We start from the raw sequence: 284302 nt of genomic DNA on the forward strand, positions 1-284302 counted from the left end.
TGAACAGAGACTGTAAGCCAATCATATAGCTGCCGCTAGCGCGTGCTCTTATTGCCTGCCTATATATACTCTGTGAAAACTTGAATAAAGGGAGAATGATCATACTCATATTGAGACTCCATCGTTACTCCGGGTCCGACCCCCACTCCAACAGTCTCTTACTAACGCAACAGCATTTTTTTCACACCTTCACAACACCAGGATGCAAGAATTTCTGAAAATATGAAGGATTTTCTAAGGCCAAATGGGAAGGTGGAAGGCTTTAAGAACTGGATCCAAACCCAGCCCATTTTATAGTTTGAATATTGTCTCTCTAATGTTTTCAGGGGTAAATTTGGAACAGAAGTGTAATTCTGGCCTAACAGAGTTCTCATCATGTGGTCAAAAACAAAGGAAAAGGCTACAGATGAAAACATGTATTTGCATGTTAACACTACAGCAAAGACCATAATATAGCTGTATTACTTTATTTATTTAGTAAAAAGGCAAAACAAGCTGCACATGAAAGATAAATATTTGAATACTCTGTAAACAATATTCATACAAGAAACAAATGTATACCAACTGTAATCCTCATAAAGTGTACCACATGGAAGACTCAAAAATCCAAAGGTTCAGCTCATCCCAGAAAGCTAGACATTACGCGGAACGGGACTAATCATCTCCTTGTTGATTCTCAGCAGGGACATGAAGGTACAACTTCTAAACCACCTCTTGAACGTATTTCCACAGCACCCCAAGCAGTAGAGGGTTAAAGCAGATCGCAACTGTTGGTTTGTTTTTTTTTTTTTACATCTTCACAACACCTTGTCATAGGAAAACACTATTTTCTACATTTCACAAAAAAAGAAACCAAAGAAAAGTCAAATGCTTTGTTAAGTGAGTATAAGAAGAAACCCTAAAGCCCTAAGTCTAGGGTTTCAAAATTACACAGTTTCTTAAACACAGAATGACAGCTACCAAGGGAGATTCCCTACCTGTGATCATTTAGTCCTCGAGCTCTACTAATAATTCAAACAAGGTTGCCAGTTTAGGATTAGGACTCTTAACTATTATTTTTATTGCTGTGGGACTGTTTCATGACCTTTCATTGAAGAGTCATGAAATGAAGAATGAGTCCACAGCACTCCAATTTGGGCTGTGGTGACACAGAAATGAAAAAATACCATATGTAATTTCCAGTCTGCTCAGCAATATAATCTATTGACTAATCTATCCAAATTTCTTCATGCAAATCTTCTTGCACATTTTTGGTGCACAGGGAAGAGTTAATAACCTATATAAAATCAACTTTAATATTACAATTACTTTATTCATATACCATAGGTTGAATTTAATTATTCATTAAAATTATACTAGATTTTTATCTGTGTTACTACAGTCAGAAACTGGTTTCTACTTTTGACCTTTTTTAACAATTAGTCTTTGCTTTTAGACTGCCTGTTATTATTTTGCCAGTAAGGTTACCTAAAGGGCAGCCAAATATTTCAGAAAACAAGAAAAGGGAGGAGAACAGGTGAAAAATCATTTTCAAAATCTGCATGCTTGTTTTCACATCCTCGTGTTCTTTTGTAGGAAAAATACCTAATCATAGCAGACATGGTGACCATAATGCCAGAAGGTAGCAAAGCATTACACCACAGAGAAAGAGGAAGAGGTTTTTGACTGAGAGATCTTGCTTCTCCCATAGCACTCATTCAGCTTTGCCTGCAGTATCTCTGCATGTTGACATTTGCCAATATATCAGATAAAGAGTTGCGAATCACTTCAAGTTTTATTTACTCAGAGTAGCTTCTCCCTTTACCCAGTAATAGTTACATGAGTTTGCTTACCAGCAGGCTCCAAGTCACCTATTGAAATTAGAGCTGCAAATACAACTTCTGACTGCTCTTGGCCCCTATGTAATACTCAAACTCTCCTTACGAAATAGCACATTCTGTTGGTTTCTATGTCCATTTCTTTTTCCATTTTTATGCCTTTAAGGATCTTTCTAGGAAATACTTTTGGTCACAATTTGTAAAATTTATACTTAGAAATCTGTTACAATTAGACCATTCAAATATTTTTTTTCTAGCAGTCTTCCAGCTGCTGAACGTCAGAACTGCTCTAACTAGTTCTGCTCTAACTTCAGTTCTGACAGTGAAATCACAGACTGTTTTATTACATCATTTGTCTTTTTGAACTAACCACAATTTGTATCTTTTAAGGCACCCAAATCTAAATTTTTAGTCATGCCCAATAAAGGGCTTTTGTAGCATTTGGGAGCATTTACATTACTGTATGAGTATTCTGAGTCAAAGAGGTCCATATTTTTATGTGAGGCTTTTCTCTACAATTTTATTATTACAGAGTAAGTACACGGTATTAATACGAAGCTACATGTTATAATGTTTTGCTTTCCTGCTGTGAACTATCCTATGACTTGCCAAGATGGGAGTTTGTGTATGCCCTCTGTAACAACCTGGCTCCATGGAAAAGTAATGCTCAAATGTAACACAGTATGAGTAGTCACTCTCAGTACTTTGAGAGATACTGAATCCCTTATCTCTGTTTCTCAACTTTAATTAAAAGGGTAATATTTTTTTTCTGTAATTCAGCTTCTTAAACAGAGCTATGTGGGCACCTCATATCAGTAAAACCTGAAGACTGGCACAACTACCTTCTTGTTAATAAACAAAAGTCAGTTGCTTTTCACTTAAGGTCATTAAAAAGTACAGCAATTGGGCGGGACGGGGGGAGCTACAGGAGAACAAACAGACCATACACTTTGTTCTCCTAATGAATGAAATTATTCTGATGTGACAAAGTGGTTTAGATTGCCTCAGTCACTGATATACTGTTAGGTCTCTTTGCTTTAGGGCACCTTTTATAAAATACCCAGTGTTCAGGTCATTCAAACCATGATTTGGGAACACTGGCCATACTGTTCCTATGTACTGATACTGAATCAATACCACTACTTTTTGCAGGACTTCTATGCAAGTATTATCTTTGCCAGACACTATTTAACTAATGACACCAGAAATCAAAGTGGTATGATTAAAAGTTATACTAAAGTATGCCTGTCCCTCAAGTTGTTTTTCACGTCAATGCTCGCTGGACAACTTGTATCTATATAGCTGCCTATACACTTCTGAAAAAACCCCCCGACTAATCCCATTTAGAAATAGGCATATTCATTGGTATTTACATTTTAAAATCCCATTTTGCTAATATCTACTAACGAACAATTAAATTTTGTGTCAATTACACCTTCAGAATTTGTTGACTGCTATTTCTATAAAACCTTGAATTTGGCAGGAGACAACCATAGGTTAAAACATTCAAACTCATTAAATTGCACAGACATAAACAACAGACAATGAAATGTTGTGCTCAGCACTTCTTAGGGTCAAGGCCTGAGTCCAAGATTGATTATTTTTCATACAAGCTTAACAAAAATAATTTTTGCAACTGGATTTAACTGAAGACACACTCATGCTTCTGTGAAGGAACTCACCTCCCTTTTTGGAACCAGAATTACTACCTAATAGCCACTACATGAAGTTGTGCCCCACTAAAATGCTTTGATCTTTTCTATCTTGATGTGTTAGTTCCTGCTGACAAGTTTCTTCATGAAGATAGCTAACACTGCATTAGGTATATATTCCAATACACAATTAAACTTCCTTTTGGATGAAAGAAATCCTACAGAACTTGCTAGAAAAATCTCAGCAACGTGATGACTGCTACGTAGGCTAGAAGGCATGTGTCATAGGACTTGTATTCTGCTTACAGTTTGCTATTGTCCAATGTTCATCTTCATGCCATAAAGTGAATGTGTCATAAGGCTACACAATGGCCAAAAGACTCATGCATTCACAGTGAACAGAATGACTAATATATAAACTTGGGCTTGGTTTCTCTCTCTATCAAGTCTGTGGGATTTGCAGTGCGTACATGCGAATTTTTCTGATTTTGTTAACTGACGTTCTGTTCAGCTCATGAAGAATTGTTTACAAGCTAGAAATAAAACTGCATGTATAAAATAGTCGTTTGTGAACAAGCATTTTTCTTTGCATGTATAATCTTCATGTGCATCCTCATAATCAGATCTATCAGATCCATACATCATACAGAAGGGTCTTCTAGTTCATTTTCTACAGATCTAAATCAGTGCTAATCAAATCACACCTGAGAAATGTTTATGTAACTCATGACCACTCTCAGAAATTCTACTACTTTTGATAGTGATGTCTGTCCATGCTTAATTATCCTTCCCATTAACGTGTTTTCCAGTGTCTGACCTAAATCTCCCTTGCTGCAATTCAAGCCAATCCCTTCTTTTCCCAACATGACATCCTCTCTGCAACAACTCTCTACATATGGATTCTATCTGCCCCTCGATCGGCTCTAGAAAAAATAATTCCCAGTCCTTTCCCTTTACTCTCATAAGAAACACTTCTGAAATCTCTGCTTGTTCTTGATGCGCTCCTTCAGATTCTCTTCCAGTCACCCTGCATTTATAGAAGCGTCTAAAGGCAGCAAGTCTCAAGAGTGATGTATTACTGCTGCTAAAAAGAAGAAATAAAGGGTTTTAAAGGTCAAACGAAAAGCATTGCAAAATGTTAAAAATCACACACAATGACAGAAGAATGATGAAATCTGAGTAATTTGCAGCTCCTTTGTTACATTATTGAGAGGTGTACTTTAGCCACCTCTGTTCACCCTGTAGTTCCCACTGTCAAAAGGACATCTCATGATCAGCAGAGAGTTGCCAGCAATGGCTGTGACTATATGGAAAACAGTCAGAAGACTGAATAGCAGGAAGGGCCATGCCTGCATCCCTCCTTCCAGCCCTTTGCTATTAAAATACCAAAATCAGCAAATCTCTTAATGATTCAAAGTAAACAAGTTCATTTGTACTCATCTAAATTCAACTTAATCTGCTACACAACTGTATTTGACATTGATTCCCAAAGTGAAGTAAGGAGGGTTAGAAGAAGCATGTTTTTTCTAGAGGAGATGCATGAGGAAGATGATTAACCCATTGACAAGAACTACCTGCTCTGTGGGCAGGCGGGGGGAAAACCTCACCAATGCTCTCTGACACCCATTGGATACTGTAACTGAGCCTGCTGGCCACAGGCAACACAACAAACATGCAACCCAGAACTGCAGTTTTAAACTGAAAAAGGGTAGATTTAGATTAGATATTAGGAAGAAATTCTTTAGTGTGAGGGTGGTGAGGCACTGGAACAGGCTGCCCAGGGAGGTTGTGGATGCCCCATCCCTGGAAGTGTTCAAGGCCGGGCTGGATGGGGCTTTGAGCAGCCTGGTCTAGTGGGAGGTGTCCCTGCCCAGGGCAGGGACGTTGGAAGTGGATGGTCTTTAAGGTCCCTTCCAACGCAAACCAGTCTGTGATTCTATGAATTATGCTTCCCCCACCCCAGTTTATTAAATCTGGGCCAACCTGCTCACCAATATCCTTACAAACACACATTCCCCTTTGCTCCTGAATCCCCACCGAAAATGAGGAGAAAAACGAGGAGAAAGGAAGAGAAACCTTCTTTCCTCTTTCCTTCTTTCGCATTGCTTTTGATTGTGCTGCGGATTTTTTTTTTTTAACTTTTTATTTTTTTAATTCTCTCCCTTGGCGCCGCCTGTCCGGACTCCCCATCCCACACTCGCACCCAGAACTTCCCGCCCTCAGTGGGGCGCGCGCTGGGGCTCAGGCCCCTGACCTGCGGCCCAGCCTGCGCCTCAGACTGCAGCCCGCCCACCCGCCCGGGCACCGGCAGCACTCCCGCCGGAGGCGAGGAGGGGGGAACTGCGCTGCAGGAGAAAGCAAATTGACCTGTAACGTCTCACTAAGTCTCTCAGAAAATACGTTTACTCGTAACCTCCCCGGCTAACGCCGGGCGCCTGCGCCTTTAAGAGCGTCCTCCGCCGCTCCCCACGTGCGCGATCAGCTGACGGCGGCGTCGCGCGCGGCGGGGCGTGGGTCTGCCTGCGGGCGGGCGGGGCTGGGGTTGGCTGCGCTGCGGCCGCCCCCCGCCGCGCGCGCCCCGCCGCCGCCGCCGCCGCGCGCCCCTCCCCCTCACCCCCCGCCTTCCCTCACGCCCCCCCCCCCCCCCCCCTGCCGCGCGCGCAGGGCCGGTGAGGCGCGGTGAGGCGGCGGCGGTGGGCGGCTCTGACAGCGGCTCCGGACCCTCCGCCGGCCCCGGACCCTCCGCCGGCCCAGCCTCCCCGCAGCCCTGCACCTTGCGGCGGCCACCGCCGCCGACCCCCCACCTTACCCGCCCCGCGCCGCCGAGGCGGCGGCAGGAAGCGCTGCTCGCCCGACGGCGGGGCTCCCGGTGGCCCAGTGCCGCTGTCAGCTGGGCGGGCGCCCGCGGGCCCCGAGACCTCCTCGGCAGCGAGGCGCCCGGCGCCACCCCGGTACATGGATTACCTGGTAGGTTCTCCCGGGCCCCCCGCCGGCCCGTCGGACATCTTACCGAGCTGAGGCGGTGTCCGCGGCGGGGCTGTGTGTGTGTGGGGAGGGGGCAGTGGGCGCGGCCAGCCGGGGCCGGCCGCGCTGGCGACCCCCGGCCCGCGGGCTGTTAAAGGGCAATAAAGCGGCAGGGTTCCGCTGAGGCGTGCGCGGCCCCGCTCATTTGGGCGCTATTAGGTGGCTAAAGCCATGACCCGGGTCGCTGTTTTTTTCCTAAATGCATGAGCTTAGGATACGCTTGAATGAACTAAATTGTCACCTTGGGCGGGATCAGCCCTGCGCCCTGGCAACCGGTATTCAGGGGTAGCGTTTATTGCTCTTTAATGAATATTGGCTTTATTCGCCTGTGAGAGATTGTATCGCAGACGCGCACTTAGGGCTGGGGTCACGGCTGGTGTTCAGACTCACTGGTACACTTGGCAAGTAAACCGTGTGGCACGGTTACGGAATGAGCTGGTGACTTTATGTATAGAGAGTATGGTACCTGCTTACCTGTTCTATGAACGTGGCAATGGGAGAGCGTGACGGTGCATCCCATCACTCAAGTTTTGTGGCTTTGAGCACTAGCCTAAAAACTGTGCCCCCTTCTTCCTAGTGAGCAGCTGTGAAGAGCCAGCTAGGGCAATAGGTCGCTTCTGGCCATGGTGTCTGGTGGGACCAGTCAGGAAGTATTTGGAGTCAGAAACTTGACTCAGCCTTCCTGATGCCTTCACATGAGATGTGCATGGTTGTAGGCTTTCAGGAGATGTTAGTCAGCCACTCAACAATCTCTGGAGATGCTCTTTTTAGCGAATTGATTTGAAGATCCGCCATACTGAGATGAGAGCTGCATGCAGTGGCCAGCTTCTCCTACTCTGACAATGAAATTAACTAAGCCAGAAATACATTAAATATTTACTGAAATGTTATTCTTATGTCCATGTAGCTCAGACTTATTTTGGGTTATTCAGCTTTATACCTCAAAAGAAATGTTTTAGGCTTTCCTTCCTGAATTCAAATAACAGAGAGAGAACAGAAAATGAGTCCCGTGTGTCAGAAATGGTAGGTGGACTTCTCTTTAAGAACCTAGTTAATGAAATACTGATAATAAACTTGGTGTGTGCCAGGTACAGCCTTGTAGATCTTGAGAGCCTGGAGCTGTTTCTTTGATTTTTTCCTTTATAAACGTATATGCAGATGAAACTGGCCATCGTGTACTTTTTGAAATGCTTGCATTAACCTTTGTGACTGCTACAGGCTGTTGTGTGGAAGGCCAACCACTCTGAGAACAATAAATTTAATAAGCCTTGGAAACTGAGAGCGTGTTTTTGTATTAACTAAAGGGGGGAGGGGATTAAATAGCTTTACTTTTTTTTTTTTTTCTTACTGTTTTTCTCTAGTTGATCCTTTTCCTCTTTTCTGTTGTGTGGCTTTCTTTGGTGTTCATCTCTAAAAAACCTGAATCTTTAGGATAACGATACCCTGACTGCTCATGCAATTTTTGCGTTAATGTTTCTCCTGTATCAGGGAGTATCTCTGAAGACAGACTTTCTCAAGGTCTCATCAGGCTCACAGTGCATGTTACAGTGCTATATGAAACATAAAGAATTCTTTGGATGTAGAAGTTGTTACAGATCAGCCAAGTTATTTTTTTATAGGTGGCAAAAGCCAGAGGTTGGGGTTAATAGTTTAAACAGGATGCTGGTCCACTGATGCTCCGGGACAGTCCAAGATGCCTTCATCTGTCACTGACCAGCACTTATTGCGGGGTTTTCCATACTTCTTATGCAGCAGGAGTCGCTTGATCTTTGGAATAACTTGTTGCAACTGGCATCAACCTTTTTAAACCAAAGAAGAAAAAATAGAAAAGTTTTTAATTATTTGCATCTGTGTATAACTTGGAAAGAAAACTAATTCTCTTTGACAGTTCAAGTATTTTCTCATGCATTTGTGCAGAGGACTTCCCCTTCCAGTCCTCATCTTCATCAGGTGCAGCAGAGTGGTCCTGCTTCACTTTTCTCTGTTAATGATGGTAAATGGAGTGGCTCTTCTTGGTAATGAACAGCAGGTTCAAGCACCTTAGAAAATCTGCTCTGGCAAAAATAATTGGTGGTGGTGAGTTGGGCAACTAGTTGTCTGCAACCCACTTTCAGCCTGGAGGACCAAGCTGTTTCCACAGATTGCACTAACATAAAGATGGGCCTACTCTTATTTATGCAAGAGTTGCAGTTATAGTATGGACGTTAACCTATAGATGTAGAACAACCATCCCATTATTTTCATAACAGCAGTAGCAAAAGCTGTACATATTAAGGAATTATGTGTCTTATGCATTTTTGTTGGGATCTTGCACCTATGTGGGCTTCAGAACTTCAGCAGATAGTCCCTTTGCTGGTTCCTCATGTTGGCCACCTGTATTGCAGCCTGCAGGCAGTGAGGTTTTCTCCTCTGCCTTTAGTGTGAAGCAGGCAGCAGGGCAAAGGATGCAGTTGTTTCTGGCTGCAGTAAGTCCCTTGACACAGAGCATTAGACAAAGTTTTGGTTAGCAGTGGGCTGAAGGAGGGAATTTAGTGAAGGAAGCTAGAATAACTAAGGTTTGCTGCAGCACTACCCTCATCTAGTAGACTTACACGGCAAGTTTCTTTTCCTGATTTTTCCTGGATAGGGCCTACACCGATGGAGACTTTTTTCTCATTTAAGGAGCTGATCCCAAGAAATACTGAACATCTGCGGCACCTACTAATATCAGCAGGTTATTGAAAATGTTCAAACCTGCTCAAGCTTCTATGAGTAGATACCCAGAACCTGCGTAGGACCTCTCCTACTTACAGTGTGATACTTGATTTATGGCTAATGCCATTCGATAAAGGTTAGAAGAGTATCTTCCATGGTGCTCTGGTCTGGTTTTGCATTGTGACAGAAAAGTAGCACTAGACTCTGTATCTTTAATAGCTAGAACAGGTTCTTGTGCCTGGTGCCTATTTTATTTTTGTATTGATATAATTACAGTGTTAGGAGTGTTGTGGTTTTTTGTGGTGTGTTTTGTTTTTTAAATCAACGTAGCTAAACCATGTTCAACCTCTAGGAAATAACCTATCTTCACTCATTTAGAGGCACCTTTTTCTCATACAGTTTATTCTCCTTACATTGAAGTTTACTCTAAAACATACTATGTGAACACAGCTGCATCAATGTAGATTTGTATATTTTTGTGACTACATAATCCTGTGGTGTATCTGCAGCCGCCTTCTGCTTCATTTTTGCTGCATTGTGTCTGGAAAGATTATAGTGTATACATAGAATTCTGTTGGCTGGCCTATGTTCAGTATACTATGCTCAATTTAAGAAATGACGGCATGATGCATCTTGTGTAAAGCATGGCATGTAAGCAATCTTACAATTTTTGCTTGGAGAACTTGTGGGAAGACAATAGCAATACTTCAATTTCTCATATTAATGCAAATTTTAAGCTGCTTTGCAGACTTTCGCAGTATACTTCTTCAGTGGCATCCTCTTGTACTAGATAAGGATCTTACATTGAACGGCTGCATGTGTTAGCCTGAACTGTGTAGAGCTTTTAAAAGCTACTTGAGAGGGTGATGTAGAAATTTGAATCAGTGTGACTTTACAAAAAAAGGAGAGGTCTTATATTGCCCTGAGAGTTTGTAAGATAAATTTGATTACTGTTTAATTTTGTATATTCAGCATCTTTAATATCACAGAATCACAGAATGGTTCAGGTTGGAAGCGACCTTAAAGATCACCTAGTTTCAACCCCTCTGCCATGGGCAGGGACACCTCCCACTAGACCAGGCTGCTCAAAGCCCTATCCAGCCTGGCCTTGAACACTTCCAGGGATGGGGTATCCACAGCTTCCCTGGGCGACCTGTTCCAGTGCCTCACCACCCTCACAGTAAAGAATTTCTTCCTGATATCCAATCTGAATCTACTCTCTTTCAGTTTGAGGCTGTTACCCCGTGTCCTATCATTACGCTCCCATGATATGATAGCTTATCCTTAAATTGCATCCTATACTATGTAGTATCTCATTTGTGTATAAGAATGTTTCTTGGGCAGGTAACGAAGAATATATTCGAACCTGAAATGGAAGATAACGCTTCTTGCATTAACAACCACATTAACTTCAGTGATTTTTTTTTTTCTTAGAAGTTAAGAATGAACATGAGTGTTGCAAAGTCAAGAGAGTGCACACTCTTAGTGCAGTAGAGCCATTGTTCATTTGTTGAAGATTGTTTTTTTAAATATAACAAGTTTGGTTTTTTTTCAGTTCTTTGTACATTTGTGAGCTGCTATAAACCATTTTACTTCTGTATGTGTGCACACAGAAGCTAAAATTTGGGTAGTTTTTGAGTAAATTCAGCTAAATTTTCGAATTTTAGATGAATAGGCCTTGAAGTGACTTCAGAGTTCCTTGGTTTCTGAATGGTCTTGACCTCAATTTCTGGATAGTGTTCAGGGAAGGTCATTCTTGACTGGAAAATGCTGCATATACAAAGCTGTGGTGTTCTTAAAAACATTAGTTAATATTGAAAGAAGAAAAACATGTTTCTGAGCAACTTTCCTTTCTTGGACACCATACCTTTAAGACCTTCTCTTTTATTTAGTTGGACCCTTTGATTTCATTGGACAGGTTGGATTTAGAAAGTGGTAATACAGGATAGATCATGTTCACTTAATGTTTCTGATCTGCTTCAGATCCTGTCTTTCCATTGTTGCTGCCTGTTCCATTGTTTGATATCTACAGGCTATAGAAAACATTCTTTCTTATACTACAGATGGCATCATGGAGGCATCTGTTTGAAACTCAGAGTCTTGCTTTATTGAAACTTTGTAAACCAGTATCTGCTTTTCTTTGAATACAGAAACATGGGGAAAGGTCCATAATAGGGACCCTGGATTTTTCCTCTGAGGCATGTATAAGGTTTTGATATATTGCCAGCAACATGAGCAACAAAGGTCTATGATGCCTTGTCCTCTTATTATTTACTAAATATCCCTCTATTCATACACATTTTGTCCTTTGTCATGTAATGATAAGGATTATTGGGGCTGTTTGTTGAGTCATCTATGAGCTATAACATCCTTGAAATCTTACACCCTCTGTAGAGAACAAGGGCTTGTATCTTAAGATACTATCCCTTCCTCAGTTTGGGAAGCTGATTAGGCATGAGAATGAGGGGTCTGACTGTTGTTTCAAAATAAAGATATAGCTGAACACAGGAAAGAAGGCAACTAACAGGTTCACTAGATCAGCTGGTGTAGCATTTGCATGCAACTGTATTAGTGTTTGGGTAAGATGTGAAGTTTTGAAGCAAATCTTAGTCACCTCTACTTACTGTACATAGGTTTGTATTGCAGAGTGATCACAGATCACATGAACTTGATATTTTTCAGATGAAACCAGACTGGAAGATGCATGCAACTAATGGGTTTTCAGTTCACAGGACCAGATCAGAACTAGTCTGAAGTAAAAGGCCTGAAGTATGTAGCATGAATACTTGGTCTTTAGCACCAGCTCTTGCTGTGCTGTACTACTTGCTATTGTCTGTGTAGCCAAGGTCACTTAACCTGGAAGTGAGAATGCTGCTGCTTCTGATTACTTTCTGCATCAGCATTGCAATGTAGGAAGAAACCCAAAACAAATTTCAGAGTCCCTCACCCAAAGAAGTTATTGTGGCTAGGTTCCTGTTGGTATTTCAGCTCTGTGAAGCATAACATTCGTACCTAAATCAACTGGGAATGGCAAATGGAATGAATTCTGGGAGATGACCTCACCTGCATAAGCATGCTTCTGATTTAAGTAAGTTTGGGAGTTTAAGAACCTGGTCTGGCTGAAGACCTGGAAGAGAAGTGCTCTGGAAAACAAATCTTCCTCTTTGGTAGAATTTACTTAGCCAGTATTGCAGTGTTTGCTGAATGAAAGATGTAATCATCCTTATAGAAAGGCAATAAAAATATTGGTGACTTAACTCAGTGCACATTACCTGGCTGAACACAGGTCTGTGAGCAGAAGTGTAGAATTCCTTTGCAGAAGATTTAAGTCAAATGCTGCATTCAGTCTTCCTGCAATAGGAGGCATTATTGAATTCCCCAGGTAAACTTTTGATTCCAAGGTGGCTATTGCAAACAGTGAAACTTGATACAGCTTCCTTGGGAAGACAAAAGAATGCCTTAATGTGATTATATCCAGTGCAAGATTCTGTGAACTCACAGGAGTATTGCAGCACCAGAAATTTCATTCTCTTAAGATACACAGACTGAAGAACCAAGTGAATTATCATGTTTAAAATCAAATTACCATTTTGCTTTTCTGCGATGAGGATTGCATTAGAGTGGTAGATGTTATTACACCAAAAAATGTGTCCCGGTTTCTGAAAATGTGGTAGTCTGTGTTTGTTACTAATAGTCCTATAGTGTCCTTGTGAATTAATGTCTGTGTTGCTCTGCAGTATGCTGCTCCTGAATTCTTCAGTCAGACGTACAAGCTTGAGGGAACATGGTGATGAATTTCACAAAAGGTTAGAAATGCAAGCTTTTCATAAGTGAGAAAACCTGCATTTGGTAAGGACAGAATACTCTTCCTAATACCCCATGCTGATTACCATTTTTGGCTTCTTGTCAGTATCATCAGCCCATGTTTTTTAATACTGCCAGCTTGTGATGTTTATTCTCTTAAACCGAGTTCTGAAGTTTTGTGATCATGTGAGGATATCAACTTTCCATTAAAAAAAGAAGCATTTTTAGTTTCAAACTTAAAACCACAAATGTGGGCCCAAACAGCTGTAAAGCCATAAGGAAAAAACCATATGCAGTACTTAAAATCTTGTGATTGATTGGGTTTTGGCACATAATACTCTGGAGTGTGTTGGTTTTGCTTTTTTTCACTGTGTGTGCAGCAAAACTTTCTGAATTGCAAACTGTCTGACTTTATAAAAGTCCTTGGAGACATAAATAGGCTATTTTCATTGAATAAGAGATAGGTTTATTTCATGCTGGAGCTCTTCGGAGTATGGAACTTTTCTTTTGTCTCACTGGAAGCCTGGTAAGGTGAGTATACTAACTGCCAACATGAGGATGTAAGTAGCTTCCTGCTATCTGAGGAAGAGACACAAAGCAGGAAGTGTAGCTGCTAGCTGACAAGTTCTCTTACGTTTAGATGCAGTCCTCCCCTATAGCGTTGTTGCCTATAAGGACAAACAGCAGGAAGAACATGAATCTTTGTACAGTGCTTTGCTTTTATGTTTTGGTGGAGCAGTAGAAGGAAAACTTGTTCACAGGACTACATTAGCTTTTGTCATTGGGGAGTCTGGGGAACGAAAACTGGCATCCAAGAGCCAGTAGGAACTGTTGATATGAGGGAAGTAAGTTTGCAGATTTTTTTTTCTTATTATTATGACTTGGAGCTTTTGGATGTAAGAAGCATCTATTTTTTATGGTTTACTAGCTTTTTTAGGAACTACTGCCTAGTCTTCCTTTATATGATTTTGCCTCTAACAGGGATGAAAAACTTCAAAGCAATTAAAAATCATGTAATTGTTATGTAAACTGTCAATAGTAAGTTTCATAAATGACCATTGATAGCACTGCTCTGGCAGTGAATAACAGGGAGAAGAGAATCCAGAGATTGCAAGGGAATTTCATGTTTGTGTTTAGTTGTATAAACTGCTTGTGTTTTGGGTGTGCTGGTGTAGAGACAAATATTAAGAGTGCATATTGAACCTGGGGAAAAAAATCATAGTACCCCTTTTGATATTGGTAAAAATATGGCAGATGAAATTCAGTGTTGATAAATGCAAAGTTGCATGTATTTATAGTAGAAGTCACATGGTGGTACAAATGCATGGATAAGCCCTAAAATACCATCAGTGCTCAGGAAAGGGAAGGAGGATTCTTCTTCAAAATGTTGTCTCAACCCAGACGTCTGTCAACAAGTTTAGAGTATAGAGTATTGAGAAGGAAAAAATCTCATTTTTAGACTGCTTAAATGTAAGGTTTGCTGTTGTCTTAAATGCTACACTTCTGGTTGCATCATCTCACAGAATGATAGGGGATCATCTAGTCCAACCCCCCCGCCAGAGCAGAATACTCAGAAAGAGTATTGTAAAACCAAAGAAGATACAGAGAAGAATGACATGGTAATTGAACAAAAACAATTGCTTCCTTAGAAGGAGGGATTAAATAGTTATAGCCCTTCAGTCTGAAGAAGAGGCAGCTGAATGGTGTGGGTAGGCAATATTATAGACATCTTTGAAATCATAAAAAGAAGGTAGATAAGCAGTAAGTCATTTATTCCAATAGGAGAACTTGATGACAGTTATAATCCAGGAACTGCTTTTTCCCATGAATATAGTTGAATTCTGCATCTCACTTGTGCAGTAACATTAGGGAGGCCAAAATGAGTAGACCGTGAATTTGTACAGTCTCTTGGAAGACAGGTCCATTGCCAGGGGGTATTAAACATAGTGTTCAGATGCAATGGTAGTCTTGTGGAGATCGTGAAGCAGCGATTGCTGGAACCTGAGTATGTGTCCATGAGATATGATTCCCTGTACGTCCTGGTACTTATGCTCTATCCCTCCTCATTGAGGGGACAGCTAGATCTAGTTCCAGAACAGGAAATTGCAGTTTAGAAAATGGAGATATTCTGAATGGTGTCCAGGAGTGCTCCCCAGTGTAAACAGAATTGCACTGACTGCATAGGAGGTGAGACATTTTAATTCAGAGGGATTTATAAAGATATTTAATTTGCTCCAGGGACATGTGGCTAAAGAGTTCCTTCTGTTTGGAGGTGCTGCCTTGGCGTATGAGCAGAGGCTATTTGCCTTCCAACATTTGTATCCTAACCAATTTATGACTTTATATGTACGGCCCACAACATTGAGTGAACCTGAAGCTGAATTGACAGCCTGTGTAGAGTGATGATGCAGTCTACAGTGAGTCATCTCTTCTCCCAGTGCTTTATTCTTGCCTAGAAACTTGCATAATTTCAGGTTTCAGCAAGACAGTAGACAAGGTCCAGAATTCTTGAGAAATGTCTATGCTGTTCTTGCAGCTATTAATTTTGTGTTGGCTAATCTGCATCTTTCACTGTCTGAACCATTGCAGTCCTGGAAACAGTCATGGAAAACTGTTCTAGTAAGAATGTTGCCTAAAAGAGGGGAGAGCATTGTTCTCTGGTGCATCCACTTGATTACTTTTTATGATGACAAGAGAGTTATTGGATCCCGTCCTATTTCCTGTTCACATATCATTGCCTTTCCATCAGCATCAGGTTTCTTCTAGTCTCTAAACTCAGATTTATTTCCTAATGGTTATGTACAGGAAGGTTGGTATTTTAAAATTCTAATTATTCAGCATTAAAGGAGAATATGAAAATATTTTGTGTGTCTTTTATCCCTGAGAACTGTATTAAAAAAGAATTTGGGGTATTTCAATTAGAAGAGTTATTAATGGAATGTGCTAGAGGGCTGTGACATCTTCTGTGGAAAGAGAGGAACCTTTGTGTTACTTGGAGTTCAGGACATAAGCTTAGCAAACAGCAGTTCTGGTCAAAGTTCCTCCCGCTTGTACTGTAGCATGGTTGTGTGTGCTTTTGGGTACCTACAGGTTCTTTAAAACACATAAGCACTGAGAATTTTTTTCAGGCTCCATACATATAGGTACCTTCAAATCTGCGTATTGTTTACACTTGTGTTTCTTATTTCCACATTTCTTATGCACTGAAAAAGATGTGCATAAGAATGGAGGCAGAAAAGGTTTTGCCTGGAAGGTCCAGTAATACCAAGTGATTACTGGGGTGGAGCACTTTATAAATGAGTAGGAGGGCATCTTAATCTTTATTTTACTAATGAAACACATCACCAGAAAAAAAACCAACAAGAACTTATTCTCATAAAAATCCTTTCTGGTTTTGTGGACTTGGAACTATACTTAGTGCTGCGATGTATTTACAATTATGGCAAAGAAAGCTGAGGTCAAGGTGAGTATTTCTGTTGGTTGGCCCAATTGAGGATAGCAGCTCCTGCAGTTCTGTCAGGTGTGCAGCTTTTTCTGAGAAGGTGATTAGGATCCCTCCTCCTCTTTTGCCCAAGGTTCTTGAGACTAGTGCTTTCAACTCAGTGATTGCAGCTTTGAAGCGATCACTTGCAAAACATGCTGTAAATAATCTCTTCAAAATTTGCTCTTTTGTAAATGTTATGGGTAGGAATTTCATTTAATATTTGCTGAAGATATAGATATTAAACCAATGAATTTGTGCAGTTGCAGATTAATGTTTGCCTATATCAGAGCTGTATGAGTTTTTGTTTTAAACACTAAATACTGAAATTATTTTATACTGATATTTTTACTCGTAGCTGAATGCTTGAAAAAATGGACAGAATAAGTGCTTGTTGTGAATGAGAAGTTGCACAGCTGCAAGGCAGATATCATTCTAAGTCATTATGAACACTCACTTTTTTACAACATATGATTAAAATAACAAAGTTTTGCGCAAAGATGTATGTTAGCCATGAATTTAGTTTCCATCCGAGGAAATTTGTGAGATGTTTGTGAGATGATACTTTGCCTAAGCAGAAGGGTGCGGATTGGCAGAGATGTATGCTTATGTTGTTTGATATATTTGATCTGAGGACTCTATTTCTCACTTTAGACATGTTAAATGACTTCTGTTAAGAATAAGTCTTTGTAGAATTGTGTCAAACAAGGTATCTTTCTTTTCTAATATTTGTAGGTATATTTTTACATTATTTTTTTTCTTTTACTTTCATGCTTACCATGTAAAATCGTTTCAGAAAGCAACAATAAACTGTAAGTAAATTAAATGCAAATTCTCCAACAATTGTTTTGTTGCCCAGTTGTATGGTCTGAAATGAGTTGCAAAACCAAAGTAATGAAAGATTACAAGTATCAAGAATAAATTCCCCATTGTGGCAGCAGATTATCACATATATTGTGATTCAGTGGTCAGAGTGATAGTCTGTAGGATAGTATCACTAAACATCTAATTATTTAAATCAATTCCTGACCCTTTTTCAGTGATTAAACTGAAATATCATGGGGAATGTAAATTGGGGGGGGAGGGCAAGTAAGGGTGAATATAAGAGCAGCTAATAACAGCACTGGAGTTAATGAGCTTTAACACTACGGACTGCAGATCTTAAGCATTATCTTGCAGGCTTGGTGAAAGGATTAGCTTAATATTTCATTGGGAAATGCATAGGGGAACATTCACTGGTACTCTATGTGACACTAGAAAGGGGAGATCATGTTAGAATTCATGTCTTGTAATAGCTTGTTGATTTCAAAACATTAACAGCACCAAACCCAGCAACAGATGAGTAAGGTAAGAGAGCTGTAGCTTGCTTTATTCTACTGAAGCAAGGGTCTTGCAGGTCCTTGTTGGGGAATTTGAACTGCAGCTTAGTTCTCCCAAGAATGTACAGCCTCAAAGTACTGAATGAAAATGAAAAAAGGAAAACAGTTTATAACCTGTGCTTGTCTAGAATAAAAGCAAACTATATACATTGAAAAACTATAATGGTTTGCTGCTGCTGCATGTTTACTTCCCTTGCAACCTGAAATAATCTTTTACTTTATATACAAAGTTGGGTTTTCCATCAGCATAGAATTTGTCACTGCAAATACAATACTGAAAATACAAATCACTGTATGTATCACCTTGTGTTTAAGTATGGGCTTAAATCGCAGCATACTCAGGTTAAACATTAGGAAACTTTCTAGTAGGGACGGTAATGAAGCACTGGACTAAATTGCTTGGGGAAGTTATCCATCCCTGGAACCTTTGGAACAAGGTCTGCAAATACTGTCAGGAGGGGTATGAGTATGGTTTATAATCCAACCCCACCATTTTGTGTAACATAGGATTTCTCAAAGTCAGTTCTGTTCCTATTTTTCTGTGACTTTTTTTCTGTGGAAACTCAGAGCACAAGTTGTAGAATTGGATGTTTGTTCTGAAAGCTAGGTCTAAAAAAAAGAAAAGAAAAAATATCCTGGCAATTTAAATAGTGCTTTGAAGCAGCATTTCCTTGTAGTAATAATATTCTAGATTGCAGTAAGAAAACAAAATTAAACATGCTGTTGAGGTTTGCTTTCAGGTTTTTGTGCTGTGCTTTTTTGACTTTCAGACCGTTCAGTGAATTACTCTTTGTGTAAAATTTAAATTTAACAGTTACTGCAAAAGAAAACTGTTGCTACGCATTTTTTTATTACTCATAATTCACAACAGCTGTTCTTTTAATTTTTTGAATCACAATTCTAATTAAATGCGTAATCCAATTGCAGGTTTTTTGGGGGGAGAGGTTAAGAAGCAGAGGCTGGAGGGGAAAAAAAGAACTTTTCACTGATACTGCTTGAAGTCTGTAGTATTCAGCACTTCATCTTGAACATCTTAAAATACATGCAGACGATGTGTGAACTTGTTAAAACATATAGTAAAAATGTTCCACTTGATTGCTTTAATTTTTGCCTACAGTGACTTCTCAGATACCTTATTTAAAGTAATTCCTCAATTAGTCTTCTGAATAAATCATAGTAAGCCTGGTTTATTGTACCTGACTGTATATAAAAACTGTCAAATGTACAATAGGTTTTATTTTGGTGTTGGGAGTTGCATTTATTTTGCGGCTTCTTTATGCTATTTAAAGAAGATGTTTTTCATCTGTTTCATCAGAAATTCATAGTCCATCCTCAGCTTCTCTGGGTGACTGCAGAAGACATAGAATTGTGGTGTCACAACAGATTGGAAGTTGAGCAAGTTGAGGGTAAAAACTTTTAATATGATTATTCGCAGCTGTAAGAGCAGGTCAAATAAAACAATAGAGAGTTCAATTTTGAATGTGAAAATCTCAGAAAACTAAGGGATTATGACTTCAGAAATGTGTGAACATTAAATTATATGCATTATTTTGGTATATAGAGGAAGAGAATTTGATGATACAAGGAGAGAACTACAATATTTAAGCATGGAAGCTCTTTACAGTCTACTAAGATGTCAAAAAGTGCCTTACTCTATTAAAATATCTCTTGCAGGTTGTTTTTAAACCAGAGTAGATAAAATTAAATGGGACTGAAAGCTTGCATGCAAAATGTTAATGTTATGTACAGTCATTTTGGGGAGCATTAGGTAATTTGAGGCCTATAATGAAATACTGAATTAGCAGTGTAATGGTGTTGGCAGCTGCTTCTGTATGAAAGGTAGTAAGTATCTGCATAATCTAAATTTATATAGCACTTTTCTCAGCTTGTTTAATACAGCCTTACAGAAGAAAGACAAAGTAGTGTACCATCAGGTGTTTATTTCAGGGGAGAGGGGAGAGATAGGAAGAAAACTAATTCTTAATAAATAGCATTCTTGGTAATGTGTTTATTTTAATTTCTTTAGACTATGTCTGAATGTATCCAGCTGTCATTTGCTGTTTGTAGAATTGGCATTTACACGGTAAGGCAATGTTCTAACTAAATAAATAATTTTTGTTAGTGTTAATGCCATTTGAGTGAAAAGAAGTTATGTAGTTTTTTGGGATTGGGATTAAGTAATGCATTTATCAAAAGGGATTTGTCATATTAGTTTACATAAACAGACTACAGCATGGGTTTATCCTGTCAAAGATATACTAATAACAGGACAGAAAAAGTATTCTTCCCCTTAAGAAGGGGAAGAAAACTTAGCTAACCTCTTAAGGTGTAAGAAAATTTAAAATTCATGTGTATCAGTTGCTGAGAATTCTGGCCTAATGTAATTGCTGAAGGATTTGTATACATTTGCTTTAAATATCCATGATGTTCGAATAATGTTGTACATTAAAACATGTTAGCTAAGTGCACATGTTGTTGTAAGCGTTGTCTGGAGTGCCTTAATATTTTCCAAATGCTGGTAAGTTAAACTTCCCCAACTTTAATTAAGTTATATAAAAGAAATGTGAACTTTACTTCAAACATATGTCCCAAATATGCTAACGTTTTTTTTGCTGCTCCCAGTTGTTCCAATTAATGATGAGAACAGTTAGATGAATGGGGTGTTTCGCAGAAATTCATTGTGTAAGCTCTGCTTACACAATGTATAAGACACTGTTGCTCAAATCATGCTTCAAATCCTGGAGCTTTTGGAGTATGAATGCTGCTGCTACTGTTAATACTTTTCAGGAGGGAGCTTGGCACTTACTGCTTCCTGTTTTATTAGGCTGTACAGTCACAGTGTAGATGACTTTTGAACAACTGTGATGAGGGCTATGTACCACCACAGAGTCTTACTTGAGGGCAGAATGACAAAGCTCAACATTTGCTTTTATTCTTAGAATTTCATTCCAGGTAGGATTTAATATCTGCTTGAGTTTTTTTTCCCATTTCATGAATTCTGTTTTCAGCATCTAAAAGACTATTTTCCAAAGAGTAGAAAATAACAGATTTGGGCAATATGGACAAAATCCTCACGGAGGAAACTGCTACTTGCGAAGTCAAAGGCATATTTTCCTGAGGTATTTAAGTTCCCCAGGAAGACTTTTGCTCTCCAGATTCCTATGTGATAAGCATATGCTTATCTTGGAGGATCAGAGGAGGTTACAGTATGAGGTTTTAATGGCTGCAAGGTATGCAAACCATCTGCCAGCTCTTTAGAAGGCTATAGTAAGCTGGCCAAATTAATTTGAGAGGATGTCCAAGTGCATGTGTGCTGCAGAATTTGGTATAAGCAGGATAACGTATAGCAAAATACACCCCCTGACAATAATTGGTTCTGTTTTAGTTTAAAGTAGCTAAGTGTGGGGTATATACTGCAGTGCACTGTTAAGTTGTGGTGGCTGCAATTACAGTGATAGTTGGATAACTGATATCTCATTGAGACCTTTTGAGCAGCATAGTATTTAATTTCATCAACCTTTTTAAATTGCAGACTATAAAGAGCTAGCTTCATTTATGAAAATGCTGAGAGGAACTGATTTCATCAACTGCTAGTATTTAAGGGAGGAAAGTGAGGAGGATGATGAGTAGACTTCAGAGCGTCCAGATGCACTGTTATGGCCAGAGTGTAGAGGGAGGACGTGCATCCCACATAGAGTGCATGAAGGCTAAAATAGTTTCTTTAGGAAAATGCTAGATGCTGAGAGTGCTTGCTTATGTAGAAATGCCAGTCATTGAAAAGGTGAGTTTGAGGTGATCTGGCTGGAGAGTGGGTTTGGACAGCTTTGTTGTCAGAATAAAGGCAGAGGCGTGCTGAAGTGAGAGCTATGCAGAACAAAGTGTGGTAGTTCCTCCCTCCTCATCATGCTCTGCTCATGCTCAGCCATGTCATGCCGTCACTGGGTTTGTTGCTCAGGTATGCGAGCAGCCTGGCAGCTACCAAGTATGGTGCTCCCTACTGATGTCAAGAAGCAAACGACAAAACTCCAATTCATACTTCCCATTTAATGAATTCCTTATATCTTGTATTGTGTGCTTTCTACTGCATGCTGTTTTGCAGATTTAATAGATTTTATTTTTTTATTATTTGATTTTTATCCAAAAGCTGAACAGTTGCTGAAATGCCAGTCCTTACCAGCACCATGTGTTCAGTTTGTACTGTATTATTTGGACACTTCCTGTTCTGCAGGTCCTTGTTGTACAGTGCTGGAAGTATCTTGCAAAGGCTCTTAGTCCTTTGGACTACAGGCATTTCAACTGTTAGTGTCTTATCAAGCTCCTTATCAGTAACACTCTTGAGCACCCATTACTTCAGCTGTACTACTCCTTTAAATAGGTTTCCTGTTTTTCAGGCCTGTACAGATTATGAGGTGGAGGAAGGGTTTATATAGTTATTCATGGTGAAAGACCCTGTGCTGCCTTCAGCTACCATGACTAAGAGGATAAAGCTTCATTGTCTTGAGCTAGGAAAAACATAGATCTTTGCAAGAGTGCAGAAAGATATGTGATGCCCATTTGGGGGGATTAAACCACATGAGCTTTACTTGGAAGTGTATACCCTTGAAGGTGGGAGTAGAAAAGCGGAGGCGGTTAATGTAACAACTGTGTAGATATTCATAAAGACCTGAAGCTGTAAGATATGTGTCCTAAAATGAAAACATAAATGAAACTTTTGGGATTAAAAAAGCAATCAAGCAACCACCCAACCAAAATAAAAATCCATTTCCTCTGTATGTTTTACGCAGCTAGTACCAGTCTTTTCAGACAAATGTTTCTGCTTCTGCCACCATACTAGTGTCTCAATCAGAAGTATCAGTTGGAAGTGTGGGAACAGGCAGATAAATTACTTCTTGAATCTGCATGGCTGTGGAGATTATAAGCATATGACAGCTTGTAGCAAAGCTTATCATTATATTCCTTTCTGTTTCCGATTTGATTTTCTTAACCAGGTAAAAATTCTAATAAAATAATGATAGAGAGTTCGAACTACATGAACTTTCGAGGAAAAATAATCCAAAATTTGTTGTCTTATAAGACAGTTTTTGTGATGGGACGTTTGCCATCTTTATCGATATTTAGGACTCTACCTCAGAAACAGGGTGCATGATCATATGCCTGCACATTTTCTCTGTAAAGTTCTCTGATACACTGTACTAGGCTTTGAGACTTTTTTTTTCGTCTCAACTGTTTGCACATAATAGTATGCCTTTTTGAACAGGGGTAATAAGGTATTCTTTCCTGTCCCTATCCCCTAAATCTGACTCCAGGAATAAGCAAAAAGTACTTTTTGTATAACTCGTTTTGGATAACAGAACAAGGACAGAAGCCTCTGCAGTGGTGAGAAGCATGCAGGCAAACTAAGGAGACTTAGTGGACGCGTGTCCTTTGCTGGTATGCATTAGAAAGAAAAATACTGGAAAACAGTATTTTCCCTTTTCAGGAAATTAGAAAGTAACAGTTTTCCTTTATTGCAGAATATGGCATCCATAGATTAACAATAAGAAAACACTAATTTAAAAAAAATAAGCCCTTTGTAGAGCTTTCTGCTTTTCAGATGCTGCATATGGCAAAAGTGATACACTCTAGCAGCATTGCATCAATGTTGGCATCTTGTTCCTGAAAATGATGAGTAATGGATATTTTGGTATTAGTAGCCTCTTGGTTTGAATTTGCACAGTGAGATGTGGAAATAAATGATGCATTTATACAGCTGTGCTTACTATCGTTTATATACAGTAAATATAGTAAATGATGCAAATGTGCTTTTAGTTATCTGGTTTACTTTGGATTAATTTACATTTGTCTTTGTTTATAATGATAAATTCATGTCTTGAAATGGTTTGACTGGAAACAGCTGGTGAGCTAAGGAATTCGTCTGATGCTTGAACAAAACAGAAATAACACTTATTCATGAAGTAGTGGAGGGGAAGCTTTTAAGACAAGAGAAACCAACTGAGGTGGTAACTAAAGGCAGTCAGGGAATAGGAGGTAATAACGGGAGCATGTTTGGAAAGGTTCAGGACTGTGACTTACAGTATGTGACTTTCAGCCTGTGACTTACAGTATGGAAAGCTTCCTGTGAGACTCTTCTCCTCCCTGACGTGGTTTCCCATTGGAAAATGCAAAGTTAAAGTAATAATAGAGCTCATATAGCATATCCTGTCTACTCCTCCCTTTCCCTGTTGTGTCCTTGACATGAGCAGCAAAACAAAGGCACAAAAGGGCAGCAGGAAAAAAAATCCTTTTATGTGCTACCCTTTGGGAAATGTGGACAATTCCATTCACGGTCACTGTTGATATTCTGTGGGTAGACTGCTGGAAAGGAAAGGTATAAATGTTTTCAACTTCCAGCCTTAAATAAAAGGTGCTTGCTATCACCAGTCTTGTCAGTGACTTCCATTTGATAGAGTATGTCCACTTTGTTCTTGCAAATCTGTAGTCAAGCTGCTTGAACCATGGTGGTTGTGGTGCACGTTGCTACCAACATAAATAGGAGAAAGAGAGGCAGAATGTGCTGATGCATGTGGTGTTCTGTGTGTAAGAATGTTGGCTATACTATGGATTTTTTTTGCTATGAGCTATGAGACTTTCCCTTCTACTGTTCTGAAGTAAAGAAAAAATTGTGACTTTTTTTCTTTTTTCAAATGGGGAAGGTAAAGACAGGTGAAGTGGGAAATCATCAAGGCTGGTCCAGGAGTGAGGATCAGAATACAATTCTCTGCCCTTTCTCTCCACACTGTTCATTGATTAAAGTAAACTGTACTTGAATTGCTGAGCAGCCTCTCCTTGTGGCCAGAGCTCACCTTACCTGCTCAAAGAGCTCAGCAGCTTGGTCCAACCAATGCTGCTGTGACAGCATTACTTCCCTGAGCTGTTCACTGATACACACTGTACTTACAGTCCTTTGACAACATCTGACAACTAGTAATTTGTTTCACTATGGTTTGCCAAATTAGCCTGTTAATTTTTGTCAGAATTAAATGTCTGTTTGACAGATTTGCAGGCTGCAAAGAGCTTTGTCCTGAACTAGGGACATTATGAACTTGGGTTGTGTTTGTTCTGACTAGTCTCTGCTGTCCACAGGCCGTTCATGCTCTAGAAAACAGCAGTGTTGTTCCACGGACCATTAACTTTAGGGAGGGCTAGGAAAAAAGCCCCAGATCTCATTACAACAGTCTCAAATCTTTCTGTTCATACAAGTTGCCGTTTAGTTTGTATTTATCAAAGCTACGTGATTAGTTGTCCAGTACATAAACTCTGTTTTGCATCTTCTCTTTGGAAGTCAGGATTCTTGATCTTCAGTGTTGCTGTCTTTCCAGAAAACAGTCATGTAATAGACTGGCAAAATGTCATGTTTTGCCTTCAGTGGCTGGTCTGCATGAAAGATAAACTGCTCCCGTAGGCTCCAGTGATACACAGGGCGATTGTGAGTGTGGAATTTTCCTTCTGGCCCCTGCTGAGCATCCTTTTTTTTGGTACAGTTTTCAAAGTAGCCTCTTTAATTATAAAAAGAAAAAATAATTCTCTTAAATGAATGATAGATTTAGAATGTAAATTGCAAGTACATTGAGAAGCCAAGGTATTAAAAATCCTGACAGTCTCCTATGAAAAATATCACGTTTGAAATTTGAGCTGCCCTGTGACTGTGGTCTCAGAAAGATAGCAGTGGGACATGTTGAATTACTAAATATCAAGTGTACAAATCCAGCAGATAGCTATATCATTTGAATTATTGAGTGGGCAAAAAGACTAGAAATGGCTCTACAGTGAAAGTGAATTTTTTCTTTCACATTCTGTAGTCCAGAGGTTGAGCCTGTGCATAGCCATGAAGTTTGCAAAAAAGCAAGTTAATTTGCAAGTGTTCTAGAGTCTGCTGGGGCAGTTCTAAATTGTGGTGAAAGAATGCCCTATGACTTTGCTAAAAGTTGCACGCACTCCTCTGTGTGTGTGTGTCCAATCACATCCTCTATTTTGTACAGTTGCATAAATGAAAATCTAACAGGTAACTTGCAAGTGGAAATAGAGAGTATCAGTAATATATACCATTCATAATCTTTTAGTCTTATGTATTGTTCTGATGTTACACTCCTCCCAAAAGTGGTGTTGCTTATGGGTAATGAATTGTAGATTGTTTTTGGTTGGTCTGTATTTGTTTTTAACTGCAGCTAGGCAACTACAATGTATTACAAATTATGTTTCTTGCATGATAATTACCTTTTTCACAAGATGTCGTGTTACAGCAGAAGTGGGATCAGTTTGTTCATTAGGTTTTAGACTTGTTTTGATACTGTGAGCTCAAAAGCTTGTCTGTTTTCCTTAGGCTGATAAAATATTGCTTTTCCCTATGAATATGTTTGCATTGTATCCTGAAGGCATCAGTGATATGTTACTATTATGATTACTACTGTAAATAGTTCAACTCTATTTTCTGAAGACATCCTGCATTTGTTCAAGAATAGTATCTTTTAAGCGAAGAGGTCATACAAGTGTATAGTAGATAAAAAAAATAAATAACGCAAGTGCATCGAATGCCACCAAATTTCATCTGTTGTGAGGTAGCTTTTTTTTCTGTGAAAAGACCCTTCTAGTTCCCTCCATTAGTATGCATCTGTCCTGGTGTTTTTAATGTTTCTCCTCACCATAAAGTTGAAAATGTTTGCTCAGGTGTTTTAAGTTGGTTTTTTTTAAGTGGCCTGCTCAATTTCTTGCTGCTGCATGTTCTGTATAATTATAGTCTGACATCTTCAAAATTCTTTTAAATTGTGTCCATGTGTAATTAAAGACATAAATGCTTTTAGGAAGGCTGTTCTATGGCATCCTTTAGATCCTTTTAAACCTTTTAAAGTAAATAGTCATTTTTAGGTCAGCCTTCTATTGCAATATTTGTATTTTGATCAGCTTGATTATATTTCACACAAATCTTGAACCTGTTTATATTCTGTAATGTGAAGACCTTTGAAAAGTGCCACTTCATTTTTATTGGCAAGGATTTATATAGTACAAAATTACATAGGATTTTTAATAGGTTTATATTTCTGGGTATTATGTTGTTGAAGAATAGAAAATTAAGTGTTTAATGAGTACTGTAACTTCATACAATGGTTCCACTGGTATAAGTGTGTCTAAATATACATAATTATACTTCAAAAGATAGATTTTGAGCAATTAAGTATATTAGTATCTCAAATGCCATTTTGGGCAATAGACTTTTAGGAATTGGTAAGATGTGAGAAGTGATGTCCAGGATGTCTTGTGTCCTGGAAACCAGAAGTTACTTACACATGGCATGTTGTAACCAAGATTTTAAAATTCTGTTTCTGGTATTGTCACAATTGTCTATGTGAACATAGGCAAATCTCCTTTACCTCCCTTTGCGGCAGTATTTGTTCTAAGGCCTCCCAAACTTGCAACTTCAATTTCTTAGCTGTGTTTAATACTACCCATTAAAGCACTAGACCCACCTTGTTTCACTCAACTCTTTAGATATCCTCTTTAAGAGCACTCAAACACAAATAATTTCTTGTGCAGTTATTTTATTAAATGTTGCATCTCAGGCCGAAATGTGACCTACCCTTTTTCCTCATCTTCCTGCTCTTTGAGGTGCAGTACTCCTGTACACTTTCAGTATGTTTGCTTCTTCTTGAAGAGAAACACGTAGTGCAGTGCACAGGCCTTCCTCAGAGCTGTATGAAATACATCTGTATGTCCTCTTTGAGATAAACTGACATGGCAGAAGAGCTGCGAGACTGCACAGAGGTGGTTTTATTTGCAGCAGTTCTAGCTAGCCAAATACTAGGTTGAAGCCAAATACTATTGATCTCTGACCATTCTGTGGCAGTGTGTTAGTCACCTGGTTTGGGAAACAAGCATAACTCCCTCTCGTCTCCTCAAAACTCCTGAACATCAGCCAGGTGGTGTGGTTCTGCATGCTTAAGTTTTTTTTTTGTTCATCTGCTTATGGAATTACCTCAATGTAATCTGCTAATGTTTGCCACTGTCTTTTCTCTTTCATCCCACAGTTCAGCTATTCATTACTTTACATAGTTTCTACACTTCCATCCTGTTCAATTGTCCCTTACGTGTCACGTTTGTTTTCTTCACCTCTGATATCATTCTACTTCATCCTGGACTTCTCTGTGAGATCAGACTTCTTGCCACTGACAAAAATAATGCTTTTTATTCTGTACAACTCACTTCCCTTGCACTGCAGACTTGTTTCTTAGTGTTGTTTTATTAGTATCCTCCTGTTTTAACATAGAGTGTTTTAACTTCTCCAGTTTGTTGGGGTGAGTGGTGGTGGTGGAAAGGTGTACGTGCAGATGGAACACTTTGAGGTGAATTGTACGCTAGGATCTCTTTCCCTCAAATTCCATTAATAATGTCTTTTTTAAACACTGTTCACACTCTAGTGTAGTCGGACAACACTCACTTCGATTTACAACGATTATTTGTTCCCTGATTCTAAAGCTGCATGCATTTCCAAAACATAGGAGATTTTGTTTCTTAGCCAGGCCTGTGTTGCCTTAGTGTTCTCTTGAAGATCCGCTTACTTGTTTTGTTGTCATCCTGAATTACACAGAAGACGTTGCAGTGCATTTCTCTGGATGATATACTCTTAAGTAATACCCCATCTGCACAGGGTCGTACCTAGAGGCCTAACAGAGACTGATACTCCGTTTGATTCCTAGCGTAGCGTCCGCTGTGACAAGCAGATTACAGGCAGATAGGGAATGTATCAAACACAGCAGTGTGCATGAAAACCGTGCAAGTTCTGTGTCATGTACACTTTTTGTCTGCATGTGGAAAACAAGGTGGGATTTGTTGTGAAGTTGAATCTGTGTAGTCAAAAGATCCCGGAATCATGAAGGGAAAGTGAAATGAGCCTGTAGAGTAAAACTTGACACAGACTTTTGATTATTGACATCAAGGTTTATGTTTCAGATGCTTTTGCCTTGCTCTTTATAAGAATTACGTGTTGGTTTTCCTCTGCTTGAATTTATTGGCTATGGAAGAGAATCTACTTAGAGAGAGGCTCACAAGAGCAGGTTGGTTCATGTTGTGGGATGTTAAGAGGGAAGTAACTCTTGGTTTCAAGAGCTGGTTTCTGAACTGCTTTTCACTGTAACTTCTCACTTGACTTTGAACGATAAGGTGACTCTGAAAGGGATCAAGTGTGGAAATGCACACCAGATTAAAAAGCAGAGGCTACAGTAGCATGAGAACCCCAAATACTGGACCTCAGCCTTGCAGGCAGGAGTAACATGGGGATCATAAAAGGGAGCTGTAAATCCAAATACCTCATGAATAAAAAGGTCAAAATGTATGTTAAAAAAAAAAAAGTTGCTGTGGAACGAGCTACGCTGAGACAGGGGAAATGTGAGGCTCTAGGACTATCAGATAATGAGCAAGAAAACCACAATTAAGAAATCGAGGTTTTAGCTGTGTGTTCTGCTGAGCCTGTAATGTAATGTGAATTAATCTTATATAAGCTCTCACCCTCTAATAATAGTCTAGCGGATAGTAAACCAGCTTCAGATGGAGAATATTAATAGAGCTCTTAGTAAGTACAAAATCTGAATGTGTTTAGAAACACCTGTGAAATTCTTCTTCATGATGGTTTTATTATTCTATCTGCTTATATTCCTGAATCTTGCAGCTAGTGGCTCAACTTTCAAACTTCCTGATGAGACACAAGCTAATTAGTTTTTTCATCAGGGTAAACTGAGATGTAAAATGCAAACGATTTACTAATATTCCACAGCAAGTTCTAGGCAAAAGCTTGTGGTTCCGAATCCCAGTGCCTTCTGCGATTGCGTCTGGGCATTTCAATTCTGACACTAACCTTCTGCTCTTTTTACAGTTGAAACTAGAAAAAATACACTGTGATTGCAACTTTGTGAATTCTAGCACAAGAGTGAGAAATGACAGGCTTGTTTTGTGTGAGTTAGGGATTTTCCCTTTTAAAATTCCATAATGTAGGAAGCTCTTTCCTGAGGAAGGAAGATGTTAGTAATTTGCTCTATTTCTTCAATAACATTGCAAAGAATTCCATTTGATTTCATGTTGTGACTCCTCTGTCCCCTTTCTGACCTCTTTCAAGCTTTCATTTCAAGGTTTCTTTAAGTGAGTTAGGTGCGCTAGGTAAGCTGACATCTTTTTTTCTCTTAGCATCCGGTTCTAATTACCTAGCCATTTTTTTCCCATAGATCTAATTGAGATATTGTATGTCACCAAGGTTCAGGATTTTATATGTTTGATCCCGTTTCCTTCACTGCTAGAATATTTTTGTTAAAAAAACTTGTGTTCTATTGGAGCACATGTATTGCCTGCTTACAGCTGCTGCGTGGAAGGTCTTTTAATAAGGAAAAAGTATTCAGTAGAGAACTGAAAAGAGAGAGTGAATAGCAAATGGTGTGCCAAAACTTTTATGTATTTATAAAAGTTGTACATAAATTTTTACTATTATATTCTGAGTATGTTGAGCTATTGCACGTCTTTGTGTTGCTGTTTAGGCACTGGGCACTGTTGTATTCCTTAGCTCTTAAACTGACTTCAGTTACTTTCTGATGGTTATGTCTGTTTTGTACTGAAAACAGATTCCTTATTTGAAGAGCAAGCTTTGATCTTGGTGGAGCTTTGCAAGAGTTATTTGGGATACCAAAGAAGGTCTTTCTATACAGGTCTTTTCAATGGCTGTTTTGGGTTTGTCAAGGTTGAAATGCCTCCTTTTTAAAGATGGGCTTAATCGAGAGAAGTGCTTTATATACAGATGAATTAATGGATTAATGTGTTGCTGAAGCAAAATTTCATGGCACACATTGGTAAAGTACAAGAAGCCTCAGAAACAGAGAGTCTGCTTTGATGCACAAATGATTCTGTTTTTCATGTTCATATGAAACCATAACAAATAGGACTGAAAGGAGTGAGAGTCATCTAATTCCTCCCTGGCTCAGAAGCGGTATGAGTTACGGTCAAACCAGCTCTGACCAGACTGGTTCTCTAAAAGACCCCAGCAGATTCCATAATGTCCTTTGTCAATCTGTTACTGAGCTTGACTAGCCATACTTTTCTACACACTGTTTTTCTAAGATCTAACCTAAATCTCCCGTTAATTTCTCTTGCTACAGTTTAAGCTCTTCTTTGTCTTACACACAGCAAACAGAGAGAAAAGTCTGTTGCTTTGTTGTTTGCAGACTGGTTGTCACATACTTTTCAGCTTTCTGTAAATTAACAGATGGGTCATTCTGTACAGAACTTCAAAGTTAGAACCAGAGTGAGGAGTTATTAGTGTGTCAGGTTACAATTCAGAAGTGCTGCTATGTAGCTCCCCTTTGTTCTTTTGCCTTATTTACTTCAATAAAACAGATGTCAGAAGCAGCATAGTATTTTCATGCTGAACGTATTAAATTGCTTGATGAGGATGATTCACTGGGTAGGCACTCTTCTGTCAAGGATACCTGGAAAGACTCTTAGAAGATAAGCTTCACCAAAGTTAGCGCTTGATTTTATTGGACCATAAAAACAACATAAACATACCTGGATGTTCCTAGAACAGTTGGTGAAACCATGAAACAGATTCAACGTTTTTTCCTTCCTATTTCTTAAGACTTACCAGTTGTGACTCAGCACCTCTTCTGTAGCAGTTGGGAAGATCCGATTTTTATAGTGACAGGATTCTCACCCCTGAAGACTAGTATACTTTGAACGAAAAAGCATTGTAAATGCTTCCATTGTTTAATGGTATTTGGTTAACAGGGAACTTGAATCACTATGAAATTAGACTTCAGGCCTTAACTTCTTGTACTACTTACAGACCAATTGACTTCAGCACAGCTGTTTGCCTTTTTTTTTTTATACAGAGAGAACTCATTCTATTTCTGATCTAACAATAAGGAAGTTGCTATTTAAAACCTGGAAATCTGTTTATAGGGTTGAGTCAATACATGTGATTTTTATGGAATGTAATGCTGATTCTTTATACAGCTAAAACCTGGTAAATTTGAACAGATTGTAAGTCTGGTTCGCATTGTGCTTGCGTGCTGCTAAAGGCATGGCCAGCTCTTAGCACTAGGACTCTTGTCAGTTCATTGAGGACAAACTACCTGGTTGGATTTATAGTCTAATAAAACTATTTCCTGTTTCGTTAAGCTTTTGGAAGAGGCAAGGCCTGTAGGGTTTTCAGTGACAGTGTGTTTTGTTGCTTAAATTAGAGAGGGTGAAGTTAATTAATTTTTTTATGCATAAGAATTAATATGGTTATGGTGAGTAAACTGTAAATCTAAACAACTGGTATTTGTTCAGATATTTCTTGCTTCATATAAAATGAATTAAATGGTTTATTGCCTTGCTGCATTTGACGCAGTAAAGAAAGTACAGATTTCAAACCATTTAACATGTCCACTTCTCTACTTATTGTTACTTACAAGTTTCTGTTTAGACTAATCTGCCTTAGAAAGTTTCTCTTCTGTCCCATTTGTTTGCTTTGGAGTTTGTCCAAAAGGAACTTGCTGAAGTAGTTTCTCATAGCTTTTAGAAATCCACGTTCCAGTTGAAAGAATTATTAATTCGTTTGTATTAATCTATATACATCATTTGTAATAAATTCTGTATCTTGTCCAGCTGTTTCATGTTTGTGTAATAAATGAAGTATAATGTCTATTTCATAGAATGTGCACCAAGAAACTGACATCATGATCAGAATGACAAAAAATATTGTGAAAACATGAATATTTTCAAGAGACAGATTTTTCTTGAAGAACAAGTAGCTGCATATTTTGAAGGATAAGTTGAGTTAGATTGCCCTCAAAATTCCAAATTATGCTTGGCCTCAGCTTTCAGTAATGCTGTATTGTTCTCTAATAAAGTTGAAAGAAGGCAGTCAAAAAGGTTGTTAGATAAACCAGAGAGTTAGAGCAGAGAATAAAAAGGGAATTTTAACAAGTGTGAAAGAGACAGCTCTGGGATACTTATAAGTTAAACATCTTTTCGTTGATCTTGTTGGAAACTGTGTAGTTGATGTCATGTGCAGGTTCTGACTGTGATAAGTAAATTTTCAGCTACACATCAGATATAGTTAAATCTGGCCCGGGATGTCAAGGGCAACAAGAAAAGCTTCTATAGGTATGTCAGTGATAAAAGGAAAACTAGGGAAAATGTGGGCCCTCTCCAAAAGGAAACAGGAATCCTGGTCACTCAGGACATGGAGAAGGCTGAGGTGCTCAATGACTTTTTTTTGCCTTGGTCTTCACCAGCAAGGGCTCTAGCCACAATGCCCAAGTTGTAGAAGGCAAAGGCAGGGACTAGGAGAATGAGGAACCACCGACTGTAGGAGAAGATCAGGTTTGAGACCATCTAAGGAACCAGAAGGTCCGCAAGTGTATGGGACCTGATGAGATACATCCGCAGGTCCTGAGGGAACAGGCAGATGAAGTTGCTAAGCCACTATCCATCACATTTGAGAAGTTGTGGCTGACTGGAAAAGGAGAAACATAACCCCCACTTTTAAAAAAGGGAAAAAAGGAAGATCTGGGGAACTACAGGCTGGTCAGTATCACCTCTGTGCCCAGCAAGATCATGGAGCAGATCCTCCTGGAAACCATGCTAAGGCACATGGAAAATAAGGAGGCAATTAGTGACAGCCAGCATGGCTTCACTGAGGGCAAATTGTTCGTGACTGATTTGGTGGCCTTCTGTGACAGCGTTACAGCATTGGTGGATAAGGGAAGAGAACTGTTGTCATCTACCTGATCTTGTGCAAAGCATTTGACACTCTCCCACACAACATCCTTGTCTCTAAATTGCAGAGACATGGTTTTGATGGAGGGACCACTCTGTGGATATGGAATTGGCTGGATGGTCACACTCAAAGGGTTGCAGTCAATGGCTCAATGCCTAAGTGGCATTCCTCAGGGGTCGGTACCGGGACCAGTGCTTTTTAACATCTTTGTTGACATGGACACTGGGATTGAGTGTACCCTCAGCAGGTTTGCCAATGACACCAAGTTGTGTGGAGCATCTGATGTGCTGGAGGGGAGGGATGCCATGCAGAGGGACCTGGACAGGGTTGAGAGGTGGGCCCATGCGAACCTCAGGAAATTCAACATGGGGAAGTGCAAGGTACTGCTTGTGGGTTGAGGCAGTCCCGAGCACAAACACAGGCTGGGCAGAGAATGGCTTGAGAGCAGCCTTGAGGAGAAGGGCTTGGGGGTGTTGGTGGATGAGAAGCTCAACATGAGCAGGCAATGTGCACCAGCAGCCCAGAAAGCCAACCGCATCCTGGGCTGCATCAAAAGAACTATGGGCAGCAGGTCGAGGGTGGTGATTCTGCCCCTCTACTCTGCTCTGGTGAGACCCCACCTGGAGTACTGCGTCCAGCTCTGAAGCCCTCAGCACAAGAAGGACATGGATCTGTTGGACATGGACCTGTTGGAATGTGTCCAGCAGAGGACCATGAAGATGATCAGAGGGCTGGAGCACCTCTCCTGTGAAGACAGGCTGAGAGAGTTGGGGTTGTTCAGCCTGGAGAAGAGAAGGCTCTGTGAAGACCTTACAGTAGCCTTCCAGTACCTAAAGGGAGCCTACAGGAGGGATGGGGAGGGACTCTTTATGAGGGAGTGTAGTGATAGGATGAGGGGTAATGGTTTCAAACTGAAAGAGGGTAGATTTAGATTAGATATTAGGAAGGAATTCTTTACTATGAGGGTGGTGAGGCACTGGAACAGGTTGCCCAGGGAAGCTGTGGATGTCCCATCCCTGGAGATGTTCAAGGCCAGGATGGATGGTGTTTTGAGCAGCCTGGTTTAGTGGGAGGTGTCCTACTGAAGGTGGTTGGAACTGAATGATCTTTAAGGTCCCTTCCAACTCTAACCACTCTATGATTCTGTTATCATGGGTATATGCAAATATAAGTGGTTTTCCAATGACAAATATTGCATTAATTTTAGAAGTCATGCTCCAAATGTTACTTGTTCTTCAGATAGTTCTTCCTATCTTTCATAACTTAATGTTATGTTAACATTAGATTACAAAATTGTTATTAGTTTTCTATGTTTTCTCTTAAGTTGTAGTTTAATGTTGTGGTGCTGCTTACCAACCGTGTTTGAATTAGAATGAATAGAATTTAAAAATCTATGAAAAGTGTAGTAATTTTTCTTGGAGGACAGTTTCATGGTTGCCCCTGTGAGCTGAAGGGGCATACAGCAGTACTCACCAAAGAACATAATTTTGGTGCTGTCACTGTCAAAATGGCAAAGCTGAGCTATGTCAAATTCAGCTGGTTCAGTGTGTTTAATAGAGAAGAGACTGTGCAGCTGGTTTTAGAATCTCCTGACTTTGAAATGTCTGTATACAGTCTCTGAGCAGCAGTTCCAAACTGTTTTATATGATGGAATTAATGTCTTAGTGCTGCATTTTGCAGGAATGTTCATGTTAATACCCTTGTTTAAAACAGATTCCAACAAACAACCAGATGTGGAATGAAGTTCAAGACTAAAGAGAAGAAGCAGCAAGTTGTTCAGGGAGAAAAAAAAAAATACTTCCCCCCTCCACCTCTCCCCATGGTGGAAGTGTGGAATGAATGCTCAAAATAGGGTAAAAGGAAACCCAGAAAAATGAAAACCACATGAATGAAAACTCATTTTTGTGTGGTGTCACGTTAGATGATTATCTAATAATTTGAGCAGATGGCTAGTGCAATTTTTATCTTAGAAGTACCTCTGTAAATGTGAAATAAAATGTTACGTTTTTAGAACTCAGCATCATACAAGTTTTTTTTCAAAAAGCCTGAAAGCAAAATGCGTACTTCAGAATGGTGGTTTAATAAAATTGAATACATTTTACAGTGATCATAACAGTGAGATAATTTGAAGAAATGGTCTCTGTGTGGTGAGGACTTCACAGTTGTGATTCAGTGTCCGTGAGGTTTGGTTTGGCGTGGTGTGTTTTTTGGAACTAGTACTTTTCTTCCCCCCCCCCCCCCCCCCCCCCCCCCGCCACCTTCCCTGGAAGACGAGGCTTGTTTTGGTGTTCTCTTACAGAAATATATAAGTTGTACTTTAAATCATAATTCTTGTGGCAAAGAATAGGGTTATTCTAGTGCATGACCTTGTACTTGGTCAGCCAACAATACTAATAAATGAAATTAAAAGCAAGTATGTATGGGGCCAAAGAGGTCCTATGCTAGTTTTATATCTGATGATCTATCTGTATCTGGAGTACCTTCTGTGCTGTAAAGATGCTTTGAACTCATTTTGGCTCCTTATCCAGGGTTCTCAGAATGTGGTATGAAATAAAAGTGGTCACCTTTAATAGTCTATATCCTCAAGTTTCAGGAAAAATGGGTAAATCTGCAGTACTGCTGGTTAATTTCTGTGGCGGTAAATTTATGTCAATGTGGCTGTGGCTCTTTGCGTGCATGATGGGGTTCCACTTGTGCTTTCCATCTCCTGCTCTGTTTTGGCTGTACTCTCTCTATTTCATCTTTGACAAGGAACCCCACTGCACGTGCTTTCAGAAATGTGTGCGTAAAGGGAAAGCATGTATTTTCATTAAAGACTGAAGACCTACTTGAGTAATTAAGTTTGTTTCTGGCTCTAAAAGACCTAATACCTAGTCGAGAGACCATGCATGTGTATGCTGGAACATACTTTGAAGACAGTGTGAGAGGGTGCGCTGTCCATCCATAACTAGCTTGAAGTGAGGATCAGCTGAATGTAATCCATAACTTCCTGAGGTAGCCTGCCACTTCAAGTAGGCGTCCAAAGTGCAAGCAAACCTCAGTTACATTTCAGTGCAGTGCTGGTATAATTAAGTCAGAAGAGGGTCCTTAGGCAGTCTCTCTGCCTAGTCTTACCTCTTTCAAAGTTTATGAGTTTTAGGAACGTGTGGAAAGCTGTAGAAAAACACTTGTGCAGAGCTATAGCTTGATGAACATAGCTTCCTCTGGCAAAACTTGTTTTTGGGCTCAGTCAAAATATTTTCATGAAGTTATGTAGACCTATAAACAATATAATGACTATTTTTTCTATAGTTCAGCATCCCCCTTAATATTTCTTTGTTTAAATCTTAAAACCAACTGTTTCATGAGGAAACGATAAGGATGGCTTTATTTTTGTTGGGGAAATCCAGGTTGAAGGATCTGAATTGCCACACAGGGTGAATTGGAGGATATAAGTACCGGGGCCTCTCCCTCTTCTAGCAGAAGTCTTTTTAAAGCTTTACACAAAGGGGTCTACAAAACATGAACTAAACTTTTTTTCCTAAATGGCTAAACAGGATGTAGATATAAATAATAATTCAATACAAACTTATTTTGTTGGAGTTTTCTCACACACGGCTTCTGGTATTTTGAGAAAAGTAGTTTCCTTTTAGAAATAGTTCTTTCATTAGTTTCCGGACAATGCTGAAGATGAATTCATACCATTAAAAAAAAAAATTAAAAAAAATTAAAAACTCTTGTTCCAAGGTGCTGTAATTTCTTTATGTTAATATTAGTATTAATGTGTTTGGGTTTTTTTTGTTGGTGTTTTTAAAATGTATTGTTCTTAAAAAATTGTGATGATTTTTCCTAACACTTTGTAAAATATTCAGAATGTTTGATAAAGAAAGTGATAAAGTACTGGAGTAGAGACTTCTCATACATATCATGTTAATAAAACAACTGTATAGATTCCGTCTTTTAGAGCATTGCTATTCAGCCGGTGAACATAAGTCTACTGAACATTGTCCCCACAAAACTGCATTTGTCTATTGTAACAAATACCACTTTATAACTTAACTTATAACTGAAAACTATTTATTTTTGCTTTGTTTAAATATGCCTGCTCAGTAGCTTTTCTGTGATTTGTTCTGTATAGCCAATCTCTCTTGCTGACATACACGTTCTATGTAACAACGGGGAAATACTTTTTGAAGCTATCATAGACAAAGATGTAAGGGCAGTGGCAGAATGTGAACCACTTCTAATTCTGGCTATATGCTTGACTCTTTGTTTAATCTTTATCTTAGACAGACTGTCTCACCTTGAAGGCAAATCATGGTTGGTGCAACCAGAAGGAAATAGTAAAACCCCAGATTGGCTGTCATAGGGGAGTTGAGAAATATCTTTGTATGGAGGCAGGAAAGAAATGCTTGTCAATCTTGTTGATATTATGTTATTACCTCTTGTTCAGACAGGCAGTTTTGAATCACTGGGGTGCCTTCAGACTTAAAACACACTGGGAGTGAAATTGGGCTTAGTTGGTTTTGTTTGGTTGGTTTGGAGGTTGTTTTTGTGAGCAGAATAGTTTGTATCAAGTTTTTTCTCACTGATACCACACAACAGGCTCTGTATATTTTTATTCTTTTGTATTCTCCTATGAGCTTTATATTCTCTTATTCTGTAAAGTTAACTAGCTTTTCTGTGAAATGTTTCTTTTTCCACGCATTTGCCTTTCCTGGTTAAATCTGAGATTCTCACAGCAATACTCTGCTTGGCTAACCATATAGGTTTGCTAATTTCCTGTCTAATTCCTTTTCTCATGGACCATCTTGTCTAAGCAGAAGTGGTTTCTCCATCTAGTCAGGACTAGTTTGTAATGCCTACCTCTTTCATACAAATATCTGAAAAGTTGAGGGGAGCCAGGATCACCTTTTCTGTCAGTGTTGGTAAGGGTTTTGTGCTTTGCCTTCTACATTTGCTCGTTTGGTGTTAGAAATCTATGTATTTATTTTTACACGTCCATGGCTCACCTTCTGCTTCACTCAGTCTTTTGCTTTGCTGATATATTTCAGCCTTCTACTTCTTGAACTGTGTCTAAATGGAAGGTCTCTTGTGATAGTCAAGCTAAGCTGTCTGTGAATCAAAATCATTCTGCATTACTGCCCTTCTGTTGTGTATATACAGGGGATTTTCGGGAGCATTCTGAGACCAAAGAGGTCTATGCATGCACTGTTCACTCCTTCCTTTGCCTTTTCTATGGTGGTTTCTTTTTCTTTTCTTTTCTGTTTTCAATGGTCCCCCTTTTAAGCCAATTGCTTGTCTAAGCCCTGAGTTGTGAGGCTCTGTCTTCTATAAGCTACTGACTGCTAAAAGTACTCTGTGGCTCTTTAGTTATCTGTTTTCAGTTTGGGAGTGGGTTTTTTTTTGTTTGTTTGTGTTTTTTTTTTTTTTTAACTACGGCTTTTCCTGACTGAGAAGTTGTTCCTCAAAGACTTGTTCTAGTGTTGTCAAGCTAAAACAACGCAAATTTCTCCTTTTATTTTTTGGAGAAATGTTGGTTTTCTAGCTTTGGAATTTTTATACTGGCAATCTTTAATCTACTATGGGGACCTGGGAGATGACTTGCAGGTCATGATGTGTGCAGGGGGTGGGAGAACAGGACAAAATGAATGTTCAAGATCGTTCAAGATAGTCCATCTCAGATCTTTATGTGGATATCTGCTCATGTTGAAGGCTGAAATTGGTGACTTAACAGTGATCCTATCTAGTCCTGTGTTCCCACTGAAAGTAGGAAGAGTCAGCACAATGCTTAATCTTGAGTTTACCAACATTGTTTTCTGTTAAATGGTGCTAAATACCTTTTGTGCCACTCTGAAGTTTCTGTGAGCTCTTATTCACAGCTTTTCAAGTGTGCAGTTGTTAATTTTCCTTCAATCTACAGTGAGTAAAAACTTTCCCTAAATTAAGGGCTGTGGTTCTCAAAAGCTGATAACATGTATTCTCAGAGAAATTTTCCATGAAATCTGATAATGATTGTAGCTTTATTAAAAAAAAAAAAAGGAAGGGAGAGAAAACCTGTGTTTCAGGAGTTTATCCAGTCATCTGTGGGATTTGGGGAATTTGCTTATTCTTGTGCTGAGCAATTGGTTAGTTTTTTATGGTAGCCTTTTCTGAAGCATTGGAAAGAATGTGGAGAATGGTGTGGACAGTGGTCTCAAATGTTCTTAGTTGCTTGCCTGGTCTCTGGCATCGATTTGACTAGTAGATCTGAGATCAAGAAAATGTTTTTTATGAGGTCAGGCTCTCCGGGGCGTATTGCTTCTTTCATTTCCAGTATGTTGGGAGGTGATTTGATGACTGGGCAGCCATTTTACCTGCTGTGCAACCTAAATGTGGGGCTCAGGCATTGATAATACCCTGCTAATTGTCAGTTTGTGCATTTGATCAAGTATCCTGATGGCTAAATTAATTTAGTGTAATTGAAGTCTCGGGATCTGTTTTATTGTCCTATTTGACTAAAATTAATGGCATACAGGTAAATGCATTGAATGCTCTGGTGATTATTGCCATCTTTTAGCTATGGCATAATTGCACTTTGTTTGGAAAATTAGTACCAGAAGCAGTGATGATACTTTTTGTAAGCAAATTACTCAGCTGAACATGATCTGTTTTTCTGCCTGAGCTACTGTCATTATTTTGGCAAATGCTTGTGCATTGCTAATTTGACTGTTTCATACCACGTATTGTTAAATTGCTGTCTGCTTCAGCTATCTTGCTGCTCACTGTGTGTACTGTCTTGCTGCTCACTGTGTGTGCTGCCTTACTGGTCACAAAAACCACATCCTACAGAGATATTCCATGAAGATTGCATGCTTCCATGCCATGTGGATGTTGATTGATGGCTTGATACACTACAGTTGCAAAGCAGTCTTTGCTTATTAAAACTCAGAAGAGATTGACAGTCACAGTATATGTGGTTTCATGTAAAATTACCGAGAAAATCCTGCTAAATTCGGGAGAGTGATTATAAACCATTGATTTCTTATGTGAGAAATGCTTGTGATTGCCCTCTCTGTTGAAAGAGTGTGTATTTGGATACTGGGAGTCTATGTGGTCCTTCTCTGGCCTTACTTTTCAAGTGGACATTCAGCTATTAAATGTGTTATTAGTTTCTTTTTCCTAATGTCTCCAAGCTTCTTCCAGAAATTCATGGAGAATTTAAAAGTAGCAAAGATTGCCTGTTCTCCTTAAACTTACACTGATGTTTCTCCAAAAAATTAGCAGACTCAGTTGATCTTTTGTATGTGTCTGTCTTCAAATAGTCTTCTCTATTCCCCAGCGCTATCTAGCAAGACTTTATGTTACCAATGGTTAGATACCTTATCTTCGACTGCTAGTAGGACCTCATTTCTTCCAGGTCAGGAGAGTGAGAAACAGCTGCAATTTCTGGATGTAGGTGTAAAGGTTCCCTCCCTTGTCTTGAAGTGACTAAGCTCTTGCCAGCAAAAGGTATATAATTGTTCCTGGATAATGTAAGTACTTCAGTAGCTATGTGAATTATGTGTGTTTAAACCTTGGTTAGTACTGTTGAATCTGTTGACTGATGGACTCCGGGCACAAAAATTAATATTAAAATGCTGTTTGGCCTTTCATCAGGCACTAAATGAGTAGGTACACAGAAGCTGAACAGACTGTGGCATAAGTTATGATATGAATATACTATTTGAAAGCTGTAATTCAGTACAGGAAGTGGGCTCTTGTAGATGACATTAAATTGAGTGTTATAAAAACATGGTCTGACATAGTCTTGGTATGTAAACCAATTTAGTTGTAAATCAATTTAGTTGTCTAAACTGTACATGAAGAGATTTCCTAGATACCAGTTCAATGCAGAAAGTTAATGAAACCCAGAAATTTGGCATGTTGCAATTAAAAAAAGAACAGATTAGCTGGGTTCTAAAGGAGAAATCAGAAATTAAATGCCCGCTCAGAAATTAAATGCTTCATGTTTTAGTGAATTTGAAATAAATGACTGGTGCAGCATGCATGCATGCTGAATGAAAAAACTACATGTGAAGGCCAGAACCATGGGGTTGGGTGTGTGTATATGTCTCTGTGCGCAACTCAGCAAAATATTTCAAGGGTGTTAGCTTGACATGCAAACTGAGAAGTGACAAACCTGTGACAATTCAGGAAAGCGGACTTCTGTCACTGGGTAAAGCTTACTAGCCTTTCCTTTAGCAAAAAGCAAACATGGATGCCAAAAAAGTGATAGTGATGCAATTAGGTAAGTAACTGTTGTTCCTTTACCTAAAGCATGATAGAGGTCTTTTCCCGCCTGTCCTCTAAAAATGCTATGGAAATAAAATACCTCCAGTTCTCTTTAAAAACAAAAAAGCCTGTCCATTTTTAAATCTCTCTGAATACCTGATTTCAGAGGCCGCTGCAGAATTTGGGGCTCTTTTCTTAGAACAGTGACACTAAAGAGGAAAATGAATAATTTTTGTGCAGGTGACAGATCAGATGCTCCTGGATTATCGTTTTCAAAAACAAGGGAGACGCTACGTTTTGCATTTTTTTTCCTTTTAATAAATGTTGCACATTTATTTCGTAGTACGTAGTGGAACATTATGCTACAACGTACTTCTGGATTTAAGAATTTAATAGCATTTGAAGGATTAAATGTTTATATGTGTATTTAAATCATATTTGCATTGAACAGCAAAGATTTTTAGAGAAGGCATTAAACCTCATGTTTTCACAATATGAACTACAAACAGTATTTCATAGTCCTATACACCTATACTTCAACTCTCCTTTGTACACTTTCTCTCAGCAACCACCATCAGGCATAGGAATTTATATGGAAATTAGTGTTTTGCTCTTCCTACTAAACCAGAATCTCTAAGCGTCTGTCTTTCTAAAACCAGCAGCTTTTGTGAAGCTGCAGTCTATGTATACTTAAGCAGCCCTGTTTAGCATTTTCTACTCTCTTCTGAAAATTTTCTCCTAGGAAAGAGCCCAGGATTAAAAAAAAATAAATAAAATTTGCCTCCCCTTTTACAGATGCATCTGTTAGTAAACTGAGCCCAGTTTTAACATACAATCAGCCATCACTTTCTGGTTATGATCCAGTGCCAAAGACACTGAATAACTTTTACAGCAGTACTTTTGTAACTGGTCGAGATGTGTGTGATACTGCTCTACTGATGACAAACCACTTCCATGTCAATATGCTGACATCTGATTTCTTCTTCTTCAATAACACCTGTAGCTATGGTCATAAGCACCTTCGATTGGCCTGGAATGGATCGCTGCCCAGTTTAGCTGCTAGAATATAGTTTGAGTGCTCCCATATCTGCTTGAGTACAACGTCAGCTGGTTTAGTTTAATGCACTTTGATGGTTTAGGCAGTTGTCTCTTTCCAAGAGGCAGGTGAGATTCTTCCCATATTCCTTTCCATTGATTTTGATGTGTGAGTGGCATTCTCCACCAGAAGACCCATATATCAAGCTCTTCCAGTCTACTGGAAACTTACCGATGCCATTTTAAAAACAGAGCTGTTCACAGGAGACATTAGAACTGCCTGGTGGCAAAGCCAAGCTATCATAGATTGGGAAATGTACAAACAAGTTAATCCTGCGTAATTTGCCTTCTGTGTTTCATGTGTGTTTTGGTGTAGTCTTTAATTACTTGCATTGCTTTGTTTTCCCTCTTCCTTTCCCCATAGGACCCATGAGTCATTCATTGCACCGGATGGGTGGTGGTAATTTAATTAGCTGCTGTTAACAATTGTGGAGAAAAACAGAGTTAAGTGTTGTTGCCTCGTGTTCTTTTCTGCTATTTGAACACTGTTCTGAAGATAGAATTAGAACACAAAAATGGCCATATTGGGTCAGTCCAAATATGTCTTTTGATCAGCAATGTGTTTTACAGTAGCCATAAACAAATGCCTGTGGAGGAGTAAGAACAGGAAAAGTGTATGTGCTACTGTTACTTGTTATCTTAGAAGTTTCCAACTCTTTTAAGCACAGGCAATTTCAGAGTTAGTTGTGGTTTATGTCCTTATTAACATGAGTAGATTTTCATCTCTGAATATGTCCAGTTTCTTCGTGAAGTCAGGCAGAATCCACAGCCTTCGTTGGCAATGAGCTGGTGGTTCTTCAGGTGAACTACCAGTTACATGATGAACCACCTCTTGTCCTTTTTAAGGTATCTCTGATGAGCTTAATTCAAAGGCGCTTAATCCTTGTACTGGAAGAGATTCTGTGCAGTTATTTGGTACAACCACCCTCTAGGACCTATGAAAAGCTTTGTAGATTTGTCAGACCTCTCCAAAATTCGCTTTTTCAGAATGAAAAACCTAAGATTGCTTAGACTTCTTCTTGAAGAAAAACCTAGTCTATATTTTGATCATCTTTTTTGTCCTTTTAGGAACCTTTTCTGATTCTGTTACCCTTTTTGAGATAAGGGTAATAACAAATACAGTCTTAGGTATAAACATGGCTAGATTGAAACATACATTTATACAACGGCTTGGTGATGTTCCTGTCCTTACTTCTAACACTTGGTTTATTTTTTTGAGGACAATCAAGGACCAAACTGCTGTTTTCATGGGACTATCATAACCCAAAATCTCATTCCTAATACAATGGTCAGTTTAGACCCCATCAGCTTATTAGGACTGCAGTTTTTTTCCCTCCATGTAAATCACTTTATTTGTTGAATGTCACCTGGCATTCTGCTGTCCATTCAATCTCACAGTATCCCTCCATGAATCTTTAGTCTGAACAGTTTTGAATAACTGGATGTTGTTCACTGCTAATCTTTGCCACAGCAGATTCATCACAGATCCTTGAGAAATTTTGCAAGTGGCCTCCTTCCTTTCCAGGAATTCACCATTTACTCTTACCCTCTGTTCCCTGCAACTTAACCAATCATTTGTTCATACAAGGCTTTTCTTTTTCTGTCATGACCACTTGGTTTTTGCAAGTGTTTGAAGAATTTTCTAGAAATTTTTCTGAAAATCCACCTTGAGGGTGCTTTTATGGGTCTTTCTGCAGCAGTCATTGCTATTATGTCTGGGTACTTCACAAATGCTGAATTTTATTTAATTGTATGTCTGTGAGGTTGTAAAATTTCTTCAGTTATGGAACAAAGCATAGAGTAGCTGAAGTCTAAACTGTGTAATAACTTAATGTCCAGTTACTGATTCATACTATTTTTTTTCCTCTAGAATTCATTTTTTTTCCAGAATTCTTAGTGTCATAGAACATGCCATCCATTCTCTGTATGGATTCATAACGTTTGACTGTAACAGTGACTAATTCCTCACAAAATCGCAGTCCAGTGTCTCATATTGGGTGTCTAAAATTGCACCTATCTGAAATGTGTAAGTGTTCTAACAGCCACTCTGTGGCCGAAGCAGCAGTAGAATTACATTTACCAAACTGTCAGTCTTCTGCTTATAATGAGAAAATCCCCTCCCTTGTCAAAATTTCTGCAACAAATGATGTTGCAGAGTATACAGATGTGTATGACAGATTAATTTACTGTGATTTGTCCTGTGTGAGTCAAGAATTGTTGCACAGGCATTGTCTTCACTGTCAAAAGAATTAAGAAGGACAAGTTAACATCACTATCAGAGATGTTTCTTTGTCACTTCAAATCTGAAGTTAGTGTTTATGACACCAGCTGGTCCTCTGGAACTACCTAGCATAGTATGGTGTGCAGAGTTCAGCAAAGGCCGGAAATGCCCACACTGATCCAAATGATATATTGCCAAAAGGCAGCAGTGTGACAGCAAACCATTTTTAAATGTTATTTGCTGACTACTATTTTACTCTGCCCAGGATTTGTGTGCAAATGTTGGTGCAGTGTAAATGATTTGTGCTCTTGCATTTTGAACTACACATATCCATCTTCTGAGAGAATTTAAAAAAAATACTATGTTGAAATGTCTGGAGAACAGAAAGTGGAAAGTAAAATAGAATGTATTACAGGAAAGAGCATGGAAAATTCTCATTTTCCCAGTGTGTTATTGTAGTGGAAAAGCTGGGCTTGGAAAGAGGTGGTTCATGCACGTGGTTTTTTATTCATATCTGGAGTAGAACTGCATTTGATCACTGTCTCTTGACATCCTGAACGGTCCCCAACATTTGCTGGTAGTCAGCACATGCTGGGGTGTGCCCCAAAGATCGTGGTAGCCCAGCTACTCAAAGGTTTCTGCATGATGCAATCTTGCAGCTGCAAGAGATTGATGAATGAAGACTGAACATACAGTGTATAATTGTCGGTAGATAATAAAGTACAGTAGATAGTTGCCTGATCTACTGCTTCTGTGCTGCAGGAGGGAGGAGACAGGGTGAGGGAAGGGTAAAGGGTAGGAGGAAGGGAAATGGAGGTTTCCTTCAACCAGTAGCCATCCTCTCATGCTTCTGTTCATCTTGGCATTTCCCCAGGGGGAATCTAAAAAGATTTTTAGGATTTTTATTGATGTTGTAGAGTACATTAAGACTAGTACTTGTTCCAGTATTGCCATATGTAAAGCTGTTTTACCACATGCATAGGTGGAGTTCTACATTGGTGTATTTAGCGTATCTGAAAACTTAATGTAACTAGCAAAGATAACAGAAAAGGAAGAAAAATAGAGTAAGGTAAGGGAAAAATAGGTAAGTACATCTAGAGAGCATATGTGATAGACTGTTTTGTGACAATGATCATGTACATGCATGTACGTATTTGTACAAATCTCCCCCCCACAGTTGCTTGCATATCTGGGACAATTTGTCCATTGGCAAAGGAGAACTTCCTACAGAGGGTGGCTTTTAGGATCTTGTACTATAGGCCACATAGCTGAAAGTAGAACAGGAAAAACAGGGAAGTGTGTAGACTTTGTGCAGCCATGGAAGAAGACGGTCTTTATTCTGGGTCTTAACATGTTGACTTCTTGCAATGTTTTTATATGTAGTTGCTGATTTAATTGAACAGAATTTTAAATTCATGTACAGATACAGTCTAAATGAAGAACAGGAAAGTCAAATGCTAAATTTTATTTCTCGTTTCCTCCCCTAGTAGCTCTTATTTTCCCAGTAACATCTGTTTTCACCCAGGCTGTGAAGGATGTCGATTAGGTACTGTACCTTGGCATGGGTGGAGCTCAAGATGATGTCTTGCAAGTGGGGCTGACCAGCTACTATTGCTCTGCTTCTGGACTTAGACACTGTAGAGTCTTGAGGTCAATAACCAGATTAGATGGTGATTGTTCCAAACATTGGGAATCTGTATAACAGTTCCTAGTGTGGGTTGGGAATGTAACGCCCAATAAATAAACCTAAAAAGCATTTCTTTTAGTTATCAGTAATTAAACTGGTTGTATGGTAGTCATTCCTCTTTGTGCGCCTTCCTCAAACTGTTGAGTCTGTTATGGAAACGCTAGGCTGGGGGTTTCAAAACTACTCATAGAGATTAGTATTTATGCAGTCTCTTCCACTTGTTCTTTAAAATATGGGACTCCTGTAACTTACGGCCATCTCAGAAACTATTAACTGTTTCCCACATCTCCTTGTCTGACAGCTGTAGAGCATGCTTGTTAGCTGACTGCAGTCTCTCAGAACCATCCCTCTCTCCTAAGCAGATCAGAGGATTTACAGCTGTTTCCTATGCCACTTCTCATCCAAAGAACTTTATACACTCTACTAAGTTTTAATCATGTAACTTATAGAAGAATCAAGCCCTCCGTTAGTGAAGTTCAGTAATCCCTGGCGTGAGGACTACACACAGGAGACCTTTTTAAAAGCAAACTTCAGGGATCTGCTAATGAGTTGGGTGGTTTGAGGAAACTCTCACATGTCCTACATTGTTTTTTAGGAGTTGTGATGTACCTCTTGCTGCTGCATTGGCAATTTTGTTTGCTAACACAGGGGCTCTGTTATCACTCTGCATGCCAGCAGCACATCTGCTTCCTGTTTTCTCTGATATAGGTGAATGCAGGTCTTTTCATTTGTACTCCACCTGTGGTAATTTCTGTGATCTATGGAACTGACTTTTATTTTTTTTTTTGGCCATATATTTAAAGAATTAATTTAGGTTTAGATCCAAAAACCCCACTATGTTTTGTGTCCGGTACTGATTTTCTTGAATTTGTGTTTTATACTGACTGCGGGTAAAGCAGGACAGAGCTGTGGCACATGTAACTTTGTTCTGTTGTTACCATATTACCTGCTTGAAGAATCATGCAGCTCTCTTTGTAATTCTGATGTGTGTACATAACAGGCAGTGTGATGGTACTTATGAAGTACCCTCCTCCCCAGTCTCCAAAAGAGTGGAAGATGATACCATGCAGGCTGGTGGATGCAAATTAGGTTTTTTCAAACTTTTCTGTGGTTTTCTTTCATGACAGTGGCTTTGCAAAGATGCTGTCAGCTTACAGATTGGATTTGTTGTAGGATTCTGGTCACCTATTAAATTAACAGGTAAGATGAATGTAAATGAAATGTTTAAGAGCTCACTAGACTTTCAGCTTTGCATTGAAGCTTGACAGCACTGTAGACAGTGTCACGTCACGCCACAAGGCTGGAGGAAATCTTGGGGGTCTCTAGTCTGAGTTCCTGCTCAAAGCAGAGTCAGTGAGGAGGTCAGACCATGTGGCTCAGGGATTTTTGCAGTCTGTCTTGAAAACCTCCAAGAACAGAGACTGCACAGTGTTTCTGGGCATCCTGTACCATTGCTGCACTGTCTCCCTGGGGAGAAAGTTTTCCCTTTGTCTTGAGTCTGAACTTGTCTTGTTTCAGCTTGTGCCTGTTGTCTCTCATCCAGCCACCGTGACAGAACCTGGCTTTGTCTTGTCAGTGACCTGCCTGCAGGCAGGAGGTGGCTTCTCTGATGCACCCCCAAAGCCTTCCCTTCTCCAGGCTGAAGCAGCCCTGGTCCTCAGGGTCCCCTCACTGGAAGGTGCTCCAGCCCTTGAGCATCCTGGTGGACCTCTGCTGGGCTTGCTCCAGTTTGGCAGTGTCCTCGATGTGGGAGCCCAAACCAGAGGACTCAGTATCTTACACTAGATGTGGTATAAGAAGTGCTGAGTCAAGGGCAATCATCACTTCCCTCCATCTCCTGGTTGTGCCCAAGCTACTATAGTGCTGGATGCTACTGGCCTTTACAGCTGCCAGCCCCAAGGTGGCTCTTGTTCAGCTTGCTGTCCCACTGGGCCCAAAGGCCTTTTCTGCAGACCTGCTGCCCAGGCAGGCAGTGTCTATCCTGGACCACCTGCTCTGACTTCCCGGGGGCGGGACTTGGTATTTTGCCGTCCTGAACTGCACAAGACCCTGTTCCTCCACCCTGCCCAGGTCCCTCTCTTGAGTGCATTTGCTGTTCCCCCCAGTTTAGTGTCATCTGCAAACTTGGCAAGAGTGACTCTTCCCAAGTCAGTGATAAAGGTTTTTAAGCAGGACAAGTCACAGGTTGGACCCCTGTAGTTCTCCACTTTGTTGCTGTGGTTTAGCCATTAGCTGCTACCTCTAAGCCAATCATCCAGCCAATTTTTACCCCTCTAGGTTGTCTGCCTAAGTAGACTTAGTGTTTTTTCTTTTCCTCTGTGACTTTCACAGGGACAAAAATTAGACCCATCAGCCTGTAGTTCCCTGGACGGTTCTTCTAGCTTTATTTCTGAATGTGGCATGGCATGGGCATTTTTGCACTTGTTTGGGACCTCCCCCATCTTGGTCACCACTGAGATCAAACAGCACCATCTCTGGGTGCAGCTCTTCTGTGGGTCACAGTCTGTCATGTAACCCTTGACTCTGTTCTCACACACTGCTGGAAATTCTCCTCATGGACAGTATGTGGATGATCTTTCTGTCAGAGTAGTGAGGACAGCAGTTTTTCTGAAAGGGAAGGGGATTAAGTGTCTTAAACTTGTAATGCAGCAGGAGAAGCTGAAGCACAGCAAACAGGCAAACGTCAAGCAAAGTCTTCTAAAACATCAACGTTTTTGGTTTATTTTCTGACCACTTCTTGTATTCCCTCAATATTGTTGTAATCTTTACTTTAAAGAACATACTTGAACATGAGGAAGGTTTAGATACTTAGGACACCTCATTGTTGGGTTTAAGCAAGTGAGACCTAAGGTGGTTATTGGATCATTCGGACTTATTTCACTTCTTGGGAGGAAATCTTTATTTTCTGTCATACTTTCACTTTTTTCAGATACTGACAGGTAAGACCCAAGAGACCAGGTAAGATGATGTTAGAAGATCCTAGTAAAACTTGCACGCTTTCCTTTTGTGTTAATTTACTGGGTAAGAAGTGCTTCCTCTGGTATACACAGTATATAGGTTTGTATGGTTGTCTTGAATCTCCTGAACATTCCACTGGGTTAAACTGAATTCCTGTAGTTGACTCTAGAATTTGCTGTGTTGTGGATGTGGCTTTGAGTTACAGATCTGTTCTGTTAGGAAGAGCTAGGAGACAACACCATTAGAAAATTATTGAAGAACTTACTTAGCAAACTGTTATTTTGCACACTGACGAATGCACTCCAGCAAAGGTATGGAGGAAATTCAGCTACCAAGTCTCCTAAGCAGCCCTCGTCTAAATACCAGCTCGCAGTTTTGCAGAAAGGCAGTTGCATTTTGGTAGCAGAACACTGAGACTGTAGTTCACAAGTCTTCTCGATTTTTTTTTTAAGTCTGTAAAAAAAATCAAGTAAACAACCCTGCAACCCCCCCAAACTGCAAAACCAACAACAGACACCCCCCACTCTGCCCCCCAAACAAAACCAAAGGATTTTTCCTTTGAATATATATTCCTGTGGTTTGCATCGCGTTGTGTCCCCGTTCCGTGCGCCCCCCCCGCGATCTCTACCAAATCCATCCCTTTCCTGCGTCTTATGAATAACCAGGTCATTCGGAAGCTCGGCTTGTGGCTTGTTCGCCTGCTTTGGCGAAGCAGAAGAAAAGCCTGAAATTCGCGGTAGGGGGGTAGAAGGACGTTCAGAGCGGGGCGGGGGGGAGGGCACTTCCGCAGCGGCCGTTGCCTTGCTCGCCCCCTGGCCTTTACGGAGGAGGGAACAAAGCCGCACAAAGCGCTCTGTGCCAAGAACGGCGGCTTCCGAAGCCGCCGGGAGGCGCCCTTCCCCAGCGCCCCAGCCTTGGAGCGTTGTAGCAGTCCCGTAGAACAGCTCCGAGAGATGAAACCCCTCTGTTCTGTAGCCCAGGCGTGGCGTATTGCTGCTGGAACACGTTCGGAGTTGTAGTTAGATGGGGATTTGTGTTTCGGTGAAGGCCTGGCATGCCACATTGTTGTGAAAACACTGCTTGCAGACAAACTTAACTTTAAGCTGTAGTTTAAGACACAGAGCCTTCATTCTTACTGGGGATGAACAGATTTTAGATCCCTACCAGCGGGCAGGGTGTGATGAATAAGTTTTAGTGTGTGGAGAAGGGTGAAAGGGGCGTGGGACAAGTTTAGGAACATGAACTTTGAAGTGCAGGGAGAGAAAGCTGCCTTTTGTTGTTTAGAGTTTTTTTCCCCCCACTATTTTCCCTAGTGTTGCTGTGCCGTCAGTAGAATACAGGGCAGCCTGACAGCCAAGTGATATGTGAGCATCTAGAGCAATTACGGGGAGACTGTGTGGTCTGAGGTACAGGAAGCTGGAGGGAACTGGGAATAAAGCTTAGATGCAAGAACACCTGTAAATGAAGGAGAACGGGGATAGCCAGAAACTGTGTGTAGAAGAGTACAGAGAGCCTGCGAGGCTGCGGGTGGCTCACCGGAGGCAGTCAACATTGCAGAAGGTGAGAACTAGATCAGAACAGTTTATCTGGGGCATGTGAAATCGTTCAATGTAGCACCTCATGGAAACTAGGCACTTTCTGCACAGTGGAAGTTTTGGGTGTGTGTGCACCTCAGCCCAGCATCTGAGAGACATCTGAGTTGGTGGTAGCAACCTTTCTACCTGTGGCCCACAGCATTTCTAGGCTTTTGTTCTCTCCCAGGAGAGAACCACCACCTGCAGTGCTGCTGCTCTGCAAGGAGGGTGACAACCCACAGCAATCTTCCTTCTTGCCTCAACTGGGGAGAAAAGGGAGGAAGACAAATGCTAGGGAGGGTCCGCAGTGGTCTGTTTGTGGTTGCCTTGCAAATCTGTGCAGCTGTTAGGCACTGAATGGTTTGCCTTAGTTTTGTTGTGTTTGGGTTTTTTTAATTTTTATAGAGGCGAGCTGCCTGTGGTATGTCAGTAATGCATAGTAGAGCTTTTACTCCGCGTAGCATTTGTGTGGGAGATAAAAACATAAAAACTGTCGTACTGTACCTGTAATCCAGTTGGGAGCGTGGTCTCCAACATTCAGTGAAAACATAAAAAAAACTGTAGTGAGCACATGGAATAATCTGCATGTTTATGAGGATTTTATGCAATGCCTAGTGGTTAAAGGTTGGTTTTAAACATTTTGGTTTTCTTAAAATCTGTCTGTTTTTTTTCCTAGCACTGCAGCTCTCTGAGTGTGCTTGCTGCTGTGTAAATGGCTGGAACCTCTTTGATTTCAACTACCGGAATCTATAGTATCTTATAGCAGTGGGGTTTTGCTGTCTAATTATGTTTTGTTGGGGGTAGGGTGGAAACCTTTTTATTCCTTTTTTTTTTTTTGGTTTTGAAGTAACTGCTTTTTTTATTTTACTAAAGTAACTGATGCTTCTTACTGTTTTCATAGCTGCTTTATATCTGAATCATTGTGCAATTTTCCTTGGAGAAGGAGCTTGTCCATCTTTTGTTTTCCGATTACAGAGTATTTACAGAAGAGAAAGAGCAACATTGTCACTGTGACTTTTCAGGGCAGGGTTGTTTTTTCCATATCTAATTCTTGAAATAGATGGAGAATTTTTGAGGCAAGGAGAAGTTGGCTATGACACCTTTACTCCTCAATTTGCCTTTCTGCCATTTCCATTATCTTGACTAAGCTATTAGGTGCTCCGGAAAAAGACATGCCAGGAAGATAGATTTGTCTGGTTTGAAAAGAGAACCCACGTAAATATCTTCTGTTTAGACAGTTGGGTCTTTGGGGGAGCAGATTCTGAATTGTCTCACCTTGTGTCTTGCACGGCAAAGCTCGTGAAGGCGTAGTGCTGATGAGTGCCAAAGAGTACAGAGAAGAAAGATTCCAGATATATTTGAGAACAAACAGAGCCTAGAGGAAACCTCAGGATGCAAACAAACAAGTTCGGCCAGCAATGAAATCCAGCAGTGGCTCCAAATGAGAAAAAGGAGGGGTTTTAACTGAGAAAAATATATGCAAATGAAAACCAAGAGTGCTTAACTCTTTAGTTAACACTTCCTTGTTCAACAGTGAGTAAGTTTTCAGACTCAAGGGAATGAGAATTATAAAAAATATCTGGGCAGTTCTGAGAACCTGGAGACCTTGTTGATTCACTGAAACACCTGCCTGTTTCATAATGTTATGGGTAGCTGTCACATGATATTTTCAAATTCTTTTCTAAATGTTCAAACCTGTAAGATGAGGGAATGGTTAGAATGAGGCTTCGTGGGACAGCTGAGCTGCCAGAACCAGTTAGCTGCTGAAAGGGAAGTTTTGCTCTGAGGTTTATGACTCCCCCTTTCTCCTTGCTTTAGCATGGGGTGCGTACGCGGTGGTTGTACTCTCCAGGACCTGTTTAGCTTTCTGCCGGTTAAGCAAACTGGCTTATTTCTTTCACCCTTATGTTAGTTTTCTGACAGTTCAGTGAGCTGAATGGTCTCATATGAGGGATCAGATTAGCACCAAGGGCTGGTGACACGCAAGGGGCAAAAATACGCAGCTGGGAAGGGACACAGAAAGGGGTGAACATACACTTTTGACAGCAGTGAGCTGTTAGTTGTCTCATGAAACCTTTTGCTGCATCCCTTTAGGTTAATATAGACTGAAAAGTGTCCACTCCGTGCAAGCTCTTGTTTTGTACCATGAAGTAAAAGGTCATCAACCTTTACTTTCACTTTAAATGCTGCATACAGCACCTGTTAGATCATTTAATGAGACAACACAACATGTTTATTTGTAGCAGCACTGCATTCAGCTTATTTGCAGTGTAGTACTGAAGTTTGGATTCATGCTGTTCTCAAGATTTATAGGAAGTAATGCGTGGTGAGGCTAGTTCTCAGGTTTTTGTAGCAAACAGTGAAAGGACAGATAATACAAAGGAAAGTGATCAAAGGTGTTCTGTTCGTATTTGTCCTGTTCATAATGGACAGTGTACTTTAAGAAAATGTTTATTAATACACATCCTTCAGTTTCTTTGAAAGGGAATAGTGGATTCGTGAGACTTACTCTGAGAGATTATAAAATTACCTCCAGTGGAAGCCTTAGAGAATTCATTTGTCTGCTGAGTGAAGACTTGATTTACCAACATCAAGTTGCATTTCCACAAGACTTACTCCTTTGTACGTTCTAGATCTTTTGGGTTGTTCTCACCTGATGCTTTATCATCTGTTTCTTCTAGCTCCTTTTAGTTGCTGATTACCCCAGAAACAGAGGAAAAGTAAAATGTTGAAGTTGGAATATTGCATCAGTGAAGTTTTGATGCTGGAGCTAAATCGATCTAAAGATTTAAGATTTAAGCCCAGAAAACCGATCACTTTTGTTAATAGTTATTTTTCTGCTCACATGATTCCTGTATTGCATAATCTGTAGTGCTAGCAAAAGGGAAGTTGGTTTTGCTTCTCACAGAATCGCAGAATGGTAGGGTTGGAAGGGACCTCTGGAGATCATCTAGTCCAACCCCCCTGCCAGAGCAGGGTCACCTAGAGCAAGTTGCACAGGAACGAGTCCAGGCGGGTTTTGAATGCCTCCAGAGACGGAAACTCCACCACCTCCCTGGGCACCCTGTTCCCGTGCTCTGCCACCCTCAAAATAAAGAAGTTCCTTCTGATGTTTAGGTGGAATTTCCTATGTTTGTTCCCATTACCTCTTGTCCTGTTGCCGGGCACCACTGAAAAGAGCTTCTGTTACAGGTTTGCGATGTTTCAGATCTTTCTGTTCTTGCATACCTTGTTGGCTGACTTGGTAATCTCTTCTGTATCCATCCTGGCCCTGTGTTTTTCTGATAACCTTTATTTTACTGCTGTTATTTAACTGCTCTAACTTCTACCAACAGAAGCCTTTCCTCATAAGATTACATTCAATAGTCAGAAGACTCTCTTAAACCTGTACTATTGCTCTTGTATGAAAGTGGGTCAGTCTTCATGAGGCTTCCATGAATGCTCTTTTACTTCTGGCATTGTCCAAGTAAGTCTTGCCTGTGTGTTAAAGGCTTTCTCCTTGTTCATGTGAAGTTGATGCACTTTTGATATTAGACCTGGAAGCATCTGGTCCAAATCAGGATATTAACCAAGGCAGCATTCCAGTGCCAACTTTGTATCACCTGGTTCAGTATAAATTGCTGAGAAATCTTCATAAGCTTTTCTTTCTTTCATTTTGGTTTCATGCTCAAAGGAGGAGCCTTGTCTTGAACTGGGCTGTTGTGTCTAGGAGACCTGTATTATCAGTCACGAGGGCAGAAATTTTTATGGAGTATGTGCCAAATTTTGTTATTTATCTTACTTCTGGTTATTACTATTTGGGCTTTTCCAGATCAGGAATTAGTTTCGGTCTTTTCAGATTAGTAAATGACAAATGCCATACTCCAGATAGGAATTGTTTGGTATATGTGGGAACTGAAGAACATTCTCTGGCATTAATGTGTGCCAAATAATCCCTAAAAAGTGAAATAAAACTGTGCAAGGTAGGAGCATACACCTTCTGTCTGCAAACTGTTTATCATCAAATATGATAACTTGATTTCAACTTGATGACAAATTGCTTCAGATAAGATATTTAAGCTTTGTTACGGAAAGTGGTTTATATGCAAGTTGTTGAATATAAATTGAATTTTCAAGGGAAATTTTCTTAGAATACTATGTTGTCCATTTAGTCCTATTTTTCATTTTGCTACACGGAGAGGACTGACAACATTTGTGTTGTAGCTTGCTGAAAGCTTCATGCCAGGTAGAGTATGTCTTTGGGTTTTTTTGTTTTGTTTCTATCCACGTTGGCTCAATTTGACCTCAGATTTATCTCCTGTTTAAAACTCTCTTTTGTTTATGCCTGTTTGCCTCATGAGAACATCTCCAAGACTCTTAAAGGCCTTCTTTAGTTCAGAATCATTCTAGACTTTTCTAACTAAACTGTTGTGAATGTGACCCGAATACAAATGACTTTGTGCATTTTTTAGTTTTGTTTGTTTGTTCTTGATTCCTCCACTATGCTTGGTACAAACTTCATCCTAAATAGCATAAAAAACAAGAAGCTGTTGACATCTTATATTTTCATTGCTGGCAAGTATTCTTTGTGTAAGATTTATCTCCTGAGAGGAGAAGGGATTGTTGTAGAGATATATGCCTGCCTTCACTACACTAACAATTGGTAATCTGTTCCAATGTGGGCGTGTATAAACTCTCTTACCTGAAATGTTTTCTCAGTCATGAGGTTTCCCTATAATAAGTTCCCATGTGGGAAAAAGAAAGGTGGTTTCAGCAGGAACTGATCTTGTCTTATTTCTGAATGACAGTTTGGTGTCTGTCTTTCTTTTCAAGCTTACTGCACTAAAGGTGAATTTTCTCTGCTGCATTGGTTTGAATAAAAGCCGTCTAAAGTGCTACCTGGTAATGGTCATCTAGTGCAGACTTTGCAGACCTGTTTGCATGCAAACATAGGCTATTTTTGGATCTAAATGAGAAATTTATAGTTTGTTACTTCTCAAAATGGGGATGACAAAAGCAATTTACTGTGCAAGAGAAACTCTCGGCTCCCTCTGTGTTAGGAGCAGGTTCTGCTTGCTTCACTGACGAAAATGCTGCTGGGGTTCTTTGCCTTTCTGAGTGCTCCCAGAACAGTTCACTGAACTCCAGTCAGTTGGACACATCTATTAAAATCATAGGGATTGCATACCAGTGACCAGGAACATAAGTTAGCATAAGAACCTTTTACTATATGATGTAAGAGAGGTGAACATCACCTTGGATTTGAAGTTCTTTGGTGTTATGCCTGCAAGCAAAGCTGAATTCCTTCTACAGAAATCTGGTTGCATTTTCTATGGAATTTGGTGAAATGCACCAAGCATGGAACAAGAATTTAATGTTTATAAAAAGCTTTCTGAGTACACGGAAGTGAATATGGTCCATCTTTTGGTAGGAAGTAATTTTGTGTTCTCTAGGCTTAATCCATTTGGCACATGGGAGCGGACAAGCAAAACGCTTTCTTGCTTCCTTGCAAGGACAAAGGAAGTGCTGTGGCCTCTAAGTGGTAGCAGGAGTAGCAACCGTATAGCTTAAAACACCTGCTGGTCTCCTGCCTTTCCTTAACCAGCTCCTGCTGCTGACTTCATGGCTGGAGCAGGGAGGGAAAAGGAAAATGACAAAGGGGTGTTACTGTTCCCCCTCTGTCTCCTTTTCTTTTTTCTCTTGCAGAAGTGATTACTGCTTTTGCATGTTTTGCAGTCCCTGTGACAGGCCAGGTAAGCAGGAAGCTTTGCTCTGTCCCAGAGGAGATCCTGTCACCTCCATGGCAAGTTTTGCTTTTCTTCTTGGTCCTGATGTGCACTGGTGTCCTGAAAGAGGTATTTCTCTTTCAGCATTGAAAAGGTTGGGCTGCTGTATTATACATGGGGAATTGTGTTTATGCTGTTTGTTCTGTCTGAACTGCCTTAAGAGCAATAAGCCCAACTCAGTCAATAGCAGTTGTAACTTAGTGAACTCTGTATTGTCCCTGTTAGAGTTACTTCTGCTCTGAGTGTGAGTTGAATTCCATGTCTGGGATGCTTCAGCATAAGACAGGCTTCTGCCAGCACTGTGAGATGTTGTACAGCACGGGATGGCACTTGTGGAGCCGAGCATGGAAATACTTATCTCAAGGACATCCACTGCCTTCTCTCTGTTTTAGTAGAGCCATGGTTGTTGGTTATCCATATAAATGAATACATGTAAATCCAGAGGTATTGTTTTGATTACCTTGTCTTTATTCATAATAAAGTCTACAGATATCTTCTAAACTAAAACACCTTTTGGGGCTGAGCGTCAAAGTATCTAACTATGATTTGAACATTTCCAGAAGTAGAAAATTCACTACAGTCTGGGCAAGATGTTCTGGTGTTTAACTGCCTCTCCTTTAATGAATGCCTATTGAATTTTTGATCCTCTTCTGGATGTTTTAAGGAAGATTTTCCTTGCTCTTTTTTTATAAGGCAAATATTATGAGTTTCTCAAGCCCTGAATTATCAGAAAATTTTTTCTAATCTTTCACTCATTCTAATGACTCTTCTCTACCTCTTTGGTGCTATTTTTTTCTGCGTATTTGAACAAACTTCTTTGGGAACATCAGGACAGAAAACAGCAGTGCAATGGGAATTATTGTTACGTCAATTACAGGCATCATAAAACCTTTCTTTTCCAACTTGGTAATTCCCTGCTCTCCAAAGCAGACATCAGTCCTTTGAGGCTATAACTGATCCTTACAGATGCCCTGTAAAAATTTAGCTACTATGCCCAAAAGAATTTTCAGAGGCATTATTTTCCAGGGCAGAAAATAATGTCATCTTTTTTGTTTTTAGGTGCAAATGTGTGCACCCTTGGGTTTCTTGTTATACCTGCCATTACTTGTGCTCAGAATAGTCAACATGGCCTGTGATTTGCCTTCTGCGACCTTCTCGCCAAGAAACCCAGTGCCCATACAGGATTATCTTCTGTAGATTTGTTCAAGGAGCATCTATTCCAAATTATATTGCTGAGCTACTAGACACCTGGTAGTGTATCGGCATGGTATGTTTTTCATTATTGATCAGTATTTCTCTTTTGTTGGTGATCTTGGGCTTCTTTGGGGTGGGTGCTGTCAAATGTCAGACAGCATGGGCAGGTCCCATGGAATCACAGTAGAAATGCATCAGTCAAGGAAGGCTCCTTGTTTACAGGTGTATCCTGGAGCCCATAAATCAAACTCATACAATTTAGAAGTTCTTTGTTGATATTGGATTGTTCTAGTGGATTAAGCAAAATGTCCTACAGTGCCAAATTGAGTGTATTCCAGAAGACTAAGAATATTACATAAAGATATACTTTTTAAAACACAGTTTAAAAACACTAAGTCTATTGTCTGTAGACCTGTTGATTGGCATTCATTGTGTAATTTAATTTAATTCTTCATAATCAAATCTCTCGTCAGCTATTTCATTACATAAAAATAATTTTTCTTCATAAAATCTACTTCAGTCTGACAGACCTATTGTTATTTAGGGCATCCAATTTGTCTTTTGTAAATATTGACATAGCATTTGTGTTCTTTCTGTTCTTATGAACTTTTCCAGTTCCCGTTTTTCAAGCCTTAATGGCAATAAGAATTACCAGTCCAGCCAGTACCTATGCCATCTCTTTCGGCACACATATATCCAAGTTTTCCAGCTTTGCTGATGTAGAAGTGTCCAATTAATAGCTGCTGTTTAACATCTTCTTGAGTTACTGTTGGAATGGAAACTATTTCATCATCATCATAGGAATGTTGTTTGCTTTTTCTCAGAGAGATATGTGTATTAAACTTCTCCTGCTTTTCTTTGTTACTGTCAGCAATCCTGCAATTCACATCTAATAATGGATTTTTTTTTTTTTCCTGACAAAAGAGGACACTTTAAAAACTGTCTCTGTAACAATTCCAGCTACTCATTTATCTTTCTGTTCTTTTGCAACTTAATTCTTTCAGTATTAATTCCCAGTCAGAAATCATCTTGTTTTGAGGGGACAACTGATACCCTGTTAATGAAGAGAGAAGATCATAATCAGGCTGCCACACATAAATTAGTATCTTTTTGTGTGAGAAAAATGAAATGGCCTAACTCATTTTCTTTGATAACTATTTCTTTACTAGATGTGAGATTTACTTCTCCGAAATCAAAACATAGAAGAAGACAACCTGTGACCTTAGGTGTTCATTTTAGAATGAGAAGAGTCTTGCTTTTGGAGGTGCCTCCTTCCTTCTACTGGCTCTAAAGGGCTGTAAAGAAGTAATTAATTCTTAGGTTTCTGATTCATAGGTGACTTACGGTAGGTGCAAAGCTGGTCATCTTTCTTCAGATATAAAAAGGGAGAACCACCAGGAGAAGCATCAGTTCCCAAGTTTTGCTTTTCTAAAATCAAGATTTTTAAAGTGGCTCTTTACAGGTAGTGTTTGCCTTTGTCTCTTGTTCACTGGTGACTTCAAGTAAAAAAGGGAGTGTAGCTTTTAAAAAAAAAAAAAAATAAAAAAAAAATTAAGAATTTGTATATATCACACCCAACATGTGAAAGTTAATTTCTTTGTGTTCCCACTGGAATCTGCGGGTTGAATTTGATAGTCTAGCAGCTTGCAGATTAAAATTTCTTCCCAGATCTGCTGGAGAGAGAGAATGATTAATGGGGTTAACACTTTCTGATCAGAACTGTATGAAAACTGAGTCTTCTTAGCTTTCCAGTTGATTGGTATTTTTTTGTCTACCAGGTATAGAAAATAGAGGGAAGACTGTGACTTGCTTTTGTGGGTTCTGCAGGGCAAGTATATTTGAACATTCTCTGAAGAACTGTTTTAACAAGGAAGAGGGTTAGAGTGGTTGTAGAGGTCTTTTGGGAGAGCTTTTTAGCTCGTAAAGATACTAGTGGAAGATAAATATGCAAGAGAAGCTATACAGCAAAAATAAAATAAGGCTAGAGGGCAAAATCTTCATGTGATCTTTGGCTTTGTGAAACAATGCAAAACTACATGTTGATATCTTGGTCATGTTTTGATAATGGATTGTTTTAAGAAGTTCGAGGGCCACTATACCTATAACATCTCAGCAGATTGCTAGGGGCAGACTGCACCTGTGGCACCTGTGCACATTTCGACAGAATCTGTCTAACAAAAAAAACCCCACCCAAAACACTACAAAACAACAGCAAACCAAACCCCTCTGTAACTTGACAATATAGTAATTACGGATTTCAGTATTATTCTCACCTTTTTAAAGTTATCTTCAACATCTGCCAACTGTCACCATCAACTCTAAATTACTACATATGGTAACAGGCAGCCTTTTATTGCCATGTAATCTGTGAGGCACGAATAACTATGTACTGTAATTACATGGCACTTGCCGTATGATTTAAGCGATTACATGGCTATTTGTACCCTGCAAAATAACGATAGCTTTTTTTGTTTTTCATAATGGAGTCTGCAGTGTGTTTACAGATTAAGTTTCAGTAGTTTCACCATTACACTTATACCGTGTGAGATGTGTTCCATTAACAAAGTCCATCATGTCTTTTCCTTAAATTTTGTGTATCAGTTTTTAGGGGATCCAAAGTTGTTAATTAGAAGAGCACTTTTGGAATGGAATTCTCAAGTATAACCCTTAAAACTTACCAGACAAACTTATTTTCTTTCACTGGAAAAGTTAGTGGCGTGAATAAATCCTTGTGCTTCTTTTTCATTAAATTCTTCATCATATCAAGATTGTGATTGAAATGAATTGGGCATGTCAGTAACTTCCAGGCAACCCTTTTAAGCAGCCAAATGAAACATCTTTTTATTAGCTAGTGCATGGTTTTATACACAAGCTTTGTTTTAAATGGAGGTATGATTTCAGTTGTAGCATTTGTCAGAAATAAATGTGCTATGCTAAAATTTGAAAAATTAATGATTGTTGTGCATACAACAATGGACATATAATTTCTGTAGCTTTGTAATGGTGGTATATGTGTGAAAATTGATAGCTTCTCAGGATACAAACAGACTTATTTATGACTGTACTCTAAAAAGGACTGAAAAACGGAAAAGGGACTATGCCAGTGTTCATGGGTAGGTACAGCTGCGTTGGTGGGAAAGCAAATGAGGGCACTGCACAGCTGCTTGGTGACCCCAAGTGCCGGTGCCGCTCCAGGGAGCAGCTGCAGCTTTCTCTGCTCTGCACTGCAATTCTGTGCTTCTTAGATATTTAATTTAAAAAAAAAAAGGCCTCTTTTTTTTATTATTTATTATGTAGAACTATAGAATTACTAGAGGAGTTTACCGGTGCGGGTATCTTCCCTGAGACTGGCTTCTCAAGGTTCAGACTTTGATTCTGCTCTCTCTGGTGCTTTAGGAGAGGTGGTGGTGTTAGAAGCCAGGGGAGGCTTTTTGGTGTGCGGAAGGCTTCTGCTGCGGCAGTGAACAGTAGATGGCAGTGCTGTCCTGTTGCTGGGCTTGAAGGGGAGTGAGCAGAAATCCTGCACAACATGCCCTTCACTACATATCTGCTGCTGAAACATTAATAGTTAGGTTAAATATTGTTCTAGCTAGAATTCGGTTAGTTCTCTGAAGAAAGTTATGCATGTAGAAATTTGGAGGGGACAGAAGGTTATGGGTACTTATTTATAAATAGATACTAAGTGCATATATATTCTTCAGTTATCTGGTTTGTATGTGATTCAGAGATAAAAGATCCTAATGCTAATGTGATGCCATTTAATGCCATTGCAAATGTAATGAGAACTAACTGCAATATGTATGCTCCTAACTTTTTTCTCAAGGGGAATTACTTGCTTTCTGCAGAAACAACTGTTGGTTTGTGATGCATAGTTCATTCCTGTAAATCTCTCACTTCCCCATATTCAAACATCTCTACAGTCTGAAAACTTGATGACTCATAGTTTATCAGTCTTTTGAGTCTTAAGTCAAGGACAATCTCTCGTGGTTTTTCTAGTACCGGAAATCTTTGTAGAGAATTTTTTCTGATTATCCATGAGCACACTTTGAACAGAAAGACTACTTGATCATTTTTTTTGTCCTAAAGAGTTATCCAGTGGCAAAAATAAATTTTCTGTGTTTTGTGTGTCCCCCTCAACCCCCCATTTTTTTTGGCTGGAATGTTAATCTTCTAGGGAAAAAAGAAGTATTTATTCTATAATACTAAAAACCAAATTATTAGAATTGGCCCTTCTGATGGCATATTAGCAGAAAGTTCCTCAGGATATTTCATCTCTGTAACAGTCTGAACTTGCTTCTCTTCTGAAATTTTTATTGAAAACCATGTACAGAATTTAGATATTTAATTTTTGAGACAATTGTAAATTTCCATTACTGAATTAGTAATAGAAGTACTGAATTAGAAAATCACGAGGACAGTAGAGTGTACTTTTTTTTTTACACTTGTATTTCAGTGATGCGCCATTGTATAGCTGATGTAACTTTGTAATTGTACTCTTACAAGTATATATTTTTTCAACTTAGACTGAGAGTTTTATTAAATTATTTGTATTTGGAAGTTTAGCTCCAGCCATGTCTGTGTGTTTGTGTGCAGATTTACAGGATTTTAGCAGGTTCTGTAAAGGAACTAAGGAGTTTATTTTTGTATAGTAATTTTATGAAACATTATATTTGGGATGCAGTATTTTATGACAGGCCATTCTTGTTAATGTGCTAGTTCTGTTTTTTGGGAATAATGAAATTGCTACCATCAGACTATAAAAGTTTAAAGTGCAGTTTTAGTAGTTATTTAACTTGTACCGAGCTACTTATGATGACAGAAATATATTTTACTGCTTGTAATTTTTTAATTTACAAAGAAAAGCACATAAGGAGCTAGGATTGTGGTCTTCCCCAAATGTTTTCTATATGAAATACCTCCATATGAGTATTTAGGTTGCTTTCAAAAGATTAGAGAAAAAGAGTTTAATGATAGGATGTCAATTTTTAAAGATGGAGCTTGTATCAAAATGATTGTTAAAACCTGCATTTGCTTTCTGTCTCAATACGTCTTCAGTATCAGCAAACTGGCTTCACGCTGTAGTTCTTTCAGAAAGACTAAAGACTGCTTGTTGTAAACTTTTACATCCTAAAAACAAAACAGGGTTAAATGGAAAATACAGTCTCAATGGTCAAAAGGCTGGGAACAGTATAGTTGCTGGAAGCTTAGTATTAGTGTATACTTCACAGAAAAAAAAATTGGTCAATTTTATGACAAAGCTAAATGTTTCGTGCAGGTTGTTGAATTTGTTACATAATGCATTACATTAAATAAAAATTACAAGACCTCATGAAGGGCAGTAGTTTGAAAAGCACCCCAGAAACTGTTGGAAGTGAGATATGAGCAGAAAAAAACCCCAGTAGTCTTTGATTTTATTTTTTTGGGAGTGGATGAAGCTTTGTCAACTTAAAGTTTGCAGCATGGCTATATAGTACTTTTTGTACCTTTTTAAGCTGTATCTTGGGAAGACATGTTTTGTTTTTTGGAGGCAGAAACAAAATTCGCTTTGCTTTTAGTTTCTCCATAGCCAGACTTGGTTTTATGTTTGTAATATTTAGAGAAGTTCAATAGGGGGCCCTTGGTGCTTTGATCTAGTGCCATGGTGCAGTTTAATGAGAGAGGGTTTTTCAATATTGTCTGCAATATTGCAAATTTTGCCAGCTCTGTCTTAAATAAGAAAATGCAAGATTTGCACCTTGGAAACCTTCTCGTATTTCTGGGCACTCTTTCTATTTGAAACAGGTAATTACAAAAACCTCCAGATCAATTTTTGTAAAGGGGCACCCTGATGGGTGCCATGACTGAAGTGTGACATGAGCCTTTTCCAATACAATGGGTGGCCTAACATTCCTCGGGAAGGCCAAGCTCATTAAATATTCTCTTCTTTTTTTCCACCCTCTCCCCCTCTTCATGCACTTAGCTTGAGTTGCGCTAAGTCTGAGGTTTCTTCACTGAGGACTTAGGAAAATTGCATAGAGTTCTCAGATTGAATTTTTTATGTGTATGACTTCATGATGGCATTAGCATGTGCTTTGATCCATGTGTGAATGGCACTGGGTCGGCTCTTATTGCCATATCCAGATGGTGTTACAAGGAACAAACAGTTGTGTTTTAGGATTTCTCAATAGACTGTCTAGACTGGTCTTGCAGCAGACAGATACAGCCACCCATCAAATTAGCGTTTGTCAGATTTATGGTAATGGTTCACCAAAGCCTTCCTGTCATTGACATTAAGATTTACGCCTCCAAAGTTATTTTGTCTTCCGCAGAGTGTAAAGTCTGATAGTGTGCATGTGTGTGATTATCTACATGTAGATGTACATTTGCATATATAAATTTTTAACTAAAGGGGAGGAAAGCAACTGGAGAGAAGTAATTGCTATGGTAAGAGGCAGAATTTTTAAAGTATTTTTTTAGCAGGCTGATCCTACAGCTGGATTGATTAGGGAAGCTTTCTCTTACCCGTCCATCCCCTCCCTTCAAATGATAATATGGATGTTCTGTTCCAGTCAGTGTCTCCCATATGCCCTCTTTGGAAAGAAAAACATGTATGTGGATTCCTATGGCTAGATTTTGCGCTTTCATGTTACACTGGAGTAATATGAGCTGCTCCTTGTACGCAGTGGGAATAACCTTTTGACAGGCAGTATGTCCATTCTCAGTGGAAATGTTTTTCCAAGTCTGGCCAGGGCTCCTTTGATCGTGCCACCTCAAATGCAGGGGTCATAGCTACTATGCAATGTAAGAACCACTGATGGTTGACCAGGGGAGAGATGATTTTGAGGAGGGCGCATTTAAAATAAGCCAAATGTTGTGGGTTTTTTTGTTTTTATTTTTTTAGGACACCAGTAGTTTGTGTTGCAGTGGGAATGCTAAGCAGGGGCGTTGGGGGAAATTTTAAATTAAGCTGGACATGCTGGTACATTTGATGGTGGAAACAAGAAGTGGTGTAAATTTCAAATAGCTAAATTGCAGTGGCGAGCTTTGGGCTTGAACATGCCAGAGCATGTTTTCAAAATGTTTTCCTGTTATAAGGGTATTTCAAGAATAGCAAAGGGAGTAATGGGATGATGAAACGATCCAGATGTTACAGTAAACTGTATATTTGGGGAATGCTAACACTTAATGAAGACACAATTTTGCAGAATACTTGAATTAATTTGCAAGTCTGTCTGTGGTATGTGCTTTGGAAAGTCTCTCTACCCTGTTTGCTAGGAATAATTATTACTGATCATCAATAAGAACAAGAATTGTTTTAAATGTAAAGCCATTTTATAGACAGATATATCGTCTGGTGTTACTATTTTTCTTGCTTGAAGGAGCTTTGTGACATTGGAAGAAAGTAAATATCTGTAAATAGGAAGTAAATATGTAAATATTAATTGACAAGAACCAAAAATCAGAGCTGGTTCTCCAGCAGGCAGTTTGCTATTCCCACGAAATATGCGTGTGCTCCCTGTGTGCTGTTTAGGGGGCTCACAACTCTAAGGGGGGCTCTCTGCTATGCAGCAGCAGTGTACCACTGGATCTTTGGAAAAAGCAACTAGTTCAGTCTTTGCAAATCCATGGTCAGAGACTGTGATGGTGTAATCTTTGTTTATTGGGTAGATTTCTGTGATTTCTGTGTCCTTAACACGTTTGACTGTTACACAACTTTACTTCGTGTGAGTTCTTTAGTGAAAAGAATATAACATATCAGAGAAACAAATATTTAACAAATAATCTCCTTTGTGAGGAGAAGGCATAGAGTTGTTCTTTTTTCTTTTTTTTTTTTTTTTTCTTCCTGTCTTAGGGATGTTACCTGTGACTACTGTGACTAATAGTTTGTCAAATTTGTCTCCATATTGTATCTTTCCATGTCTCAGTGGCAACATTATTTTCTGTCTGTAAGTAGAAGAAAATAAACATTCCTGGTGTCGATTTTTTTCATGTGCTCCAGTTATCAAAATAAGCATGTTTTACACTGAGATATTTTAATTAATCATTTAATTTTCCACAGAAACTTTAATTAATGTTAATACAGCATTTAAACAGTTGAGTAAGCATTGATCTTCACTATAGTTTTATTCTGGTTTTAACTGGTTGTTGTGAAACATGTACCTGCATACAGTAAATACAGGTGGCATTTTTTTTTTTTCAAGACTGCTAAGTTATACTTGGTTACTTTTTTATTCCCTCCTCATGGTGCATTAGAAGAAATTAGTGAGCCTTAGAGGCTTTAGATGGGATATTCTTCTTTGAAGTTTAAGAATTGAGATTTTTCTTAGGCATACTTTTGTTTTTATTTTGATATAGTGAAAACTTGGGGTGAAATCTTACTTCATGCTCTCTTAACTCGTTTCAATCAACTAAGAGATTTTACATGGACAGTTTAAATTTTCAAGAATCATTACTTTTGCAGCAAGACAACAGAGTATATAAACATTGCTCACTTTAATGAATGTGGCTTACTGATTTGAGCATAACTTTGTTGCTTATTGAAAGTGAATTTTTCAGAGATGGGCTACAAGGTGTGTGTGCGTGTGTGTGCGTGCGTGTGTGTGTCTGTTTTGTGTCGTCCGCCCCAACCCCCTCCAGAGTCTCACTTTTGGTGCAGCCTAAACTTAAAAAAAATTAATAGAAGGACTAATAGTAAAATATTTGTTCCGGTCAGGTTCCCAGCAGGATGGTGTGTTATGCTGGCTGAATTCACATGGGTGCCTGAGGTAGGTGTATTACGAAGTGTTTGTCAGTTCTGAGAAGGAAAGCTTAGGAGCTGCTGGTTGCAGTGCCAGGTACTGCCATTGTAATGGCCAGAGATGCTCCCTCTTACTATGTCCTTCTAGAAAGAGGTGGCCCACCTGTGTTACTTAACTCTAGAGATGTGCAAGCAGTGAGATTTAGGACTTCTTGTTGGGCTTTGTGCTTGGCAGAGTCACTGTCACTTTATTTTTTTGAAGGAGATTTTGTTGACAGGTGGTTAACTAGGAAAGAAGGTGCTGCCACCTCCCTTTCCTCTGAGAGTAAGGAGAGAGAAATGGGAGTGGGGAGGAAACAGACTGTGGCAACTGGTGTGTGAGGCGTGGAGGCAGAGGAGTGGAGTAAGTGGTGAAAAGCAGGTGTGCAGCTGAGAGAGGGGCCTGATTTTTAAGAGTAAATTGAGACCAGCCTGTCCCTGCCAGCTCAAAGGCACCTTGCCTGCCCTGATAGCAGAGCTGGGACACTTTGCCAACGGGTGCTGGCTGTGCCACCATTCACAAGGCCCTAGGTCCATCACCCACACCCCAGCTGCAGTCAGTGCAGCCTCAGGTTCCTGTCCCTGCCCCTCGCTGCTTGTGTCTGTTCAGACCTTGAGGAAAATAAGGTGAGGGGGAGAGTGGGGCTGCTTGAGCTGACCTTGCATCAGAAGAGAAGCCTTTTTGATCCATGGCCTAATTCCCTTGTCAACGCACACCGCCCTCGCACCCAAATTTATGAGTGTTTTAAATCCTAGTTAGCTGGCTCAGCTGGGAATATAAACTATACCTCAGGTATTGTTTTAACTCAATCTGGCAATGTGCCCACCAGACAAATGAGGATACCAAATAGCTCTGGCAGTCTTCAGAGCTGTCTCACACTCTCCCAGAAGTGCAGGCAGATGCTTCACAATTCCCTTCCAGTTAATATGGGAGAAGGTTCTCTTCCCCCATTTACTGTAAAAACAAAGCAAAAAACCCAACCAGACCAACCTCATTGTGATACACCTCTAGAGATACTTTCACTGGTAAAGAAACAGTAGCTTGGGCAATTGCTACTCACCCTGTGACTAAGCTGATGCAGGTGCTTGCGTTTGAGCACTGGGCAAAAACGGCAATGAATCAACGTGCCTACAGTGGAGTGAGCAGTCTGTGAAAGTCTATTCAAATTAATAAACTTTTCAAGCTTTTTTGAGGACCCTCCCCAGTGTTGGTAGCTTTGCAACAGCACTCTCAACTTACAAACTGTATTTGTTGGAAAATGTCACTTAAGACTTGTGTAGATGAAGAGCTCTCTAGATTTTGTGTTGCTTTCACAGGAAAACTGAGGCTGGAAGAGATCTTGTAAGGTCTGTAGTCCAACCTTGTGGTCAAAGCAGGGTCAGCTTAAGGTCTGACTAGGTTGCCCAAGGCTTTATAGCTTGGTTCTGGTCTTGAAAACCAAGTGGAAGAAACTATCAAAGATAAGGACTGCAGAGCCTCTCTGGGCACTGCTGGGCTGTTCCCGTGGGGAAAAAGTATTTTCTTACATCCAGTCTGAATCTCTTGGGCTTCAGTTTGTCCATTGTTTCTTGCCCGCACTCCATTTACAGCTGCAAGTATCTCTTCAAAAAGTTCCTAGGACGTTTATCTGGATATCTCAATTGCTTCAGATTGTCTCAAAGATTATTCTGTGTTTGTACTGCTGTGGTCTTGTTAGATTTTATAAGTGAGATCCTGTTTAGCAGAGCGTACAACTCAGACTGCAGTGTGATTTTTGAGAATTGGCACATTCAGTATGCCTGCATGCAGTATACGTACAAAATAAAGTTGAACAAATAGAAATTTTTACTGTTGGCAATATTGTTGTCTGAAACATAAGGAAAAAAATGTGATGCCTGATGCATTTGCATTAACAAATGCTTGTTCTGAAAGCAGGAAATCGGAGTGGCTTTGTAAGGAACAAAGGGAAATGGATTTTCTTTTAAAATATGCTGCTGCATTTAGGGCTCGGAGTTGAGAGACTGTCTGATTTTAGTTTCACATATGAAACTTAAGGCATTGACAAAGACACTAAAAAGCCAACAGAACCAGAAGGCAGCAGCATATTAATATGCTATATTTCACATAGCAGGGCAGCTTGAAATTCATGTTAAAATAATTAGCTGTGTGAAAATAGATATCTTAATTATTTCTGTTCTCCAGGTAAATTTTTCCTTAATGACTGTCAAATTGGTAAGTGGTATTTTTGAGCCCTGTTCATAGATTTCGTTTCCTTATGGCTTTTGATTAGTAAGTACATGCTGAACTATAGTCTACTCTATGCACAAGTTGCAGCTTAATTAAAATTGATTTAAAAACAGTTCAGGTAAGTAAGCACTAACCAGTGTGTGAAGATTCACTGAGTTAAGTTACGCTAACTTGCATCGTACATATATGTAATATATGGCAGTAATAAGAATCTACTTCTTTATTTATGTTTGCTTTGTTTTTGTGCATTATCTGAAAGGGCTTAAGTATCACTTGTTTGTGTATAGCGCTGCATTGTCACTTCAGCTGTTTAGGGCCTACTATGTGTAAGGTACATTACTTGTTTTATTTTTAAATCAGTAGAATCCTGCTTTTGAAAAGTGACGACATTATGTTCTCATCCTCTGCCTGGTCCAGATGCACTGGAGCTTTTGCTGTATTGCACAGGATCCACAATGATTGCTTTCTAAAGCCTGTGCCTTAGGTAGTTGTTTTTGTGAAGTGGTACAGTAGCATTCTTGATCTGCAGAGCTGCATATGAATAGCCAGTATTAAAAATCCAGCATCAAGGCTGCAAAACACTTTTAATACAGGACTTGACTAACAAAAAATACTGTTTATTGAACTCAGTTGCTTCTTTAATAGAGCAGAAAAATAGGAGTACCTGTAACAGGGATTACATGGGAAGTATAAACTGTGGGATGGTCTCTACCTTAATTGACCTACACTACTTATTTTTCCTCTGTTGTATGAACTACTTTCAAACTGGCAAACCACAGAATTGACTAAAAGAAATGTCACCTATTTTTTTGGCCCCTCCCTGCTCATACTTACTGTAAAGCAGCATTTGTTGCGTTTTTCATAAGCTTTCCATGCAACTTCTTAAATACCACTTTTTGTTCAGACAAAAGTGTTGCTCATATGTGCTCAAAATACATGGTAATGCGATATGAGTGCCTACTGAAACTCAATATAGTGTTCTGAGATGGCGCTTTCCATTTTTCTCTTTGTAGGCATTGAAACCGTTCCTATAATCACAATGTTATCAGAAGGGAAATTTTGCTCAACTAATAATTGCTTTGCAGTTGAGACACCACCACAAGTATTTAGCTGCTGAAGTAAGCTGTCGTAGAAATGAGCCTCCCTCCCTTGACTTGGCCCATACCTATGATCTCTTAGCTGCCATCATCACACAAATTCACAGGGAAAGGATCCACTCCCACTCATTAGCATGAAATCAAGCGCCAGATCTTGGAAAAAATCTGGTGGCAGACCAGCAGGCAGCCCAATGTGGGTGAGCCATCTCCACACAGCGCTTCACAGGGCAGGCTGCCTGTTGATTCAATTGGAACGCCTCGTCCCTGGGGTGTAGTGCTTGGTGATACTCAGCCTAGGGGCGATGAATACATGGATAACTATGCTTGAATCCACATTCCTGGAGAAGGGGTGCAGTCTGCTGGACAGCCAAAGATAGTCAGAGTTTTTAGCTACTGTTACTATGTAAGCATCCAGGAGTACTACAAATAGTTCCCAATTGAAAAATCAAACCAAATCCCTCCTCTGCTTTTCAGGGTGTGGCAGTCCTTTCAGTAGTCTGATTTGGAAGCCATAGCCTGCTAGTGTCTAAAATTGGCAATTGCAAAAGAAAAAAAAAGAAGATATTTCCGCCCAAACAACAAACAAGCAACCCCCCGGAAGGAATGTGTTGGTTTTGACGGGCCCCACATACATGTAGTGTGTGTTGATACTGAAAATGAAAACTTGGCCTTTACCATGCAGTACAGCTGAACGTGGCATGATGTGACTGTAGGATAAGCATAAGAGGGGAAAAGCAACATTTCAGTACTGACACACTTTCCTTTGGGTGTTTGGATGGAAGCATTGGTTGAAGTGAATTAAGCACAACTTCCTCTGTTATTAAGCTATATAAAAATACAGAAAAAACAATTGGAACTTGCTGCAGTGTTCTAAAATATCTTCCTACAGACTTATGAATTAAAGATTATGTAATAAATTATTTGAATATTGGCTCAGCTGGTAAAGAGAAAAAGTATAATCACTGATGATGTGTGAAAAGCCACTGAAATACTACAGGAGACATCATAATGTTGAACGTCCCTAAAACTTTTAGCTGCTCAGGTTTCTAAGCAAAACTTGGCACCCTGCTGGAAGTCCCAAGTTCCATGTGTTGAGAATGGGCAAAGTTGCATGCCCATTCACTCACGAGATGGAGAATATCTGAGCCAATGAGTACGAAATGCTAAATCTGTCACATGATAAAGAGTGTAAAGTGGTTGAAAACTGCAGGATAGTTATGTCAGTATTTTTTTAGGGGAAAACATGGTTTGAAAAGTGTAAACTGAGATTGCTCCCTGGGACAAAACAGAAAAAAAAAATACTTTGCTCACTCATTTTTGAAATCTCATCTCTTGTCTGGGTTGGAAGGGGAGGATTCTGCAGTGTTCGTTACAACAGTATTTTTTCTTATCCATGGGCAACGGAGGAATCAAAATATAGGAAGTATGCTTTCTTTGCCAATATTTGTTTTCAGTATCAGTTTATAATGGCAAAAATGATGACATCAAATTCATTAAAAACAAATCCATGCAATCTGGTTTTTGTTTTCACTGTCCAAAGATATCAGTGGTAAAGTCTGTTTTTAATAAGTAGCTAATGAGCCACCGAAATAGTTCTAGTTGCTCAGATTCTTTTTGGGAAGATTGATTAAATTCTTGTGTATACTACAGTAAAAAAGTAGATCTAACAGGAAACATTACGAGCCAATCAGTCTTCCACTCATGAAAGTTCTTACACTGAAACTAATGAATATTGCAGAAATTCGGAATGCAGAATAGGACTGGTATGACTTTTCAAATATAGTTGGAATTTGTGGAATGGTAAGCATTAGCAATCTTGCTTGTTTTTTAACCCTACTGTGACTGGTAGAGTAATTTAAAATTTTGTGGAGTTCTTACTCTGCTGACCAGAGGTACAAAGTACACAGACCAAGCATATGGAGATGGTCTTACTCTGCTATAGAAGGATTAAGAGTTTCAAGTTAAGATCAAAAGTGTGCAATATATAAGATCAAAAGTGTCAAATATATGTAACACATCGTGCATCTTAATTTACCTTCAGCAAATACCACATATATAACATTGTCCTTCACTTTGCATGTTAGTGATGCAAAGGAGTTAAAAGTTTAGACTTTGTCTAAGCCACACGGTAGTGTTACTTCTTGTTAAAATACGTCATCCACAATAAGCACTTAAGGGAAATTCAAAGCTATTACAGCAGATGGCCTGCCAAAAATCTTAAGTCATTTATGACAGTCTAATAATGTTAAATTCTTTGAACATGTGTAAAAATGGGGAACCTTGCAGGTCTAATTCCTGAAAATGTGGGCAGCACAGAATTCTATGAGAACACTGATAAATGAGTTGCATGCAGTTCTTTGTTATGTGCAGTTTCATTTAATGGAGTGTTTAATTGTTGATAGAAGTTCAGCATTTCCTCAAGGAAAGAATATGTTTTTGTTTACCCTTAATGAGATTCTGTGTGGCACCTGCAAGTTAACTTTTTCTTGTCACTGTTTTTGTCTAGTCAGGTATCTCCAAATTAGTTTTAAGCAGAAAATTATGAAAAGGACTTCACTATTCTAAAATGCCACATATGATTTGCCTTTCTTTCCTAAATGAAACATGCACGATCATGTAATAGTGCAGTACCATAAGCTGCTTGTGTAGACCTTTTCTGTTTATTTTTACTACAGTCGTTCTTTCACACAGCATGATTCTTTTGATCCATCTGAATCCACATCACTTTAAAATTATGGAGTGAAGTCCAAGTCACATGTGTGATACAGTTAAATTTTGCTAAAATATCTATACTTTTTCCCAATTTTCTATTCTGGTAGGTTTACTAAGGAAATTCTTAATTTCTTGCTTCAGTATTATTTCAACTGGAATCTGTGGTATCTGTGGTATATCAAGCTGTCCCTGAAGGATTTTATTCTGTGTTTATCTGACACATAAGAAAAATTTTTCTAGGAAATACCACTGAGTAGTATGGTTGACTGGAGTAGAAAATATGTTGCTATTAGGCTGGAATGTAAGGCTTAGCAGAAGAGAAAAGCAGTAGACAGCAGGAAGAAGAATCACGATACATTTGTCATTAAAATACTTGAGTGTGCCTGGAAGTCCAAGTAGGTTTTAATGTTTTTACAGTGGAATTCATATGTACGTTTAGTGCAAAAATATTTACCTGGTTTCATACTACTCAACACTGTGCTTATTGCTGTCAGTGTGATTTTTCTAATACATGAACATTTCCAAATCAATTTATGGTCTGTTGGAACTTTATCTTCATCTTATTTGTAGAAGATTATTTTTTCTAGGATTTTTATTGGGATAGGACTTAACTGTTTTTACCATTTAAGGCTGCATAATGTCCCCAGCTGAAACATTTTCAAACATTTAGACTACAGCTTAATAGTTCGTTTTGATTCCTGTTTCTGGACAACAGTCAAATATGAGACTGCTAAGCTTGGTTGTGTCCCCTTACAATAAACTACTTTAAATTATGCTAGTTTCATTCTGCTAGATAGTCTTCACAATCATATTCTCATCGTTTTTGTTGCCTTTTAGAAGAAAGTTAGTACTGTAATTCGCATCTACTCACTTGTTTAGACCATGTTTCTATGCTGAAGGACTCTTCTTTTGAACTGCATATATGTTGAATCAGTCCCAAAACCAAATTCCAAGTCTCAACAAAATAATAAAAATGCGCCATATAATTATTTCTTCTCTTTACTTATGGAACTTAAAAGTCTTTCCGGCTTTACACCATTGCAGTGGTTTGGATCACATTGGACTTCGGTGTTATTTCACTAGAAGTAATACATTAATAACAAGATAGTTCCCCCCTTCCTGCTAATATTCTTAAGTCTTTTTTTCAGCTCTTTGGCTGAATTTTACTCTCCAGGCTGACATTATCCTCAACTTTGTGAGGTTAGCTACATTTAAAAATAGGTTTAATAAAATTTGCTGACTTGTTTCTAAGAAAAAAGTTAAAAAAATAACCCAACTCACCGTTGCCACTTTAAAAATTCTGGAAATCACAGTTTGCCTCGTAAAAATCAAAGGCCTTTCACTGTTTTTTAGGAAAATGCATTTAGATTTGTGAACTTGATACAGGATATGTTCACTAGAATTTCTTATGTTTTGCTTCATCTTGAACTGTCTGCCTGCGTATTCTGTTCTTTTCCATCAAAATATCTGTGGGCTTAGAGAGTGTACTTAATTGCTTGAAAGATCTGAGGTTTTTTAGTTTCCTGTGGTTAAGGAACTTGGAAAATTTAACAGGAAAACAGTAGCTGTTAACAAATTTTCATGTTTGAGCAGTGTAGTTAATAGTGGCTGGAGAATTTCTGGTTCAGCATTCCACCTAACTGGATGAGGTTTGAGCAATGATCAGGATTATGCTTTTTTTATATGTTGCTCCATATTTTTCAGTTTGATTTCCTTGGCATTCATCAGTTGAGGATAGTGACCTGACACAATTTACAGGCGTGTCAGCTCCTCTGTTGCAGGAGACATAGGGACTCAGAATCTATTTTGGGGACCAGAAATTTTACCTCTTGCCAGACAACTGCAAACAGTATATTTTTCTCATTTATATAGACTTTATAAACTGCTTGCATGAAAATGACTAGAAAACATTCTTTTGTAGTAATTACTTAAAATTCTAATCTTTCTGCTCTCGACCTGGAAGTGACTAGAGCCTTGGAAGATCTCCTCTTTTTTAAATTCCTTTGGTTCGGTATCTTTCCAGATGGTCCTCTCTACTTACTTTCTGCTCACCTATGCAAGTCCAAGAAGATTGTATGTAGAGCTGATGCCCCACTACCAACTCTTATTCTATTGGGCTGTGGGGTTTGGGGCAGAGTTTATGCTTCTGGCTGCTCTGCAGAGGTAGTGTTTTGATTGATAGTAGTACACCAGCACCTTGTTCTTGTCTCTGCTCTGCAAACCTACCAAGTGAAGGTTCATCTATGTGCACGATGATTCCACCTAGGTATGAGACAAGGATCTTGTGCAGCCCACTAGGTTGCATGCCTCTTAATTTCATCAATGTTTATGATAAGAAATTTGTTCTGAAATACTTCTTTTCTTCAAATGTCTCTCTTCCCCTACTTTTACAAATTGCTGTTTCTTCCTAATTAAGCGTTGATCTCTCTAAGGCATGATTTGTGATTGTGTGCTTTTGTATCAATAAACTTGCTAACATGAGCTTAAGAATTTCTTCCAAGGATGAGGAAACATGATCATTTACACATTTCTTCAAATATAGAGAACTATATTATTATTACTTGGGGAAGTAGGTGCTCTGGTGCTTTTTCAGTTACTGTGGTCTTTATTTGACACGGTTTAGTGCAGTTAGTTTCTTCTTAAATCCTACACTTCATAATTTTATTACCCAATAACATAAACTGTGCTGCATTCCTTAATCTTTCTGTAAAATAATATGATATATCCTGTGCCTTACTATATCTTTTCATTGTTATAAATTGCTTTAGAAAAATACTTTGGAGCTCTGAATGCTTCCTCTTCAGTGAAAAATTTCTGTGGCATGAGAAGAACTGTGTGCACCTCTTCTCATACTCTATACATTCCTTGTGCTTCAAAAATACTGATCTAATGATTTGTAGGTAATTGGCAGTTACTGAAGTTTCACTGTTAAAGTTGTTTCCTTATCATACCTTTATATTACAAAATCCTAGCTTCCAGTTCTTTATTACAATTCTTTAATAATCTGTCAGTCCTTAGGGAAGTGAAGGCAAAAAATTAAAAATACTTTAAACAAAAAGGTTGAGTTAAAGCCAATGTTCTGCTTTTACAACAAATCATATGTCTTTGTCTCTAAAAGACAGCTACCTTCCATTTCTTAAGCCTGATTTTATTGTTGACTCACTCTGAATTATGCCACCAGCTCCAGATTGCTTATGTTTCTCTGATAGACTCTCATCATTATGGCAATTCTCTCTGGTCCTCAGTGAAATTTTCTCTCTAGCCAGCAAAAGGAGGAGTTTCCCAGCTTGGCAAGATTTATACTGATCTAGAATAAATGATAAGATTTTTGTTCCAGTAACAAGCAGTGAGTCAGTTCTTCCCTGAGGTGTCTGCAGCCTCCTTAGAACAAGTATTAAAACTCTCACAGCTGTACAATAAAGCAGGTGAGGGACTGAGCACCCCAGAGCTGTGCTCAGTTATCAGAATTGCATGTTGAGTTTATTTCTGCGTGGATTTATGATCGTATTGCATCAACATAAGGTATATTCTTAAGTAACAACCTGTTGCTTTTTTAACTTAAGAGAGTTTTTATGGAATTATTGATTAATATTTTCTGAAAAAACAGACACCCAGAACATGGTTGGTGAAAACAGTAGCATTGGGAAAGGAATGGCACAGGAAGGTTTCAGGCTGAGAGCTTTTACTCCCTTTAAAAGTGTGTGTTTGCTAGAGCTACCTGGATGCTGCACCTACTTAAAGGAGAAAAATGTGCATCCCCTCAAAACATTTTCAACAGCTCTGAGACTAAAAGCCGATCTTTCCCACAAAAAAAAAAAAAATAAAGTTCTGGCATGGTGATAGCTTCCTGTGGTTTGAAGTGTTTCATGCCGCTTAACTGATAAAGAGTGGTTGTAGTTTCACCAGGAGAAACTTGTTGGTTTGGGCTGCCTGCGCTGCAGAGAGGCCATGAGTAGGCATAGCGGTATGGCAGGCTGTTTTAAGAGCAAAGTTACAATAATCTGTGTTTTCACAAAAAGTAAAGCCGGTTTTTGCTAGCTCCCATATTCCCTCCAAAAAGTTAAAATTCAGCTGTGGCTTTTCAAAGGCAGCTTAACCTCTATGTCCAGAATGTGTCTACAAAATATTCTTTACTTTTTCTCTTTTTTTTTTTCCCCCATGTAACTCAAGTAGATGAATAGGTGTTGGTCAATATTTATTAAAAAAATTCTTTCTTCCACAGATAAGTGTGGTGGTTGTGTGGGGTTTTGTGTTCTATTTAGTTTGTTTGTTTTTGTTGGCTTACTTTATTTTAACAGTGCAAGCATATGAAAACAGCTCATATCCGCAGTTGACCCATTGCTCTGTATGATCTGTTCCCTTCCCTGTCAGCTGAGAATCCCCATCTCCAATTGAGTTGTGTTCCCCAAATATTTAAGCACTAGAAGCAGAGCACCTGTTGGGTGTCTCTTCCAGACAGTTTAAAGGCTGCGTAATTCTTGATCCGTGTGTGCTCAGCAGCGACAAATTTGACGGTTCTGATTTTACAGTGCTAGATAAACAAAATAGCCAATAAAGTCACCAGATTGGTGACAGCTGAGAAACTCGGTGGTAGATGTACATATACAGCCAGAAAAACAAAGCCAAACTTGCAAGTGGAGAGAGAAGAAACATAAAAGCCTGTGTTGGAGCATGAGATGTTTTCAATGGCTGAAGTTTCTCAAACCTAATTCATTTGATTGAGGCAAAAACTGTTTTACATTCAAAGAGGCTTTCATTCATTAAAATTTGAAGAATTTTAATGGTACTTGAGATTTGTATGCCTTCCTCTAATTGTGTATTTTGGATTAATGTTTTTGTGTGGGTTGGTCTTATGTTTCGTCCCACAGTAGTAATGTGCTGTGCTAGCCAAGTAAAACTTTTGTGCTGTATAAGGGGGGAAGAGAAGTTCCTGTATATATTACTACATATTTCCTATTCCCTAGGTCTTTTGGTCAAAATAGATATGCTCTTAGAGGTTCTTATTTTTGTAAGTATAGCATACTGGGAAAGTAAAATGATAAGGGCACGCAGGAGCAAAATCATTTATAGGGAGCCTAATGAGTAAGAGATGCCCATAGCCTGGAACACTATATAATCCTTCAGGTTCAACGCTGGAGATTGATAACACCATGAACTGGTAATAGAGCACACCCGTTAGATCTCCTGTTTGCATCTCTGCCAGTGCTAGTGTAATTCTTACTCTATTTTGTAGTGTTGAAAGGCAGTCTAGTCTTCAGTGTTCCAAGCAGAAGAATTCTTTGGCCAGAAGACTTGCACTGCCTGCAAAATCCAGCTATCCTTGTTCTTCTGTCCATCTCCTCCTTTTATCTAAATCCTCCCGTTATTTCTTGTTAGACAGTGTGTATACTAGTAATGCTTTTCGCCATTATAGTTAAATGTTAACTGCATAGACTGTTTCTATTTTAGTAACCTTTTTTTGCATCAGTCTCTACTGGTAGCTTCTTTCCCTTTCCTCCTGATAATTTTAGAGCAACTAAATGTTCATTGCTTTGCTACCTGCTTGGGTGGGTAATGCCTAAATTTGCTATGGTGTGTTTCTTGTATTGTATGAGCAAAGGGAGAATTATTAGCTAGGATCACTGAGCTGGTAGGTTTAAAAGTGACGGTTGAAACTGTACTTTCCTTTTTAATGTACCATCACACTATCATAATCCTGTTTAATTTCCCTCTATGGTATTTTGCAAAATAATTCTAAAACTGTTTTAAGGTTTTCCTTTGTCAAGGGGTTCTTCTATCCTGTTTGACTTTTTTTTTTTTTTTTTTGGTATGTATTTTACTTTGACTGATACCCACAGTCTCTTTGTACTTACTGTTCTACCTCAGCTATGAACATGTTCAGTAAGACCAGACTTTATAGAAAATAGTCTGGTCTGCTGTCCTTGGAGATTTCTCCTCTTTTCTCTCAGATTTGATGGTAAATGTTAGTTCTGAAATCTTTCATAAGAAAGAACAAGACATATCCTGCGGCTTAATCTCAGAGGAAACATTGCCTTAAGTAAATATTACGTATTTCTTCTTTTTTCCTCAGAACACACTTGGAGTTTCTCTAGGTTCCTTTGCTTTTTGATAGTCAGACGTGCACGCAGCCCAGGAGCTATTTTCTTTTAGTTACAATTGTAATGCCCAACAACTTTGAAAGCGTGGGCTGAAGCTGGGTGGAAAAATTCTCTGGAGTTTGTCTGCTTCTGCAATGCTACTGATACAGTGCGTGGAAGAATTCAGATCCTGTTACTTATTGCAGGGATGTATTAACTGGTATCACCTGAATCCCCATTGAGATCTTCTGGCTATCAGTGCACGAGGGCACACTCCTTTCTTTGTCACACCTGGCCATTCCTTGTGCTTTTTCCAACTATGTTTCAAATTAATTTGTATTTATTTTAACTGAAAATTTTTGAAACCCATTTTGCTATATATAAATCCTACTGTAGCTTGCAGAAATCTCACTTCACACTTGGTGATGGGTTTTACTCACCTAGGGTACTTGAATTTGCCTAGCACTTTCAGTGTAGGACTACAACAGTAGCATTTCTTTTTCTTTTCTGTTTTAATGTATGGAATGCAATGCAAGTCTTCATTTACCTTCCTCTTCATCTAGAGTACATCTGGGTATATTTCAGATGCAAACAGATATACACTAGATGAAGGTAAAAGACGACTTGCATTGCACCTGAAGCATTTATCTAATTTTGTTTCTTTGAAGTTCTTTGACCCATTTGGGCACGGAGTTTGGATATACCACTGTACTGTTTCCATAAATCCTCTTTTTCATATTACAGAAGTAATTCTGTGTGTGCCATGAGTATGGATGCCCAGGGTCTTGTGTGCCAAATAGTTTTCAGGGACAAGAAAGAAACAAAGTGTGCTGTTGCATTTAGATGACATATCAACTTTAGTTAGAAAAATCAAAGAACGCCAAGTGGTCTATATGCTTTTTTTTCTGGTTTTGTGGTCCCATGTGAGCTTACAGAACACAAGTAATTATTCATGCTATGCTGAACAATAGGAAAGTTTTCTGTAACCCACCTTGTAACGCACATGAATCATGGAAAAGCTTTTTATGATTTGTCTCAGAAACTGTAAAGGGATAACTTTTAACAAGCCTGAAAGCTCTAAGATTGGTGGGGTTTGTTTTGTTTTGATTTTTTTTCCGGGGTGGTGGTGGTGTGGATATTAAAAAAAAAAAATTAAAAAAATCTCTATATCTCATTGTTACTAGAAATTAAAAGTGACAGGAGGTGCCACATCCTTTTGCATATTTCAGTGGTGCTGCTGCAGCCTATTTTCTTCATATTTTCAATGATTCTTTGGGCTTTTTTAGTATGGTTGTGTTTGTGCCTTTGTCTATTGCTGTTAAATGTGAATGGACTGATGGGTTGAAAGAGACAAGTTGCTCTTGTGCAGCAAAACAAATAGAAAGTGAACTGTCAGAGAGGAAGCAACTTGAGCAATAATTCTACACTTGATGAAACCTAGAAATCTGACAATCCCCTTGGATCTTTATTTGACACTGCATTGAAGTGAGTGATTGCCTTCTCCTGTTCAGAGTAGCACCCGTGCATATGTTTTAACTGTTTTGCTGACTCAGCATTGGTTTATCATAGCTATGTGCTATTTTATTTTGTGTAGGCATTTAAGTCATACTACTGCACTGAAATCTGAGTACATCCAGAACTTGATATTGTTTTTCTTCATAATTTCTTCAAGCACAGTGTGAATGGAGAGTCATAATTTGGTTTTTCTCTTCTTTCACTTACAGGGAGTGTGCAAGAGATTAAGGACAGAGAGGGTAATTTTCTATTTTGGACATGAGGTTTTTTGATATGCTTTGGATGATACTAGGGAAAGGACTTCTGTTGCCATACCTCTTCTTCCAGGGAAGTTATGTTTTTGACTGCATTTATTGCATTTTTGTGGTTCCTAAAGCCCTGAACTTCTGGGTGAAGCCTGCACCCCAGAGCATTCTCTTTGATATCAGATAAAACAAATAATCTCCTGTCTTCTGGCCAATTGCTGTACAAAGAAAGATAATGTCCTTCATCCTTGTGCAATGTGGCAGCCAGCAGCTTGACCATCAAAAACTGAGTTGAAAACTGTTTTATCCTTGAGATAGTGAAGACTTTACTTTCTTGAGAAATCCTAAAGTTTTTCTGGATTTTGGACAGGATTCAACCCTCTGTGATTGTATTATTGTCACTCAAAGGAAGAATGCATCATGACCGTGAATTCTTTTGAAGTGATATGCTTTGAACAGCAGTGTCATATCTGGCTTGTCAGAAGTCAGCCAGTTCTTTCTTCTTGACCTTATTTCCTCCAGGCCTTCTCCTCTGGTAGTGGAGAAAGATGTTGAAAGATGTTGAAGAATATGTTCAAATATGTTGAAGAATGAATAGGACCGGTAATTTGTCTGGTTTTGGTACTTGAGACTCTGTCTTATGCCTTGTTCAGTGTAGTTGATCATGCACTGGTGGAGTTCACAGTCCTGACGGATATGGGATAGACAAAGAGTAAAGTCAGGACCCTGAGTTTTAGGAAAGCGAACTTCTAGCTCTTCAAGGAGTTAGTCGCTAGGACCCCTTGGGAAACTGCCTTCAGGGACAAGGGAGCAGAGCAGAGCTGACAAATCCTTAAGGATGCTTTCCATAGAGTGCAAGAGCTCTCAATCCCCACCTGTAAGAAATCAGGAAAGGAGGGCAAGAACCGACATGGCTGAGTTGAGACCTGCTGGTCAAACTAAAGGGCAAGAAGGAAATGCACAGGCAGTGGAAGCAGGGACAGGTGTCCTGGGAAGGGTATAGGGATGCTGCCTGGTTGTGTAGGAATGGGTCAGGAAGGTCAAGGTGCAGCTGGAGCTCAGCTTGGCAAGGGACGAAAAAAATAATAAGAAGGGTCAGGAGAAGGTTGAGGCACTCAACAACTTTTTTGCCTCAGTCTTCACTGGCAACCTCTCTTCCCACAACTCTCAAATGGATGGACCACAAGCCAGGGACTGGGGGAGAAAAGTCCCTCCCACTGCAAGATCAGGTTTGTGAGCACCTGAGGAACCTGAACATACAGAAGTCTATGGGACCTGATGAGGTGCATCCCAGAGCCCTGAAGGAATTAGCTAATGTAGTCACCAAGCCACTCTCCGTGGTATTTGAAAAGTCATGGCAGTCAGGTGAAGTCTCCGGTAACCGGAAAAAGAGAAACATCGCACCCATTTTTAAAAAGGGTAGAAGGGAGGACCCTGGGACATACTGACCTGTAAGTCTCACCTATATGCCTAGGAATATCATGGAACAGAACCTCCTAGAAGCTATGCTAAGATACATGGAAGACGGGGAGGTGATCCGAGACAGCCAGCATGTCTTCACCAAGGGCAAGTCCTGCCTGACCAACCTCCTGGCCTTCTGTGGTGGAGTGACTACATCAGTGGACAAGGGAAGAGCTACAGTTGTCGTCTATCTGGACTTCTGTAAGGCCTTTGACAGTGCCCCCCACAACATCCTTCTCTGTAAATTGGAGAGATATGGATTTGATGGGTGGGTGGTTTGGTGGATGAGGAATTGGTTGGATGATTGCATCTAGAGTGTAGTGGTCAACAGCTCATGTCCAGATGGAGAACGGTGATGTGTTGTCCCTCAGGGGTCCATATTGGGACCGATACTGTTCAGTATCTTCATCAATGACATAGTGTGATTGAGTGCACCCTAAGCAAGTTTGCAGGTGATACCAAGCTGAATGGTGCAGCTGACCCACCTGATGGACAGGATGCCGTCCAGAGGAACCTGGATAGGCTGAAGAAGTGGACCACTGAGGTTCAACAAGGCCAAGTGCAGGGTTCTGCACCTGGGTCAGGGCAACCCCCAGTATCAATACAGGCTGGGGTATGAAGGGCTTGAGAGTAGCCCTGTGGAGAAGGACTTGGGGGTACTGGTGAATGAAAAACTGGACATGACCCAGCAATGTGTGCTTGCAGCCCAGAAGGCCAACTGCATCCTGGGCTGCATCAAAAGAAGCATGGCCAGGAGATCGAGAGAGGTGATTCTACTGTACCTGGAGTACTGTGTCCAGCTCTGGAGCCCTGAGCACAAGAAAGACATGGGCCTGTTGGAATGTGTCCAGAGAAGAGACACAAAGATGATCAGAGGGATAGAACACCTCTCCTATGAGGACAGGCTGAGAGAGTTGGGATTGTTCAGCCTGGAGAAGAGAAGGCTCCAGGGAGACCTTATTGCAGGTATTCAATACTTAAAGGGGGCCTACAGGAGAGGTGCGGACAAGCTTTGTAGCAGGGCCTGTTGCAACAGTACAAGGAATAACGGTTTTAAACTAAAGGGAGGTAGATTCACACTAGATATAAGGAAGAAATTTTTTTATGCTGTGGGTGGTGAGACACTGAAACAGGTTGCCCAGGGAGGTGATAGATGCCTCATGCCTGGAAACACTCAAGGTCAGGTTGGACGGGGCTCTGAGCAACCTATCTAGTGTAAGGTATCCCTGCTTATTGCAGAGGAGGTTAGACAAGATGACCTTTAAAGGTCCCTTCCAACCAAAACTATTCTATGATTCTGTAGTTCAGCTGGTGACCACACAGGGGTGTTGAAAGTCACTTCAGGTGTGATTGACCCTTTTGAGACTCTAGAACTGGCCCCTCTGAAATACTGAGAAGTTTTTGATATGGGCTGGTGAATAATTTCAGCCAATAAATCCAAATGTATTTCTTTTCTCAGTAGTCTGAAGGGAGCATTTGAGGTTCCTGCTCCAAACAACATGTTGCTATTACAGTGTCCTGTAACATCTTTGTAAGGTAGGACATCACCAGGACTCTGCTCTGTAAAACTGCTTCAATTCATTGAGAATTTATTTTCCTCTGTCCTGTTTTACATTGTCCTGTCTTTAATGCCATATACTTGTCTGTCTTCCTGCAGCAGAGGCTGATTTAAAGTTGAAGACACGTAGGTGTGCTGGAGACATGGAGGAAGAGTGCTTTTGGTTTCAGCCAGTGGGCTGATCCCACACTCATGAAATTTATCCAGGTTTAACAAGGTGATTTGTCCTGTGGGGGGAGTGGTGCAGTAGGTTAGCAGGCCTTGAACTGGGGTCCCTCTGTTGGAGTTTCCATTCTTAGTCTGTATTGGGGATGGAGGACTTGAGGGGTCACTGTTTAATGAGGTTGTGGACTGACAAAGAAGGTGACTGGTCATGATTTTAGTATTTTCCTCTGCGCTGAACATCACTTCAGGATGACAGTGGCTATGGGAGTATTCACTCGTCTCTGTTGGTAGCCACAAAATGAATACCAATCTGTTAGGATTTGTCCTCACTACCTTATTACTGTTGTCATATAGATGAAGGTGAAGCTTATCAATCTGATGTTTTGAAAACATGAGAGCAGTGTCACTAGTTATGTGTCTTAAAATTGGTAGTTTTTACCTCTTCCTCCCTTCTTTTGTAGTGCCTGTGCAGCAGTATGGAAACTGAAGAGGCTACAGCTTTAGCTCACACTATCAAATGCATAGATTCTTTTACAGAATCACAGAATGATAGGGGTTGGAAGGGACCCCTGGAGATTATCTAGTCCAACCCACCTGCTGGACCAGGTTCACCTATTGTACTAATTTAGCATTAAAGTATTCATACAGTTAAAAATTAGTGTATTTATTCCTTTTTTTCTCCTCTGTCCTAGTTGTGTGTAATGTCATTCAGGTGCCTTGAGTATTTAATTATTTGCATTCAGTTATTCTGCTGCTGTCCCCAGTTGTTTCCTATTGTTAGTATTACAACTGTCTACCTTGTTTTTTTCCCCCACCTTTCACATTACCTCTTCAAGGTTTGGGATTTCTTTGTGCTTCTGTGATCTCATACAACATCAGAGCTATGGAGCCTGCTAAGTGTAAATTTGACTTTTTTTAATAATCTCCTTGTATTTTCATCAACAGCTTCAGATGATTAACCAGTCCTCTGGATATAAGTGTGTACTGGTACTAGAGGTCTGTTTGTTCAAAGATACCTTAATTGAAAAATAAAATGTAAAGGGAGACCATACCCATAAGTATAAGCAAGAGGGGGAAGGGAGCAGAGCTATGGTTGAGCTTTCAGCCTTCGTTCTGGATTTCAAGAGCTCTGAATACTTCGTTTGTTAGCATTAATGTTGCACTAACTTTGGGTATTTTTGCATGAGAGTGTGTGTGTTTAATCAACTAAGCATGAAATCCCTTGCTTCTGTTTGTCCCTATTAAATAGTGGCAACAAAAGAAACAGACAGGAGATGGGTCCAGAACAAAGCAGAAATAATGGAGTATTTCACCCCAAAAAGGAGAGTGAAACGAGAAGTACAATGAATAGGCAAAGACAGACTCAATGGCTGGAGGCAGTGTAATGTGTTGGAGAGAGTAGTAATTCAGAGACGATTGCTGCCCAGAGCTTCCATCTGTGATCTCTGGGTGGCATATATATCAGAAATGTTTGTCCACCCCTGCTACGGACACAATATTCAATGCTTTTCCCAGAAAAAATTTCTGTAGAGCTTTAAAGGGACACTGTCTAGGACTGTCAGCTCAAATACTGATCCACCTAAAATCATCTGGTTGGGATAGAAATCCCTAAGCAGGAGTAGGAACTGGCTAACTTCTTCCCTTAGCTCTTGTGTGTGATGATACATGCCCATACAGCATGAATGCACACATACAATTAAAATGAAAGTAACAGTGATGCTGAATATTGCATAGTTTTCTGCAGGCTGCAGCATATAATTACTCCCTGTTTCCTGGATAAATACATGCTTTTTTCCAAAACTGGCCAAATACATACATTTTTTTCAAGATACCGCATTACTTTATTTTCAGTACCTTAAAAGATACTTGTTCATTTAAAAAAAAATAAATTAATAAATTAACTCTCAACTCTACCTGCCTGCCTCTCAGAATGGTTTGGGTTGGAAGGGACCTTAAAGATCATCCAGCTCCAACCCCCCTGCTATGGGCAGGGACACCTCCCACTAGACCAGGTTGCTCAAAGCCCCATCCAACCTGGCCTTGAACACTTCCAGGGATGGGGCATCCACAATTCTCTGGGCAACCTGTTCCAGTGCCTCACCACCCTCACAGTAAAGAATTTCTTCCTAATATCCAATCTAAATCTCCCCTCTTTCAGTTTGAAACCGTTACCCCTCATCCTATCAATACACTCCCTGATAAAGAGTCCCTCCCCATCTCTCCTGTAGGCTTCCTTTAGGTACTGGAAGGCTGCTGTAAGGTCTCCCCAGAGCCTTCTCTTCTCCAGGCTGAACAACCCCAACTCTCTCAGCCTGTCCTCACAGGAGAGGTGCTCCAGCCCTCTGATCATTTTTGTAGCCCTCCACTGGACATATTCCAACAAGTCCATGTCCTTCTTGTGCTGAGGACTTCAGAGCTGGACGCAGTACTCCAGGTGGGGTCTCACCAGAGCAGAGTAGAGGTGCAGACTCACGTCCCCTGACCTGCTGGCTTCCAGGAGGATCTGCTCCATGATCTTGGTGGGCACAGAGATGAGACTGACTGGTCTGTAGTTTCCTGGGTCTTCCTTTTTTCCCTTTTTTAAAAGTGGGGGTTATGTTTCCCCTTTTCCGGTCAGCAGGAACTTCACTGGAGTGCCACAACTTCTCAAAAGTGATGGATAGTGGTTTAGCAACTTGATCCTTCAGTTCCCTCAGGACCTGCGGATGTGTCTCATGAGGTCCCATGGATCTGTGTACCTTCAGGTCTCAAACCTCGTCTTCTACAGTGGGTGGTTCTTCATTTTCTCAGTCCCTACCTTTGGCTTCTGTGACTTGGGCGGTTTGGCTAGAGCCCTTGCTGGTGAAGACTGAGGCAAAAAAGTCATTGAGCACCTTAGCCTTCTCCATATCCTGGCTGACCAGGTCTCCCGTTTTCTTCTGGAGAGGGCGCACGTATTCCCTAGTCTTCTTTTATCACTGACGTACCTGTAGAAGCTTTTTTTGTTGCCCTTGACGTCACTGGTCAGATTTCATTCTATCAGGGCTTTAGCTTTCCTAACCTGATCCCTGGCTGCCTGGATAATTTCTCTGTATTCTTCCCAGGCTACCTGTCCTTGCTTCCACCCTCTGTAGTTTTTGTGTTTTGAGTTTGTCCAGGAGCAACTTGTTCATCCATGTAGGCCTCATGGCATTTTTGCCTGACTTCCTGTTTGTTGGGATGCATCACTCCTGAGCTTGGAGGACGTGATCCTTGAATATTAGCCAGCTTTTCTTCTCCTCATTCAATGTCTGTAAAGAGTTTTGAGTGTGATGTTCTCAAAAATCATGAAAACTGACTTTGTTTGACATGTTTCTCCTTTTAAAGTAAGGACTTATGCCGATAGGAGGAAAGGGCTCCAAAAAATGTTGTTCTTTTTTTATTGCTAGCAGTGGGTCTGAAATACACGCCCATATGCCGAACAACTTTTCAATGACTATGCCAGCTGCTCTGCTTGATCCTATATTTGTGGTAGTCAAATGTTTTCTTTCTGTCCTCTCCACCACTCCCTCTGAGTGGCCTCATTTGGGTTCAGAATTTGTTTTATAATGCCTAAAAGGCAGTCTTTTATGGGACAGTCACTCATTGAGCAAATCAGGTGTGGGAATTGATGAAAGTGACTTCGAGGTCCATATCTGACAACTGTTTCAAGACCAGTCAGGCTGTTAATTAAATTTCTCTTATGCCCTTTAGGTTGTCCAAATGGAGTGGAAAGTACGCTGGTTTTGGAAAGGACTGAGTGCTAGTTGTGAATTGAGTAACTCTCAATTGTTCTGGTATATTTGTGTTTTGGATTTCAGGAATGGCTTCTTTAGTTACTAATACACATTTCTTGCAGTTTGGTGTATTTCAGACTGCACTGTAATACGTGATGATATCTTAAATAATGGTGTAGCTCTAGTCCATGCTGTATAACGTATTTCAGGGTGCATTTCCTGTCCATAATCAAATGCAGAATATAGGATATAATGTTATTTGCATGGTCAGTGACCTCTGAATTTTCTACTCTCCACAGATCTTGTGCAGCTACTAAATGCAGCTGCCAAAGTAGTGACAACAGAAGTTTAGTCTCTATAATGGATGGTTAAACAGCCCTGAGTTTGTTAGGGGCCAAGTAACTTTAAGCTGCTGAGAGAACAGGCAGGCAGTGATCGGACTGTTTGTATAATGATATTTCCAATGGAAGAGATGTTCATTGAGCTGGAGTAAGGAGGATTATGAAACAATTTTATTAAATTTAAACACGTTATTACAAGTATCCCCTAAAATGTGCTCTATGATTTCTCACATCAGCCAGGGGTAAGTGCTATACTCAGCAGCTTTTTGAAGCTAGAATATTTGAAACTTGTCTTCATTCCAACCAAACAAAAATATCTACTGAAGGAAGTTAGGTTTGCAGAAGGAAAAAGTCATAAGCATAACAAAGGTAAGGGAATCATATCAAATAAAATATGAGAGTGGTCTGGAGGGAGCCATTTCCCTGTCTTCTGGGGTTCTTTGTCTGCTGTGTCTCAGGAACTTTCATGCCTGACTGTGCTTACTAGTGAAGGATGAGTAAGTGGGTGGTAGGTATATGTGTGCTGTTTTGGACATGCAGCTGGACCTGAATTTTTGATTGTGTGTTTAATCAGCAGCATGTAAAGATTTTCCAGACTTAGCTAGACTTAAGGTATCCGCACTAAAGAGATACTGAACTTCACAAAATGAGCCTGTGGAATCCCTCTGTCACCCACAGAGCCTCCATATGAGTTCTACAAAGAGCAATAATTATCTTTGACAGAACTGCAGATTATTACATGTCATCAGGGACACAAAAGTTGTGTTTGGTTGCATAAGAACTGGCACGGTGTCTGGACAGAAAGAAGCACAGACTTTCATCAGCTCATCTATTCCTTTATGGTTTTGAGTATGACATCAAGAAATTGTCACAAAGGTGCTGTGCTGATGGGGACAAATTGAATTCTTTTTAAACGCTGGCTGCAAAGGGTCAGACTCACAGCCTCAGGAGCTCTGGTGAGCTTCGAAGAATTTTGTGTGGCCTTCAGCCTGATATCCATTAAGTGGAAACTGTTTGAAGGAGCTTATGTTGTGCAATGAACTCAACTGGCCTTTCTCACTTAAGTAGCAGAGTAGAATATTTGCTGTGGCTTTGTAGAATCTGAGATAAGTATAAGCTGATGTCCATGAATAAAGCTAGAAGGCACGTTTACTGTTTAGCTATAGACACACATATAAGGGCAAACCTTGAAAAAGATGATTTTTGAGTCAATATTTTAATAGAGGCAAAACTTTTATTTTTAAAATCTGTTGCCTTTGTTCAGCTTAACTACTACTGTAAATGTTTTTACTCCTAAAATGTTTCCTGTCACATTTTTAAAAGGAGTTGAAGAAATTTCGTAACTTTCTGTGAACTTAATGCTTCTTTAAACCAATGATGACTGTTTCGACAGCATGTACAATAACTTACCATATATACAGAGTGAATCAAGTAAAAGTTCTGCATTCAGTGAGCTGTCTTTTTATAATCACATTCTCTTTGGATGACTTGCTTGCAGAGCCAGACCTCGCTAGTTGCAACGGTGCCTTACTGATGTCTGTTCAGTTTGTCTGCTCCTCCAGTAGTCCTTAATGAGAGATCCTGGGTAGTTGTGTAGATGAACTAGGTTAAGGTTGTAAAGGCTGGATTTCTTTACCCAATGGGGTGACTGGCTTGTGGTTAAGATGGAAAAAAAGAGCTGGCACTATGTAAAAACAGAATGAGTGAGAGAGAAGCGATTGCACGAACACGTTTTCCCTTCCTTTTTATAGCAGATTTATTTCTCTGATGGGAAGGTGGCATATTTGGGAAAAAGGTATTTATATATATCGGGGTGATGGAGGTCTGTCTGGGACATTAGCGGGTAATTATACCTCATACTTAAATATAAACTTTGTAGCTTTCCCAGAATGGTATAAAAATTTTCCGTATTACATATAAATAAAGTTCTGATGATGAACCTTACTAAGGGCCTAAAGGACCTTTTGCATGAGCTTGGCCTACTTTGGCAATACTGTTTAAAAAACGGAGCAAAACTCTTACGTAGGCTTTGTGCAAGAGATTTTTTTGTTCTTTATATTGTGATTAATTTATACTTCTCCAGGAAAAGTGAGAGATCTGCATATTTGTGACTAGAGCTACGCTTAGCAGAACTTATTTCTTTACAGGCTGTACTCTTTAACAGCTAATATTGTAAGGTAATACACATGACAAAGCAAGCTCCAAGAAGGAGCAAAGTTCTCTGAATCTTTCATGTGACAACAGGTAGAGGCCTGGCCAGCAGCTGCTCAGGTGCTGCTCTGATGTTCACACCAGGTGTTGCATGAAATCAGTACAGGAAGCATACTCATGCATACTGAAGTGTAGAGTAGAGTAGAAGCCATGCCTGTGTTGGTGTATGTACGCTGTTCATGCTATTCAGGAAATGGATTTCACTTTCCTCAGTCCAGCTCTATGAGGTTTAGGTGAAAAGTTAACAGGCATTTTGATGTTTTCTTATAAGGCTGTTCCAGATTTCAGTTGATGTGGTCTCAATATATTAATTGTTGATTTTTGTCAATAGTTGGAATAATAATTTGCTTCCCTCCAATGCCTTTAAATTTATAAACTTGATTTTTAGAACCTCATCAAATATACATTTGCAAAAAAAAAATTAAAAAATTAACTGTTCGTTTTGGTTTTGTTTTGTTTGTTTTTCCTTCCCCTGACAGTGTTTCAGAGCACTTTGCTGCAAGGGACCACCACCACCACGACCTGAATATGACTTGGTTTGCATAGGCCTCACTGGTTCTGGCAAGACAAGTCTTCTGTCACAGCTTTGCAGTGAAAGCCCAGAGAATATAGTGTCAACCACAGGTAGGATGCTTCCTTTATTCTGTGGTGTGCTGTAATGTTGCCCAAAGGTAACTTTGAAACATATAGTAAAGGTGGTAGAGAACTTCAGCTTAGTTATCTTGTTTTTGAAAGTATCTAATGGATTGCCTTGAAGCTACCACTGCTTACTCTTTCAGCATTTGGTCACGCGTTGGGGGATATCCATGAAAACATACAATTTGGAATGTGTTGAAAGTCAAAACATACATTGTGGTGGAATGAAGTAGAACCATTGGAAACATACAGTAGCAGTGTAAACACACATTAAAAGGTTTCTTTCTTATCTTTTTACTTCTGTTTTTTAAACAGTCTTGTTATATGGACAGAAAAGAGGAGAATGTGCTATAAAATAGAGTGGGACAGTGATGCTCTGAAACTTGAGATTTGTTTCTTCTCATGCTTGGTCCATACTGCTGTGTGGTATATGCTACCATCCAAAAAAATAAATGTAGTCTGGTGATGATCCTTTCTTTTTAGATCAGCAAAGAACCTTGTTTATGTAGTAGGGACAGATTGAGATCAGAGAATCAATTTACAAAATGTTTCAGTGTCATTGAGAAGATACATAAAAACAGACACAACAGCCACAGCCAGAAGGTATCTTAAGTCCAAAAAATTTGAATATGCAGGCTGATATAGATGAACCAGAATGACTAATACTGAAAAGAGTATTTTGATTAAAAAAACCTGCAAAACTCCCAAAAACAAAACAGCACCACAAAACCCAAAAATAAACGTGGAGTGAGAAGAAGGAATACCTGTCTGCAAAGTTCAGAAAGAGGGCAGATTAGGTCATTGAGATGGAAGAAATCTGGTTCTGTGGCTGCAGCGATTTACCAAGGTTGGTTTGCTAAGGGAAGAGATAGTGAGTGTTCTGCAAATACCTTGTGTTTATAGTTACATGGCTTTATGTTGTATCTATGGTTCATGGGCTTGAATTTTATGATTGTCCCTTAGCAACCCTAACTAGTTTTCAGTGTATCATTGTTTAAATTGCAAGAACATAAGGTTATTTAATATAACTGTAAGTAAGCAAAGTGAAACAGGTGCAAGAAAATACTGGTTTTTTTTCTGCAATGAATAGTTAAACAATTGCCTTCATAGTGGTGTTATTTGGAGTGTTAAAGAGATCTGACACTTCATGGTGTGGAGAAAGTGTCAATGCATAATAACTCAAAAGGTTAGAAGGAAATTGTACAGTAGTTCAGACCTTTTTTTTTCTTTCCCCACCCCCTCTCCTGAGCCTTATCTTTAGGGGTTCACCTGCAGTTAGTGCAAATTATACTTTTACACTTTAGACCCTGAAAAAAATAGTAACAGCAATGTAAACAGCAGTATAGATCTATCAAAGGAAATAATGAAAATATGATTAATTTTAAAATTATATTTGTTACATATTTATAGATAGTTCCAAGAAAATACCATTATTTAGGCAGGCAACTTGAGGAATGAAAATGGACTCTGGAGAAAACTAGGCAGTATCTAAACCAAAATTATGCATATCTAGGCTTATTATATCTATGCACATTCAGCTTATAATAAATCTACCCATATGCACCATATCTGTGCTATATCAGAAAATATTTTTGAGAATCCAAAAATACAATGTGACAACTTCTCCACTCAGTTTTCAAACTATAACCTGTATTTTTGCTTTTCTCATCAACACTACTCGTGTCCATTCCAGTTTTTCCTCCTTTATAAGAAGAGTTTAGGATTTATGACAACAACAAAAATATTTCATAATTATTCCCTTCAGATTTTCTTGCACTTTCCTCTACTGCATCTAGCACTGGCCATGGTTGGAGTACTGGAGTATCTTATTGGTCTGATCTGAGAGAAAAAATATCTTGTTCTGTTAAATGATAGCTAACAAACTTGTAGTGAAACACATTTTTTCAAAACTTCTTTACTCAGTTCACAGGTATGTAATCATGTTGAAACTGCTTGTGCTAGATGGAAATTAATGTCTGTCTGGACATCTATGCTGAAAGAGCAGACATAATTTTTCCTATATAAAGAAAAAATATTATATGTATGGATGCAATAAACACGCAAAATTTAGTATATAGTATACTGATGGATTGCTGGGAGCTTTTCACATTCCCTTTCTCTCAGCTATCTGAATTTTCAATTAAGGGAAAACATCACACTTTAAAAAAAGTTTTTTAGTTTTAAGCATGTAGCAGGCTAACAGAGGAGTCATAGATGCTTCTAGTGTGCTTGAAACCATTTTAATACATACCACTTAGGTCTGTAAAAGGATCTTTCTGTTAATAACATTTGTAGACAGGATTAATACTCTATGTGTAACCTAAACCTGTGAAGTTTAAATGTAAAAAAACAATGATTTGAATTACATATTGTCTTTCACTTCTCCGAAAAATTGCAGAAGGATCACTTCATATTACTAGTAGTTTGAAACCTAAACTTTAGATGCATTAAACTTCCAGATGCATTAAAATATGGCTTTATAAAGTTGTATTCTGTACTAACTCCTTCCCAAATGGTAGATGTGCTGGGTGGAAGATTTGTGCTGAACATTATATGTGCCAAGTATTTAATAGTATCATTGCAAATTTCATCCCCCCTCCCCTGATATTTAAAAACATCATAAACATCATATTGAAATAGAATTTCACATGGAAAATCCTGGTTCTTGATGAAAAAAGTAGTCTTTTCTGAATGTATGCAATTGATTTCAAATGCCCACTTTAACAAATAACTTACTAATACTCTTTATTTCTGTTCTTAGGCTTCAGTATAAAAGCTGTTCCGTTCCAGAATGCCATCTTGAACGTAAAAGAACTTGGAGGTATAGCGTTTATTCACTTGATTATAAAAACATTAAGTGTCTAAATCTTACCATACAAAACTGTTTCAAATTTAAAAATGGTAAATCAGTGTGGCTGGAATTCAAAATCTGTGTTTTATCACAACAGATAAGTTGAGAAAAATGGTACAAATGCAGACTACAAAGAAGAAAAAGTAAAAAGCAGGAGGAGTGGAAGGCGTGGCATGTCACCTTAATGTAATTTCTTGGATTTCAGTGGATAAGTTATACAGAAATACAAATTGGACTGTAATTGTAGTACAGCTCACATTGCAGCTCAAGGATGTGTGTTCCCTGTGTTTATTGAACGTATAAGCTTTTACTTATGAGCACTCAGGTAACTTATGAGGCTCATGTAACTATTTGTCAATAGTTAGGTAAACATTTGGCAAAACCAATATATTTGCTGCATTGCTGAAAGTATTGCAAAGGCAGCCAACTTCCAATGGATTATATTCTTTGAGATCTAGTGTCTTGTTGGATTTGTTGGGTTGTGGAGGGATGGTTGTTCTGTGTTTGTGGTTTTTTGGTTATCTGTATACAGGTAAGCAATTTGGCCGCCCAGTTCTGACCCTGAGTCTTAAGTGATCAAGAGGTAGCTCTGTTAAAAGGAAGAAGACACTCTCCTAATGAGAGTTCTTGTGGAGTGTAATTTCATCTAGCGTTCTTCTAATCAAAAAAAATATGTAGATCTTCTTTATGTTCTAGAATCTTTGTAGATCTTCTTCATTATCTATGTAAACACAGTAGAATGAATCTTGAGAATGTTCATTAGGTTTTCAGCAAAGTTGAAACCTCTTTTAAATGCTCTGCGGTAGAAGTTAACTTGAAGGAAGTTTCATGAGATCAAATCAAGTTTCATGATGGTTGTCTTATCTGAAACTGTTTCAAGAAGGCTTTGAGATAAGCACATATTAAAAGGATAGCATTTCCTGTATACTACCATTGTTCCATGGATTTAAATATACATGTTCTTGTTTGAGCATGTATCCTGTAAAAGAAGCAGAAGTTTGCTTCGATAAAGGGACCACTCCACAGGGATAGTGTTTGTTCTGCTTGAGTGTGTTATCTTCATAATGTGCACTTAGGTCACTTTGGGGATTTTTTTGGAAATAGGGTGAATCATTTGCAGCCCAGTTTATACATTCTGCTGCCTAATCTCTATGAAATACATAATTTGTACAGGTAAGTGCAGTTTTTGCATTGAGAATTGAATCTGAGTATTCTATAGCAGATCCTTGTTAAAGTCTCTTCCATAACCTTTTCTGATCATACAACTTTTATTTTATGCAAGTATGTGTGTTATGAGAAACCTTATCTCAGTGGAGTGCTTTGATGTCTCATGACAGGATGTTCTGAAGTAATACAGAATATTTGATATGTTTTTTTCACTCATTTATCTCTTCCCAAAGACAGAAGAATTGTCAGAATTTTTTTACTCCACTTGTTCATTTTGTTCCCTTTAACTGTGGGTGTTTACACGTGTGTACTTAGGAATGGTCTGGTTTTTTCTATGAGATATTGTAGAAAAACACTAATTCTGGTAGCTTTTCATTACCTACATAAGGGAGGTTAGGCAAGCTTCCAAAAGTTTTTCTTCCAAAAGCTGAGGGTCAGCCTTTAATCTTCTAATTGAGAGATGTGTTCCTTTTGTTGAAGGTAAAGCCTGAGCTTTCTGGAGTATGCATGGTTTCTCTCTTGGTGCTGTATGAAAATGAAGAAAAACATCTTTCATATTTAATCACTGCTAAATTTTATTTTGGAATTTCTTCTTCTGGTGTTGAAGAGAAGCCCCTATTTTTGTTCTTATTCATGTTTTTTTGCCTTCAGTTGTGTTACGGTATTGTTATCTAAGTTCTCTTCACTGTAGTATGGAGGTCTTGTCCGGACATTTGATCTTGGAAACTTGGAGGAAGGTAGAAAGGCATCTATTTTTAACAATCACTGTCCGCTGTTGCATGTTATTCAAAGGGTGAAGTTCTAGACTGCTTTAATTTTTGATACTCTGATTTAAAATTGTCTTTTGGATTTAGGTAACTGAAGGCTTCATATGTCTTCGTACAGCAGCGTATTAACAGCAGATATTAGAAAAACTTAGTGCAAAAGTCATAGTGTTTGAGGTTCTTGTGTACAGCAGCCAAGCAGTTATGTGAAACAGATGCTGACTGCATAGTATCCTTTTTGTTTGGTTGAAGCAGTACCCTTCCTCGAGGTCAAAGATGGTGCTATTTTTTACTATCCTGGTTCCCTTCTGAAGCCAGGTTTTGTTTCTTCATTTCTGTACAGATTGTAAATTTTCAGGCAAAGTATATAGAAAACAGTCTCTTCTCTTTTTTCTCTTCCTGGTCTGATTGTCTCTTCATCATCCTTTAGGATTAGGGACATAGAGCCAAGTTTGCTGTGCTCTTTTTGCAGAATTTTTTCTTTGAAGAACATGATACTAGAATATTTTAAAATAAAAATCCTATTTATATTTTTTTTGTTATGTTTGTTTCCTAAAGCAGGCTGCCTTCCTACCGGAAAAGAAGGTTTTTTTACCTAATTTTATAAATGTTAAACATTTTGTTTAAAAACATTGAATTTGATCCTGAATAAGGAAGTATATATATAGATTTCGAATCAATCATAGGCCTGCTTGAATTACTTGAAAAGGTCTTGCTTTATTTACTGACGAAATTGAACTGCCCATTCTCTAAGTTTCTATTTTGATATGCAGGCTGGGTGGAGAATGGCTTGAGAGCAGCCCTGAGGAGAAGGACTTGGGGGTGCTGGTGGACGAGAAACTTGACATGAGCAGGCAATGTGCACTAGCAGCCCAGAAAGCCAACCGCATCCTGGGCTGCATCAAAAGAACTGTGGGCAGCAGGTGGAGGGTGGTGATTCTGCCCCTCTACTCTGCTCTGGTGAGACCCCACCTGGAGTACTGCGTCCAGCTCTGAAGCCCTCAGCACAAGAAGGACATGGATCTGTTGGACATGGACCTGTTGGAATGTGTCCAGCGGAGGACCATGAAGATGATCAGAGGGCTGGAGCACCTCTCCTGTGAGGACAGGCTGAGAGAGTTGGGGTTGTTCAGCCTGGAGAAGAGAAGGCTCTGGGGAGACCTTACAGCAGCCTTCCAGTACCTAAAGGAAGCCTACAGGAGAGATGGGGAGGGACTCTTTATCAGGGAGTGTATTGATAGGATGAGGGGTAACGGTTTCAAACTGAAAGAGGGGAGATTTAGATTGGATATTAGGAAGAAATTCTTTACTGTGAGGGTGGTGAGGCACTGGAACAGGTTGCCCAGAGAATTGTGGATGCCCCATCCCTGGAAGTGTTCAAGGCCAGGTTGGATGGGGCTTTGAGCAACCTGGTCTAGTGGGAGGTGTCCCTGCCCATAGCAGGGGGGTTGGAGCTGGATGATCTTTAAGGTCCCTTCCAACCCAAACCATTCTGTGATTCTGTGTTAACAGTTGTTGTTCAGAAGGTTCTAACAATTTTTCGCTGAAAGAAGTTTGGGATTCTGAACACTGAGGTTTATTCGCAAGACAGATAATGAAAGTTCAAAGGCAATAGGAAGCTTTTTCTTTGTTTCCAACAAATTCCAGCCTGGAGGCACAGTGCCTGAAACCACCATTTACTCAGTGTGTCTATTCAGTCATTTGCTGTTCTGGCACTGTCTAACAGAATGCGAAGTCGTGGTGTCTGTTGTGACGTAGATACTCATTCCAGCTTAAATCAACATTGTAGGTCCATTCTGGAGGTCAACTGATAATTTACAGTTATTTTTTCAGAATAAGTCTGTTTTATAATTTAGTTTGCTATCTTGTAAATGCTGGTTTAGAAGCTACTGGTGGTATGCCAAATAGTGAGCCTTGTCAAGTTTAAAAGAATGATTCTGGATGTGAACAGCTCTTTTCTTCTTACGAAGTTTTAAAATACTAACAACATGTTATAGGATTTAATAACATTCTGGTTTAGGTACTAAAATATATTGTCATATGTTTGTGTTACATTTCTGTAATCCACCCAAAGGCCTTTTTCACAAACATAAAGGATCAACATGTTGTGAAGTCATCTTTGAAACTTCATTTAAGACAAAATGTGTTAGCAAGAGCAAGAGTGGAATGCTTAATATCAGGGTTGCTCGATTCTCCAGTTGAGATATGAGAACTATCGTCCCCACTGCTGTTCCTTCTTAAGCTTCATGACCGAAGTCATAAATTCACGCTCATAGGCCAGCTAAATTAAATGTCTAGGTGAGAGCTTGAGAACAAATAATTTTCAATATGATTGGTTAAACAAAGGACGCGTATTTTGCCTTAATTTGGAAGTAAAGAGCAGAAGAAGAGGAGGAGTGGGAGTCACACTGTCATGCACTCCAAGTTGAATGTAAAATACAAACCCCTGAAGAAGATGGCAAAAGTTGTTCAGGTGGTTTCTGCCTTGTAAAGAAATGAGGGAGGAGGGAGAAAATAATGTTGAGTTAGTAATTATGATTTAAAATTTGAATAGTTATGGGAAACTGCTCTCCTCCTTTGCTCTGTGGAGGTAGAAGGGAGTGCTGAACACCCTTCTGGCAGCATAGCCTGGCAGAGCAGCTAAAATTTCATGTAATTAGTCATCAGAAAGCCAATCCCACAAGCAAATGCCAGCCTAAGTCATCTTCACAGGGACCTACTAACACAAAGCAGTAGGATGCCTGTACTGTATTTGACTAAAAGGCAGTTGACACCTCTACAAAATCTGGCTGTGGAGTGCATGCAGTGCTGTCTGTGACATAGCTGCATCTAACAGTTTACAGAACGTCTTAGCAGACGAAATTTTTAGATGACCCTGATGAGCTGTCCAAGCTGTGGGTCGCACAGAGACATTGAGCTTCCGAAAGCATTAAAGTTAGATCTGTTTGCTATCAATAATACTCAGCCTGCTGTTCAAATGGTGCCTAAGCCCAGGCTGTGTCACATAGTTTCCTCATTTCATAGATAAGAGAGGTTATTTACACCTGCTTATGGATCTCATTAACATGACTCCTGAGGAAGCTCTGATAAAGATTCACCATTAACGATCTTTCCACTGTTCTTTGGAAATACTGTTCTTCTTCTACAATTAGCCTTTTACACTGCCTGTCTTATTCAAAACAAGTAGAAGCCATGCAAGCAAGGCCTATCAAAGCTACATACAATATGATAAGCAAAAGACCACATTTCCTAGTTACATTTTTTTGTGGGGCAGGTGGCTGGTTGTTTTTGTTGACAAGGTATTTTGTGGAGAGAAAAGCAGAACCTTTGGTTTGCTAAAAAGCCTCCTCTCCTCTTGGACTTGCAACTCCATTTTCTTCAGGCTGAATTAAAGGTTTGAGTATAGCAGCCTAGTTTAGCATCAGAAATGATACCTGCATTTTATGAACTCCCCTGCAAACAACAAAAAAAAGTATTTGATTTTGAATCTAGACAGAAGAGGCCTCGATCCGTTCAGAGGCTAAAGCAGATTCAAACTTTTGTGAGCCAGTCAGCAGAAGGGCTAGACAGACAGAAATAAATCCCTGTGGTAGACATGCTGCTTTCTGTATATGCCTGCTATTCTTAAGTGCCATAGACAAAGATGCGTTTTGAGCTTTATTTGAGATTGCCTGCAGTGTTACCAAAGGACTGACTGCAGCTCAGAGGAGGGTAAATCTGAACCTTGCTAGGTGCTGGCAGCAGTCATCAGAGCTGGGCAGCTGGGTCTGAGATCCTGGCTGTTGCTGAGTTGTCCAGCAGAGGTGGAAGAAGGGCAGAGATGGGGTAATAAGTAGAGAGGAAACTGGCAGATGATTTTTGTTGTTGCTAGACATTCTTTTAGAGCCCTGGAGGACTTAGTGAGTGTTTGTGCCTTTAAAAAATAATTAAAAAAAAAAAACTTAAAAGACACCCAAAACAATCAGGGGTGATTTTGAGAATAGCTGTCATATGTGCAGTCCAGTTTAGCGTGGTGTGCCACCTGCTGCAAACTATTAAAGCTTCAGACTTCAAGCTAACTAAATGTTTGAGCATATTGCAGCGCACATATTTTCGTATCTTCCTTTTGAAATAATCCATAAGATTTTTTAATGAACCTTTTAAAAGAACTTTATGTTCCTGACTAGAATAAGAGATTTTTTTTGTTTCAAATTGTGTATTTTATATTCATATGGTAGTAAAGTACACACACCTAAGTAGATCAAACTGACTTTCTGTGGGCAAGTGTTTTTAAAACTTCCAAGTGCTTGCAGCCTAAATGTTGTTCTAATAGTTTTAAATATCAAAGTAGGTGGAGATTCAAAGTTGGAGGCGGCACCTAAATTAGCTAATAGGGAAAATACTGAAGGCTTGACTTCCAGATTAATCTCACTGGGGAATGTTGGAAGGCAGACAAGATATGACAGAGATGGTTTCCATAAACTTAAGTTTGATAAGATAAATAAAAATACGCACAATAAACTTACATGTATTTCTGATTTTTTTTACATGTTGAATATAAAGGCAGAAGATCTCTTCTGCAACATTTTTTGGTTGTTTTCTTTTATCCTGCTTGTTCAGATTGTTGTTGAATTGCTGCAGTGATTGTAGCTGATCTAGCAATCTCCAAGTCTACCTCTTTCAGGAAAAAAACCTGCCAATTCCCTGCTGCCATGCTTCGTGCATGATTGCAGGAGGAAGGCTAGAGAAAGCAGGCTGTGATCAGTTGGTCTTAAAACCTCAGAAGCAAAAGTCCTGAGATTTTTGAACCTTGAGGAACGTTTTGGTTTAGCATCTGTATTGCCGCTTAGTGATAAGCATTAGCAAAAGTAGCCATTGAATGGTGACTGACATTACACCTGTGGGAAACTTCTATATCATGCAAAAAGATTTTGTGCCACAGTTGACATAGTCCTTGTCATCTTTTCACCGTTTTGCTCATTAGAAGTGGTCTGTTTAATATCAGTAGAGGAATTATCTGTATAATTTTTTAATCAACTATAGACCCTTCAAAACAGGTAGGTGTCTTCATTTCAGGTGAGTGGATGTTATATTTGAAGTGGTAGAAAAACTGGTTGCAGACTGCATTCTTTCATGGCCCCAGGTTAACTGGGTTTGGTGGGAAGAAAAAAAGTTCTTCCCTCTGTTTGAGAAACTTCTCTGGAGCTGTAATGTATTTTGAGGTGAACAAGAGCTTTCATGTGCTGACTAGACTATCTTGAAGCAAGGGCTCTGTGACATTCATTCTGCTCTTGATGGAGACTTGCTGCAAGTTTGACGACTAATGAATTTGACTCCTTTAAATTGCTCTTGGTGAATTTTTTCTGTAATGCTATGTTCTGTTCTCCTGAATACTGAAAAGGAGGGAATTTAAGGTAGCCTCAAACTGCTGTGAATGAAGATGTACACAGAAGTATTCATAGCTGAAAGCAAGATTTATAGTTCTGTATTTTGTGTAATATTTACAGAAGCACGTGATTGTGCAACCTATTCTGGATGTGTATTAAAATACACTTAACGCTCCAACTCTCCTGCCCCCCAGCTTCCAAGGGGCATTTGAGAGGGTACTGTTGACACTAATACAAATCATAAACAAAGTTAATTAATATGAACACAGTATACCCTTGGCAGATAATAAAAAGGATTTATTTATTTGATATTTCAAAGTTACAAATGAAAACTTTGAACAGTTAGTTGAATAAACTTGCCCTATAGTAATGCTGAATGATGAGGGGTTTTGATTAGAGCACCGTGTCGTTTCTCTGGAAGGAGAGGGTATTTTTTTTTCCTTTCAGAAAGTAATTCAAACCTACGTGTGACTGAATACTGTCTTTTCTTTTCTGATAAATAGTGTGATTGTGTTGTAGCGTGGTGTCGTCCCCTTTCCCCCCTCCCCCGAGTTTATTTGTAAATGGTATGTTTTAGTCACATCACAGGACTCAGCCCACTCCCATGGGTTCATTGCTGAGGGAAAGAAATCATATGCCTAGGCATGAGTCGTGGCTCTTGCCTGCGCCTGAGAAAAATACTACACTGAATGTCACATTTTAGCGAACCTTTCGCATAGCACATTCCATAGGTCTGATGTAAATTGTTGTTACATTTTTCTGATATGTTGGAGATCTTTACCTGAGTGACTTCACTTTCTTTTTCTCTTTTTAAAATCTTAGTTTAGGCATAAAGTGGTTGAAGAAGTAGCCATGTGCCTGCAAAGCTGTTAGAGAAACACATGATATTAGGCTGGCAAACCTAAATGCTTATCTTCTGTGTTACTATTTTTTGATAGGACACTTTGGGTACCTGTTAAATTTCTGATTTTATCTCAGTAGTCTCTTAGAGCCTGAAGATGTTTAATGGGTGCATGTAACATTCTCAATTGCCAAAGAACTCAGACTTTGAATTTTCCTGTCTTAGAAACCTTTGGAGTATACTAAAAGATTAATTCATAGGATAGTCTGTGCTGAACTGCACCTTTAAAAGCAACTGCATGCTCTGTAAGATTGAATTAGTCATGCCATGAAGTGTGATGACTGGGTCACTATTCACAGGCCAGCGTTTCCTGCTCCGGATAACTCCATAACGTACTACCCAATGCTCTGGAGAAAGGTACCAAGAGCAGGTTATGCTCCTTGGATAGGAAGAGAGGTAAAAAAAGAGAGATAAAAGAATATAAGCTTGTTTGTCTTGTAGAAATTGTGATTTCCAGTTGCTGACAGCTTATTGATGGCAAGAATTATTTTTCAAGTACATTTGCCAGAAAATTGAGCTAAAATGGCACCCCAAGGTACAGACTTTCTCAGTCTTGTCTGCTTGGTGCAAATTTTTTTTATTCTTAATCCTCAGGCTGTGATTTACTCAGAATTGAAGTGTAATCACGTTCAAGTTGTTAATCTAATGGAAGATCTCGAAGGAGATACCAAGTACCAAGTTTTGTTTCATGTTATTAGTTAGTTCTTATAAATATGCCATATGACTGGCCAGGACTGGAGAGAAAATGCTTTGGTGGTATTTGTTTTAGGACAGTTGATGTGGAGAAACAAAGTTGAGCAGCTGAAGAGCCTGAACCAAAAAGACAGGACAGTAAGGTCAACAGATCAGCATACTGCTTTTCTGACTCCAGTGTCCCATGTAGGCATCCATGAGCTGCTTTCTTCCATGTGCCTGGATACAAGAGGTCAAATGCTCTGCAGTTCGCCACACGATTTTTCTCTTCAGAAATAGTATTGTTACAAAGATAAGACTCAGGGTCTGGCAGCGACATGTGATTGAAAAGTAGCTGGCTGAAGCTTAGAGTAAATAAGACAGATGTTTTGTTGCTAGTAAAAAAAAGACCTTCAAAGAACTGATCATGGTGTTGGCCTTTCAGTTCATTGGAAATGATTCTCTACTAGTTTTTAAAGTAATGTGATACTTCAGATGCCTGCGACACTGCTGTGTGTGGCTACGTAAATAGTGTCCCTCTGGCAACTTGCTCTACTTGGTTCTGACACAGACAGCTGTTTGGAAAGGCTGTGACATCTAACAGATGCTGTGAAATTCTTTACAAGTATAACTGGTAGATATTCCGGTGGTACAGAAACATAGAATTAGCTTTCAATGCAATCTCTCTTCTGTACGAGTAATGTTGATCTTCAGAAGTTGATAATAAAATAAATTAAACACCTGTACTATTTGTACATTGTTACTTTGAGTCTGGTTATATTAATAGAGAAATTAAGCAAGGTCTTTATTAAATCCCATGACAATTTACCTTTAAGTAATCAATTCTTTAGATCTCTTGCAGAAAAAAACTGTTCAGTTATGACTTCAATATTTTCTGTAGGAAAAAGTATGTGTTTACAACATTCTTTAGCCACCTAAATTTTCCTAGGTGCAGAATACAGTAATGGAGTGCTTAATATTCCAGTGTGGCCTGGACAGGAAAGACAGTGACTCTATGGGTCAAGATTTGAATATTCCAAGTTGGATGCCTAAAGTATATGCTGTAAATTCCTTTTTAGATATTTATTTCTTCACCTTCATTTAATTGCTGTTGCACCTTTGCTATTGCACAATGTATAAATTAAGTGAATATTTTAAATATCATATCAATGTTGTAGTACTTACATTGCATTAAATTCTCATTTTTTGTCTACATGTTGTTCAGAACTTTTGAGTAGTTTTGTTTCACTAGAAAATGAAGTTTTATTATTATCAGCACTTGGCATCTATGCCTACATTAAACTTCACTTCTCCTTATCTCAAAGTAAGAAAACTGTCTGTAAAGGATACCTTCAGCACATTTCTGCAAATCCCTGTCTTGCACACGTCAGGTTTTCTACTAGAGTATTGCTGGTGCTGCTATTCACTTTTTAGTGTTAGTTCCCGTGAGACAGATTCAGACATAGAAGGAATAGCCCATATCCAAATCATAGTTTAGATAGTTTGACAGCTGTCAAATAGAATTTTTTTTCCTACCTCAATGTTACAACCTATGCTGCTCTCCAGGGGAGACAAAGCTTTCTGTAGATAACCTTATTGCTTGGCTTCTGTTGAGATGGCTGAGTGCTGCCAAACTGTGTCCTAAAAATTACTGTGGCACATAAGCCTGTACAGTCACTCATGTGTCTACTGTTGGGCTCTTCCAGAACGTTTAGTGTGGTTGACAGAGCAAAATAGTTGAAATGAATGCCTTTGCATGTTGTCACCATAGCTCCTCATTCACTGTTCAACTCACTATTGTATCACCATTCACATCATTAAGTGTCTAATTACTTTAATAGGCTTTCCTGACACCTTTTTTCCCCAATTACGAAGTGTTTGCCTGATGGTTTGGAGATGAACTGAAAGACCTTATCATACTTAGAAATGAGCAACTGCCGTGACAGAAGTTATAGGTTATGGCAAGGAGCTGCAGGGCTAAGTAAAAAAGAATGGGCAAAGGTTTCTCTGAGAAGGTATAGATTAGACTGTGTGGCACTGAAAGCCTGGTAGTTCTGCCAGTAATCATTAATAGAGCAGAAACTTTCAGGGATGAAAACTGCATTGAGTTGAATTCCTTCCTTATTTAAACAATGTTAATTTGACATTTGTGTGTGTGTTGAATGTATGGTTGTTTTTTTCCTTTTTATTCTTTCAATGATGATTATTTAGGAGACCAAATTTAGTCCATTGCTTTGATTGTTCTAAGAAGGGTTATTTTCAGATACAAGCATTAAATCTGTTTAATTATTATTGTTTTAATTAATTCTTATTATTGTCTTGAAAGGGGCTGACAATATCAGGAAATACTGGAGTCGTTACTACCAAGGATCCCAAGGGGTAATATTTGTATTAGACAGTGCCTCCTCTGAAGATGATCTAGAAACTGCTAGGAATGAACTGCATTCTGCTCTCCAGCACCCACAGTTATGTACTTTGCCGTTTTTAATACTGGCCAATCATCAAGACAAGCCAGCAGCTCGCTCCGTACAAGAGGTATGTTACAATGGCAGCACCTTGCCTGTTTGTATTTACTATCTGTGCACCACTCACACAGTATTACTTATTACCCTGACATCCTGGTTAGGGACTGGCCTCAGTTACTCTTTGCTGTACGTACGCAGACCAAGAACAGTCCCAGCCCCTAGAACTCAGTCCAGTGCACTCTATACAGGCTTAGTCGTTCTGGAAAACAGACAAGTAATACTTGGATACAAACAGTTCTCCTGCTCTCACCATATTTTGCTTAAGGGAGAAAAGACATTTTTTAACTACTTTTAAAAAAAGCTGCTGGGACAGTGATTTTTTTATTTGCTGTTAGTTTTAACCTTTCACTGCGCCATTACTCCATTCTTTGCAACTGCTTAAAGCAACAGATTGCAGCCAGAGACTGTCTTTTATGTAAAAGCTTTTTTTCTGAACTGCGTTGTACTGATGTGAGGACAGAGTTGCAGTTCCACTTCTGAAGTCCTTAACTTGTTCTGATTTCCTTCTTTTAAAGAATAATGTCTTTGTCTGATTTGTAGCTATCACATAGTAAATTGTATAATTTTTCTGTTCAGTGTACCTTTTGCTCTTAAGTTTCTGAAAAAAACTTCATCTTTCCTACATTTTTATTGTGTCACATACCTTTGAGGAGAAGTTGAAAGTTACCGATTCTTCATGAGAAGCTCTAGTTACTTTTCTGAAGTTGTAGGAAGAAGGTAAAATTTGGTTGTGTCATTCTGTTCTTAAATGTCATTTAAAGGACTCTTCCTATTAAAGATCATATGTGAAATCTCCTGTTTGTTCTGTGAGTGGTGTTCTTCATTATAGCAGAGTGAAAACTGTTTCAGCACCTTACTGTGTTGCTTCTTTGTATTTAAACTTGTTGCTTTCTTAGATGCAATTCTTTGTCTAAAATATGACCTTTCTGAAGAATTCAATTCAATGCAAAACTTAGTGATCTGTAGGATAACTGGTATTTGTACAGTACAGTATAGTTGTAGGTACTTTCTGTACTGCTTTATTGCTATTTATGCTTCCTTTCTTAGCCAAAAGAAAAGGATAGAAAGTTAAGCTTATTATATGTTAAGTAGGAGAAGTGTATAGTATATGTGACTGGAGTATAGTGATGTTTTTAATAGGAGACAAAGAGAATAAGTGAGAACTGTGTAAGCTACACTGTGAAATGCTTTACTAAACTGTTGATTCTTTCCTCCAAAAACCCATGCTCAGTGGAAAAAAAAAAGAATTTGGATTTACATAAAATTTGGAGTTACATAAAAAGGTAAACTGAAATGACACAGGGATAGAATCTACAAGTTCTAGCTCTTGTTCATCTAAAAACAGATATAGGAAGAAGTAAGGAATATTTAAAGGAAATGTAATATGGATTTTTATATGTCAGTTTATTAATTTCTTCGAGCGTATTGTGCAATGTAAAAGCAAAGCATGTATTTCTAAACCTTCCACTTAAAAAAATTATAATAACTGGAGACACAACTGGTTTAATTTTATTCACCCAAATTACCATTGGTTTTTTGATTTTTACTTTTTTTCCTAGAGCAATACATGTGTATGCAAAGTGGGAGCCTTATTTGGTCATTTTTGTCGATATTAAAATGGAAATTTCTTGCTTTCCTAAGGGCTTTACTGTGCTGTTGTCCTCATTATTGAGATATGAAATGAAAGTAAAATGCTGAATCATAAGACTATATTTCAAAAAAGTCATATTTAAGGATTTAACAAAAATAATGTGTTGAGCATTGAGAGTTTTTATTAGACATTTTTGCAGAACTAAGTCCATTAATTATAGGTATTTCCTTGCTTTTTTATGTCAGAAGACAGATGAATCACAGATGAAATTTCGAAGTATGTATGCATTCTTTTAGGCAACAAATTGCCTTTCTTTAATGGATATGAAAGGACCCCTTGGAGTATAATTAAAGAAAATGTCTGAGTTGAGTGGTGTGTAATAGGAATTGTAGAAAAATATTTATCTACAACAAAAATCCTTCACAAAACTGTACCAGTGCCAAGCAGTTTCTGCAACAGATGTTAGTTACATTTATTGTTGGGAAGTGCAGTTGCTTCAGTTTTTAAAAATTTTATATTTTATTTTAATGTGTTTTCTTCATGCATTGCTTTGGTAGAAATGTTATTGTAGAAGCTGCATGCTCTAAGTATTAAGCAATGTCATGAATAGTTCAATTCAAAACTATTGTGTCTATTTGTAAGAATATCCAAATAACTTGTTTAATTTATGAAATGTAATTTAACCTAATTCATTTTGCAGGCATGATTGGAGGATATATTATTAAAGTGATCAGGAAAATTACAGGAGAAGCTAAGTTGAAATACTAATCAGTAAATGTAATCCTTTTTTTCCTGTGTTCAGGTGCTGTTTAGACATTTCCCAGCTTTTTTGATTTTTAAAATGAAATCAAGAAAATAAATTTGATATTTTATTCTAAAAACTATAAATGAAGATGTAATTTTAAATATTGTGCCTTTTATTTCTCTTACATCAACTTCTATTGTGTTTGTTCCAGCTTCCCATGTCAAACGTATTTGTAAGTTCTTTTGTTGTTCCTGTGACAGTAGTACATACTTGTTTTCAAATAGCTGCTAGGCAATTTCAGCTGAGCCATGCTGAAATAAAGATTGTGTATATTAATGAGACCATAAAACTCAAATAATCATATTTGCAAAATAACCTTATTTTAGATTAAAATCACAGTAATGATTAATCATATCTAAGTCAGTTCTGACTGCTGTTTCTAAAACCTCCTGAATTAGTAAATAAAAATACTTAGAAGTAAAAAATAAATTTAGTTACTCAGCAGATGGGAAGATGGTGACATATCAGTTTTGCCACTGTTTCCAAATACAGGGTGCAATTCTAAAACTGTATACCTAATTATGTATTTTTTAAATAAGTATCTTACTGATGGAGTGTGCTTTGGTTTTCAATCACAAAAGTGATTTTGATTACAACAATTGTTTTTGATTAGTCAGATTTCAGTTACAGGCTTAAAATATTACAGGAGATTTATGGTGATAAAAGCACTGTAAATTGCTTTGCAAGGGAACAGGAGCATTACTATGATTACCAACTTGTTGATTTTTATTTTGGAATGTATGGTACTTTGTGTAATAATATTGGAAGCTGGATGTTGCAGTGGACGCCTGTGATTTGAACCAGTATGCAAACTGAGAGTCTCCTTCCTCCCAGGTCAGACCAATATTTATCCAGTCGCAGATAGGATGTGTTGGAAGTTGTCCATAGCCACTGTATTTTAGGAACAGGCTATGCTAAGCAAACACTCATCTGAATCTGTTGAGGACTTCGGGAAGCCATGAAGCACTGCCCAAAGGAGAAACCCAATCAAACCATGAAGCTTTGCCAGCTCAGTGGTGAAGCAGCTGCATGTTTGGGAGCGTGTTGGTTTTGGGTAGTTTCTTTGTTTTTTAAATTTAAGGCTGTTTTCAAGATTGCAGTTGGACTAGATGATCATTGCAGGTCCCTTCCAACTGAACTACTCTATTCTAAGATCATATATGTGAAGACATTCATAGAGTATAACCTTGTGGTGCTTTTTCTTTTAGTTATCCAAAAATGCAGGCAATTAATAAATTTCTTTCATATATACAAATTGCTGACCACTAGTACCAGGGGAAATCATTGAAGATATGTTCTAAATTCCTGTTTTAAAAAATGCTAGAACTTTTTAATATAAGCTTACTAGTAGACAGTGAATCAAAAGTCTTCTCAGTCTATTTTAAGATTACTTTATCTTTTTAAATATTGTTGTCAGGAAAAAGAAAAAAAGGTGAAAAGGTTATGTAGTGTTTTTTTTCTCTTGCATGCAAGGTCTTACTTTAGAGTTGCAGTACTGATGGGCATGCTAAACTCCAGAGGGAAGTCTTTCCCATTTTCCTTTTTTTCTTCCATAGAGCAAGATTAAGAATATCTTTGAATTACAAACAGTACTTGCAAAGGCGAGTGTGAAAGGTTGGTCCCATGTTTACATAGATTGTGATGTATTTATCTATTTGAGAACATTTTAAGGCATTTGGATTTTGAATCGTGGACAGCATTTAATGTGTTTTTCCGCTAGCAGAAAAGTAGAGGGTGGACTCTCCATGTGAAAAGAGCCACCTTAGGGATGTGAGGGCTGGTATCTGTTACTCTGCCAGTCTCTTCTCTGTTGTTTATGCCTGGAAATAATTTTGTAGATAAACAACTTCTTGTTGATGCCTTAAGTGTCTTAAAGCTAAATAACCATTGCAGGAGAATGTCCGGGTTTGTCAGCATCTGTGGAGGCTCTTACTGGTGCCGGCGAGCTGGAGCACACTAGAAACTGTGGTTTCTGGGCCTGCTAATGCTTTACAGTCTGAGTTGGCTGCGTATGACAGGCTTAATTCCAAGATGTAATTACTTTTTATTTTGGCGTCTTCATACTATTTTGCCATAGTTCTTGCCTTTTGTATTTTCTGCTAGTTAGGGGAAAATGGTTTCTTTTTGGAAACCCGTACCAGTTGAACATACCAGTTATAGATGTCATTACTAACAGTCTGAAAAACTGCATTGAACGGCGACATGAGTGGAGGTTTAACTTCAGAGAGTATGCAGTATCTCAGCTAATAGTTTTGAGCAGATATTGCCTCCGGCAGCAGATACTGCAAAAACTTAGCCTGAAACTCAGAGTGAAAATAAAAGTGCTCTTTGCAGTCTGTCCCATCCTCACCCCGGTCAAGCCTCTCAAATTAGTTCACCTATCTGAATTCTTAAAGACCAGCTGTTGTAAATCTGTGTACTTTATGACAGGGACATCCATAGAAAAGTTAAATCAGGGGCAGAGTTTTGGTTCCTCAAGAAACTGTTTCTGAAATGATTTATCTTCAGATTACTGCAGCAAATAGCCAAAATATGGATTCTTACCCTGTTTTGAGATCATAGTGACCTTAATGACCTTAATATTTGCAATCCCCTCACTGCAAATACTTCTTCTCGTCCAAGGTGTATCCCCTGATATTTGAAGATTGTTTTGGAGTTGGACTCCACTATTTTGAGTATTGGCTGCGTCCTTCACAACTCTGGACTTTGTGGGAACAGAGGAGTTATTTGTCAGACTTCAGTTATGAACACATTTGCAGGAGAGGAGGACATTATTAAACTGATATTTAGGAAATAGCAGTCTTGCCATGTTTAGAACAATGCAGAAATAACTCCTATTTACATGTCTCATAGGAAGTCCTGTTCTGATTAAAGAATTTCTTCAGACCTGTTAGAAAGATGATTTAGATATAAAAAAATCCTAAAATAAAATAATGTAAATTAAACGCAGTATAAAAAGGTAAAAATTTAAGTAAAAATAATCTGAGTAGATCCACATTCTAGCAAGATGTGAACACCAAAACAATTTCATACACCAAAAAATTTCATAGAGTGTTGCAAGTCTCTATTCAATGTAAGTATTTAGCAGGTAGTGTTTGCTTTAATCGTTGCATAGTTAGAATGATCATACTAATAGCAAGTTGGGTAGTAAATATTTATTACCATATAAAGAAATTAAAATGAGAAACTGAATATCTTGGAAGAAGCTGAATTTGTCTGTTCTCTTTGAGTCACTGGCATGGGAAACAATGGTGAACGAAGAAGAAATTAGTATGATCTGAAAAGGAATTGTAAAGTCTTTTTAAGGATGTATAAAGAAATCTATCTAAAATGGCTCTACTTTTCATGAAAATCCCTTTATAAAAAGGTGACATGAAGAATCCAATCAATAAGCATACTTTTTCTTTATATGGGTTTCTGTTTTAGTTATGTTTTACAATAAATAAAGCCATGGCAGATAAAATCCCCAATTTATTTTCATTAGCTCAAATGATGAATTGGAATTGTTGATAATTTTTAGGTGAATAATACAGCTTACAAATAACTGTGCTGTATCAGTGTGGGTGGCCCATTTAAGACAGAAAATGAATGGTAAATTCCTAGTCCTGCACTTGACAAATAAGTTGAAAGAGTGCCCCTAGAAACCTTGAATGGAGTGACCCTCCTGCAGGTACGCACAAAAATGCTTGAGCACACCTGGAAACGTGCACATACTGCACAATGTACAGAGAGCTGAAGAGCAGGAGTAGAGTATCTAAGACACAGGACTGGATGTACTGTCCACATACAACAGTTTCATGACATCAAATTATCCTTAGAGAAGTAAATCTCTTGAATGGCCCTTGCAACTAATGGTGCCAAGCACAGATCTGTAAAAAAGCTGCATATTTTGGAGTAGATCTTGAAAATTATTGTTGTGTATAGTTTCAACATCAGTAACTTGATTTTTTTAACGCACTTTTTGTGTCTGAAAATGGTTGTTTTATATGTATATAAATGGGTGTACTTGGAGTATTTCTTTTATCAGCAGTATTGGCTTGCATGCTGGCCTCTTTGTCTATCCCATCCTTCAGGTGTGACAGTCCAACTCTGTGTGACCATGCGATGAACTGGTTTGGGCATAGAAAACAGTTAACTACTCTCCTCCTTCCTCCTGGCCTTATTTTCAAACAGACTGAGCTCAAAACACAACTGGATGAGTTAGTGTGCCGGCACAAACAAGAGGTGGCAGGAAGGTCAGATTGGAAGTGGTACTGTGCAGAAAAATGGTGGTGCGAAACTCTAAAACCTAGTGAGACTTGGACCTTTCTCCCTGCCACCTTTCTCACTAACGCCTTTTTTTTTTTTTTTTTTTTTTTTTTTGCTTATCCCACTGTAGTGAACCTGAGCAGAGGAAGGTTATACAGGAAACTCTGGGAAATAATTTTTTCCTTATTACTTAACAATAAACGTTCTGGATTAGGTGTGTAAGTATTTCTACTGGGGTTGAGAGAGAGAGGTATGAAAGAAGCATTTATTTTAACTGTGTGCTTTGAAAAATAAATGTCCTGTTGTCTTCCTAGCCAAGGAAGAAGTAAGAGAATGTCATTCAAAGAGAAGGTGGTTGCACTTGCAGAACTAAACATGGTGACTGCGAAGGTAGCACATACTCTATATAATTAATGAATAAAGTGATTAGAGGAACTTTCAAATGCTATCAGTACAAAAATCTGTTGAATGCTTATGTAGTATTCATTAAAGACTGCTGGAGCTGAGAAAAGTGGAGCTTTTTAGAGTTTTCTGAAACCTTTTTTTCCTTCATCGAAAGTTGCTGGGCTTTAGTAGAGAATTAAATAAATCCTGAGGCCTGTTGGATACAAATCTGACTACATTATCATTATGATCCTGTTGGGCCTCTATGTCTGTGGTACTGCTCTTCAGAGGAATTCCTGAGTGCTCAAAAATTTAATTACTGTTTGAGACATTTTGCATGAGCAAGGGAAGATTTATTTCTTTCAGAATAAATAACTATTGCAAACGGAACAAAATAGTAGCTATGTAACTACTTTCCAAATGCAACTCCAATTTTTATAAAAAAGTCTCAGGATCAGATGAAAAAGAGTGGAAAAGTATTCAGTAATGCATTGGATCAAGTTAGTGAAAACTCTGCTATTGTATAAGTGATTTAGGATGTGTTTTCCTTTCAGACATCCTTATATTTATTAGAATGAATTCCTGAGTACAAGAATGTAAGCTGCTGCTTTTTAAAAGATGAGGACCTATCCTTCTCCCTCTCTTTTTTTTTTAGTTAAGAGGAAGTATCAGAATGTCTTTAGTGCTAAAATAAATTTACCGATTGAAGGGAAGTTAACTATATTGTGAAGCTAGCAAGAGGCTTTCTGATCATTTTGTGTAGCTGAACATTCTTCTGTATCAGGTATATTTTGCACTCAATATAACAGAAGTAAATTTATAATCAATCATAAATTTATGATCACATAATCTTCCTTACATTAGAGTAGGCATGCAGTTTAAGAAATTAATTTCTGGTCTCAGTTAATTCTGTGGGAATTAGATACTCACACTGCATGGGAAATCATGATGAACATCTTTATTGATCATGCCAGGGAGATTCAGGAATAAATGAACAGGAGAAAATCTATCCATTTCATATACATGTAGGTATTTAAAGTTGGAATTTCATTACGTGCCTCAAAAGTAGAAAATTTTCAGCTGCATCAGCACTACCTGCACTGTGAAGTAACATAGATTAATATTGTCTGTAATTCCCAACTTGTCAAAGAGCTTGCTGGGAACATATATGCAGTGTTTCTTTAAACCTGCATCAAATAGGTGGTGATCAGAGTTCAGCTTGGGTATGGGCTGCTTTTGGTGCTTCTTCAAACTCAGCATTACTGAAGATGCTTGAGGGACATTTTCTCTTGAGTATGAGCTGTAGCATGTGGGAAAGCAAAACTGAAAATTCATGCATCATTGGTCCATCAGAGGCTGAAATTGCTTTAGATAGGTGAGCATAAAATTCCTATGAGAGGGAATGAACCATGCAGCTATGGATGTGGAGATCATGGCAGTCATGTGAGACTTGACAAAACAATGACATTTTTCCAAGTGACAGGAAAGGGAAGGGACCATCTTTGCATCAGCATTCTGGATGCATGTTACTGGAACAATGCTGCAGTTGTCAAAGACCAGGAAGGAAAGACCTACTATTACAAGGTGCAATTAAATCCTTTCCTATCCTTTCTCAATTCTGAACTGTTTTTTTTTTTTCCCAGGATTCCCTCGAGCCATTAGGCTTCTGGAAAAATCTCTGATGCTGTGTGGGTGTGAGAGAAACCCAAAACCATAGAATCATAGAATGGTTTGGGTTAGAAGGGATGTTTAAAGGTCATCTAGTCCAACCCCCCTGCAATGAGCAGGTACATATTCAACTAGATCAAGTTGCTCAGAGCCCCGTCTGACCTGACCTTGAATGTTTCCAGTGATGGAGCATCTACCACCTCTCTCAGCAGCCTGTGCCAGTGTTTTACCACCCTCATTGCAAAAAATTTCTTCCTTATCTAGTTTGAATCTAGATAATTGATAGATAATTGATATAGATAATTGAATCTAGATAATTTGGACTTTAGTTTAAAGCCGTTACCCCTTGTACTGTTGCAACAGGCCCTGCTAAAAAATTTGTACCCATCTTTTCTGTAGGCCCCCTTTAAGTACTGAAAGGCTGCATTAAGGTCTCCCTGGAGCCTTCTCTTCTCCAGGCTGAACAGCCCTCAACTCTCTCAGGGTTGGAGTCCTCATAGGAACTCCTAGGAAATGTGTTCTATCCCTCTGATCATTTTTGTGGCCCTCCTCTGGACACGCTCCAACAGGTCCATGTCTTTCCTGTGCTGAGGGCTCCAGAGCTGGACCAAAGATTTTTCCAGGGTTATGAGCTTGAGTGTTGTACAGGACATTGTAGATTTTGAAAACGGGATAATTCAGAGAGAAGAAATAACAGGAGGAATGGAAGGGGACTGCTGAAAAATCTCATGCACCTCTTACGGTGCCCGTTCCCAGGACTTTACTGGTAGCAAAGCAGAAGAGATGTGTAAAGAGCAATCTGGGGTTGAAACAAAAATGAAGAAGAGTTCAGCAAGTTCAAAAGTGATGAAGGAAGGGTCCCACAATACAGGGAGGATGAGGGTTGAGTACTGCTGAGTTTTTGCATAAAGCAGTCCATTGGAGGCCACTTTCTGTAGGGTTGTATACTGAGAACAGTGTCTGTTATTTCTTCAAGAATCTCTTCTGCCCAATGCATAATGACGTTTGGTTCAAAAAGAGGAAACCATTCTCCCATCCCCTTCTTGCAGTGATTCAGCAGCAGGTGCAGACATACCCCTGAAGAAACATGAATTATCCACTCTGTAGCATCTGGGAACAATTTTCTTCATAAGACTAGAAGTGGAGTTTTGACTATAATGACATTATTCTAATGATGATTTGTTGATACTGCAGCATATCATTAGTCATGCTGGAATCTTTATAAATGTAAATGTTTTCTCAAAATAGTTTAAATGTTTAGAAAATCTGTTGCAGCAGTCTGACAGTAACTTGTTCTTCTGGAATCTGAACGGCACCAAATTTTGAGTTAGTCTGGAAAAGAATTATTAGTGACGGATCATACAAATAAACTAGGAAATGTATTTAAAAACAAATGACAAAACTTGAGGATTTTTTTTCTTGAAAATGAGTTAATGTATTATTCAGATTTACACAGGTCATTCTTACTCTTTTTCTACTGTTTAGAAGAACAGAGTATTAACAGTGCATTCAAAATCCATGGTGATGCATACACAGAATTTCTCAATATCTATTTTTCTCCTTTTCTCTGTTATCCTTGATTTTTCACATTCTGCTCATATGTGGAGTTGCAAGGGTCAGAAATAGCATCTTAAAACTATAGACTAAAAACTGTAGGCCTTTTTAAAGTTAATGCATGCTGAAGTTCCTTGTTCAAGTATTAATACACACTGTGTCTAGCAAACTGTTAAAAAAAACAACAACAAAGCCCCCAGCCTGCATTAGTGAATGAGCTTTTCTTAAAAGGCTGTTCATCTCAGCTACACGTGCACAGAGGAGGATAATTGGAATTACTACCTATATTGTTATATATTTGCTACAATTGCATTATTTATTTAAAATTAAGTTGTCACATGTGTCTCTCTATCAATACAGGTTTGTTCTGTAAACTTTTTCCAGTATTTTTTCATAATGTATTATCACACCATTTGCATTCTCATTTTGATTTTTACGTTACTGTGGTAAGAAATTATTTGCTGAAATTGTATGAAACATTTGAGTATTTTAATTTCTTTCCTTTGATTTCCTATAGCCTTGTTCTATTGCAGTAATACCTTTGCAACAGACCATATATTGACTACAAATCTGCTACCAAATATTCTGTTCGAATTTAGATACCTTTGTTCCTCTTTCCTAATTATGCCTTTAGTTGTAGCTAGAGTTAAAGGAAGTGTGAAATTTGAAGTGCTCTTCACAGCAGAAAAATACAGCTCATCAGAGTTCTAAAAGAAAAAATACTCTGTAGCCAATATTGAATAAGCAGTTATCTATTTTTTTTAAAATGCATTACATAGGTTAATCTTGTCATATTTCATTCATTCTGGGTAAGCAGAGACTATCCAATGTTGCTTTTAAAAGCACATGTGTGCACAGGACTTTGTTAAACAGCGAGTACTCTTCATTGAGTAACTTGATCAGTTGTTTTATTATAAAATATTTTTGTTTGTTTGTTTTGGACTTTCCTGTGGTTTTCTTAGTTGTCTGTAATAAATTGCTATATGTTCTTGAAAGATGAACAGAGGCTACAGAAATGGTCCTGCACATTCTTCAAGTATTGCACGTGCCTGCACATCTTGTCATTTACCAGAAGAGTTCAAACTATGTAATTTTGGTTGACTTTCTTTTTCTGTGGACATAGTAACTGTATCATTTCTCATGAAGTTCAGAATGCATCATTTGTTTAAATTAGTCATAATTGAATGAAAGTTGATTTTAACAACGTATTTGAATAATTAAATGTTAATATGATGGAGAGAAAATCCCCAATATTTTCCATTATTATTTCTCTTGCTAATTTTCTTAAAGTAATTTTGAGGCTTATTGAAATCTCACTCTTAGCAGTTAAATAATCTTACTCTTAGAAAATATTCTGAAAAACAAGGTATTCCATTTTAAAGCCAAAATGGAGTGTTGTTAAGGGGGAGAAAAAGCTTAGTATCTTTGTATTCTGATTTATTATACAGAAGGCTGTTTTTTAACAAAAAAGGGCTTTTTTTTCTTTTTTCCCTCCACTATTCTCAGTCTCTTTTGATCATTGATCTGGGTGACCCCACGCTCAGGGGTTTTTTCTTCATTTGACATGGACAGATTTTTGAAGTATAGCTCTCCTTTGGGAACCTCAGGCAGTTCCACTTGACTAACCTGTGATCTAATGAGCAGTAATGCAGGGTTACAGTGACCATTTTGTTTGCTTTGAGGGAGGATGGCTAGACAGAGAGTGGGAGAGAGGCGGTGTCTGTGGAGAAAAAAGATGCAGGGTGATCGAACAGTGTGAAAAAGACTTGTTAGCCCACATTAGTGTGCCTGATTTACTTCACAACAGGTCAGGAAAGGCCAAAGGCAGGGTTGTCATTAAATTGCAAAGTTGAAAATCCTGGTATTCAAAAGCATTCAGATTTCTGAAAGTTGTAAATTATAAAGTTTGTGGTTCACGTTGAATTTGCCAGGAAGATATACAGAAGTACCAGCTTCTCTAAGACATGAAAGGTACACTATAAAATCATGCTGTAAATATAAAACGAAAACCAGCTTTTTAAAGTACTTTCATGGTTGACTGTTTTACAATGAGACTGGGTGCGAAAGAAAGGCCAAACACTAACAAGGTCGTTGCACTTTCTTTATGAGCCCTGGGGACCCCTTAATTATGTGCCCGTGCTGCTGATTTTGAGATCTGTAGAGTGTATGTGTGCGCGTGTTGGTATAATATATATTTTTTATTTGTAATTATTAAAGACACACACATATATATACTCATATGCATATACATGGAAAAATAAAATTCTAGCACCAGTTGCCCAGGAGTGCAGATTTTGAGTCTTCTGCAGCATATTGTAATTTTTTTTTCTCATATACTTTATTGTTTCTCTTGGAGTGAACAATAAACAGTAATCGTTATGCCATTGGTCATCAAATGAGGACAGATATATCTTAAATTTACATTTACAAATGCAGAGACCAAAGAAAACATTGTCTTTATGTTCTGAAGAATTATTATTCCTAATAGTAAATGCTGCTTCCTAACACTTGAATCGGACTTAACAGTCTGTCTTTAAGACAGGCTAATATACTTTGTCGTCTTTGGTTAATATTTGCAAACTTTTTATTGCTACTTCCCAACTGCAAAAAGAAAAAGTTGAAGCTACCTATTTCTGAACTTACATTTCCTCTTAGGTTCCATTCACTTACTTGTCAGTGGCCTGAAGCTGCCTGATTTCAAGAGTACAACTACCATGCAGGATATCCTTTGAAGCTGCTGCATGGATAGCCTTTAACTCATAGCAAATTCTTGTCAATGCTATTTTTGATCTGTCTGGCTTTAGTAAAAATCGAAGTGCAGCATTTTAGCTATATTATCATTGTGCATTGAAGCAGCAGGTGATAAAACAAATGGGTGGTCTCAGGGGTTAAGGTACTTTTTTCTGTCTGCTAGCAGAAGTTTCACTAATTGATTCTTATTCCTGCTGTTTTCCACAGCAGTGGAATAAAATCTGTTTTCCACAACTGGCATACAGCTCTGTTAAGTTTTAGATTGTACTTCATGGACAGAATTTTTTTGTCTTGATCTTTGCGTGTCTTATTACAACTAGTAAATATAGAAAATTAAATGAGAACAGCTGTCCATAATTAAGATAATTTTTCTTATCTGACTTCAGATCTATGCTCCCCTTGATCATTCAAATAATTTCATTGATGTTAAGGGAGTGTCTCTTCTTGGTTAAAAGGAAGAGAAGACAATAGTATGTCAGGCTAATCATGTTGAACATTAGCTTTTGGTTTTTACTTGCATTGGATTATGTATTAATAGGTGGTGACGGATTATTTTTTTGGATTAACGTCATCCTCTTTTGTTTGCAGTGAACATATGTTGTAGTTTTACCTATTGATAATTTTTAACTGATATTTAGTTGCAGCAACTTGGTGGAGATACATTCGAGGAAACTCTGCACTTGACTAGCTTTCTCTGTAGCTGTAGGTCACGTTAGTCAATGGAAATTTATTAGGGCATAAAATGATGTGAAAATGTTTAACAAATCAGAATACTGAACCAAAACACACTTAAGCTTTACTACTATTCTCTTTCCATTGACTTTCTCCATTCCCTAAATAATGTTGTCTGTGCTGTGTCTATGCACTCTTTATTAGCTCTTCTATTTGATTTAATTATTCAGTTACTCAGTGTGTCTGAATTAAGTCATCTCCGCCATTCTGCTTATTACAAAGCATTTGGTCAGTGAGAAGAGAGTAACGTCATCTCGCTGGATTAATTTTTGAGGGTGTTTGTTTAGGAATCATGACACTGGAGCAGAATTTCAAAATTGGTGTATAAACAAAAGTCAATCCAAGAGTAGATTAATGTACTGGTACTGCCAGTCGCAGGCAGTCGAGTAAATATTACTTACCCATCTGAAGAACTGAAGAACATGGTAAACTTACATATATTCTTGTTGGCTTTCTTAAAGTGGTGAATTGTTTTTGCAGCTTGATGTCTGGAAATTCTTTTTAAAAGCACAGAAAGTTTGCCACCATGTAAATTGTTTTCACATAAACTTGCCAGGTATTATAAAAGGTTAAGATCTTTTTAGGTGATAATACTGTTGCTTGGTTCAGGAAGACTGCTCGCAAAAGAAGAAGGGATATGGCCGAATGCAGGCTTTTGGAAAATTTTCCTTTCAGCTCATAACTGCCTTTTAAGAAAGCATTTCTTTTAAGACAGGGATGTTAACTTGTGATATAGGTACTAAAATGTAACATAAACGTTTTTTCTGTTTATCTATATGTTGCAATATATAACCTGCAGCAAAACATTTATACCTTCCTGCAGGTTAAGCTACAGTTCCTGCAGTTTATCCACTGTAAAAACCTTAATGGTTATGATTTAGTCCACATCATGGATGGGATATAGCCACTAAGGTTTAGCAGAGCAGGAGAAACAAAATATAAAAGTAGTTGCAGGTGCTCTTTTACTAAAGAAATGGGTATGCCTTCTTACATTTCTCTTAAGTGATTTTTTGTGTCTCTGGGCTATATTTGAGAAATATACCTCTAAAAATGTTCTAGACTGGGAATGCAGTAGCTAATATGTTGCATAAAAATGAAGTGTTATTCTATGCCAATGGATTCTGACAATTCAGATTTTAGTAACTGTAATACGGGCTTAAAAATACTCCCCAGATGTATTTGGCTACCTCTCCTTTTGTAATTCATTACTTTTGTGCAATAGGAAAAATTCTTGCTTAACTAAGAAAATGAATTCAATAATGCTACCCTTCCCCTGCATAAATAAGAAGGTGGGGGTGGTAATACTCTGGTCTGGGAAAGGAAGCAAAAATGCATGCTTGGATATCCCGTTGCCAGCTGTTGTAGGGGGTGTGCTTGCCAGCAGTTTCTGGCAAGCTTATTCCTTCCAAACCCTCTCCAAACTCTCCAGGCATTTAAAAAGTCTTTTGCCTGTTAGTCACCTTTCACTCACTTGTAGTGTAGAATGAATGTTTATTGACTGAAGACCTGCCTGTTTTGAAATCAGGAACATTGAATTAAGTTTTTGTTTTGTTATGTGTTAGTTCGTTGGTATTTACTTGACAGCACCATTGAGTTAGGAAGATGGCTGTTAGTGGCCAATCTGGGTCAAAGCACAGAGTGTGTGCTCTTGCGGGTAATAAGGCTGAGGTTTTGCTGATGTTTTTTGTGCACATAGAAGTCATCAGATCACAAGTCTCTGACCCCTGTGCATGGGGATGGATGCTTCAGAAGTGAGCTGTGTTCAAAGGGTAGGTCAGCAAAGTGGCCTCTCCATTTTCGGTAGAACCTGGCTGAGAGTTAATTTAAAAGTCTAGTATGTGTGGTAGAGGGTCACGTGGAGCTTCCTTCTGTTAGTTTGATTCAGTCATGGTCTGGTGTTTGAATCCTCTTCTGTGTACCGTCGATCAGGATCTGCATGGGTCTGAATCTCCATAAGGCATTTGAAGACAAAATGAGTAGTGTATGTTAAGTATCATTCGATAAAAATGTCATTTAGAATCTGCAGCTGTAACTAACACCCTGCTGGGGAAGAGACCTGGTAGCTAAGGATTGTCCCCTAAAACACTATTACAGAAGCCATTTCAGGCAGAGAGGGACTGGAGGGAGAAAACAGATACAATGGAAGAGGAGGAAACTGACTAATGCCCTGTGTAGAACTGTGACTGAGGTGAGATTAGAAATTTATCTTCTTGAATGCAAAATATTTTGCAAAACTGTCCTTCTCAGGAAGCTTGAGATTCATAATTATATTTCTGTTTTTTTCCATTCCATTTTGTTCTCAGACACACAAAAACTGAATTAGGGAGACCCCAGTTATAAATTGTCATGCCAGAGACAATTGGAGTTACATCTGGGACTGCACTGCCCCTTCCTTCATGGTTTTTAGGCAGTCCGGATTTTTTCATGCACCTTGCTCACCGTACTTAAGTCTTTAACTGACATAGTAGTGTAGTATTGAAACATGTCAGTCTTTTAATCTATTTGCTTGTCGTCTTTGAGGTAAGGAAGCAGTCTGCTGTTCATTTTACAGAAATTTAAGTGCTGGTAGACTGTCAGCTAATGGCCATCTAATTATTGATGATTCCAGTGAGAGTTTCAATCTGAAGCAGGAATTAAGAGTTTACGGCAAAAGTTTGGACAAACAGAACAGAAAACAAGACTATGGTGTTCCATCTGGTGCTATCACTCTAAACATTGAATATTTCCATTTTTCTCCTTTTCCAAGATGGCTTTGATTCAGCCAACATCACAGTGCTTTTATATGCATAGACCCTGATATACGCAAATTAAATAGCTGTGGTACCAGTCATAAGAATTGTGGTCATAAGGAGTCCTGCACGGTGCATATATAACTGTTACTGTCATGGTGTTGTCTTCTCTGACTGGAGAATATATGCAAATCATTTAAACAATAAACTAGTATGAAAGTTCTCTGGTCCTGAGGCTTTACAATTATTTAAACTTCTGTGTTCTGAAAACTGCAATTTTATCCATTCTGAGAACCTGCAGCGAGTAACTGAAAATGCCCGAGAACACAGTATGTGTTGTCTGGGTGTTGTGATCAGGTAATAAAGAAGTTGACTTGCCCTGCCCAGGATTTTCAGTCAGGGACTCACTATGTTAGTCATTTAACTAAAAGAAGTCGAGTGCTTGAAAAATATGCCAAAGTTCATTAAGTTATTCTAGTACAACTGAAAATTAATTTTGTATTTTGAATTAAGATTGGATTTACACTTAAAATTTATATTAAAAATACAACTTTTAGTATACTGATATAACCTGTCAGTTTATAACCTGTTTGACAGCAATAGCTGCAAATTATTTGAAAGAGATAGTGAGGTTGCTGTGTCACTTGAGCGTTATGTCATTCAAAATCTTTTTTGACCCTTTGAAAAAGATTTTGATTTATTTGGTATCGGTCTGGATTCTCTTTTATTCTCATAATTGGAAATAAATATAGCACAGTCAAGATAAGAAATGGCATTCTTGAGTTACCAAGACATAGATAATATGCAGTATCTTCTAATTAGTTATCTGTTATAAAGAAATTATTCTGCGTACTTCATTCATTTCTGTATACACAGTCAGTTTCGCTACCTTCTTATTAAGGACGTCCTATCTAGAAACAGTTGGGTTATTCTCTGAGTTTAATGGTTTTTAAGGTCTCTGATGATTTAATATTCTCTATTTGTGTGATCATTTTCCCCCTTGTTCATTCAGCTGTGGTGTTAAAGAATGCAGAAATAGTATTTCTATAAAATAGGTTTTGGATATGTGGAACATCCATACTGAAGTGGTCATTTTGCTAGTATACTCATTGAAGACCATAATTTTATCTATCTTTTAGATTTAAAATTCTCTGTTACTTTTTAGATTATTTCAGTTGCTTCAATTTGTTTAGCTTGACTGTATCTTCTTAATGGAGTTTGAATTAATCTTGCTTGTAAAAAAAAAAAAATGAATTGTTCCTATTTAGAAGTAGTTCAGAATTAATAAGTCAGAATCTAGGTGCTAATATTCAGAATATAGGTGTTAATATACAGAATGTAAATGCTAATAGATAATGACTAATTTTGTATTAATAGGCAAAAAGTTGTCTCATCTAGTTTGTGTAGTGGAGTTGTTTGCAAGCTTTGATAAAATTTTGAACTTTTACAGCAATGAAGAAGAAAGTTTTAAATCTGAGTCACAGTTCTCTTTTATAGATATTAACTGTTGTTTCATCAGTTACTTTGTTCTTAATTTTGACTGATGAGGCTCTTCAGGAGTCAAGTTTATGGGAGTTTTGTGAAGATTGGTATAAAGTATTACTGAAAAGTGTGGCAATCCTGTACCTATTTAAAGAATTTGCAGCGTGAGCTCCACAAAAGACTCAGCAAGAAACCGATGTAGTTCTATAGAAGTGCAGGAAAAGTCTGCCAGAAATCCTGCAAAACACCACAGGATTCTGCAAATTTAGCATTTTTCAGCTGACTGCACTCTGGACAACTGCCCTCCCTCTATGATAGCGATACTCTGATCAGGACCATCAGTTTCACAACCTCTATCAAAGTTTTCTCTGTTGCATCTTCAGACTTTGCTTCGATGGCCGCTTTGTGCAGTGCTTAGAAATAGAGAAATGTCTTCTCTTATCTTCAACTTTTGTTGCTGGGACAGTTACGAAAAATTATTCATCACCATGATGTTTATGATTATCTTACTTGAAAGCACTCTGGAAGTCTTTAATTTCTGGTGATAACAGGAGAATTGAAGTCTGTTCTTATTGAGCAAATCTCTACTTCATGGCTGTTGAAAATAGTTGTGTTTCAAGAAGAGTTTGTGTTTGTCACAAACCTCTCTGATTCTAAGTTTAAAACCTCTCTGATTCTAAATCGGATTTCTATATATCTACTCTTTTAGTAGAATACTTGCTGTTCCTACAGAGGAATAATTACGGATAGTACCATTGTAACCTTTCTGTTCATGAACTATGAGGCACTGAGGAAAATTTCCAAAATAAAACATCATCATAGTTTTCTATGCCAAGCATGGATCAATACCAAAAACCTTCCAACAACCCCATACTACTTCTCCTTTAAATTGTGTACTGGGTACTGGATCCTGAAAGGTTTTACTGTGCTATGGCACTATATTTTAGGGCCGTATCAGCATTTTGTATTTCACAGCACTAGGGTAACATTATTATTTACACATAGTATCTACAGTTTTGCCTTGGAAGGGCTAAGCCACATGTCTCTTGTAGTCTGTCTCTGGGGCTGGCAGGCTATTGTTAGAAAAGACAAGATTTGGTTTTGTCATGCAGTAATAATCTCCTGCTTGTCTTTGCAGACCCAGGTATTTAATCTTAAATTTAACAGGCAAACAGCAAGGGAGAAGAGATGAAGAGGAGAAAAGCAAACTAGAGTCCTAGAAAATTCATTTTATTTCTTTTTTTTTTTCCCTCATGCAATTAGTTCTGCAGAGAAAAGAATATTTACAGACAGGGATGCCAGCTAATGTCACCAAGCATTGGGTGGGAAGAAGGATGCTAAAAAGCTGAAAATGAATTTTCCTTGCCTATTTCAAAAGAATTGAAATTGTCGGTGTTGGGGACTCCTTGTCAAAAGCTCAGAGCCTCACCTGTCTGTGGTGCTCTGCAAATCTGCTCCGGTGAAAATCGCTCCTTACAAATGTGTGCCTGAGATCAATTAAAATTTTACCAAAGAATACTGAAAAAAAATTAGGTACGTATGTGTCATGTAGTTACTGAATTCTTTAAAGATAAAAACAAAGGCCACCACAGAAACAAATTAAAGCCCCTGGGAGCTGACATGGTTATTGAAAGCTTTAACAGAGCTGCCCTGCCATAGAAACGTGCTTTCCTATTGTCATTCATTTTGGTCTCTGAAAAGGAATTTATGATCAAAGTTTTGCTTGAGCACAACGTAATGGCACAGTTAAGCACTCAGATTAGATTTTGGCAAAGTTAGCCAGGGATTTGGCTAACTTTTTTCTTTACATCCTTTACTCATCCTGTAGTGAGAAAAGCATTTTACCCCTTAAAATAGAACTTTACCTGGGGTGGGTTTTTAAGGCTAGTTTTAATCATAGCTCCATTAAAGAAAAAGAGGGTGAAAGAATCTGTTTACGATATTTTTCTTGAATTACATTAAATCTGTGTTTCTTGTTATATCTACTACTTGTAATATCTACTATATTTTGTAATATCTACTACTATTTCATGATAATGTCCAATCTAGAGCATCATTTGATTGTGATATCTCACAATGTAAATGAAATAAAAACTGTGTATATTTAAAATACTTTAACTCATAAGATGCTTCTGTGTACGAAGTTTCCAACTTGATGACTCTCCAGCAAAATCATTGAAAGCCCACTACCAAATTTTTCAGTTGCTGTCGCCAGAAAAAAGTTACAGTTTTGAAAATGAGTATATAGTAATATATTTTTTTTTTACATCATATGAGCTAATTACCATTTTTTTGTTTGATAACACATACAGTTTGCTTTAATCCAAGGGGGGCTTTTGGGGAAGAGAAATTAAGATGAGAAATAACTGTTACTTACAGCAGGAGAAGTCATTACAATTATTGAGTTGTTAGGAAATACAAGTTCACTTCTTGCCTTTGCTCTGGACTTGCTGCACAAGTCTACAGATGACTTTGTGGAAGTAGGTTATTTCTGCGGTCCAGCTTAAGTCGATATAGAAAAGTCTTATAAATGCTATAGGATGATAACGACAATCTGTAGTTTTAGGTACTTTGGAGAACCAAGTCCAGGTGGAAGAAACGTTGATTTCTGTGATAGAAAAACAAAGCTCCAAAGATCGTGGTGATGAAATGAGTTATGTAAGCTGATGAGAGATCATTTAAGAGTCGAGAAAAATATGAGTGTATACAATTTCCTTAACATACAGTCATGCTGATATATGTTGAAATTTTAGAAGTAGCTTTAGAAATGCTGTCTCATGGTGTGATCAAAGCAACAAGAGCAATCAGCCCATTTAAGTTTTCTGTCTTGAATGCCCATGGGAAATAGGAGTATTTGCCTAGTCTTACATGTGAGGTTTGTAAAAAGAATGCATTAAAAGCTAAATAATGGATTTAGAAGACTGCCTTTGGAATGCTTTGAAAGAAAGAAATCACAATAGAGGTCCCCCTCTGCTGGTAGAGAGTTCAATGTTCAAGACATTGCAGTGTGTCTACACTGAAGTAAAGTCGATTGAGTCTGAACATGTTTATGCAATTGAAAAGCCACTGTTACAAACTATTGCAAATCTACTGAAAGCATTTTAAAGTGAAATATAGTACAACTGAAGTTATCAAGTTCTCTTTCTATTCACTTTAGCTGGCACATAAGTAATTCATGTTAAGTGTCCAATAATGACTGTATACTGTATTGTAAATTTGTATTCTACCTAACATATGGCACTGTTCAGTTTGTTATTTGCCCATTTCAGTGCTGTTTAAGGATTTTGTCCTGGTAAGCAACCCTTTGCACTTATCCTTTTAAGAGATTTCAATTTGATTTAATTAATAATCTACTTAAAATATTGTTGTGTACATAGAAATTCATGAGAATTTCTCAGGGCTTGCTTCTGTTGTGGGAAATGCTTGTACCGAATTTTACATGTTTACTTTGAGTACTCGCAAAGAAGAGTGAAAATTTTAGGGGTACTGGAGGCAAGAGGAGCAGATTATTCATGGTGAGAAACAGGTACTGTGATCCACTAAGAAGGGAACCAGCAGGAAAATACAAACCAAGAACAAACAAAAAGACATCTTGAGTGAATCTCTCAAAGACCAGTGTGAATTCCTGCTGCTTAGTGTGTCCTGAGACTGGTATGAAATCTGTTGTCCCAACAGCCCCAGCAGTGTGGGGCTCTACCATAGGAGAGATTGCCCATCAGGAAGGGAAATAATTCCACTGTCTCTTTGCTCTTTCATGTTTGACTAGGTTAAAACTCACTCTTAGCTTCAGATTTAGTGTTCAATAAGATGGTGAATCAATTCCTTATTTTAAAATGTAAAATGTTGTGGCTGGTTATTTACTTCTGCATGTGTTTGTTGGGTGTGTATGTGAAAATGTAAATGGTGACTGCTTGTATAGAAAATTTGCCAAGGTTTTAGCTGATGAAATATATTTCAAAATTGGGTTTTTTTGTATGGCAAATATTAACATAACTTTAATTAAGAACTTGGTTTAAATATTATTCTATATCTTCAGTAATTTCCATTTCTTATTAATATAATTAAGGTTCTATTACAACTGTAAATCAAAACCTTTCTATAGTTCTTGTATTCATATTCTAATAAGATTATAAAAATGAGCTACTCTGTTGCATACAAAACACACAAAAAATGAACTTCTTTTAAATTAAGTCACACGTTTGAACGTAAGAGTTAAATTTACTTATGCAGGCTTGATGTTGTCTCTCTGTATATCTAGCCAGTGTAAGTGAATGAGACAGAATGAGGTTTTGGTCCCCTCAGAAATAGAAATCATAAGAGGACTGTGGGTGAGTTTAATATGATCATTCAGCTAAAGCCGAATGGAATTTCTTATAGCAGAGAAACAGCACTGTCAGCCAAAGGGGTTTTCACCTTCTCTTAATCAACGGGCAGTCTTGGAATTCTTACATGATTTTGTAGCTTTTTTTACATGAAAAATGATAGGCAATATGAATACTGTCCCCCTTCTTTCCCTTCACCGTTGTGATGAGTATGAATGAATAATTTTAATACCTAAGAAAGCAAGTAGGCTTTTTGCTACAAAATCTGATTTTCCTTTTCATATTTTTAAATACTTCTGGTTTTATAAAGACCTTGTTGGTCATAGCTCTGGCTTTTTAATTACCTAATTTGTTTTTGTATAACTGTTGGTGTCTGTGGCAAATATTAATCCATATCTATTGGGGTTTTTCCATTTTATTTACTTGTGTTTGGTTTAAATTAAGAACAATCATGACTTCTCAACCTTTAGTTTTACGCTTGCCTTTCAAGGTGGTGTAACCTCTGTCAACCACTAATCTGCTATTTTGTTTTGTCCAAGAAAGTTAGATGGGGGGGGGCGTATTTTTTCATTCATTAAACTATGACTAAAAATAAGCAATTTATGTTACAAATGCGGTTGTAATTGCAACTTTTTGGGTAATTTAATTTTGTTTAATTTTCTTTGAATTTACCAAATTGTTTTAACCATTTTCAGCTAAGTTATGAGGCTGGCTATTCAGAACTTGATTACATGCCTACTCTACATACTAGATATTACTATAAAATAATGAAGAATAGAGTCGACTTGAAAATTTGGCTACTCCTGTATGCATGGCGAGTTCAAGATTATCCCTGTTTATACAGCCTTTGGCAATTTAAGCAATGTGTTTTGTCACCTGCTTTGCTGTCTCATGAAGCACTGGAACATTTATGAAGAAATAGAAAATATGACTTTCAGTCCTTGACGTCTTTTAAATAAATGCACATATTGATAGTGACAGATTGCTAAACTTGGCGTTAGACACTTAGTTGTGTTTCTTGCCAAAAGTAATCCAGATGTGCATAATTTATCCGCCTGCCATATGTGCACTGACATGTCTTTCTATAATCAACTGTCTGTTGAGTATTGTTAAACAGTTAAATGTTCTTTATCAACTATCTTTTTGAATAATGCTAATAAGTCCTTTAAGGAGTTAAGGAAGTGCAAGACCATAAAAAACAGCTTCCTTAAACTGAAGACAGCAACTACAGATTTTTGATTGTCCAAAAGGCATGCACATTGGGGAAAAAAAATCCATTAATAAAAGCAACTTATGTAAAGATCATCTTAGGTGGTGTTATACAACTAAGGAGGATGCATATTTTACGTAATCTCATTATGATGGGACAGATCTTTGTTGTGACAGTGTAAAGGAAGTTGCTATGGAGTAATAACATTAATTAATAAGGATTTTTTTTGTATGAGGTGTTTGTTGAAAGTTGAAAATGAACTTAGCTTGTCAAGCAATAACCAAACATGTCCTGGCAATAAGTTCAGTGTTGTAGGAGGACATTTGTGTCATTTGGAATATTTCATCATATCATCGGAAGAAACAACTCCCATTTTATGGCATGTTTTGCACTGGGTGTTTGTTCTTCAACTGTCCTCAGAAAGTTATTTATTGATTAGTAGTATTACATGACCTGAATGGAAAAATTCCTATGCAAGAAGAGCTTCTGTCCAAGGAGTTTGCTATCCCAAAATTTTGTTTTTGAAGGAAGCACTGATCATAGAAATATTCCCCCTTTGTTTCCTATGTGCTTATCCTTTCACCCCATTGACATTATGTTACCAGAATATTAACGTGGATAATCTGGCTTTCATCAGTCTCTGAGTCAGATCCCAGTGTTCACCTTGGAGGTATATAGGAAGGTGTGTGGTGGTCATGTAGAGCAAAATGCACACAGTGTCTCATGATTCTAAGTTTCCCCTTAGGAGAAGGGTGTCTGGCTCTGTCTGATGTTCCTGTGCATACAGGTAAGTATTTATCCCTACAGTTATATAGATATCTATCTGTTGTACATAAGCCTGTCTTTGTAGCAATCTGCTTTGGTTTTTGAACTTCCCCCCAGCAGCTGCATAACTTGTGGCACGATTAGCAGCTCTTCTTCATCATCCTGGGAGGTCTCAGTCATGACCTTTCCAACTGCTGATCTTCGTCATTAAGATGAGAATAGGTATACATAAGCTGTTGAGAGCACCAACTGTATGATGCTAATTTCCATAGGGTCGTCCAGATTTGAGCAACTCATCTTGGTCTGTACAAGGGAAGAAGTAGAGTGCCTATTTAATGTCTTGAAATTGGGTTACCGTGCTAGACACAGTAATGCTACCTGTAATCCTGTTATGCTAGGCACAGTAATCCTGTTAGAAACCATCTTTGCTGAAATGGTTGAAAGATACTCCCTAGTTTGTAGGACTGTGCTCCTAGTTCCTAAATCTTGCTGTTTAAACTATAAGATTTCAACTTACCTCTCTGACCAATGCATGTGATCAAAATGGAGATACTAATTCAGTGTTTTCAGATGTTACACTGCTGTAGTTGTCAAAAATACAGGCCATGTGGATATGTTACAGCAGTATACCCTCAGGCAAATGCTGGCGGTAAGCAGGAAAGTCAAGAGGCTTCTTCGGAAAAGTTGGGTGTTGTTTAACAGTTCAAAATCTTCAGAAGTTGGTAGGGTCTTAGTTAAAAATGCTTGTTGATCATGGATTAACATTGATCCATGCTGCTTGAACTTCTGCACTCACTAAACTGTCCTACAGCTAATGTACTGGGATCTCTGCCCTTTCAAAACGAACAAACCAAACACCAAACCCAAAGGTCTCTGGTGTGTTCTTAGCTGCTTCTGGGAACTGATCATCAAATCAAGCTGTTTCCTAAAGTATACATTTTTTGTCTAATTGTTTAAGTTACTTGATGGTTACTTGTCTGATGAAAAACTAGTAGCGTGCAAAATATGGGGAAGCACATTTTCTGAAGATACTATCTTTGTTCTTGATGAAGGTGCAGCTTCTTGCTTATGAGAAGCACTGTGGAATCTGAGTATTCCATTCCAGAAATTTGCACCATGGATGACTCTCTGTTCCCTGAAAGGAACCCCAAACTTATTTCAACGTTTATCTACATTACATACACTACATTACAACATCCTTGTAATGTAAGTTTTCTTCAATACTGTAAATCGACAGTTTTGGAAATTTCGATACTTTGGGGTTAGGAAGTGATCTTAGAATTCTCAGCGCATTTTTTTCTCATTGATTCTCGGTATTTTGCTCTTTCTTCTAAGCCTTTTTAAAACGACGGGTCTGAATCCCCTTTCCCCCCGCCCCGCCCTCCCTTATTAAATCTCCCCCCCCCCCCCCCAAAAAAAACCCCATTGTGATCTGTGATATTCCTTCAGGCGATGTATTTCAGGGATTAATTCACGCCTTTATTATTCTGCATTCCGCATAGTACTTTACCTCGGCTTTATAATAATTTACTAAAATATATTCTTTGTTATGTGATCACTTCACTTTCTAAGAGAACAGTATCTTTGTAATGAATTCCAGGTGAGAAAGTATGTGTTTTCTCTCTTAAAATTCCACTGTGTGAAGTACTGTGATATTTTCCATTGCTCATATCTTAGCTTGTTTTATAAAGCTCTGATAAGCTTTCAGCCTCCACAAGCCACTGACATACATGGATTTTATGAAAAAAACTTTTTTGCTTATATCCTGAATTTGCTAGAACTGTCATTGTTTGCTGCAGAATTATGCTCCACAATCTTTGGTTTTAATGTTCTTTCTTAAACTATTTCTCTCACAATTCTGGGAGCCAGAAACTCTTTCCAAAAAAAAAAAAAAAAAAAGTACTGAGTTTAATAAATGTTACTACATTATTATATCATGTGAATATCTGAAAATTAATGATTGTGGCTTTTTGAAGTTCTTATCAGTGATCATTTAGTCAGTATTAGTGACATCTTGACCACTTCTAACATGACAGTTTTGTTATTCCAGATGTTTTCTGCTAGGCAGAAGAAAGGGGGTGAGCGGAAAGATCATTCAAAAACAACCTGGGTATGTGCATGTATGTTTACATACATCCTCCAGACAATGCTGCAGTGAATGTCAACTGAAATATTGTATATCTGTGCACTGTACTTTTACAGCCCAGCAGCATTTAGTCATATTAGTTTGTCTTCAGTTACATTTACCAAAAGACTAATTAACGTACTAGAAAAGTGGTTTTGGCTAACAAAGAGCTAGCCTGACAACTGAACTCTCATTACATTTCCATCTATCTGTCTTGCTAGAGTAGACAAGACCCTGGATTGACTATAGTTTGAAAGGTTAGTTGAAAAGATTAAAGGTGACTTGTAAATGGAAAATGGCAACTTTGTGCTTTTGGATTCTAAACACATCTCGTCTAGTGTTCCTCTTGTTGAGTGGTAGGTCTGCCAAGACTTGTTGCAGACTTTGTAGAGCAGTAATAATAAACCTGTTCAGAGAGTTTAAAAGAACTTGGCATGTTATATGACAGGTTCTCGAGTAGTTCTGTCAGGAGCCAAGTGTACTGTAATAGACCCCTTTTAAATTGTTGGCTTACACGAAAACTGGAGATGTCTGCGTTTTCTTCTCTACCCCCCTCCCCTGAACTACAAAAGGCAGATGAATTTATTAAAATGCTTCTTTAGTGTATGTTATTGAGCTGTGAAAGAGACCAATAGATAAACATTATTGTAAGTTTGCAGATGCACTCTCATTTATGCCTGTAGGCAAGATAAATTTATCTACTTATGTTAGAGGAGCCTTTAATCAGATAATCTGTTATTGCAAGTAGTTTAGATCATGAGGTGAGTAGTTTTTAAACAGGCCTTTACAATGCGTGTAGACTTTGCTGGTCCTGTTCTTCATCAGGAGAAACATAAAACACAATCAGGTGTAAAGAATATAAGCAGTATTCTTTTCCCTCCTACCTTCAACACAGCATATGTTACTGCAGACATATACAATATTTCTAGATGAATATACAGGCCATAAAATATTGCTCATTAGATTATAGAGAAAAGAACAGATCTAGATATTTGGATAATAACATCCTTCTAGAGAAGTAAAAAGTGGCAGGAGGATTGAAATAAATACAAATAACATTGTATGAAAAATCTAGCCTCATATACTTAGAGGTAAAGGAGATTGAGATTACACTAGAGGCCTATGCTTGTTACATTCAGCATGAATTTTCGTGTGCTTAAAAGATCTGTGCTTTTATAAAGAATGAGTTGACTCACTGTGATGTACACATTCATGCTGGTCTTCAGGTCTGGTCTTTATACTGGTCGTACGGAGTTCTCACTTTACACAAGGAAATCATTTACACGAAGTTTAATATATGGAGACCTTGATCACCTTTGACAGTGACATCCTTTTGCTATACAGGAAAGGGTACACTTTTCTGAAAGCATCTTTGTCTTATTCAAGATGTGGCAGGAATGCATAGATGCTTTAAGTGGTTGGGCACAAATTTACTCTGAGAAGAAATCCTATGTTTATGCTTCTTTCTTGCATACAGGCCAAGCATTGAATGGATTGCAGCGCAGGATTGTACAGTTGAGCCAAAAACTTTTGGGGCAGAATCATTTCAGTCTAGCTGTGTGATTCATCTTGGTTTTAATCTTCTCTCCTTTCCTCTCTGAGTAAGGCAGAGGTCACTAAGGAGGGGATAGCTCAGAACTAATCAGAGAAATCCCAGACCTTATCCTGAGAAGCAGTCTTATTTTATTTATTTTATTTTTTATTTATTTTTTAATTTGCAGTGATTATTGCTTACGTAGATTTAACAATCTTCATTTTCACAGTATTTTCAAATCCAGTTTTCAACCAAGTATCCCCCTAATGCTGCCAAGAAAGTTTTTTGTGTAGCTTTTGTCGTTGTTTTGTGTGTTGTTGGGAGTTCAGGTGTTGGGAGGTTTAGTTGTGGGTTGGTTTCTTGTTTGTTTTCAATTTTTTAAAGCTGCTGCAAACCCAATGTCAGCTAGTGACAGGAAAAATCACATTGTCATGTCAGTAATGACTGTTGAACATTATGGCATCCTGAAGGAAACTACTTTCCAGCTTAACATAGAGGAGGGACAAGACAGCTAGCAAATGAGAGAGGAACTTAAGAAGGACAGGAGATTTTAGAGGATTAAGAGAATGCTTGAGGACTGATCACCTAATCTTCTCATCCCAAATAATATAAAAGGGAAAACAGGAGGAGGACGAGACTGAGCAGAAGTACTAATCTGTAGCAATTGCAATTAAGAGAAAAACTATTAATGTGTCTCCTCTCAGAGATTTCTAATGGTTTCGCAATCTATAGTAGCTTTTTTTGTAACACAATAAAAAAATATTCCACTATCCACTTCCCTTTGATTACCTAGAAGAAATTAATGTTTTCAAAACACCCAGGAAAGGAAAGACCAGCTAACAGGCCTCCTATTCTTCCATCTCTTAACATCAAAACCTCAGAGTCCTCCTGTCAGTGAAATGTAGAGTACCGCAGACTTCATTTGGGCAAATTGAGCAAGATTCTGCACTAAGGTAGAAATGACAGACATGAATGGTGGAGGATGAATCATGAGTTCCAGTCTTGTGAATTTAATCCAATCCATTCAAGAAGTTTTTAGAGTAAGATTAAATATCTTTCAGTATGAATTTCCCCTGGATTTCGATAGTATTAGTTTCTCTTAACACTACTTAAAATGGAAATTTGCTCTTCTCAGAAAGGTTCTCAGAACCATTTTTAAGTATTCTGAAAAAAAAATAAAATACATGAGTCTTTAGCTCAGATTTTAGAAAATGATGGTGAAAAAAGTTCTGTGAAGGGATCCGTCAGTCGCATTTGTTGTAGTTGCGCAGCTGTCTGGCTCCGCTGCTCTGCCGTGCTCCGACGAGGAGAAGAGAAGCAGCACCTGACTGGGTGTGAGAAAGCATCTCTGCTTAGGTTCCCTTGCAAGTATAAGGATGGGATACAGAACCAGCCTGAGGGATTTGGGTCCAGTGATCAAAGCCCAGAATAAATGTTTCAAGAAACTATAGTTAACTTAATTGCTCTATTGTATTTGATTTCTTGCCCAGTGCAGCTGAACTGGGGGGGGGGGGGGGAGGGAATCACCAAACCCCAACTTTTAAAATAATTTGTCTCTGTTCTTCTGACTTTCATTTGGATTTATATGTGTGATGGTAAGTAGACAGGAGGCGGGACTTTTCTGGTGGTATTTCTGATCCTGTGATTCTTTCCCCAGGTTCCTGTGTCTTTGTTCTCTTCCTTATCCTCTTTCTCATACTCTTAATTGTTTTTTACTAAATATTCTTTATTTGCAGAAGGAGTATTCTGTGTTTAGTGAAGGTCAATGTCAACAGCAAAATAGTACTGCCTTCCTAAGGAGAAGTTCCACTTGGTTGCTTGGCTGTTTTCTTCTGGCTGTCTCCTTTGTCTGAGAGCCTGCTACAGTGCTGCTGCTTTGGCTGATTTTGTGGAGATGCAGTGTGTCCAGGCAGGAAGCAGGCAGATGTTCCCGAGGTACAGAAAGCAGGCATGTCAAGCTCTAAACACAAAATCTTAGGGGATGTTTTAAAATTTCTTCTAAAGAACTTTGCAAATCTAATGCTTGTGTCTTTAGTGCTGTAAGGGGCAAGTGTTTGTAATAGGCATTTTCTTGATTCAGCCGTATCATTGTAAAAAGGTGTAAAAGTGGTGTGTGAAGAAAACACCACTGAAAGCTACTAACATTTACAGAAAGTATTAAGTAATCTTGTTTTATAGCCAATACGTGGCATCACAGTTACTTTTATCAGGTAGGATAAAATATACCTAAAGCTAAATGAGAGGGGGTTTATTAAAATAGAAAGCACAAGACAAATCAGTGCATCTGTTTGCTATCCAGGAGAGTTGCAAAGCCTTGGAAACAGAAGTATTTTGGCTGTTATTTCTGCCACGCTGTGGTGGCCTTCACACAGCCTGGGCTTGTTTAAGGGGTGATTTCTTGGTTTCTTGGCTTTGCTGTAGACATGAAAAGGGAGATGGTGGGCAAGTGCCTGCGTAAGCCAAACAGGTAACCCAAATCCAAATATCTAAGAATAGGCCCTAGCCTAGAATCTTCTGTACAAGGTTGGTTTTGAGATTTCATTCTTCTGAAAAAAGGGACTTGACAAGGTTTAGAGGCAATTAATAAAATACTTAAAGTTTTTTAAATCCTTAATAAGCTGAGGGATGGAAAAGCTTTATTTTCAGGGATTTAGATTTGAAAAAAAAAAAGTATTCCCTCTTTTTAAGACAGTCTTGATCTTCTCAGCCTCAATATTTTTTCTTTTAAAAATATGTTTACCTCTATTCATCTCTCTAGGTCAGGATATCTTTAAATCTTGCTTCCTAGGACAGAAATCTTTATTGAACTGTCCACTTGTTTTGAGTTTAATTCTAAGAAACGGAGGTACAGAGATACAGGCATGATCTGCGTTACTGTCAGTTCTGGATTAGTGAGAAAAAACATGTGATCCAGCCTTGGAACAAGACTTGGTTAATAAGCAAAAATGGAAATGTTTGTGTATGAATGTTATGTTTCCCAAGTGTCTTGGACTTATAAACCTACAATCATAATCAGGTCAAGAAAGCAAACTACTTTTGAAGGTGTAGTTTCATCGGTTGTCTGAGCTGGAACAGGGATTGCCATTGCCTGTGGGAGAGGAGGAATGCACTTCGTTAGCCTGTCAGGCTCCAGGTAGTCATCTGCCCCTGCCTGAGTTGTGAAGCTGGTGAGTATTTAGAGCTCAGTAAGGTGTACGTGTAATTCATCTTATTTCTTTCAGAAGCCATTCATGTGCAATTATTGTGACTGGAGGCATCACCTCATGCAACCCTTCATTTGCTTTGGCTAGATCTCTTTTATCCCTTACTCAGTCTGCATCGTGATCACTATTGCTTCATTTATATCATTTTATATAAGTGTACAAATATTAATGCAATATTCATATTTACCATAGCTATTCATATATGCATGTACATTAATATAATCAGAAAAATAATTTTTAATTTATTGATTAAAAAAAATATACAAGTGATTTTCTGATCTTCGACATGTTGAGTAATAGTTCTGTAAACTCAGTCTCATTGGTTAAAGCAGTGGTTTTGTGACATCTCCAAGTTTTTCTGGCGTTTGAAAATTTCAGTGTGCCCCACTTACAAGAGAACTTGAGATAGTATTTAAAATGCAGAATGTGAGTTAGCTTCATTCCATATGATGTAAAGCTTAGAAAATAAAAAGCACTGAGAAGTCTCATGCAGTAACCAGTTTTCAGTATCCCACCAAAGGAAAGTTAAAATATCAAGATAGGTATTTTTTAAGGTCAAAAAGTAAAATAATGTGTAAAATTGGCCAAAGATGAAAAGCATGACTACATAGTATTTTCCAAGCAGCTGCAGAACGGCTGTGACTATGCTTTGAGCAGACCAGGAGTCATATAGTTGTGTTAGTGTGGCACTGAGCTTGGGATGTCCTGGCATGCAGCACTTCACTGCAGGTACCCTCCTCTTGGTCTGAAGTCATGATTTAGCTTTACGGGGTTGAAGCCCAGGTAAAGGAAGCTCAGGTCTGCCTTCAAGCTAGATTTTGGAGATACCTATATAATGGTCATTGTGATGTACTAGCACAAAATGGTATTATAATTTGTGATTATATTTCTGCACATATTCTCATGGAGCAGAATTAAGATCACATTAATTTAGGCTCAACTGATGCTGGCTCAACTGAAAGATAGAGCCACTGTATTAATTAATATTGTTAGCTTTTCACACACCATGTAGAGACTTTTTCTAATATTGGTCACTGAGCCTGTAATTTATAGAGAACAGAAGATTACACTGTACTCAAAGAAACAAATGTTCTGTGAAGTACAAAACTGGCAGATGAATGACAGTGCTGCCTCAGCACTCACAGTGCTGTCACTTGCGAAGTGAAACTTTTCTGTGGTCTGAATGCAGGGCTTCATACTGTGCTTGCTACTGCTGTCCAGGCTAGCTTCAAGGTGAAGATGCATTTTACAGAGAGATTGCAGGGTGACTGCAGTGTGAAAATGTTAATTATTTTATTATTTACTTTTCCTAAGTGCCTTCTGGAGTTAAAAAAGAAGCTGTGCAGGAAGCTTGATCCTTCATTTTTGAATTTTAAAAGAACACTGATAAGTTGGGTTTTTCTTGGTGCTTTAACGTTATTGGGCTTGTGCTGGGACTAGCAGTCTTGACAATATTTGCACAAAAGTGACCAAAATCTGGAGATGCACATTTAGGGAAGAAAATGAGTGTTGTGTTACATTAATTGATCTAGTTTGCTGTCATGCAGCATCACTGCAAACATAGGTGCCTTGTGATGTGATGGGCAGCCTGCAGATAGCTAATTGACTCTGATCTCTGTTAATTAGTGCAAGTAAATCTTATAATGAAGCTTTGAAGAGATCATCTGAAGTAGATGAAAGCTGAGGCTTTACTCAGTGACAGGGCCTTGATGTTAATTATTGAGTCCTGTGACCCAGCAAAAGGAAGAATCACTGGTGAGGTGGTCCTAATATAGAAACGTCTGTTGTGGTATTTTACAATTTGTGTGAATTGTATCACCACCTCTGTTTCACTATTGCTCTACTTCAGCACAGAACTTAAAATAATTAGACCAAGGCCTGAGGAATGGCACCCCTGTCTTACACTTAAGACAAAGTTTAAATACAGAAATTAGCTTTTCTAATATAAAGACAAATAAAAAATCTTAGAATAGTGTACTTATATTAAAATACAGAACAAAATTTGAACACAGAAATCTTCTGGTACTGAAAAAGTCCTTGACTTCCCCCCTCCCCCCCCCCCCCCCCATGAAATTTGAGATTAATCTCCTAACAGTGTCAGACAGGAGACTGGTCATATTTCCATTTTATCAGCCTAGCCTTTTAGGTGTAGGGAGTAATACTGTGTAAGCTAAGGTCTCAGTTAATTATTTTTTTTAATGTTTATTCTATAAAAAAATATATTCCAAGTTCAATAAACGTATCACATAATGTTAAGAAAATGCAATGAACTGTTCTTCAGGTATCAGATTTCAATGATCAGAAAGACTAAAATGTAAACTGGAACACTCTCAATCTCTCATAGACGTTGTGATGGAAAAACGTTTATAGGCTTTCATGAATTTAAAGGCCTTAGATATTTCCCAGAAATACAAACTAATAAGGATGAGAGAGACTGAGCATTATAACATGAACGGGAAAGATTGTAGGTCATCTTTACTGGAAACTCCTGATGATAGGTGGTGTTTGCTCTCTGTGACCTAGTAATTTGAAACGGAAATTTTTTGTGAATCTAGTTGTGTCTTCTTTATAGAGGCTTAATTGGGGCATGCTAGACAGCAAAAGATTAGGCTTGCAGCTCTGAAGTTAAACACTTTTTGATAGTGGCTGTCTGATCAGGCTTGTTGCATTCTTTCACTAAAATAGACTGACTGTGTTAAATTAGAGATGGCCATGTGAGATACTCTTGGAGTTTCAGGGTTTTTTCAGGCTTTTATATTCACTGCAGATGTCAAAGGAGAAAGTTGTTCTGGAAGAGTTAGAGAGTAAGAACATTTTTAATTGATTCTGCTTTTTGAAAGCATGTATTTTAAAATCTATTTAGGTAATGTCATGATGTAATTTATGAGATTGCATTGCTGTGTAGAAATGACCTTTGAACCTAAGTTCTCAACACTCATTGTTAGAAGGTGGGTTAAAGGACTCAAATGCTAGCTATGGAATTGGTCCTAATTTTCAGGTATATAAAAGATGAATTGTGTATTTTATTAGTCTGGGAATTCGAAATGTGCCATAAAATCAGGGCGTACTTCAAGGTAACTTTAATACACAGGAGTTGTTTATTCATCTTACACTGATAGAAGATGAGGGGTTTATTGTCAAAATAACTGTATTAAAATAATCTTTATCATAATATGTAAAAAATGGTTTTTTTATGTTGATTAATACTAGGAGGCAGGGCTCATTAAGGTGGCTAGCAATAGCAAAACGCTTGCATAGAGAAATTGTAGGTAATGTTGGTAATTAGAATGATTTTTTGCGCACTCTTTAAAATTTCTATCAATTATTACAGATAAAGGGCATCACTATACGAGATTTTTAGATGTTAGAAAATGTGAGAGAAATTTGCCTTCCAAGCATGCAAAATTTGCTAGAGAAAACTGAGTTTATATAAGCTAATTAAGATAGTTTGTGTGGGATAGATTATAACCAATGACAAAATAGAGATCTGCCAAATGCAGCAGTGGAATTTCCTAGTATAGTAGACAATCTTGTACAGTGCAGAAATGTGGAAACTCCTGCTTTATTCTGCTTTGTCATAAATTGTATTGTAAATGAGAATAGTGCAGCTTTAAGGAATGTCACCCAATATGGCCCAAGTTACATACGTGAACTGTATGTGGAAGGACAGAGAAATGCCCCCAGCAAAAACATGGTTTTGTGAAATGCGTGCTTTATGTGAGTCAGCCATGGCTGTGAGTGTTTCTATTTGTTCCATGGTGTGAGATGCACCTTCACTGATGCTATGCCTTCATCAGATCTAGGAGCTCACAGTGTGGTGGTTATGCTTATTTCCTAATTGTTCCTGGCTGGTGACTCAGGCATCGTTTGTCCCGAGCTTGTTTGTGATACCTGTTTGCCAGGCTTGAGGAAACAGGGTAGGATAGGACAATTCCTCCAGAGTAGGATAACCATGTCATCTGATGTGAGAGTACAGTAACCGTGTGAAGTAGCATAACCACATAGGTTATGAACACAGGGATAGGGTCATTTCTTTGCCTCTCTGCGCTGTGTGGATGGAAAACTAAGATTTTAACCAGATCCTCTACACAGCGATACAAACAGTTTTTTACATGCTGTTCCTTACTTCCCTTCCCACTGCAGAAACAAAGTAGTATCTGTTTCCTCGGCTTTGGGCTCCAATTTTGCCTGGTTTTATTTAACATGACGTTGAACTATTTCCACTGTACCAGCTGAAGATGGTTTGATGGGTTGCAGTTTCTGTCTGTGTAGATGAAGACTGGACCTGGGAACATTTTAAATTTTCTTAGCTATGTCCAAGCTAAAAGTTTTACAGAAAAATATCCTGATTAACTTGATGCCAAAACCAGTGAGCTAATTCCTGGACACTGTTCAGTAGTCGGTGTTCCAGGGATCATTCCCAAAAGACAGTTTCTGTAAGGCCACTCTGTTTTGCAGACTAGGGGAGTTTACCACCCTAGGCAATTTCACTTTGTACCAGTTGGCCTCAGTTCCCTGGAATATACTCATGGACATGTTTAATTTAGTGTTATAGATGCATCTGAATAGTTCGTTGTAAAGGAACCATTTTGGCTAAAGAATTACTATGTAAAACTCTTCCATGCTTGGTGACAGTGAACAGCTAGACACTAACAAGTTCATAAAATCACAGAATAGTTTGGAAGGCACCTTTAAAGGTCATCTAGTCCAACTTTGCTTCAATAAGCAGAGACATCTTCAACTAGGTCAGGTTACTCAGAGCCCTGTCTTCCGGTTTTGCGACAGCTCCATGAGCATGGGTGAAACTGCTCATGTGTGCTGAATTTTACAGGCAGCAGTGCATTTAGACTGCCGCTTGTCTAACCTGCATAACTCTTACATGAATGCTGTTGTCCTCTCAACTCTCTGATTCTGTCTGCTAATACCTTGCAATTCTGCAGATGCCCAAAAAATATATGTAGTTAATCATGTTATTGTCTTCCTCACTTGGAAGTCACAGTATGTATTGCAGCATTTTCATTTGCTCATTTTAGTTCAAGTTTTTCCCCCTTTGGTTCTCATATGAGCCTATGAGATGCTCAGATGGGCATAGAAATACCAATTTCTGAGACCCCTTCATACAAATCTTTACTTTTTAATTAATTTATGAAAGATCTGTTTCAAATACATTAAAGTATAAAAACTATTTTAAAAAACTCTTGAAGCTAATGTCGTCTAAAATATTAAACTTGTCACCATTCTGAACAGCTTCTAAACAAAAAAAAATATGCGTAGGCATTCCTGTTTTTTATTTATAGGAATACATGTAACAGGGCTTGAGCTCCTCCGTACTTTTGCACGAGAACGAGGGTTCGGTCCAACTACTGCCACTGCCTTAGCTGTAAACAGTGCTGCTGGTTTGGGCTCTAAACTCTAAATAGGACCATTGTGAGTAAATTGGTCTTTGTGCAAGTTTTATATAAGCAAGAGTTAAGTCTTTGGTGTAATATAGCACCAGTCAGAAGTAAACAGGCTATGATTTCAGTTCTAGACACTGCCTTAAGGCAGAAGAAATTACACTGTCATGTAGAGGATACGTAGCTGCTGCTATTTTGGTGTTTGATTTCTTCATTGTCACATAGTTGAAAGCTGTCCAGGAGAGGAAGAAATATAAACTGACAAGGGAAGAAAATGACCACGTTATGGAGGATATAAGAGCGAGGAATAGCATATATGCTTAAGAATCATTTGTACTCCTTGCAGCTTGCTTCTATGTATTGGTTCATTCTTGTTGAAAGTATTGGCTCCCAAGGATAAAATGCTTCCAAAATTCACAATTATCGAAGACTTAAAAGGGTTAAGTGCTGATTAAATGTTTTAGTAATCAGTCACAGAGTTTGTTATCATCTGACTGACGGAAGTGCTCTTTGCCCTATTAAAAATGTATATTTTAGTAATAGGTATGGCTTTTAATATACAACAACAATTGTCTCAAGTTTTGAAGAAAATTACTGGAAGTATCCAACATTGGAAAAAGGCTTGTTTGTAACAACATGTGAAAATATGTAGATATCACATGTGTCATTGTGTGCTTCTCCAAAGAAGTCAGGGGTTTTTAGTCCTAAATTTGTAAGTCGGAGATATGCAGTTTATTAACAGGTTCTTTTAAGTATAATGCTGCTACTGCTAATGAATGAGCGAATGGCTAACAAACTGCTGGGAATATGTCCGTAACAAGTTCTAAAAAACTTGGGAGGTATTAGCACAAGGCATATGTAATTGAAGCCTTCAGAAAGTATTAAAAAATCCTGGTAATAGCTGCCAGTAAATCTCAGTTGGGAAGTGAAACGTCTCTGAGCTACCCAAGAATGAAGTATAATTGTATGCAACAGTATGCAAGATCACCTTGCATATCTTTCCCAGATACTTTCAAACATCTCAGTGCCAGGACAGTAACCACCTGCATTCTTGCATAAAATTTGCCCCACCTTAGAGAAGATTCTGGGACCGATTTGTGAGTAATGATTAGCAGGGCTTAATATATATAGCTTCGGTACATGTAGACTAAGAAGGAAACAGCTATCTATAAATTATTGAAGAATATTAAGGAAGGGAAGGGATTGTTCTGGTGTGTGTAGTGACTAAAATTAATACTGATGACATTAAACAATGGGAAGAAACTTGTGTATGGAATACTATGATTATTTTGTGGGATTCTTCTCAAATGATACTGAAGGCATTGGAAGAGAAATGGTATAAACCTCAAGAATTACAACCTTTCAAATTAGAGCACGACAAGTATTAGAATCTTATTGCAAGAAGTTGTCTTATATTGGGAAGGTGACACAAAACCCCATGTTCTTCAAGATGCTTTGCTATAGTTGTTTGGACACATTTTTATTGTCTTTTCTTCAGTGTTTCCAAAATACAGATAGAAATGAATCCCAGTAGTTCTGCAAGGGAACTGAAAACTCTTCCTTTCAAACTGGTGGAAAGCCAAGAAGCTGGCTGGGGTGAGGGGAAGAGGTGTAATGGCAAACTTAGGGGCTTTCCTAAGGAAAAGTTGTTCAGTATCTATGGTAACTGCTGGCTGAAGCTGGCATTCTGCTCAGCACCACAGCTCCCTGGACCCAGGTAGCTGTGGTGAAATCACACTGGAAAAACCTCTGCTGCTTTCATTAAGAGCAATATAGGGAGGAAAATATGTAGATCACCATGTTTTATTCCACTACCTTAAAGTGCTTGCATTTTATGTTACCAAAAAACCCTATCACCAATGAGAATATTTTCTTAAAAAGCAGATTTTTGGCTCTGAATTCTTCAGGCAGATAGATTTCTTAACGGATATTTTAACAGAATATTTTGTTGAATTTAAAGTAACTGGACTGACCAAATTCATTCTGTTTGGGGAACTGGTGTTAAAACTAGAGGAAAATGAAAATCTGCAGAAAGTCTTGCTTGAACAGAAATAACTAAATAGGTAAATATACCTGTCAGCATTCCCGCCAAACACTTTTGGTTGTGATTATAATATCGTACAAAACTACATCTTTTATAATGAGGGAAATCATGGAGTGTGCATTTTGAAGTCTTTCAAAATTATGACACGGAGAAGAACATTACTTTAGGACAAGGGATGTGCCGAGTACTGTAGAATATACGTCTAAATGTTTTTCCTGTGAGTTAACAAGCTAATCCCCGTACTTTAGGTTTGGAATATTTTTGTTGGTTGTCTTCGTATATACTCAGATTTCCATCAATCAAAATGGTTAGGAAAAAAGGCAGTTGGAACTATCTTTTGTGTGGAGGCTTAAATTTTCTCCTTAGTTGCTGGGAACAGTTAGTTGCGGGCAATATTAAGAGAGATCCCTGTACTCCAGTTCTCCCTCATCAGTTATTACCAGTAATTACTATTTAATGATATAACTTGGTCATCACCTTTCTGTCATAATTTCTCTCTTAAGTATGAGAGCCAGATATCCCATATAACCAAAAAAGTTTAGTCAATGTGAATGAATCCCATTCAGACCTGTTCCCAGGGATCGTATTTTTAAAATGTATCCAAGTCAGAGTTCCATATTTTTACTTTAAATCTCATGCTAATTTGAAATGTGGTAAAGATTTCACTGCCTGCGATTCTCTGTTTTGTTAATAGCAGACAAATGCTCTATCATTCTCATAGTTTTACAGAGGTTGCTAAATTCTTTCACTGTGGCTCAGAAGATACTTTTCAGCAAACTGATGTGACTCTGATCTGCTATCATATGATTATTGTTTTTAAGTTATAAAAAGAAGGGATCATATCTTCCAGTCCTGCTGTGTTTTCTCTGACACCTCAGCTCTCTGGAAAGAGTGAAAACAGAGGATGGCTTCTTTACCGTGTCAAATTTGGACCATCCTTTTTTGTTTCACTTTTGCATCTCGTGCTGTCTGATGAACTGGGAGAATATTTTTATCTACAGTTTGACTGCAACTTAGTAAAGAAGTAAACATTGTACTGGGTAACAGTTTCTTCTCCAGTGTGTGAGAATGCTGGTTTCCTAATATCTATTTACAAATTATTAATGTCTTTGTAGTTATTATTTCTACTTAACCGAATTTTCTTATGACGTTGTATATTTCTGCCATAGAAAATTAACTCTTAAGTATTTATTGACTCAGCTGGAAAAAATGTTTGTGTATATATATTATATATACATACAATAATATGTATATAAATGATATTTTTTGAAACCATAGTTCTAAGGCATGAACTTGCAATGAAACAAATTACATCAGTCTAGCTATTAGCCTTGTCAAGCACCGTACTTCATAATCATTTAACATGTTATAATTTTCAAGATGCTGGTGATGTATCCAGGCTAATGCTTTTTCTCTACTTTCCATCATTATTCTGTCATTTAAATGAAGTCAGCATTTCGTATGTAACTTCGTGCTAAAAAATCCAGACTTCGAGCTTTAGCTCGGAAGTAAAGATTAATAAATACTTCTGTACCAAAGTATGTGTTTCTTACTAAAGCTTATGAAAGTGTTACTGAGCTGCATTCAGTTCTGCTTAAAAAAGGAACGCAAAGAGAAGATGGTAGACAGGTTTTGTAATGGCTAAATAAATAGGCACATAGTGTTACGGTATATTTAGGTTACACCAAGCTTTCTGAAATTGGTTAGATAGTCCAGTGTCTTTCCAAATAAGAAAAGTACATCTTCAAGTTGTATGGATACCTGTTTTAATACCCTTGTTTCTTCACAAGTGGTGATACCCTCTTTTAAGTGTATACAAGTTTGTTGCAGTAGCTGTCTTGTTTTAGGCTGAGAAACTGGGCATCAACAGAGTTGCTAAGATAACATCTTAGTTGCTGACCTTTTTTCCAACATACTTACTGTTTCAGGCTACCATTTAAATAAGAAAAGCAGTTCTAGTGTTACTACAAAAAATAAATTCATGCTATCTAATAACATGAAATAACATTTGGGAAATTCCTCAGCTTATACAGAATCTGCTACAAAAATCTCAAGCCTCTTCCCCTCCTCCCCCCCCTCCCATTTTACAGGCAACTTGAAAGTATTTTTCACTTGGCATAATTATGAGGGTGGAGTCCTTTTAAAATCATGATGAATGCATTCAGCTGTTGTTTTGGGAATTGAGTGATCTGTCTGTTTCAGTATCCAGAAACAGAACAACCTATATAATGACTGAAACTATTTCTTTTGAGGCATTGAGGTGAGGTCTCAGTTCTCAGTTTCAGTTATTGACATGTATTTATATACATTATAAAAACTGTAAAGTGCATTTTAAAAGTTCTTAGTGTAAAGTAGAAAAAAACCAAACCAAAACAAAAAAGCTTTGAATAAGAACATACTGATTTAAATAAATTCCAGGACAAATTTAACTAGAACAGTCCATGTTCAGGACTCGATCCTTCTGAGAATGGAGCATTTCAGTTTAAAAGTCCATACAACTCTTCTCCCAGAGTAGCTCTTATATGAAATGTTGGAATTTATAGATTTAAAGGTCCCAAGCCGGGTAATACATTTAATTTTTAATCTGTGCTTTGTATATAATTGACCATATGACGTCTTCACAGTGTCTTGAGAAACTCTACAAGGTGTCTGCAAAACATAGTCAAATAACTGTAGTTCTGGCCTATACTGCGTGGAAAGAGAACTTTCACTGTGTCTAAAGATGCATTTTCATAGCACACGCATTGTTTCTGAGTGCTCTTAAAATACAAGTTCCCGGATAGTACTGAAAGATCTCTCACAGTTTCACTATTTTTCATTACTAGTTTTCTTGTTGTGTTGTCCTAGTGTGGTTTGGGTTTTTTTATGTAGGCAGAGCCAAACGTGTGACACCCTGGCTGGGACACTAGATGTTTTAGCTCTGCTCTGCCCCACACATGGCACAATGGCTGCAAGGCCTTTCTGAGTATGCAGAAACCCAGTAACTTTTAAAGAAGTATAACCATGATGACATTTAGGTATTTGGCTCTTCCACAGAAATACCCAGCAGCAGTATTCTGGGATCATGTCTGGAGATTCCAGAGGGAGCTACCAGTCTTCTCTATCATTTTCAGTCATCCTTACAGGAGAAACTACTGGAAGAACATGCAGCCCCACTACTCCCCCTTTTTTTTGTTCTCTTTTTGTGAAAGGTACGCTAGATGACAGCTAGCACCTTTACTGCCAAGAGTTGTGTCTATTGTAAGATAACTGCAAATTGATAAGAAGGGGCAAAATTGTAGCAAACTGGAGATAGTAGATCTTAGATTTTATGCCTTTCTTTGGTCTAGGCGTAGGATTTTGGCTGCAGGATGTTTGTACGGGAAGACCATGTAGTGTCAGGATGGGCAGATAAAGACAGTACAATGCTATAGTTATCCAGGTAGGAGGAGACGGATTGACAAGAGGTTTGTGCTGTCTGCACAAGCTACTGTTGCCACGGGGCACAGTCGCTTGTGAATGTGCATCCCTCTTACCTGTGGTTAGTTTGAGCTTTTATTTGAAACTGGACTTTTCAAATTGTTTGGCTGGTTTATGTTGAAGATCCTGATGTCGGTATCTCAGAGACAGTTAAGCTCCTGCACATTCTGTGGCAACAAGCAGCTGGGTGGGCAAGAGTCAATCCCACAGGTGCCCTTGACAAGGAGAGGGCTGCAGAATGAGGTGCCAATGGTCAGAGCTGTACGGAAGGCCCCGCTCTGTGCACATGGGAGACTCGCCTTGTAAGTGTAACTAGAACAGCTTGGGTTGGGTTTTTTTTTGTTTGATTGGTTTGGTGTGTTTTTTTTTCTTAAATAACTTGCATTAAAATATCCTATTGACATCTTTGTTGAAGGAAGGTTTGAAACTTTTCTTCTTTCCCCCCCCCGAGTCATCCTGTGAAAAGTAGCTTGTTCCAGCTTGTTTTCCTGCCTTTATTCTCCCATCAAACATATTTGGCCTGGGCTTTTAGTTAAAAACGTTAAAAAACAGGGTAGTGTCTTTTAAAGCCTGGAGTGTTGCTCTTATTGACCTTGGCAAAAAGAAGATGCTTTGAAAATTAGTAAGAGGAGGATTTTTTTCATTAACCTTTTATTACTCACTACTTGTGTTTCCAGACACAGCCTGTGAGGTTCTGGGTCCTAGAGAGTTAGGAAAGAAGACAAGGTGACAATCTCTGTAACAGGAGGAGGATACCACGTTCCCCAGATGCCCCATTTGGGCGAGAGGAGGGCAGGTCAGCTCCCCGGCTTCATCTCTCCCTGTCATTTTTGGGTTTGCCTGCCTTTTCCAAATGTCTCTTGCTCCTGTTGATTTCTTCACGGTTTTAATAAACTGTGGCATGCTACAGGAATTCATCCTGAATACTCCTTGTTTATTGCTGTATAAGCCTGCATCAAAAACACCTTGTGAAAATTCAGTCCTACTCTTGGCAAATGTGGTGAGGTTTCTTCAGCAAAAACAAAAATGAAAACTTAAATACTGTAATTAAAATGAACTGGATAAGGATGCAAAAAATCTATAAAAACTACTCAGTCTTGTAGTATAAATTGTAACAGAGTAAGTACGTTACTCCTTTAAATAAATAAGGAGTAATAATAGTAAGGGAGTAGTGTTTTTACTCTTTTAGTCTTTATATAAGACTCTCTGTACAATCTTTCTTCCTTTGCAGGTTGCTTTTAGAAGTTTGAAGGTCATCCAGTGAAAACTAGTTGATTTTGGATTTAACGTATTACATTATTGTGTAATTACTTTTACTGGCTGTGCTGCTTGGACTGGGTTGGTTAGTTGGTGGCTGTTGCTTCTAATTTGGAAATACCTCCATCCCTTTTTGCTACAATGCTTGTGAGCATTTTTTTACAGCAAGCTGGGACATACTATATAGCTGTCAGAGTGAGAATAAATGTAAAATTAAAGCATATTTGATACAAGAATTGGGTGACAGAAGCTTCCTCTGTGCATACTTAAAAATGAAAAGTGGTATGTTCTAATAGTCTTTTGACAATTTGATTTATTACCGATTTATAACTTCTAAAAGGATTTGGCAATAAGAGTAACATATATATATTTTTTGTGTTACGTTAGCCTGAAGAATTTGACATTCAAACACATGCATGAATTAGGTTAACTATTCCTGGACCTTCCGTTGAAGGAGAGCGGGGATGGGGTTATTTTCTTCCCCTGGTCACTTCATTAGTCATTACAGGTGCCTCTCTCTGTAGTTACGGTACCAAAGCAGAACAGTCATACCCTTTTGCTCACCCTCGCAGTTCCTTTTCCAGTTTGGGTAAACAGTGAGCAGGGTCTTGCTTTTTGATCTATCTTAAGCCTCTCCTGCTAGAATTTGACAGTTAGGCTATAAAATTAACACAGGAGCTGGGAAAAATACTGCTGCTAACAGAATGCAGTTTGTTTATTCATATATATAAGTGAGAGGCAAGAGGACTCCATAGGTAATAGCTACTACTGAACTTTTCTTGTTTTCCTATTCACTTCTTATCTATTTGCTTTTGTATGTGTTTGTATGACAGGGTGTCTGGGAACACATTATCCTGCTAGTTAAGAACCTGAAGTCTGGGAATACATTATCCTGCTAGTTAAGTGAAAGAACCTGAATTGTATTATTACTCTTGTTTTTAAAATCAAATTCAATTCTGAGTTGATCAACTGCTCCATTATACAAAAATGCCATTATTAGCACAGGTCATTGTATGTCTTGGCAAAGGCATATAGCAAGGAAAGGTTTATGGTGAGAGATGAACTGTTACAGCTCAAAAAATAGGGGGACCAGGAGTACAGAGGCTTTTTTCCATGTTAACAATATTGTAAATTTAAAAATACATCAATCACCACGTCAGTCAAACTTCCCTTCATTAGATGCCTGTGTAATAGAAAAAAAATCAAAATAAAGACTTGTAATGTAGATGCAACTTATAACTTGCAGCTTAGCTTTACCTGAAGGATTTGTGTCCAAAGCTTGTTTAAATTACATTTCAATGCTGAATTCGGTTTCCTATGTCTAGACAAGTACTTGATCTGCTCTATTCATTTGAGGCTTTTTCTGCTCTATTAGTTTAAGAGAGCCCTCTTCACCACCACCCCATTCACAGGGGTGCATCATACAATCAGGTCAGAGGATTGAATCTGAACTGTTTACAAAAGAATAATAAACATACTAAGGTGATGAAGGAAGTGAAGACATTGTTTCGTTTTGTCAGTAAATGAAGAATTTAAGAATGTATAGTTTGTGCTAAGATAATCAAGGACTGTCAGCACTGATACTTCTGTGGGTTTTTTTTCAGTTTTAGGATTTCAGGCAGCATATCACTGGTTATTTGGCTTGGATAATTGTGTTAGCTTTTACAGTGCTTGTGTAAGAAAACAGCAAGTTGATTTAGTGACCTTGGAAAAGCTCTAGATTGCTGGTATTTCGAGATTATGTACTTTTTTTCTTAGCACTAAGTTTCCATGCAAAAACACATGCAATAACTGATTCTATAGATGTCTCATTTGCACTTTTTACCAGTGGCTTGATAACTTTCTCTCTGAAGAATGATTGTTATACTTCCAAAGTGCAGTGTCTCAATATTTTCAGGATTTTGGATATCTGAAAGTGAAATATCAGCTGGTTTTGAGGATATTTGTCTGAAACGTGCAGCACAGGTATAACATCTTCCTTATCTTCCTGAAACAAAGGAAGGGATGGGCTGCTGTTTAGGATGATGTCCATTCACAGTTTTACATTTAGACCTATTTGTCTGTTTTCCTTTAGTCAGTATTTTTACTTTTCTTATACACATGCTCGGTCAGGCAACAAATAGCAGTCTCGGACCCTGTGGACTACTGGAATGCTCTGAGTACTCAGTACATTATGGTCCCAGGTGGGAGAAGATAGATTGACAGGCTGAAAGTATTAAAAAAATAAAATAATAAAAAAAAATAAATCTGAAGACTGAAGCTGCCGGGAAATGTGTTTGCTCAAAAGAGATGTAGGGCTTGACTGTATCTCTGTTTGGCACCTAATCTAGACTGCATGAAACCTATTGAAGAAACATAAAACCTTACCAAAATACTATCAGTGGCTAAAGCTTTTTTTCAGGAAAAGCATAAGGAAGAGAGCAAATGTTTTTTTGGGCCCCATTGTGTGCCAGTGGAAAACCTCAGTGGATTGTGCCCCAGATTGCAGTGGCAATCTGGGAGTAGAATTGAACATTTTGCTCCCCATAAGTATTTCCCATGGTCCATAAAAGCATTTTGCTATTTAAGTTTAGAATCTGTTTCTGTGTCCGTGAGTTGATCATAGAACTTTATGCTTGGCTTTTGCTATAGGTCATTTTGGAAAATTGCTGTTACATTAATGTTGGAAGAGGGCAAGAGCAGGTCATATTGTAATTGACCTTAATAAAATTAAAACTAATGAAAACAAAGTCTTTCTAATCTTAAAAGAGTATTTCCCAGTGTATTTTATAAACTGTTTATATTTTGTTCCTTACTGAATTTTAAGTTGAGTGAATTTTGAAATGTATTTTAAATTGTGGCTCTAGACTTGTTGGTATTCATAGTAGACACATCTAAACATAATTAATCCTCTTTTGGCAAATACCATATTCTGTAGTTGAGCTAAAGATACTCTTTGTTATAGAGCCTTAGGGATTACACCTGAATTTCATTAAGGAAGTCTAAGTAATATCTAGAGGAATCTCCCCATGTAGAATTGTTTCGGACTGGTTAGGACAGGATGGGATGCAGCTACTCCCCCCTGCCCCCTCTCCCCCCAGCCCCCCAAACGGTTATATTGTTTGCTTTTTGTAAGAATGAAATTGTATTGAGATGAACAGGATATTGTCTGTGAATAATTCAGAGTGAAGACAGATCTATTGTGCTGGAGTCACATTTTCAAGGCACGATATGTTTTATAAGCTTTTTTTTTTTTTTTTTAATAAAATTGACAGATTTTAAATGAATACAGAGAGTGGATGTACCATACAGGATGTTGCGAAATAGATTAATTATAAGACCACCAGTTAAAGCTTAGTCTGCTTAGGTGACTGAAAATTCATGGGCTTTATTCAGTGATCATGTTATGGTCCATTTATCTCCCAAAGAGAAGAACTTTGGTACTGTAGGCTCTTCCCCACAGATTGATTATTTACTATCTGTTTTTCCATGTGATAGGTCCCTGCTTCTTTCATCGTCTGTTTCTGTATAGAAAAATTAATAGGGAAAAGATGTGAAAATGCTTAAGGCTTCTATTCTATGTTTTGTTTTGCTTTTTTTTTATTTAGAGAGACAGTCATGGTTGTCCTAGGAAAAAAGGGAAACCTAATTTACCTGCCGCTGTGCATAGCAGAGCCCACTTTAAGAACTGAGTTATGTACAACAGGTGTTAAGAGCATTGCCTGTGCTTAATGTCCTGCCAAATTAGAAACCTGAGAGGAAATTTTTGTCTTATCTGAAACTAAATGCTTGACACAGATTTTGAAGTATTTGTTATTAAAGTGCTGCATTTTTGCTTTGTGCCATATACAGTCTTTGTTCTGAGATTTTATGTTTTAAATTTGGAGAGCTGTTGAAGACCAATAGATCAGTCTGTGGGACGCTGTTGGATATCAGTCCAAAGCTTGAATTATCTTGATGCTTGCTTTCTCACAACCCATTTCTGGAGATTATAGAACAACTTTTGTCTTTGTCACAGTTTTCTCTTGAGAATTGAGTTCTGAAACTGCTTAAGATCACTCACCAGGCATTAAAGTACCTGGATTTGAAACTTCTAAACAAGTTTCTTTTCTGGGAACACTTACTCCCGGTGTTTGTCAATTTTTTATAGCTTGGACTAGACACAACTCTGGGATAATAGTTGTGCAAATGTGTTCCTGCAGGCAAGACCTTTAAAAGTTTACAGAAGGATTCCAGGTCTGTTTAAGGTTCTAACTAGGTCAAATCAGGGCTTATATAGAGAAAACATTTTTTGAAAACCTTAGCTTTCTGCTGGCTTGTCCAACAGTTGCAGACTGTCATGCAGTAATGAATTTCCTGTCATTAGGCTGATTGCTTCTGTAACTAAATGGATATTTTTTTTCTCCCTCTGAATTAAAATGCCTTGGAAAAGTATACATGGCAAGTAACAAGAGTTTATGTAATTAAGAGCTCTGTCGTATAAAGCGAGATAGTGATAGTCGCCTGAAGACTCAGGTGAGCCCTGTTTATGTCTAGTACTGTACATGATGTTTCAGAGTTATGAGGAGCTCTATACAATTTGTTGTTCTAAGTTGTTCTCTTGATAGATACATTTATTACCAGTAAAACAAGTTCATATTAGAAGTCCTTCACACTTAGACAACTTCTGGCATTTTTACAAATGTCTTATCAGAACTGTAGAATGGGGATTTTACAAAATTAAGATTCATAAAGGTTTTGCAGGCTGATAACTGACTATTACAAGGGAGTTTTGATGTTGTCTTACCATGGAGATGATGTCAGAATTTTTCAGGGGATGTGCAAATTTGTTATACTTTAGGTAATTCTTTCTATATTAATGCTTCCTGGTTTGAAATGCTCTTATTTACTTTCAGCTGCTTCTATTGACTTCCCTTCTGGGAAAAGAAAGGTGGAAAGTAGGAGGGATCCTTTTGCTAGCCCCTTGAAAAGTTTTGTAGACTTGAGTGTGTTATAAGCTGTTGAAAATTGTCATAGTCTGTCTAGCTTTTCCTTTGTACAATGTGTTCCTGGACTCCTGCCAAAATCACTAAGCATTATTAGCACAACACTTGAACCATCTTAGTGTCTTGCGTCAGTATGACACACACAATTTAAACTCCAGACAGGACGCAGATAAAATAGTGGTGGCTACAGCTGCAGCTGCTTTCCTCTCTCTAAATACCCTTTGGCCCAGACAAAGGTGTCCTGGGGCAGGTAATCAGAAAAGCATGAGATCAGGTGTCATGTCTGCTGACTGATGTTAATAATCTGTGCTTTCATAATTCATTCCTCAGTAACAAGCGATTATGACCTACCCAAGGATACTCAACTGTAAATCCTCTCTGGTGTCCTTCTCCTTCTGAAGATGCCTAAACACCTTTTGAAGCCTGGCCTTTAAACCAGGAATAAAGCCCCAAAACAGGGGTTTCTCACCCTGTTTTGCACGGTGCATTGCTCCCACTGAATTCAACTGCCTTTTGGTAGTTGCGGGTTTCAGTGTAGGAAAACTAAATTAAAATTGAGAGCTTCTGGCTTTCTAACTGGATGGTAGAAAAGTAGATCTCTGCTGGTTAGCCACAGAGTGTCAGGCAAATTGCATGGTTATGCTTTCTTCATTTGGTCTAACCTGCACGTGGAAATGGAGAAATTCTCCAGAGGCTGCCCACTTGTGTGGAATCAAGGAGACATCTTTACAGAAAGTAGGATTTGATGTGTATAATTATTTTGCTATCTTAATGGTAAAATGCAGGCTGCATAAGCAGCTTTACCTGGCATTTTCCTCACTTCTGAGTGCTTGCATTTACAACCTTATTGATGTTTCAGGAGCAGATGATCATAATTAGTGTGGAGTTGTTAGGTTAACATATGGCAGGTCTTCACTTCTAATGGCTGTGGACTTGCTTTTAGAAAAACAGCTTTAAGTTTGCTTCAAATGGTGAGACAGACACAAGATTCTGGCAGCTGGTTTGATTCACACTCAATAGATACGGCCAGCAAGGGAGTAATGTTCAAGCCAGCTTGGACCCAGAAGCAGCAATGGGCTCTTCAAAAGGTTTTTTAGGTTAGAGGAGGAATAATCAGTGCTACTTCTGACTCTCATATGGGTGTATTAATTCACATCGCACATGCCAGGTTGCATTCTTGCATTGTGCTTCATGTTTTCTTACATCTACAAATTCATGAAAACCTTAGAGGCCAGATGAAACCGTTTAGTGGAATGGATGTGGCCAGCAGGCTGGATGCTTGACATACCTCTTTCAGAAGAAAAAGCTTCAATGATCAGGTCTGAGAGTTAGGGCTGCTATGATATTCTTTTGCACTTTAGCAAGCAGATTGTATCTTGTAGAAAACAGCCATTAGAAAGATTTAGAAGCCTGTAAGAGTTTGGGGTGGACTGAGGGAAGCAAGAGACTGAAGCTGGACTGTAAAACAGCTAGACGCTAGACATGAAATGTGTCCATTTCTCACAAAATGTGGATGAGTGGATGAAGCTGAAGAGTATGAATAAACAGCAGATGGAAATCATGCAGACTGGAGCAGGCCAGAAAAATAATCAGTTTGTCATTGAGTATGACTCCATGTAGGTTTTTTTGACACTCCCCGCATCATGCCTTTGAGCATCTTCTCTAACCAGGTCATGAAGAGCCTTGTGATGATGTCCAGAACACTTTTGTTTTCTGCAGTGCCCCATTTGTTGTCATGTTGGGAACATTGTTCTAATAAATGGCTTTATGTTTTTTGGCATTACCATCCTCTGAAACTGAATAATTGATTTCCAGCAGACCTGCTTTTCGTGTGCTCAAACTTAGGCTAGCATGTGCCAAAATAACAATGATGTGCCAATGTCTCTTGAATTGTTTATAGATAAAGGGAAATACTGATTGCGTTGCTTTTTTAAATGTGTGTGGCAATATATGCAATGATATATCTGAAACACAAGTAACCATTGCAATTCCCCATTAAGGGTTTCAAACTTGTAATTTAGTGGAATAAACTCATTTTTATGTAATGTTGATAATGCTGGTGGGTAAGACAGGGTATTACATGACAAATGAGGGTTATTTAGTGATATGTTCTGTTACTTTGGCTGGAGTTGGCTGCCTGGCAGAATTTCTTCTGCTTTTGAAAAGGGAGAGAGATCTTGCTTACCTATTCTCTAGTTTTCTATTTGATAAAGTGTGAAACTACATTTTGTTTTGTTTGGTTTTCCCTTGGGAGTCCAGAGTTTGCTGTTTTCTATCTTACTGATGCCTCTCTCTTGATGGATGTGTCTGCACAATTGCACGTGTTTTCTATCATCATAGAAGAGATTTAATGCACAGTGTTAAGTAGCAATGTAACTAGTATATGAGAATCAGTAATTTCCTCTTATCAAGGTGAGGAAAAAGAACAATTCCAAGTCAAGACCTAAAGTTTATGTAAGTATTTCTGGAATTCTAAATACATCATTTCCTAGGTTGAAACAGCAAGTTTCTTAATGTTTGATGTTTAAAAAAATACACAAAAAGCTGGGGAACTGTCTTCTCAATTTGGATGGAAAGTTTCCGTGTATGAAAGAATGACAATAGTGAAAATCTTCAGAATAGGACAGGGGAATGTTTAGACTTCTCATTTTCTGTACAATTGCTTGATGAAAAAATGTTTCTATGGACCAGGCCTTCTATTGATGAGACATGTAGAAGAGTTTAGAGGACTTGGAATGCAGAATACTTGGATCTACCCACAAAGTTGTTTCCAAAAGACCGAAGCATTGTGGTGGATGATGTAACATTAGGAAGTACGCCAAGAAAGGTATCACTTAAGGTTTGTCTATGAAATAACCAAAAATATCTATCAAGGAATAGCTCTTCTGCAATAGCTGTCTGAGAGGATGTTAAAAGTGCCTTTTTTAGTCCACACTGAAAGTGGATTAAGCTAAACCACAGGAAAGCTTTTACTAAGAGTGTCTGTGGGGGAGTTTGGATGGAATAGCAGTAGTACTTCCATGTTTTCATAATCCTTACCTCACATAGATAAGCCTCTACAACAGCTTTGACCATTTCTAGGAGAATTTCTCTTTTGAGTTTGTGACAGCATACAGCTTCCAAAAACCTTTTAACTGTATTTATGAAGTAATAAAGAGACAATTGAAGGCTCTCAAAAATGGTATGAATGTGACTTAATGCTGAGCATGACCAGATAAATATGCTATACAAACACTGATTATGAATTTCTACCTCATACTTGATAGCAGAATACAGGGAAATTAATTCAACCTGTACAACTTTTGAGATGATAAAGCTCCTGTATTTTTGGCACAGAGGAGGACAAAACTTTTTCAAATAAGCCAGGTGGAAAGTCAGATTCTGGAATCCTTCAGCCTTTAAGGCTGAGTTTGAATAACAAGGCAAAACGCATATCATGAACATGGTCAGAAACAGTAGTCTAATATATTTTAGCACCAGCCTAAGAAAAGCATTGTTGCATGTTTAATGCTCAAAAAGAAGGTGATGCTCAGCAGTGCCTCACCAGAAGAACTGAAACTGTGAACAGGATGCAATTCAGTTTATCATCTTTGTTGCTATGATCTCAACAAGTCCTTCTAATATTAAAAAATGTAATTTTGTAAGTGCTTCAAAAATAATGTTTACCACTCCCATCAAAGAGGCCTTGTAGGTAGATACATTATTCTAATGTATCATTCTGCTTGTTCACAATAAGATTAAATTGCTTTATAGTAAAGCTCCCATATTTAAAAGCTTTCAATTGTACATAGTATACTAAGATTTAAAATGTGATTCACAAAAAGAAGATAGCATAATTCATTATGAATCGCTTGTAAAAAGTGGGTTAAATGCATTCTTCTCTGCCCGAAGAAACCTAGTTAATGCAGTAGCGCATTCCCATACTTTTCTCATGCTTTTCACTGCTTCAAATGGGGTATTTCTGCCTCTTCCACACCAGAGAACTCACGTGCCAGTAGGCATTCAGCAGAAACACAAAGTATTGTGGAATTTCCCCAATGGGATGATGTTCCTTTTTAATGTTACTTAGATTCTCAGCTCCTTAGAAGGGGACAGACTCTCGCCTGTATGTTGTGTACTGCGTGAAAAATATTGGTGTCTCAGAAATGGGGAAAATCTGCAGGTTTTGGTGTTTGCTCTGTGTGATCCGCCCTGGGTGAAGCATGCAGCAGCTCCTGAGAGGACCCTGCAGCATGCTGAATGCGACACAGGCGGCGGGGTCTGTCAGGCTGCCCCCATGGAAGCCCCTCTGCTGCAGAGAGCCGATGGTGGTTCTTGCCTGCTTTTTACATGGCAAAATATTTATCCTCTGTTTGCAAAATAGTTCTGCGAAATGTATCACTTGTATATAAGAGACAGTCTTAGTGGTACGACAGGAAAGGCTATTAATGACTGGGAAATTGTCAAAGAGCAAAGCTTAGTAGAGCCAAAATAGTAAAGAAATTGATCCCACTCCTCCGTCAGTTTAGTCTGCATGTATTATCTGAATGTGATGCCGTTCATAGTCAAAACAACATGGGCAGCTATAATAGATTAAAACTGCTTTTCGTCTTTTTCTTCTTGAAAGACCAAACTTTCCTCTTACTGTGTTTGTGACTTTGCTTCAAGAACATAGGGCTAGACTTTACGGTTTGTTTAGCTATGAAGGGATGACAGACTAGGGGGGTGGTAAGGGGAGCTTAGTTTTGGAATGTAAATACATGTAGAGCTCTTCTCCTTTTGTTTAGCATCTCTTTAAACTAAGACAAAAAAAATCAGTGAATGAATGAATAGCAGCATGGTGAAATACCTAAATGTTTGAGTTAAAATTTTTGGATGTTTGAAATCCTATTTGGATCCTTTTCCCAGATCGCAGTGCATTCATATGCACTCAGCAGGAAACTTCATGGAGATGCACATTTGGGCAGAAGGTCTTTGGCGGTGCCTTTTTCTTAACTTGTGTCTTTTCTTCTTTTGAAGAAAGTAATGGCTTAAGTCTGACTGAAGAACAATCTTTTTTGTATGTTCCTTATAAGAATTTACTTATGGTTCACAGATTTTACCCACCATCTATGTCTGCAATCCTTTGGATTTAAAACAGCATATATCCCTCAGCAGACAACAGGAAACGCCAAATTAAAGACTTAATGACATACTGCTGAAAGAAGACAAAAGGTGACAAATTATAAAACAGCCAGCTAAACTTTTAAAGAAAACGCTGAAAAAAATCCCACATTCAAACAGCTTGAAAAGGATAAGGATATTGTTACACTTGCAGACATGTTAATAGAAATTAGGCTGAATCACACTGAATATAAACTTAAGCACTTAAAAAGAGCTACTGTGTTTCAAATAATAGTAATTTCCTAGAACAATGAAAACAGGCTTCTGAGTTTTAGAAAAAAAAAAAGTGAATACTTTGATATGTTTTAACCTTGTTGTTATTGGTGACTAAACCACAGACTCCATTTTTGTAATTGCAAAGCCAGTGAATGTGTGACTTCTACCCTTTAAAAATTATTAACCTCTGTTGCCGATGCAAGTGCAGTTGTGTTGACTTTCCCTGCAGTTGCGCTTTGGCTGTGTGCTCCAGCCTGGCAGTCTCTGGCTTGATTTACAATGGGTGGAGCGTTCTTTGATCTCCTCTTGCGTTCTGGAGAGATGGTGGAAGAGGAGTGAGATGAGTGAAAGAGAGAGGGGGAAGTATACAGATGAAAAAGCAAGGTGGCAGACCTTTCCTCTCCCATTCCAGTGGCCTTGATCCCCTAATTTATTTAGTCATTTTAATAATGATGTTCTTTGATGGTAAGCATTTTATGTTTTATTATCCTTGATGCCATGTAGCACTTAGTAACTTAACGAAAGGTGCTGCTCCTGGTTGAAAATGGCAAGAATGTGAACAATGGTTCAACTGGTAGTTTTGAGAACAGTTGTGCATTTACATCAGATACTGTTCTCAGTTTACCTTAAAGATTTATACTTGAAGAGTTACCTACTCAGTAGCTTACTGATACAAATCTGAAATCAGATCAGAGGGAATCTGTCAGTAACTTCACTGTAAACATCACAATAGGACTATGGTGAATTTTTTTTATTCATATGCTCCTAAAATTATTTTTTTATATTCCTGTCACAGCCACTGCAATATTTAGAAATACATGGTACCAATTTGATGGATAAATGCTGTTGAGGCACTGGGTTTTCTGGATCTTTTTACACTTTAGAAAAAAGAAGAATGATTGCTTGGGGATTCCTAGTGGAATCAAATTGCACATTAAGAGAGAGAGCACTCTTTATTCATGACTCCTCATGAAAAGAAGCATTTAAATAGGAACATTTGCAGGCCTGTGTAACTCCATTTATGTTGATAAATTCCATTAGTCACGTAATGCTCAAGCAAGCATCTTCATCCTCTGTGTATGCCTCTATACTGAAAAGAAACTTGCAATATAAATTTTTTGTTTTATATATATAAAAACCACAGTCATCTGCCGGTGTGCTGAGAATATTCTAACAAGCTTTATTACCTATTTAGATATTGTCTGCATCCATCTGTTGTTTTTGTTGTTACACATGCATTGTAAGCTCTGGGGCTGAGCTTCTGTTTTGTATGTGCAGCATCTATTGCAACGGGTACAAGTCAACAGCTGTGCATTGGGCAATGCAGTAAAACAAAATAATGAACGAGTGTGTGTTTGTCAAGATGAGCCCCTGTCATTGTGGATGTGCAGCACTGAGAAACATTGTGGGATGAGTGAAATACAGAAGACCCACCAAGTTATTTTATTTGGCATTGTTCTTCATAATGGGAGGCCAATTTTGTTTTGTTGGTTTAAAGCTGGACTGAAATATTTACCCCACCTCTTCCCATATGGAAAAAAGTTTGCTATTGCAAAAGCACAGCTTTTTGACCGCTTCAGCAGTTAGAAACTTGCTTGGTTTTTAGTCGGGCTTGCTTTTATAAAGTGTCAAAGTCCATTTGATGTCTGTCTTTTAATACAGTGCTCCTCAAAATGTTTTTAAGCCAAAGTCTTTTTAAAAAATACATGGATAGTCAAACTCCAGGTATAGTCATTGCCTGATGGTCTATGCTCTCAAGGGTGTTTTCCAGACTAGTTTTGAAGAACTGTACAGCCACATTGTATTTATGTGCATCATAGGAGACATACAGATTTGTAAACTCTCTTGGGCTGGAGCTGAGTTGTAATAGATGTCTGTACAGCATATCATACAGTGGGGCCCCAGTCTCTAATGGGGTTTGTAAATTCTACCATGATAAAAATAATGAGGGAGAATCTTCTTGAAAAGATAATTTAGCCTCAGGGTGTTACCTTTTTGTGCATATATGTATACAGACAAACATACATACATATTTATATACACACACTCAGCTATTCTGTTATTAGCAGTTCAGCCAAAATTTTTGTTTTAATACCTATGGAACCATTAATTCCTCATTTGAAATAGAGGAAATGTTCAAATTGAGAAAAATACTCTCAATTTAATTTACAAAAAGTGAAAAGCAAAGATGCCGTATGGGAACTGATTTTTTTTAAAAAAATTTGTTTCTCTTATTCATATGACAAAAAATATTAATCAAAATATTCCCTAGTGATTTGCAGCATCTGGTGGAAATGGAGCAGCAGCAAAAGCCTGGAATATGATAATCCTGCAGAAGAAATGAGTAACCATGAGCAGTATTTAGCAAGTGAATTTTAAGTTTTAAAATGTAGGCTCTCTTCTTGCGTAGTTCTGCCAGAAAGCAAAAACAAACAAGCAGAAAATCAGTAATCTCAGACAGATCTGAGACTTGCTACAGTGAAGGAACTTTACTGGTGATGAAGACTACCTTGTCACAGCAATAAGGGAAGGAAAGGTCTCCCTCAAGAGGGAGACAGTGAGTGTAACTGTGTTTGAAGTTGTTGGTTGGCATGGAGTGGAAGAAAGGGAAAAGAGATGCAGAGAAGGAGTAACAGGATTCGGGCTGTTCCTTCTTTAGGACTTTCCACCTTTCCATTTGTGGTTGGAGAAAGATGAGAGCCAGCTGTTGGCTCACCTGGGTTTTTCAGAAGCCTCTGGCTCCTAAAATTAAACTTCATGGGTGTGGAGAACATCTTTTTGTTGCATTTAGGTACTAGCAAATAGAAATAGTTTGTAGATGCTGCTGAAAAACAAATAATAGTTACACCCAAAGCTAATTTTGTATTAAAGGAAAGTACATGCTTTCTGAGCAAGTTCAGGTACAATATTCCAACCATACCAGCATAAAATTAGCGCTTTTTACAGCTATAGTTTCTCTTGATGCAAATATTATTTTAAACTTAGTTTAGAGTCTGTGGACAGTGCATGGTGGTTAGACCTAAAAACTGTCCTGTGTTTACGCCCAGAAGCTGGCTGCCCAGTGTGTTACAGCCGTGACTTCAAAAGCCACTTTGCAGGAGGGGGAAACGGTGGTTTTACTCCTGTGCCGCTTCAGCCTTGGGTCTGAATTGCAAAGCTGCAAAAATTCCTACTAATCATGGTAGTGTGAATCAGGGGGCTTGTTTCTTTATTGCTGAGAACGCCAGCTATTCCAGAAATTAAGCAAGACCCTCGATTAAATTTGCACAGGCTATCAAACTATCATCAAATGGCATCAACTTTTAGCAAGATACGGTCAGAATTATCTTCTGCAGTGAAATCCCTACAGGCATTGAAGGAATGGTGCCGTGAAGAACAGACCTGACACTGGCAACACTCCAGCCCTGCAGATGTGAGGCGGAGGAGGTTCTGCAGGATTAGGGGAGTGGAGAATACAGTGTGTTCAGCCTGAAAACTCTACACTGGTTTACAATCCTAGGTTGCTCAATATGGGTAGAAGGTGGCAGAAACTAAGAATGTGTCATAAAATTGTTTAGGCAAAAAGTGAAAGCAAAAGATGAAAAAAACAAAACAAAAGTTGAACCATGTTTGCAGTAGTTTAGAAAGCAATTGTAGTTCAGCCTACATACAAAAGAGCTTGTAACTTCTCAGAAATGCTTAAATAAATAAATAAAAATCCACGATCTTAAGATTGACCCCATGAAAACTGTCAAATGTGTTTTGAATGAATGATTTTAATGGTCGGTTTGCCATGTATTTTTGATGTTGTTGAAACATAACTCTCTTGTGGTGCACCGGACGTTTTAAAGTGGTTTATCACTGTTATCTTGGTTACCACTGCTGTTGTGCATTGAGCCAGTGGGACTTTTCACTGCTCCACTGAAGTTTTCTAACCACTGAAATGCAACATAACACAAAACCTAACCAAACATCCGTAGCTTACCCTACGCACTTCTTGAAATGGAGAGCCCAGTTCCTCACTGGCATGTCTGATTTTCTAGGGCCATGGGGTGGTTGGTTTGTTTGTTTTTGTGTTGGTTTTTTTGTTTTTTTTTTTTCTTCTGGTGATGGTCCTATGGCACCCTAAATACAGCAAAGTAAAAACCAAAACAAACCAAACACACACCCCCTCCAAAAAAAAAAACCAGCAACCCTGCACTTATTTTTGTTAACTAGAAAAGTCAAGATCTTTAGAACTGTATTGTTTTATAATTAGAGTGCACTCACCTAGCTTTTCACCAGGTTGCTTGCTCTCCTGTATGAGCCTTACTGCCTCTCATTACAGTACCTTTCTCTTGTGATGGGCTGCTCACAGGGATGTTCAGTCTAGCTGCCCTCCTTCTGGAAGTTCGTACCCTGCTCCCTGACTGCTGCTTCTTGAAATTTGCCAGTTAGTCAGCTAGAGACCTGAAGTAGCCATTTGTTACTTGGCTGGTGTCTCCTTTGTCTCTTTCCTCCCAGATGATACGTTTTCCTCTTGTGTTTTCACTCTTAATATGTTTGTGTAGCACTTACCAAAACAGGTCCAAACAATGTAATGGGTATTATGTGTCAATGATAATCAAAGCCATGGTGCTTAAATCACTTTGCAAAGGTTTGGGTTTCCTCAGTATTCTGAGGTGTATTTGGAAACAATTAGGTCTCTTTTTAGGAAAGAGATCTTTCAGAGTCTGAATAGTTCTTATTACAGACTGAAGAATTCCAACAAAAGCAAGTTTTCTATTGAGTGTTTTAAATAGTTCTGGGAAATGACAATCTAGATTAATTTTTTTATATATTGCAATTTTGCTGTGAAATCATCTGAACCATACTGTTACCGCAACACTAATTAAATATGTTGTGTGATTCTCCTCAGACAAATGCTGAGTTTTATAGGCAGGGTTCTATTATTGTCATGTCTCTACCAGGACACAGGTTTCAATCAGGGTTTAAGGTTAGGGTGGGGGCGGGGGGGAAGTCTTCTCATGTGTAGTGTGCATGTTTTGCTGAAATCATTTGCAAATAACCGCATCTGTTAGCTATTGGTGTCCTTGCTTAATAGGCAAGTTTAAAATAACTGCTTATACTTATGTGCTTCTGATTCTTTCTTTTGCAAAACAGATGAACCTCTGTATTCCAAGAATTGTTCCAAATCGTATTTTCTGGCAGTGCTCTTACTTTTAGTCATTGTATGAATTAAAATATGCTTTCCAGCTCTTGCCTAAGTTGTCAGAAAAAAAGTCTCTATAGAATTAACATGCATACAGTTTTTGCAATCTTTTCTTTCTCTCTTTTTTTTTTTTTAAAGCAATGTTAAATTTGCTTGAACAACATCTCTTGTTTTGACTAGTGGAAGATCTAAAAATACACTACTGTATTGACTGAACTAATTACATTTCAGTTCTAGCCACTACCATCTGGATCTCTTTCTTTCTGGTTGCAATTTCATTGCACAGATTGCACAGGAGTGATTAGCACCATGAATGGGTTGTCCAAATTTTGTTCTGCGTGTTAGCAGCAGCTTTGCAGAGCCACACGAAAGTTCCTGTGCCCTTCTTGTTCCTCTCTGGATACTGTGTTTCAGTCAGGGTGTCCCCAGGTCAGCAGAGATGTGGAGAAAGTGGGGAGGGTCCAGTGGCAAGCTGCCAGGGTGGCCAGGGGCCACATGCTTACCAAGAAAGGCTACAAGGGAGCCGGGCTTCTCCAGTCTGGCAAAGAGAAGGCTAAAATGCAATCAGAACTGCTTACTTGAGAAGCAGTTAGAAAGGTAATGAAATGAAACTCTTCTCAGTAGAGCCAGCTGATGGAGTGAGGAGCAATAGCCAGAAGTTATGGCTTGAGCAGCTCAGTCTGGATATCAGGAAGGAAATCTTCCCCAAGAGAGCATGGCTGCACTCGGACAAAGGGAATGTGGAGTCTCTCTTTAGAGATTTTCAAGACTTGCACAGATAAAGCCACAGCTGGTTTGCCTCGTGATGGTGTTTGTCCAGGCTGCTGCCTGAAGTTACCCTAAGTGAGCTCCAGAGATCCTGTTTGCCTTTGCTGGGGTTCCCTGATGCTCGTGAGCAGAACCTGTATGGGATCTATGATTCCTACCAGTGGATGATAGGCAAAATATTCTGCTCAAGACAGATGCTCTGCAAGGCCACAGGTTTCAACCTTGGTAAAAAGGCTGAATTACATACCTGAAGCTTTCTCCCTCAACCTTTTCAACCCATGCATCACTTAAATTGAGACTTTTACATGCTTCACTGTAATATATAGCAAATACCTGAGTGGTACAGTTTAGTTGTGGCAAATTTCAGGGCAAGGGGTACGCCACCTAAGGGAAGCCTACCTGAAGCTATCAAGTTGAGTTCAGATTGAAGGCCCTCCTTGAGCTTGGGTGAAAGGTTGTTTTACAAGTGTACATAAGGCAGTAGTGCTTGCATGAAGTCTTCAGGTAGCCCTTGACAATACTTTGTGCTTCTTTCTCTGTTCTTTATGCTGTTCCTAAGGTCATTTTCACGTAGTCTTTTCTGTCTCAGTGTTGTAACCTATAGCTTTTTGCTGTTAGCAGATTGTCTCAGGGGAGAGCTTGTGGATAAAACACTGAAACTAGAGAGCAAGTGGGATGGCATGACTGTGTCCCCATTGGTGAAAAGCAAAGGTCTTTCATTTATGTGCCTAATAAGGAGTTAGCTAGCATTGCCTCTGAAAAGTCTATAGAAAGCCTTCAAAACATAGGAGACGTTTAAATTGTACCAACCCAAGTCACAGGGTTTGTTGTAGAAAGTGTTCAAAAAGCAGTATTTTAAGATCCAAGGTCTTGCAAACTACCAGTGTTAGCAAAAATAACGATGTTCTCCTAAAGAACTTGTAGAAAAAGGACTGATATAGTGACCTCGGTCTCTGTTTTATAATACAGACTAGTTCCTTCAAAGAGATCTCAGCCTACAAGCTTATCTAATCATTGCATTTGGACAGCCATCTTTCCTCCTCTTAACTCCTGTTCTTCAAGACACCTGATTTTAGAGACTTAACATCTCATGAATGGATGCTGTTAAATCTAGTGCTACATGCTGGTTCTTCTTATAAGTATGTCTTTAAAGTCTTCAATACTGGTTGAGTAGAATTGTTACCTGAAAATGTGCTGCAAGTAGACCTCATGACCAGAATAGGCAGCATTTGAGTTACTAAACTTTATAGCTTAACAATGTAAACTTAGTCCAATTTATTCAACGTTATTGATTGTCTTTTGTTCGTATGTTCATGTGATACTATAGTACGGATAATAAATGGTCATATTCTTCACTGCAGAAATTTTTTTTTTTTTTTTGTGAACCAGACAACAATTTCAGAATAAGCACATTTTAGGGGAGGCTGTCAACAGCAAATAGGGTATGAAGCAGTGCTGATCAGCTGGGAGCTGTGTACTACAGTGAGGTATGAAAAATTCTCAAACAATTCCAGTGATGCATGGGTTGAAAAGGTTGACGGAGAAAGTTTCGGTTACATGCTGGATTTAACAAGACAGCTTGATTTTTTTTTTTTTTTTTTTTTAATTTTCATTTTTCCCCCAGCCCTTTTGGCCACTTTTTCATCATCCCCAGGCTGCAAATTTGCATTCCTGATAGCTGTACTAACACTGCTGTTGGAGGCGGAGAGTGGAGATGTCTTTGCTGTAAACAGAATCACTGAAATGCTGCATCCTTTGATGCATCCTCCTCTCTTTTCGGAGAGAGGTGTTTGTTCTAGGATGACTCCATGATCCATTTTACAGCTCAAGTGAAAACTTGAGCTAGTTCTGCTTCTACATTGCTAGCTGTTTTCTATCCCATTATACTACCCAGCTGTTTGCCAGTCAATACTATGTTAACATCTAATACTATTTTCCCTTCCAATTAGTTTCGTTGTGTTTACAAAGGAAGGACTAAATGATCTGAAAGGTCCCTTCCAACCTAGGCAATTCTCTGATTCTGTGATTATTTTTTTTCATTTATGTAGGTCTGTTTTCTGTGTTTAGTCATTGGGCCAATGCAGCTTCTCTTCAAGAGGGGTCAAAAACAGTTTGTCAGTGATAGCACAAGGTTTATGACCTGCTCCATGGGGCATAATTAAACACGGAATTCAGACCCCTTTTGCAGAATAACTTTGACACATCTGGTTTAAACAGTTTTAATGCAGCAAGGAGATAAGTAGAAGTTTCTTTGCATGGTAGATTAGTTTCAGATGAGGTATAGGATCCCCTCGAATTCAGGTTCATGTAAAAAGTACACCAATGGGACAGCCACCCAAGAAAAATGCATAGTCATCCATTGAATATGTGAAAATAAATGGTAGGCCTGCAGTGCAATAAAATCAGAAAGAAAAAAACAAAGATCTTGTCACAGCCCCAGAAGGAAATGTAGGGTAATCGCCCAGAAAAGAAGGACCAGTGCTGAATTCTTTTACAAAATCCCTATTCTTTCCCTGGTTTCTTTGCCAGAGCACTCTCATCCAGTTTTATTCCACGTTCCCCTTCAGTATGTTCATTTTTTACAGATATAGCACATTTTATGACACCCACTAAAGTTATCTGCTGTGAAATTCAATTGTTTAAATACTTTGTCCTTTTGTTACCCTTTTCTAATGGATTGCCAATACATATTGCTTTCTCATCAGATGCTGATAGTCCCTTTAGTAGACTTTACTATTCTGTAAAATGGTGATGAACACACAATATGGCTTATAGGTAGTGAAGTACAAAGTAGTTGTTTCAGCACGTTGCTCTCGGATAGAAGAATACATGATAGTCTGTGTCTGTTTAAAGTTCACTAGGCTATCCTGGTTCTTAAGGCTTGTTGTTGGTAGATACCTCTCTGAATGTTCAGGCATATTATTACTGCAGATTTCAGAAAAATATTTTTACTCATTTTAAAAGACAATTATGATACGGGGGAGATGTTTAATAATACATGTGTAAATTAAGGCAGCATTTGTGAAGGCCTTATGAGTCTTAACAAGAACTGTGTTTATTTGCATTAAAAGGTAAGAGACTTGGTCTGAATGGCTGACTGCTGGGAGCTAGACTGGCATAAATAGAGGATAGCACATCATCGTGTAGATTAGTTTTAATGTAAATTATTTCTAGTTCACATTTTACTGGTTAAATAATGTTTGATGTGTGTGTTTTCTCAAAGTAGACTGGTTGAGAATCTGAGAAATCTGATATTTAGGCAGGTCTGTTGTAAAATCTTTGAAGTAGTTCAAGAAGTGTCTCACTTTTTGCACAGACTGCAGAAATACAGTAGTTCTTGACAAATCTGTGGGGGGAAGTTGAAATGATATAAAATATGCTGAATGAATACAAGTATTTTTAAATTTAGTTGGAAGTACGTACAGTTTAAGTCACTGTAGGTGGTCTTGGTAAAGCCATTTCAGATGCGGAAAAGGGGTAGTGTTTTCATTCCCTTGTGCTATATGTACATTATTATGGTTCAAGTTAAACTATTTCCAAAATAATTGGAACATGAGGAAGTTGGTTACTAGCAAAGTTAATTCAGCCCGCCTCCTGCTGTAAACCTTAAACTCTCTAGAGAGGCTACATTTTGTTAAAAAAAAAAAAAATTAAAAAAAGTAAAAAAGTGAAGGAAAGGAGAAATGTGTTGTTCTATTATGTATTTAAGTAATTGACATCCTTTTATGATAATACATTTGGGTGGTCTAGTTCTTGAAACACTTGATTTGTTAGGAAACATTACCATTTCCACAAATAATCTGTAAGTCCTAAATATTTTGAAAAAAATTTGCATTGCAGTATTTCATCAGCGCATTACTCACCAGTTAAACTCTCTAAACTGCTGTTGCTTGGCATTGGAGAGGGCTTCCAGGTTTTTTTCTATCAGCAAAAACTTCTGTAAAGTATAATATTGCTTGGCAGAGCATAAAGAATAAATACTAGAAAACCGGATGATTTAAAAGAAAATAAACGGAAGGACGTGAATCTCATTTTGCCTTTCCTTGGAAAAAGAAGTCTCTGTAGTTTACAAAACCTAGAAAGTTTGAAATTGCCTTCAGCCGCAATGTTTGTTTAGGTGTGGTGACCCTTTTGTATCCTTGTTGTAGTTTCCTCTCAATCAGCACAATTCTGATTGTCCCCACTGGACACTGTGGAGATTTAGAGGCTTGCTTGCTGCAATGAACCTCAATGATTTTGAGGTTAGGCATGCTGCCACCGAGTCTAGCATCATTTTAACTGCTAGTGGTAATGAGCTGCTGAGTTTTTCAGATTAAAAGAAAACCAGCTTGAATATCTTTAAATATTATGCTAATGTACATAAACACTAATAGATTGATAACGTTCCTGTAACAAAAGCAATTTACCCAAACACAGTTTTTGTAGACTCAGCTGACTGTCAGGTTACTCATTATGTGCACAAATGTTTAAACCTCAGGTACCAGCAGGAAATAGCTAATGCTCTCGGTACCTCCTGTAGTTTATAGTTGATGAAGGGTCAATATTAAAAAGTTTCTGGGATGCAGTTGGTGAAAACAGTCTATGATGATTTTTCCCAAGACTGATTAACAACACTATTGCTTTACTTTTCTAAATTTGTAAACATCTGTAGAATCAATTTTTCTAAAAGAAATATACTCATGGAAACCAAACTGGCCTTTTTAAAAAATACCAAAGAAAAAAAAAAAGAAACAAAAATAAAACCAGAATCAAATTACGCTTATTTGCTTAAAGATTTTAAAGATCAACATTCTTCTCAGTTTATTTTACATGTGGTTCCACTGCTATTAAGTTACAGGTTGTGTTACAAAACAAAAATGACAATTAGAGTTGAAGTAATCTGATGCTTGAGTTATTAGGAAATTTAGGACACTGCTAGATTTCCTTCTTTAGGACATTCAGGAATCATTATACTACCATCCTCTTATTCCAAACACGAAAAAAGGTGGGACATGAAAATCGAGCCCTTTGCTTCCTTCCCTTTTACTCTGTGCATGCTGCTATGGCAGCAGCCAAGCTATGTGGCGTGAGTAGTTAAATGCTGTGGCTGCATCCTCAAAACGTGGATTTGATCGCTCACACTTGAGGCCTGAGCTCTCAGGGTAGGTACGACCTGACAACAGCCCTTAGAAAGCTGTGGAGTGCTTATGCATTTTGTTCAGAGGTGGGAACTCTGCTTAAGAGAGGAGTCTCTCTAGGGAAAAAGCAAAATCCTCTCTTGTCATGGCTCAGAGGCATGCTGATGCCTCCTGCTAATGCTCAAGTTTCTGCTGACTGTCTAGACAGTTTCCATTTGGTAACTCTGCTTTTATTTCTTATGATGCTCTCTGTCTGCAAAGACCATGCTCATCTCTGACAAGAACATTCTCTGTGGCTTGATTAAGTCAAAGTGATCAAAAACTGTAGAGGCAGGTTTTCCCTATAAGGTTTGTCTGGAGTCCTTAGTCATATGCCTTCGGCAAGTTGTTCATCATTTTTGAAGTTAGGAATAAAGGTTTTGATTTAAATAGGAAGATCAGACAGTGCACAGCTCCTGCCATTCGAAATAACTTTGCCTGTTCTGAGGGGAAGAAATGCCAGTGCTGGAGACTCTTTATATTATTTCTCAAGCCAGTAGAGCTTCAGTGTGTCCACTATGTATACGTTTACCATTGTAGAGCCTGATTTATGATGACTATTAAAAAAAAAACAACAGAAAGCCCCACAAAAAACCCACACACACACACCCCTCCAAAAAAACACACACAATATGAATGATTCTTGGCAAATATTTTTGGAAGCTGATAATAAAGTAAATATCAGCAGTTCAAGAAAACATAATTGTGAATTGGAGAAAATGGAGAAATAATGATGCTTTGTGAAACAAAGTTTTTGCTTTAGTCACTGCAGGCTCTTAACTTTATTTTTCTAAAATCATGGACTCACAGGACTCTTGATACAGATGGTGATTATAACTTCCTTGAGGAATGGTACTATTAATTTTCATTTAAAAGTTAAATTTTTGACAACAGCAGATATGTCTTCATAGGTTTGTTTCCTGGTACCAAGAGAAGAAAGTGGTTTTGTTGTAGCAAAAATGGTCAATCTTTCTTACTGTATTCAACTTGAAAATATAATTGCAACAACCAAAATGAAAACGGAGCTAAGTCAGGTTTTGTGTGGAACGGCCACAAGCTGTTTCAGAAGTTACCCCACAAAACATTGGTTACTGGCCCTGAACTGCAATGACATATCCAGCAGTGCATCCAGCATCTTTATTTTCTGAGCAAAGTAAAATGCACTGGTGTAATCTACTGATGAAGACATTTTAAACTAACCTTTTCTTTGAGCTGAAATGTGCTGGAGCTTATACAATTAATTACTTTATCTTGTTCAAGTGAGTGTGTGTGGAGTGACAGTAGAAATATCTGCAGCATGATAAATTTATATATTACTACAGCTGTGAAGCAAGAAGATACGTGATTCCCCTTGGATCCATTTATATCTGAAATTTGAAAAAGGAAGGCACTGGTGCCTACATCAAGTGCTGTGTAAGAGTTGGGATGTGCCACGTTTCAAGCATTATAACCTTGCATCCTTCAAATGTTTTGTTAGTCTTGCTGTGATATCTTGGATCAAGAGAAAATAAAATCACTTGTACAAATGTGAGATCTCTGGTCCTATTTTGGATCATTCATAGTAATTTTCTTTTTTTAATTGTAAAAGGAATGTTATTACTATTCCTAGTATGTTTGAATTCCATCATAGGTTTTAATCATGATTCATGTAATTACACCTGAAATGCTCCAAGTGTATTTTTTTTCTTGCTGTGCACTAGGGGTTTGCTGTGATTACATAACTAAGATGATTTTTGAATCTTAAATCAGTCTCCTCTATAGGTCCCTTACATGAGTATTGCATAGAAATATTTCTATTTGGATCAGATTATTTTTGTGTTGCCATAGAAATGTCTAAATGTGAGTAGATACTGGCCAGACTGTGCCCAGTGTCTTTGAACTGTGTGGGCAGTATTGCTTCCTAAGTGGATGGTGGCAAAGTTTTGCGACATGCTGAGCTGGAGCAATGGCTGCTTTGGTGACCAGGATGCGTAAAATAACGTGTAGCTGAGACTTGCGACACGGCTACGTGAAGTTCGATCTCTTATTTTCACCCGGCACTTCCTTGGCTCTGTCAGAGTCGCTTCAATTGCTGGAGCCAGGACAACGGCCCTCCAATTGAGCTCAACTCATCTGTGGATGCATGACTGTGGTGAGGACCTCTGTTAGATGGAGGGTCTGCAGAGATGCTGCTGGGTGGAGGGAGTTCTCCGGCGACTAGACGTATTTTGCAGTTGCAATGTCATGCCCTCCCTCCTGCCCTCTGACTTTTCAAAGCGAAATAGTGAACAGAGAGGAGGAAACTGGGCCCCTTGAGCCCCTAGACCAGAGTGGCTTCACGTCTCTGAGCCCACTGGCACACTGCTCTGAATTTGGTTTGAGTTGTGCAACGTGCAGCACCTGGGTTAATCTGCAAGGAGGCAAACATATGGAACAGGCGAGTAGTAATGGGTTTCCCCAACACAGGAAAATGAAACGGAGTTTCAGACAAAACTTGCTTACTTAGTTGGGTCTCAGCTGATAGTGGTAAGAGCTGTTCTGTTACCTGCCTCTCTCTGTTTCAGGGACAGGCTGCTCTTAAGGCTTTGTCAGGGAGTTCAGTGGATGTTTGCCTTTGCTGTTGAAAAGTCATGGGAAAATTAGTTTTTATTTGGGGGAAATATGTTCTGATCAATTATAAAACTGATTGCAGACTAGTGCCTGGATACTGTTAAACACCATCTATGAAACAGCACTGTACTGTCTCTCTTAAGGATCATATGTATACCAAGGCATGCAGCAAAGGATTAAACAGACATGCAAGTAAATCTCTCCCATAAAAAAGATATTGTGTTATATTGTATATGACCTGTAGCCCAAGACACTTTTATGAACTGCTTATCCACTGCCATCCTGACCCTACTCCCTTGTCTGGTACCAGCACTCATTATAAATCATCAGTGTTTCTCTCTTTCTCTTAATATCTTCCTGCTCTAGTTGCATTCTATTTTTTTGTAATCCTTAAATTAATACTAAGAAAAAGATTTTTTAAAAATACCTTTTTTTGATGGGTTTTGCCTTTAGGTTATTCTTTGTCCAAGTGATTACCCTGATTTTAAGGATAGTCAGAGTAAGAGAACTGCTGCAAGAACCATCTGTCTGGACTTACTAAATGACCGAGAGGGTGTCTGTCTGGGTGATCTGCATTTAAATTGTATCATCTTATCCTCATTATCTTTTTGTGTAATTGTCTGGGGATTTTTCTGAAGGATTCCTTTAGCATAAATCACAATGTATGATTTCTGATACCTCATTTTTGTCTGTGTGGCTTAAACCAGAAATATATTAAATTTGGACCTTAGAGTCCTCTTGGGTCATTCCTTTTTGTGCCTTTATGAATTAAATCCCTTTCTCCCTCTCCTCTTTTTTTTTCATCCCTGGATTATTTGTCCTCTGGAAAGAGCTGATCCCTGAAACTTACAGGGGGTGTGTGTTCCCCAGGTTTTCAGAGTGTATTTGTGTTAACATATTAATGCATTTTTTCCTCATATAATCTAATGACGGTGGCATTTTTAATCAGTTTTGAAGGACCATTCTGAAACAGCCTGTGAAATCTGAAAAATACTCCAAACGGAGCTGTCTGACTAGGTCTGAGATACTCATTAACAAACATCCATAAATTCATAATTGCAGACTGGCTTCCTTGTTTACCATTTTTCTTTCATAACGACAATGAGACATGACAGCTAGTCCCAGGGGATTACTGCACTTCTCGGCTGGTTGATGTCACTCTGCCTTTAGACCTGTGTCTTGCAGAGCAACCAAGGGACTCACTGATCTCCCACAAATGTGCTACCTGTCATGTCTTATTGTCTTAAAACAGACCCCTCTGATTACTGAAATGGAGAAATATTTGTGCATAAGGGTTTAAACTCATCTTAAAAAGACGGCTTCCTCTTCTGCAAGAGATCCAAAAACAAGATGCGATTTAAATTCAGAACATAGGAAAAACGTTTTAGTTTTCAAGATTTTGTTTAGGAATCTGCATTCCTTCATTTTGATGTTGGAAAAAAAAAAAACAAACCATGACTTTCAAATAGATTGAGGTCTTCCACTCTAACAGAAGTCTTGTCAATATGTGTTTGTTACGCAATTTCTACTCAAAATTAAAATTCTGCTGCTCAATTGGTAATTTTTCAAGATGAAGTGAAAACCCAATTCCAAACTTTCTCAAATTTAACTGATTTGCTCTAGAATTTGGTCAGAATTTTGTATCCTGATAAATACAATAACTTTTTTGGCCTTTTTACTACCATGCTTTTGTACATTTATTATGATTATTAAGTAAATGCTGTTTTTGTGTTATAAATTCTTTGGACTGATCTGGACGTCCCCAGATACTTCTCAGTTGGCTGCTATGTTCTGGATTCTGGACTGAATTTTAAACTGGTGTTTGGATCTGCTCAACTGTGCCGCTTAAACTCTAATTGTCATTTTTGGACTAAAAGTGCAAGCAGAATTTTTCCCCAAAGGTTTAGATGTGTTCATCATTCAGCCTTAAAACTGTTAAGCTTGGAAACAATTTGAACTTGATTACTCTTCTGCAGAGCTGTGTCCTCCAGACAAAATTAATGGCAAAAACTCTTTTGAATTTTTGTGGGAACAGAATCAGGCTCTTACAACTTTGTTCATTATGCTCATCTTTCTGAAATTGTCTCAGAATTGGTATTCCCAGTGTATTCATAATGATGCTTTAGCCTTTGGGCCATGTGGTGGGTTAGTCCACCAGTATGGCTCTACCAGTGAAGAGCAGGCTTAGCCCCGTACCCTTGTGGTCCCAGCTGTGCCAGGAGCCCCCTCTGTGGTGGCACATTCCCCTTCCAGCAGCCTGGCTCAGGAGGTGCAGTTGGAGGCTTCCCATGCGAGAAGGCGATCAACATTCCTTGTGTACAAAGCTGGCTTCAGCTCGATTGGTGACTTGATGAACTTTTGTTGCTTGCCTGACTCAGAAAAAGCAGGCATCCTTCTCCGGCATACTGAGGTTTGTCAAGTTTCTTGCTCTGAGAATCGTGAAATTGTGAGTCCTTGCATATTAATCACTCCTAATGCATTTGATCTCGGTTCTGCTTGCCGTCTCAACGTCACGGTCTCACTTGCTCTCTGTAGCTCCCATCAGGCTGCATGCGGTTGTTTGGGCAATGGTTTAATTTCCTTGTCAGCTACATTGCCGCATGAGGCTGTGACAGTCACACAGCTGGGGGAGGTGTGTGGCACCCCGAGGGCCCTGGGTTTGGGGACGCTGCCAGGGCACAGTGCCCCACACGAAGCCCCAAGTGCCCATCGCATCCCTCCCCACCTCGTGATCGGTCAGGTACATGAGGCACATCCCTTCTCACAGAGCCTTGTGGGTCACTGGCTCCTCAGCCAAGGGTGTTTGCAAATTCTGCATGATCCTGCCACAAGTACCTGGTATATTCCCTCTCCCCCCAAATATTAAATGCCGGATCACTGAAATAGAAATAAAAACCCCCAAATTTTATCACTGGGGCAAGAAGCAGTAACTTGGACTAGTTTCTGAATATTTACTTTTATTACTAATTTAGTAATTAGTAAATAATTAGTAAGTAGTAAGCTGACGCACACTAGTCATCTTGGTTTGACACTTTACAAATTCCAACCGCTGTTTTTAAGGGAAGACCACAACCTTTGTCTGGAAAAGTGACATTGTGAGCCATTCCAGCCTCATTTTAATTGCATGAAGCTGGCTTCTAAGATGAGAAGATGTAATTGCAGAAAGACACAACATATCTCCGTAATTACCAGTTTCATAAAGTGCTTGAAAACCATGAGAGGGAGCATATTGCAAATCTCTAAAAATAAATAGTTTGTAAAGTTATAATCATTATAAAACAGATTTACTTGCGAAGACAGTATTACACATGTTAAGGGTAGTCTGTCACTTACAACGTGTAGTGCATATGTGACTTGAAAAAACAAGCCAGTAAGAGCCGTATTAATGACGATTTTTACTTCTGTCATTTTAATGGATGTAAAGTTCTGAAAATTAGGAAGGAATGTATAATCTTTTTTAAAATTTAATTTTATCCTGAAAACATTTTTTTGAAAGGAAAACCTAGTTCTTTAGAACATGAGGCTAGTTGTAATTTGTGAAAAGAGAGCAGAAGAATCCCCTTCATCAATAGGTAATCTCTCATTTTGACCACCCCACCAGTTCTTGTTTTACTTTTTCTTTCATTTTTTTAAACTTTAGATTCTATTGCTGGCTATATTGGAAAACTACTAAAATATTATCATTTTCCAGATAATGTTCTTAACTTCTTGGCATGTGTTCCTTCTTTCAAACCCCTCAGGATAATCCACAGCTCCACAAAAACATGAGTCAAATACATTACAAATTTCCCTCAGAGAATCAACATCTTTTCCAGCTGTTTGGATAGTCTGTCTAAAACCTGACCAGACCTCTCATCTCCCAGTATTGTTTTGGGCTTTTATTTTTTGACTTTGATTTGTTCAATGTTATAATTTCTAAACTGAGCCAATAATTTCAGTCTCTTTGGTTTTCTTTACAATACTTACACTGCACAATAAAATGATCTATTATCCAAAGAAGATTGCATTGTTTTCAACTATTTCTATTCACTAGTGCAAAATTTCTTACCCATGTCAACAAACCCCCTTTTAAAATCCTCCCTAGGCAGTTTCATATATTATTTATGGATTAAAATATCTCCCAACCATATTCCTAAATAGCCTTCTACTTGTTTTGATTGGTTTCAGATAGGTGCACAGCAATTATGGGGGCCATATGAAGCTCTTGGTAGATGTTCTATTTTAAATATAGTTCTGGCAATTGGGGAAGTTGCTTTTTTTTATAAAAAGGAAAAAAAAAGAATGCATTTGTGATCATTCCAGATAATTCCTTGTGTGTTTAGTCTGGCGAGGTAGTATAAATCTAGTTGTAACAGCTTTAAAGATTAGCAAGTCACCTAGTAAGCAGCCTAAGGTGGGAATTCGGCCTCAAAAGTTTTCCATCTCAATTAACTAAAATAAGCTGGTCCCCCAGCCTATCTACCCAGGACCATTTTTTTCTTCTAACCTTTAAGAAACCTTCATTGACTATGGAGAAAGAGAATTAAGTTAAGAGAATACAGAGTTGGACCGTTAATATCCATGAACAGTACGATCTCCTGCTCTATTTTTCATTTGTTGCCTGCAAGGGGAAGAAAGCAAAGGAGGTTATAACCATAGTAACACTATGTCCCAAATCTCGCAGTATATTAGATCATACTTTTAAAGTGCTCTATTAAATATGATAGCCAGCGATCAGGAAAGTGTTTGTCACTTGAGTTGCCCAGGTCTCTTTCACCGGAGGCGCTAATTGTGTGGTTTTGTGCTCAATGATGGACGTTAGCTGCTGGTTCCTCCTGAAGATGGGGGCTAACACAGTAACGGCTCTTTGACATTACTGACCACAAGCTGCTCTGGCATTCAGCAACCTGGGGGCCAGCCTGTGGGATGTGGTGCTGCTCTGCTGGCAGCCCTGCTGAGGGTGGATCCCAGTCCTATGCCTGTCCAAACTGAAGACCCTGAGCAGTCCTGCTGGTGCTGAGTCGTCTGCGGGTACGTGCCAATGGGCTTCAGCCTTTTCCTTCTCTCCTCCTCCTCCCTGACCCTGGCTGCTGGCCCTTTTCTCCTGCAGCTGGGCAGGGGGAGCTTGTCCCGCACCCCCACCTCCCTCTGCTCACCCTGTTTGCCCAAACTGTCCCACCACTGCCCCTCATGCAGGTTACCACCCGTGGCATAACCCATGCGATTGATCACCACCCCCATTCCGTATGTAGGCTTAAAGAAATTAAAAAAAAATAATTTAAAAAGCACATTCCTGATGTTGAAGCTAGCCCCGATCATTCTAACTGAACTAAGTAAGCAAACAATTACTCGAGCAGTTACACCAGCAGATTGTGGGAAGAGGAAAATTCTGGCATGCTGGGGGAAGGAGCTGACATGCAGTGATGACAGCCGTGTTAAGGAATTGGTTGTCTCCTCTCAGAGCTCAGCTGCAGGCAGCACCGGGCTCCCTTCTGCAGCCCCCGGCCCCCAGCCTGGTTGCTGGCTGAGGAGGGTGCTCTGTAGCTGTGCATTGCCATGTTCAACCACAGTTCGCCATGCTTGGAAGCTCAGCAGCTTCCAGGTTTTGGCCGTTGTCTTTCAGAGATGTTTAAAGAGTTGGCGCCTGCACACACAGCTCCAAAAGAACTCCAAAGAAACAAACCAATCTCCAAAAAACATCAAAAAAACTTTTACAGAAAAGAATGTGGCAAACTGTAATGAATCCTTTCCCTTGCCTCCCTTGTCTAGATGGAATTCCACTCTTGGTTTTGCATTGTCTATAGGCAACTCAGCACAACTTGGGAGTGAGTTTACCACCCAGATGACTCTCCATAGTGCCCATGTTCTCTGAGATGTCCTATATGCCATATTTTAGACATGCTGCACATTGAACTTTGCATGTTTGTGTAGTTTGAGTTGGAGACATGAAAGAAAAGGTAACTTTCTGAAAGAGAAGCTGTTTTGGGGAGAGATTTTTCATTGCTAGAGAGACTGAGGTGAGCACAGTCAGCAAGCCTGAACACAGTGAACATTAATACTTCTGCTAAAATGTTACATGCAAATATCCTGACACTGTTTTCTTCTGTGTAGAATTATGTGTGGATCTGATATAGTGGGTGTGTGTTTCTGAAACGTAATATATAATTGGTTTTGCATGCTTTGAAAATTTGAATCTCCTTGTCAATCTAGACACCCTAATTTATGCCAGTGACTACTCTGTGAATTTAGAAAGTCTAATAAAATTTTATTTAGTGCTATTCATGTGGGGATTAAGGCTTGACTATTATTTATGTTATTCTTTAAAAATAGCCTCACCTTGGTAGTGTTTCGAAGAAGTACAAATATACTTAGGGACCATTATCCTGCAGTGGGGAAAGTATTGGGTTAAGCTGAAGAGGTCGTAGTATTGACCTGTTTGTAAGAAAGTGAACAATTGCTATTTGATCAGACTTTGAACTCAAAAACAATACTGTGTTGAATGTTTTATAGAGTAGGTATTCCCTGGCTCTTAGGGCTATGAATCTGATAAAGGCTTTAGCGTTTACAACTCTGATGGTGGAAACTTTCTTGTTTTGTGAACCTAGCTGATTTACTGGGACATAAGTTAATATTTATCTTTCTCATTATAAAGACTGCATTTAGCTTCTGGCAGTATGCAGAAGTCATTATTGTCACATGTTTCTAATTTCTGAAAACTAATGTTTTTAAGATAAACATGGAAAGAAAAAACTCTGGACGCTTCATTAACAGGAAAGTAGTTGAAGTTCTGCCATAAATGCTTATGAAAAACTGTATAATACTGTTTGGCCCCATATAATTTCCTGGGGAATTCAGATCCTCGAATAAGTAATAGTACTTTTATAATATTCGGTGACAGACAGAGCATGCTTGTTATGTAAACACAGTTACTAAAGATACTAGGACAGATGTGTTTAATACTATAAATTGATTTTACTTGAGCATAAAAGTGACTGAAGTCCTTTTGAATACTTTCTAATACACCTAATGTTCATGACAAAAGCGCAGAATTCATCTGAATCTCTGACCTTTATTAAGGCTTTTTGTCTTGAGTATACATTTCTGAGCTGCGTCTCAAGTCGCAAGCTGCTTGCTTTAGAAAATCAGCCCATAAACTCTTCTTAACATATAATTGAATCTCATTTCCATTGCAGAAGAACAATAATGCTAGGTGAGCATTGCTCACCATACTAAGCACTTGAGGTGGTACATTTCTTGTGACATCTTACAAGGAACCTGAATTCTCACATTTTCGCTGTGTGATCCTTGGTTCTGTGGAGTGTATGTGTGAAGCATATTCTGAAATAAATTGCTGGTACAACAGCACTTGCCATGAGGAGCAGGAAAAAATGAAGCTTCACCAAATTGGTGGTGTTACTCTTGCTCTTACTAATGCGTGGCTGCCTCCTCTCCTGTTAGGAGGATGGTGGTGCTGTCTGAGAATCAATATAAGTCTTTGTTGTCCCCTACCCCTGCAACTTCTTCATGTTGTAACTACTGGATAGTTCCTTTATTTCTGTATTTTGGAGTTTCTCATTGCTACAGTAGGGTCATGAGCTTGCCTGTGTTTATGTAGGCACATTCTCTTGGCTAATGGATAGTATATTTGCCAATAGCATCTGACTGATTTTTAAGATGAAAAAGCAATAAATCTATGCTTCTAGTACAAACTTCTGATTCTTATGAGCTAGAAAGAAACAGATTAACCCTTAAACAATATCTCTCAGATTATTAATAATTAAAATCAATGGTTATCTATATTTTACCAGTCTTAACATGATACTTTCTTGTCTCAACTATTTTGTTGATGAGATTTTTTAATAGATTAGTTGGGCAATTCATGAACCTTGCCCAACCATGTCACTGTGCACTGTGAGAATGGTGTGTCTGCAGCTTCTGGATTAATTGTTGCTGTAAGCATGCCACTGGCAGATGTCTTTTCAGTTGGGACATTGCACCTACTGCATACTATTTAATCTTCCATCTTGACTGCCATATTGGGATATGGTGTTCAACAAACATGTGTTACTTTGGTCTTGGATAAAGTTAAAAGAGTCCCCCAAATTATTAAGTTGAAGGAGTTCTTCGTTTAAAAAAGAAAAAAAAAAAACTTTTGTTGAAACTGAACTATGTTGTGGGAAACTATCAGTTTTAATAGCACAGCTATTGAAAAACTCAGTATTTTGTTTTATTTTATATTGAAAAGATTGTTCCAGTGTTCTCTGCAGTAAGGTAATATTGACGATGAAACAAAAGTATTCAAATAATAGTTGAAATGTTACATTTTGAAACCTAAAAACCTAAAACTAGCAACTTTTTCAAACCAGTTGAGAATGGTAATTTTGTAGGTGAGACCCCACAATTTCAGTTTTTTAATTAACTGTTATAAAATTTCCAAGTATTGGAACAAAGTGGAAAAAAAAAGAAATTCTAACTTCTGACTATACTATTGTGAGCTTTTTGGTTTTCATACAGTTTTGCACTAAATATGACATGATCATTATGGAGTAAAATATATTCAGTGATAGATACAATTTTGCTTTCCTCTCTGAACCCAAATGTCCCAATGTGACTGAAGATTTAATTACAGAAAGTATGATAATGAAGTTGTCAGGTTCTGTACAGAAGCTCATTGCAATCAGTTGATCAACTGAGAGCACGGAAGAACCATTTACTGTTTAATTTTTCTTTCTGGTCAGTCCTTTTCAACTTAGTACAGGGAAGAGATTATGAGTTTCAGATAAGTTTATTTAAGATAGTTGGGTTCTGGGGTACCAAAACAGTTATGAATTTCAATACATCATCTATTCCTGGTATTTAATTCTTCAGAACTTAGAAAATTACAGCAAGGGGATTTTTACTTCAAATTTCCTAATCCCTAAAACAGGCTGTTCGATTTTTGTGACAGGAATGTGGTGAGAGCTAGCATTATTAAAATATGTGATATTTTCTTCTTTGTTAGTGTTGTGTCACAGGTGAGGTTTTGCTTTAAAATTAATATCCTTTGAGAAATTGTTTTTGAACATGGTTTCCTAAGAAAACAAAGCTCATGTGATGGTGCTTTCTGCATGTGCATGCCTGCCCGTGTGCCCTACTAACGATACCTTCTGACTTGTTTCCAATTTCAGTATCTCTTGAGTGCTCTCCTGAAAAACAAGTTCACGCCGTGCTGAATACCAAAGAATCAGTGCAGGAAACAAATCTGTGTTTTAGAGAAAACCATTCAGCTGCTTATGGAACCACTTGTTTCTTATGTAACATATGGGTTTAATTTGTTTCTTTTCCAAGTTGGGAAAGGTTGTTCTTTTTAAACTGATTCCTGCATGACTTTGTCTTGGTCCGGGCTGGATTGTTTCGATGGGAAATTGTGAGATGACAGATTTAGTTCTCATACAGGTGTGCAAGCCAGGAGATCTGGCCCCGTTTTTATGTAGACTTTGTATGATTGCTGTTCCCAGTTTTCCTCTATAATGTGGCTTGAAAGTGTGGACACTTGTCTGATGTTAATGACCATATCACCTGTTCTTTGGCTCTTTTGATTTCAAAGAGGTACTTTAGATTTTCTGTAATTTATTTCAGGATGTGTTACTTGAAGTTGCGAGCATGATTCTCAGTTGTTTCCAGCATGACTGCAAGCCACTGACATTTCCATCCTTGCAAGTCAGTTATCCAGCAATGCCAGCCTCCAAGCTTCAACTGAAATCTGAACAGAGGAGAGATGCATTTCTCCTTTAAACTATGTTTACCTTCCCCTTTTTAATTCCGTGTATCCCCTGCAGTGGTCCTGGGAAGCTAAGGGAGCTCTGCCGCTCTCTGGTTGTCCTATGTAATTTTTACGTACCTGCTTTGTCTCTTTTTTGTAACAGCCTTACCTGAGATGTCCTGGTCTTCCCCCTCGACAATGGTAATATTCCCTGGTGCCCCTGCCTTCCCCGAGGGCTCTGCAGTGGCCTGGGGGGGTCTCTGCGGCAGTAGCCAGGGCGGCTGCAACGTGCCCCCTCTCCTGCGCTCCTTCTCCTAACCTGTATTTTTCTGCCCGTCTTTGCCACAGCCAATGGACTTTTCTTAAAAAGGAAGGGCTTGTATCATTATGCGGATGCTATTTTAATCCGCTACGTAAAATATAAAGGCATGATCATTTCGAGTTAGGTTTTCAGCCTGCCCAAAAATAAATTATCTGCCTTTGAAAACAAAAGAATATTTCTTTAATTAAAAATGTATAGCTTTATATTTTGCTGCACTGTCAGTGAAAATGTAGAAGTAGGACTTTCAGACTACATTTAGTACTGTCCTGAAACTTTTTTTCACTAAATTATTAAATAGTAGGTGTTCAGTCATTTGTTTTGATTTCTTAAACTGCAATAGCATAGAGTGGTAACTAGTAGTATCTGTGAGGAGAGTTTAGGGAATATTTTAGGGAACATTTTTTTCTTATTACTCACACCTACATTACAGCAAAGGGCTTATAAGGTCTTGGTATCCCCAGGCACACCATCTTTGTTTCTGCTTGGTTCATTTGTAATCACCTGACACAAATATTTCCCCAACTTCTTGAGTTATCAGTCACTTTCATAAGGAGAGGGGTAAAGGCTTTCTAATAAAATGTTATCATTTGACTCTAACATTCAGGACATGTTTCTAAGGTACTGTTGCTCATCGGAAAGTAGGCCCTTTTAAACATGTGCTGCTTGCAGGCCAGGCTCTGAGTCCAGGCTCTGCTTAGAGCCTTGATCTCAGGCTTCTTCTGTTTGGTTTGGTTTTGTTAATTTTCCACCACAGCTAAAACGCCAATGTTTTGTCTAGTAGGAAAAGTAGGATGAGTTTCTGCATGGAAAAGTATGTCGTATTTTGTTTATGCAGATAGGTTTTATGGATTATTTTGTCCTTTTTCTACCATCTGTTGTTGACTCCTTTCTAGAGGTTCTTCCCCTCCAACCCTCACAAATGTTTCCTTTTTTAGCAACTATATCATGCAGCTCTTTTTTTGTGTGACCCTGAGAAGTCCAGTCAGTTGTTCAGTGTATTTGCCACTTGATAAAAAATGTTTGAATAACAATGACTAGAGTTTTAAATAATACTTATATTGCTTTAGACACCTGACCATTACATTCTTAGTGCCTAATATCTTCTGCTGAAAGTGTTTTTGTTTTTTTAAGAATCAAAAAGTGGGAAGTATTCATTAACAAAAGCAAGTTGCTAATCCCAGAACTCCTTTCAGAGTTTCACAGAATTCAATGTAATATAAGGTCTTGATACATCTAGCTTTGCTTATTTAACTTAGAACATAAGCTACATATTTTGAAGGCAGACGTATGTATTAGAAAAAGTGGTCTGCATGGCATGAAATAATTTGAGATTTTTTTCCCCTCTTTTTTGCATTCTCTTATTTAATTAGGTATATTTTTATGTGACATAATATTAAGCATAGATTGACATAAGTATTTTACACTATTGCAATCAAAAAATGTAAATTTGAGAAGAAATCTGTAGTTACAAAAACTAAGCTGACCATTTCAATGACAATTCATTCATTCCAATTCATTGCGTTAAAAAAAAAAAACCCAAAAGTTATTTTTGATTAACATCTTCACAAACTGATATCTCTGACATAAATTTAACTCTGACGTTATCAGGAGTGGAATGTATAATCAGCCTTCATCCCTGTTACATCGAATGTGCTTTTTGATTCTTACATCTGGGATCTCTTTTTTTGTCATAGCTATATCCTTTACAGTAGTGTTAGTAAAATAGTTATAACCAAGTATTGATTTGGATGAGGATTATATATGGATATTGGGAGAAGCGCTTTACAAGCTGCAGGTGACGTACTTCAACAGCACAGTGGCTGATCATGGCTTCAGTTGCTCCTAGAACTGGTGAGTGGTCACGTTGCTGGTCGAAGGATCATAATTATCAGAGGAATAAGTCTTATATTGAGATGGTGAAGTATTTTTTATCAAATTCAAATAAACTAACATAAAGGAAGATTGTTTTGTGAAATGTCAGTGTTATCCTCTAGTACCTGTGGCAATATGTCTGACTGAACAAAAACCATTTTAGTTAGTCTGTTGTCCTTAGAAGAGATTGGGTTTCTCTGTGAAGCTTTGCAATTGGTTTAAGTTATATGTGTGATGACAAAGTGCTTTGTTTGCATGCTTTTAGGTCAGATGGGTATGTGCCCTTGCACTCTGGAAGGATGCAGAAAGCATTGTGCTAAAGTAACGGAGAATCAAGTGTTCAAATTGGCATGAAAATTTCAAATATCGGGCAAAAATCGGGACAAGAGTTAACTACCATAAGAGTACAAAGCTGAACTTGGTGGTCTGGTGTTTATTCCCAATATTTTATTATGCGAATCCCTCTTCAGGGACCATGCTGGTGGGGATGTTTCTGTGGGTGGGTACAAGATCTGCTGTGCCAAAGCAGGGGCTTATGCAGTCACAGTCATCAAATACTGCCAAAGTTTGCCAAAGGCATATAAACAGAACCATAAAAGATCAACCCTGCATCGACAAAGACAAGTGATGTTAGAGGATACATGGAATCTGAGTGAGTATATAATACTGCAGGAATTCCTCTTATTTTTAAGTTATGCTATGACTTTTTGAGTATTCAGGTGTTGAAAAATAATAGTCCTTAGAGCCTTACTACTCTAATAGATGAGCATAGACAACTTTTTATGACTAGCACTTCATTTGTTGGCACATTATCTTTTCAGCTTGCTCGGTTGGTGTCTGCAGTCACTGGGGACTGTTTGGGGGAACTTTCTATTTTTTTACAAAAAGGAAGTATGTGAACACAAAAAAGGGCCAATCTGGGCAAACTACTGGTTGGTTTACATCCCCTGAGACCTTCCTATGAACCCATGTAGCAGGAACTTCTGCTGAAGTAGTGCATGAGTAAAATCTCAGGCTAATACTTTTCGGATCCACCGTTGACTGACTGACAGAAAAAGGCAAACAATGCCAAAAAGAGAAAAGTAAAAAAAAATATTCCACAGACTACCATTTTGTTTTGTCCATGTGTCTTCAATCAGGTTTAGACAAGCTTAAACATCATTTATTTCCCCTCAAATTCACTCTTTTATTGAGGCAGGCAGGGGCAAGCAGAATTACTGAGTTGGAGAACTCTTAAAATGTCTTTGATGCAAGATACCTTCTCCTTACTAAAAGTGTTTAATTTAAACAAATTAATTCTATTCACATAATGGAAAAAGCAAGCAATGATTAAAAAAGCAGGACCCTCCTGCTCTCCCTGCCCTCAGAAAATCATTAAACAGTTCAGATGGGTGAAGTCAGTGGTGATTGTCCAAAAGTCAAGACCAGGTAGGTGCTATGGGTGCCTTTTTTTGTTCACTTTTCCTGTGAAAACTAGGGCAATTTGCTTAAAGCAACAGAAGAATTTGCATTGATTCTGTCAGACAGCTGCTGTAGAAGGATGTATTGGAGGAAAGTATAGAAATCGGAGGCATTAGAGAAGATCACAAGCATCTGACCATGCTTCAGGGCTAGTGAAAATATTCAGATGGCAGAGATGTAGCAGAGGGAGACCTGGAAGAGAAGAATAAGTTTCTGATGAACAATTCTCTTTAGATGTTGGGGGCTGGGGGCTGGGGGGGGAGAGGAAATCCTCATATTTACACTTATTTTTTTCAAACCAGCTTGTTACTGTGTTAGCGGAGCAGAAGTCACACCCAAACCCAAGGTAGGACTTACACAAACAGCTGCTCTTCAGCAAAGTGATGCCGATCATCCAGCTGCCCTAAAGTCACTCTTAAACCTGTAAAATCTTACAAGTTTTCCCAAAAACTTCCCATTAACTCTTCTCTCTCACTCTGCCTTGATAACAACAAGAAGAATTTGGTATTTTATGAATTGTCAAAAATAAATCCAATTAAGCAGGAAAAGGTTTTCAGAAGAAACACCGTAGTATTTATTTAATGTTTTATCAAACGCCATGGTTTGTCCCTGTGGGAGCTACGAAGCAGTATATATCATAAGTACAAGGATTTACAGTTAGTGTGATCACCAGTGTCAGGTGGAGGTATGTGCTGGTGGGGAACTGTCTCTGTCATTCGGTTTATGTGAGGGTCTATTCTCATCCTATAGTTTTTTTGCTCAAAACGTAACATAAAGGCCAGATAACACAACTGAAATTTACTAAGGGATTTCTAGTGGGTACTTACGACAACTTAGAGGTCTGGGCCTAAAACAGGCAAGCTTTTGTGCCTGAAGCTGACTTTATTAGGAAATCTTAATGCTTCTCCAGATGAGGAGGCTGCTTTGCCTCTTTTAGCAGTATATCCAAGTCTGACATCCTGATCTTATTGTTTTGCTTGATTATGCTTATGTCATTGACATTTTATTAAAGAATTTGGCTGGAAACAACTTTAGTACACAATGAAATATATGTAATCATCAAATACATTGCATTGCATAATTTTATTAGATATTATGATATTTGAGGATAAATATTTAGAAAATCTAACTTCTTCCATTAAAGAATAATATGGCTTGTGATGTTCCATTAGTTTTGCAGTTCAACCGTGTCAACCACAGCTGTATTAAACTGAACAGAGCACTTCCACTTAACGCTTCCTATGCAAGTTAGGCAGTTGTTTTTGTAAGGTATTATGATATGTAAAGAGGTGTCTGCTCCAGTATTTTGCCTTAATGCTTAATTTCTTTGCTTTTATAGGCTTAAACCAGCCCCTTCATATTGCTTTAATGTATTTTTTGCATGTATTATAAACACACCCACACATGCATCAGTTCAACATTCCAGCAAGGCAGCTGATTTTAAAAAAATGTTGTTAAACAAGTTGAAACTGGTTGGCACGTATCTGAAAAAAGAAATCAAATAAAACTGGCAACTAAAGAGAAAGGGAAGTTGATATTGGCACTTCATCACAGAGGTCTCTAGGTAAAACATATGCAAAAGCCCTTAAAATGTAGTTCTACTTTGAAAAGTGACTATGTAAAAATGTCACCTTACTCAACAGATCTATTCCTTGTATGTACTCAGTGTTATATCTGCTTGCCCTTGTAATAAAATACCTTTTTTTTTTTTCTGATTGCTTTTCCTGTTAACTCCACAGTATCAACACAAACCTGGCTTGCATTTTGACATTTGTGCTACCAAAGGTCAGTCACTTGACGAGAGCTTGGAAAGGATCTTAGGTGCAAGTTCTCTGGCAGAAGGACAGCATGAACGATCATACTTAATCTGTCAAATTCCAGCCTGAGTTTGAATTACTGGTACTTAAACTTCATGTTTCCTCTTTTACCTTTTTGAATTTAAGTTATCCCAGTTCCTTTGCTAGTCATGCTCAGATTGAATTTGTATCTTCAGTGGTCTAGTATTTCATGACAGAGCATAGAAAATGAATTCTTGAAATTTAAACCCATGATTGCAAATGGAGTAGACCTGATCTAAAGAGCATGATATGTAGGAAGAAGCCGCCACTCACCTATTTCTAGAATTACTTTCTAGATCAGGAAAATACTTTCAGGTAAAACTGGTACAAGTATTGCCTATGTTACATAATTTCTGAAGTTTTTTTAAGGTTTAATAATGTAGTACTGAAAGTAAGTTTTCAGTCTTGTCCTTTTGCTTTAAGTGTAAAGTTGCTCAGAATAGTTTTTTATTACTAATTACCATTTTGCAGGATTCATTTTGTCAAGGTAAGGGGTTTTTTGTATCCTTTTATCATGATAGACACTTCATTAGGCATGCTGAAAATATAATTATGCTTGATCACCTACTTCTTACACCCCTGAACTGATCTTGCCATAGTGCTGATATTCATTTGTGTGTCTACTTAACTTGTCTGTGTGCTTACTTAAGTTTCTTACCCTTACTAGATGTAAAGCAGCACTGAAACATGCAAATAAATGAGAGGTGTCTAACTATGTATTAGTCAGCACTCTTAAGATCTCATTATCAGTGTTACTTGTAAATATGGTTACCAGTCAACCTGTGTTTCTTTTGCAACTTTTATTTCTTTTATCTGTCCTTGTATGGTAGTGCTTCCTTTTTAAACTCTATGAAAGAAGACAAAAACATGTCCAGAACTGACAGAGACATGAAGGATTTCAAGCTGGGCAACTAATAAAAGTGTTGTTACATCACTTTCATAAGCTCCAAGCTTAAAACTTGAGGTTAAAATACTGCAAGAGTTACCAACATTGCTATTTTCAATCCTGATTAGGAAATGGGATGTCACAAGAATTTTGAGTTGCTCGATGTGAATAAAAAAAGCGAAGATAGGTGAATTAGGGGGTTTTGGTTTGGGGTGTTTTTTCACAAAGGAAAATACCTGATTGGTTTTAGATTCTGTGGGCATTGACACATTGGTTGTCACGGTGCACAGCTTAGAGGACGTCACAGCTCCTGATGGGATCACAAAAGGGTTCAAAATTGCCTGTGGGGTGTTAGAGGGCTTAAGAATTTACTTCATGATATTCTAAAAAAGCTGAAACGCAACCAGGATGACTAATTTTTTTCTTGGCATTGTAAATCTGTAAGTTGGAGTGGTGTGATAAATACTGTTCTTCACATCTTTCTGTTTTTCGCGTTGTGACCCTGGAAGCTGTACCTAGTGTTTGGATACCGGGGTGATCATATGATAGGAGGAGCTAAAAAGCCCCACACTTCCACCAAGCTTGGGGAAAATGGCACTGAAGAAATTGTGTACTCAGCAGAGGGCATTGGCCTTAGCTTTTCTTTTTTCGTTTTTCTTTTCTTCTTCTTTTTCTTTCTTTCTTTTTTTTCTTCCTTTTTTCTTTTACTGAGGTGCTCGTGGTCAGCAGTTTGCTGCTGATCAAAGCCATCATTTCAGCTAATGGCAGGAGCCATCTACATGCAGAATACTTTCCTCAGATATTCCTTTTTGTCCTAGTCTGCTGTCCTTACAGCTCTAAAAAGGTTTTCTAGTTGATGTGTGTGCACTGAAAGAGGCCCCTACCTGCTCATCTCTCCCTTTTCTACACTTGTACACAATAGCAATTTGTTTGTGAAACTAAATGAACTCTTTTTTATGGGTCAGGCTGTATTTTGGGATAAAGATAGGGATTATTCATATACACAGCCCATACTTTAAAAGTGTTTTCTGACCTGGCTTTCTGTTTATGTGATGCAGAGAATACACCAGGGGATTTGTGACAGTCATGAATTTTTTCTTTCTTTCAAACAAAATCTAAATCTGGTGAAAATTTTCTAATCTGGTGCTTGTTACCGTGGCAACCTAAAGTATGGCTTTGTGTGTGTTTCTACTGTGAGCTGACATGAGATGCTAACGTTACTGAAAGTATGTTAAATTAACTTTGCTTCCATTCTCCGTGCAGTTTCTCTTCCAGCCTTCCCATGCCTAACACTTACTTTTGGATGGTGTCTGATTGTACGTCTGAGAAACAAGCGTTGCATGTATCCTTCAGCTCCAGTTTTTGAATCCTCAGTGAATGGGGTCCATGAGTTACCAGTTACAAGTTGTGGGAGTGATTCCATGAAATGATGCCTGAAATACCTCATGTGTGTTATGCAGATTGTCAAATCAGCTGATCTCTCTCAACCTTAAATCCATGGACTGCAGTCTTAGTCGGCGTGTCAACACTTTGGGTTCTTACGTATTCAATTCAGTAATATCGAAAGTCTGACATGTCATGTTTTGATACACTGGACTTTCCCTGGTCTCAAAGAGAAAATGTCACACACAGGTTTTTGGGGGATTTTTTCATTGTAATGTGGGATCTGTCATGGCTGTGCCAAAAATCTGTTGATGCAATTTCTGTTGCCAGTGCTTTGAATCAGGGAGGAGGAAAAACTCAAAATAAAAACATATGTCATAGAATTCAGGATTTAGATCTAAATGCCAGCTTCCCATGATGGCCATAGGCATTATCTGTCTGTAGAAAAAAAATCTACACCCACCACCTTGAGTTATTGTGACATGCATATTTTTCAATCAAGATACGGTATTACCAGATAAAGGGTCATTCTCTACTTTCCATGTGCACTTTAGAGCCATAGAAAGAGACTTGGCAAAACAGTCCTATCTAAAGACTAGAGAGCAATGATTAGGTTCTTTCTCTTCATAATAAATGCATCATACTGTTTTTCTAGCTACTTTCAGCTCTTCAAAAACAATCAAAACTGATAGCAATTAATTATCTTGAGCTGCACTAAACTAATTCTACTAATAGCTACTGCAGTTCATTTTCTTCCAGTCTGATATTTGGAAACTGTTCTCTGGTTTATGCTGTTGCTTTGAATAGAAATTGGTTTCAGCAGGAGGAGGGAAGAGTACTTTGTTGTGTCCAAGTGCGTAGTAAAGCCTATAAAGGTCTAAAGTAATTGCCAGGTTGGTAAATTGGAAAATACCCATTGAATGTAAAAGAAAAAAAATTAGGTATGTAGTACTCTGCATGTCCTGATAATATGCACAATTCTGAACTATTTATCTTTTCTATTCGTGCTAGGCTTGGTGATGTAGTTTTTTGCTCTTTCTGATTTTCTTCTGTGCATTCTATTCAACATCGTAACTGGGAATAGTTAGTTACTATTCAGGACTGACTCCAAAAGTGTCCCGAGAAAGTCAGCTATCCATTTAGATTTGATCCATATTTCCATATGGTAGAGAGCCCAGATGATGTAGTTGCTAGTATACTTGTCAATTTTTCCCTAGTGGTGAGGTTGCCTTAAAAATATATGAACATTATCTAAACTAAATAAGGCTTTGAATCTTGAAAAGCAGCCACTGGGAGTCAGCCCCTAATTCAGAGGAAATTCAAAATGTGCTGGTAATATTCAGAGCTATACGGACTTGTACGCCAGCAATGTTTTTTCAGTGTTCTGAAACTGCTTTTGATTTGATATTACAGGCAGGCAAGCTCTTTCAGTTTGTGAGCACTCTTGTGTATGCTAACTTTAGTTTCTGCAGCTTCCGTCACTCTGTTCCCGGTTCATTCCCTTGAAACCTTGGGAAATTCATATCTCATCGCCAACAGTGTTCTTAAAATGCAAGTCTCCTTTCTCCATTCTTGCTTAAGTGCCCTAGTAGGGCTGCAGATGACAGATCTTACATTTTGTACTTCTTCCTCACTTACGTAATCTCTAGATAAATCTATCCCAACACTTCTTTTTTTGTTTCTAGAATCAAGCAAGAATTTTTTTATTTTTCATTAATTAAATGGCATAATGTTTAGACATGCGTTAGGAGTACTATTATAGTTTCACTTTGAGACTTTAACTTTAAAAGCCCTACTCTCCCTTTGCAAGATACTGTTCTTGGGAAGGGCTTTGCTGTTACAGATATATGTATAGAGCACACCAAATACCATGAACAGAATTGCTATTGAATATAGGCTTGGTTTTTTTAATATTATACGGTGGTATATCTTCTTTCTTGCAATGTTTTAATTTAAATGATAATTTGTTATAGTCTGAGATAAATATTGTGGCTGACTGTTACTTTCATTTCTGTTTCAGTATTCCTAATTATCACAAAAACATAGTAACAAATTATATTGAGTTTTGTAGTCTGTATTTTATTGACTACTTAACCAATCCTGCCATGGTCAGACTTTAAAGTTTTTCCCAGTTTTTCTTCTCATTGGTTTCTTTATGGTTCGAATACCTTTTTTTTTTTTTTTTTTTTTTTGAAAATTTGAACAAGTGTGATGTTTTTATACATGGGTAGAGACTTAGATTTTTTGGTGCCACTACTTTGTCCCCTGTTGTCTTTGTGTTGATTGGAGGGATTTTGCTTTTTTAATTATTGTTGTTTACTTTTTTTTTTTTTAATTGATTATACCTAAAGAGTGACAGTCTGAAATTAAGTGGTAAAATTCTGGAAATTTTTCTACATGGGCTTAGATGTTATTAATGATCAAGTATAAATTATCTAGGTTTTCATATGCATTTTAGTTGATCTTGTTCATAGCTGTGCTTAGATTTACATCTTTGTCTTCATTATTGGGGCCAGGATGCTTACAGTCACTATTTCTTTTAAAAATAGTCTCTCCATCCTGTTCACCTCACTAGAATAATGTATATCTGGATACAGTATTGGACTAAGGTTGAACTTTTTTTTCCCTGAACAGACATGAGACACGTTTGTTAGTTTTATTTACTGGTAGTGTTTGAATTTTTTAGCTGAAAAAATAAGTCAGGAGAACATGTGAAATGTAAAGAGGAAATAACTCTATGCAGAGGCCCAAGAAAAATGAGAGATGACTAAAACTGAAGGGGGGAGGATTGCACAATTAACATGTGGTAAGCTTGTACTTTTAAGTAAGTAGAAATAACAATGTCATGAAAGTGAGTAATCCCTTTACAGGCTGTCCAAAAGATGTTGACAGTATATGGAGATAACAGAAGAGTGGGAAGGATCAAATAGAAAGAATAATCTGGGAGAAAATATGATGGGCTTTCTGGGACATGTAAAGATGGATTTTAAATCTGGTAAATATAATTGGGAAGTATGAAAGTGTAGTTAAAACAGAAGTCCTAACTTGTGGGGGGAAAAGGGATATAAAGACGTCGTGCATATACCATCAAAAGGAAAAAACAAGCAGAAGGAAAAAGTATTAAAAACTTGATTGAGGTTTTACTGCTTAATAATGGAAGAAGAGTCATACAGAAGGGTGACTCGCTTCATGGATATACAAATCCAAGAAAAAAACCCTTTAAATTATTAAACAATATAGATTAGTGGACAAAAAAGTTGGAAACAAGAAAGGAGATGAGCAATCTGCAGATGCTACATTAAAAATATGAAGATGAGAAAAACCCTGGAAGGAAATGTTCCATAAGGTACGAACTTCTAATGGACTTGAGTCTTACAGTTGATCTGGTGATTACCTGTGGCTCTTCAGTAGTTAAAGTGTGTATGCTGTTACACCCCTCTGTGGATTCTCCAATTTTTAATGAGGTTTGGATCTGGGCTGCATTTTTTTAGAGAGTGGGTCCATTAATGGGTTTACAGTCTTCTGCACACTTGTTCATTTTCATGAAACTTGGAGGGTTAATATATTGAAGACATGTCTCGTCTGCCAAATTACTAGGAGGATAAAGTCAGACAGAAGAAGTCTCTTAGTGCATCAAGTCTCTTCTCTACTGGAAGGAGAGAGAGAGGGGGAGACAACTAATTTGCCTTAGATCCTTACCACAGAACCTTCTTCAAGTGTTCAGGGACTGGCATTTCAAAGTTAACTATTGGTTGATGTAAATTGTGAAGTGAAGCCGTGAGAATGTTGGCTCATACACCCCAAGCCACAGGTACACAGCCCAAGTATATCTTCTGGATAGTTGGAAAGTAGAAAAATGTATGAAGCTATTTAGGAGCTATGATAAGTTGTGTTTTGGTTGAGAAAATCAAAGTCTGTGGCTGACTGTTATAAAAACACCGGGTTCTTAGACATCTAGGTTAAACTATTATTTACTTAAGTGCTACAGAGAACTGACTTTAGAAAGTAAACTTAACATGTTGTAAAATTTCCATCAGAGATTGTGCATGGGAAAGTTAAGATGGAACATGCAGAAATTTTCTGCTCTTATACCATGGGGTCATGCACCCATAATAAAGAAAAATATGATGTGGGAGAAGAAGAGAGAAAGAAAGACGTAGATATTTCATTGTACTGGAGCAAATGTACACAATAATGTAATTAATATCATGGAAGGACATAATATATTACATGTAAGTGAATAAAAGAACAGAATGGTGGAAGATCCACACCAAGAAAAAACTTAGTTGTTGGCAAAGCAGATGTATATTTATGGTAATACACTGGTAGTCAGGTAATTCTTGGATAGAATAAAAGGTAGGCAATTAAAACAAGTAGAACAGGAAGTACCTTACAAAGACAAACTAGAAAGCAGTGTGAATAACTGCTCTCGTAAATCTCCGGGAGCAAAAACTGGGGCAACGTACTTTGAGCTAGTGCAGGATTGCATTCTTACTTCAATGGTCTAGACAGCTGGAGGCCATTCTAGACTTCAGTCAATTAAACAAATTAAGTATGAGACATAGGATGTGAAGATTAAAGTTAATTATGAAAAGAAGTGGATGAAGCAGATTGTATAGACAGAATTTCTTCATTGCGTCTCATCCGTTGAGCCTCGTAGTGTGGTTGTTAGTTCCAGCAAGCTATTCTGTGGTTATTTTGCTTAAATGGCACATCGAGTTTGATCTGCCATCTGAAAGATAACAGGCTGGCCGTCTCAAGTGTCTGGAAAGCAGCTACTACATTGAAGGTGTGAAACAGATGCATGAATATTGGTTAGCAGTGCGCTGAGTAGAATCCAACCTTGCACAGCTACTTTGTGTATTACTCTACAAAAGCACAGGTTTGTTTTCCTTCAGAGGAAGTCTCTTTGAGAAAAATCTGCAAGGTATCTTTTCAGCAGTTTTGCTAATTACATAGGTGAGGCATCTATGTCAGAAGTTGAGAGAGCAAATTAACTTCTAACCAGCACGAGAATACTGAGATGAGAGCAATTTAGGAAGAAGCGAGGGATTACAAAATAGTATCCTAAAGCAAGCCCTTTAAATATGGTAGAACCTTACATACTAGCTTTCTTGATCAGATGTGGCAGTGTCTTAAGATCTGATCCTATCATACAGTACTTTGTGTATAGAGTTTTGTAAAGGGTATCTTCATTTTTCCCATCATTATTTGCCACATCAATGACTTTTGTTGTAAGTCTGAACAGTCTACTTTAATTGAAAGTTTAATTTAAAATATAATGTGGGATTGTCATTTAAATGAAATACAACAATTGGGGATTAATGTTAGATGAAAGGGAGTTTAAAGGGAAAGAATCTAACTGGATGTTATTCAAACATTTTAAAAAGAAAGTTAATTAGGGACAACCAACATGAATCTGTGAGAAGGCCAGCCTGCTTAGGATGTTGAGATGGCAAACAAAGAAAATTGAGTGGATGTTTATTTTGACTTCCAAAAAGAATGTTAGAAATTAATCACATCCAATACCGTTGGCTAAGGTAAGAAATCTTGTTGCCAATGTAATATGGTTTGTTAAATAGAAAGCTGGCTTACAACATTAAGCAAACCATAGCAATAGAATATAACAATTATTTTAATAGTCAGAAATTACTAGTGCTTACTGTAGGGAACGATTGTGGGTCATCTAACTTATAAACATACAAAAGTTTCCATTATTGCATCAATGTGGTTATGAATTCAGGAAATGAAAACGACATGATTTATAGAGTAAAGTTACTTGGCTGGTGGTGCACTTCATGTGTTTGTTACAGCGTTTGAACAGACTTCTAGTACTATTGATTCAGTGGACAAATCTGATTTCAGATGTTCCTTTCCTGCAAAACATTCCCCCAGGGAGTTTGAAGAAGTTCTTTTCTTTTAGGGGAACTCTCCTGGCATCAAAATCCAACAGGAATAGAGAGCTACAGGCTTGTTGCTGTCATAATTCTATCAACACGAGCTTTTTTCTTTTTAGATGGTCTGAGCAGTCTGTCACTGTATTTTGGAGGACTGGTTGATGCACAAAAGTAAGTTGGCTGGCAGTAGCTCAATCAAAAGAAAAGAGAAAATGCTGGTTCTAGTTTAAGGAAAACTACCAGAAAATTTGGTGAGGTATTCATGAGCTACAAATCCTGCTAGATTCCTAGCGGTTGGCAATGATCGAGTAGCATCAATGGCCAAAAAACATTTTTCCATCTGTATTTTTGTAGGAGACTGAGAGTGGAGCACTGTTCAGTGCAGACTTCTTTTGTCTGCTTGTGATTAGATATTTGCAACATGCATTGTATTGAACGTATTTTAACCTGCCTTCATAAGCCAAAGCTGGTAAAGAACATGGAAGCTTGCTTATTTCAGTGGCTCTATCTCCAACATCCCTTTTCATTTAATACAACGGTTGAGTTTTTCTTTTCATTGCATGACTCTGGAAACTAGGGTGTGGAAAAAAAAAAAAACCAACAAATGTCCGGAGACTCACGATAAAATCATAAGTTAATAGTGCTGTTGGTGTTCTTGAAGTGATATTTAAAATATTGTCTTTGGCCTGTGGAACACCTAAAGGCTTGGAACTTGTCTAGGCAGTTTATTCTAGCAGGGAGCATTGAGGGAGCTCGAACAAAAGATCTCCATTTAAAGGAGAGCAGTGTCTGGCAGCGATCCATCAATATTGCACTTCAGTTTTCTCATTGCCCCTACTTTTATCTTGCTGAGTTTATTGCTGAAATTAGAAGAACTTGCAGAGATTTTCTGGACCTTTTTTTCCTACAACCACACTGAGAGTTGTATGCCATTAGCAGTGCTGAATCTGCCTTCATACTTAATCTGCAGAAAATTTCTACAGATGGAAGACTTTTAATACATATTTGCCATATTCATGCTTTGTTATATATTTATTTTACAAATAAAGATCTTAGCTTTCATCCAGTTAGCTGTAAAAAAAGTTTTTATTTAATGCATTGTTGTCAACTGCAGGGAGAGCACTGTGGTTGGATGGAACCTCATCTCAGGAAGTTCATGCTTATTACTAAAATGTACAATTAGTATTGAAATACATCTCTAACAGGAAGTGTTTGAACATTCGAATAAATGTCACTTGAGTTCAGATCAAAAAGAAAGTGTATTACCTGGTACGATGTTTGGAAAACATGAAAAAAATAACAGTTTAGAAATGTAATCTTTTGCTGTGTTAGAGCTGAGACATAACTTTGAAAGTCATTATAAAGAAACAATTACTTGTCACTGTAAACAGTCCCAGCTTGTGAGGATAGTTGACATTGACTTCCCTCACAGGATCTCTGGCATTGAAAGAGGTGCGTAACAGTGGATAAGTCCTTTCAAAATCCATACTACGTGTCCTCAAAGTCTTGTATCCACATGCTTGGGTATGTTCTGCAAGTCTTCTGAGATCTGGAAAGTTCTTTCACCCTTGTAGTGGAGAGTCAAACTGCAGGCCCCCAAAAAGTTGTGTGCTAGAGAAAAGCGTACCCGTGTGCTGACTTGAATAGCCTTCATCACAGTGTGTCACCAAGTACACTCCAAATTTGCTAATATTAAAAGAATTGTAGATGTAGCAAACAAGAAACAGTTTAAATGTATTTTGTCTAGTGATCTAGCTGTCCAGGCCAGTGTAGAGAAATTGCAGCTTCATTAGACATTTATTATGTAAAGGCTTGTGGCATGAAGCAGAAGAGCTATAAGGTGTGGTTAAGTTACACTTAAAGGATACAGGCTTGTTTGTTGTGGTGTTTAATCTGCTGACTGCTCATAGTCAAATAGAATTTTGCTTATTGCTTCTACTCTTGGCAATAAATTAAATATTGAAATCAACAACTTGTTACTACTTATATCTCTCATGAGCAGCTATCTAAGTGACACGCAGACATTGCTTCTGGGTGAGAGTGGGAGGACGGAAAATAGCTCACTGTTGCAGTATGTGGAAAAGGAATCCAAAAGAGATTTGAGGGTCTACTATATGCCAGCAACACCTTTTTTTTTTTTTTTCCTTTTAACAGAGAGGTTAGTTAGAAAATGAAGAATACAACTTAAGCATATTATTTCACTTGATGTGCAATCACGGTAAGATGAAACATGGCACAGACAAAGTGAGATGAGGTTTGTAACTTTGGCATTTCTGTCTTCTCTCTGATGCTTCAGCTTTGCCTTAAGACAGCAGACTTCCTTGGGCAATGATGACAGTAAGACTTACTTTGAATACCAAAGACTGTAACCGCCATTCCTAATTCAGCTAAAGAAAGCATTGTCCTCATAGGTCCAAATACTTTCTAGTGGTTTTTGTCCCCATGTCTAACAGATCTTGAGCCAGCTTTTTAGAGCCAAGTGTTACAGTATCTGATTTGAGATACAGCAAAATCCCTTGCTGTTAGTTAAGATAAGAAGCTATGTCTCTTAATCAAATGAAACAGTCAGAAAGTACTATACTGTCATCTGTAAGTAAATTCATGGAAGATTTTTAATAGAATGGGATCTTCATGTGGTGGTGAGGGAGTTAAATATAGAAATAATTTCCCATGCTCCGATAAGTGCTTGGGAAAAAAACAACAGTGGCAATGGAATACAAACTTGCTGCATGTCAGCTCATTCATGGTCGTAGTCCATGCCTGCTTAGCCTTCAGCAAATGCGAAGTAATTTGAATGAGCTTAGTTCTCAGAGGATGTAAACTGTCTTGAATTTGTCATGGGCCAGCGTAAATGCAGGAATTGGCGGCATGGTGCTCTGATACATAGTAACTCTTTGTTCCTATGTTGAAGCTTCTGCAATTTTTAAAACTAGACCAGATATCTTGCTTAAAGTTTGGTTCTGGTTCAAACAGTAAGCGCCGAGATTTGTACAGAAACTCTGGATTGCCTGTAAGACCAGAAATTGTCATAACTGACGTAACTGTCAGTCTGTCAAATCAATGATTGACATAACTGTCCTTTCTAGCTCAGTTACTTTTCCTGCAGAAAGGATTTTAAGGCCAAGTTTAGTTAACATTTTAAGTTGAAGTTTTTAACATTATTTTACTGTCAACTGTGCAAGACTTAGATTTACTCCACATATGCTTACATTATAAAAACTTTCTCTGAATATTAATTAGTAAATATGACCCTTCTCAAACACAGAGCTAGATACTAGAAAAAGCAACCAATTCAATTGTAAGAAATTGATTCCTGCGTGATTACATATCCTAGCATTTTTAATTTTTAAATTGAAGTTGAAAGAGTAAGTCTTTCCTTAGAGAGACTGACACTGTACTGTGTTTATCATTACTGAAACTGTTTTACTTTGAAGCACAGAAGGAACACTTAATTTTTATTTACTATTATGAAGGAAACCCTTTGATTACAGGGAAAAAAAAAGCTGACAAATACGAAAATATGACTGTGATTTGGGCAAAGTTCCAGAGACGGGAGAGTGATGCTTTTATCTTCAGAGGGTCTTTGACTGCTGCATTTTTTCCAATAATAGCTCCAGTATGGCTAATGTCATACTTTGTGCATTTCCCTCTGTGTCTGGCCTTTGTATAAACTGCAGGGGAAGGTATTTTGATGTTTAACTCTGTTGGGAAATATGGTGGAATAATAAGCTGTCTCTTCTTTCCCTGGTTTGCATGGAACACCATGGTAATGTTCAGTTTTTGACAATTGTGTTTTTTCAAATTTTAGTTCTTCCCAATTTGAATATTAAACCCATTGCATTAAGAATATAATGCAGAATTAAAGCACATAACTGTGATCTTCACTAAAGCCTACATGCTTTGTGATCAAACCCACCATCTACACATGCACTTATTCTATTCTCATCCAGTATTTATTATTAGGTATAGGTTTGCCTGTTGAATGCAGAGATGTAATAAGCAAATGCACTATAGTTCCTATTCAGCAGTTTCCTGTCATAATTTCTGCCAAATAGATGAGTGGAGAATGTCTATGGAGATATATGTATATATGGGTTCAATGCTGAATAAAATCATAATGACTTGTAAATTAATTGTAAGAAACAGGTGAAGAAAAAAATCTGTCAGCTAAAATTATTTTACATTATATACTTTAGTTGAAGTGAAAGGATTCCATCTACACACACTAATTTATGTGTACTGGAGGAGGATAAATTACAGGACCTGGAACTTACATATCATTGGCCATGCCAGGATTTGGGAATGCTCTGCAGATGTTAATGTGAAAATATAGCCTACCTAACCTTGTCTTCCAAAAACAAAGATAAATGAGATCACTGTGTAACTCAATGAATTTCAGTCTGATCTCTTTGCGTTGATTCTTAGCCATATGCTTCATGGTGATACAAAAGCTTTAGAAAGAACATTGCTGAAACATGCCACTGTCTCTTTCCAGTACGTGAAATGCTATTCTGTTTAGCTGAAGATTATACTTTTAGGTTTTTATTATACCATACTATTTTTGGCAAAGGTGTGTTCTTCACAAGTTCTAAGTTTGTTTATAAGGCTTCGAGTTCTGAAATAATTTCATGAATGTAAGTAATTCCTGCTTCTGAAGGGTAGGTGAAAATAAATTTTATCTACATGTTACAGACAGGGAAATACAGTTTCTAGTTGCCTTTGCTGGCAATAGGTTAACCAAGCAAAATTAACTCAAACAAAACATTTCACAGTGGCACAGCAAGGGTTAGAGCTATAGAACTAATAACTAGTCTTTTAAAATATGGAGTACTCACTAATTTCATATCCTGAAGGGTGCTCCTGAAAAATCAAGGTTGTCCTTTCTAATGATTCCTAACTGAGCTTTTTAATTAAGAAATGTATTTTGTAGTATAATAGGATCTTGTTTTGTGCAGGTATCTCTTCATGGTGTGATTTGTAAAAGTCATTCTGGAGGGAAAAACGCTTGTAATTCACAAAATCTGTGATGTGAAACTGTGCTGAAAAAGCCATATGGAAATTATGGGAGCAGGTTAAAAAGCATGGAAATACGTGAGGGAAAAGATAGGGATTCTTAACAACATTTTAAGACTGTAAGATAAGAACAGGAGTTTTGCTCAACCACTTTATGTCCACTGGAGCTAATATTTTGGGCAATGTGCATTTTGCTTTGAGTTAAATCATCCCAATACAGAAACACTTCTGTGCAATAGAGAGGATGTGCATTCCTGGTGGCTCTTACTTTTGGAATGTTAATGGGACTTTTTGTTTCCTTCTGTCAATGCATAAGATTAATGTACAAAAAATTCAATAATATCAGAGAACCATCAGTCCGTCAGTACTTGCCCTCATGCCACCCTCTCTATCCCTGACTCCACAGATTTTCAGTCTGCTTAAGTTTTTATGCCCATGCGTGAAACAAAACTAGAAAAAAATTAGAACCTGGGGATATACGGTCAAGGAATGTGGTGAGCAATCCTGTGCTTTGGTCTTGAGATGATACCTCCTGCAAAGCGAACCTTTTGGCCCACACTTACTCCTTACTGAGATCCTAAGTAAAATCACGTGGCTTTTTTTTTATATACCTTAATGTTTATAGTCTGGTTGATTCTGAAGCATGTTGTTGGTGAAAACAAGGTAAGATTTAGTCTGGATTCTTACGTAATGCTTTACATAAATTCAGTTTACTTCTGTTATCCATCATGTGAAAATAATCTTCCAATAACTGACCCAGGGCTGACTGCTGAGAAACCCAATAGCGGTCTGTAAATTTAAAACATTTTGTTTTGTTTTCCTTTTTTTATATACCCAAAGCAAGAGGAAGAACAACCAGGAAGTTTGGGAGGTCTGAACTTTGCTGGCTGCCAGGGGTGTGTTGTGTGCATGAGTTCCTCCACTCTGGTTTGTAGCTCAGCTGTGGACATCTTTTGGTAGCTTTGAGTGATGTTTAAACTATTTATGGCCTTTCACACTATGCTGAACACCCTGCATTCAGAAAGCCTCTGAAAGTCAAGTCCAACAGGTAGCTATCCAGAGTACAAGGTTAAAGCACATACTGCTATTGTTTTTAACAAAAGTAACGTTAATAACATAAGGCAGAATGGTACGTGACAGAAACCTAGAAGCTGCCACGCTGGTCATGTAGCAGCCTAATTACTAGTGTTTTATACCTGAGGAATGTTTCCTCCTTCCCTGCAAAAGCACTCATAAATGGACTGCACCCTATCACAGTTTCACTTCTTTTGGCTCAACTTTGCAGTCTTCCCCTGAAGCGCAGGGATTTTTATACTTCTTGATGTTTTAGCTGCACAGTCCTTTTGGAATTTTTATAATTAATTTGTGTTGGTAGAAATCTGCATTTGGCTTCCATGGATTAATATTTTCACTAGTGATTTTTAATCGTTCTTTAATTTTTATTTCATGACATCATGTAGTTGGTTTGTTCCCTTGTTTAAAAAGAAAAAAACAGAGCTTTAATGCCATTCCATTCTTCCAGGTTTTACCTTATTTTTCCTCTTAAAATTTTGAAAAACAAAGTCACAAATTCTGATTCCCAGCTCTGTTTCATTATACTGATGTTTGTCCTTATTTACATTAGGGCATGAGAAGAGTGTAGCCCCACGGGAACATTTGCTATGTGGACTTGGTTTGGTTAAGTTTTTGCTTTATTGTTAAGCTTTTGTTTTATTGTTAGCCAAAACTGTACTCCAGGCCTACTATCTAGCATAATCTTCTTGTTCAGAAATAGTTGGGTTTTTTGAATCTGATTTTATAAAGGTTGCTTTTAGTTTATATACAAATATTACATAGGAAATTTTAGTTGTATTTTCTTGCTTATGGGAGCTGATATCTGATGCAGTTGAGTAACAGGAATTGCTCATGTTCCAGGGTGTTTTTTTGTGTGTTGTTTCATCCAAAGACTTCCTATGATGTTCTCAGATACTTAGCATCACTTCCTGTATTCAGAAAGTGTGTATGGCAGGATTGTATTTATAGAAACATCTCATTGTGGACTTTCATTGTGGCAAAGATGACTTCTGATTATTGAAAGGAACTTAAAAATAATTCTGAATGATTATTTGTTTTGGAAGATGATTAACACTCCCATTTTATGACTATAGATACAATATGGGTGTTTTGAAATGCAAGACAATGTAATGTGTTTTGCATTTAATGAGGGGCTATATTTTAAGTCTTTTTTATTGATCAAAATTTGGAGCAACTTTCTTAATTTTGTAACTTTCTTACTAATTTGCAAAAATCCTCATTTCATTTTCCCCACACCTTGTTTGTATTCCTACACTATGTTAGTATCGGTATTGTCCATAGGTGAGCAACACAGGTATCCAGGGCTGCTAGTGGTGAAGCGTGAGTATACAGAGTGACTGTGAGGTTCACGTAGTCATCTGTGCATTGGCTTCACTAGTCAGTTCACTGCTCCGATTAGCGTTTTGTTTCAGTTAATATGTGTGATGCACAAGTTAAAATGGCATAAAGTAGATTGAGTTTCAGATAAAACCTTTAATTTGGAGCTGCAAGGCTAGAAGTGCTGCTCCCATGAAGGGTGTAAGAGCTGCTGCCCTGGGTCACACCAAAGGCTCATTTTTCCCAGTGCCCATCTCTGACCGCAGCTGGGTCGGACTCCCATTGTACCAGCGTAACAACATGTGAGGTAAACAGCGATGATTCACACGTTACCCTCTCCCAGTTCACAGCACTCTTTAGGGATATCCTAACTCTGCAGGTTGCATTCACACCTTTCTACCTAAAAGAATGCTTCTTCCATGAATTCCTCAAATTAATTGGGGAATGTATTTATACTTCTAGCATCCATACTGTTCTGTGGCAGTGAGTTTCACTGGTTGTACTTTGTGTAAGGGAAATATACTCCCTTTAAAGGGCCCATATTCATGAGTATGTAGATAGTTTCACTGAGGGAAAAGTTGACACTGGGAATATTAGCTGGGGAAAAAAGTTCATAACATGCAGTCTCATTTAACTAGATCAGTCTGATGTGGTTGTATTGGTTTTAGATGTCGAATTTTCCTTCAGTGAGTTTTGTCCATTTATGACATATTGTGTACCGCTTGTGTAAGAGGAAACAGATGTGGGGAAAAACACTGAAGAAGTTGCTTCTCTCCATGAGTGGTGTTTTAAAGTGCATTTTCTCCTCATAAAATGTTTAGTAAGTCCAGTTACAAATAAGAATCAAGAAATAATGCTGGGCACCAAAGACTCATCGTATTACATTTTTTGGCAGATGGAAGTGAAGCAAATGATCAAGTATGTGGGCTCTCTTAAAATTGGCAATTTGTTAGGAATATTACAAACATTCCAGGTATCTTCTGACACAACAGTGTATGAAGTCATTTATTCCTCTGTACATATGTGCAAGTTGGTACTATATATAATATGACATTTGGGGGTGAAAAAGGGAACAGTATGAGGAAGAGAGTTTTCCCTCTTAGCTCCATGAGAACCTGTTTTTATGTAGACAGATGTGCATTTGTGTATGAAGGAGAAAAACGCTCTCCTTCATAAAGTAAAGTAATAGTGTTGTTTTTTTAAATATATAGATAAATGTACGGAAAAATATCTGAGAACATCCATACAGTAGCTACATTAATATTGTTTTTAAGGTGGAGATGTTCTCACCTCTAGATACCCTTTCATCCTGCTGCAATTTTATCTGGTTACAGAATCATCCTGATATTGTGTTGTTGGTGGATGATTTTTGGTGGTCAGCATGACCACATTGAGAAGACTTTTTCTCTTCCATAGAAATGACTTCTCTGGCTTCCGATTGTTCAGTGAACTGTTTTGAGAAACAGTTTGTTTGCTTTTTTGGAACCTGGTCTAAGGTTCTGCCCTGAGTGCATGGCTTCCAGGAGTACGTGAGATAGGATCTTGGGTCTGTGTGGGAGACGAAGCTTACACTTCAGGCACATTTCATTCTATAGGTTCCTGTTTCTCTGCTAATCTTTTGCATCAACAGCAAATGGCAGTGACCAGTTATCCTCAAGTCCTTCCTGGACCCTGTGTCTAATGGGTTTTGTATAATCATTTTTTTTGTCATAATTGTTCTCTTACGTTATTGGTTGGTAGCATGTAGGATGGTGTGGTCTCCCTTTTAAGCATACTATGGTTTGTATTCAGTGTGAGCTGCATTCTTTTTGCTCTTTGTAATAGATAACACTTACGTTAGTTGGATGCATAATTCTGTTTTATTTTTAGTTTTTGTGTGGATGCGCTTCAGCTGTGGGGTGATTTGGCCATCTATGGAAATGTTTTCTTTGCCTGAATGATTTACAATCATATTCCCAAAAAACCTCAATTGAGAGAGGAAAAAATGATTCAAAATTGTGAACAACAAAGAATGTCAGTTCTTTTTTTTCTGTTTCCGTGTTGAAAACTATCTGTAGAGAATACTGTTGAAAGTAGCTTTCTAGCTGCTGAAATTTGGTTTCAGGTAGCTATAATGCTGGGGCTGGGTACTGCTAGACAACAGAACGTCATCACATGGTTTTGGGTTCTTCCGTTGGTCATTTCATTGGAATTAAGTAGTGACTAATTTTAATTTTCTCAACAACAACATTTTAAAGCCTAAAGTTATGTTACATAATTTATATTTAGGTACTTGAACGGGTGGCTTGATGTTTCAGTGATGTTGAGGTTCTGAAACCCTGAGCTTTGCAAGTTCTCAGCACCGCTGAAAAGTGGCTGGTGCTCAGGTCAGCTTTCAAATCTGGGTTAGAAATATAACTGTAGGCATCTCATTTGAAAAATCTGGCCTAAATTCATTCCTGATTATTTCTGGCATTCTGTATTGGTGAAATATTAATATCAGTCATGTGATTATTGTGCTCTTGACGTTCCTGGTTGTCACCTTCCTTCTGCAGCTTCCTCTGCAGTGTCTTTGTGAAAGATGTTCTTCACAGAGCTTAGTACTAAGTATGGAATGCCAAAAATGGGACATCAGGCAGGCTGAAGTACATGCAGATACTTCTGTGATAAGGAAAAAGAGTAAGATTCAGCAAGGATTCTTTTGGAGATCAGTCATTAGCAATACTAATACTAGTGTTTAAGCCTTGATGCAGCAAAGCTCCCAAGCAAGGACTTGTTTTTAGAGATGATAAGGGTCCTATTTCTGATTCTTAAAGCTCTTCAATGTCTTTTTAACTACTAATGGGACAGTTTAAATACTTGAATTTCAGCATGTACTTAAAAGTCTTACTAAATATTGGAATTTTGCTTAGTGTTTTGCTTAATCCTGGTCTCCGCTGGTGATCCTTGGAGAAGGGAATAAGATCAGTTTGGGAGGATGTGCAAGGCAATGCACAAAAAAGTATATGGTTGAAGTAATTAAATGCCTCTCTATCTAAGTGCCTTTGTTATAAAATTTTTGTCTAATGCCCAATAAATCGTTGAAACCTGGCATTTTTCAGTGGTTCCTTGTTTTGTGTTCTGCCAGTTTTCTTTTCTCAATACCTAACTTGAGAGGACTTTTCTATGTTAAATATTCTCAATCAAAGACCCAGTAGGCACTTTGTTTGAATCTAGAAAGTGCTATAAAACGCTAAGAACTTTGACAAATCAGACAATAAATGTCTGGAGCTTGGAATAAGTAAAAAACGTTGGCCTTTGTGTCTGTAGCTCAGTTTTTTAAGATAGTTGATTTGTTCATTCACCAGTGGTATTCTTTTCATGCAGTTTCTATTATGTTTACCTGGGGTTTTTTTCCTATGCAAATAATTTACATGAGCCTACTGAACTCTTAGTTAAAAAATATATGGTCTCACCTATGAGATTTGGGAGAGTTTCCATGGTAATATTCCCATCAGAAAAAGCCCAGCCTCTTCAGGTTGACATTCCTCCTCAGTTGGGAGCTTTTGCACTCAGTCATATTGCCATTGCACGAGCAGTTTGTAAGCAAACATAACCTGGCAGAGCTTCCCCTGTGAACGGTTGCAGCTGAACTTGTAGTTGCCCCCAAAGGGAGCAGGGGAGGACACAGTCTCTATGATCAGTTCTTCACTGTCACAGCATTTATGGTAGTTACTGAGACTCAGTGGGGTTTTTTCAAAGTCTTTACTTTGGAGCATTAGGAGCTTTCAAAAGAGAAAATAAGCTCCTCCGAGCTTGAGATACCTGTCTATAGATACAGAAAGCCAATATGCTGAAATAATTGCTTGTGTAGCACAGCAGCTGTCTGGTTTCGGTCTGCTGGCTGTGTTGCACTTTCCCTTTCTGCATCCCTCAGTAGTCATGAGGTAGACAAGGTCTCATCCTGATTCTGCAGAAGGGGAAGCAGGAAAGGCCACCATCTGTAACAAACAGATTAGTAGCACTTTTTTCTGACTCACCACCCATCGCCCAAGAGTTTCTTACTTTTTGACCCATGGTTTTTAGTCAGCTTGTAGACGCAGACAATAACTTCTGATTCTTGAGCTGTCATTAGTGGTGGTATTGTATTGAAATAAGCTTGGTTGTGCTGCCTTGCTATGATGTTCCGGAATTTTATACTGGATTTTTTAAAGTAGTGATGCAAGGCATTTTGCTGTTCCTGTACTTCAGTTCATGTATCTCCGACTTGTTTTAGTATAATACAAAAGTTTTAATGGAACTATTGGTCATATTTTTAATTGGAAAAATAGGCAATGTTTATGATACTAGTCATGGTATTGCTTTATATGAAATGCTCTCAATGCAGTTTTGATACTGCCATCATTAGAGTATTATCAGAGGGAGACTGTGGTGAACCTCTTACTTCAAGAAGGTGAAGAGTAACACCAAAGAAAGCCAATGCTATTTAACTTGCTTATTATAGCTGTCTTTCTGGATGAAGATTTCATATCTCAGTTACTTTCATATACAATACCAACAGGAAGGTTCCTCGGTTGACTTCAGGTGGTACTTAAATTTTTTCAAGAAAATTTTTTTTTTAAATATTTGAGGAGTTGTTTGTACTTCTTCGCAGTTTGGTTGATTTCTGTGTCTTCTTTGTGTCTCTGTTTAGGGAGAGGATGAGGAGAACATAAGGGAAGCTCAGTTATGTAAACATCTTTCTTACTATGATTTAACTGCCAAAATAAGTTCTACTACATAGTGAGCAAGAAATGAAAAGGAAGAATACGTTATAATGCCATCTGAGTTCTGCTGTGGAGTTTATTCATTTTTATTATTTAAAGATTTTCTCTCTCTGCCAGTAACCTGTCCCCTTCTCTGTATCATTTTTATAGTCTGTTTGTGAAGTTGACTCACATAAATGTGTACCTGCTTTACTGATCTAGAATGGATTAATCAAATCACTAAAATAACCATTGCTTTAGCAAAACAAGGTGCTAGGACTCCAGGTTTTGTTCTAAGCAATCCTTTTGAAATGCAAAGAAAATATGTTTATGTGATACCGCTATACTGTTTGGTGTAGTCTAGTGAAACACCATTTTAAAAAAACACATGAACAAAAACAAGTTCTGCGGTGTTAAACTGAATGGCGCGTCTGTTCTCATTGAATGTCCCGTAGTTTCATTTCAGTTTGCTGCTGAAAGGCACTTATTTGTCATAGCTGTCTGCCAGAACACGTTAAAATGAGTGGAAGGTAGGATTGGTGGAGTAACGGTAAGAGGGGTGAATTAGTTCTATGTACAGCAGCAGCAGGTTGGCCCAGAGGACTTCTTCTGACCCAGAAGGATCGTGAGTCACCACAATCTGTTCTGTGGGAGATGGAAGGCAGTATGACCTGGCTCTTGGACACGTTTTCAGCAGTCGTGAGAAAACAGCCTGTGGGCTAAGTGATGCTATGGTTCTCCATGCTATTCCTGGCCTTGTGGGCTGTGGTGCTGCAGCAGATGGTTCTTGTCCAGTTGGGTGGATTTGAAAGATCAGAGAAGGTAAGCACAGGAAAGGCACTTGATTGAGGGGGAGAGGGGAAGGAATGAAGAGGGTTAAACAGGCCATGTTTATTTTTCTCCTTTTTCTTTAATGTTTTTCCTTTCTATCTTTAAATTCTGTATAAATATATATAAATATATTAACAAGTAAACAGTAAGACCATTTTGGCGGGAGAGGAGGACAACAAAAACCAACCATTAATGTTTCCATACTCGGCTAATGTTCCGACTTTCTGTTTGTACTTACTTGGAGAATCTTCAGTTGTGTTCGTAAACTCTTCGTCCACAAACTTCTCAAATATGTTAGTAGCTAAAATGAATTAGCTTTCTAGAGTCACAGAACATAAATGGGAAAGCCAGAAAAAGAGCCAGGAACTTCTTAAACACCCTTATTTTTTAAAATACAGTCTTTTTGCTATTTAAATACAAGACTTTCTACGAGCATAAAATCTGGCTTCTCTGGAATTAAGTATTTGAGGAAATATAAAGTTTAACTTACAAAATGCTTCATACTCATTTTATAATCTCTTATGAAAAAGGTAGTAATTTTATTTCTGAGACTTGCTATAAAATTCTTGACTAATGGGCCAGTCATACTTCAAAATAATACTTTTTGCAGCCACTGACAGAGACATAGCTGTAGCTTGCAGCATTCGTCTTCTGGACTGGGCATGTAACAGCTATTTTTACCTTGTTTAGACAGAGCTTGGTGAGGGGAGAATTGTGTTTTGAGCTTTTTAGATAGTTTGGGACTTTAAAGTGGGAATTCTAGTTTTCCAGCAGTGCTTGCTATGTAATTATTGTCATTGATAGCCTCAAAGCATTTGGTAATGTTTTGATTCCTTTAGAAAATCTCCACATGCCAGAGAATATCAGCTTGAGAAATACAGATAAAATCTATGCTCAGTATGTTCAGTCTAGTCAGGTTCTTTTTTTTTTTTTTTTTTTAATTAGCTATAAATACTCTACTGTCTGCAGACTTTTTCACCACCATGCATCTGACACAAGTCAGTTATATTGCTGTACACGTTTAAATGGTCTATTACTAGTCTGCTGCCAGGCACTAATAAAAATATATTAACCCTCTGATCAAATTTTATTATTTTTCTCATTTTCTTTCTAGACAGTTTATGGTTCCAGAGGATTCTTTAATTCACAGTCATGATGCACTGTTAATAGGCTTTAGTATCTTGTCTTCTTGGCTCTATGCCAAGCAGAAGTCTCAGCGATCTTTGGAACAGCTATATGTGTGGAAAATACATAGCACTGGGAATCCTCGTACAGCTGCAAATGTGGGAAAATGGGACAAAATTTGGTTTACATGTTGCAGTCCTTTATACATAAATTTATCCATAAGAATAAGAGATGTATTTGACAACAAACCATCATTTGTATAAACTTGGTCTTACTCTATTGTAAACCCCTTGAATCTGCATATCCAAACTTATCTGGAAGGAAGAAGAGAATTAGCACGTTATATGGTCATATCGTAGTGATGTTATAAAAAAAAAAAGAAGTTGAGGGACGTGGAAAAGAAAGATCATTGTATTTACAACGTATAATTCATTATACTAATATACACTGGGAAAGAAAGAATCATTCCAAATTGTTGTAATTTATTGCTTCCCAATATTTGGTCTAAAGAGAGACAGGTTACTTTGTCTTCAGAGCAAACAAGCCCTCTGCACCATTTTCTGTAGTTACCTGCTTGGCAGTCTAACTTTTGGCTAGTTAACTGACTGAGAGACTGGATGTATTCACTGAATTTACTGAATAGCTAGATGATAAGCACTAATAATTCCCCATGTTTTCCAAAAAGACAAGGACATAAGGAAAACCCAGAAACATGTCACAGCTCCTCAACAACTCACCTGTCTCTTTCCCTTTCTGGGGTCACAACATGTGCCAGATCCAGGTGCTGCCAGAGCCTGTTTGTAAGTGAATCTATTTTAAGCTATTTTAGGAGACGGTTTCTGTGTAGAAATTACAAGTTTCCTGAACTTCTCCAAGGCACAGACTCAGAAAAGAACAAGTCTGAGCTGGTGTCAGTTCCTAAAAAGAAGTGTTGTTTTTCTTCTGGCTAGCCGTTACCTGGCTGAGCTTATTCCAGCATACTTGGGATGGGAGTGGGTGGGAAGAATTGGAAAAAGTTGCTTGCAAGTCAGAAGTAAAGTATTTACTCACCTGAGTGGGACTGCTCACAACTGGTAAGCAAACACTTGATGAAATAACTTGCCAATTTGAGGATTTTAATCTCTACTTTCAACTTTCCATCTGTAAAACTGGGAATGTCATACTTATTTAGCTCACAGGGATATATGACATTTCCTTCATTAATATCCATAACGTCACATGGGGTTCTTGCACAAAAGCCTTCTAGAATCCAACAATTCTTTTTGAGAAAGAGATTGGGTGTCCCTATTGTAATTTGTATCCATCTAGAGTTTATTTTTGCCTGCATAAGTGATACCCAAAGTAGATGTGCCCTTAAAATGAAAGAAAACAATGTATCAGTAAATCTAGTTTGCTGAACTTATAATGCTCACGGGTTATGTGTCTACAAAAAAAGAAAAAAAAAATCCAAGATGTGAATTTAATTTTATTGAAGACATGCTTTGAATGCTACACCTTCTCTCTAATTATGGCATATAATTCTAGATATTCTGTTAGCTGAATAGTAGATCCTGTAACTGGGTATGAGAATGGTAAATGTTACCATATTGTTTTATTAGCCGCGCTTTCAGGGAATGTCATGATGATGATTGGCAATTGGTAGTGATATTGTTGAACTATTGTTGAAAATAATAAAGTGATTTTCAGTTGGTAGTGGCATTCTTAAATGAGTGTGAGTCATAAAAACTAATTCACACTGAACCTTTTTCAGATTAAGGTGGGTCTGAAAGACATGGAGTAGTATTATGGTATTCTTTTAACACCTCAGTAGCATTTGCAAAATGCAGGGGTTTTTTTTAACTTCAGGATTGTGTCCCAAAATATTGGTTTATGGAATTAAAGCTTTCAACTGACTTCTGAAATGAATTGGAAACAATTGGAAACACTGGAGATAAACAAATAGGTGTAATGGAAAGTGGAGTTCTCATACAGTAACGCCTCGTATCAGCCTCTTGCAATTTCAATCATAGAATCATAGATTTCGATAAACAAAACTAATCCCAAACTAATCACGATCTGAACTTTCTGGTTTGAGTTCTACGTCTTTCCCTCTGCCTTGACGTGTTCCTAATGGAGCATGTCTGTCTTTTGCTACCTGTTGCCTCTGTCCTTCACCATTTCATCACCTGTTCTTACCACCAGTGGGGTCTCTTTTGGGGTGAATTAGGGGAAGAGAGAAAAAGTTTGAAAAAAACCTCAACTGTGTAGTCCCCTTAGCTCTTTTTACTTTAATTTCTGCTGGCCAAACTTGACTTGATTCCAGTGTGTGCCTACAACTGGAGCTCCAGTCACCATGTGTTTGTGGAGGGCTTTGGTCCTGCAGTGTGCCTTTGTCCAAGAGTCACTTGGACAATTCTACAGTAAAGTTTGAATAGCAAATGAAGCAGACTGAGTTCATGGCCAGTGAACACAAAGAAAATTTGCCCACCTTGTTCCATCTCTCCAGCCAAAGCAAAGAAGTTGATCCTTTAGTACTGGAGTCAACTTTTTCCAGTTTGATTGCTGCAGATATGCCAAATACTTATTCTTTGTCCTTGCTGCAGCTGGATATTTAGTTGTCAGTGGGAGCCAAAGGTGCACTGGCGGTTACCCAAGTGAAAGCTCTACCCTGCATGTGTATTTTAGACGAGTTCCATCAAAAGTTTGCTCTTACTTTGACTTTGAACTTAGATCAGGAAGGAAGTGACAGGACTTTCTGTGAAAGGCTGATCAAGAGGTTGGGCATAACTGTACAGCTGCAATACACCAGTACCCTGCATACATTTTCATTACCGTAATCTGTAGCAGCAGCCTTTAAGATAGTGCATTTTTCTGTTTGAAAGCTAACATCAAAAAATCAGTTTCTTGGTCACCAGAACAGAACAAAGCAGACTTTCCAAAATCCAGAATATAATGAAGTTATTGAAAATTAATTGTCACATAATTATGTGCAGGGTACTTTCACAGTACAGACAACTCTGAAAAGCGGAGCACTTCTACAGGTGAAGAAGAGCAGTCACACTAGTGCTATCAAGCGTCTCAGCTGTGTATGGCTGTAGGGCAAGTTTCAAAAGCGCAGGTGTCACTCAGGTGCCAAGGTCCTTTCGCAGGCTGGCAGTAATGACCAGCTGGCCTAACTGCTTACTGGCCATTAAAATCTATGTCTTTGTTTTGAATTCTGAATAGGGTCAAGAAGTTGTTTTGGTCTGTCAGATGAGGTTCTGCTCCTGGCAGTAACATTAATGAACTGCAACTTCGTAAATGCCATGGGAGAGCGCTGCTGTCCAGACTCCTGCCCCTCTGCTAAATCACCAGTCGGTCCTAGGGAACAACCTACTGTTAGTTTTCCAAAGGGACTGATTCCTTGTCTACAGTTCTGTGGTTGCAAAAGAAACTTGTATTTGTACTAGTCTAATGGATTTGTTAAATTGTCTCAATTTCATGGATTTGTAATAGTAAATGTGCTCTAATACATTTTTAATTAGTTGATGAAAATTAAATTATTAATTTGAGATCATTTTTTGTGAAGCAGATGAAATTAGGATAGGAATAATCAAACATTAATTATTGAAGAAGACTTTACTGATAAGCTGTCTGCTGAACATATTATACTGCAGATGTGTGATAGGGAAAATAAAACTTCCCTTTCTATAACTTCAAAACAGGTAAGCTGTGCCTAAATCACTTGCCATATAGTCCTTAAGTGCAAGCTGCAGGTGAGCTTTCCAAAGTAAATGCTGTGTTTTTCCTGTGAACTGTGTTTTTTAGGATTGGAGGAAGCCTCTTTATTGATATTGAATTAACACGTAGGTGCAAAATGCTTGTTCTATATATTTTTTTCCGTGGTACTGCTTTAAAGAGTAGATAGCTTTTAATTGCCTCACTTGTGCACAGAAACACAGTAGTTCAAGATTTATTTAATACACATCTGACATTATGGCACTATAAAAATGAGTAGTTTATAGCAAGTGCTAGTCTCTTTTATGGTACAAGATTGGTGGTAAACGCCCTTTGCTATTGTCAGTAAAAATACTGACAATAGATGTTAGGTTTGGGGTTACCACCTTGTTGATTCCCTTTGCTTGCACCTTGACTTTCCTGCTATTGGTAGTTGGCTGTCAGTTGTTGGTTTTCAAAAATCATCTGTGGAAAGACAGTGTGTTTTGCTTGATTTGTACATGAGGAATCACAGTACACATACATTGGCAAGGGATTCAAGAAATTAGTGTGTAAATGTCAAATACAAAGATTTTCTCTTGAGCAAAAAATCACCTGCTGTCCAGTAGGACAGCCACATAAAAAGCATTCCAGTATGATCATTCTGGCTAAACCATTGATAGAGCTGAAAGTGTTTTCTGAGCTGAAAACTGTTCTACTGGATAACCTGAGAGCTGAGCTATCCCCAGGTGGACTTGGAAGCATCCAACCCAAATATGAAAAGGAGAGTTAGCTTCCAAAATAAATTATTAGGAGTAGACATTTGTAGTAGACAAAGCCAAATATGTTTTCCCTCTTCTGCTTTTATATCAACAGATGATGGAAGTTACTTAGTTTATACTGAAAATGTTGGAATGTCATAGTCGAGCAAAGTTGTCACACCTGTGTTATGCTTTCCTGGTCGTCTAGACATTCCAGCCTCCGTTCATTCCTGCAGATCTGAATCCATCACCTGTGCTTAATACTTATGTCTGTTGAAAAAAGTAAATACTCTTCCAAATGGTGTGTCATGTACATGCTCTTCTAACTTCAAACAGGCCTTTAATTCTCTTGGGTTATGTGAAGTATATTGGTGTCAAGATAGAAAGATTACTTTCAGGGAACCAGGTGTTCATTCTGTGATTTATTTATTTTTTTTTATAGACCCACCCCTACATCTCCCGCCGTTTTCAGCTACATCAGAGTGAGGAAGTGTTTATTTGTGACTCTGATACCACAAGCTTTTCAAACATATCTGTGAAGGATGCAATCCAATTTGTTGTAATGATTGTCCGTTTATATGTCTGTCTTTGTTGCGAACAGCTAACTCAATTTCCTTCTCTTGAAAATCAATCTTATTCCATCTTTGAAAAGATAAATTTATTCTGTGTACTCAAGACACTGGTACCACAGTTCACTCCTCTTTGCTATACCTCAGTAATCTGTCATCTTTCCAAAGCTTCAAAACTCTCAAGAGAGTACAATGCATATTAGATACGAGAAGAGTGCAGTCTCAGTAAGATTGACCTGATCGGGAAAATTCCCTTCTTTTTTCCTTCTCCTCCCCTTTCACCCGAAATGACTCCTTCAGGAAACATCCAATCCTTCTGTAGCTCAGTGGATCAAAGTGCTGTATTGTTGGATCTTAATCACATATGAATGGCTCCAGAAGGGATCAGAGCTCTCTTTGTTCATTAGAGGCTTCTAGGCCAAAACCGGTGCCAGCAGCCATAAAGGAAATATGTAAACCTCTATTTGGTCATTCAGTGAACCATGTCACTCTAGGCTTGACCTCCACTTCTTTGCACAAACTTCCTTCTGCAGGAAGGTGGCCTAGATCAAGATCCTAAAATATATTAATACTAGCAATTGTATGGGAAGGAATTTTTTTTTCTTCTGTTTGATGTCTCTACTAATTTTTCTCCTTGCAGTTTCCTGCTTCTGAATGTCCTCATCATTAAGTACAAACCAGGATTCAAAGTGTTCCAGATGTGTCTGTATCAGATAGAGGCATGGTCTGTATCACTGTAGTATCAGTGTGACTTGCAGTCTGTAGTGGTTTTGTACAAAAATAATAAATAAATAAGAAGTCCCGCAAACCGCTCTTATCTGGGAGAGGTGTTGTTGCCCTCTGCTCTCCCCTCTGATTTGGAAGGGTGCCTGTTGTGAGGTTAGCAGCATGCAGCCAAGCCCAGTGCACTGTGGAGAGGTCTGAACAGTAGCTGTTTCTACCAGTATAAAGAAATAGCTTTGAAATATGTTTGGATGGGCAATGAGTAATTAAATTAAATAGTACTATTCCCTCATGAAGAATATGTATAAAAAAGAATCTAAAAGCTCTTTGATTTGTGCCTCTTGTGTTGTTATTTCCAACAGACAATTCCTGTTTTACTCTCTCTCCCTTCTCCCTTTCCCATGCAGTCAATCACTCACTTGTGTATGTTGTTGTATTTGCACAGGTGTGTGATTACAAATGAACGTGAGTTTAGCTTGCAGTGGTAAAAATGTACTATGCACAAGTATGTGCCGATATTGAAGGATAAGACCATAGATGTTTTTTTCTTCCTGCAAAACGGGTTTCTGTTGCACTGGACGTGTACGTGTCTCCACAGATTGGGTCTGGTAATACGTAGATGAACTGTTCATGAAAAAGAATTACTTGACCAAGTGTTTTTTCTTCTTTATAGCCCATCAAGATACTGGGAGTGCTTAATGAGCCGAAACAGTATTGGATATGACATTAGCAAGATATTGTATTTCCCCTCTTGCTTCAGTTGGGTATTTTTGTGCAGCCTTTTTAATGATAATGTTAATTTACTTTTTTATATGATACAAATTATGATGTCCTTCTTGCATATAGCCTAATGTGTAGTTGATAACTAAAGTGCAATCTTGGATCTTTCTTATACTGTTGTATCAAGCGTGAGTAAATTACGTAACTGATAATAAATCTACTGTCATCTCTGAATGTTAGTAGTGAAAGGAAGATAGAGAGTGAGAAGTTGTGTGTTATGCAGGGTATTTCTGCACCAGACCATGTATCAGACCACCAGCCAGTGCATTTTTTATAGGATCCAGTTGTGCTTGTTTGTACTGCATTTGTCTTTAATCTAAATCCAGTCGATTGCATTCATACCTTATTTTTACTGATACATCCTGTTAAAACATTTTAACTCATATCAAGGGAAGAAATTAAGTGGGTTTTGTTACCTGTGCCAAATGTCAGTGTTTCACCTTGATTTTTCTAATTATTTTCCACTTTCCAGGGTGCTTCAAGCATCCTCAAATCCGTTTGCAGATTTGTGCTTTCCAGTTGGCAAACATCAAACTGATATACCAGCTGGGCTGAAGTCTTCTTTTAATATAATGTTATTTCTGCTGTGGTGGATTAGGCATCTTTAAAAGCAGGATGTTTTATTGCTTGTAAGTCATCTAAAGCCATTTTATGTGGTTGATCCCTTCACACCTCTCCCTGCTTCCCCTCTCCGATTCCTGCTGCTGTGCCTGTGGTCTGACTGACATGATGATGACAACACTGTCCTTTCTATTAATCTGTCTACAACTGGGCTTATAAAACAGCATGGCTGGTGGCACTCTTCACTGGATGTTGAGTAAACTGCTGTACAATGTGCAAATACTTCTTTATTCAAAGCCTGAGAATTTGATTCTTCTCCAAAACAGTTTTGCAGTAGGCAGTGTAGTATCTTTTACAGCTTTTCTGGAGCAATGTATAAAACACTTTATTTGTTGTATTGATTTCTAAAAAAACTATGGTTAGTGCTTCATCTTGTAATGATGTCATTTCTTTTTTGAGAGGACAATTGGAAATGTTCCATTAGTAGGATTTCAAATTTTAGCTGTTACCAAGTAGACTTTTTCTTGTTTAAATTAGTAAAGCATCTGTGAATTATCAATGTACCGTTAGTACACTGATTCATTATAAACTAATAGAACCATTTTCCAGTCATGGAAGCAAACATAAAACATTACTTTGCAAATTCTAGTCTGTTCAGTAACGCTAGCATGGTCTATCTCTGTGTATTTATAGCACCATGCTAAACATTAAAATCTAAAATATTATCGAAGAACTTATTTTTAGCTCTGTTTGTGTTGGGTTTTTTTATATCTATATTCAACTCCATGACCTCCTTGCAATGATTTCTTCATTTTCTTTGAAACCTGGACCACTCTACAGTTGAAAACTGAGGAGTCCCTGAGTGGGAGGTTGAGAAACGTTCAGTAGCCTGTTGCTGGTTTTCCCCTTCTCATACCACCTGCTGCCTAAAAGGCATAACAAAATAACAATACTAAATCTAACTGAAAGCGTCAGGTGTAAAACCACAATATAGTGCTACTTTCAGACTATAGCAAAACAGCAATTCAGATTTATTTTTGGTGCGTATGGCTGAAAGGTATTCTATTTGTTGTTTTATTGTCTTTGTACAACTTTGACGCTGTGGTGGAATAACATTAGATCCTGTACCATACATCTTGGCATAGAAATGCCAGAATAGTTTAATCGTATGAAAACTTTCAATTACTGCCCTACAAATGACTACTTGTTCTTGATGAGTTTCTCATTCAAGTAACCCTTGACCTCATAAAATACTAAACTCATACTGAAACCCAGGCTTTATAATGACAGGGGTTTTTCCTATTTTCAGTTTATGCAGTTAACTTGTATCAAGTTTAAAAATGCTTTAAAAGAATCAATTTCATGGTGAACGCATCTAGTCAAACAAGTCATTTAAACAACATCTTACTCGTGTGTAGCAGACCATTTTACAAGTAACTGAGAGTTTTACAAGCCTGTGTTTCAGACGGGATAATTGGTTGTTTCTTATATGTGAGTTTGGGACTTAAACTCATTAACTTCAATGTACAGAACCTTTCCTGGCCTGGTATGCAGTACTTAGTTAAGGTCTTTTTAGTTGTGGTCATATTTAATAGTTCAGTCATATTTAATAGTTCATTATAAAGAAGTGGTAAAGGGGTGCAAATTTCGTGTATGTTCTCAAAAAGCTAGTCATACCTTTTAGCATCACTACTGATGTAGTCATACCTATAACCTTTTAGCTTGTCACTAGTGGTCTTATCATATAGTGATTTCTAATGTAAAAAAAACCTCAATTAGTAATTGGAAATGTGCAGAATTAAGACTTATCTTGAGCACCAGAACGCCAAAATTTAAAGAGGTGATTATACCTTTATTAGACCACAATTTTGAATACATAGGTTAATCTGTAAAGTGAGTAGAGAGTGCATAGAAAAATCTGTAGCATTAAGATATTCTAGTTAAATGACATTAATCGTCTCATCTTCTTAAAAAAAATTGTCAGCTGTATATTTGCTACATACAATTTCTGTTCCAGTGAGAAGCGTACCCCAGGTGTAACTCCAGGACCTGTTGGTAAAACTATGAGTCATATTAAGAGGCAGAGGGAAGGAGCTGCCTGACAGCTTACAGAAGCCAGTTTCCCTTTCTGCTGCAATCAAGTGTTTTTTAATGATACAATCATGAGAATTTGGGCTTCACCAGGACATAATCTTCCTGCCTTCAGGTGCTTTTTTTCAGAAAGAATCTGGCTTTTCAGTGATACTGTAAAGGCACTCCACAGTTGTGGGTGTACAAAGGCAAGCCTTAATTTACTTAATCAAAGTAACAATAGCTTTATTACAAATCCTGTTTTAAGCATCTTCCATATTATTATCAGTAGCCCTCCTTCAAGGAGGCCATAAATTTCACAGATGCTGTCTGTCTGCCCTAGAATTCGGGCATTCTTTGGAGAGGAGTGTGGTTGCTTTGGGTATGCTTTTTTTTTTAATGTAAAGGTTGATATCCTGACTGAGATATCAGTGGATCTTTCTTCTTTTATGTATATGCAACTCTTGATCTACTTCCTATTATTTCATCTCTTTCCTTGAAGTGTGGGGCAGGATAATGTAAGGCAAGTGGTATCTTGATGCAGTAAGTGAAGAATATTCATTACTCTTTTGCTTGTCCCTTCCCATGGGACCTTTTTACTAAAAGACTTCTCAGACAGGTAGAACTCCTTGCTGCAACCTACGGTAATGTAAGGAGTAACACTGGAGCTTGGAAAAAGAGAGATTCTAGCCTATTACTTTTAAGTTCAAGAGTCAAAAGAACCGTATAGCTCTTCAGCAGCTCATTGTGTTACTCATCTTCTCAAGAGCCTTCTGGTCATCCCTGGCTTTTCCAGCACGATTGCTGCAGACTTCTGAATTAGTTCAGTAATATTGCTTCCCAATGCTGGAAATAGTGCAGTTACCTGGCTTAAAACATCTTCTGTCAGTGTGCTCCCTTTTTTCCATATCTATGATTGTTCATGCATTTGCTATCATTTTAGAGGTAGTGGCAAATCAGTTTTGCACATGGGTATTCTCTATACTCCTGTGTACAGGACTGTGTCTGATTTGAGCTGTGTAGTTTTCTTGGTACCTTGTGCTTTATGAAGGAGTCTGTAAACGGTGGGGCGCCTTACTCAAGCAAGGTCCAAGTCACAGAGCATGAAGGGGTTCTGCCATATTTCTAGGTGGAGAGTTACTAAATATCAAGAATGGAGATAAGTGTGGAGCTGCCTGGAATACTAGTCTAAAGAGGTGGCTTGCTGTGAGTTTGGAAGCATTTGCACTTCCAGAGGCCTGGACCTAGAAAATCCAATGCACGGATTTGCCTCCTCTAACCATAGGGCAAGGAGAAAATCCTCCGAAACAGCTCCCACAGAAGTCCCTGGCACTCGAGGAACTGGATGGTGACAGAGCTCACAGTGGCAGGCTCTCTGGAAGCACTTTTTGCTTCAGAAATATTGTATGTTAACTTTTTCCAAAACGGATTTATTTCGCAGCTTCTGCTTCCAAACCAGAAATGGTGACTTGCAGTTAGTTCTGGGCTTCTGTTGCCTCTGTGTGGACTTCAGATAACTAACAATACACCCACCAGCAAAGGACCTGAAGGGAGGTTGAGGCCATCCTACATTTATACACTCTGCTGTGTAGCTGGTATGGAACAAGTGGAATAGGTGTGACTGCTGTCTGATCCTCTGTGCATGACAGCACACATCTCGTAGAACCGCAGCTACTGCTGAATAAATGGCTTTTCTTTTGTGTTCCTGCTGGCTGTTGGCTTGGAACGGTTTCAGCACTGTAAATGGGGTTGGTGAGGAACCAACCACAAAGCCCTTAGAAATCCTGTTCTTTGCTGTTGGTATGAGAATACATGTCCATACAGTGTTTTGGTGCTTTGCAAACATGGGCATGGTATACAGATGTTATTTTTTCAAGTGCTAGATTTATATACATGTTCAGGCAAATGCAGATGAATCATCACATATGCACCTCTCCTGAAAATACTGTTTAACTGTTATCTGAACAGAAAACATGCCATTTGCAGAAGGGATGTCATAATAAGGATTGATCTTTGGACTGCTCATTATTCTAAACTTTATTTTGTCATTCAGCATCACAGGTAAACTTGGTTTTGGGGGTGGGCAAAAACTCAGCACATTTGTACCTGTGTCTCAGGTTTTGTACTAGTTGAAACCCCAATCTGTAGTTAAAGATACCATATTTTGCTGCTGAAATCAGCATATTCTGTTGTTGGTATTATATTCTGAAGTAAACCATGAATATCTTCAGTCTATTTAAAAAAAAAAAAACTATGAAAATTCTGCAAGGCTCTGAATGATGTCTGCTTAAAGGTCTTGACTGTTGAGTTTCTACTAGTGATTCATATTCCTTAAGTTATTTAACTGAAGATGTAACAAAAAACCAAAGAGAGAGGGAGAAAGATGTGTGGTGTTATAGTAAAATAATAGGTTTCTTGTAAAATTATCTTTGGATATGATCCATTTTATTTTTTTTAACACATTAGGGCAATGATATTAATTTAAAGAAATTATCCTAAGTTTAAATTGATCTTAAATTCAATCAGTTATTTTTGGTACAGCTTAAAATATATTTGGATATACCAGGAATACCAGGACCAGAAAATTTTCCTTATATGCAGTAAATAGGCATTTTTGTGTCTATGTAGTATGTGGGGTAAGAAAATATGATTTTTAGATGTCCTCCAAATAGCTGACTTCAACCAGGGCTAATTTCCAGCATTACTCTTTAGGATTTTATATCCTAACACTTTAACTGTAATTATGTAGCTGTCAGACAGTATCTGTTGCAACCCAAAGTACTTCAGAAAACACAGCAGGTAAGAGAGGAAGCAAGAGGAGCAGAAATTTAAAGGATTAGTTGTAGTCTTGTATTAAATCTGATGTCTGGTTTCCATTTATGATTGATTCTTTGGAATAAGTTATAGAATTAAAGCTGTAGATATTAAAGGAAAATATTTTACTGTGCTTTCATCGCATGCATTTCTGTACAGTGTCTCCTTCTCTGTTCTCATTGTTTCACTTGTCACTCAAGAAGGGATGCTGTTTGTTCACTCTGGGGTTGGATATCATGAGCTTTTGTCTTGTTTGCCAGCCCAGCACTGGTTGTATGAATCCTCATCTGGAAGTCTGGTTTTCTGTATAGACATGCTGCTGCTGTTCTCATGTTATCTCTGTGTCTTCCAATTTTAGGAAAAGCACATGCTTGTATAAACAGAATATGCTGGGTGAATGAAACATGGAAGGCAAAGAATAGGGGTATGTTTTTGGCAGCTACCTGATTCTGACTATTTCTTTTTTACAAATGAACAGAATGTAACCCAAGAAACCTAATACGCCATAGTACGTGGCTGTGTGGTAAAGACTTGCATGAGAGATGCTCCTCAAAGCCTGTCTTCCATCCAGATATATGCAAATCTCAGTAGTACCTTTGCACCCACACCAGTTTTCTGTCCTCACTCTCATCATCTTTTTTGTCCCAGACCGAGGTAACATACGTTACAGTATGTATCTGTATAAAAAAAATACTTATCCATTTTAAAAACCTTCTGCTCTCTCTATCCTGATAGATGATGCAAATATTTTTTATTTTTCAGTAAACGCCCTTCTGTATTCATCTTCCAGCTCTCCAGCTCACTCCCCTTTTCTTGTCTCACACTTGCATTTGCCAATACTGCGTGCTCTCTGTTTGGAACAGCGTGTGTGTGCTGATCTGCCAGGCATCCTATTTCTTCATTCAGAACCGTTAGGTATCTTCTTTGAAATACATTTCTTTCAGCAGTCACTTGCAATCTGAAGAGTGTAGTGTCTTGTGGCCAGTGGAGGCAAGAAGAATGGAAAAGTGCATCCGTTTCACAAAGCACTGTGTAAATGATTTTGTGGAATATGTGAATAAGTCACTGTATTCCTTTTTGTAAAGACTTATATGCCAAAACTACTGGCCAGGTCTATTACAAAGGTAAGTACAAAGCGCAGCTGGAAGTGTTTCAGGTAATCTTTTGTGAAAAGCAAAATTTAAGAAAATAACAATAATTAAAAAAAAAAAAACAGATCAGAAAGCTGTACAAACTAGAAATACTAATTTGTAAAGCATTCACCACTACCTGCGAGGAGTTGTGCTAAAAGGCTTCTGATGGTTTTGCTTGCCTAGAGAAATTGATTATGCTTCCATCACACAGAAATGCTGAAGAAAACAGTCTTGGGTTTTCTTTTGGTTTTACTTCAGCAGGTCATATTTTAAAAAACAAAAAAAAAGCAGCTTAGTTACATAATTCTGTTTATCATAATATATACTTACTTGATCCATTGCAGATTTTTAACATTGTACATACAGACTTTGAATTCAGTGGCACATAAAAATCAACTGGCAGTGAAATAGTTAGCCTCAAAGAACTAGAATTTCTGAGCATTTCTATGGCTGATAGTGTTGTTTAACCTCAGGTGGCATTCCTGGGAGCAGGCCTGTGCATAGGTTGCTCCAGACCACAGCTCACCGTCCCTTCCCATCAGCTGAGGCCCTTTCATTCCCTTCCCTGTTGCCGAAGAGGTATTCCATATGGACTCAATAAATATGAGGTATAGGTGTTTTAGGAGGAGTGCTTATGAGACATAGGTGCATTACACGGATCCCTCTAGACATGGATGAGATCACTGTTATGAAGAATCATACAAGCAGGCTCACGGATGTGTGTGTAGGATATGAAGTGTCTCTGTAGGAAGAATAAACATTATGAAACTTCTGCTGACAGTTTTGCACGTTAGAGCAGCTGTTCTGGTCAGAGAAGAGGTCCTTTTTAGCCAAGTGAGGTGTCAGGTACAGAGTTTTCTAGCAGATTTTTAGGTAAAAGCATGAAAGTGTTAACTCCTGTACAACAGTGGATTGAGCTAGTTGATTTAAGATGAAGTGGCTACCGAACTGCTCCACCCACTCTTATAAATCAGTATATTCAGAACAGGACCAGCAGAAAAGCACCGGTAGCAGCTCAAGAGGCTGTGCAATTTGCAGTCCAGCACACTAACATAAACTAGAGTGGATTTCAATTTACTTTTTAGCATCAGTGGTGATTTAAGCAATGGGTTCCACTCTATGGTTAGTAGGTCAACATTGGTGGTTTCTCTTTAATTTGCCAGAATTTCCTTTCTTTTGTTTTCTGTTTTCCTTTTTTAGACATGACTTCTTTTACCTCTAATGCCATCCTTTTCCTTATTGCAACTGTTGAAAGCTTTTTTTGTTTCTTTTAAGGTCTTATGTAGCAGTTTAAGTATATGCTGAGCCTCTAATTACGGTATTTTTTTCTATGCCACCTGCAAGCATTTTACCTTTTTAGCTGCACGGTTAACTTTCTTTAAGTTACTCATTTCGTGCAGTTTCCCTTTTTAAAACTTAATGCTATGTGATGGACTTTTGGCTTTTTCTCTTCTTTAAAGATGCTGAATTTGTGCATGCTTTGGTCACTGTTACAGGCAGCTCAGCTGTTGTTCATGGACTCGGCAATCAAAATTGCCTCTCTCTCCTGCATCTTCTAAACAGTTGCTCCAAAAGGCAGGTTTTTATGTTGTCTGAAGAGGTAATCTCAGCATCACAGCTCAACAAAACTTTCTCAATATGAATACGGGGAACCCCAGTCCCCCAGTATTATTTGTATTTTTTCTCCGTGCAGATTTGGGATAGATGGATAGATGAACGAACCATTTCTTGCCATTAATATGCAGATTCAGGAAAATTAGGCAATTTTAGCTTAATTCATACCTCCACCAGTCACCTTCTTGCAGTAGTACTTCAATCTTGTAAAAGTCTTTGAACAATTTAGACTAGTGGGGACACTGACATGACCGTGCAGCCTTTCATTAGATATAATATACATGTGATATGTTGTTACAAATTTCTTTTCCCCAATACAGTTGTTCAGTAAAACAGCAATGGAGAAAAAAAAATTTTACAGCCTGGTAATGTCAGTAACTACCCAAATTTTGTATTTGTGTACAGCCAATTAATGAGAGTGGGTTGGAAGCCTTTTTGTGTTGGGGAAATTTGGTATAAAAGTTTTGAATTTGAAAGAAAAATAATACTTTTAAACAGCTTTTTTTTTTCACGTTGACTAATAGATAGAAATGACTCTGTGTTCCTGTATTACAGTATCTTCAGTTTTCCTATACATCTTATGTTCATGTGTGTTGAGAACTGGCTAGATGAGATTCAGTAATAGAACATACAAAAGCTTTCAGCAGGGCCTGGTTACTCAGCTTACGTATATCAATTTAGTAACATCATTTCCAAACTGCTATGCTAATTTACACCAGCTGAGGTTCTGGGCACCAATCCTTTTATTGTGTCTTGACTTTTCTAGCACGTAGGTTAAGCAACATTTGATAACCATATGCTTAGTGTATTGTGCCAGTAGAATAGGACTTAGAAGGTGGAGTGTGGGAAGAGTGGGAATAATTGCAAATGTGTATTGTTAGATTTTATTGACTTCAGAATGTGGCATAAATACAATGTCAGCTTCTCTATAAAACAAGGCCCCCATGTGGAGTCAAGACATACAGTGAGATCCTGTAAAATAGTACTAAAGAAGTCTTAAAATTATGTGGATTTAATTGATTGTATTTTCTTCAAAGTTTATATCCTAAAAATTTAGCAATCCCAAAGTAAACACTTAAAAATGCAAAGTCAGTATGTAAATTCTTGTCTAATGTGTCAGACATCTGAAGCATATTTGAGTCTTCATATTTTGCTTTGGCATCCATGAACAGGCAGAAAGCTTTTCACCTTTTATGCAAGAGGGGAAGACAAAAGAGCTTCTCTTAGGAACGCACCCCTTTTGTGCTAGCATGATTGAAGGGAGATGTAAAATACTTACTGCTGATTACCTGATTATGCAAGAACTACCTAGGTGAGTGAGTATTCAGAGAATTTCATCTTTCTTTGGATATCTTTGGTGATTAGTGTGCATCCTCATAGGAAATCTGGTAGGCAATGAGTGCGAATAATGGTCATCGGGGCAGAAAGCAACTAGGGAAACAAAAGCGGATGGAGAGCCAAGAGCATTCCAGTGGAAAACTCAACTGTATAAACAGTGTTGGGCATCTGATTGTTAAAGGGGGGAGAAGTTCTAGTAAATCGGAAAATATTTATGTCTGCAAAGTTCTTTCTGGAAGTTTCAAAGTCATAGAGCCGGCTTGCAAGGCTTAGGCTTTAGCAAACTCCACTGTGGTGTGAAGTTTAAAGGAGGAAATATAATAGCATACCACAGAGGGTCCCTTGGGTTGTGGAAAATCACTTCTGTGCTACTTCTGGTTTAGTTACTTATTATTTGTAAATCAATTAGTGTTATTTTACTACATTTGGATTAGAGACAAGTCATCTAACCAATCTTTTTTCTCTGTAGGTATGAATGAAATAGCTGTTACTCATGTGAATATAGGCAGTTGTACTTTCATGCCATTATCAAAACTTACCATTTCAAAAGCCACTGCTTAATAGTCACTTTAATTTCTGCATTCATGTAGGGCCTATTAATGCAGATACTCTGAACTGTTCCTTGGGCATGACAAATGATGACAGTACATTGCTAATTTTCTCACATTTTTATTACACACCTAGAAATGGGAAAAAATAAATTTTAAACAACATTGGGCATCCAAATAAATAATTTATCTGCAAAATTTGTTTCACTAAATCAATTGATGCTGGTTTACTGCTGAAACAGAAGTTGTCTTGGCTTCAGCCATCATTGAAATATAGCGTAAAGTCATTGTGTTTTTCTTGGCTAGAGGCTACCTTGGTAAGCAATATTGTATTTGCCCACAAATCCAGAAGACTCAGTGATAGTCTGCTTACTGCCATCATTTGCTTATGTATCATATTGCTAGATATTTAATGCTTTTAAACCCAAGTACTGTTCTTACAATGTAATGACCTTTTCTTAATCATGTCTTCACATGGTATAGCCTTAATTCGAGAAGGTATGTAAATAAGAGCATGGACAGTCTTCAGTGAGTTCAAGGGACTGTTGCCAGTAGTCTTCCAGTAGAGGGGGTGTGGTGGACATCCTCTGGGTTGTGGGTCTGAAACATCTCAAATTACTCAGCCATATTTGTCAGCTTAACACCAGCAGGCCACTCTATCAGCTAGCTGCACTGACACCTTGCTTAGTTATGCTTCTGTGCGGCTTTTACTTCCTCCCCTTATTTAGCAGTCAAGGAGGCTGTTGCTGAAACAGCCAAGAGAGCTTTCTTACTCTATTTTTCCAGTACTATGATCGGTGCCATTAATTCAATACATCAATTTGGTGTCACTCTACTGGAGACATTGCAATATATCCCTTACAGAGATCAGTATTTTGGTTCTGATCACATATAAACATGCTAACATATCAGATTGTGATATGGCACTGAGATAGCAATGCTAAAAAGTAGGTGTGCTGATATTAAAATACCGGTTGTTGAACCCGTTTATTTGAACTTTTATGTTTTCTGAAATTTGTTTGAGGGGAAGGGAATGTCAAGTACCATGCTTCATTTTCAAATGTTTGTAGGTTGTTACTGATACAGTTTTGCTTTTTTGGAAGTAGATTTTAAAAGGTTTCACCTTTATCTTAGCTGGGGAAGTAGAAGTTCCCATCTCAAAACCAACATTTTTTTTTCTGATATTTGTTACTAAACACTCTGGTTAAAATTCCTTTCTGAAAAATAAGAAGCCCTTCCTGCTGCATTGTAACGGTTGAATTCTGGTTTATGTAACTTGATACAACTACAGTAGGTTTCTTCTATTGTCATACATTACCAGATAAACAAAACTGTTGTATAGACAGTATAAGAGTTGCATAGAGGTGTTGCAGCTTGTTTGGGCTTTGGAAGCCTTTTTTTTTTTTTCCTTTCTTTCTTTTTTTATTCGCCCTGCACGTGGAGCCTTACACAGTGTGGCTCCAGTTGCCTCTCTAGGGCCTCTACTGTGAAGGCTTATAATCACCTTAAAACTTGCAATTTCATGTTACATCATATTCTTACACGTCCTTGCTGCATGGTTGCTGCAGAAGTAAAAATGGAATTAGTTTAATTAAAAGGTTTCCTCCTTTATAGGCATTATTAGGTATTAGTAAGCTAGTGAAGTCTGCTGGAACATGATGGGTTTTGAACTAAGATGATTGTAGAAAACCATAACGTCTCAGGTATAATACTTATTACTCTCCTAATCACATTAGTATGCTAGTCCTTCTGTGTTTAATTTTAGAAAAACTAACTGATTTTGGAATGATTTTTATTCTGTCAGTGTTTTCAAGGTCATTAAGAAACCCTCTGCTATAGCTCATCTTTGACTGGAATGTTTAGGATTTGTACATTTTTGATAGTTCATTTGTATAGAGTAGTCTGGTGACAAGTTCTGCTCTTAGGTGTTTACCAATAAGAGTATGATGAAACATACAGCTTTAACATTAAAATACAAACATAACCTAAAATTTCCTAGTTACTTTTGGTGTTTTGGCTTTGTTTTTGAACACTTGTTTCATGTGCTTTGCTCTTTGCCTGAAGTCCATATAATTCTTCCCCAGACCTCCCATGCTGTTAAATGTATGAGTAGAATGGTAGCTTCCAAGCGGGTCACTCACCCCTAAAAAAAACACTTTCAGGTCACATCATATAACCTGTGTTATAAGAACAGCTGTGCGTAAGATTCTAAAAATGAGTATCCTGGTCTTTTTATGTGGGATTTTTTGCTGGTTTGGTTTGGTTTGGGTTTTAGATGAGAGACAGAGCTGTCATTATGGTATTTTAATATCTTGCTCTCTTTTGTTTTTCTTAATAGATAAAAAAATATTTTGAACTTGAGCCACTTGCACGTGGAAAGCGCTGGATTCTTAAACCCTGCTCCTTGGATGATATGGAGGCAGTAAAAGACAGCTTCTCCCTTCTAATAAACTTGCTAGAAGAGAGAGACTTCGAACCTTCAAGAATGTGAAACACAAGAGAGAAGAGTGGTTCTCCAGGCATCACTGTACCTGCACATTCTGCTCACAGCTTAATTATGATGTGCTATCAGGACTGTGCTGTGATGTGTTGCTCATACACAGTTAGTGCAGAATGTCCTTTTGTTAAAATAACTATTCTGTGAATCAGGTACACAACTATTTGCAGTAAAGTTGTCTACACTACTGAAATAGGGAGCTCCTCTTTGTTTACCACTATTTCTGCACACTGCATGTTGCTTTCTTGCATTGCAGTCATCCTTGATAGGAAATTTTACACGCACAAAAATAACATAGTCTGTAAAGGAGGAATTCTACCTGCTACTTTGGTTTTTAAAAATAATTAGTGTCTTAAGGATTTGTGAGACTAATTTGCATTAGCTTGTTTACTGACCCCACAGTATGGAAAACACAGCCACTGAGTGTGGGATACTTTAGGATAGGATACTTTAAAGGCAAGCAGTTTCATGTTAATGCAAAGGTTAGTCCTGGAGTTTTGCTGAGTAAAAACACAGTTGACAGGTTAGTTGATTCCTCTTCTAAAGTGACAGCGTACTCTTGTCAAAGGCAGAACTGTTATTTTGCTGGAAGTTTCCTGAAAGGTAAATTAGCAAGCAGGTGTGTGCAGATAACAGTATTTGGGAAAAATAAGTGACATGAACAGGTGGTCTAAGTAACAGTATTTTTAGAAAGTATACAAAAGTTGGATAAAGTAATAATTTTCATTTAAAGTAGTTTTCCATAAGAGAAGCAAAGCAAATGTCTGTTAATTCAGCTGTGGAGGCTTTATTAGTAGTTAGACGTGTGACTGGTTTTAAATAAGGATTTCTTCCTTTATCATTCACTCATGGAGTACTACTCTTATCGTAAAATTGCCAAGGCATCTATACCATAATTAAGGGCCTTCCAGTGTTTGTACTATAAGCTTCTCTTTTAAGGGGATATAACGTGTTCTTTCAAACTTTCTCTGGGCTAAACGTTGCTTAAAAGGCATTTCTTCTTCTACTTATTCCAATGAATAAGTATTCATTGGAAAAAACATTTGAAAAAATCTCATTTAGTTCCAGTAAGACAGTGAATATTTCCTTTTCCCAAGTTTTCCCCATTGTAGGCTTGCAGTTTTTTGGCTGTCTTTTCTTGATTTTTTTTAAAACCTTATAAAGTGATTTTGCCCATTGAAGAATCATGCCAGGTCACTGGTTCACCGTTAAGTCAGCCACAGCAGGACATGTGCAGATCAGTCACTGGACTGGGGCACACCTTGAATGTTGTGCCTTGTGCATTCAGCTGCCCTCCTGCATGAGTGTCTGCAAACACAAACTGTACTGGTGTGTCAGTGGTTCCTCATCCATTCTGCTTGTGTTTTGAAACTCATAACTCCTTTTTTCAGGGCTTTAAGCAACATATCTTTCCACTCTCGGCGTTTATTTTTTAAGTTTGAAGTTTATTGTAGTTTCTCGCTAGTTTATTTGGGAATAAGGAAATAGCAAGGATCAGCTTTTAAAGGCTTATAAAACCCATTTCTCTATTACTTGCAATTATACTCTGTTAAACAAAATGTTTTTAATAGTTTTTTTGTTTACTTTTCAATTTCCGTGAATTTCTTGCATTGCTCCCTCAGAATTATTTCTGCCCAAATGCATGGCCTGATGATCACTGTTTTAACTTGCTTCCTATTATCAGAAAGTAGCTGGGAAAACTGGTAAGCTCCGTGTTTAATTTTGTGATAGAATAGGCAGAAAGCCTGAAGAGCATCTCTACTTGCTTTGTTTTTCTTCTCTTTCCTGCCGGGTCAATTGCCTCACTCCTAATACTCTTGGAAATACCCAAGAACTGGAATTGTTCATTTTAAAACACAGAGAGGAGCCTTATGTTGGTTCGGTTCTCTCTGCACAGTTTAGATGGGACCCAGCTGCCCATCAGTTTCTCTCGTGTGGGCTAAGGAGGCTCCTTTCCCTGGATTTAAAGAGGAACTGGATCTAATTTACAGTTCCAAACTCTCTCTTAGCTGACATGAGCTTGGAGGCTACAGAGTCCCCAGACATGCACGAGGTCCTCGGATTTCTGTCCTGTTCAGGGACAGTGACAAAGACGAAGTGGTGCGGAGGAGTGAGTGAATTACTTCCCAGAGAAGGCAGGCAGTTTGGGGAGGCAAAAAGAGGGACTCAGAGCTTTTACTGCTTTTTGTTGAGCACTAGTTAGAAGATAAGAGATAAATTTTTTTTACTGTTTTTCCCCTTCTTTCCCATATTAAAATTATGGACCAAAAGGTACAGCAAATGAAAATAAGGCCAACTGTATTGCATTCTTAAAACAATGTTTGTATCATCGTATTTGTACCTGGTCCAAAAAATCTGGAGTTTCCGAGTTACATTTTGGTTGTGATTTCCCAGCTATGCACTGTTGGAAGGTGCTACATGACTAACATGCAAAAGACCCGAGCAGTAGATGAGAATATGGCTTTAGCATATGCCAGTGGCGACTTAGACTGGGACCTTTTGATGCTTAATGCTTTTTCTTTAGGAAAATGCCAACTGCACAGGAGCAGTGATTCATTTTTTTTTCAGAATGATTTTGAATATGCTTTTTCTTACTAATACAGTGATCATTCCTCACCACAGGTTGAAAGAATACCTCATAACTGCTTAAGGCTAAGACCAACGCTTAACTTTACTTTGAATGTAGTGCTTCTGTGGTTTTGTGTTGTGGATGGACTTAATGGATGTATACCTTTTTAATGTCTATAAACACCTTCACTTTTTTATGGAGGAATTAAAAACGTTCATATCAGCTCACACCACACTTCCTTGTCTAAAGTGTTGTTGAATACTCTGGCTATCGTAGAATATGTAAGCACTGTGCAAGTTTTATGCAAATGACCAATCTCAATTGTTTCTTTCTTTTTCTTTTCTTTTTTTTTTTTTTTAATCTTTTCATATATGTTCATCATTTAGGTGAAATAAACTTGGGCACTAGGGTCTACTTTCCATGCAAGTTCATCAAGGAGTGAACATGGTCTTTTTAAAAAAGATATTGTGCTTTAATGTTCTTTAGCCATCTGTTAAATTACTTTGTGTGTGTATGTGTGTGTATGTGTATGTGCCCACATCGGGCTTCTTCTCAGACCTGTGGCTGTCTGCAGTGTCTCAGCCGTCAGAATGAAAACATTATCAATCAGTACCCAACAACAGCTGGTTTTGACAAGCTTCTGTCTGCTGCCTAATGCTTTACAACTTGTCAGTAAGACCTCTTTGTCTGCCTGCTCTGAGCTGGTAATCTTACTGCTTCCATGTTGTGTCCTGTACTTGTATTTCTAGCATTTGTATGGAAAAAAAGTGAAATCTTAGTGGGTTTTGATATTCTTCCTTGCTGTATGATGCTCCATGTGTATCTTAGCTTGCCTCTTCAAATGCGCTGTACGAAAATCTGTGATGTATTATTTCATTTAACTTCTTGCATTTCATTATATTTATAGAAGTTGCAGATTTTTGTACCGTATTAGTTAATACAGTTGCCTTTTTGTAATGGCAATTAATTTATATTACAAAAGTTTGTATCTTTACTGTAGTTGAAAGTATTAGTTAACTGCCATATTATCTTGACTTTATACTAAAAATACAGTGTCTATACACAGAAGTTGACCCATTCAAGTGGACAACTGCTGACATGAGCAACTTGTACTGTTTGTGATTTATACATGATTTCCACTATGAAAAAAAAAAAGAAAAAGAAAATAAACACTGTGTAGAGTTGAGTTGCCAAGTTTGGATTTCTTGAGTAGTAGCCAGGTTGGGAGAATGGTGTATTACCTTGATTTGGAATCTTCAAGATAAATTATTTACTCCTAGACGAAAACAATTATTAGTGTATAATCATTGCTCAATTATACATAGTTACACCTTTACACACACACATATATAAAAAATAGAATCTTCCAAAAATTGGCTGCTTTATTTCCACAGCAAGATGTTGTTACTCAGGAAATATATCTGAAAGATATTGCGGGTTTATTGGTGGAACAGAGATTGAAGTAATCTTTATACAATTATTCTGCAATGTTAAACTGAGGGGCACTTTTATATGAATAGAAATTGTTTTTAAATAAAGGGACATGGCAAAAAACATATAGCCAAAAAAAGGCCACAGAAGTTGAGCAAGGGAAAATACTATAGGAAAAATAAAAGTTTGCACTGGCAACTCGATGTTATCCTATCAAACACTGCTTATAAGAGACTCTCAAAATATAAGGTGTAACAGCTGATGGAAGTACAGCACTGCTGAGCCAGACTGGAGTTGCTGATTCAGCTACTGAGGTATGTTTTTTTCATTTTATTATTTTTAAATCTGCCTCTTACCAAGACTAGGATGGAAATGAAAGATTTGTAAACTTAGAATATTTTTTAAATTCTTTTGTTTCACATAAATGGGAACTGAAAATCTGCTAATCATGCCTCATTTGATAGCTCTTGAAAGAATTTTCATTAGCTCATTAGCCCTTTGACCTAATAGTTCAAACAAATAAAAACATCTGTTTGTGTCAGCTGTAGGGTTAGTCATCCAGGGCCTAGGTTGACACCAGGATGAGAGAGAGTCCCACATCCTACATGAAAACAAAAACCATACCTTTTTCAGTATCTGCCGTTAAAAAGGACCCTGAAATCAAGCAGGGTTGCTGAATTGTGTTAGGTGGAGACTGAAAAAGATCATTACCCTTCTCAATCCCCAGCCCTCATGGGTGAACTGACTAACTTCATTGTGTGGGTTGGACTGAAGATCATGTCTGATATAACTAGTTCTGAGACATTTATGCTTATTGCTAGCTGCTTATAATGTATTTTAGTTTTTATCACAGCTGTATTTAGAGAAGCCAAAGTATGCTGTATATATTGCTTGTTCATTCACCAGATTTCATAGGAAAATGTAATATGTGGTATTCTGGTGGGTTTTGATGGAATGTATTCAGGACAGCCTTTTTTGTGGAGTGTATGTTTGTGCATCAGGGATGTTCAGCACTTATATTTATGATGGCATAAATATGCCTTAATTTTTTAATCATTGAAACTGTCTTAGAAAAGGCAGGTGTTCAAATGCGGATATTGGTGGTAACAGTAGTCTGTGCAGCTCTAGCTATCTGTGGCAATAAGGTGGGGAGAACAGAAGAGAGATACTTTAATCATCTGGTTGTAAGCTTTACAGTAAACCCAACAAAAGTGTTTAGCAAAAGGTCCTGTACTTGTTTGGGATGATTATGGAAAATTAAGAGCTGACAGTGTGAAGAGGAGGTAGGACATAATCCATGTCCAGCCATACAACTATTATGAAAATAGAGGGACTCATTGCCTGAAAATAGCCTGGTTTTGGTAAAGACCATATTTGCAATGAAAAGCTGTTAATTTCTAAGCACAGAAACATTTCCTCACACGTTAAAAATCTATACATATATTTGAGAACCTGCCCACATGCTAATAAGAGGCATGAAATGTACCTATTAGGCTTTTTTGCAATGTAAGGAAAGCCATTCACAATTAATTTTCTCAATCCTCACTATTAGATTGTGAGCTAAAACTGACAAAAAATAAAACCAGCAATCACAGCACTTCTTTTTTACCTGTCACCTTGAAATAGCGAAATGCTGTTGTTCATTTTTATTACTGTGCCGTGTAACTATAATTTATTGCATTTGAGTGTGCACTGGAAAGTATTTGCATGTATTAAGTAAATCAAGATAAAAATAAATCCTTTTGTGGCTTGGCAACTTCCATGTATGAAGAACTGCCCTCTTTCTAATGAGACATTTACCGTTGGAGCATAGAAGCCTCATATCATAGCTTTGTTATAAATTACTGCTAACTGAAATGCTAAATCATGGAAGTCAAACAAAAGATCTGGTACTGTTTAAACACATAGTCCCAAAGATTCTGTGGAGGAGAGAGCATGTTGCAAAATCAAACCAAGTTTAATGGCCAATCATACTGCAAAGTATTTGGTATTTTAACAATGTGACAGTCTTGGATTTGGAAGGTTGATAGATTTTTCAGGATCAAAAGGGCATTTTGTAAAAAGTTTAATTTTATGGTAGGTTACATTTTGGGCCTGTCAACTTTGACACAGTCCCTTTAAAGCAACAATTCCTGCTGTGTGCTAAGGTTGGCACTCTAAAAATTTCTTCTATAGAAATTAATCCATTCTGCATTCTGTTAACACATGCTAAAATAGGATTTTCTGTCCTGTGTCACTTTATCTCATTTACTTGAACGCACATACCTGTTTTCCACTAATACACATCTTGCTATTTTTTGAAACAAAATCTTCATGTACATTTCCTAGTAGGCTATATGTGCTGCCATGTTCAATAGCATATCCTCAGAGAAGGTGATGTACACCCAAATCACAGTAGTATTGTATACCTTTCGAAGACCCCATTTCTGCCAGTATCAAAATGGTGTATTTTTAATGCTTATAACAACAAATGTCTGTTTGCAAAAGTACATCAGAATTATTTTATTATAGTGTTCCTGTGTGTGGTGTCTTTGTAAAACCTAGAGATTCAAGATTTGAATGGGATTGTACCATTTAAAATTAACACTGATTAAACTGTAGTATCTGGGAAAGTGCTTTTTTTTTTATTTAACAGTGGAATGAACAATACAATCTCATTATTGCCTTAATATTTACCTTGCTACAGAGAAAAAATAAGCACTCATTGTCAATAATGTAAATTATAACAGCCTTAGTCCATCTTTACTAAAGTGCTTTGTTTGCCAATGAGATAATGTAATCCTCTCTGGTTTACACGTCTGTCAGTTAAAGTTGAAAGCCTTCCTTCAAGTATCTGAAACTGAGATTAATTTAAAAAAAAAAAAAGCTAATTGCCTTTTCTAAAAATATTTTTGTACATGATTTGCAGGAGTGTGACTGATGCAGAAAAGTTCACTGTTTACCTTTAAAATATAGAGCTTGACCTTTTGGTTACAGTAAATACAGTACTGCAAGTCTGGTAAAGTCATCACATATACTAAAGGTATTGAGACCATTTACCTCACATTCCTCCCTATTAGCTTCCACAATTAACATGATCCACAGCTGAAAAAATAATTCTAGTTGTCAGTGATAAATGGGGTGAAATCGTCAATCACTGAAGTCGACAGTATTATTTTAAAAAGATATTGCAAACAAATGTTTACCCAAAGATAGCAGTATGTTGCTGAGATCCCGTTCCTCGGGGTTCTCATTTCATTCACATGGCAAACTGAGTTTAGTGCTCACTTTCAGAGTGAAGAGTGCTTTTTTCTTTTCTTTCTTTCTGTAGCATGAAGAGTACCAAGCTGTCAAGCACCAAAGTCTTTAGCAGAACCAGGAACATGCCTGGTAACCCTCTGAGATCTGAGACAGAACTTTAACTTTTTGTTTACTTGTTTTCTTTTTTTGGTATGAAGTGCAGACCTGAGGTTTCGGTTCAGTCCTGTCTCCACTGAGAGGTGCCAGTAATACAGGAGTCTACTATTATGGGCTATACAAATATCGTGCTTATTTTTAGTGCTTGCTTTTGATTTCTGAAGAATTTTAATATCAAGGTCAAATATTATGTGGTGGTTTCATATGTAGATGTATTGGTGACCTAGACATTAAAGAGAATGCATACTGTGTTTGCCGAGAAGAAATCTCTTACTTGTTTTTTCCATTCTCAATGCTAAGTGGAGAAATCTTCCATAAAACTGCTTTGGGATGGTGAATCTTGTTCTGGTTGCTTGTGAGAGATTCAGCAGGCCGTTTTGCCTTTGGGTTTGGGTCAAATCAAATGGAAGAGAATCTGTTTCTTCTTTTAAGTTTGGCATTCTATACTACCTGGGTACTGGTGATTAGCATGTTCTCAAGCACTTCATCTGTGAGACCCACTTCATGTCTGACCTGATTAAGACCTAAAGGAGTTGGTCACTACTAATCAATGTTTCCAGTTACTGATTTGATCCTTTTAATTCCTGCCTGCATGTAAGGTTTAAAACAACTCCTCAGTGTTCACACCTGTTTACACATATCTCTCCTGCATTATGCAAGCGTTCCCTCAGAGTGGTTGCTGAGGCAGGTGTGGAGTTCCCCTCAAAAGAATCAGTTCATTCCCAGTTGTCTCCAGATGAGACACAGTATTGCGGCCTCTCTCCACCAGAGTGTGCATGAAGACCCATTTCTCACCATCTTTTGCATTTCCACATTTGCATATTTTGGATGGGAACGCTGGTTCATGCAATAACTGATTGTTGATGATGGGTTTATCTTGTAGTAAAACAGGGGCTATTACAGTAGGACTAGGTTTGACATTGTTTTATGATTAAAATTACAGCTTACAATGCAAATAGTAACTAGATAGTAAATGGGTTTGAGTGTTAACTAAAAGCCAAGATCAAGCTTGCCCTGGTCCAGCTGACTGATGCTGAAAATGGATTCTCATTTGCTAATGAATTAAACCAGAAAAAGTTGCCAAGAACAGGTTTTGTCCAGTTCTTCGAGAGAGGTGCAGTGTAATTGGAGATACGGGCCACCATTGTGAATGGCACTGAGACCTCCATCTTTCTGATGGAAAGCAGGGATAGCCATCTGCCTGAACCTATGACCTGTAGACCGTAAGATATTTAGGATGTCCGCCACAGAGCTGAGTGGAGATGCCAATTTGAGGAGATACGGATAGCAGCTCTACCTCACCAGGTCCTGCCAACCCACACCTTCCCCCAGAGAGGGCTTCCAGTGGCCGTCAGCCGCTGTCCTGGCACAGCCCACTGCTTGCCAGCAACGGGACTCTGCAGTGGTAGCCCTGCCTGGCTCGTGACGACCTGCATGGAGTTCCAGAGCCCAGGAGCCAGTAGCCATGCCTGGCTTCCTGAGATAAGCGCTTTTCAAGACGGTGAAAGAAATACTGAAATGGGAAAATCGGTAATGGTGGCGTGCCTCCACACCTGTCATGCTGTGTTACAATTTCAGTCTTTGATTGTTGGTCCCATAAAGGTGTCGGTTTTTTTCATGTTATTAAAGCAATTACAGTTATTATCCTAAATTTGTCCTTTCTGAAGGGAGCAAGAACAAATGAGGGAGGATTTGCATACAAATTGAGCCGGGATGTGGGGGGGAAATCACAGCAGGCCTGCTCGGCAGACAGATGAGGCGGTGAGGAGACGTTATAAAGGAGCATGGGCCGGAGCCACCCTCCTTTGCAGCCCTTTGCTGGTGACCCTTTGAGGAATGTCTCCCAACTGTCTGGCAGATTCATTTGAATGAGAGACAGTTTGGCGCACTGTCATCCTGGGCAGATCAAAGCCCGCTCCTCCTTCGGCCGGAGGAGACATGACATGTGGAAGGGCCTCCCCTCCCCCGGGCAAGGCCTTTCCCCCGCAGCGCCACTCAGGCCTCCCTACTGCATCCCTCGGAGAAGTACCCCTGCGCAGTGGCCACTGTCACCCCTGTGTAGTGGCCACTGTCCCCCTGTGTGTTGGGGTGCGTTGCAACCCCCCTGTTGGGCATCCCAGCTTGCCCCAGTAGCAGGAGCACTTGCACCTGAGCATGGCGGTGCTCCCCTTGGAGCCAGGGAGCCGGGCTCCCAGGCGGCTGCAGCCCTTGTGTCGCACCTTGGGAAGGGCATCAGGTTGCCAGTGCCAGGTGTTTGTAGTGCAGAAGAGCAAGGTGAGGCAGACAGGGGGTTTAAAAGGTGGTTTATTTGGCAACAGAGTTGACTTTTGGGACAACTTTTTGGGCCATTTGCAATGACCCTGGTTTACCACCATGGTTGTGCTTCCTTACGCAAGGTTCCCCTTGTGGTTCTAGGGGCAGGAGAAGGGTGTTTCTCACTGACAAAAATGATATCCAAAACTTAGGAAATACGTTGATTTTTTTCCCTGGGACTGAGTTTTGTGCCCCAAGTCACTGCTAAACAAAGGGTGGTGCCATGAAGATCAGTGGCATGAAGGAAACAAAAGCGCATGGCCCTTTCTGGGGACACGAGGAGCTCAAAGCTCACACATTGCCACCTACAGCATTGTGATTGCTGGGAAGTCCCCACTCACCAGCATCCTGAAGCAATGCAGCCTTTTGACTTCAAAAATGAGCATTGGTAAAGGGGGGAAACACAGATGGGAATAATGAATTCTTAAGTTGTAGTCCTATCTCCATATCTTGCTTCCTTGACTCTCTCAGCCTCTCCATGGATGTAATACTATTTTGCTGCTGCATTGGACATAGATAGAGGCCTTTTTTGGGGGTGCATTAATTTTTGTGAAGTGCTCAAATACACCAGAACGTGGGATTTTCTGGTGGCTATGGGGCTCATGGCTTTACCAGCCTATAGAGGTCTAGCCTATAACCTTTGTGCTGGCCACCTTCCACCCAGAGATGTAGGGAGAAGTTTTGGGGTATTTTGGATATTTCCCAGCTGCCTCTTTAAAGGAGAAACTGCTGTGTAATATGGAAACTAAAAGTTTTGCCACTTCAAGGAAAATGTATGATCTGGTTTAAATGTTGAAAATTGGCCGCCCAAATGAGATGCTTTGAATTCCTGTAGATGTAAAAAAATGCAGTCTTGTTTCTCTTTTTGGGGGAAAAAAATTGGTTTTACAGTTGTTTTCATAATTGGGAGAATGCTCTGAAGCAGCGTATCTTCATGGGTCAGCACTTTCAGCTCTATTATAGGGTGAGAACCAAGTTGTTTTCCTGACTTAATATTTGCAACTCCAGGATATTAAAACCAGTCAAGCTATGTTGCATAGTTCATTAAATTTAAACTGGCAAAAGCCTGTCTGCTTGAAGGTACATACTACTTTTAAAAAAGTCTCTAACTGTAACAAGTGTAGCAGACATCCTAAATTAGAACATGCAAGTGATGTTGGATCATCTCCTTAACTATTTTGAAGAGTTCTCTGTGCTTTTATGTCAGACCTATTTCAACTGTAACTGGTGAGAGTATGAACTACCAGAGTCGTGGTTGTTGCTGAGTAGCTACTGCTTAAAGATGACAACTGTTCTGCCTTTCAGTCGTGGTTCAATATTGATCCAGAAATATTCATTTATTTCCATAGTTAAAGTTAAATCTATGAGATAGAAGTTACTATGTGGGCATTCAAATACAGGATTACCACCTTTTCGTTTGTGTATCTTCCTTCATAGCTGAAGAAGAAATAATTATCTTTTTTGCACTATGCTATTTAAATTTGAGAGAACAATTGAAAGGATAACGAAACAGGAAAGCTAACTCTCTTCTTCCAGGCAATGAAGAGAAACCACTTGGCAGGTAAAACATCCCGCTCTAGAAATCCTGGTGGACTCATTGATTTATGAAGATCTATTCAGTTCTCAATTATTAAACTAGAGGTATTAAGATTTGGAGGACATCACCAACTGGTCTTAGTCACAGTGCAAGTAATCAAATTTCTCTAATATATTTTTGCTGACTCTTTTAAACAAATAATCAAACCTTTACTTCAGCCCACTCCATGGGTTAGTAACCTAATGATAAAGAAAATAGCTCAAGCTTCTGAAATTCATTGATGTTTGTGAATATATTTTTCCTTACAGTATCTGATCTTTAAAGAATACAGAAATATTTTTCTCTTTTTTTTTTTAAAAAATCAAAGTTTTGAATTTTTTTACTTGCTTTACTCATTGCTAATTTTGCCCCGATGAGGATTTTTTCACAGACAGAATGGAATAGTAGAGTTCAGTTGGAAGGGACCTACAACAATCATCTAGTCCAACTGCCTGACCACATCAGGGCTGACCAAAAGTTAAAGAATATTATTAAGGGAATTTTCCAAATGCCTCTTAAACACTGACAGGTTTGGGGCATCAACCACTTCTCTAGGAAGCCTGTTCCAGGGTTTGACCACCCTCTCAATAAAGAAACACTTCCTAATATCCACTCTGAACTCCCCTCATGCAGCTTTGAACCATTCCCACACATTCTGTCACATGATACCACTGATCACTCCCATAATAAGCAAAGATGCTAATTTTTTGATTGCAACTGTTTGAACTAGTTCAGAAAGCATTTTTTGCTGTAATCTGTTCCATCAGAAGCCTGTTTCTTCTTTTCATCTACATCTGTTGCTCAGTACTAACCCTTGTATTATGCCCTCTCAAGAATTCCCCTTGCATACAAGGCTCTCAAAAGCAAGCACTTTCAAATGTGTTTCTGTGTTTATAGTGAAAAAACAGATCTCAGGGTGTTCAAATAACATACAATATGTTTTTATTTAATGCAAAGAGATGCAAGAAAAAAACATGTTGACCTCTCTCCAGAAAGTTTTCTCAAGAACATTGCAAAATACATGTAAACTCCCTTGGCCTATTCAACCTTTCCAGATGCATCATTCTCCTGGGTAGCTAGACAGATGTAGAGTCAAGTGGGAGAGCAGATAAGCATGTTGGATACCACCACTGTACTGAGATACGTAGGCCTCCATATGGTAAGGTAAATGCCATAATTTTTTTCTCTATTTTAAAGTTTCCTATGAGGAAAGTTTAGCCCTATCTGTAGGTACAGAACAATGGAAAAATCTTCTCGGTATGGATTTTATAAAATACCTCTTTCATTTAATCATTTATGGGACGGTATAGTTGGAATACATAAAATGTTACAATATTAATTTCTCCTTCAGAATTGCTGGGGTTTTTCCTCATCTGTAGAAATGACTTGCTCTTCCTGAGCAGTGTCTTATCTGCATGTCTATATTCTGGGGTTACATTAATGCCACGGTACACCAGGTTCAGTTTCTTGAACTAAAAAGTATGGGAAATTCAGAAAGAATAATATTACCAAAGTGTGCTGTAGGCAAGATTGATGTGCATGCTCAAAATGGCACTCGGAGAAAAAAAGTTGTGTTGAAAAACAATAAAAAAAATTACATTTTTTTATTTCAGAGGACGTAAATGTGAGATTCTCTTATCAGAATTATTTTACTGTCAGATATACTTACCTATAATTGGTTTTATTTTGAAACTTCGTAACGTACCCTCATTTCTCTATCTGCCTTTGTAACACATCTTTCCAAACAGCACGTGGTCTGGATTTCATTCTCAGTAACATTCCCTGTCCTGCAGTTATGCCCAGTGTCAAAATTAGGGCATAACTGGCCCACCTTCATGCTAAAGCCGTTGATCAACCCTCTTACAGGGACTTAACAGCTCTTGTTTTTCAGAGCTATGGGGACTGCGGTGCTGATGGTCTCACAAAAGATTGGGATTATACCTTTTCCCCTCCATATGTAAATTCTCTTAATGTCTGCAGCATTTATACAACAGCACGGAATGAGTCTCCAGTGGAAGAAAAGTCTTCAATGGATGAAAAGAGAGAGCAGAAATATTTGGAGCAAGGGAGCATTTCCACAGCAGTGGCTGAGTGCAGGGTAAACTTGGCAAATCTATACAAACAGAATAGAGAGGAGGATGGGAATCACCTTCCCTCTCTTAGGAAAAATGTATTTCACAAACAGAGAATTGGTTTCTTGTTCCAGCACTTGCAAAAGAACCCCCTGATCCTTGGTTGCGGTATCCTGGTCTTGGGTCTTGAACTCAGGTTCAAGAGGCGAATCTCTTCTCTCTGGCTGGCCAGATCGCTCTGCTTGCCTCCTTTCCCCAGGCCAGGCAGGTTTACTTTTTTTTTCATCTCGAGGCCACCGTGCATTTCTCTGAGTAGGTAGGTCTGGTGCCTACACAGAAACTTTGACTAGTTCAGAAGAGTGATCCTCATCTTACTTATTCAGCTAAAAACATAGAAACCCAGTAAACTTCCATTAATTTCCTGCTTCACTTCTTGATCTTCAAGACCCTAAAAAAGGCCCTAACATCCAAACAACCATACCTCTTTTTCGTACAGCCCTAGTAGCTATGAGGCCCAGGAATGCCTTGAGCAGTGACCTCTGGGTGGCTGCAGGCACTATCTTCTCAGTGGAAGGTGGTGTCCATAGCACAGTTCAGCACAGAGGCTGACTAACATTACCACTTAGCTCCTTGAACAACATGGCACAATGCCAATAGCTCTGATCAGACTGCTGCCAGACAACATCTCAAAATCATTCTGGGAAATGTTTTCTTAATTGGCTTTTTTTCTCAGATTCTCTCTCCTCCTTTCAAGCAATTGAAATCTTGCTGGGGGAAAGGGCAGTTTTTAGAATTCGATGTACAACTTAGTGTTTGGATTATTAAGGAATTAGTGTTGTCTTTCAAGGCTGCCAGTTGTGTCTGGATCTCCATTGCCTGTCTGGTAGCACCCATCCTGCTGCTGACATTCGGGCCATCATCACATGAACAACTGTTTACAGGTGTATGTAACAGTTTGAAGTATGCATGTTTTCACACAGTGACTGCTACATGACCTGTAGCTAAACTATCTTGCCATCCAGACAGAACAATAGTTAAAATAGATGTAGCTGTGTCAATATTTCCCCATTTGTATCCAGGTTTTATGGAGTGCCCTTGAATGTCTGTCTGGGCAGTACTATCTGTTAGCTCCCTAGGGAACATATTTTGTCTAATAGCAGTTAATCTACTTCTATCACTTCTTCTCCTGACATCAATATTTAATCAATGCCATAGTTTTATGTTGTTGGAACATGCTGCTCACCATCATTATTCTCCTATGGCTCTTTCGCCTTTATTATCAAATAGCTTTACAAGCCCACGGAATTAAGCCTCACAATATCCTCTACGAAAGTGAGGACTTTTTTTCTTCCATTTTGCAGAAAGGGAGATGTGAGAGTGCTCACATCAAATGCAGAGTGATTTTGACTTGAAGATCATCTGGAGTCTAAAGAAAAGCTGGTTTTTGAACACAGGCTCTCACTGTAGTGCTTTCCTATGCAATTAAGGCCTTTCAAAGATGAGATCAGCAAAGCCAGGTTGTAATCCTTTCGCATTAAGCTTCCCAAGGCACTTTCACTTTGGTAATCCAACAAAATTTGTTGGGCAACAAATTTGTCTGGCTTGATTTCATTAGTCAGAGCTAGGATCTAGTTCTGTTGTACCTTGTGAACAATTATGACTCTCTTCGGCAGCTGTTTCAGAGGAGATGAGGTGGTGTCCCAGCAAGGGGGAGTTTAGTCTTGTCAGAGAGTCCTTTGGGATAAAAGGTAAATTTTGCATTGTAGTACTAGGGTTTTATGGAGGCAATGTATGTACAATAGTGTAATTTCACCTGATACAGGAATTGTATACTTACATCTTGGCTCCCATTAAGAAGATGATTCAATAATGGCTTTTATGAAAGACTAATTTTCAAGAGTCTTTTGTGTAATATTTCATAGATTTTGGCTTTGTGTTTTTGATGTGCTCCATACAAGAAAGCATCTTTTGGATGTAGTTCATTTATTTCAGCTGTAGCTAAACATTCGCATGTATCTTTTGAACAATGTGAACTCAAACCCAGTCAGCCACAAAGAAAGGATATCTGCTCATAATTTAGAATCTGTTCTATTACATATTTCAAACCCTTGCTATTGGATTAAATTATACTACAAACTATCTCAGATTTATGGACAGTTCATGCTGTTATTTAAATGTATTATTCATTTCTTTACTACAATTCAAATCAATTCGTTTCTAATTTTCAGGCAATATGAAGTTCAGATTTGCATATAAACTGAGTTACGGAACTGTGTACTGTGGTTCTCAAAGTTTAAACTGATTCAATTTAAACTAAATGCGTTCATGTGGCTATTTCAGCCTCAAATATTTTGAACTATGTTGAATTTATTTGTAGTTTTAGTGGAAGATTAAAATTTTCTTTAGAAGTAATTTATTTAAGATTAGGTAACTTATTTTTAAATTAAAATACACTTGCAAATAAAATGTGCCACAATTTTGTATCTCTTCTGAACATGATACATCCATCTGTACAGTTATCCCTGACTCACCAGTGCTGAATAGCAATTGAGCAGTGGTAATACCACACAGTGAATCACCAGTGCCACCTCTTGCAACCCATACTTGGTGTTTTATTAGGTCTGTATCTACCTCCTGGCCTTCATGGTCTGAAAGGACTGCATACAGATGTATTGCAGTGGATGCTTGATTTAGGAAGATGTGGTGAGAGTATACGCCTGGTTTCTTTCTGGTTTCCTTCTGGAATTGGTTTCTCCATACTGCTTCATACAAGATTAATTTCCATCCATTTTATTTTCACTCTCCTAATGCTTTCCAATGCAATGCTTTGGGATGACGAATATCCAGGTGAACCTGCAGGCTCCATCTGGTTTCTTTGGTAGTGGGTTTATGGGGAGAAGTGTATTTTTGACCAACTGTCCTCCCTTGCTCTTCATCTTCAGACCCTGGAGATAGCACCAGAACCATAGCCTCAATTTCCACTGCAGCAATGTAGAGGAACAGTTCTGGGAAGCAATGCTTGCACTGAGCAGTGTATCCCTCTCTCAGAGAAATCCAATCTAAATAATCTACTACACTCTGAAGTTTTATAAACTTTTGTCTTGCTTTGCAGTTTTTAAGCTAAAATAAACTAGTTGATGGATTAAGTGTAGCTTTATTGTAAATCTTCTAACAGTCATCTATCTTCTACAGTGTGCACACTCCAGGGCAGCAAGCACAATCACAGAGCCTCACTGAAAGGAGATATGTTAGCTGCAGATTCTAAACATATGACACAATTTTTGTGCTGTATCATTTCAATTTTGTGCTGTTATCATTTCAATTAAGAGATTGCTGTTTCTTTTGTTCATGGAGACAAAAGGAAAGAAAGCCAACACGTAACAGACAGTCCCTGGTTTGCAGTACTGAAATAGATGAAGCATGTTTCACTGTCTTGACTGTATCAGTGCACTCAAGCTGGATAAACGAACTGAAGTGGCCTCTGACCCTAAATAATGGTGTTAAAAATGCCTTCTTCAATTATACTGAATATGAACCAACTCTATTTTTAAGAGGTTGTATCTACTCTGTCTGTATTCACTCCCATTTCTCCCCCCACATCCCCCTGCTGCCTTTCCTTGTTAATTCATTTAAACAGGGTTTCTTTCTGCTTAATTTGCATTCAAATGGCTGTCAGGGGAATTTATGGAAATAATATAAGTGCTTTTATCATTGTGTATTTAGTCACATGTGCTAATTTTCAAAAGATGAAGTTGTCTAGCATCTTAGCAAAAAAAAAAAGAGTAAGAGTCAAACACCAGCCTTGTTATGGCTACAAAGCCAAAAATGCCCGGACCAGCGTGGTTGAAAACTAAAAACAAAACCAGAAGGCCCAGTTAATGATTTCTTGGCTTAAATGATATATCTTTGTCTGTTGTTTTATATGTCCCATCCCACCCATGGTCTGTCAGATCCTTTCTGCTTCTCCCTCCTCTTTGGTAGTAAAAACTACCAATCTCTAGACACACCATACAATGGCATCTATCTCTTCTTTGTCTTTAGCAGTGAAACACAAATTTACCAAGTTTTGGAAATTTCACTGTGTGCCGTTTCTTTTCCTTATTTACTGTTACAGCAATAGTGGAGCACATCTCTTTTTCTATTGATTAGCAGGAACTCCACAAAGACCACCATGAAACATCAGTGGTTACCTGTGTGGACTGAGCCTCTGAAAGGTGAATCTGCCCCCTTTTCTTCTCAAAGTGGCAGTCAGCAGATTCCCCAACCCCCAATGTATTTGGTAACATCTTCAGCAAATTCACGGCCAAGACAAACTTGATTTTGACCAACCCTGGCACCAATGGCTTATCAACTTGAGCATGTAGTTATTGTTTAGGCAACATGAGATACTTTTTGGTCTGGCCCATTTCAGAACTTTACTTGGTCTTTTTGGCACTTGATGAAAAATACTCCCTCCTCCTTTTTCCTAAAAAATTGCTGCTAATTATTACAAAAAGAAACTTCCATAAGATATTTAAGTTGTTAATAAAAAATGTTGGTGACAGGATCGTGGTGCTTTTTCAGTCAAAATAATAGAGATTTTTTTTAAGATATTTTTCTGATCTACCATTAAGCTACCACAATGGCAAATTATCCATTATACTTTTACATATTTTCCAAAAGAAAGGGAAAAATTCTGCAGTGTAAACATGAAAATGACACATTTCAAACCTTTCAACCTAGTGAGTTGTTAGATCATTTTGTTATTCTGCCCATCTTTTTAAAAAAGTACATAACTATTATACAACACCAAAAAAGGGAGCAATTAATTATATGAGTGCTAGTAACTGATTTATTTGTGAAATTCATAAAAGGGAGGAGGGTGAAAGGGGGACTCACAAAAGTTTTTGAATCTGCAGATCAAGAAAAGTAATGCTATGTCCAAATATATTTAGTGAATGATAATGCAAACCACAGACAAATACAGAGAAGAGGAGAAAATAAATTCTCTGGCTCAAGCCGGGAATTTATTGAATGCTTTAGAGCCAGAGAAACAATAATTTAGAGGGGAGTATTTCCCTGGATTCTGCATTACTAATAAATCATTGCTGATCATGCAATTTTTAGTGGTCCCAACAATGATTACATCTTGTATACACCAGTCACACTTAGAAACTACGTATTTATCTTTATTCTGTTCTCTATATTACTAATGCTCTGAGTACTCTCAGCTGCTGAGGAGTAACTTTTTCTGTATACAAAGAAGGAGGCGTGTGTCTGTCTTTATGCACACACACCTATACATATCCATACAGAACCCCTTGGGGCCCAAGGAAAATATTATATATGATAAAAATTTTCTTGAGCATTGCCATCAGGAAATATTATAAGATTTTGTAAAATAGGTAGAAATCCTAAAATTTAAATGAATTTCTATTTCTGAGCATATTTTCCCTGTAGAGAGGACTAGAAACAACAAAACCTGCCAACCTACCTCAACTGGTATGAAAATGGGTTGTTTTGTATTCACAAATGCCTTAAGATTCTTTGGAGAAAGGCTATACTAGGCGGAAAGCATTATCTCACTGGACTTGCAGCATACAATGTCTTTACCTTAAGCAATTGTGATTCCTTGGGATGTGAACGAAGGTAGGAGAAATGCTGTAATAAACTGGGGTAACAGCCTCTAGAGGTGGGTGCTGGTAAAGCACCAGCCATAAGAGCACAAAGTCTGCAAAGTGATGGAGGAAGGAATGACAATAGCTCACTTACTTATTTTTTCAAGGGAAGGAGTGTGTATGCATCTTCCAATCCATTGGGAGAGCTTTCATTAACACAGTTATGAAGGAAGGTTATGAAAGTTTGTAATAATTGTTTGGTCAAAAAACCTTTCTTCCAGAAAGGAAAAAAGGTGAAAGTACCCAGTGCCTGTAAGGTCAACAATAAAAGAATTTACCAGAGATTAAGTCAACAATAAAAGAAGTTACCAGAGATTAAGTGGTGAGTTTTTAAAAGATCCTTATGAACATCTGTGAAGGACATAGAGTACTTTCTGGAATGCAGAGTTGCTCCTCCATCCCTGTGGAGCTGGTGGAAGGACAGCCCAGAGACTGCAGATGAAAATCCTGGCACCAAAAGGCAAGACCATCGCTCAAGGAGAGCCTGCCGAGAGGAACAGCAAACCCGCAGCCAAGCCCCAGCGGTGATGGAGAAAACTTTCTGCAGACTACAGAAGACTCTGCCAGGTGTGCTGCTACTAGGGAAGCCACTGGGTTGACTGGAATAAAGCCTGGAAGCAAGATTAGATCTTCCCTTGAAAATTCACCAAAACAAAATGTCAAGGCAAATCTGTTGCAGAGATGTGGCTGACTTAGGTTTTGCCACAGTGTTGGAGAACTGTTATTGATTTAAGTATTAGCAGAGAAAATATCAAATTAAAGGGTTTTTTTTTAAGTTTGTCTTTTAAGCAGCTTACTAATATACTTAAAGTAGACAGTCGGTGATTGATCTTCTAGACCTTCTTCTAGGCTGAAGGTGTGACAGAGTTATTGACAACGGAAAACCAAAGATGGGGATGATATAAGTGCAGGACAATATCTATAGTTTCCAAGCTGAATTGACTGGGTGCAAATATCTACAGAGCTGATGGGGGAAAAAAAAAAGGTGATCTTTTAAGTTAGAAATGTGCAAACAAAGAGAAATTTCAATGCCTTTGAGTAAAATGTCTAGACTTCAGGTTTCTGCAGTATGGATAAAACTGGACTGAAAATTATGCCAGCCTGCAATCACCCTGTTTGCACTGCTCCCCCGGGCATGTGGAACAGTAATCAGGTCCTACACTCAGATTCAATTTTGTTACAATGGGCAACCTGATGTCATTAGTTGAAACAAACTGAAGAGAGTTGTTCTGCTGAAGCTCAAAATGCTTTTCTTTATAGAAAACCTCCACTAGACCAACTAATAAAGCCAAGTGGAAGACATATCCTATTTGGGCATCTCAGTGTTAACTATTTCCCGTGACAACACCCATTTCAGAAATATTGAACTATTTACTATCTCTGAAACATCTGGACTTTCTACTTGTTTCATAAGTCCCTAACAAAAAATATCTGCACATCATCCATCAATCCACGGCCACATTCTTTTCTCACCCTATCATGATTAGCTTCCTTGGGAGGTTGTAGGGGTTTTTTTCCTAATGCTTTTCTCCCAGTTTTTCTTGGACATCCTTATTTTATTAATGGGCTTGATATGTGCTCACTTTGAGACATTAGAAATTAAACTAGTGTTTTTAAGTAATTGTTATATAAGCTGGAGAAATGGGGAGGTTTGGGGACCTGACCTCTTTCTTTAGCTACAACAGACCCATCCCGGCAAAACTGAGACAGATCTCATTCACCGTTTGAAGAAAGTCCCCTCCTGTTGAGATGTGGAGAGCAGTGGTGCAGTGTTTTGTCCAAGACAGTTTTTGTAATAGGAACATCCAGGTCACATCCACTGTTCCTAGGGCTGTCCTGCTCTAAGTGAATGGAAACTCCTAAATATCCCCTCTCTAAACAGCTAGATAGCTGTTTTCTAAACAGCTGCTTTCTATAGACCAAGATCCACACAGAGCAGTTGCTCCATGGAAAAAGAGCTGTGTGGCCTCTGTGTGGATCTTGTCTCAAAGAACTGTTCCTATAGTGTAAGCAGTCAGTGTTTACTTAAGGTACGTCTATGGTGAAATTAAAGAGCAATTATATATCCTACTGTGGAAGTGCCATTCTCCTTCCACTTTAAAAGTAAATGGATAGGGAAATCTTCCTCATCCACATTGCCTGGTACTGGGGAGTGTTTCTCGCAGAAGGAGGAGGGCAGCCTGCCATCAGGTGGCTTTAAGCAGAGGCCAAGTCCCTCTGGCCAGCACACGTTCCTCCCCAGCTTATGCTGCTGGGCACTTTGCTTTTCTCCCCCACCTTTGCACCAGTGTCCTTTTTCCACGTTAGTTTTCAGCCAGATGAGAGCCATACTGACCCATCTCAGTATGCAATTGGATGCGTGCAATCGGTGCAAGACAGCTGTAAAATTAGTTAGCTGTAAAACTGCTGAACTGGGAGCAGGAGGGAAAGTGGGGGCAGAGGAATCCGGCCTGAGACCATTTGGGGCTGCCACAGCAGAGTTTCTCATATGCTGAGCAACCTCTCAGAGCCGGACGGTTTGCTGCCAGGTAATGCGAGGAGCGGGCTGATAGCGGACTGTTGTGTGGGGACTGTTTCATCTGTCAGGCTGCCAGGGGATACACAACAATTGCAATCTCCACCGCTCCTCCCTGCCACAAAGATTAGGGGAGTTAGTCATGTGGAGCTGGGCTATGAGACCGTTAGGAGAGATGATAACAGTGCATAAACATTAGACTGGTGTAAATATTAAAGAGAAAAAGGGCAGTTCAAGGATGTGTAATTAAAAACAATGGGTTGAAGAAAAAACATATTTTTATATATGTGACTATTTTTGTATTACCTCTGTCTGGAACTCAGCAAATAAAACTGAGGAGTAATACACAGTCTCCTCAAACAATATTACAATGTGAGACCTTGCTCCTGAAAATAAATCAGTGTGTCAGACTTCAGCTCATTGATTTTATTTGTCTGAATCTCAGGCTAATTAAGGAAAAACAGTCTGAAGAGCAGACCCTGCTTTCTGATCAGCCTGTGAAATAGTCCTGTAGGGGAAAATTGAGAGATGTTTTGTATAGTTAAAAATCCTAGAAACCCTGCTGTGATTATCAGTGAATTCATCTATTTTCAGTAATAATCTTGATAATAGAAGTGGTCTGAAAAACTGAGTATGTCTGACAAAAGGAGTGAGGAATGTATGTAAAATGTTGATGTTATTTCCCTTCTGACCAGTTTTTATACTAGGCAGGAAAAAAAAATCAGAAAAACATTGGCAACAATATCTGGACAAAATATCTGTTTATCAAACAATTAATCAGAGGTGCCCGGTAAAACCCAGACTGCAGGAAGAGCTGGGATCTCTCCCTGTCCCCAGGGTGGAAGGTAAGAACCTGCCCTCTCCATATGACGTAAATAATAAAGTGGGGACTGGTGGGAGGGCAGAGGTGTCCTGAGTGCTGCTGACAAGCCCCAGTCAAGCATTCAGTAACTCTTAACCCATGGTGTAGTCTGTTAGCACTCACCACTCCATAAACAGCACAGCTCTTTAACCATTTGCTTTGGCACCAGATGAGGGGGTGCTGCATGTGAAATCCAAGTATTTGCTGCTCTGACTCTAGGGGATGTGGAAATGGCACATAGGATCTGACACATTCTCTGATGATGGAGGCGGGGGGGACAGGGTGTGGAAAAGAGAGGAAAAGGGAATGGTGAAAAGAGGAGGAAAGAGACAGCAGAGGAAAGACAGGAGGGTGGTAAGAGCAGGGGAAGCATATCAGCAAGGAAGCGGGGGACAAGTGGACAAAGGGAGGAATACTTTATACCAACAACACACTTCAGGCCTATGAGATACTCTCTGTGTCTCTATCTTATTTTATCCCAGTGCTCACCCATGCTTTCTGTGCCATGCTGCAGCTCCTATGTGCCTTTGCCCAGCAAATCCTGCTGAACAGCCAGCTGAGCAAGCACCGTGCTTGTAACACACCGAGGCAGCTGCAGCTGCCCTTCCAGGCTGTGCTGGAAACTCGGGAAAAGGGGAAAGAAAAGAAATTGTGTTCTGCAAGACCTGATGTTGTTCCAAGTACTTGAGACACAAAATAGGTAAATGTAATAGGGATTTAGTGTCTTGTCAGCACTAATTAAAGTCATGCCTTTGCCAGCAAAGTCATTACAGACCACCTTTTCAGGCACTTAGAAGTTGGCTATAATCATATGTTCTGGGAGTAACAAGTTTTCTCTAGTTATAAAATAAAAAGTCATTGTGGGGCTGCTGAAACAATGGAAGCTGGGACAGACAAAAAGTGAGCATCACTAGGGGAAGATGGGAAGGTATGGGAGGAGGAATAGTGTCTTCTCACAACACCTTTAAGATATTTAATAGTAATTAGAACAGAGATAAAAGTAGGGCTCAAACTTAGGCAACTACCTTAAATTAATAAACTCTAGAGGCTGCTGTAAGATTTAATTCAAGGCTGGTATACACAACCATGATTTTCACTGTCTTCTGAAACCTGATAACCACAGGCTTTGGCAGATTACCAGAAGAATCAGTATCATCAGTGTGGATCCCAGAACTGCCTTGCTTCTACTCCTGGAAGATAAAACACCATGAACCATGAAGAAAAATGAATGCAGCAGATTGTGGAAACTGTGCAATGAAATAAAGAGAAAGCGGCCCTCCATCAGGCAGGTAGCTCTAGGATTACTCAGGGATTGAGAAGAGAATAATCAATACCTTCTATTACACTACAAAACTACTACAGCAAAGGTTTTCTTCCTTATTTAGTCCTGAATAGCTACTATAGCTACCATATAGCCGTACTTAAGGGTTCTTCAACCAAGGTTTGTGAGTGAAACCGGGGAACTGATCCTTCCAGACATGTCAAGTAGCAGGTATTAAGCATAAAATTAATACAATTCATTCTGCCCTACATCCCCCCTCAGGTAGGGCTGCAGCTCACATGCTTTCACAGTACTGAAAAGAGCCTCATTATAAAACAGTTGCAGCCTGGCACTGAAGTCCAGCCTCTGACATGACACTGCCTCCTACTTTGGCGAAGGTACTCTTGAGTAGTGGGAAGCCCTTTTTCCACTGGATAATACAGGCAAGTGACTTCTCACAGAGCATCTGAGAACCCACAGCAGTTGCAGCAGTTCGTCTTAGTAGCCACTGAAGTAAGAACAGGGTCATCCCTGGCTCTTCCATCTAATTCGATGTGGATCAGAGTATTTCTGTCATATTAGTCATGCCACACAATAGGAAATTCATGCTGGGTTCACGCTAGCTGCAGAAGGGCCTATACCTCATGGGGCACAAGCCCTTAATTACAGCATTAACACAGTAACACTCTTTAGACAAACTGGACCCAGCAGTATGAGTTTGCACTGCATCACAGCTTTGCAGTGTGTGGGATTTCTGGTCCAGTACAAGAAGCACTGCAGCTGGCTCCAGCTGGAACATGGTCTGATCTATCAGTAAAGTTCATCTAACGATAAAGAGATACACAGGCATAGTATATATATGGGTGTATATATATATGCGGGGGAGAGGGGGTGGAGGAGAAAGAGGTTAATGAGTTAAGGATTTTAAAATTAGACAAGATATGATTCACTGGCAGATGGCCTCAGTAAAGTGGCCAGCCTAATTAAGTGTGTTATACTGTATCATCAATAATCCATTAGAAGAGTGGCAATAGTTTACGTGCAGGAACAATTTGCTAAAAGGGCTCCATTTATTTCATAGCAATGGAATTTACAATTCGTTCAGAGGGGAAAACAAACAAACAACCCTCTTAGTTTTGAAGAATAACTTAAAAAATACGTGGTGTAATCCATTGCACTGTCATGTGCTTGACTCCAATGAGAATCTGAAACAGACCCTCTAACTTGTGTGAACTGATCCAATTAATATTAATCCTGGTCCCCCTGGCTCAGGGCCCCTGTGCTTAGCAAGGCAATGGCTACATAATTTGGCATTTTGTCAGGGTGCCACCAAATTCAGCATTCCCTCGTGGAATTCCCTATTTTGCTGCAGGCAGTTGCTCAACCTTTTGTTTTCTGTCTTCTGACTTGCCTCTTGCCTCCTCTCCTTTCCCCGTGGGGAGGAGGTAATTGGATTACAACGCATGCTCCCTCCACTCCACCATGGAGCCAGGCAGCAGGGGGTTGGAGAGCAACCATCCGAGTCCAGCCTGCGGCCAGGGAGCGGAGAGCCAAGCATATTGGATGACACGCTGGGCCTCGCAGGGGGCAGAAGAGCCGTGGGGAACTGGGCAAGGGCTCCTGAAACTGCCTGCAAGAGGCCTGCTCCCCTGGCACACATGAGAAAGGGGGTTTTAAGTTAGGTTTCCAAGACAACACCGTGGGAGCTGAGACCTGGGGTATAGACCTTTGAAGGCACGATAGTGGGAAAAAATTCCACTCTTGGGAGTAATGTGGGCAGGAGGGTCATTTTGTAAAAAATCTTTGCCAAGTCCTGAAACAAGAACTAGTCTTCCCCCTTCTCCCAAATCTTGACACAAAATATTATATTTTAGGACAATTACATTGGGTTTCTTTATTTTTTTAATATCTACATAGATGTTTGTGTGTGTCTCAGAGCTCTCCCACATGTATGGAGACAAGTGGTATTTTGGCTTGTGTTGCAAAAAACTTAAGGGCTGCCTGGTAACGCACAGCCTCCAGTTCTGCCTGAGCCCCTGCCCCTCCAAGTTTTACTCTTTGCTCTGACAGGCCCACACTTGCCCATCCTCCGTCTTAGCAGTTACACAAATGGGCCACAGCAATTGTTCTTCCCCCACCCCAGCCACCCAGCGTGAGTGCCCCACTCCTGGAAGCTGGGTCTCCCGCTAGGACTGTCAGCCCCCTGCTTAGGAGACATGGAATGTTGCATTAGTGTCACCTTCTCTCCTGCTGAATGGGGGTCAGATGTGCCAAAAGCTTTCCCATAGCCACTAGTTCCCTTCCAGCTTTTGCAACATGCTGCCTTCTCTCACACAAGGAACCTAAGGAGACCTAGAGGACACTGCTTGGGGTTTCCTCAGCTTCAGCTCCTGTCTAAGACCCTGCTACCCACGTGGCTCTATGTGATGCCGTGTTTTGGCTCCAACATGAATCCTCAGCCGTGGCTTCATCGCTCCCCCTAGTCTGGTAATGTTAGCTTTAGGTTTTATACTAGGTAACAGCACTTTTGCTTTTGAAATCCTGAAAACAGCTAACATATTTTAAACTATTTAGTTGAAATTCATATTAGTGAGTTGCTGTGAAGATGGAACACGAGGAAAAAGAATACTTCAGGGTTACGGAAGATGTCTAGAGATTGGTAAAATGGAATTTAGTCCCATCTTGCCAAGGGAAGGCTTTTTCTTGTGGAATTCTTGCAATGAAGCAATTCTGAGAAAGCAATTATTATTGACTACTACATTATCTTAGCTCTGTGAAGCACCATGCTATGAATAGGCCCTTTATCCTCATAACTGCACATTCATATTAGGGAAAAAAAAAAAGTAATTTTTGCACCACAATCACTTTCTCTCCTCATTTCACTATGACATAATTAAATTGGAATTGAAGGGACAGGACAGGATCCTCAGGCTCATCTCAGTTCCGCTGCTTAGAGCTCAGAATAATAGCAGAAGGTGTTTGCAACAGTACAAGTTTTAAGGTAAAACTTAGATTTATCAACTTTTAGGAGTTTGAAATCACCTTTTAACAGATGGGTTTCAAAATAGAACTATGGGGCTGAAAAAATATATCATTTTTTTTTTACAAAAAGTAAGTAAACCCCTATTTTCAGGATGTCACGTCTCTGCTCAGCAGTGAGCTGAGGTTGTACAGGGGCTGTGAGGTGCACGTGGAGGCTCCTTCCCCTGATAAGACAATTCCAGGCAACAACTCTGTTGCCTTTGGCTGTGTAGCTGTGAAGTCCAACTCAACCTTGAAAGTCTCCTGTTTTTCTGCAGTAGTATAAAAGTCTAAACAGATCAAACTTTGTTTTGTCTGCCCTTAATACTTACCACCACTGTTGTTCATCTGAGCATCTTGATTTGTGATTGCATCTTCAAATGGAATAGCAACTTTCCTGCTTGTAAAAGGAAAACAAAACTCTTTCTGGTTTGTTTTTTATGCACATGTGTTTGTGTGTATGCTTGCACATATCAGTAGCTATTAGCTTGCTATTGACCCTCCTCACAAGACACTGCACCTGGATCATGCCAGGAAGTAGGCTCAAACACTGCACCCAAATAGCAGCAAAGAGGACTCACAGGGAACAGTGTATTGTGTTAGTGACCCATGATTTTGAGTACTTTGAACTATGCTGCAAATCAAAGAGTTGTTGTAATGTGTTGCAGCAAGAATCCCCATATAAGAAATTCCCTTTAGTGGCCAAATGTGACAACAACCTGTAGAGCTGTTTTGTATTATCTAAGGTTTGGCTGCATCTCCTACTCTTACTTTGATAAAATACTGGTATGATGTTAACAAATGATAAATTTTCCAGGGAAAGGATATGCATTTAATTAACAGAGATTGCCTAGTCCTAATCTTTAAAAAGAATAGAAGCTGTAGCACATTTCAGGTTGTTTTACTTGTAAGATCTGGCTCCTGAAAGCACTTGTGCACATGCTCACCTTCATTTCTGCTAAGTCTCAGGAACTTAATGGATGAAGTTAAATGTGTGTGTAGAATTTGACCATTGCTCTTAAAAACCTCAAGCAAGTTTAGCAAACAAAGCCAAATATAGAAAGATTAAGATTTATTCTGACAAGTACGATATAAATTTGGCTGGACTGCATCAACAGAAAGAATTTTGTTTAAGAGCCTTCGACAAAACTTAGTAAATGTATTTAAAGCCCTATGTATTTTTTAACAATGCAAATGTCATCCTTCTCAGGGAGGGGGAAGGGAGATGATGTGAAGACCTTTTAGTTTCTAGGATGACATACTGCTTGTTTTCTTAATACATAATATTGCAAAAATGTCCTAGTAGCCTCTTTTTCATTGGTGTTTCTTTGTTCATTCCTGAATCCATATAAACTGAATGTATACTTGATAAAGGAATCCATTTCCTATAAATCATCGTAATTGGGCTTGGTTGCTCTCTTTACCTTTCTCCACCATTTTTTAAAGGATTAATGCTGAGAAATATATGAAACAAAGTGGGGAAGTAGCCTGAACTTTAAGAAAACTCCTGTTGGTATCTATACATGTAATTATGCTTCATTTATTAAAACACAGTCATTAGCCCAACATAAAAAAAAATTAAAAACTTAGACTTAATGAAATTTTTACTACTTTAAATTTTTTAAAAAACTTTTAAAGTTTTATTCTTTATTTTTTATAACATTGGCAGAAATTGTACATTCACAGTGAGATTAAGATGTTAGCATTTCCCTGCAGCTTTGCTTAAACAAAAACGATCAGAAAATAACAGCTGCTCATTTAAACACAGTAAGGTGTCTGAGAATTTCCTTATTAAAAATAGTAATAAATAAATAAAATAACAGAACTTTGTGATGCTTTCACTGAAGTGATTCATCATTCAGTTGATATCTTCTGTCTTCCTCGGAAGGGCATAGAAATTAGTCAGCTAAAAAAAACCCCAGTGAAGTGGCTGCTATTCCACTAGCTTGTTATAAGTCTTTGTGTAAAATCACATTTTCTTCCTATAAAGTGCCACTAGATCTGAGGAAAAATACCATAAAAACCCACACAGAGCAGAGCAATTTTTTCCCCCAGTTGAATAGGTCTACATAATTGGTGAAGGCACAGTCATCTCTTATGAGCAGGTTTTTAGGTGCCAGTTGAAATACAATGGTGGTGGTGGTGTTTAATCTGGGATATTTTTCCTCACTTAGAAGGTGGTGTGACACAGTTTAAACTTTTCAAACTTTGATTATTTTTTTTGGTTTTTCTAAAAAGAAAAAAAACAGAAGACTTTATGATCGGTACATCCTGTGTCAAACTGGCTCAGTGCAATCTATTTTAGACAATTGTCTAACAAAAAGCATAAGCTAATTTGTGTGGCAACAAAGCACACCTAAATTTTCAGGTGCTTCAAAAGTTCAAATGTTAATTTACAGTTCACACACTATCAAAGATTGCTTGTGTTGCTGAGTCTAGACTGAGTAACTATGTTAGCTTTGTGCTATTCCACCAGTACTGCTTCAAATTGATTTTTATTAACAACAAGGTGGAAAAAGACTTGTAGCACTAGAATCAGTTTGGGATACAAAGCAAATTTTATGAACTATTGGGGACTACTATTTTTATTTGATACTATTTCTAGGTTGCCGTAAATGGTATGACATGGGTGAAAAATAAGGAAGAACTCGACTTGAAATTCTGGGATTAAAAAAAGAATCAGATGTCTTTTGCAAGACAGTCACCATCTGATTCGACTGCAGATGGTGAAAAAAACCCCTTAAGTTTCAGTCTCCCATGGCCCCCTTTATGTACGACAAGGGAGAATGCATCATGTTCGCTGAGTGGGAGACGTATTGCATTTTTAAAGAGTACATAAGGTTTTTTTCTGCCTAGCAGGGAAAGTATATAACACATAAAATGTTAATTCTGCAGGAAATTTTCAACTTGCAAACAGAAATCAATCATTCAGAAAAAAAAAAACCAACAAGCAAGAGTCTCACAGACAGTGAGGTGATATTAAATGATAATATTATCTAGAGATGTTTCCATTTGAGTATAAACATGTCTTGGGTTCATGGTAGCTCTGGGAAGCAGCTTGAAGAGAGTAAGGAATACTTGCTCCTCCTCACTTTTGGTGTTTAAAGAGTACCCTAACCACGACAGGTTTCGTTGGATGGGGCTACTAATTATTTTGTAGTCAGAAAGTGCTCATAAAAGGCATAAGAGAGTAATTCAATGCAGTTTCCTTTTATCTGCCTTGCCAATTGATGTCTATACAGAGCAAGCGGGGCTCCCCAAACACGTCAGTCTGTTTCAGATACACAAGATTAAGTAGCAAGTGACATTCAAGAGCAATCGGCCCACCCAGGAGGAGTGAAACCAGCGGAAAAGCTGTCAGATTCCGCCTTTTCTCCATTAATCTTGAAGCTTTTCAATGCTGCCAGGTCGCATCTCCATCAAACAAGCTGAGAAGAGTGTCGGGCTACTTTCTTTCGTCTCACCCTCCCCTCCCCATCACCCCCCATTAACTCCTGCCGTGCCAGGTTGTGTTTTGGGAGCGGCTGTTGTGTTATCCCCAGTAGGTGGGGCAGCACATAGGGAGGGATGGAGCCCAGTGTGGACCTTGTCCTAGCAGCAAGCCGACATATAGGTGGTTGGAGAAGAGGGTGACAGGGATTTTTTTTCCAACATGGGACTCTTTTAAATGCTTCTAAAAGAAGGAATGAAATAGCAGGTGTGTTTGCCTGCTACAGACAGACCACATAATGACGTGCTCTGTCCCAGCTTGGTCTGGTTTGGGGATGAGCTGTGTTTTCCATAATCTAGACTAGAAGGGGGAGACATTTCCCCTTTCCTTCATTTAGGGGTAAATTTTTGCCAGTTATAGCTGAGTTGACTGCATCAGGCAAGATCCAGGGTTTGACCATGGCACAGATATACATCTCATTCTTGTCCTGGGTAGTTCCAATAGCGTGTAGGACACATCTTGTAGCTGTCATAGAGGAGGTGTTCAGGCTGGCGGCAACCTTCAGAAGTTGAATCATAGAAGCAGAGGGCGGCTGAGTGGCCGGAAAGTGGCACAGATTGTGAAGTGCACATGGCAGGGATAAGTGATAATACATGTTGGAACTGAAGCCAAGTGACTGTGTTCCTCTGATATGAGGGGATGGGTCTGACTGAAAGGAAAGAGGCCTCTTTCCTTCAGTTCCTAGGGATTGCATCTGAAGATGATATTGGGGAGGGTGTGGGTTTGAGAGGGAGGAAATTATGGTAGAGGCAAAATGCAGCTCTGAGAAACTAAAACTATAAGCATAAGAATGGCTGCAGCAGGTAAAGCCAATGATCCATCTAGACTCTCTGACAGCAAATGTCTTGGGAAGGGTATATGAAACATACAGGCATCATATAGTGATAGGTCTTCTACTTTGTACTAACTTGTAAATAAGGAATTTCCTTATGGTGAGGTGACATCTTTCTCCCTCCAATAACATATAATATTGGCTGCCCAGAGAGGTTGTGGAGTCTCCTTCTCTGGAGACATTCAAAACCCGTCTGGACGTGTTCCTGTGCAACCTGCTGTAGGTGACCCTGCTCTGGCAGGGGGTTGGACTAGATGATCTCCAGAGGTCCCTTCCAACCCTACCATTCTGTGATTCTGTGATTCTGTAATCATATAATAATATTTTATTATTAATATAATATAATATAGTATATATAATTGCTGTGTTTACTTTTCTCTGTTCTTCTCACTCAAGATGTCTCTTATGTTCCTCTTCCTACAAGTGATATTTGAATTTCTAACAATCACAGACATAGGGACAGCAGATTTATTTCTACCATAAACCAGACAGTGAGAATTATGAAGGAAGTGTGCCCTTACACACTTCACATACCAGTAGTCCCTTCCTCAGTTTCAAGCAGAATCAAATACAAGCAGAAATGGTCAGAGGCTGCAAAGTAGAGTGATCTTGTTTCCAACACCTGAGGTGACTGTTCTAGCCCCAGGGTGAGTGAGTACGAGGAGACGGTGGCAATGGTCGGTCTCCAGGAATGTTTCCTAGTATCCTAATCTGGTAGATGTGCTCTGAGAGTGTCCACCAGATCTCACCTTGCAGGTTAGAGAGGGGACAGTGTTTTTAGTGATTCACCTGTAAACTGTCCACCTCCCAAAATATCTGTTGTTATTCTCTTTCTGTGCTGCGCCAGGAAAAAGGAAAGGAATGGGATATGCTTTATTTCACAGGGTTGGTTTTTTTTAAAGCATTTAAGAGAATTTTTTTACTAATGCAATCTAAGTCACTCCTAGCTGCTCCCTGCTAGCTACTGTTATACCAGATGTATTTTATTTAAGCACGCAGAAGCTGCATTATAAAATACATTTTTGAGTTTCTACTTAAGTATGCCACTAGCAAATCTGTGTCAATATATATGGTTTCTTAGACTATATTTGCAGATAACAGGCCTTCATAATTTTTCTGGAATGCTGCCTTTATTGGCTAGCTGTGTGTAGTTCATCCTGCTCCTACTCTTTATCAGTTTCCTGGCTGAGTAGTCCAGTGGCTGTAATTGGCCATTCTTCCAATATAGTACTACACTGCTTGCATGTGTAGACTCAGTCAATTTTGTATTCAGACAGTGCAATCTCCAGCAAACAGGCTATTAACACATTTAATGGTTGTGACAGAAGCAGCAGGTTATTGGAAAAGCAGTTGTGTCATTATCAAATGTGCATGCAGAAGGACAAATAGCGTGTGATGTACAGAATAATGGGAGAAAAAAACAGCCAAAGGTGAGAAAAGGCAGAAAATGGGTACTCGGAAAGTAATAACTGTATAGCACAGGAATAGTGGGAGAAACGCCCTCACTATGACTTTGTTCAGACTACACTGGCTAAAGGAAAAACATACTTCACAAAACAACAAAACACCCCTGTGCTGGCTGCAAGAGACAAATGCTTCTGTTCAGTATGACAGCAAATGGAGACCTGTCATTCTAGGGAAAGGAGCAGACATGGACAGGTCTGTACATCTAAGAGTACTGACATGCTTAGAGACTTAAGCCTTCCTACTGGAAGGCTGAAGTCTTCCAGATTGATGACCCGGCATGTAAACTTTCACCCATTAAAATAATGAATTTTAGGTAATGAAAATTTTGTATATCAGCAGAGATAAACAGGTTTAATCTCTGTCTGACTGGTTGGGGATGGACAGCCTGTTTTGCATTATGAACTGGTGTGTTGTGGTGTCATCAGCAGGTGTGATCACACAGGCCTTTATGAATGATCATCACATTAAAGATGAGTCCTTTCCCCTCTGCCGTTGCATTGAACATACACACAGAAACATATGGATGTGCTGAGATAGTCACCAATGTACTTAGTGTTTACTATTCTTTGGTTTGTACTCAGAAGCCAGAGGAGGAAAAAATAATGACATTACAGTGCTGGTGTAAGAGCTGAATAGACCACTTGAATAGGACACCCTTTCCCAATGCTCACTACTCACCCACGCACCTGGCATTCACCAAGCCCACACAGCCAGTATGTCCCACTCCTAATTTTGCACAATGGCTAGACATGAAGTTTTTCCATTATGTTAATCTATAATTCAATGACATTTATCTTTACTAACAACTACAGTAGCTGTCTGTTCTCCACAATGGATTACTGCCAGTATACAGAAATGAATGACCTTAAAATGTCTCCCTAAATATCTCTCTGCAATTTCTTTTCCCATGCACAGTGCACAGTCTCCACCATACACCCCCGCTTTCAAACTGCCTCCCCACCCAAGACTGAAAAATAAACTGGTATCAATTTCCTCCTTCTAAAACAAAATTGTTCCTCCCCATTTTCTACCTCTATTGCCCATGTCCTTTTCTCACTCTTTCTTTCCTGCTGTTGCTGAATCTATTTATTTCTTGTTTTGCCTGTGTGGTTCTGCGTTCCCAGTTAAGGATAACTGATCTGTTCTATAACCTTACAGCATCTATACTCACATATGCCATACGTTTCTACAGTTGCAATTACTTTAGGGCTTCTAATCACTCTAGTCTTTTTCCATTTACATTTCCATTCAGACCTTTCATCATATACCACAAGGTTTAAGTTTCAATACCTTTCTTTTCAGTCATTTGAGCTGTATTTCTCCACATCTTGATCTTTTTTTATAGGCATAAGTTAAACGCGGCGTTTGGGACATTTTGTTTGTGCCTGCTAGGCCATGCTAGTTAAGACCACAAGACCTTCCCGACTGGCAGCCTCAGCGGTACTTCTGGGTAAGCCTATGGGGTAGGAGCATGTAATTAATTTTGGAACCAAGTTACTCTCCAAATTTCCATGCAAAATCCCGCCTTAAAAAAAAAAGGTGGGAGGCAGGGGAGGGGTGTGTGTCTTTGACATCACCTTCACATAAGCGTTAGTGCTCAGATGTGATTGCTGCCTTTGAAATAGCTCCTTTCCCTCAAGTGTAATATGTTCCATTTCCACCAGTTTATCTTCCTGGATAGGGCTCAGTGTTGCATAATGAAAAACAACTAGAAATTCCAAAGGTCATGAAGAGAAGTTCATTACATTCCTGCCTCTGTTTTACTTTCTTCCTCCCCTGTTTCACTTCCTTCTTCTTTAATCTTTCAATTTACAGCACAGTTCAGACACATGTAGGTTAAAAGAAAATAATAAAAAAACTTCTTAAGCTAACACTACAATCTGTGAACAAAAAGATGGTTTTTTTACCAAAACAGTCTTTTCAAACCTGCAGTACTTTTTCCAGAAGCACAAAAATGTCCTGGAAAGAACAAGATTACTACTTTATTCTCCATCTTCTAGTGTTTCCTAAAAGAAATTCCGATCATCAGCCTTCACTGGATCAACAGTTTCAGAAATGTGTTTTCCTGATAAGGTGAAGTTATTATCTAATGTGTATGACTAAAATAACTGATGTTCTAAATAATTGCCAGCAATCAGTCTTTGGACCAGACAAACTCACAGATAAATATAAGTGAAAATGATGGTAAAGTTTAACATCTAATCTAGCTATTTATTAAATTCAACAATGTTTACCCTGTCATTATCAGGAAAACATAAGTAAACTTGTGGCAGAAGGAAATATTCAGGAATGCTGTGACACCAACAATACTTATTTCAATTGGAATCACCATGTTCTTGCAATGTTTCTTAGGGAACATGTTCCAAGAACACTTAATTTCTTGTGAAAAACTCAAAGGAGGTTTGACTCCTGACTTTCCTGCACATGCAATATAAAGAAAGAGGATCTGAATGTATGTTACAACCTCAATGTCAAACAGAAAAAAGTCATGAGTCTGCCTAAGCAAATAATAAAATTATTCAGGTGCTCTGTGTTCCTCTGAAAAGCTCACCTGTAATGTTTAAAGGCTGAAAAAAGTTAAGATACTTTTTTTTCTGTGTGGCATAAAGTAACATACTAAATAACTACTCTAGAGGACCTTTTACCTCTACTTGGGTAGTAAGTCAGAGAAGAACTCTGGGAAAGTGAGTGTAATTTTGCTGGAAAAATCTAGATTGCCTTACAAACAGATTCACCATTTTGAAGTATTAATATTAGACCATTTTGATCTCCAGTGAGGAGTTTTGGGGAGGGGGGAATAGAGTGTGGTGGTCTATTTTGTCTTTATGAACCTTATGGCCTTCCTGTGAGTCATATAGATGTTTATAAAGTCAGTTAAGACTGTTGTTTCAAGGTTAGGAAGACAAGCAGCCAAAGAGGTAAAAAAGCATATTAGAATGCCTAATAGACTTCTAAATCTCTCTAACCATATACTCAGCTGGCTTTAACATCCTTTTATTATCCAATTTAAAAAGTTTTTTGTGATTTTTCATGAACCGTTCTATTCTACAGGCAGTTTGGATTTCTCACCTCCAGTCTACTTCTTGGTAGTAATTTTTCTTTTTTTTTTTGGTTGTTTTTTAGACGTTTTAAAATAGTCTGTCTTAGCCAATATAGAAATAGTTATGTTTTCTGTTATTCCACTATAACAGTGATGCAAATAGGAGCTGTGGATCACAGAATGTACAAAAATCAGCAGAGTCTAGCAGCTGTCTAACACTAGGAGACAAAACTGAAGTCTGGGTTTCAAAATGGATGTTTCCATATAGGTATCATTGACCACTTTGTTTTATGTTTACATTTCTAACCCCTCCTTCACTCCCAATTCTAAAAGAAAGCTCGTGCAAAGTAATAAAAGAAAGACAACTCAAAGCTACAGCCCCCGGGGTTTCAGAGCAACTGCTATATATTGCATTACAGGAGCCAGGAGCCACGACAAAACCTCAATTTTCATGTTGGACGTATTTTCTAATAGAAGAGTATATTGACGTTACTGTCTTGGTAAAGTGGAATTCTTCATGTCACTCTGTAGTGGGGGCATGTGATGTGTTCAGGAATCCACACAGGACTCATATTCTACACATGTAGCAAAAGTTTCAATGACTGACTGACTTAGAAGTCAGAACTTATCTACAGTACAGCAGTTAATGTAGTAATTTAGTAGCTAACAAGGTAGATCTGAATTATATGTCACCTTTTTCCTGGAGTATGACAGACATGCGCATCTCCCCTCCCAAAGATATTTTGTGTTCTGGGCATTGTCCTTCTTCCTCATCGGTACACATGCCTGCTATAATCGTTAGTCACATATAGTCAGTCCAAAGAATAAGAGCATTTGTGGAGAAATTTTTAGCAGCAGGTTGATTAATTTCTGAGAAAGTGGGTTTTAATACCAGAAATGGTGACAAGATCTTCCTTGTAACGGTACTGTGCAGTGGCAGGGCATTCAACAGAAAATTTTATAGTAGACTTGCAAGTGAGAGAGTGTGTGTGTACGTATGCGAGGCAATGGAGTATTTAAAGGAAAATATTGTATAAAACAAGAATAGTATAGATTATTCATTATACAGATAATATTATCAGGATGAGAATGATTTGCTGTTATACATTGTAATCTAGGAAAAATGACCATTACCTTGTAACTCTTTCTTATGTGCAGTGCATGTTGCTGCTTGCTCATCTCTGTGAGCTCTGGGACAGACACTGAAGTCCCCGTAGAGGGCTACTGCACAGGTGCACCAATGCACAACAACTGGTTAAAAGATTTATGCCTTAAAAAAAACATGTCTGTGGAAATGTGTTTCATGTTGCCTCAGTTCTTGCAGACCTCCATCATGTTGCACTCTCCCCTGTAAAACAAAGCAACGAAGATTTAGCAAAGTTTATAAAGCTCTGCAGGGAACAGACCTCACTGCCCCCTGGGTAAGAGGCACCCTTGCTTCAGCGTTACTACAGAAATTCTGCTGAGCCCACAGCCATTGACGAATTCTTCCTCTTGATGGGAATTATCTCTGCCATGGACCGTTTTTTGATCTTGTGCACTGGTCAGGAACTTTTCAACAGTAATGCTGACTGTCTTGTAGATTCTTTCACATTAAGAACTAAACATATTCAGCTTGATCCTTGCTTGGTTAGTTTAAGATCACTCCATCCATCATGAGCTTCTGACACGCCTTGGAAGAAGGGCATCACATACACCTGACAATAAAAGACACCAGGTGGAAAACAACACAAGGGACAGGCAGTGCTCAGATGAGTTAACACCTTTTTTTTTTATTAAAGGGTGTTGCTTCATGTTTGGTTTGGTTTAGTTTTCTAAATTAGCCATAAAGCTATTAATTCTAGATCTTGTTTGAAACAGAACATCCACTGTGGCAAGAGAATTCAGATAGTGAATTCATGGAGTAAGATACTTACTGGCTTACTGTGCTGGATTGAAAGGATGTGCCTTCCTCCTTGCCAAGGAGAAGGCACTAAAAGGGTGTGTTTCTTATTACAGCATTATTTTATTACTTCTGGTCTGGGGCTTCCTGAGAAATTTTCATGGCTTACAGTACCAACAACATTTTTAACCACACATGAAATGTGTAAAGAGAAGAAATGCTTGCTGGTGCACTGTTCTGAAAGTCAGTGCTGTCTTGGTGGCTTAGACCAGATGCTTTCTGGGCAGATGATGGAAGAGCAACAGGATACACTGTGATGAATACACTTGCTCCTTCTAGTCCACCAGTTCTGGATGCTCTTCAGGATACCATGTTCAAAAACACAGCAGCAACTTCATCATTCAACAACGAACAGCCAGTCACCGCCTGTTTTGGTGATTTCATCTGTACAAACTTTGTCTCACTTCTGGAATCCTTCGGCTTGCTCTAATGACAACAGTGACTTTGGCAGAGCCTTGAAGATTGTTTAGCTTACACAGTGTATTATATTCTTATCTTGTTATTTCTGTTGTTTGCGTGCCATTATATTGTATGACAGACTAGGGTTGTTACTTATGACAACTCAGAACATTAATCTCCCTCCAACAGCTCTTCCTGTTCAAGGGCCAGTAGCTTCCTCTTCACCAGAACACCCTAAGAAACAGCATATTGTGGCAGAAAATAGCCACTGCATTTCAGTTTAAAAAAATTATATCAAATTTGTGTGCTTATATACATCATCATGCATTTATTTTTCATTGTTCTTCAAAGTATTCCGTGTCAGTATCATGAAACAAAGTTTATTACCTTACATCTGTGGTAAGCAAATGTGGACACACAAAACAAAAGTATTGCTAATACCATCTGATTGATTGATAGTTTCCAAAACCATTTTAATGCCAGAACAGAATGTAACTTCTTGTGGTTATAGCCAAGTTTCAGCTCTTCACACACTTGCCTCTCCCCTTATCCAAGCTAGAATATATATATTTATATCTCATCTGGCATCTCCCTCTTTAAAAACTATCTCTAGTCACTACACTGCAATGTATTTAAAGGACTTCTTCCTGAAAGCTGTTTTAGCAAAGCAACTGTCTAATTAAAATACCTTTGTGCTACATAGTAACCTGTTCAGTACATTACTGTTGTCAGTTCTTGAGAAACAGCAAGTTCAAAGGATAAATTTTGCCACAGAACTTTGGAATTTCAAGTTAAAGCTCATATTCTGTTTGGCAGCCTGACAAAAGTGAACTTTGTTTGGATTCGAATGAAAATTTGATTAAAATTGACTTCGCTTACATTCTTTGTTTCTTTTAGAAGAAACTGTTGTTGTTACTGTTATGGAAGAAGCTAAAGTCACGATCCACTGGAAACGGGCAATTTGATGATTTAATGGAGCTGTTAATATTATTTTCATCCTATAAACCTACAAATTTAGTTACAGTTTTCTTCTTAGCTCTAAGGTTGTTATAGTTCATTTAGCTGCACGATCAAGGGAATATGCTTTCAATAAAGTTTACACTTTTTGTAATAAACAGTTCTTTCTTCAGTCTTTAAATAAGGAACAGAATAGTAAAGCTATCAAAGGAATATCTTAACACATTGTCTTTCCTAAACAATTTAGGCTTAGCAAATCGGCATTTGTTTCAACAGTTTCAATCCTGATATACACTGACCACTGCCACATTGCAGTCTGCAATCTTGATGAATAACTTCCCTTTCTCCTTCATCTGTCTTTTTCGTGACTATACACAAATAATCATCAGATTAGCAAGCTGTGTTGCAAATGGAAGATAAATACTAATAGTCCAATCACCACCATGGGCACTGTCGTTCTAGGAAGAAAACAACTCCCATTTGTTATTTGTTGACTGTATTCAGCTGACTTTTTTCTTGTTGTGTTGAAGTTTATAAGAAGAAAATTTTAAAGAGAGGTGATAACATTTTTAGGCCAACTGATGATAAAATTTTCTTTGAAAAAACTACCAATCAACAAAGAAAGTGAAAATGGAGATCTATCCTTAGTACTTTTAATGCTTTAAATTTCTCTATACTTCAAGATAAATTCTTTATTTTTGTATCTGGTCTAATCTAGATCCATGGAAATGTCTCCCATATTGAAATGAAATTGCTAAAAGCAAAGTATTTCAGTGCCATCAGAAGGCAGTTAAAAAATACTGGCTTAAAAGATTCCATGTTTGATTGCAACTTGTTAATGAATTAGAAGTTATTTCCTTGAAAACAACAACAAAAATCAGAACAGTAATTTCTTTTTCCCAGTGCTTATCTGAAAATTGTCATTGTCTCCATTCGATGGGTTGACCAGATGGGTATTCCAGACTCCTTACAACCCAACTTCAGAATCTGATTTGTAAGTCACTGCCAACTTTCAGACATTTTCTACTTCTCAGAAAATTCTTAGGCTGTGATGTTTCACATTTACATTATCAAACGGTGGTTTGGGTTAACAGCGCTGTGTGGCAGAAACATTTCCTCCATCTCCAGAGCATCATCAACACACTTGAAGTCTTACAGAGATGAGATAGGGGCTCCTGAGGTAACAGGAGCCAAGAGGGATACACCAGTGAAATACTCCGAAGGAATTAAGGGATGTTCCTCTGAAGGTGACACGGCTGACAGCCCAGCTGAAGTGCCTCTACACCAATGCATGCAGCATGGGCAACAACCAGGAGGAGCTGGAAGCCACCAAGCTTCTAGAAAGAGACAACCTAATTGCCATTACTGAAACTTGGTGGGACGAATCCCATGGCTGGAGCGCAGCTATCGATGGCTACAGGCTGTTCAGAAGGCACAGGCAAGGAAGGAGGGGTGGAAGTGTTGCCGTCTACATCAAGAAAAGGATAGAGTGTGAAGAGCTGTCTCTGCAGAATAGGCATGAGCAGGTTGAAAGCTTATGGGTGAGAATTAGAGACTGAGGCAACATAGGGAACCTTGTGGCTGGTGTCTACTATAGGCCAAATCAAGCGGACCCTATTGTTGAAGCCTTCTTATTCCAGCTACAGAAGGCATCACACTCACAGGGTCTCATCCTGCTGGGGGACTTCAACCACCCCAACATCTGCTGGAAAAGTAACACAGTGAGCTGTAGGCAATCCAGGAGACTCCTGGAATGCATTGAGGATATCTGGTAACACACAGCCCTACCAGAGTGGATGCGTTACTGGACCCGTTGGTCATCAACACAAAGACTTAATCGGTGACATGAAGATTGGAGGCAGCCTGGACTGCAGTGATCATGCACTGGTGGAGTTCACAGTCCTGAGGGGTATGGATCAGGACCCTGAATTTTAGGAAAGCAAACTTCCAGCTCTTCAAGGAGTCAGTCAGTAGGACCCCCTGGGAAACTGCCCTCAGGGACAAGGGAGCAGAACAGAGCTGGCAGATCTTTAAGGATGCCTTCCATAGAGTGCAAGAGCTCTCGATCCCCAGGTGTCAGGGAAGCAGGGCAAGAGACCAGCATGGCTGAGTCGAGACCTGCAGGTCAAACTAAAGAGCAAGAAAGAGATGCACAAGCAGTGGAAGCAGGGACAGGTATCCTGGGAAGAGTATAGGGACGTTGCCTGGCTGTGTAGGGATGGGGTCAGGAAGATCAAGGTGCAGTTGGAGCTGAACTTGGCAAAGAATGCGAAGAAAAATAAGAAGGGCTTCTGTAAGTACGTCAGCCAGAAAAGGAAGGTCAAAGAAAGCGTACAGCTCCTGATGAGCAAAACTGGTGAACTGGTAATAGACAAGAAAGCTGAGGTACTCAACAAAATTTTTCCTTAGTGTTCACTGGCAACCTCTCTTCCCACACCTCTTGAGTGGATGGACCACAAGGCAGGGACTGGGGGATCTCTTACTCCCACTGTAAGAGAAGATCAGGTTTGTGACCACCTGAGGAACATGAACATACGGAAGTCTATGGAACCTGACAAGATGCATCACAGAGTCCCAAGGCAATTGGCTGATGTAGTTGCCAAGACACTCTCCATAATATTTGAAAAGTCATAGCAATCAGATGAAGTCCCTGGTGACTGAAAAAAGGGAACCATCACACCCATTTTTAAAAAGGGTAGAAAGGAGGACCCTGGGACCTACCGACCTGTCAGCCTCACCTCTGTGCCTGGGAAGATCATGGAACAGATCCTCCTAGAAGCTACGCTGAGGGAGATGGAGGACAGGGAGGTGATTTGAGACAGCCAGCATGGCTTCACCAAGGGCAAGTCCTGTCTGATCAACCCCGTGGCCTTCTGTAAGGTCTTTGACAGAGTCCTCTACAACATCCTTCTCTCTAAATTGCAGAGGTATGAAATGGACGGGTAAAGTGTTGTGTGGATGAGGAATTGGCCCTGGTTTGAGGTACAATTTTTTGTTCAGTAATTTTACTTTTCAGCTAAGCCTCTTCTAACTAACTGAACTCTCTGAAACTCTCTGAAATTAACAGCATATTGTGGAGACACTGTTGGTCCTCAGAGTGATAAGACCTATGTTTATAATTTATGCCAAGGAATGGTACGCAGGTAGGCTGATGCTTACACTTACTGCTATAACAACCAAGGTCAGCTAATTTTGTTATTTGCCCCATTGGTCTGAAGCAGAAAAGTGTAGAGGGATCGCATCTGTGAGGAGGAGCAGACAGGACAGGTGGCTTGACCACAACCAGTGGTCACATCCACAGGTTAGTGGTTAATGTCTCAATGTCCAGATGGAGATCAGTGACTAGTGGTGTCCCTCAGGGTTCCACATCAGGACCAGTACTGTTCAATATCTTCATCAAGGACATAGTGGAATCCAGTGCACCCTCAGCAAGTTTGCAGATGATACCAAGCTGAGTGGTGCAGTTGATACACCTGAGGGACAGGATGTCATCCAGAGGGACCAGGACAAACTCAAGAAGTGGGCCCATGTGAACATCGTGAGGTTCAACCAGGCCAAGTGCAAGGTCCTGCACATGGGTCGGGGCAACGCCTGGTATCAATAAAGGCTGGAGGATGAAGGGATTAAGAGCAGCCTATTGAGAACTACTTGGAGATACTAGTGGATAAAAAGCTGCACATGAGCCAGCAATGTGTGCTTGTAGTCCAGAAAGCCAACCATACCGTGGCCTGCATCAAAAGAAGCATGGCCAGCATGTTGAGGGAGGCGATTCTGCCGTTGCACTCCGTTCTCCTGAGACCCCACCTGGAGTACTGTGTCCAGCTCTGGAGCCCTCAGCACAGGAAAGACATGGACCTGTTGGAGCAGGTGCAGAGGAGGGCCACAAAAATGACCATAGGGATAGAACACCTCTCCTATGAGGACAGGCTGAGAGAGTTGGGGTTCTTCAGCCTGGAGAAGAGAAGGCTCTGGGGAGATGTTATTGCAGGCTTTCAGTACTTAAAGGGGGCCTACAGGAACGATGAGGACAAATTTTTTAGCACGGCATGTTACGATAAGACAAGGGGTAATGGTTTTAAATTTAAAGAGGGAAGATTCTGACCAGATGTAAGGAAGAAATTTTTTACAATGAAGGTGGTGAAACACTGGCACAGGTTGCCCAGAGAGGTGGTAGATGCCCCATCCCTGGAAACATTCAAGGTCAGGCTGGACGGGGCTCTGAGCAACCTGCTCTAGTTGAAGATGTCCCTGCTCATTGCAGGGGAGGTTGCTCTAGATGACATTTAAAGGTCCCTTCCAACCCAAACTATTCTGTGATTCTATGATTCTATGATCACAAGCTCTAATGACAACAAACCAATTTCTATTCCCATTCTGAATAATGTTTAGGCTTTGCATTGTGCATGATTTATGGATGAAAGGAAACTGGCTGAATAGAAACCTCCAGGTAAGCCTTCCCTTTTGTCTTCATGCTGAAATGTACTTTGAGTATAGGAAGAGGCTCATTCTTTATGTATGGCCCTGCAAAACAAAAAATGTTTTATAGATACATTTATCTTCTAACACTGCCTGGAGACAAAGCTATAGAAAAACCTCTTGTCAAAAGAAAAAAGTGCCAGTGGCTAAAATTGTGTATGCTCAGCTTGGCGGTGCTTGTCTTGCTGTCTAGTAGACTAGCTGGTCTCAATAATATTGAAGATAACTATACTCTGCTATAAGATTATTAGTACTCTGAAAGTGAACAGCATCCAAAGGTCTTACCACTTATTTTACAAAAAGAACAATTTAACACAGCAATTGCTACTAAAATGATTTGGGAAATGGCAAGCCATTGGCATTAGAAGAGATTAAAGAAAGAGTTTGATGTGTTTAGTTGAGTAATCACAGGCTAAAAAGGAATCTGATTAGGTATTTTAATTCAGAAAGCACTTACCAGAGAGGGAATATTGGCTAATCAAGTGGAAAGGTGTATGAATTGGTTATAAATAAAACTACTCTGGAAATTAGAAAAATCAGTATTTCAGAGATGAGCCGTTCTAGACTGGTCTTTGAAATGCAATAAAGACCACGAGGAATACAATACTTCATACTAGCAACTCGTAAGTGTGTAAGTGGAATTTGATGACAGATAGAAGTGATCCTACTGTTGAAAATTAAAACTTGTGATTTGTATCTTTGGGTGGTTAGCTTCTTGTATCTGTAACAGAGGCTTGAAAGGAGACTGCATTTCCATATATCTTTTTTGCACAGTATTTTAAATACTTTAATCCTGCCAGCTGTTTACCTGCAGGGGCCAGAGAGATTTACATTTGCCCTCAGTGCATAATTTGGCTTTTGGGGAATGAAAGTAGGCAGGGTTGCTTTCTTTTGAAGCATCAGACAATGGCCATAGAAAGTGATGGGATATTGGGGCAGAATTTACTGGTATTTTTGTGAAATTGAAAAAAAAAAAAAAACCCCACAAACTTTCTTGCCTCTGCTTAATTGTTTAGGGAGACCTTGATTGTCAGGTTGAGAGTCACATGGATTCTTCTCCCCAAACTCAGTGTGTTGACAGAGCCTGTTAACAATCTTTTCTGTTTTCTGCCTTTCTACATGGTGTTGTGCAGTGCTTACTTTCTAGGATCCCCGAGGCGTTTTCTCGTCACAAATTCCCTGCTATTGCTAAGGCCATGGTTGGGACATCGGTGACGTGTTTAATTTTTCCTGTTTTACACTTGCATGTTATCTTCCATGATGATTTTTTTTTGTCTTTATACTGAATGTTTTGGGTTAGTTATAGAGTGATAGAAACTTTTATACAGTTTTGAAGTTTCATGGGTAAGCGCATGGTTGTATACTTAGGGCAGTCAGAGCAGATATTTTTGTAGATAGCTGTGGAACATTTATTCATAATTGGCTGTGATTTATTCCAGGTCCCTCCAAAGACCTACGTTTCTCAGTATTTAAGTTCACCAAATAGTTTGATGCCCTGAAGAGCATTAAACACAGGGAACTGCTCCATATGTCCTTTACCCGAACATACTTAGAACATGCAGTTTACAGCGGAGACGTGACTTATTGTTTTTTTAAATGTAGGCACTCCTATGCTCTCGTAGTAAAACCTCCTAGGCTCTGTTTCACCAGTTCATCAGCTAGAAGAGTAAGTTGTAGCTTCTGGGGATGCAGGAATAGAATAATCACTTGATCTAGGTTTCCATTCTGACTCCATCATGTAGGCAGCTTGGCAACACAGCAGGATTTGGTCTTCGGATAGTGATGCTGAAGAATGTGATGTTAGTCATAGGCTTCTATGCCAGATGGCGTAGAAAACCTCTCTGCAACTTACCTACCATTATTTTTGGTACCATTCCGAAGGCAGCCTAAAAGATTGGACAACCTACAGCAGGAACCTCGCTTAGCTTTCTAAGATGTCACTCACTACCTCCTATCCCAGCCTTGGCACTTGGAAACTATAGGCCACTTTGTTTATTGCTTCCAGATGTAAAAAGTTAACCTCTAGTTCTACAAGTAGATTTATGATGAGTGAGATATTTTTTGGAGGAAGAACAGTAATTCCTACTAACCCAGCTCATTCTGTGTTCATCTCCACCTTGATGGTGCTGCCATGCATACAGCAACAGGAAACCCTGTTCTCCTAGAACATAAGAAATTCCAGATAGGACTAAAAGTACTTTTCCAATGTATTATGAATTCTCTGTTCAACACAGTGATTGAACAGAACAGATGTGTTATACAAGAATGGATCAGTCCTTGAAAACCAGAGCTGGAGCTAATAGGATATCCATTCACTGAGCAGAATCGCGAAGATTCCTTAAAAGAAAAAAGGATCTAGCTATCCTTACTTGGTTTTGAGTGAGTAGCGTCTATTCGGAATTACAGCTCAGCTGTGGTTAAAATGGGATGGGATGTAGAGAGAATATCCAGTGCTGGTTAACAGTATGCAGACATCAAACCAGTTGGATGCCCCTAGGGAAATTTCTGAAAACAAGCTTATTTGATTAAGCAGCACCTCAATCTTTATTTAGCTAGATGGTAAGCATCTCTTCCTATCACTGGATTAGCATTTGCAAGGTACCAACAGTGAAACACATAAAGGAGACCAAACTGTTGCTTCTCCTACAGTTACTGTTTTATAAAACCTATTTGAGCAACGAATCTTTACCTGTTGTACATATGCCATACATGCACAGTCAGAATACTTAATCCTGAGCTGTTAGATGGTCTTCGGTGGAGCCCTAGATATTTCCTTCACTTATAAATCTATTAAAAGCTTTATAATATCAGAGTACTGAATACAGGTATACAGTACAATGAACAGTTAATTCGTGGAAATAATTCAAAGGAGAGCGAGAAAAGGTATCATGTATTTTACTCTTGGACACGACTTCAGTGGCAGGAGGTAATTGCTTAGTGTCTGACTGAAGATTAAAGTACCACTTTATCAAAATAAGCATACAACCCAGACTTGTCCCGCAGGGAGCAGTGTTTCATAAATGCCTAAACAGGTGGCATAGCGCATACTCCAAAGATGGGAATATTTCCAAAAGAAGTTGCAGAAGCTTTTATGGAGTAAATCTTTATCTGACTGGGGAGAAGGTTCTCATTTAGCTATCTGTTAACGTGGAGTATTTGAGTTAGCAATCCATATGGATTCATTCTGGGAGAAAACCTGCAGCACTCATCGCAAAACGGCTTGTCCTTTTACTCTTTCAATAAAGCCAGTCACTTCATCAGGTTGTGAGTGTTTTGGTAAGATGCAAGTTATCAAAAAGTGTCCTAACACATACAGTATAAGGATCCTTTTTAATAGTAATTAAGTGTTTGACACATAAAACTACAATTATTTTAAGGAGAAATTTTGCTTGGGGTTAAGGAAAGGTGGACTTCCATCGGTTCCCAAGAAGAAGAATTAAAATGCTCACAAAAGGTCCTATATTCACACAAAGATAATTTAAGAAACAAAATTAATGAGTCAAAAACCAGTCCCCATTCATTTCACCTATGATGCTAGAAAGGAAGGGCTCAGTAACTGCAGAGTAAACACACAGCAATTCTTTTGAGACTGCAACAAGCTGGATAGATTGCTGCTAAGTTAAGTACAAAGAAACTTTGATACTTGATCAGACTCCCCAGGTCTCAGGGAAACAGGAGGAGATCTTATTTGGATGAACATAAGATTGCAAATTTTTTTATCAGCATCACTGCAGGTGAAGGCTGTGAGAACAGCCTTATATATAGTGTAACAGGATCCCTCCACCAGACATGCTAGAATGTTTTAGTCTCTGAACCAGGATGCCAGGCCAGAAATTCTTCCATATAACAAAGGCAAAGCCTGGCTTCAAGAGAAATGGAAGAGCCCAATGGCACATGACTAAGTATTCTCAGATTCAGGCTTATTACTGCCCTGGGATTTCTTTAAAATTGAAGTGAGTTTTACTGATTCCTGTTGATGCTCTGAAATCCAAAGTTTGCAAATTCTATTCTGCAAGATGGCATTAGAAATTCTATTTCTTTTTCATTTTAAGCCAGAATTTGGCAGAGATTTGAGAGGCAGCATATTCTGTCTGTGATCTGGCAAAGAAGATACTCTAAATTAACTAGAAGTGGGTGGAGAAATATTATCCCTGAGGATCTTGCATGGAAATAAAACCTGGAGCTTTTGAAGTTTCTTGCAAAGAAAAACAGAAAAGAGCAACAGAGAAATAAACTACAGCAAATAACAGTCACAGCGCTACCTAGGAGACATAAGATCCAGACTGAAGTTCTGGCTCCAAATCAAACATTAGGACCCGGGTCATTTGCATATGAGATGAGTACCCTAACAGTATCTGGAGTCCTTGCTTCAGACACTTCTTTGGAACAGTCCCATTGTGTGCAGATAACTGTGTATTAGGTGGGTCAGCAAAAAGGAGAGGAATTCCTTAGCCTAAGAGTCAGGGAATTCACCTGGGATGTAGCAGCAGCAGGTGCCAGTCCCTTGACTTTGCCTTCCCAGACATTGTACTTTCTGCTATTGCCTACTCTCATGCAAGTTCAGTGTTTTTTGATCTGGAGTTATACCTGGCTGCAAAATATTTCAAAACTAATGTTTACTTAAGCCAGAATTTTCCCAAAATCACACGGATTTCAACAGCTCAACATTGCACAATATTACTTAATTTTTCACAGAATATTTCCAAGCTGCCAAGATTCAGAGAACTTTTTATGTTGCTAACAACTCAAATAGCAGGACGAATCAAAACGAAGCCTAAAAATAAAACCTTTCTGAGGTAGCCTAGCACTAGATTAATGATATGCCACAGATAAAAAGAGTTAAGCACTAGACACAACTAGCAATTCTAATCACAGAGACAGTTGGCTACACTCTGCCATTTCATGCCCTCAGGAGACAGTGAAGGTCATTTAAGTGCACAGATGTGGGATGCTGAGCCTACTGGCCAAAAAAGAAATTCAAAACTCCAGAAAACGGAGCACCAGGATGGAGCACACATAACCACATCACTCAAAGACTGACTGTGAATCTTTAAGGCAATGCCTATGGAAAAGAATAAAAGGCCCAACAGGCGCCAGTAAGAACTGGATTTTTGTTTCTGTGACACCATTTGTTTTCTATTTTGAATATTTGCGTCTTAGGTTAACATTCCTCTGAGATAAGACCTCATACCTGATAACATTCATCCCCAGGCCAGGCCACGGATCTGTGTCCCTGGCACCATACAACTATTTCTGTCTGGAATCCAAAATACTCCCAAGAACCACATCACTTTGTGTTTAAGTTGTTTTTTTGTATAGAGACCTGGTCAGAAAAGTTGTCAGGGAAGAGAAAAATGAATCATGATCCTGGAAAAAGACCCTGAGCACGTATGAAAGACCATATGGTAATGATCAAAGTTCAGGAAAAACAAAAAGCTGCCTTCCACCTGCAAAACAGAATTGTCTGAAGATAGTGAAATGGGAATGCTTTGAAGATAAGCCATCACGTAGTGTGGGAAAAGGGAGGCAAGAAGCGAAACCTGGTATTGAGACAATTTCCTACGGTGCACTCTGTGATTGGTGAGTGGGGGAGCCAGGTGCTGATTATTTTCTACCCTGTTCTAACATGTAAAAGTCAGCAGAAGTGCTAATTGCATTTGTTACCTGCTTCTCCTCATAGCCCGCCTTCCAGTGGAAAGAAAGCAGGCAGGGGAGGAACTCAAAATGATCTCGCCCTTTCGAAGTATTTCAGGTAGTAAGTCATCTGCCCGTCCTGAAATGGGATTCCTATATTGTCTTCCATGGTCTTCTCCTGGCTCTCTTCAGGAAGATAAAGGCTTAAGTTCAAATACGGGCTCTGCAATTTCTCTCTCCTGTGCTTCTTAATCAGTCTGAAATCTGAAGGTAGACACTGATGGGAAGTGAGGATGCTATTTTTGAGGTCACACCAAGAGAAGTGAGTATACCTAACTCTCTCCACTCATCTATTGCACTCACTGCTAGCACCTATGCCTCCTTAAGAAAGCATATGGAATCTTGAGACATAGGCAGGACTTCGATACTGAATCAAACTACTAGTCTGGAGGGGAAAAAAAAAAAAGTGAAAAAGTCATTTCTTAGACATCCTTTGTAGGAGAGGTGGATGTTTCAGCCATCATTTTTAAAGGAGGCAGAAAAAAGCCCTGAGGGAACTTGAAATAATAGGACAAAATAAAAATATGAATGTAATTCAATCTTAAACTGTGCAATCCAAGGAGACTCAGATATGGAGATACAAATTCAACAATTTCAGCATCCCTCAGTTAGATGATATTTTACTGATCAGAAATTAATTATCTCCCAAACATAAAGAGTGTATTGGTGATTGACCTTCAGGTGTTTACAGTGGAGATGGCAGTAGCTTAACTAGTCTCTGTTTATAGTGATATAGGTGGTTATAAGGACATAAAGGCGGTTATAGTGGTTCCGTCTAGCCCAGGTCCTGTTTCTGATGGGGACCGACTGCAGACAGCCACTAGCTCTGTAGGGATGCCTGCTGCATCGTCTACCTTTCAGTATTCTCACAGCCTCCAGCCATTTGGACTTTAGGGACTTCTGTGCTGGAGGTAGCCTCCATGTGTTTAATAACCCTTTATGATATTTTTTTCCCCGATAACTTGTTTAGTCTCTCTTGAGATGAACCTTTAGCCCATGAATATCCCACCCATGGCAACAGACAAAAAAGTAGTTCTAGAGTTCAGTGCATCCCTCATCTTCAGATTTCTACACTAGCTAAATGAATCAAAATCCACCAGGTATTAAAGGAATACAGTTTAAGTGAGGATATCCACAGTGTGGGCAGGTGGGTAGTTCTCACATCATCTCACTTTAAAGCAGATACTGCAAGATGCTGGCATTTGCAGTTTTACATCAAGTTACAGTGATGGACTACAGTAAAGTTGTTTCCAATTTACTGTTATTTTTAAAATCTGGACTGTATTCACAGCAGCAGGTTTTGCTTTTTTTATAGCCTAGTTATTTAAAGTAATTTTGTTTAAATCTTTTTACTTACACAGTTATTACACATGCACAAGTGCAGCTCATGGAATCTAGTTACTGCACCTTCTCAGTGGTGTGGTTCAGTACTCCCTGTTGAGGCAAACATACCTTTTGCTCCCGAGTTGTTTTATATATAGCTGCAAAGAGCAGTTGCAAACTAAGGATCATGAAACTGGAAATTAAAGCAAATTTATTTAGTTGAAGTGGTAAAATATTTAGTAGTTTCTTTTACAGTGTCTCGGGTAAGCTTCTTCGTTTGTTATAATTGAGATTTTATGTCTGTTCTAGTTATTGCGTATTTTATATATTTGAAGGCTATACTTTAGGATGCTGACTGGTAAAGGAATTTTGCTATCTGTACCCCAATAATATACTGGAAATCTGTCTTGCCAGAGAGACAAAACGCACCATCAGAAAGCTAAAACTTAAATGACCCATGCAATACCTTAATGAATAGGACAGTCTGCAGTCTAACTGCAGCACTTCCCCAGCCACGTGTATCACTCAAAAATATTTTCTGTGCGGACAGCCCAAGTGAAGCAATATAAGTGGTCCGGTGGGGGAAAAGGGAAGAAAGCAAAAATGAATTTCATTTCTTTGTAATTTTTACAAAACATCTATTTGGCATCAACGTCAGATCATATGTAAACCAAAATAGTGAAACATCCAAGAACTGATCAGAAAAGGTGCTGTAATGGTTTCAAATTCTGGTTTCAAATTTACAGTATTTCTCAGTTTGGTATTTTGTTTCCCTTAGCTGGTTAAGGCAGAAGGTATCAATGACAAGCTTGCATTCGATTAGAAAAATCATCTCAGTGGACTGACTACAACTTTGCATACATATTCCTGTAACAGACAACGAAGGCATGCTAGAAGACAACTGCTTTACTTGATAGACATGCTAATAATTTTCTCATTTTCTCTGCCTAATACAGCAAAATTAAAATATCTCCCAGTATTTATAGGCACAATACCAAAATAAAAAGTTTTCTTCACTTCTTCTGACTTAGCGATACCTTTTTAAGAATAATTGTACTTATTTATCAAGTCAAGCCATTGTTTTCCTAGGATGTTTTAGGAGGGTGAACTATACATATAATATGAAAATACTTAATTTAAAAATTTCTACTATCTTAGACAATAGTTTTGAATCTGTGGAACTTAGCTACACGTAGATATCTGGGTATGATAACCTGTTCTAAAATATCTGATGATTACTGAAGATCGTGATAGTCAGTAGTAAATCTCTATCAGCTTCGAAGTGGAAGTTGTTTGCAGTCATTTCTTCACTCTGAAGAATGTATTTAATTAATCACAAAACACTGTCAAACACAATAGCGTGAAATGTTTGAATGCCCTTCTGGCAAATACTACTAAGAACAGCCATTCTGTGCCAGATCAGGATACCCACCTGAACAAACCCAGCTCTGGCAGCGGCTAATAGTGACTGCCAAAGAACGAACATAAGAACAGTGCTACCCAAGGATACCCTTTCCCAGCTGTCCCAGCCTTTAGCTCAGGGATTTTTCTAAACAGGATACTATTTTATGTTTAATATAAACTTGTATTGCATGCATTTCTTGTCTTGAATTTGAGCTAGTGTAAAGTTAGTTTTGGTAGTCAAGAAGTTGCCAATGAATTTCAAAATCCGCTATGTGAAAATATACTCATTTATTTTGAAGCTGCATCCTCATGAGTTTGTTGATCTGCCTTTGTATGCGAAACAGTAAATAATTATACACCATTCTCTGCACCACTTGTGATTTTAGAAGCCACTACCATACCCACCCTCAGTTGTCTCTCCTATAGGTAGAATAACCAATTCCACCCTACAGATTTGTTCCTCAAACAAAAGATATTATGCCTTTAAGTATGCTGTTGCCTCTCTAACTTGAGACCCTTTTGAAAGCCCTAAGTCCAAACTGACTACTCGAATCACCTTGTCCCCATATTCACCGACTACTCTGAAGAACATGAAAGTGAATTACGACTGAAAGAGCTGAACTGATGCATCATTTTATGTCATATCTGTTCACAGCACTATTTAGAGAGAACTTTTTTGTTGGACAAAAAAACCCCCCAAAAACCCAGTACACCAAAACCTGCTACCTTTTATTCAGGTAGAGAGAATTTTAAGCAAAATGTTCAAGCCACAGATATTAGTTACACAGTTTCATATTTGAATTCCTTCAAGACTCTTACAGGACTACTATCTGACCTTTGTATTTATTCTAATCAACTTCTCCAAGAAGGTTTTCACTGACATTTTCAGGCTTCAAGACAGGGACTTTTCTACCTTCCCACATGATGAACGTGGATGTGAAGAACCAGTATTTTAAATCCAACTGAAATCCACATTTTAATACCATTTCAAAATAATTTGCCCTTTTTTTCCACTATTAAGTCGCTGCAGGCACATTTATTTCAGCAATCTTGTGATGTTGGTGATATACTCCAGTATTAATCGAGTACCAATTACAAATAAGTCCCCCTCAGAATGCAGGAATAAGAACAAGGACTTATCAAAGCAAGCTGCCTTACCATACATACCATAACTTACTATACCACTATCTAAAATTATTTTTTTTAGGTTATTTTAGGTTTCTTTATTTGCACTTTTTTTTCTTTTTAGAGTAACAACATACGTTGGCATGCCCAGTAAGCAAACATAAGTCCAGATAACTGTATCTCTGGCACAACCAAACTACACAAGCTCCTGGTATGAAATTACAGGCAAAAGCTAAAATTAGTCCAAATTAGCTTCTCCTTTCTACCACATGACAAAACTCTGCAGATAAGGGTAATTAAATTTTCCATTTCATAGTATCACTTAATAGTCTGATTTGTTTCAAATTATCCATCAAACTGCGTATTTAAGGAATACACTGCTAGCAATCTGAAACTGTGCTTTTAGTTTTCTGACAGTCTTTAGGTTCCATTACATCATGATTTTGAGAGTTGCAGGGCCTTTGTTATAATAAAAAAAATTGCTCATTTGAATTATGAATGCTGCCAATCTTCAAAATAACTTGGTATCCTGCAAATGTCATTTTATAACAACAAAAACTATGCAAAATATATCAAAGTATTTGCAGGTATGCACCCGTATTTTGTAGGGAGTCCTATACTGTGAAGCAGATATTGCCATCTGTAGTCAGCAACAGAACAGGGAGCATTACTTCCAGCATTTTGATTTGGCTTAGGTAAAAGAAATGGCATTAAACATAAAGACTAAGACCACTCTGAGCATTCAGAAGACAGATAAACAGGGTTGGCTTGGGTTTTGTTTTTCTGTGGCTCATCACTGAATTGATGTAAACAGGCATACATTTAACAGACCAGAATTCACTGCAAGGAACTTGGAGAAAAAGTGGCAGGAAGGGCAAAACGTAAATGTGGAATAAAAAAAAAAAAAAAGGGGGGGGGGGTGAGGTTTGTTAGTTAAGTTAAAATTTCACCAAAACGTTCCTGGTTTTAAACAGAAATTACAGTACTGGAGCGCTGAACCTTTCAAAACTCATGTATGAAAATTTTCACGTGTCCAAGAAACTTAAAAAAAAATAAAAAAGGTATGTGCCACATACCTTGTAGAGCTGATGGTAGTAAAAGTAGTAGCATATGGGAGGAAAAAAAGATAATGATGTTGGTTCTTTCTTAAAAGAAGGAACTTTCATACAGATTTGGCAGGAATAATCCAAATCTCATTGTCTCAACCGTCTCCTCGAAATCTCTTTAAATTTCCATTTTCAGATCAATGGTTGAGGGCACTTACAACAACTAATTATGGTAGTTTAGCTGTTGTGCCTTCTGTTTTCACATACTCTAGATGCAATGTTACCTGTCACAACACATTACAGAGTAGACAGAAGCTGGAGTTCACTAATGGAACACGCACTGCTGAAGGTACTTAACTAAAGACGGTCAGATCATCTTGTACCATTTCAGTTCCAGCCTAGCGCTGTAGTATTGTCATAAGTTAATGAAAGGGTAATGAAGTTTGGTATCTAGCAGATTTTCTGATCTCTAAAATACATTCCTGTTGGCACTGGTCCTCTGCAAACTCTTGCACTCAATTTCACTTCCTGGGTTTGAAGACTATAGTGATGATAATGAACTCTCTTCCATTGTCAGCATGCTCATTCTTAAGAAGCCATGCAATAGGAGAGGAAAGTGATTGTAGGAAAAGAAGGTCTGGGCTCAAACATGACTTAAAGACTTCAAGGTGAGGTGCACAGTAAAGAATCACAATAAATATATGCATTAAAAAAAGGCAAAAAGAAAAAAAAAAGCTTTCTTCCTCAGGAAGGGAGTGGGACATAAATTCCTCAAATATTTCCATTATCTTAGCAGGAGAAACAAAAAAAAAAAAAAAAAGAAACTGTGCTCTATGTGAAACTGATTCTCGTTACAAGAAGTACAGATTAACACACAGCAATTTCATGTATTAAGTGTTCACAGATCATGTTAGGAATCTAACATTTACCAGTCACTTCCCTGGACTACATAATTTCAAAAACCAAACTGTGCATCTGCTGCATTAGATATCCAAGCACATTTTAATGTTGACAATCTTACAAAGCTTTAAGACCATTAAACTAAGATCTTGTTGCTCTTCACTTGTAAAAAACAGACAAAAAAAAAACCCCAAACCCCAAACAGATGTTTTTTCTTATTATTGTCTCCTTAGTAAGATCAGCATGTTAATCTTAGCTGGAATACAAAGAGATGCAGTAGATTCTGGACTGTTAAGATTACAGTTTGGTGCACTTTGGTGTTTCTGAAGGACATTAGGCTCGATCGCACAATGCAGTATTCAAAATTCAATAGGAAGATGAATTGGAATAACAGTTCTTGTCTGTAATAGGA

The 284302-nt window shown here is 38.5% G+C and overlaps 1 protein-coding gene across 4 annotated transcripts; it reads left to right on the plus strand.

Annotated features, from left to right (window-relative positions):
* The first annotated feature begins 6128 nt into the window (after positions 1 to 6128).
* ARL15 (ADP ribosylation factor like GTPase 15) lies at positions 6129 to 236632 on the plus strand. Of its 4 annotated transcripts, none has more exons than XM_054186919.1 (6): positions 6129 to 6436; positions 19878 to 19934; positions 90930 to 91074; positions 93848 to 93907; positions 105134 to 105342; positions 228964 to 236632. In XM_054186919.1, exons 1-6 carry the CDS (start codon positions 6425 to 6427, stop codon positions 229114 to 229116), a joined length of 636 nt encoding a protein of 211 aa, XP_054042894.1. In that variant the 5' UTR covers positions 6129 to 6424; the 3' UTR covers positions 229117 to 236632. The 4 variants fall into 4 exon arrangements, with proteins under 4 accessions (XP_054042894.1, XP_054042896.1, XP_054042895.1 ...); XM_054186920.1 differs by lacking the exon at positions 6129 to 6436 and adding an exon at positions 17534 to 19257; XM_054186921.1 differs by lacking the exon at positions 19878 to 19934.
* The last annotated feature ends 47670 nt before the right edge of the window (positions 236633 to 284302 follow it).

This window comes from Rissa tridactyla, chromosome Z, assembly GCF_028500815.1.
Source record: "Rissa tridactyla isolate bRisTri1 chromosome Z, bRisTri1.patW.cur.20221130, whole genome shotgun sequence".
NCBI lineage: Eukaryota > Metazoa > Chordata > Aves > Charadriiformes > Laridae > Rissa > Rissa tridactyla.

Coding starts and splice junctions, on each gene's coding strand:
- ARL15 (XM_054186919.1), top strand. Junction 19,935..90,929: donor GTAGAATTGGCATTTACACG/GTAAGGCAATGT, acceptor TTCCCCTGACAG/TGTTTCAGAGCACTTTGCTG. Junction 91,075..93,847: donor GAATATAGTGTCAACCACAG/GTAGGATGCTTC, acceptor TTCTGTTCTTAG/GCTTCAGTATAAAAGCTGTT.